General features: G+C 40.9%; 2 protein-coding genes across 5 annotated transcripts; one reads left to right on the top strand and one right to left on the bottom strand.

Moving 5' to 3' along the window:
• Nucleotides 1-59,729: 59,729 nt before the first annotated feature.
• Nucleotides 59,730-64,067, top strand: id2a (inhibitor of DNA binding 2a). Its single transcript, XM_080192124.1, has 3 exons — nucleotides 59,730-62,692; nucleotides 62,877-62,940; nucleotides 63,510-64,067. The coding sequence occupies exons 1-2, from the start codon at nucleotides 62,330-62,332 to the stop codon at nucleotides 62,931-62,933; spliced, it is 420 nt and encodes a 139-aa protein (XP_080048250.1). The 5' UTR covers nucleotides 59,730-62,329; the 3' UTR covers nucleotides 62,934-62,940; nucleotides 63,510-64,067.
• Nucleotides 64,068-87,110: 23,043 nt separating this feature from the next.
• Nucleotides 87,111-222,561, bottom strand: LOC145344864 (kinase D-interacting substrate of 220 kDa-like). 4 transcript variants are annotated; one of them, XM_080192120.1, is made up of 31 exons: nucleotides 222,388-222,561; nucleotides 187,318-187,445; nucleotides 185,654-185,752; nucleotides 185,448-185,546; nucleotides 178,617-178,715; nucleotides 173,459-173,560; nucleotides 170,996-171,094; nucleotides 165,467-165,664; nucleotides 164,366-164,464; nucleotides 159,102-159,200; nucleotides 153,630-153,728; nucleotides 151,681-151,858; nucleotides 144,893-145,057; nucleotides 142,492-142,671; nucleotides 139,909-140,074; nucleotides 138,072-138,223; nucleotides 136,666-136,964; nucleotides 133,023-133,163; nucleotides 130,436-130,679; nucleotides 130,231-130,319; nucleotides 128,838-128,982; nucleotides 120,615-120,777; nucleotides 116,774-116,952; nucleotides 112,214-112,437; nucleotides 111,793-111,909; nucleotides 110,498-110,554; nucleotides 99,327-99,341; nucleotides 97,192-97,329; nucleotides 94,622-94,720; nucleotides 91,874-92,107; nucleotides 87,111-89,155 (listed from the first exon to the last, which is right to left on the bottom strand). In XM_080192120.1, the coding sequence occupies exons 2-31, from the start codon at nucleotides 187,423-187,425 to the stop codon at nucleotides 87,770-87,772; spliced, it is 5,472 nt and encodes a 1,823-aa protein (XP_080048246.1). In that variant the 5' UTR covers nucleotides 187,426-187,445; nucleotides 222,388-222,561; the 3' UTR covers nucleotides 87,111-87,769. The 4 variants fall into 4 exon arrangements, with proteins under 4 accessions (XP_080048246.1, XP_080048247.1, XP_080048248.1 ...); XM_080192121.1 differs by lacking the exon at nucleotides 99,327-99,341; XM_080192122.1 differs by lacking the exons at nucleotides 99,327-99,341; nucleotides 110,498-110,554 and having other exon boundaries at nucleotides 222,388-222,560.
• Between the last annotated feature and the right edge of the window lie 21,327 nt (nucleotides 222,562-243,888).

Genomic DNA, 243,888 nt, shown 5'->3' with positions numbered 1-243,888 from the left:
ATAAGGTTTGTGCCTGGGCAAGACTGCTTTAGCATAGCCTACAAGGACAGCTAGGTTATCCTGCTCAGTGTAAATGTAGCACGGATTCAGCCACCCAGATCTACATCTGCATTTCCAGCCCTATTTCACCAGCTGGGCCCACACAACACTCACAGTGACCAAAAAAAATCTACCCATATTCTGGCAGAAATGTCGTTGTGTTTAATTGGGCCTTTACTCCTCACAAAACAGCCACGATACTCTTTTGAAGGTTGGCATTATAATTAATGTTTCTGGTTTACATTTTGAACAGTATTTACTAATTATTACATTGCATACTGTTTCTTAATGCTAATTACCCCAGTAGTTCCGTAGATGTAATTACAAATTTCAGAAGCATTTACAAATCAATAACATGTTAAGAAGAAATGAATTGCTAATACTTAAAGTAAGACCTTCAGCTGGATGCAGTGTCAGAGGCCCAAAGCGTGCCTGGTTTAATGCATTTTCAGGCCCAGCAGTGAAGCCTATGGTGAATTCATTTGATAACAATTGGAGATTATTAACTGAGCTGATCCACCTGGATAGAACAAGAGGGCCAGGACAGCACAAGGATTCCTGAATGTTGACCCCTCACATGTTGTGGTATTTTAACTCCATAACATGCATGTAATATCACCAACAGGTCTGCTGCCTGGACATCAGCCTCACTGGCAGCCTTGGCTAAATTCCAGTCAGGTAGAAGGCAGTCCAGAAGAATTCCCCAGGAGCATGTAGGTCCATACTTTGGGGTGAGAGTTGCGGGGGGGGGGCTGCGGGGAGGTGGGATGGTGGAGATGTGGCACTGATCCCAGGGTTCAGGATGAAGAAGGAAGTCGCAGGGCATGTTTAGAAACTGTACGAAGACAGTTAGAAGCTTAGGAGAGAGAATCTGGATGGGTTTGGAGACCTCGATTTGAGGCCTCTGGCTTGGGATTCGAGGCCTAGGGGTTGGAAGTTGGAGGTCTGGAAGCTGGGCCAGTGAGGAGTGGGAGGGGGGAAGCTGCTGGAAGATCTGGGGAGTGACTGGAGGCTCAGGAAGGGTGGGGTAGGTTTGTCAGCTACAGGTATTGGGGGGGGGGGGGGGGGGGGAGGGGTGTGGAATTGAAGGCCAGAGCTGGTAAGTCAGGGGCCTCAATGTGGACATCAGAAAGTGATTGGAAACCCTGGGGAGAGTGTCCGACTGAGGGGTTTTGTGATGCAGCAACTTTGAATCCAGCAGGCAAGTGGAATGAAATTTACCTCCTGATTCAGCAGTCTTTCATTTCAGTTTAGCTGTTGGATTTTCCAATGCCTAGGAAATAATAATGAGGCACTCAGCCTCATTAGAATATTTAAAGTGCTTTGGTGCAGAATCGTAATTCACCTCCTTTACAACTACATATGGATGGCTTGAATGTAGATTAGTGTTGAGATATAGACCTTTAACACTTTAATTGACCCAACCCTGCCATTCATTGAGGTTAAAATTCCTCAGGGTTTTTGCTATCTTCTCAGTAGAGTTACCAACAGAGACAAAGGATTGGATTATTGCCACACAGGTGAGTAGCTCCAATTGAGAAATATTCTGACTGATCAAACCAACCAGATATGAGTCAACTGACCTACAAAGGAACTTCTATCAAACAAAATTTATCTAAGAATATAGTTAACATATAGGGAAAGAAAATTGGCAATCCTTTTATCAATTGCAAACAAAAACAAAGCAACCATGACAATTAACAAATATATAGGATCATTTATAGAATCCCTACAGTGCAGAAGGAGGCTATTTGGCCCATTGAGTCTGCACTGACCACAATCCCACCCAGACTCTATTCCTGTAACCCCTCATATTTACCCTGCTAATCCCCCTAACACTAGGGTTAATTTAGCGTGGCCAATCAACATGACCCGCACATCTTTGGATTGTGGGAGGAAACCGGACATGGGGAGAATGTGCAAACTCCACACAGACAGTGTTCCAAGGTTAGATTTGAACTCAGGTCCCTGCCCAAGTGAGGCAGCAGTGCTAACCACTGTGCCACCCTTAAAATGTTTAAACAGTTCCAATGAAACAAAATTTCCCATAGACAAAAAGCCCTTTTCCACATGTTTAACACAACAAAGACTAATTCTCACGTGATACGGGGACTGAGTCCTTTGGGTGAATGCTGTAGTTCTCTTGAGGCAAACACAGACAGGGTTGGAGCCAGTACAGCTTCCCACAACACCAGGGAAAGACTCTGGTCAAGCTACCAACAGTACATTTTCTACTCCAGGAAGGCAAGAAGCCTTGCTTTCAGCTACCCAACAGAACTTACAACAAAAAAACAGAGAGACAGAGGAACACTTCTTTCCAGCTTGATGTCCCTTCTAAACTAACACTGCTGCCAACCAAACAGAAAATGAAACCTTAAATTGACTAGAAAGGAAAAAGAGCTGTCTGAAACACATGACCTTTCCTCCTAACAATGCAGGGTCATAAAAGATCCCAGAATAAAAGTAAATAAACCCCATTTAAGTAGCAATAAAAAGGACTTCTATCAGCTGGCCCGGCAGCAATGAGAGCAAAACTGCTTACAACTAATTTTTAAAAAATCTTAAGGGTACACTGATGTCACACAAGGAAACTGGGAGATAAATTTCGTCTTCTCTTGCCCTGTTGTTTTCATGACAACTGCTTTCAAACTTTTCCACTGCACAATTTGGTTGCTGGGCTGATCACAATTCATGGGGCGTTTCATCTGTGTTGTTGATGTGCCATAATGTGTTTTTGAGTTTTTGCCAGTCTGTTGATGAATTGCTGAAATTTGATAATTTTGGTATCAAGATCTTTCGGTACACCCTAAGCAACCTCGCCCTGCTGCTGCAACATGAGACATTTTCATTCCATAAAGCAGAAACTTATCATTCCACAAAGTGGACACCAACTACTTGATTCCATGCACCAATGTACAAGGTCAGTATAACTTACAATTCTGAGCTGAAGAATTGAGGCTGACTCCAAAAAGGAGTATTGCATTTCTAAACAGGAAAGGGGTTGGGGTGGGGTTCACTTATACAGCAAGTATAGGCTTAAACATGACTTTTGGCACTGTAAAAATTGGGTCATCTTATACATCAGGTTGATTTATATGCCATAATCTAAGGTCTATAGAAAAATATATCTGAATCAAGACTTAGATGGTTTCTCATCATCCAAATAATGTGTTGCTATGATGATACAAACACACTAATCACCCATAAGAGAGACAACAGATATACATGGATTGAATGCTTGAAGACATCCCATTCTATGTACTGGGTGGACTTGAATCCAAAACTGAAGGTTTACAGCACCATGGTACTCACCACCTTCCTGTGTGACTGTGAAACATGGGCTGTGTATCAAAGGCATGCAAGACAGCTCAATCATTTCCACATGACTTGTCTTTGCAGAATATTATGCATCAGATAGCAAGACAAAGTACCAGACACTGAAGTTCTCTTTAGAGCAAGTCTACCATCAGTCCACACACTGCTGATGAGAGCACAGACCCGGTGGGCAGGTCATGTCATCCGTATGTCAGACGAGCACATATCCTAGCAGTTCCTTTTTGGGGAACTCTGTGCTGGAAGACGCTCGCATGGAGGGCAGAAGAAACGTTTCAAAGACACACTCAAAGCCTCCCTGAAGCTGCTTGACATTGACACGACCACCTGGGAAACACTGGCACAAAACCGCCCTACCTGGCGCTGCCTCATCCACAAGGGTTGTCAAGCTTACGAAGCAAAGTGCATTGCTGAAGCACAACTTCAGCACGGGCTGCGCAAATCCAGAGCCACCAGCACAACAACTACAGTGCCTACACAAGTCTGTCCAATATATCCCAGGACATTCCGTGCCCAAATAGACCTGATCAGTCATCATTGGACACACTGCATCCAGCCTCAAAATGGTGCTGAGGTCTTCATCGACGATGACGGACGAACAACGACATTTTTGTTCTACGTACTGGGTGGACTTGAATCTGGGAGTGTTTCCGATCTGAATTTTAGATCGTTCTGAGGTGCCTCCATACACACACTGCCTGCAAAAATATCAGCGAATCCAAATTGCACTGCTGACGCCTGTGGGAGGGGTTTAACACGCCCGAAACCCTGCAGCTCCAATCGGCGCCTCCAACTGCGCATGCACAGAAAAACAATGATAGAATGCTACTCCCCTGCCACAGCCCTCCCAGGCCGGATAATGCCTTCCCCCGGCCCCCACAGACATTGTCCCACCCCTACAATATTACTGCCCCAATTAGAACATAGAACATTACAGCGCAGTGCAGGCCCTTCGGCCCTCGATGTTGCGCTGACCAGTGGAACGAATCTAATGACCCCCTAAGCTAAACCATTCCAATATTATTCATATGCCTATCCACTGACCATTTGAATGCCCTTAAAGTTGCTGAGTCCACAACTGCTGCAGGCAGAGCATTCTACGTCCTTACTACCCTCTAAGTAAAGACTCAGTAAATTACTCCCCATGCCCTCCGCCACACAGACCAATCGTGGGCCCCTCCCACCTTCCCCCTCACCAATCTCAGGCAGAGTGGCAACAGACCCTCCTTCCCCTCACTGATTTCAGACAGAGTGGCAGCGGACCTCCCCTTCCCCCCCCCACCCCCCCCCCACCCCCACCACCGCCCCCCCCCCCCCCCCCCCACTGATCTCCAACAGAATGACAGTGGACCCCCTTTCCTGCAACTGACCTCAGGCAGAGTGGCAGCGAAACCCTCTTAAAATCCACGGATCTTAGGCAGAGTGGCAGCAGACCCCCCTTCCCCGCACCCCCCCCACCGATCTCAAGCAGAGTGACATCTTCCCCCCTTCCTCAGTGTCAAGCAGAGAGCTGTCAGACATGCCTAACGTCTTATCTCCTTAGTAACCCTCACTGATGGAGCGTCTGAATCAGACCTAGGTAGAGCATGTCTGCTTCATGCCGATTCTGATGGGTAAACGCAATGCTAAAGGGGGGAGCACTGGTAAAAGTGGGCGTGCAGCCCATTAAGTCAATTTAAATGCCGGTGCAGTCCTAACTGCAGCCATTTTGGGCCTTAGTAAAGAGAGAACTAGCAAGAAGGTGAGCGTGGATCATGCTACTCACCTCATGCCTGATTTTACCAAGTTTTTCGTACCTGAAAATGGGTGCAACACAATGGTAAAATCAGGCCCATCAGCAGCAGAGCTGTGTGTGTGTGCTCTGTTCAAAAGCAAAAGTGAAACTAAGAGTGGATTGCATGATACACTTCCCTTTTAATGATTGTCATGCTGCTATCCTTGAAAGACATGTTATAACAAACAATAGGAAGAACACATCTATAGGAAAATATTTGTCTATAAAGATTGGTTTAACATACAGCTGTCCAGTTATCTGTGATGGGTGGTTTGTTTACTGCTGTTTACACCAATTTCTGTCACTTACCAATTAAAACCAGAAATTAATTTTATCTTAGGAACAAAGCACACCCAAGTAGTGCACAGCTGTTCCCACACTAACTTCCTGTTTTCTACCTTAGTTGTCATTCAGGCATATACCCAACAGGGAATCAATCACTATTCAGAGCTCAGACATTTATGTGGTGTGATAGCCAGTGTTACTGTTGCTATTTGATGAGTTGGAGCAGTCCACTAAAGGGAAGGGTGTTGGGGTGAGGAAGAGGCTTAGTTACGACAAAAGTACAGTTGCTTATTAGAATGGAGCAGTGTAAAAACACAATGTCCAAGGTCATGGTGATGAAGTGGGTCCAAACTAGGATGTTCTGTTTAATACTTCAAGATATCCTCCCAATAGGCAAGATGTCCTTGAGAGGAGATTAAGTACCGCGTCATCCAATCAGAGGAACAGATAGTAAGTGAAAAAGGGGTCTGCGGATCTGGAGAAATCATCCAAGATAAAAGTTCACGGATGGGCTTTTCTGCCCCATTGTCAATTAATGCCTATTTTGGGGTCTCACCCCACCGCTGCAGGTTTTCAATGTGGGCAGTTGCACGCAGGAAGCAAACCCTGTTGGGGGCCTGTCAGTGGGAGGTACTTAATTTGACAGGCCTTGCCCAAGGGAGGGCTCTCGGTGGCTCTCCAGCCAGTGTGGGGTGGCCCCATTTCCTGCATCGAATACTGCTCCACATGTGCATCTTCCAGTTTCCCTGAGAGTTCTTCAACATGGATGGACAACACAAATGGTTTGAGACCTTAACTTTCGTAATCAACAGAATGGCAGTCGAATGTTGAGCTTAGTAAGATTTAATCAGAGTAGCCTTGGAAAGATGGTGGGACACAAACACACCACCCCACCTACCTGATTAAATGCTCCCCCACTTCGAACTTGCCCCAGAGGAGAGCATTAAATTTTGCCCATAGAGTAAAGATCAAGGGAAATGTGTGAGTATGACATTTCCTGGCTTTTGCATGCACAAATTCTACTGACCAGAGCTATCACACCAGGGAGAAAAATCTTCGTTAACAAGAGAATTTAATCTGCAGAATGTCCTCTGTCTTTTATGGTATTCTACATGAGCTAAACTATACACTTACAGCACTCTCATAACATTTTTTTAAATGAAGTAGCAGTAAGTAGTAGTAAAGCAAGTACTTCCATTTCTATCACACCTTTTAGGATCTCAGCATGTCCCAAACTGATTTCCCAACAATTGAGTGTCTTTGAAGTGTAGTCACTGTTGTAATGGAGCAAATGTGGGGCCAAACATATGCACAGCAAGCTCCCACAGATAACAACAGGGGAAGTGGAAAATATTACAAGGCCAAAAATCATCGCAGCATGACGGGAATGTCAGTTCAATATTTTCCATCCCATTATCATAAAATTAGAGAATCTCAACAGTGCAGAAAGAGGCCATTTGGCCCATTGACTCTGCAATGGGCCAAATGCTGGATCATCAGTCAGGTCAGAATAGTGTGCAATTAGAATGATACGCTTGTACTGGGGGCAGGTATGAGTGGGGAAAATCGCACTCAGACACATGACATGGGGAAAGTTGCAGGGGTGGGGTGGGGGTAGTATATGTTGAACAAAGATGGGATTGACTGAGGTCCACACAGGCTATAGGCGCATCCAATTAAGATTGTTCAGAGGCTAATAAACAGACAATGCAACACAAGCACAATGGGATCAAGGAATATAAGGTGGATTGAGAGGATTGTGACGGAGGGAAATCTGAGTGTGAAACTTCTCTGGGACGATAGGAGAGTTTTCCATACTCTACAGGGAGGGTTCAAGCTGGTCTGACAGTGAGAGTTCAGCAGCACCATCTTCCAAACCCCCACAGCAAAGGCACAGTACAAAACTAAACTGAGGGGAAGCTCTGCTGGTGAGAGCTCTGCGGGCAGATTGGAGGGCAGGTGCATGCATTGGGGGATGGTGAGCAGCTGATTCAAGGGGCACCCAGCCGAGCTGTGCATTCCCACAGGCCGATGAGGCAATGGTTTAACCTGCTGGAAGGGCAGTTTCCCATTGCAGTAACATTGTACTCCTAAAGTAGCCCTTGGCTCAATGTCATTGCCCTTGAAATGCTACACCACTTTGAAAATGAGCATTCCAAAACATCTATTTTCAGTTTGGAAAACTGAGATACTTTATTGGAATGAAGTTTAAATCACTTTGAAGAATTAGATTAGCTGTTTAGAAGCGAAACAGATGAATCTAATTTTTGAGCTTCTTTCTTTAATGATCGTCAGTTTCTTATATATGGATGGTTTCACATGTGTGTTTTCACACCGGTCTTTTCTTTGTCTGTCTGGGCATGAACATGCAAACCTATTAAATGTTGGACAGGAAAAGGCCTACAGTTCTGAATGCCTTATGCATCATAACACAGGCACTCTCTACCCACACAAACCCATACGATCTCAGGTGTTGCACGTTGAGTGAGTGAAAGGAGGGGACAGACTCAAGAACAGTCCTCCTACTTGTCTCAGCTTATCTCAGATAGCCATCTACATCAGGCAACTGTCCACCACAAATCTGTCATTCCCATGGGTGTCGATTACAAAGACACCATTTACAGCATATCACAGGACTGACTCAGTCAGAGGCCTCAAACAGCTGCACGCAAAACCATTTAAACTCCACTTGAAAAAAACTTTTACTCTACTTCTGTGACCATAAAAAAAAGTGGCCATTCAAAAAGCCTGTTCAAAAAAACCACCCCATTAACTGCTCATAAAACTGTCAATCAAATCAAAGCTCACAGCCCCCTAGATAGTTGTATCAACACCTTCTGAGCTGAATCAATTTGTGGGATTTAGAACATAGCCAAGCATTCAAAATGAGATTTTGGGTTGAATTTTCCCATTCTGCCCGCCAAAGGAATCAGAGCAGGTGAAGGGTGCACCATGGAAAGGTCCATTGACCTCGGATGGTATTTTCCAGTTTCAGGGTGAGTGCAGCCGAAAAATCCCAACCATAATTGCACAGCTGTATCAACAAAGTCTCCGTAGCAAAATAGATTAAACCTTTGATGTAACGTGATCATCTGTTTCATTGATTCAACGGCTGAACAGGTAGCTAAATTGTCCTTTAATGTAAAATTTAAATCTTGGGAAAAATTGACACTCTAATGTCTGAACCTCATTACTGCTTAATATAGAAGAGCACTTTATCCCATGGATAAAGTTCTCTAATGCATCGGAGTACTTTAACAATGCTGGTCAATGTAATAGTCACTTAACCTTTACAAACAAAGCCCTTTTATTAATCACTGTATTAAAAACATATCTAACTTATCATCTCCAATTGCATTATGACACTTGAGGTTGTCAACACATTTTAAACTCACCTGTCAAAAGGGTTCCAACTGTTACCAAAATGGGCCTGATTCCATTGAAATAGTAGATGATCTAAAATGCCCACACCCATATGGAGTAGGGAACAGTGGGGTTGCTGCCTGTGAGTTTGCTACCTGTGTCCTTATTAATTCTGCATGGTGTACGAGGAAACAGGAATCTCGGAATTGGGGCCAGGCCACTATGTTTAAATTCCATCTGCCTCCATTTTGATACAGATGGAGGCATGAAAATCTGGCCCAAAGAGTCAAAAGCTAAATTCCCTGAGAGTGAAAAAGTGTAGGGGGTTCTGCTATAAGAGTCTGTGTTCCCACGGCTTATTCCTAGCCCGGGGGACACCCTGAGCACTGAGGTGCTCCTATCCATGGTTCTGTACTTGGACTTATTAGCAGAACGCGAGGAGAAAGGCAGGCAAAGCTTCTGATGCAAGGTCAAAAATAGGGTTTATTTCAAACAAGATGAAGTCACCAGACTTACACTTCAATAATACAAACTGGGTGAGGGAGAAAGAAGGGAACATGCAAATACAATACACCATAAGTAAAAGAAAAAACCCAACACCAACCTTCCTCTTCCCTCTCCTTACTGACTAGACTGGGGCATCAGGATCTAAGCTCACCACTAGGAACTGGACAGATGCTTCCAAAATGCCGTTTTGGTTCCCCCTTGGCTTTGCTGGTTGGAAGTGCCACATTCTGGATGTCGTTGAAGCCTTTGGCTGCGTTTCAGGTCAGTTGGGGTGTGTTCCATCGGTATTTCTCTGGTGAGGTTTCTGTTGCTGATGTCAGCTCCTTGTTTCTCAGGCTTGATCTCGATGTACCTGGGTAGCTAAGCTTGAAGCTCCCTGGACTGCTAGAATGGGACTGCACCCATTTCTTCCAAAAAGCAAAAGAAAACCCAAATTCTTGTGTTCTTCCACCTATATTGTAGTTGCTAGGATGGCTTATCTGCATGCCAAATCTTGACTTGGTTTTGTCTTGCATTTTGTGATAACAGACTTCAGTATGAGCTGGTTAGGTGTCAGTTGTTTGACCCATTGCCCTGATGTTGTGGGAAAGCTATGTAGATGGTTTGATGGGACTGTCTGTTACTGGGACTTTGTTGGAATGGAGGCGTTAATGGGATTTGTGGACTACCTTCACACCATATCTGGAGTTGTCTCCATTGTGGGGGCTTCCGGAGAGGCCATTCTTGAACTCAGCCTCAGGCTATATTTTTAAATGTTAATGTCTCTTGGGGTGTGATTCACAGTCTGTTCCATGACCATTTTTAAAAAGCAGGGTTTTTTCCCATTTTGTGGCTGTTCCAAAGTGCAAACTCATAAACCAGAACTTTGGGGGATTATTGGACATTTTACACAGGTCTGACAAGAGGAAGATACAGCAGCTATGGAGCTATGAGACAAGCACAACAGAGAGATTTTCAGTATTGTCTGATTGCATTATTATTATAGAACATCTGTGAAAAGCAAAATGCTGCACATTATTTAAATTTACATCCCTACAGGACAGTCCGCTCATCATTAAAAGCTAAAGGCCTATGACGTTCCAATATCCACAAACATCTTCTTTAGCGCAACCACCATGCTTTGAACTGAAAACTCTGATCATAAAGCTAATTTCTGACAACAAAAATAATTTAAAGCTTGCAAATAAAGAATTTGCACGTTATTTAAAACTACAGTTTTCCCTGTGATTCTTTTGTTTTTCTCTGATTTCAAATTTAATATTTCACCCTGAGGACTAGAATGCTGAGATACGGATGGCAGCTCTGTAAAACCCACATGTTCTTGGGACTGGGGTCACTATTGGGCTATTGAGTCCTGTGGTGGACTGACATCTTCAGAGATTTCCCTCGCCCTTCCTTTCCAAAACATCTCCTGCTCTCTCACAAGACATGCAATTAAGATATTGGTTGTTACGAATCTGTGAGAAAACAGACCTTATTGAATTAGTGGTATTCTTTACTGACTGGGACACAGTATATTGTATAACGTGTAGACCCTCTACATTTCAGGTCTAGAAATCCAGTCGAAATTGAATTCTCCATCCCTTCACCCTCCATCCTGGGCTTAGATGCCACCGGTCAATGCTCGCACATCCAGGGTGATGACTTGGCTGCAGGTCTGACTCATTCCACTCTGTTGTTGGACATCGTTCAGAAGCTCTGGCTGTTATTACCACAAAGGAAGGAACTGCGAGTCTCCCATCAGCTATGCAATCTATGCCCTCTGCCTACCCACCCACCCCTGACCTGTTTGAAATTTTACAATAGCCCCATCTGCTATTGAGGCTCTTAAGTGGCTAATTAATTGCCATTCAAGACCTTCATCTCACAGCTGCCAGTATTTTATATAAAAAAGGTTTTTTATTAACCATAAGTAAGGCTTACATTAACACTGCAATGAAGTTACTGTGAAAATCCCTCAGTTACCACACTCCAGCGTCTGTTCGGTCAATGCACCTAGCCAGCATGTCTTTCAGACTGTGGGAGGAAGCTGGAGGACACGGAGGAAACCTACGAAGACATGGGGAGAATGCGCAATGACACAGACAGTCACCCAAGCTGTGAATCTAACCCAAGTCCCTGGCGCTGTGAGGCAGCAGTGCTAATCATTGTGCCACCGTGCCCCACGAGCAACAGAGAAGGGCATCCCATGCAGCAAGACTGGCAGCTTTAGCAGCAAGGCAAGGTTGTGACCTACTTTGGGAGTCCCATGGGACTATCTTTTATGTCCACCTGAGACAGTGAATGGGACCTTGGATTGACAGCTCAACCAAAAGTGCAGCACTCCTTCAGTACTGAAGTGAGTCCCCCCATCCCCCATCACCACCACCCAAACTGCTTCTTGGCTGCTTAGTGGCATTTTTTTTATTTTGAAAAGTTGAAGAAAAGGCACGTCCATCTTGGGTTGTCCTTTCCCTCTCACTGATCTTGAACGGTTAACATTTGCTTCTTCAATGCGGGAGCCTCCACACACACACACACACACACACACACACACACACACACACACACACACACACACACACATACACACACACAGCCCAATCACCCCCCCCAACTCCCCCGGAGTGAATCCTGCCTCATGACTTGTGAGATTAAATGAGATACACATCCTCAGCATCAACCAATTTTTCAGCAGCATTACCAAGTTCAAAGCTGCTGTACATACTCAGGATCTTATTTAGTCAAGATACATATTAATTGTAAATATCATTCAGGCTATCTGTTAACCAGGACATATGGTAATAAGGATACCCCTTCATCAGGGCATTAATTAATCAGAATACGTATTAATCAGGACATATAATAATTAGGAAATATGTTAGTCAGGACATTTATTAATGAGAATATAACTTAATTAGGATATATATCAGGATATTTTTATCAGGACAAATTTTAATCAGGGCATATGTTAATCAGGGAATATGTCAGTCAGGTTACGTGTTTTTCCAGATCTATGTTAGACGGGGTATCCTAATCAGGACATTTGTTAATCAGAACCGATGCTAATTAGAGCATTTATTCATTACTATAGATATTAGATGGATAGGCAGTAATTGCTACCTATTATTCTCATTTAAAATCTCTGCAAGTTCCCCGAATGGCACAGTGAGTATAGACATCTGGTCATGGTGTAGTACTGTGCCATATGGATAAGAAGATCCCTGGTTTGATCTCTAGTGAGTGCTGAGTTAGCTGATCACAACAGAGCAACAGATGGTCATTACAGTTGGTATCAGCACTCCCTCCCTCTCCCTCCCCACCCCTCACCCACCCCAGCTAGGAAAGGAAAAGTACTGTTAAGGTTCCTGCTCCCTATCCGGTAACTCGCACCAGAAGGTGGGCCTGCTGTGGTGGGATAAGATTGTACTCAGTAGGGATACTTTCCTCCAACAAACAGCCCATCAAAGTCCTTGGCTCACACATGTGCCGTAGGCAGCCTTTGCACGTGGCAAAGTAACCCATTATCAGTCGGTGCTCTCTGGGAAGAGGAGGAGAAGCTGAAGAAACAACAGCAAAGCAAGAAGCACCTCAGTGACGGCCACAAACAAATCTTAAAAACTGTGACCCTCTGAACAAATCACCTCACAAGAAAGGAAAAAGGCTTGGCCTTACTTTATAATAATCTTCTCAGCTAAATAAAGGAGTATTTACTATAGCATGTATGTCACATTCTTCACCAGAAGTATTCAAGCCACATCTTAATTAATAATAAAAGCTCTAACAGAATTTTTGTGTGCATATTTTGCGTCCTGCTTTCTTAGAAATTGCATTTCTCTCCTTTCTGAAAAAAAGACTTCTTCTTTTAATTTGTGAGAACAGATGTTCTAAAAATTACTTGAAGGAAGTGAGGAGATGTGGAGGGCGGGACAAGGTTAGCCGTTGTGTTTGCTTTGCTCATACGTCTCTCATCCCACACAACCTGACTAGTAAAATCCAATTTATTAGACCAATTATAGTCAATTTTAGCAAATAACAAGAATGGTAACTAACACCTGCAAAATCACTGTTTTTTTGCTGCGATATGTTGCCACACTGTTTTCTGCTTTTGATTATTTTTATATGCACTTAATTATAATCACAGAAGAAAAGAAAATGTAGGAGACCACTGCAATTAAACAGATAAGTTTTTTTGGATGAATACACTTTAAAATGCAGAGAGTTGAAATCAAATTTCTCTTCAAATTCTAGTTACAGCTCTCTGAATAATTTACTGGAAAACACTATTATGATCTCTGCTGGCTGTTTTCTTTTTGTCAAGTTTGCTAAAAAAAACTAATGATGACTGGAAGGTTTTCTCCCATATTAAACGAGGGATTGTTCGCTGAGAAGTCATGATTACTGAAGTTTTATCGCTCAGGAGAAAGCCTCACAGCTCACGAATCCTTCGGGGAAGGGTGAGGAAGATACAAAAGGCCACCATAATTGGTGAACCTCTGGAATCATTGATTCTGAATTGGACATTCTCTTGATGAAATAAATTGCCCCCTTTCCTGGCCAGCACATTATTTCTATCCAATTTTTAATGCTTGTTTTGAACTCAAAACAATGTTTGTATTGCCGAAATAGTTAACCTCCCAAGAAAAATGTTTCCAAAATTTCTTCATGCACTCCTTTATTTTTAGCAAACTTTTAATAATTGATGTTCACCAAATGACGATCCTATTAAAACAGTAAAAGAATAGAACACTATTGCAGTCCATCTGACTTACTTTTACAAACCATGCAAACCATTCCGTTATAAATTCTCCTCCAATTAATTAATTCCCTGAGGGTAAGTACTTGAAAAACTTCTCCCTGGTCTCTAAACTGATTCCAAACATTGTAAGACTTTATGGTATCCACGTACACTTACATTTCATTTATAACTTTATGCAAACTTTGGCTAACTATCGGCAAGTAACATTCATACCTCACAAGTGACAAGCAATGAATATTTATTAGAAGGGAGAGTCTAACAGCGTCCCTTTGTAATTCAGTTGTATTGCTGTCATTAGTATTGGTAACTCACCATCCCTGAGGGAGTCACTGCGAACTAGAACCTCAGCAGGCCCAGCTGGATAAATGCCATGGCTCTTAGACCAAATGAAAAGTTGGCAAATCTGTGGCAATTGGCGCACTTCCTAACTTCCCCAAGCCCCTCCCGCATCTACAAGGCACAAAAGAGCATCCTGTTTTTACCAGAACTGGCAACACAATGGGTCAAATAGCTTCTTCCTGGGTCACAGCAACCCTGTGATTTTGTTAGCTGAGCTACAAGTTCCAGTGTTCTGGAAGCATGACATAAGTCAAGAAGCCCAAAACCATCCAAAACAAAGCATCCACTAGCCTCTCCATCTCCCCTGTTTACCACCAGTGTACCACTGGTATAGTCAGTGGGGTGCAATATAACTACTAAAGGCTTCTTCATCAGCATTTTACAAAACATGAACTCTTTCACCTAGAAAGACAGTGGCAATAGATGCACAGAAACAACATTATCTCAAAGCAATTCTCCTAGTCACATACCTGGCTTGGACATGGAAGTCAGTTTGTTCACAGTTGCTGGGTCAAGATTCTGGAACTCCCTACCTAACACCACTGTGGATACACCTTCAGAACATGGCCTGCAGTAGTTCAAGAAAAAGGCAGCTTACCACTACCTCCTGAAGGAAAAGATAGGTGAGTAATAAATGCTGGCTTTAACAGTGACGCTCCCAACTCAAGAATAAATAAAAAGATACAATGTGCCATTTATTTGGTCCCAACATCAGAGGAATCATTGCTTCAATTGCTTATTTAATTTGTACATCTCAATCTTTATTAACTAACCCCATTCCTAACCAGATATTTATCCAACTGTTTTTAGCCAACCTGATAGTAAATCTTTTTGCTGAGAGTCTGTCCCACAATCCATTGTCCCAGAGGATGAAAAACCTTTTAATCTCAAGACTCTCACAGTTCAAGTTAGATAGGGTGCTTGCACCATCTTTATCCATGGCTGAACATCTCAAAGATCTGCGCACAAGAATGCTTCAGATTGAAATGTTTCATAACATTATGAGTACGTTGAATATGTTTATGATGTATATTTTGAATATGTTTATGATGTAATTATAAATAATGAGCGACCGGAGAAACTCCTCCCCAGGACTTTGTTCCCTTCTCAGTCATCTTGCTGTTACAATGGATCTTTATGGAATAGCAGTTACACTGAACTTCTGTACACCAGAAAGACATTGAGCCTTCAGTCAAAATCATTTTCTCCTACAACACTGTCGGATTCATTATTCATTTCACTGGAACATACTTACATTACAGGAGAATTATCAACTTCATTAACATTGTGATGATTTTCAACAGCTATTGCTTTCTTTTTTGCATAGAGCAAAACACATTGAAATGAATTAACTTCATTATGCTTCTCTATTATTGTGGTGAAACCTGGCCCCGAAGCACTTCCATTTTCGGGCCTCCTCTTTAACGTCTAGCTAGTAAAAAAAGGAACAGCTTAGGGAACGGGGCATTGGAGGTTCCTGGTTAGCCCCTTCAGATTGGAGAAACTTAAGGGACTTCCAATAACTTTCTAGAACCTCAGGTGTGTTTTACTCTCTGTTAGCAGGATGAAGCAGCCTCCTCAACAGGCTGTCACAGTGCAGTTTCCGACCACAACCAGAAGGCCCAGGACACGCCAGCAATCTGTACTCGTTCAGGCCCTTGAGGCCTGTGGTTGCACTCAATTTCCATCTCCCCTCCCTGCATCAATCTGGGCCCAGCGCACATCTGACAAGCAATATTTCTGCGTGACTCAAATCCAACCCATTCAAAGGTATTGGTCCCAAACGTTCACCTGGGTTTAGCCTGGTTTTAGGCTACATTCAAGCTCTACCAGTTTCAAATGTGGGTATTTCCGATTTGGGCGGTGGGAAGGGGGATATGGAGAAAAATTAGTCTCACAAGCCTTGCAAGAAATCAGATTATCAACTCAACTCGGGAGTTATCCTGTCACATTCACATCGGATGCAAGTCCAACATCAAAATTGGTCGTGCAACAGCAACTTAACATCAGCACAGTGTTGATTCTATAAAAGGCAAGTCAACACCAGTCTGACTTATTTAATCAGATCTGGACTTTAATAATTGACTTAAATTGCTCCTATCAATTTGGCATTCACCATTAAAACCATGTTTAATAGCAGGGGGACAGTTCAGAGTAGAAGTAATTGCTGTGGTATTTTACCACCAGTTTACATATCACAGTTGACAGTAAACCTGTGGTAATAATGTTGCATGCAGCAACATATTTATACTAAAACACTTGACAAAATATATGCAATCCCAGCAGTCTGTACAGACTCTCCATTCAGGTTGCGTGGACCATTTGGCTGGCTGTTCTGCGGGGCAGAAGGAATTACACAATTTTGTGAGATCCAGGGTTTTTTTTCAGGCATAATGTTGTTGTTCGATTACAAAAGAATTGCTGGGATCAGAGTCGCTTCCCACCATTGCTATGCAAACTGAGCTGTAAAATACTGTTGATTAGCATTTCAAGGAGCACCACATTAGTTCTGGCAAGGAGAGTTCCTCTCGGTGGGTAGGAGCGTTTTTGTCCTCCCTCCTGACATCTGTTGTAACTTTTCCAGCCCGGGGGAGGGGTGGGCAGGGGATAATGTGGAAGAAGCTTGCAGGAGGATCTTGGTACTAGTATCAATGCTTCAAACCACAAGAATGTAAATCTACAAAACGTTTATCGGTAAAACTTATTTGAGATCAACATATGGCAAAGTATATTAAAATATAAAGAAATAATTTATGGCGAGCTACAATGGTGGAAGCTTAATAATATATAATTATATGTATGACTATATTCTGAATGTATATATAATATATATTTATATATTTATGTGTGTATAAATGGCTTCCTACTCATCATTTGAACTACACCACACATTTTCTCAAGTAACAAAGCCGCAGCCAGTAGTCAGGCAACCCAGGCAGCAGCCTCAGGCATGCTTTTTCTATCCTGATTTGTAAATGTAACACTATTCAGACAGAACTCTGCAAAGAAAGTCATAATTTTGTGCACTGAAAATAGCCTATTCCCCCAAATGTGTTTACTGAGGGAACAAATGCAATTGTCGCTGCACTTAATGAAAGGCAAAGAACACGCATTGTTTAAAAAGTGCCAGGTTGTCAGTGTGAATAAATAATGATGTCCTTAACAGAGTCTTGGATGCTAAGCGTAAACAACAAGTGTTTGCATTTGCAAAAGTGGTGCGATTGAAGACTGAAGCTGTGTTTACTAGATCTAGCTTGCAGCATTTCTTCAGAGAGCTTCCACCACCTTCATCACTCCCTCTACCACCGACGCACAGTGGCAGCAGTGTGTACTATCCACAAGATACACCGCACTGCCAAGGCTTTTGCAATCGCACCTGCCAAACCCACGACCACTGCCGCCAGAAAAACAAGGAGGGTATAAGCAACACCACCTCCAGGTTCCCCTCAGAGTCACACACCATCCTGAGTAGGAAATATATAGTGGTTGCTTCATAGTGGCAGGGTCAAACTCCGGGAAGTAACTCCCTTCCTAACAGCACTGTGGGTGAACCTTGACCACATGGACTGCAGTGGTTCAAAAAGGTGGCTCACTACAACCTTCTCAGGGGCAATTGAGGACAGGCATTAATTGCTGCCCTTGCCAGCAATACCCACATCCCATGAATGAATAGAAGAAAAACAATCTTGACTGTGTTTGCCTTTTCCCTCCCTTCACTCCAACACAGATCCCCTATAACTGTCAGGTGGTGGGTGTGACAGTCCCACACTGGCATGGGGTAAGTAAATTAATGCACTGAAAACATCACGCAAACAACAGCTCAGGCAGCAGTCAGGTGCTGTCATGTTTAAAAGCCAGTTAAGAGGCCATTCATTGAGGGAAAACAAACATCAGGTGGGTATAGAAGGAAACATTGGGTGGGATTTTCCAGCCACGCTTGCCCCAAAACTGGAAAATCCCGCCCGAGGTCTACAGACCTTTACATGATTGGCATGGCAGACAGAATGGGAAAATCCCCCCGAATGTCTCCTGACAGAATGGGCAGAACTTTCTAGTCTCACCAGCAATGGACATCATCACAAGCGGGACAGGAAAATTTGTAGAATGGCCTGACTTTTGGCCACTCGACAAATGTTTTCATCCTGCCTGTAACAGTGCCCATTGCTGGTGGGTCCGTAAAATCCCAATAATGGTTTTTTTTGCAAAATGACTGATATACAGCATTGAAATAGCTAAGGTTAATACAGGAACAGGAGAAGGCCATTCCGCCCTTCAAATCTGTTCACAGTTAAATCACGATTGTTCTGCGTCTGAAACAACAAAGAAAAGCTTGGATTTATATAACACTTTTCGTGCATTGGATACTGAACCATTTCAAGGACAATGAAATACTTTAAAATTGCTATTGTAATATAGGAAATGGGACAGCCAGTTTGTACACAGCAAGTTCTCACAAACAACAAAGTGATGATGATGAGATAACCTGTTTTTATGATGTTGATTGAGGGATAAATATTAGCCAAGAGACCAGGTATGACTTCTCTAATTTTTACTCCTTCATGGAATATTGGCACTGTTCGCGAGGTCAGCATTTGTTGCCCATCCCTAACTGCCCTTGAATTGTGAGGCTTACTTGGCCATTTCAGGGGGCAATTGAGAGTCAACCACATTGCTGTGGATCTGGAGTCACTCTACAAATTTTCCTGTCCCGCTTGCGACAATGTCCACTAATGGTGAGACTAGAAAATTCTGTAGGCCAGACTGGGTAAGGACAGAAGAATTCCTTCCCCAAAGAGCATTAGAGAACCAGCTGGGATTTTACAACAATTGATTATTGTTGACATGATCATCATTACTGAGACTAGTTTTATTTTCCAGATTTATTAACTGAATTTAAATTCCACCATGGGATTTACCATGTGTCCTCAAAGCATTAACCTGGACTTCTGAGATTACTAGTCCAGTGGCCTTATCATTTTGTCACCATCTCTAATATATTATGTACCTGCATGTCACCGTAGTTAAGTTTATTTATTAGTGTCACATGTAGGCTTACATTAACACTGCAATGAAGTTACTGTGAAAAACCCCTAGTCACCATACTCGGCTCCTATTCAGGTACACTGAGTGAGAATTTAGCATGGCTAATGTACCTAGCCAGCACATCTTACGGACTGTGGGAGGAAGTTGAAGCACCCACAGGAAATACACGCTGACACAGGGAGAACATGCAGACTCTGCACTGACAGTGACTCATGCTGGGAATCGAATCCAGGGCCCTGGCGCTGTGAGGCAGCAGTGCTAACCATTGTGGGATCTTTTATATCCACCTGAAAGGAGGATAGGGAGCCCTGTTTTGACATCCCATCCAAAAGGCAGCTTCTTCAACATCACAGTACCCTCCTGTTATAACAGCTCAGATTTAATGCTCAAGTCCTTGACTGGGATTTGAACCCAAAACTTCCGATTCACAGGTGAGAATGTCAACTGAACCACCACTGAACTCCATCAACCTATTTTGGCTTCACAGCCTTTAATATCCCTCACAGACTAGCACCTTCAGTATTAAAATTTTCAACTTTACCCAAACAGCTTCTGAGGGAGAGAATTCCAGATTTCCTCTCTGTTCTGAGTGAAGCGTGTGTCCTGACATTCATCCTAACAGCCTAGCTCTAATTTTAAGGTTTTACCCCCATGTTTCTCTTTATCTATGCTATCAACTCACTTTAACATCATGAGGTCAAAAGAGACTGTAGGCTCTTTAGCTCGCTCTATGCTAAACAATTCCAACTAATGCAGAGCAATAATCACCAAGGGAAACAGGATCAAAAACAGAAAATGCTTCAAAAACTCAGTAGGAGATCCTGTTTCAGATTCCAGCATCTGCAGTATTTTGCTTTTATTAAAGAAAATAGGATGCTCAAGTGCACAGTGAAAGTAAAGTCAGAGGAACTTAGTTTAAACTGTAGAGTGCTTTCTGAAGACAAGGCACGAATCTGGAGCCCATACTCTCCATACACAGCAGTAGCACCATGAGCTTAAAACGTGGAGTGTTTGAAAAAAGCATGAATCTCGCCAATGAGATCACGACTTCCTGATTTTGAGCTCACCTTCCCGTACAACAGATCTACATAAACGTGAACCTGGCGACTTCACCTCTGAGGGGAATATCAAAGGTAAATTCTCAGGCAGCCATTACCTCTCAGGCAGTCCAAGATTCAAAGGGCACCAGGGAGAATGCCGGTTATACACAGAAGTCACTGTCAGGGTCACTGTCACCATCTGGGGGTGGGGTGTGGGCAGGGGAAGTGGTGGGGTGTGGGTGGGTCGCTTAGCCTTATCTTTGTGCATAACGGGTCACCCCTTGCTCTGGCTGCCAAGCAAGCATCACTTCACAGTTCCTCCATGCCGCGTTAGTGTTCAAACAGGAGCTGAGTGGGTACCCTTCCTTGTCGGGAGCTGCAAAGTGAGTGGGAGATGGCCATACCAGAGGTGGGGGGGGGGGCAGTACTGGGGGCAACTATGAGTGGTATACTGGGAAATGCTGCAGATGTCCTCTGTGCTATCCTGGGACAACACATGCAAGTTAGTAAATAGCATGAAATAAATAAATGAGGGACAATACTTTAAATTAGATTGGGTAAGTCAGACAATGGGCATAGACTCAAACAAATAAAAAGAATCACTGAGACTGATATCAGGAGAATCACCTTCATCCAAAGCATAATCGATACTTGGAATGAATGCCGAGGCTGAATGATGGAAATAAAATTTGTGGATTCTTTCAAGAAACAATTAGAAAATGCATTAGGAAGACTGTAAGTTGCTTTTGTACAGATGAATATAAAAGGGGTCTTCCTTATCTGTAATGATCTCGTCTGACTAGGTTGCTACATATCTGCTGTAAATGGGGAGTGAATGGTGGCATGTCATGGAGCAAAATATTTGACAGTAAATCTAGAATATAACATTTTCCAGTGGATATTCATACCCTTTACAGAGCTGGAGATGTGCCTCAGTCAAAGGCTGAAAACTCATCTTGGCATCTGGCCTTGATATAAGTGGGCTTATATAGTGGTCTTATATTAAGACCTGAAGATCTTCAAGAATCGTTGAGTGCTGCTGAAACTTGTAATGGTCACTAGACTGTTCCACATGGCAGTTTGCTCTCAATGAACAATGACCTTTCCAAAGGGAGTGGTACATGGGGAGAGGCTAGCTTAATGTCAGCACAGACAAGGCAGATACAGTGACAGCCCCAAGAGCTTTAAAACACTGAATATCAGAACAGAATACAACTGTGATCAAGAAGTGACAACTTGGCTGATCAGGACCTTTTTTTGGGTGGCTCATAGAGTAATAGAGGTTTACAGCACGGAAACAGGTCCTTCGATCCAACTTGTCCATGCTGCCCATTTTTTTAACGCCTAAGATAGTCCTAATTGCGCGCGTTTGGCCCATTATTATAATTTTACTTAATTTGGCTCCTTGAGATCCCATTATGAAATTGGTTGATTGCTTGAAGCTCTGGCATCAGGTGTTGTTTGAAAATGAAAGATGGATCCTGTTGCGATATTGATATTTATCTCACACATTAGACATAGGTAATTTGTGGGTGTTTATTATTAAATTGTTCTTTCAATGTACACATGACTATTAAAACACAGTGAAGTGGGAACATATCATTGACAGAAACACAACCGATCAGAGAGCTTTTCTCAACAATTCAGGCTTTACTGCCATAGTTTGTGGCTCTATTGGAATATTTTTTGTATACTAGCTGATCTCCCATGGCGTTTCCTAGAGTGAGTTGGTGGGTAGGCTGTTTAGTGGCAATAGTGGATGTTTATTCTTTGTAGATTGACTGAATAAGACAAAATTATGTTCTGGGATTCTCAGTACAGCTTCGGTGATCAAATTCCACAACTTCATCACTTTCTGAAAACCATAAATCCATGGGTTTTAATTTAATTTTATAGTTTTTGCATGCAGGTGCAGCAGGCAGTAAAAGAAGCAAATGGTATGTTGGCCTTCATAATGAGAGGATTTGAATACAGGAACAAGGATATCTTGATGCAATTATACAGGGCCTTGGGCCTGGAATATTGTGTGCAGTTTTAGTCTCTCTATATCTGAGGAAGGATGTTCTTGCTCTAGAGGGAGTGCAGAGAAGATTTACCAGACTGATTCCTGGGATGGCAGGACTGATGTATGAGGAGAGATTGAGTCAGTTAGGCATGTATTCACTGGAGTTCAGAAGAATAAGGGGGGATCTCATAGTAATCTATAAAATTCTAACAGGGCTAGACAGGGTAGATGCAAGGAGGATGTTCCTGTTGGTGGGGGTCACAGGCTGAGGATGCAGACTGGTTGCAGAACCACGGGTCACAGTCTGAGGATACAGGATAGGCCATTTAGGATAGAGATGAGGAGAAATTTCTTCACCCAGAGAATGGTCAGTCTGTGGAATTCGTTACCATATAAAGTAATAGAGGCCAAAACATTGTATGTTTCCAAGAAGTAGTTAAATGTAGCACTTGAGGCAAAGGGGATCAAAGTATATGGGGGGATGGCAGGGTCCGGCTATTGAGTTTGATGACCAGCTATGATTATAATAAATGGCTGAGCAGGCTCGAAGGGCCGAATGGCCTCCTGTTGCTACTATTTTCTATGTTTCTATGTTTATCAAGATATGTAATTTTTATCTTCATCATTACTAAGGCTGAAACAAGATGACAAATTCAATGCTGAGATGCATTTTCCAAAGTTCATGAGATCTGAGAGAGGTCCAGCAAGTTGCATCCAATTTGGAAAGTATTTTTATTGGATATTTTGACATTTAGGGAATCTCCTTTCTAAACACATGACATAGGAGATAAGATTAATGTGTGCTATGTAAGTCACGCACAAGATTCTTGGTGATATACAGATCAATATTTTAGGTAACATAATATCAGCTTTCATCTGGTCACTTTCCACCTTGCCTAAGTGATCAATACTCAAATTTGAGTCTTGACCATTGTGTCAGGAAAATAAGTCAAGCCTGTACTCTTCATGTTTTTGACAAGAGTTTGTGGAAACTTTTCAACTTCAACATCAGTCCAAAGATGTGTGGGTTATGTTAATTGGCCGTGCCAAATTAACCCTAATGTCAGGGGAGTAGCAGGATAAATGCATGGAGTTACGGAAATAGGGCCTGGGTGGAATTGTGGTTGGTACAGACCTGATGGGCCCAATAGCCTCCTTCTGTACTGTAGGAATTCTATGATTCTATGATTTACCTCAAGAGGAAAGTAAAAGTGCATGGTTGCTGCTATTTGTCTGGCTTTATGTTTATTCATAATTTGTTAAACTAATACGCAGTGGAAAATATTTCTCCAAAGAAAGTAGCAGCTGCCTACAGAGTAGGCAAATAACTAATTCTGAGTAGTTGCCTGGGTTGAAGAATCAGTATCTGAATCACTAAGCAACCTTGCTTTTCCAGAAGCATTGAGTTCACTTCCAAGTTTCATATCATCTACAAATTTTAAAATTGTGCTCTGACCCAAATCCAGGTCGTTAATATATATCAGGAAAAATAGGGAGCTAACACTGATCCCTAGAACGCCACTATGAACTTCCCTCCAGTTTGAAAAATGACCGTTCACCACCACTCTTAGTTTTTTTGTCAGTCAGTGAATTTTGTGTCCATGTCAGTAAGCTGTAACTTTGCTCACAAGTCCATTGTGGGGCATCTTATCAAAGGCCTTTTGGGTGTCCATTCACACACCACAACACCAGCATTCCCCACATAAAACCTTTCTGTTCCCTCACCAAAATACTCAAACAAGTTATTTTCATACAATTTGCCCTTACCAAACACATTTGTATAAGTTTGTACTTGTTTATGTTTTCATCTTTTTGTGTTTCAATGCCAAGCTGATAACTGTCACCTTTTGTCCACACTGTCCAAAGATATTGTCAGCCAGAATTCCATATCCACTGACAGGGAGCCTGACAGAATAGTTGGGGAAGTTAACTACTAATTAAATGCAAACATTTTGATTGCATCATTCTTTCAGGAGGGTAACTATGTTCACGATTCTTGTCACTAAAAGGTCTCCCTCTGCCCCAACCATATCCCCACCTGTCTGCTTTGAAGCATCTTTTGTTTTTCTTTTAATATAAGGGAAGAATGTTTGGAATGAGTGTTTCAGTGTACAGCCTTGCATCACAGGGGTATTCAGAATTCATGGATGATAAATGCTGTGGACCACATTGTCCAAATTCAGGATATGTTGTCCTATCTTCTTTATCCAGAGAGTGGTGAGAAATTGGAACTTAGCAGCTATCACATGGAGTACTTGAGACAAATAGCGTAGGTATGTTTAAGGGGAAGCTGGATAAGAACATGAATGAGAAAGGAACGAAAGAATATGTTGATAGAGTGAGAGCAGGCTTCTGTAGAGCACGAACACTGACATGGACTGGTTGGGCCTAAATGCCCTGTTTCTACCAAGCAAAGCTCTACAATGGGAGTGTCAATTCCAAAAATCTACTGCTCAACCAATATCACCTTATCCACTCACATTTTCTTTAGAAAAAGCATAAAAATGCAAGAAAAAGAATCTTACGTATAATTTACTTCATAAATAGATGTTCAACTCACCATCAGCTGAAAGAAGGGAATAATCAAGGGCAAATATCAAAAAGAACAAAGCCTCACAATTATGGAGGGTCATGGGGATTGATTTCATTGGTGGTAATGGCTTCAAAATAGACCTACTACCCACATAAACATTCCACCTGCTGCCATATCTCTGACTCTTTTTTCATATGCAAATTGGGATCTTTTAACATGCAGGAAAACAATAAATTTTAAAATTATCTTTGTGAGTTCAGGTAGAACACCTCTAGGATCCGCATAAATAATCTGAGACCCCGCTTCATTGGGCTCCATTCCCAACACAAACATTGTAATGCGGTTGACTCTCAAATGCGCCCTTTAAATGGAGGGCATTTAGGGATGGGCACTAAATGCTGGGCCCAGCCAGCGACGGTCACATCCTGCAAAATGAATTTTAAAAAAGAAATACAAACCTCCCCGCCCCAAAAACATTTACCTTTCTGCCTCCGGGCTATCTGACGCTGGATTGGCCTAACTCAATGCTTCTGAATCCTGGCAACAGTTTGGCTAGCTGGTTCTGTGTACATGGGTCAAGGGCCCATAAGTGGCTCCATCCCCTTCACTGTTGGAATGGGTGTCAGATCAAACCTGTCAGTAGGCTGCCTGTCAGTTAAAATTTATACCAGGCAGTGCAATCGTAACAGTTTGTGAGGGTGTACTTTATGATGGGTGTGGAAGGGATGCTAGCTTTCAGAAATGAATGCATCTTCACACCGCAATGTGTGCCCCATTTGTAGCCAGGATCTCTGATCCTGCAGAGACCAATTGCCCTGCCGGGCATCTCCCACAGTCATTTTGGACAGCTTGACTGTGGGTAAGATACTATTGAGAAGGGCAGCTCAAATCTGTCCTACTAGAATACATTAGCATCTCAGGACACCATCACAAGAATGCACTTTCATAGAAACTTCCACTGCTGAGAAAGAATGGAAATCTTTAACATCTTTTTTCCATACTACATGAACTGGGAGTTGAATTCTAAAGAAACAATGATTTGAATTTCAAATTTCTCTTCCATTTCCTGAATAAACACGTCTTATTAGTAGATCATGATGTGGCTTTGGACAGAGTTTCGCTGCAGATTGATTGTTTCTGACTGAACAAAACTCACCACCTTAAAAAACTGATTGAAATTGAAAAGAAAGTCAGGTGCAGTGTACACACTGCTGATTCACAATGATGTGTGGCACGCTGGCACAGTGGTTAGCACTGCTGCCTCACAGCACCAGGGACCCACGTTCATTTCCTGCCTCGGGTCACTGTCTGTGTGGAGTTTGCACCTTCTCTCTGTGTCTGCATGGGTTTCCTCCGGGTGCTCCAGTTTCTTCCCACAGTCCAAAGATGTGTGGGTTAGATTGATTGGCCATGCTAAATTGCCCCTTAATGTCAGGGTAAATATTTGGGGATACAGCCTGGTGGGTTTGCTGTCAGTGCAGACTTGATGGACTGAATGGCCTCCTTCTACACTGTAGGGATTCTATGACCATTTCATGATATGAAACATGACGAATTTCACTCCCCCTATTACCCTTTTCGTTGCATCAAAATTCTGAGTGAATTCCACATATTTGATTCACAAAATGCCAGTCGATGGTAAAGATTCTGGTGGTTCAGTGTAATTATCTTGCAAACACATTGATCAAAATTCCCATGGTTCATTTTTCCTAATAAACTTTACACATTTTCTTAAACCTGTTTCACGCCACTTAAAAAAAATGAGAAAGAAGAATTCTTAGCCCCTGACTGCAAAAGTTACTGTGTGTTATGCTTAGTAAGAAAAAAAAACATCTTTTAAATACTGGAAGGAATTGACAAAAAAAAAGCAGAGTTCATCAAAACATACAAAAGAAAAAGAGATTGAAGAGAGTGACAAAGGAGCAAAAGGGCAGAGAGAGAGAGAGCAAAAAGAAGAAAAAAGGGATATGAGACAGAAGGATGGAGTAAGTATGGTTCTGACAGATTTCATCCTATTGTCACCATCTGTACAACACAGCTCCATGGCCTCTTTCATGGGAACAAAGCTGTGAGCAGATTCCAGCAGTTACTCCATTCACCATTCATTCACAAACTCATCAGCTCCATATGGATGCAAACAACTGCTGGGCTGAATCAGGATTTCTTTCCCAGAATTGACATGGTAATGAAGTCATAGGCTCCGAAAGGACCTCCACGGGTACTTTCCCTCTGTAACAAATCCAACCTTTTCACCCCATTCACTTCCCAAAATTATCTCATAACTCTGCAACATCTGTGAGCGCCTAATTCGTCTTTGAGTGCCTGGTAATGGTTTATTAGCTTTCCATGCACTACATGCTAGTTAACACTGGGTGACAAGAAGCACTACAGGACCCATGTCGACACATGGAAATTGCTCATCCCGCCACACACTTTAATATATATGTGATATATATATTATATATATATGCGGTTTTAACCACACCTGCAGCCAAAACAACTGCTAGAATGGCATTGTAGCAGCGACAACAACAGGGATTTAACAGCTAGTCAGGCCTTCTCAGGGGAAAGATAAACAATGAACACTCCTCTTCCCTCAGGATATGCCACAATACCTCACATAGTATCAGCCTCTGGATTTAGCTATTCTTTCCAAAGCTTAAAAGGAAAGCCAATTGATTGCTCCTTTATGTCGCATCATAGTGCTGGTGAAACCACCTCCTGACCTGTGGGTCTCACACAGCTGGTTGAAACCTGAAAGTTAGCTAAACCATCAGTCACTACGCCAAGAGCTGGAGAAACATAGTAAAAGATTCATCCTTCCAGCCCATGTGAATCCTGGTCAGGTTATTTTTATGCGACTGCTCCGGGCCTTAGAGTCATAGGGGCGGAACTTTCCAGAATAAAAAATGGCAAAATGTCAGTTTCTGACTGAAAACCAGCATGTTTCTCAGCCAAGTTTTCTGGCCAAATATTCTGACACTCGGGGAGGGTGGGGGAGGAGTGTGGTTTATATCTTCATTCTGGCAGGGCAGGGCCTGATTGAACCAACAAGACCGGCTCCTCAAAGATGGAACTCCCTCCGTAAGCCACAGAATGACCACCCTCACCCTCACCTCCGCCACCCCCACGCTCCCCCCCACCCCCACCCCGCCTACTACAAAAACACTGGGGAACACTTTATATTTAGGCCAGAATTCTTTATTACCCATATTAGGAGGCACATACAACATATTCCTAGGACATTCCTCCACCAATTTATTGAAGGCGTTAAACCTACTTAATTTATAACAGATATCATAATGCACGGTATTGTATTCTGTCCCCATTATCAGCAAGCATTAATTCTGCCTTTCAGCGTTAGAACCACTGCAAGGAATCAAATTTGAGGACTTGTTAGCCGCAAAATGATTGATATTTGTAACCAACTGACGCAGTTACCACTTCAAAGCTTTTCTTTCCAAAACCAAGTGTTGGACCTTAGCAAATGACCTTGTGAATAAATGTGTTAATCTGTATGGTACGAAACCAGTGGTTAGCAACCTGAACTCCATGAATCCTGGGAATCCCCAAATGCTCATAAGGTAAAACCTGGATTTCCCTCAGTACAGTTGGCGTGATGTCAGATGAGCATTACAAGCACATAGGTTAGCAAAAGAAAAAGAGATTGAAGAGAGTGACAAAGGAGCAAAAGGGCAGAGAGAGAGAGAGAGAGCAAAAAGAAGAAAAAAGGGATATTAGACAGAAGGATGGAGTAGGTATGGCTCTGACTGATTTCATCCTATTTTCCTAAGTGAACATAGGCCCCTTTGAAAATGAATCTGGGAAGATAGCTATGGGGAACAAGGAAATGGCAGAGGAGATATTTTGCATCAGTCTTTATGGTGGAAGATACTTCAAACATCCCATTAATAGTAAAGAATGTGGAGGAGGAATTAATTACCATCACCATCACTACAGAAGTAGTATTAGACAAACCAATGAAGCATCCTAGAATCCTAAAAGAAGTAGCTACAGAGACAATGGAGGCATTGGTAGTAATTTTCAAAAAACCTTTGGATTTTGGACAAGTGGTTTGGAAAATTGCCAATGTGACACTCTTATTCAAAAAGGGAGGGAAGCAAAAAGCAGGTAAATATAGGCCTATTAGCCTAATATCAACTGTTGGAAAAATGTTGGAATCAGTTATTAAGGAAGTAATAGAGGAACATTTTGAAAATCATAATCTAGTCAAGCAGAGTCAGCATGGCTTTATGAAAGGGAAAGTTTTTTGAGGAAGAGTTTTTCGAGGAAGTCTCAACCAGAGTAGATAGAGGGGAACCAGTAGATGTGTTGTATTTGGATTTCCAGAAGATGTTTGACATGGTACCTCACAAAAGGGTAAGTCATAGAATAACAGCCCATAGTATTGGAGGTAGTATATTAGTATGGATAGAAAATTGGCTAATGGCAGGAAACAGCGAGTGGCAATAAGGGGTTCCCTTTTCAGCTTGGTGGCCTGTAACCAATGGGGTTCCACTCAGTACTGGGACTGCAACTGTTTATAATATATATTAGTGACTCAGAGGAACGAAGCAAATGTACTCGCTAAATTCGCCATATTGACAGTGCCAACCTGTGCCAAGGGGAAGTGCCAGGGCACTGACCAAGCATGACGCTCTCCCCCAGGGGCTATATTTACTTTTGAACTGAATCCCATTCTTGTAAAGCTGCTATAAACCTCACTGACGTAAATATCGAGTGAGGGGAGAATTATGCGGCGGGGGGCCCATTAATAATGTTAAAATGAGGAAAAATGTACTTAAGTGACAGGAACCTTATTGCATCATCAGTGAGGGGCGAGGAAAATCAGCAAGTTAGATCTCGCCGGTGACAATCTTACTTCCTGACTCTTGCAAGATTTTGTTCCTGCGTCACCATTTATGCTTGTAGCGAACCTGGACAAAAATTTGCCCTCTTTGTCACAAAGAGGCATTTTCTTGTCTTCTCAACTCTTCTAATCTCTTGCTCTCCCCAACCCTCGCTTTTTTCTGTTGAATTATGAGACTCACTTATCATCCAGTTTCCAGTTCTGACATCACTGTCTTTAGTCTTTCCACTTTAGAGATAATAATAGATTTCTGTTTATGGCCTGTTCTAGTTTCAAATTTCCAACAATCACTGACTGTTTATCTCTACAATTCATTTAATTGCCTGATTAAAAGATCTCCAATGTTTCTCACTGCTTCACTTCTCCACCCCAGCCTACCTCTCATCCCCTTGGGAAAACAATACTTTGGCTGGGATTTTCCAGTCTCGCCTATGGCGGGTATCATCGCAGGCAGAAAATTTGACGGGCCAGCCAAAGATCCAGTGACTTCTGGTGGGAATTTCTGATCCAGTGGTGGGCATGACTGGAAAATATCAGCCTTTATATTTGCTCAGTGCTTCCCAAGAGGTGACAATTCTATGGTTCCAATAGCTGAGAACTTATTTAGCAGAATTTTCTGCTCCCTCCAGAGTCAGGAATGGTGAGTGGCGGGGGGCACTAAATTTGGAGCGCTGTAAAAAGTCAGTTTTCCACCAGCAGGAAATTCATTTGGGATTTTGTTCTTATTATTCATTCAGGTGGTGTGGACATTGCTGACCAGGCCAGCATTTATTGTCCATCCCTACTATCCCTTGAGCTGTTTTCTTAAACTATGTAGTCCATGAGGTGTAGGTACATCCAAATGCTGGTAGGGAGGGAGTTCCAGGATATTGATCCAATGACAGTAAAGGAATGACTATATATCTCTAAGTCAGGGTGGTGAGTGACTTGGAGGGGAACTTGCACATGATGGTGTTCCCAGGTATCTGCTGCATTTGTTTTTCCAGATGGTAGTGGTCATGGGTTTGGAAGGTGCTGTCTAGGAGCTTTGCTGAGTTCCTGCAATCTTCCTGTAGATGATACACACAACTCCGACTGTATGGTAGTGCTGGGGGAAGTAATGTTTTTGGAAGGGTGCCAGTCAAGGTGGCTGCTCTTCCCTCGATGTTTCTTGAGAGTTTTGGGAGCTTCAAGTGGAGCATTTTCCAGCACACTCCTGACTTGTGCCATATAGCTGGTGGACAGGCTTTCGGGAGTCAAGAGGTGAGTTACTGATTTCAGAGTCTGATGAAGGTCTTATGAAGGGTCATCCTGACTTGAAATGTTAGCTCTATTCTCTCTCCACAGATGCTGCCAGACCTACTGAGATTTTCCATCACTTTCTGTTTTTGTTTCAGATTCTAGTATCCACAGTAATTTGCTTTTATCTGTTCAAAATCCAACCCATTTAGCACAGTGGTAGTGCTACACAACACAATGGAGAATATCCTCAATGTGAAGACAAGACTCTGTCTCCACTAGAACTGTGTGGTGGTCACTCCTACCGATGCTGTCGTGGACAAATGCATCTGCGGCACGGAGATTGGTGAGGATGAGGTCAAGTATGTCTTTCCCTCTTGTTGGTTCCCTTATCACCTAGTGCAGACCCAGTTAAAAGATCCTTCCATCCCTTCTGGAATTGTGCCTTATAGAGTAGTTTGGGGGGTTCTGTCAGATGTCCATACGGACTACCTTGGTCAATATTTTGAATATCTTACCTCAATACTCCCCTAACTCTGGGCATGGCCAGAATGTGTGTTTGTGAGGACCAATTGGTTCCTCACAGTCTCTCCAGCAATTACCTATATTTATGTAAGTCGTTATAAGTGGTGTTCTGAAGTACCAAGTAATGAGATTCCATCAATAATCTCTCCAGATATTTGAGCTGGTTCCAAAATGGGCCTCAGAACAAATTTCATTCCAGTCTTCTTTTGTTATCTCCTGTTGCAGTTGAACCTCCCATTTCCTTTTAATGTACAATGTCCAAAGATGTGCAGGTTAGGTTGATTGGCCATGCTAAGTTGCCACTTAGTGTCAGGGGACTAGGTAGGGTAAATGTATGGGGATAGGGCTTGGGTGCAGACTCATTGGGCCGAATGGCCTCCTTCTGCACTGTAGGATTCTATGATCTATGATCTATAAGGAATTGCTGGGCACCATGGACAGCAATGTCTTATATATATAATGTATTACTTTTCCTACAGTGACACCTCGTTGAATTTTACGAAGTATGGGACTAATGGAGATGGCCTTCTTACTTTGTTTAGATCTTCATGTTTTAAAATAAAATATCTTATCTATAGATGCCTATAAAAAATTCAGTATTTGGAATGCCAAATTCCCCTCTGATCAGGTCAAAGGATTTTAAAGTAATCTACTGAAATAGCTGGTGAAGGAAGGTAAGTCTATATTCAGACCATTACTTAAAGGCCTTATCATGCACGGAGTGTATAACACTTTTTATAGACCCAATAGTGATCAGAGCTGAGATTGAACTGGGTAAGTCGAATAATTTCTGAATTTATTCCCAAATACTGATTGTCAATCTTGTCCATTCCCTCACTCTGCAGTCACTTGTGCTATTACCCATAAATATCAACTAATGGAAGTTGACGTACAAGTTTCTCCACGTTCAGCCTTCATCCTTGCCATTAAAAAACAACTGGAGATCAGATGATCGAGCATATTGACTGTCAGTTTTTGAATATGAATAGGTATCATCTGGAACAGGTACAACAATCTGGGAAGGACATTCATCTTAATAAATTCAATCCGCCCTAACAGAGAGAGGGGTAGAGTCAGCCACTGATCCAGATCACTCCTGATAATAGTTGATGATGTTAGTGTAATTTGTTCCATATATTCTATCAACTGATGATGGGATAAGAATACTGAGACATTTAATGCCTCAACTGGGCCATTTAAAGGCACTTTGTCCCTTAATATGGTTGCGGATCTGTCCACTTATCACCATTGTTTCACTTTTATCAACATTAGCTTTGTAACTGAGTAATAGCCAAACTTTTTAATACTCTCTTTCCAAAAACAAATGGACGTTGTGGGATAAGAACATAAGAACGTAAGAAATAGGAGCAGGAGTAGGCCATCTGGCCCTTCGAGCCTGCCCCGCCATTCAATAAGATCATGGCTGATCTGTCGTGGCTCAGTTCCACATTCCCGCCCTCTCCCCATAACCCTTAATCCCCTCTCTTATTAAAAACCCATCAACCCGCGTCTTAAAAATATTTAGCGAGGCAGCCTCCACCACCTCAACGGGCAGAGAATTCCAGAGATTCACCACCCTTTGAGTGAAGAAGTTCCTCCTCAACTCCGTTCTAAACCGCCCCCCCTTTATCTTAAGGCTGCGCCCCCTAGTCCTACTGTCTTTTCTGAGCGGGAAGAGCCTCTCCACCTCTATCCTATCCATCCCATTCATCATCTTATACATCTCAATGAGATCTCCCCTCATTCTTCTAAACTCTAATGAGTGGCAAGGATATCAACAGATATAATGACAATTTGTGCTCTTCCAATCGAGCTATAACATCTTCTATATCCATATTTTCTCTCACCACTTGTGCTAAAGGTTCTATACATAATGAACAAAAGGAGGGACAGAGGACAACCCTGTCTTGTCCCCTTCTTTAGCCCAAAGGCTTCAGAAATATGACCATTCACTCTAACAGAGGATTTTGCATTTGAATAGAGGTTCTGGATCCATCTCACAAAGCTGGATCCACAAATCCCAGGCAGTCTAACCTGTGAAATAGGTACACCCATGATATTCGATCAAACACCTTTTCAGCATCTAATCATAAAATCGTGGCCTCAACTCCGCTAATTTGACCATGAGTCATGATATTCAGGAGCCAGCGGAGATTGTCTCCAGCATAACGCCCATTAGAAATCAGTTTAGTCTGGATGTATAATTTCAGTTATTATCCTATTTACTCCTTTGCCAGCATTGATGTTAGAATTTTCAGATCGCAGTTAAGTAGCAATATGGGCCAATATGACCCAAACTGTGTTGGGTTCCTACTCCATGAATGACAGTTATGACTGCATCCCTCCACAAAGGAACCTATGATCCAGTTTCTAGTGACTGACGATAGGCCTGCTGAAGTAAAGGCTTAAGTATGTCTTTAACTATCTTATAAAATGTGTACACATAACCATCTTGGCCAGGGTTTTTTATTATTTTTAAGCGCATCCATTGCTTCATCAATTTCCAAATCAGCGATAGATTTATCCAATTCACTGATGCATAATGAATGAGTTGCAAAGTGGAAGGTTGCACATGTTCACATGTCCCTCCACCTGGTGGGAATCCCACCAATTTTCCTGGTCACTCCTGGATTTAATCTCAGAATGGAAAATTCCATCCAATTGTGTTCGATAGAGTATTTGATCACCTCATGTACACTTACCCTTATAACCTTCAAATCTCATTCCTTACAAACACTACTCTCTGCCTCATAGCCAGAAAATAATAATCTTTATACACACAACTGCCAGATATCATTGATAATTCATTGTAAATAAGTCCAATAATTTCAAAACAGAGTAGGCTAATGCCTTACACCAGGAGCCATTATTCATTCAATTTAAAATGTTTATTGTCCTTCAAACAGAACAAAAGCCAATTCCTTTATCTGGTACAATATTCATGCATTGCATTGAACTGTGTCATTGGCAGGAACTGAACAATAAAATATAACTGTATTTCACTACGAGAAATTCTCTCTCTCCATTATGAAAGTTGTTTAAAAATACATGAGTAGCATAATGCTGTGTAGCACCTTGTATAAAGCAGGGTGTTTCAATCTTCCATCATATATTAGATAATAAAAACACTGTGAGATGTTGAAAATTGAAGAGACTCCAACTATATTTGCTTCTCGCAAGTGAAATGGAATGGAAAATTGTTTTTATGAAACATGCTTTTGACCTCTATCAGTGAAAATGGTCACACTTTTATAGTACATAAGCTGAGAATACAACGTAATAAATATACATTTTTTAAACTGTCTAACCAGAAGCAAGCCTCTCTCTGCAGAACAAATGCGTTAATTGCAGATCCATCACAAAGCAACTGACCTGAAGCTAAGTCATTTCAAATGTAGTTACTTAAAAGGAATTGGGATCTTTATGTTAATGTAATTCCTAAAGGATATGTAATAATTAGAAAAGGGAGCAGAAAAGATAAGAGGCTCAAGGACAGAGAGGCCATGACTAAGTCACTCCAGTCTAATAATGAAAGCCATGAGGATGATTTAACATTAGATATAGGAGACTATATGGACTACATTAATGATAAATCACAGAATGCTGCGGCTATAAGCTGACTCAACAATTTTTACTGCACCTTAATGAAATAATCTCATTATCTTTACTGAACTTGTTTTCCTTTCAAAAGATGGTGAGAGCAGAAAGGTGAAAGGTTTCAGACAATTAATGATGGTAATAGATGCCAAGTCGGTATGAACAAACTGCATTTTAAAATAAGAGCAGTAACAACAACTGGACACTGTAAAATTGATGAGAATAATATAGACCCCGTCAATGGAACCAGAATATATACATTCTTGATCTTATTGTTTCAAAAGATATATTCATGAAAATGGATGCTTCCTTCATAACAATGTAATTAAGAGAAACAAAAGTCAGAATAGTTGTTAGCTATTAAGTAAGTCAAAGTTTGGTTTTAATATATGGGTTGCCTAGAATTTGACTGATATTTGGGGAGTCCGTTGCACGACGGTCTCTGTTCATGAAACCGGAATACCAATACAAAGGAGTTGGCAACTCCCATTGTTCTTACAGTGATACCTCCCACAAATGATGTAATACCTGTTCCTTAGTGCATCAACTGATTTTTCCAAACCCAAATTATGATTATTAAAGAACTCAAATGGGGCTTCTCAGAGTCCCTAATATGGAAGAACCATTACATTAGATCGTTGTTCTACATTTCATGAGGCAATGCTTTGTTTAGGATGTCTCGCTAGTTACTCTCATACACAAACTCACCCACATACATGCACACACATATTTGTGATACCCCTTTTCACAACCTACATTAACAAATAAAAAGATGTTACTGATATACAAAGGGATTGTGAAATAATACATCTTCAGCGTGGTGACTTGCCATATCAGAGAGCATTTATAATTTTATTTCAGGGGGCTTAATTGTGCTGTAAAAGACGTAAAAGAGGCAATCTGAGGAAGTGGTGTAGTGCTTGGAAACTTAGGATATGGTCTAAACAGATATATACCAAAATAAAATGGATAATAGCATTGCACTGCACTTTTCACTTCCTATTTTTTGTTTAAGGCTGATGAAAACTTAAAATGCACCTGAGGAATGACCTGTGAAGTGCTCTGGTGAAAGTGTGTTGATTGCAAATTTGCTTTTTACACCAAATGATCCTTTGGTCCTTGGATATAAGTATATTGATGTGCCCTGGTGTAAGAGATTAATCCAGTTCTGAACACAAAATATGGTTAAAACATCAGTGTAGAGAGAAAGGATACCTCAAGGACTAGATTAACATTAGGCTACAATTTTACAATCTCAGACAAGACCCCAAGTTTTTGCGTCAATCCAGTTAGGGACCAATAATGTTTTGCTCAAAGAAGGCAAAGGGTGGAACTTTCCCATGATTTGTCAGAGTGTCAGGCTCTGACTGAAAACCAACATCTTTTCAGATGCACGACCAAGTTTTTAGACCAGATTTCAGCCACTCTGACAGCGTTTGTCTACAGGTTCAGCCGACAAGGTTGGCTCCACAAAGATCAGGGTGCCAGCTTTAATGGGTGCCATGATTAGAACAGACGTTAAATTCCCCAAGCCTCACTTCACACCAACCCCCCCATCCCCCACCCCCGCACACCCCCCACCACAAAGGTACCAGGGGCTCTCAGCCCACAACAACTAACACAGCAGTATCGCCTGCTTACCACCCCCCTGTGCAAAGTCCATTCCTGCCTCTCAATGCCAGGTTCCCTCCCCACAGTCAACTCCGCCTGTCACTGCCAGCAACCCCCCCCAAAGGCCTCGACGCACATCCCCCCCCATCACAAATAACAGGAATCGCCCCCGCCTCCTATTGGGATCCCCAGATGGGCCTGCCCTGGCGCACTGGAAGTGGAAGTGCCCATTGGCAGTCCCCAGGCATGCTCCTCTCCCTCTGCAAATGGTACTTACCTTGGCGCCCCTGGCAGCAGCCCCTCGACTGCTTCACATTCTTAAATAGCTGCTGTGATGTCACGTCGGCGAGGTATGAATATTTAGTGAGGGGGAAACAAGTGGCTAGGAAGCCTTTTAAGCATATTTAAATTGACTGAAGTTTATTGAAATAAATTTCCCACCCACCAGCAAGGGATGGGGAAAATTAGAAAACGAGATCTCTCTGGCAAGAATCTTGGTTTCCGACTCTCATGGTGTATTGCACCCACTACACTGTTTTCGCTGGTGGCAAATGCGGGTGCAAAATCGCCCTCAAAGCTTGAGATTTGTGACACTCGCCAATAGAATAAAGCCACACAATTCCATGGGTTTTGAACAAATAAAAATAAACTTCACCATACAATTAATGTTTCATTAATTCCCACTGCTTGAACCAGATTGCTGGTCCATCTCCTTCCTGGCCACTGTCTCAAGCTGAGGTAGACTGTTCACAACCTTGGTATCCTAATTAACTTGGAGCTGAGCTTCCGAAGCCATACTAACTCCATCACCAGGATCCCTTGTTTCCACCTCGGTGATATTGCTGTTTCTGCCCCGCTTCAGCTCATTTGCTAATGAAACACTGTGCCATGCATTTGTTACCTCCAGACTCAGTGAGCTCAATATTAACCCCATCCAATCATACTTTGGGTAGGGTTAAAGACTTGAAAATAGTGAATGTGCCCCCAGCTTGCTGCACTCGTGGCCGCTATGTGCCCTGCCATGGAGAGATGGGATATTCTATTAACATATTTAAATGCCCAATGCAATTGGGAACTCAATTTAAAATTCATTGCTGCCGCACGGGTTTCCTAGGCGTAGGAAAATTTAGGCAGTGAAAAGGAAGGACAGATTCAACAAGATCAATGAGTTTTCTAACACTGTTTATGGACCATGAAAAGCAGGAGAGCTGCCATTGGCCCACCTAGGAGGTCTTTCCAAGCCCTAATCACCAGCTTCCCCCAGCTTCTGATGGTTGATCCCTCTCATGTAATCAGATCAAATCAAATCAGAATCAAATTATCTCCTGATTACAACCTCTTTCCAGGATCCTCAATCATGGAATGGGGCAACACAATGGCACAGTGGTTAGCACAGCTCCCTCACAGCACCAAGGACCTGGGTTTGATTCCCAGCTTGGGTCACAGTGCAAGTCTACACGTTCTCCCTGTGTCTGTGTGGGTTTCCTCCTGGAGCTCCGGTTTCTTCCCACAGTCTGACAGTGCTGGTTATCTGCACTGGCCATGCTAAATTCTCCCAATAGTGTAACTGAACAGGCGCCAGAGTGTGACAACTAGGGGAAATTTCACAGTAACTTCATTGCAGTGTTAATGTGAGCCTACTTGTGACACTAACAAATAAACTTTACAACTTAAACTCAGCCCCTCCTAAACATGGAGTCTCTCAGCACTCCTGATGGTGGACTTTTTGGTACCCCAGCAATCACTGAGGCTGCTGGAGTACCAAGGTAAGTATCATTCGCAGAGGGAGAGGAGCATGCCTGGGGACTGCCAATAGGCACTTCCACTTCCAGTGCGCCAGTACAGGCCCATCTGCGGATCCCAGTTGGAGGCAAGGGTGATTCCTGTTATTTGTGATGGGGGGAAGTGCGTTGAGGCCTTTTGGGGGGGGGTGGGCTGGCAGTGACAAGCAGAGTGGACTGTGAGGAGAGAACCTAGCATTGAGAGGCAGGAGTGAACTTTGCACGGGGGGGGGCAGGATGGTAAGCAGGCAATACTGCTGTGTTAGTTGTTGTGGGCAGAGAGCCACCGGTAACTTTGTGGTTAGGGGAGGGCGGTGAAGCACGGCTTGGGGAATTTAACGTCTGTTCTAATCATGGCACCCATTAAAGCTGGCATCCTAATCTTTGTGGAGCCAACCTTGCCGGCTGAACCTGCAGACAGACGCCGTCAACCGCACTCCCTGATTTTTTTTATCACGCAAGTCTGCACGTTCTCCCTGTGTCAGCAGTGGCAGCAGTGTATACCATCCACAAGATGCATTGCAGCAATTCGCCAAGCCTCTTTCTACAGCACCTTCCAAATCCAGGACCTCTATCACCTAGAAGACAAGAGCAGCAAATGCATGGGGACGTCACCATTTGCAAGTTCCCCTCCAAGCCACACATCAATATGACTTGCAAACATATCACCTTTCCTTCACTGTCATTGGGTTAAAATCCAGGAACTTCCTATCGAACAACGCTGTTGGCATTCCTTCAATATAGGGACTGCAGCAGTTCAAAAAGGTGCTCACCATCACCTTCTCAAGGGCAACTACAGGCAGGCAGCAAGTGACTCCAACATCCCAAGAAATTATTTTTTAAAAACTCCCTCCACTCTCTCTCTCCATGCTCTGTCTCCACTCTCTCTCCCTCCATTCTCTCCTCTCTCCCTCCCTCTCTCTCTCCACTCTCTCTCTTTCCACTCTCTCTCTCTCCACTCTCTCTCTCTACCTTCTCTCTCCACTCTCTCTCCCTCCACTCTCTCCTCTCTCCCTCTCTCTCTCTCCACTCTCTCTCTCCACTCTCTCTCTCTCTCCACTCTCTCTCTCTCCACTCTCTCTCCCTCCACTCTCTCTCCCTCCACACTCTCTCTCTTTCTCCACTTTGTCTCTCCATTCTCTCTCCCTCTGCTCTCTGTCTCTCTCCACTCTCTCCTCTCTGCACTCTCTCTCCTCTCTCCCTCTCTCTCTCTCCACTCTCTCTCTCTCCACTCTCTCTCTCCACTCTCTCTCTCTCCACTCTCTCCTCTCTCCCTCTCTCTCTCTCCACTCTCTCCTCTCTGCACTCTCTCTCCTCTCTCCACTCTCTCTCTCTCCACTCTCTCTCTCTCCACACTCTCTCTCTCTCCACACTCTCTCTCTTTCTCCACTCTGTCTCTCCATTCTCTCTCCCTCTGCTCTCTGTCTCTCTCCACTCTCTCCCAACTCTTCTGCAGCAACTCCTCCCCTCCCAATTGTGGGTTCTCCTTCCTGATCATGTTCTGTCTACACCATTCTCAGTCTCCCCGTCCCTCCACAAATTACAGTGTCTCTCCACCCCCCCCCCCCCCACCCCCACCACCCCCACCATGATCACACCCTCTCTCTCTCCTCATTGTGGCTTCTCCCTTTCCCTCAATGGCAGCCTCTTCCACCACGTTCACTCGATTGACAGTCACTCTTCCCTTTCCAATCACAGAATCGCAGCCTCATCACCTGATTGTGAGCGACTCCCCACCCCCGTCTCCCACCCCCACCACCTTCCCTCACATACTATCTCCCTAAATATGGCGTCTCTCCTGCTGGCATTGCAGTCACGCTTTTTAACCCCATCCTTTTGGTCACCAGCTCTCTCCCATCTAACCACAGACCCCTGCCCTTCCAGTTGCAAATTGGAGCCTTTCTCCCCTGATCATGGCTTCCCTTCCCTGCTCACTGCCCTGCCCCCACTCCTAACTGGGGACTCTATGTTCCCGTAGAGTGACCTGAGATGTTTTCCTATGTTCGAGGTGCTATATAAATACTTGCTGTTGTTTCTGGCCGATGAACAGCTAAAGAAGGAACATACGCCAAGATTGTTAGCACGAGAGATTGGATCTCGAGTGCCAGTGGAACAAAAAGACATTCTTAACTGAGAGTATTTAACAGTAGAAATATTTACCAATGGAGCAACGCTGGGAAAATAATCTGAAACAAGGACAAAATTGTACAGCTGACTGTCTAGAAATAGTGGAAGAAAACTCATTGGGTGGATGAGAGAAAAGAAATTACATGTAAATATTTGCTGAGTGTTTGATCTTTCAGTGAACAACCAACACCAGAACACCTGGTACATGAATCCGGCTTAAAACTCTTTGTCATGCCCACTGTTGGCTCAGTACTCTACTGAGTATCAGCTTTGAGACTTTCTCTCTCCCTAACAACTGTACATTCTCCTAGAGCAGGTTAGAATTCTAAAGCAAAATGCTACAGATGTTGGGAATTGGAAATAAAACAGAAACACTCAGTAGGCCTGGCAGCATCTGTGGGGAGAGAAGATGAATTAGTAACCTGTAACCTACCTTTGATCTCAATAAACGCTGTCCAGCCTGCTCAGTATTTCCAGCAATATTTTTCTGTATTAAAGATTTGGAAAGCTCACAACCACTTGATTGATATCAAAGCATTATTTTCCAGAATAGCCGTTTTGGTAACACATCAGTAATTTCACTGAGCCGTTACTGCAGATATGAATCAGTAGACTGAGTGGACGGTTATACTGGAACTTCCCCAGGGAGGGACACTGTCTTTTTCTCACATTCTGACATATCCAGGGGAGGCTGGGAAAATTAGTTAAGGAAAGGATCTTTTCCCACATTGTTCAAACGTTCTGCTGGCAAATTAACAAGGCCAATATAAGAGATACTCACATACTGAATCACTTCTTAATAGATACAGTCGAGGAAGGCTAAATGGGAGGGGGTGGAAGAGATAGACAGCAAGATTTAAATCTAGCTGCTTTCATTAAACATGAATTAATTTGGTCTGCTGTCTTTATTTCTCCCTGTGTTTTACATTAGGAAACATATGTAACTCATTTCTCAAATCAATTTTTAAACTCATTTTTCCACCGCAACCTCTTCCATTTCATTCCTCTGGTATTTAAAACGTTTCCTTAACTCTCCACTTGCGGAACCTCTTCTCCAGGCTGCAAAGAGGTTTATTTAAATCACGACCGTAAATAAATCAAATGAGAAAGATAATTAGTGCAAATATATGACCCATCATCTGACTGTCCAGCTCAAATATGCCTCAAGCTTGAGGGTCAGTATATTGTTTCAGATGATCGCTGGGAGTTGGCAAAGTTTCAGCTAAAAAACCATCAGACAAGATTACTAACTACATTTTTTTAAGGATTATATTTATAAGGTGTAAACTCTAATATAGGTGATAGCTGACACTTACATCTAATTGCAAATATTTTACTTACAAATTCAAATGAACTGCTGATTCAATTACAGGAAGGGCATTTTACGAAACACAATTTCCTCATACCTTGAAACGAAGATGGGGAAATGACAGATATAGCTCTGTAATTTCATTAATGTGCATGTAGTGCAGCTTTTTGAAACAATTCATGTTTGTTTCTGGGAATTGCAGCTTCAAACATTCTCCAACTTTCAGCTAATGGCAAGGAGCTGGCATCATCAGTCTTTAAGCTGTCGTGTTTTAACCATTTCCAGTCATGTAAATGGAATTGAGTTTCTCCCTGTTTTACAAATTGTTACAGAGGTCATCGCAATCACACAAATCCACTCCAGCTCTGTGAGCTGCACAAGGAAGCACAGGCTGGATTCTAATGAAATCAAGCAGATCATAACTCCAACCCCCACCTATTTAACATGAAACATTGGAGTTAGGGTTTCAAGACAAATTTGCTTGACTTCGCCTTTAAAGTCTTTTTTGCATAAACTCCCCTTCCCAATCTTCATACTTGCCAGCCAGGAAACCCTCGGCCTGTGCTGTGTAGTTAAATTTGCCCCAGTCATACCCTTCCCCCTGACCACCTTATTGATCACCATGCCTTCACTTCTCTAAGTCTGACCCTCTCGAGTTCCACTCTTAAACCCCATCACCTTCCACGCCATCAACCACTTCTTCAAAACCATCCTAAAAACACACCAATTATCTCTCTGAATCTCTCTTTCTCTGGCTCAGCTTACTTTTCCCTTGTGGCTCTGTGAAGCATCTTGGGATGTTTCCCGATGTAAAAGGTGCTATGCAAATGTAAGTTGTTGTTGTTGTTGTTGTTGAAAATACACTGGGCACAGCTCTTCCAAATCGTAAATTATAGATTCATAGGGCCATAGATGTTTGCAGCATGGAAACAGGCCCTTCGGCCCAACTTGTTCAAGCACTTGTACAGCAGAAAATGAGGACAAATCCTGCAAGATTTTTCCCTCTCCTGTAGATAAATTACTGTGGGTATATTTGGTTATTAAATCAGATTGCCACAATGGTATGGAGGTAATGTCCTCCTAGGCCCCTCACAGCTCACAACAGTACCTCATCCTTACACCAATGTTCAAAGCGGCATGCTGCTCTCCTCGCCTCTTCATTCTGCCAATTAACTCCTCATATTCCCCCTGGTTCTTAATTCAAGCCAGAAATCTACTGTTGTCCCTCCCAATGTCACATTACCACTCTCCTTCCCTCCCTTCCCACTCAGTTCATGCCGGCTTTTATCTCCCTCCTCCTCTTTTCAATTGAGATCGACTCTCTTCTTCCATCGTGTCCTGTATTCCCTCTCTTATTCGCCAACACCTCCCCTCTCCCCCCCACTTCCTCGGTGCTACCTGCTACAGTTAAAACATTGATGCACCCTTTAGGCTGGAATTCCTAGTTGTGCAAAGCTACTGGAAGAACCCTGCCCACAGCATGCAGGGCCATTCATTTCTCTGGAGTCACAGGAAGCATCAGCCTGGGTCAATGTTTAAGCATCAAGGCTTCACTGAGGAACAAAGCTGGAACAGGGTTGTGCAAGATGATGGAGGTAGTGCTGAAGAAGGAGCTAAGGCAGTGGTGAACAACCTGCGGCCCCGGGGCCACATGCAGCCCATGTGGGTTCTGAGTGAGACATTTTGTTGACCTTTGCCCACATGCAGGCTCGCCACATTCCACTGATTACAATTTACATAGTTTTTTTTCCTACTGGTATGGCTGAAGTGTTACATATGTAAAACAAGTGAGGTGGATGCTCACTTCTCACAACGTTGACTGAGAGACAAGCACTCCTCGAAATCCCAAGTATAAATTTTTTTTTGCTTTAACCAATTGAAATTAGAATCATAGAATCCCTATAGTGCAGAAAGAGGCCATTCAGCCCATCAAGCTTGCTTCAACAACAATCCCACCCAGCCCTGTCCCCATAACCTCATATATTTATCCTGTTAATCCCCCTGAAACTAAGGGGCAATTTAGCATGGCCAATCAACCTAACCTGCACATCTTTGGAATGTGGGAGGAAACCAGAGCACCCGGAGGAAACCCACACAGACACAGGGAGAATGTGCAAACTCCACACAGACAGTGACCCAAGCCAGGAATCGAACCAGAGTCCCTGGCGCTGTGAGGCAGCAGTGCTAACCACTGTGCCACCACTGATAATAGTTCAATGAATATAAAGCATTTTCTATGAATTGCTATGAAACATTTGAAGTTTATTAAATGTATTTAATCTTATTCATGGTTGGTGCACAAGCCTGATTTCAACGTGCAGCCACTGAGATGAAGGACGGCCATTCATGCAGCCCACACACCAGTCTAGATTGCCCATCACTGAGCCAAGGGCAATGATAGTTTTTTTCTTAATTTGCTTGTGAACATTAATTTGAAAGCACGCGAAGCACTGATGGTGGACATGTATCGATCTCCGGCCCCATGGCACTGTGACACCTGAAGCAGCTGCAGGACCTATTGTGGTATGAATCTGAGCTTCCCGTAATACTAAGGGAGGAGTTCAGAGAACGAGGACTGGCCTGTCGAGACTGCACAGAATCATAGTAAAGAATATGAAATGACTTGTGTCCTAGAGGTACATGACATAAAACAAACAGTGTGGTTCTAAATAACTGATGAGGTGTCTAGTGTAAAGCCAGGACTGAACCTGCAGCTGCTAGGGTTTGTTTGTTTTAAAACCAGTTTAACAGCAGAATGAAATGTTCATTTGTACATTCCGGACTTTAAAAGGACAGGAACATTTTCGGTGTGACTGTTAAAATTTCACATTCTGTCAATCTGGCAAAGAATCTGTTCCCAAAACCTGAACCAAACATTTTCATTTCAGATCTAGACAGACCATTTGCTTACTTGCAGTTTTTTGTGTTCCCCTCCTGTATTTCCACCTGAAATTAAATAAAAACCCTCCTAAGTACTGGAAAGATGATTCCTTACCATTTTCTCACAAGGATGTGCATCCTGCTCCTACTTGTTTAGGAACGGTTGTTAGTTCCTGATAGCCAGTACCTGGGAGTGAATGGACGCTGATCCCAATTAGCAGAAATCAGGTGAGCTCAGAACAGGATCTTTTGTGATCTGCCAAATGGGATCTACTTAAATATACTGATTTAACTTTCTCCCATATATACTTATTTTTAACTAAATTCTCAAGGAAGACCTTCAGTTTATTTGACGAAACTTGAGTGGGTAGAACCATGGCCTTAGAGCAAAGAGGTTACAAATAGATTATATGGAGTTGCTTAAAATTATAAGAGGTCTTCACAAGAGTAAATAAGAAGAAAGGCTGCCCAGAGAAGAGTCAGTAACCAGGGGACACAATTAAGATAATTGGCAAGTGAAAAGAGGGTTCACGCTGCAATGAAGTTATTGTGAAAATCCCCGAGGGGCACACTCCAGCATCTGTTTGGGAACATTGAGGAAGAATTTAGCATGGCCAGCGCTCCAAGCCAGCATGTCTTTTGGACTGTAGGAGGAAACCTGAGCACCCAGAGGAAGCCCACAGAGACTTGGGGACACGTGCAGACCCCATAAAAATAGTGCCCAAGCCAGGAATCGAACCTGGGGCCCTGGCACTGTGAGGCAGCAGTGCTATCCATTATGCCACCATGACATGAGGAGAAATAGTTTTACATACAAGGCTAAATTTTCTGGTCCTGCCTGCCATGGAAATCATTGCAGGTGGGACAGAAGAGTTGACGGACCATTTAAAGGTCCATTGACCTCGAGTGGGTACTTCCTGTCTTGGGGTGGGCATGATCGGAAAATCCCACCCATTGTGTTTATTACGATGTGAATTAATTGCCGGAAAGGGTGTTGGATGAAGATTCAATTGTATCTTTCAAAAGGAATATGTATTTAAAAAAGAAAAATTGGCAGAGCTATGGGAAGAAAGCAAGGGACTAAAAGGATAACTCTTTCAAAGAACTAATTCTATGAATATACAATCACATGTATAATTGTGTGCAATTATAAATGTACTATATATAGTATACATTGAATATTTTAACTGCAGTACTTGCAGAGACGTGCACCCAAGCTTTTTGGCATGACTGGGACAAATTTGCACTGAGAATGTAGATCAAGTTGTTCAGACAGCTTATTTCATGTTGGTTCCCAGAACTGCCAAACACCAGGAGTAGGAAAACATAAGGCTCTTCATATTAATGGTTGTGCAACTATATTTCAACTGGATACGTGCTTCATGGTCAGTAGTGAGTTGCTGCGCTGGATGGAAGATGCAGATTTGGCTAAATAAATCTGGATGAACAAGTTGCAGATGGATTAGTTTTTATTCCAGTTCCAGGTGGTTTCATTCTAACTCTAACTGTTACTAATTCAATTCCAGGTGCATTATTCCAGTTCCAGATTGTATTAGATCCAAAATTACAGGGGGATGAGCTTTCAAGCCAGGGAGTTGTTATGGAGGGGGAGTGGGGAGAATTGGAATTCGTTCGGACAACATGGCTTTCCCGGAACACTTTGAAATTTTAATTCCAAAATGTGCGTGGTATTCCCCAACAGGTTCTTCAGCAGGATGCCAGTCTGATTGCCATGCTTAACTGCTCATCAAATGGGAAATGGTCCAGAAGAGTTGCAGTTAAGGAGCAGATAAGATTTCAGCTCCCTGGGGTACAGGTCACCAGAGGGCAATTGGTGCAGCCTGAGGAATTTTTCAGCGTACTGCAGACGATGAAGAATCCACTGACTGCATGTGCAAAATATTGGAGAATGCATTCACAACTTGGCAGCCCCCATGAAGCATCTGATACATTTCCAGATACTACGCGACAGTGCAGAAGGAGATCATTTGGCCCATTGACTTTGCACTAACTCTTTGACAGAGTATCTTACCTAGGTACTCTCCTCTGCCCTATCCCCATAACTCCACATATTTACATATTTACATGTAACCTATGCACCTTGGGAGACTAAGGGCTCAATTTTACCACTTGGAGTCTAAGGGCCGGATCCGGGTGTTTTACAGATCTGAGCTTGAAATCCTCTTTGCAGTGCACCCATACACTTTTTGCCAGCTCCGGTCTGATCCGCAATGTGGACGGGGCTTAGCGATAACAGAACAATCGGAGCTCTGAACTGCGCATGCGCAGTTCGAAAAAAATTTGAAAAAGCATGCCTGGGTCAGGAAAAAGCAGAAAGAACGGCTCTCTTATACTGGGGTGGGGGGGGGAGGTGGGGAGGTGGGGTAGGTGGAGGAAAGTGCTTCTCATTTCTTCCCTCTTCTCTCCATGTCTTTGCCCCCGACCTTGTCCATAGGTCTCTCCTCCTTCACTGATTGACCGTTTGCAGTCTGGTTCCTGCTTTAATTGGCACCAGCGAAATACAGTTGCGTAATTGTAATTGGCAACGTGACTAGTATGAGTATCAGACTAGGAATGGACACAGATGGTAGTGCTGGCTCTCAGGATGCCAAAACATGGCAATGCTCCAACTAGGCCCCTCCTATGCTGACAAATATAGCAGTAAAGATATAAGAACAAACTGTCCATGCCAAAAAAATAGGTGGGCTGCAATTCTTAGCAGACCAGGAGAATTGCAGAGGGGTTGGGGGGGGTGGGTTGGAGTGCGTGTGAATCACATGAGAGTTTGCGCCCTGCTAACGTCCCCAAACACCAGATTTCCAGCATGGTCTCCGCACCAGAAATCAGCAGGAAGGTGGGGCTAGCATTTAAATGATAATTTAAATATCATTTAAATGTTATTCATGAGTCCGGGACTGAATTCTCCAGGCCTGCCAGCCTCTGCCACCCACCAAAGTGTTTCACTCCAGCGAGGATTACACTAGCTCCCCACTTTTGGGAAGCTAGTGGCCTGACCCCGCTGGCATGAAGGGGGTAGGCAATTGCGGGCTGGTGCCCCCTAGGCATGGGCATCCTAACAATGCCAGCCTGTGCACCCTGGCACTGCCCAAGGGTCAAAGTGACACTGCCCAGGGGGCATCTTGACACTGCCCATTGGGTATGGGGCAGTGCCAAGCGGGAAGGGCCTGATGGTGGCAGGACCTAGGGGATGACCGGTGGTACTGGGGTGTCCTGCTGATTGGGACTCTGCATTGGGATCGCTCAACTGGGGGGGAGGCCAGCAATCGTGTCGGCTGTGGGTGGGTCAGTCGAATGGGGGGGGTGCTGGGTGTTATCACTGCTGGGCGAAGGTAACTTTTGCGGCTGGAGATTGGGGCGGTCCAGGATGGTGCGGGAGATCTTGTGGCATTTGAACGTAGACTGCTTCAGTGTCTAAGGAGTCGCAAATGGTACTGAACATTGTGCAGTCATTACCGAACATCCCCATTTCTGACCTTATGACAGAGGGAAGGTCATTGATGAGGCAGCTGAAGATGCAGAATATCCCCAGGTTGTTCCAGCTATGCAGAGTAATACTTCAACATGCCATTAGCGTGCTTACTCTGGTGGATGATGGCAGCCCATCATGCTTATATCCTGAAGTGTCTCGAACCGCAGATGCAAAGGATGGATAATTTTTGTTCCGCCAGTACCTAAAGCAGGACAAGACTTTCCGTGTCAGGATTTTGGCACAGTTGGCTATAAAATTAAGATAAGGAAGCGATTATTGACTTACATAATGTGATGCTCCTCAATACAAAAGTTATGGATCAAAAGAGTGAATTTTTTTCTGTTTAACTCGATGGTGGCATTAGCAAAAATGCCATGAGGGTGCAATCTATCATTTCTTGGACTTTCAGCCACTCTGTTAAATTGCAGTAACCTCTCAAGTTGCTGGCAATTGTCCATGAGGAAAAAAATTGCTTACTCCAACAAGAAAACGCAGCCATGATTTTCTTAATGCATCTGTGCACAACTGATGAGTTAATGTTAGTGATGCTTCCACAGGGGTTCCATTTTACATAAAAAAGGGCAATTGAGACCTTGGCAGCCACCAGCAGTGCGATGTTAATGTTGGAGTTGAGCTGCCAGTGAGATTACAGCATGTTGCACATAATAGTTTCTTTTGTAAAGCAGGTGCTGTTCCTCAGTCAAATGCTGGAATGTGGCCCTTCACCCCATATTAAAATGGTGATAAAAGCAGAAGGGTGCCATTGGCCTCCAGTGAAACTTGATCAACATGGCATCATCGCTCTGTTGCTTTTCCTCTTCTTCCAAAAAGCAGAAGTTATAATAGAGGGGTGAATTTTCCCACGGGAATCGGAGCGGCCGAGGGACAGACTATGGAAAGGCCTATTGACCTTGGGTGGGATTTTCCAGTTTCGGGGAGAGGGTGGCCAGGAAATCCCACCCACAGTTTTCAATTGAAAAATCATGTTTCAGCGGGCAAACTGGTGGAGATAGGGGAGGGAATGGGAAGACGTATACCAAATCTCCCAAACCAGATGATAAAGTACTTGGCTATAGAAGTTGGGGAGAATGGGAGGGAAGGGTGGGAATGAATGTAGGTGTTGGGCACTTTAAATGCCCTTCTCAAAAACACTTGGAAACCATAGACTGCAATTTCAGGCGGATGAGAAGAGAAAACCATACAAATGAGACAGAAATGACAAACCATGTTGCGTGTAAAGTCATGTTCACTCTATCTGCAACGAACCACCAAAAATGAGCCGTCATTTGCTACAATCTGCTGGAAATAACACTGCAAGGTGGTCTATTAGATTAGGTCTTAGTGCTTGCTCCCGACCACCACACCGCGAACAACACCCCTCCCCCCATGTCCCATTCAATTGAAATAGTCTAATTGACATTCATAGATGAACTGACACTGATCAGTATATTTAGGTTTGAGAGTTAGCAGGATAATTAATCTTTGGGAAGATGGATCAACAAGTTTCAATCAAGGCCAGAAAACAGACCTTCAAGACTCCAATATGATGGGCAGTGTATATATAGCCATTCTGCTCCGGAAGTGAGCCATTTCTCGTATTATTTAGGGTGTCCAGTAATCTTTAGGCATTAGGTCTATTCCATATGCAAATCTGAGGTCTAACATATTTCATGTCCACTTTGTGAAATTCATTCACTATTGTAGCATGCGTCCTGTGACCATTTCTCTTGCAGCAATCCTGCCTCCAGCCTTATTAGCCATTGGCAGTGTACTCAGCATCAAGATCACATCTATTTTCTCGGCCATATTGTCATTTGCCCTCTTTCACCCCACCTCAACCCCCAGCTCCAGGATAAACTTTCTCAGCATTTTCTCTCCTCAGACCAGTTAGCAATTATTCAATTTCTGAAGTTTATAAAATACAAAGCAAAAGCTATAATAGATAGGTAATTTCTCTGTGGTGATTTTTGTTTAATTCCCTGAGGTGCATATTGGTATGGGCTCTTCAGAAGAACATTAAATGAAGCTTAAAATAGATTTTTACCCCAAATTTGCAATTTATCCTTTTGATTTTCAGAATTATTTGAGAAGGTTTATTGGGCAGCAAGTCTTTTAAGCTGAAGAAAATAATTGGATCAGTGCAGCTGACTGAACTGTATTGATTCATTCTGAAAGGTTTACTTAAAACTATGCAATGCAACCCACAAAGTCACATGCCAGGCAACCATCAGCTAGCTCAGCACAGTATAGAACCTAGACTTAGGACCTCCTGGTCTCCATTTATTAAATGAACCATCAGAGGAGCTTAAGAGTTCTGTTTTATACCAAAACCGAAATCTGCTGTGAATCTACAATGGAGACATTCAGGGAATCAGTGTGAATGATGTGGGGACTTTTACTTTAATCACATTGGATCCCATCTGGTGACCTTGGTGCCAATTCAAACTCTGAAGTCAGAAGATTCACATCACTTTGTTGGATTGCAAGGATTGCCATCCATCTGGTTTCAAATGGACTGTCTGGGAATTTCACCACAAAAAGCTATTTTTAAAAACAGAGTTGCATTTCTTCCACAACATTGTGTATCTTATAATGCAGAGACTTTAATTATTAAGTTTTTCAATAAACTTTCATCATCATCAAAGCAATCCAGATCTCAATCAATGATTGCCCGTCCTCTCTCAATGCTCCTGCCTCACACGTCGGTCAGAATTCTCCAATCTCGCCTGCGGCTGAGAGTCTTAGGTCCCATTGCTGTGAACGGAGATTTGGCTGAGCACCAAATTCTTCATTCTCGCTGGCAGCAGCGGCTGTTATGATATCAAAGAATTCCGGCCATAATCTATTTCCGGTCCAAAGTTGCTCTTCGTAGAGGAACCAGCCCTACTAACTATCAGAGCACGTGTCTGGCAGGTCATTTATTACCTCTCAGCACTCAAATGAAAATGACAAACAGGGCCATTAAATAGTTGCTCTTCTCAGTCCCCTAAATTCTCAGTTTTCAGATTTCGAGTGCACCCAAAGCAATTTCATGCAGACATATATATATACATATCAATAGAAATAGGGAATAACAGCAGCATATTCTTCATCCCTGCACCTCTCACAATCTAGTATATCCCCCACCTTAAATCCCACAAATCTCCGTCCCTAAGTATTTTATTGTTGTCCTTGTAACAAAAATACAATATAATTTTGATAGTGTTATCTTTGATAGCTATTTATTTAAAGCACAGAGTGGAATTTTACTGGCATGTCCGCCCAAGGTTCGTGCAATCCTGCCCAAGGCCAACAGAGAATGCCACTCTCCGAGCCTCACCTGCCCCCGGAATTGGGGGCGGGCATGTCGGTAAAATTCTGACCACAGTCTACAATGGGAATACATCAGCCAACTGAAGCCCATTTTTTTTTATTCGTTCATGGTATATGGGTGTCATTGGCATTTATTGCCCATCCCTGATTGCCCCTGAACTTTGTAGCCTGCTTGGCCATTTTAGAGGGCATTTCAGAGTCAAACACATTGCTGTGGACCTGGAGTCACATGTAGGCCAGACCAGGTAAGGACGGTAGGCTTCCTTCCCTAAGGACATTAGTGAACCAGATGAGTTTTTACAACCATCGACAATAATTTTGTGGTCATCTTTAGACTTTTAATTCCAAATTTTTATTGAATTCAAATTTCACCATCTGCCATTGTAGGATTTGAATCCAGGTCCCCAGAGGATTATCCTGGATCTCTGCATGACTAATCCAGTGACAACACCACTACACCACTGCGGGCCCCATGAAGCCCATCACATAGAATGTTCTGCACATAAACAGGCCATTCAGCCTAACTGGTCTATGTCGCCGCTCATGCTCCCCACAAGTTTCCTCTCAATCATCTTCATTTAACTGTCACAGGCATAGCCTTCCATTCCTTTCTCCCTTAGGTGATACCAGCCTTCCTTTCAATGTATCTATGCTGCTTAACTTAACTTCTCCTTGTGATTACAAGCTGCACATTCTTACTTCACTCAGTGTAAAGTTTCTTTTGAGTTCCCAATTGCGTTTATTAATGACTGACTTATATTTATGATGACTAGTTTTGGGTTCTACAAACGTGGGAACATCTTCTCCACCTCTACCCTATTAACCCTTTTCATAACCTTCTGTCTACCAGGTCACCCCTTAATCTTTATCATTTCTGGAATCCATACTGACACATTGCTATCTGATCTGTGATGGTACCTCCACCTATCCACTCCCCTTTCCTCTCTCCCCCTAGCCCCACTAACAAGCCTGAGTAGAAATATAACAATTTTCAACCATATGCATATGTTCAATTTTTATCTGGCTTTAGTTCCTTTTTTTGAATTTTAGAGATTGTGGTTGATCTTTCACATCTTTGTTAACTTCCTTTGGAGAACACTGCTAGGTATTGAAAGTATTTTGCAGACAGATTAGCTGTTGAACATAAACACTCCTTTCATGGCCATAACTCTGATATACTCTTGGTCCCTTGGCATTTCTGGTAAGTTATTTGTATCTTCCTCCATGAAGACAGAACTAAAGTAGTTGTTTAATTGTGCTGCCTTTTCCTTGTTCTCTATTATGAATTCTCTCAGTCTGGACTGTAAGGGAACCACATTGTTCTTCACTAATATTTTTCATTTTATATACTTACAGAAGTTTTCACCAAGTGAATAGAGGACCCACCCTTATACAGCAGGAGAATTTCAAAGATTCCCACCATCCATTATGATGAGGGGTAGGGCAAGAGACCCAGTGAAAGTGAATATCCCACTAGATATCAACCCAGAGATCAGTGCCGATTTGTGCACACCACAGAGGGGCTTTCTGGAATGGGACTGAAAATCCTGCACCTTCTGAATCAAGTGATGGAAGTCCTGCTGCAGCCAAATTTCAGAACAAGGTATTCAAAATCCAGGAAGTTCTAGGATCTTTTTTGCTGGATATTAAAGAGACCATTGCATTTGGAACAGTTGAAGATTCACATGGGCTGCTGAGAATCTCCTAAGACAGTTTAAAGATTCCAGAGAAACAGCCAAGAAAAAAACCAACAAGAATAATTAATACTCCTGAAAACAAAACAAAAAAATGATGTATATTTAGAAATCAATTATACAAGATGTTATTAAGAAAAACTTCATATCAAGTGCTTTTGTTTTGTTTTATTCCAGGGAGTAGGTTATGTGTGGCAGGGAGATTCAGGGAAATGGGGTTTGGGTTTGGGATCTAAGTTGCTTTGATGAAGTTTTTTTTTATTCTTTCAGCCTATGCGAGTAAACTTGCAAGTAACATAAAAAGTGGACAGTAAAAACTTCTATAAGTGTATAAAATGAAAAATATTAGTGAAGAACAATGTGGGTCCCTTACAGTCCAGACTGAGAGAATTCATAATCGAGAACAAGGAAATGGCAGCACAATTAAACAACTACTTTAGTTCTGTCTTCATGGAGGAAGATACAAATAACTTACCAGAAATGCCAAGGAACCAAGAGTATAATGAGAAGGAGGAAATTAAGAAAATTAGGACTAGTAAAGATAAAGTGCTAGAAAAATAGATGGAACCAAAAGTCAACAAATCCCCAAGGCCTGATAATTGACAATCCCAGAGTACTCAAAGAGGTGGCCATAGAAATAATAGATGCATTTGGTTGTCACCTTCCAAAATTCTGCAGATTCTGGAACAGCCCCAACAGATTGAAAAGTGGCAAATGTAACCTCGATATTTAAAAGAGGAAGAAAACAGGGATTTACAGACCAGTATGTTTAATATCAGTAGCAGGGAAAGTGCTGGAGTCTATTATAAAAGATGTAATAACAGGACATTTACAAAATATCAGTAGAATTAGAAAAGTCAACATTGATTTATGATCAGAGAAATAATGTTTGAGAAACCTCCTGGAGTTTTTTGAATTGGCAGAATAGATGAGGGAGAACCAGTGGATGTGGTGTCTTCAGATTTTGATCAAGTCCCACCCCAAGAGGTTAGTCAAAGAGCCATAGAAGTTTACAGCATGGAAACAGGCCCTTTGGCCCAACTTGTCCATGCCGCCCTCTTTTTTAAACCCTTAAGCTAGTCCCAATTGCCTATGTTTGGCCTATCCCTCTATACCCATTTTACCCATGTAATTCTAAACACTTTTTAGAAGACAAAATTGTACCCATCTCTGCTACTACCTCTGGCAGCTTGTTCCAGACAATCATCATCCTCTGTATGAAAAAATTGTCCCTCTGGACCCTTTTGTATATCTCCTCACTCACCGTAAACTATGCCCTCTAGTTTTAGACTCCCCTACCTTTTGGAAAAGATATTGATTATCTAGCTGATCTAGGGCCTCATTATTTTATAGAGCTCTATAAGACCACCCCTAAGACTCCTGTGCTCCAGAGAAAAAAGTCCCAGTCCAACCAGCATCTCCTTACAACTCAAACCATCAAGTCCCGGTAGCATCCTAATACATCTTTTCTACAGTCTTTCTAGTTTAATAATATCTTATCTATAATAGAGTAAACAGAACTGTACACAGTATTCCAAGTGGGCCTTACCAATGTCTTGTATATCTTCTACAAGATGTCCCAACTCCTGCATTCAATATTTTGACCAATGAAACCAAGCATGCTGAATGCCTTCTTCACCATTCTGTCCACCTATGACTTCTCTTTCAAGAAGCTATGAACCTGCATCCCTAGATCTCTTTGTTCTATAACTCTCCCCATTGCTCTATCATTGAGTAAGTCCTGCCCTGGTTCAATCCACCAAAATGCATCACCTCGCATTTATCTAAATTAAACTTCATCTGCCATTCGTCAGCCCACTGGCCCAATTGATCAAGGTCCTGTTGCAATCCTAGGTAACCTTCTTCACTAGTCCACTATGCCACCAATCTTGATGTCATCTGCAGATTTACTAACCATGTCTCCTAAATTCTCATCCAAATCATTAATATAAATGACAAATAACAGTGGACCCAACACCGATCCCTGAAGCACACAGCTGGTCACAGGCCTCCAGTTTTAAAAACAACCCTCTACAACCACCCTCTGTCTTCTGTCATCAAGCTAATTTTGCACCCATTTGACTACCTCACCCTGGATCCCGTGAGATTTAACTTTATGCAACAATCTACCACATGGTACCTTGTCAAAGGCCTTGCTAAAGTCCATGTAGACAACATGAACTGCACTGTCCTCATCTACATTCTTGGTTACACCTTCAAAAAACTCAATCAAATTTGTGAGATATGATTTTCCACTCACAAAGCCATGCTGACTGTCCCTAATCAGTCTTTGGGTCTCTAAATGCCTGTAGATCCTGTCTCTCAAAATATCTTCCAACAACTTACCCACTACAGATGTGAGGCTCACCAGCCTGTCGTTCCCAGGCTTTTCCCAGTAGCCCTTCTTAAACAAAGGCACAACATTTGCCATCCTCCAATCTTCAGGCACCTCACCTGTGACTATCGATGATTTAAATATCTCTGCTAGGGGACCTGCAATTTCCTCCCTAGCTTCTCACAATATCCTGGGATACACTTCAGCAGGTCCTGGGGATTTATCTACCTTGATGTTAGCACAGTTGTCTCACAGCACTAGGGACCCAGATTCAATTCCAGCTTTGGGTGACTGTCCGTGTGGAGTTTGCACGTTCTCCCCTGTCTGTGTGGGTTTCCTCTGGGTGCTCCGATTTCCTTGCATAGTCCAAAGATGTGCGGGTTAGGTTGATTGGCCATGCTGAATTAACCATAGTGTCTGGGGGATTAACAGTGTAAATATGAGGGGCTATGGGAATAAAGCCTGGTGGGATTGTGGTCAGTGCAGAGATGGGCTGAATGGCCTCCTTCTGCTTTGTAGGGATTCTATGGTATGCTTTAAGACTTCGAGCACCTCCTTCTCTGTTATATGTACACTCTTCAAGATATCACTGTTTATTACTATGTTACTATGCTAATGTGTAAAATTAAAACCCCAATGGTTGGGGGTAATATTTTGGCATGGATTGAAAATTGGTTAGCAGACGGGAAACAGAAGGTAGGAAATAAATGGATGGAAGACAATGACTAGTGGACTCCGCAGCAATCAGTACTTGAGTCCCAGCTATTCACAATATACAGCAATGATTTGGATAAGGGAACAAAAAGTAATATTTCCAAGTTTGCTGATAACATGAAACTTGGTGGGAAGGTGAGTGGTGAGGAGGAAGAGGCTTCAACGTGATTTAAACAAGTTGAATGGACAAACACATGACAGATCAGTATAACATGGACAAGCATGAAATTATATAGTTTGGATGGAGAAAGTAAATGGAAGAGTATTGCTTAAATTGTGACAAATGGGAAAAGTTGACATAACCTCTCTACTGCAAAAGACACTGTTCACATGTATCAACTATGATAGTGACCAGGTGAGAGGGTGCAGTCAGCGCCCATCCAGTTAATAATAGAGGGATAAGTGTTGCAGGTGCGTGCACAACTGCTTCCATGACTGTCCCTGTTGCTGCAGTTTGTACAGAGTGCTCCTGGACTGGCTGCTGTTTCCACACTGCCTGTCCTGCACTTGTACAGAGCACTCCTGGATTGCCTGCCCTGCACTTGTACAGAGCACTCCTGGACTGCCTGCCTGCCCTGTTGCATAGAGCACTCCTGAACTGCCTCCACACTGCTTGCCTTGTTGCATCCTGGACTGCCTGCCCTCTTGTCCAGACCACTCCTGCTCTGTTGTACAGAGGACTCCTGGACTGCCTGCCCTGAAGTACAGAGCACTCCTACTCTTTTGCACTGCTTGCCCTGTTGTACTCCGGGACTGCCTGCATGCTGTCTCCACACTATCTACCCTGTTGTACAGAGCACTCCTGGACTGCCTGCCTGTCTTGTTATATAGAGCACTCCTGGACTCACTGTCTTGCCCTGTTATACACAGCACTCCTGGACTCCCTGTCCTATTGTACAGGGCACTCTTGGACTACCTGCCTGTCCTATTGTACAGAGCGCTCCTGGATCCCTGTCCTGTTATACACAGCACTCCTGGACTCCCTGTCCTATTGTACAGGGCACTCTTGGACTACCTGCCTGTCCTATTGTACAGAGCGCTCCTGGATCCCTGTCCTGTTATACACAGCACTCCTGGACTCCCTGCCCTGTTGTACACTGCACTCCTGGATATGTGTCCTATTAGCATTCCTGGACTCCCTGTCCTGTTATGCACAGCACTCCTGGATCCCTGTCCTGTTGTACAGAGCACTCCATTGCCTGCTCTGCTGCACTCCTGCCCTGCCTGTGCTGAGGCCCCGCCCCCCGGGGCTGAGACTTGCTACTTTAGTCGCGCGACAGTGCTGGACCCGGGCAGACGGGCACGCGACAGGCGCGTGGCGGCGGTGCTGGGGCTTCTGGCGCTGATAAACTCAGTAAAGTTGCTGCAAAATGTGACAAGAGCAGCGGGAAGACCAGCTGTAGAACTGATGGGTAATGTGCACAGAGGCAGGGCTGCTGCTAGTGGCGATATTGGCTGTCTTATTTATTATTGTTATTTGAAATTTGATTATCTTGCATATGATCATAAAAAATAGAAATGGAAAGTATTCTGGATATCAAGCATTCTTTTTTATATTTGAGTTTACTACTCCCCATCATCCTGAAGAATTGTTGAGTCATCTTCTGAGTAACTTGTTGCTCCAGCTGCCTTTAGTCACACTGGAAATGATTTTCCCGCAGATGGTCGGCATATAGTGGGGCGCTTGTGATGTGATGTTAGTTCCCTCACATAGGGCGCTTTATGTGAGAAACTTTCTTTTTTGAAAAAAAAGCACTTTTGAGGAGGTTGCCTGCAGCATTCTTCACGGCTCTTTCTGATGCCTGATTGTGTGTGCAGCTGGACAAAGCCAGGACAACAGTAAAAGAAAGGCGGGCCAGACTTCCTGACGCCAGCCCAGAGCTCCCACCAATTCTGTGGCCGACCAAGATTGTTTTCAGAACCTTATCTCGCCAACTAAGTTCCCCCCCCCCCCACCGCCTTCCAACTCTTCTTGTGACCGGAATGAAGCACAGGGAAAGCTTTTGTGCAACTAAAGCCCGTTACAGATCGGTGCATTTTAGAGGGTTTGGCAGTTGTTTGCTGATGGCTTTTAATTTAAGAAGTTGTTTTTATGGGTGTGGGGTGGTGGTGAGAGGATGTAGCTGCAACGTTGAAAAGTGAATCAAGAAACAATGAGACACTTCACTTAAATTTTGATTGCTATTTCTAAATTGTAAGAATTGCTACTTATTTATTTGTATTCTAAATAATGAAAAAACTTCTTTTGTTAATCTACAAAACTGTCCATTTTGGCAGTTTTCACAGTAAGTGTTAATATAAGCCTACTTGTGACACTAATAAATAAACTTTAAACTTGTCCTTTGCAGCCCTGCAGCTGCGAGCCCATGTGATATTCTGCAAAGAAAACCCTTGCTGAACATGATCATAAGTTTATTTATTTTAAGTTTGTTTATTAGTGTCACAAGTAGGCTTCTATTAACTGTAATGAAGTTACTGTGAATATCCCCCTCCCCCTCGCCGAGGGTAACTTTTAGAAATGCAAATAGTGCAGGTGTGCAGAGCCTCCCCACCCACCCCCAAACGGGGCATCCCGGGGGCAGAGGGTGGCGAATTCAGTGAGAATTTCACAGCTCTTCCTGGGTTGCTGCTGCAGTCACCGCTCCGCTTGCAGCCGCTTGCCCTTGTTGCAGCCCGCCTTTTGATTGACAGCGGCCGTCGCCATGGCAGCCGCCTTAGCGGCGCCGCGCTGGCTGGCTGGGGGTTGTGAATGGGTGACGTCGCGGGGCTGGCGCCAGGCAGTCGGCGCGGGTTGGAGGGAGCCCGCTTACTCGCTGCCAATTCATCAGCTGTCAGCGATCAGGCAGTGGCAGGGGCCAGTGGACACAGCTGGGACGAGAACACACACAAAAAAGGACACAATGCAAGAAAGCCCAGATGTGGACAAGACCTTGAGAATCTGGAAGTCTTCGCTTTTTTTCACATTTGCATCGCATTTGCTACATATATATACACACACACAAAACCCCCTCCTGCAGATACAAAGGGGGTGGGTGTTGGAGAAATCTCTGCTTGTTAAATTAAGAAATGAAATGGATCTGACCGCTGTCTGCTTTTCTTTCCCCCCCTATTCGCCCTGCGGGCTCTTCGGAATCTGGGAACTGTCGCTTTTTTAAAATGTAATTCTGTCAGATTTTCTTCAGACGTTGCAGATTCAGAGGTAACTGGACCAGGTTTCTTTTTCACATTTAAAAATAATGGTCATTGGGTCAATGCTACGTGAAGGATCAATATTGCATTTTATTCGGTACCACTACATGCAAAAGGGGGAAATACAAATTCCGTTACTGGCAAAAACAATCACAAATGTATAAAATAAACTTACCCCGGCGAATAAAAGTGGTTTTGTTTCAGGATATTGTGTTGTGTTAGTATATCGCGATATGTGCCAAACGCAAGAACAAATACTTTTATATACAGGCAGCAAACAAGATTACTAGTCATTAAATTTTGGATAGGGACATGATAATCTCAGACCAATTGCTTTATTATACTGCATCACAAATTTTAACATGTACTGTGCTGCAGACGGTACAAGCAATGAAACTGCATCACTTATCATCATACAATGCAGCAGATGTGTTGAGACCGCGAAACATGCAGTGATTAGTAGATTGCAGTGTTTTATATTACTACAGCGCCAAGCCATTGCAATGAATGGGGACAATGAACCGACCGTGCGTTAACAGTTAAAGCAAGTCTTATTGCACCAGTTATAATTAGATTTAAACGTATAATGTAGTTTACATCGTCCTTTATATGTACATAGCAAAGCTGACACCATTCATTTGGGATGGGGAATTGCTTTAGATCAAAAGAGAATTTCTAATGCAGGCACGACCCAAACCGAAAAAAACATGGGTAATCTTTACCACATTTCTCAAAGCTATAATCCAAGTCCAGTAATAGTGTATCAAAAATGGCATTCTGTAACAGTATTTACAACAAAAAATAAATTCCTGGAATGGATGTTTACAAAGATAAACTCACTGAGGATCATAAGGCAAAAAGATAGACATGTCATAGAGATAAGTTTTGGCCTCACGGCGATTACTAATCACAGCATCGCTTTACATGAGAAGCTAATTCCAGACGGCAGATGTAGAAAGCCCTTGATAATTCTGGAGTGGTTAGTAAAATTGCTTAACATCAATAAAACAGTATCGGATTCATTTGGTTAATGGTATGATTACTGTGAAGCAATTTAAAGTTCAAATTATTACGTCCATAACCTCTTAATTTATTGTTAGTCCTGGACAATGCAGATAAGTAACATTATTTAGCAGGTCTAAAGACTTCAAATATTGACAGATTTTTAGATAGTCAGTTAATAGCCTGATTTTAATTGTCCGCCCTTGATGATCAATAAGCTGCTACATAAAAGTCAGTATGATACATTGGCAATGTTCTCAATATCAATATTGCAATTTTTAAAAAATCCGAAGCATGATTTTGAGGTGACCCTGCTCGACATGAACCATTGAATGTCTCTAACCATGCACTGCTGTCTGGAAATGGGAAATGGTTGCATTTAGCAGGGAAGCAGCAATCACTGTACCTAGGGCAAAGGGACGCACAGGTCCGTGCTAATTATTTGGGCGGCTTGTTCCACTGCATGATATTCTTAAGGACACAAGTTTTTGGCCTGTTGGAAGCAGTGTGCTTGTGCCACCATGCCAAGCACCAATGGCAAGCCCCCAAACAAAACAAAAATACATCCCCACATCTGTATCTATATTGATGTTTGTTTTCCCATACCTAACTGGGAAAATTGTACTTGCATAAATCACTAATAATAACATTAAAATATTCAGCGTTGTCACACAAAAAACAGCTGTTAACTCGATCCTCGATTACTTCACTGAGAATCCAGGAAGCACCTGAGAAACTTGCATACCGACACCTGAAAAAGCTGAAATTTATAACTCATTGTATTGATGGTGTGTAAATTCCAGATCTCGCTCGTTTGTATGCAATGTATGGGATTTTCAAACAAAATATACCCTTTCTCTTTTGCTGTTGTTGTTTGGTGAACTTACCTATTAGGTGACATAAACAAGAAGGAAATACGAGATACCAAACAGCAATCTTGTGAAACAACACATTATACATAGACCTTTCAAAAATCACATTAGGTGAATAATACATATCATCGAGGCCGATTTATGATATATCAAATCTCTCATCAGGACAACAAGAAGTAATCCCCCTCCTATCCCTACCTACAGCCCCCTCCTCCACGACCACCGCTTTATTGACCCATGGAATATATCGTAAGGTTTGTGTCCTTTCCCGGATAGGAGGTCGCGGAGAAATCAAAATGCCCTTTTTACAAAATCTAGCAATCCAACGTAGTAAATTAATCCCAATGGCTGTTTAAGATCCTGCTGTAAAATGTGATAATATTGTACTCTTTAAGGTCGCACGGGGCAGTCCCTTTAAATGTCGCCAGGCTGGGATATATATATTTTTTGAAAAGATATTGCTCCCAGGTTCCTTCCTTGTTGCAAACATGAGAGCCGCCTCCTGTGCAGCGCAATTGGCACAGGAGCGGTGAAAGGGAGGAGCTGCCGAGGGAGATGGAGCAATGGAAATGCTGCTCGCTGTAAGTGACAGCCCTCATGCAGCCAATAAACGGCGGTGGAGGTGGGACACAGGGAAGCTCGGAGTTCTGGTATAAATAAGCCAACTGGAACCGGACAGAGACACAGAAAACAACGGCTGGACACTAGCAGGTAGTAAGCTGGAGTACTAGAGCCCTGTCTCATCCCGTGAGAGCATCTCCGAGGGAAACAAAACAAAAAAAACCCATCCCAAGAAATCCCGAGATGAAAGCTGTCAGCCCGATCCGATCCGCCAGGAAACAAAGCGGCGGCGGCGACGTTGTGCGGGGCCTGTCAGAGCAGAGCCTTGGCATTTCCAGAAGCAAAACGCCGGCCGAGGAGCCCAGTCTCGGCCTCCTCTACAACATGAACGACTGCTACTCGAAATTGAAAGAGCTTGTCCCCAGCATCCCGCAAAACAAGAAAGTCAGCAAAATAGAAATCCTACAGCATGTCATCGATTACATTCTGGACCTGCAGATCGCCCTGGACACGCACCCTTCCATCGTCCTACACCAGGGCCAGAATTCTCCCTCCAGAACGCCTCTGTCAACACTCAACACAGATGTTGCAATTCTATCCTTACAGGTATTCTCAAAACGTACCATCATGTTAGATCAGTTGACATGCTTACAAAATTGCGGTCAAACTGCATTTATATAAAAAAAGACCCACAGTGGGCATTAGTTATTTCTTTCTGCGTGTTTAAATATGTTGATTTTTTTTGGCTTTAAGGTAGATTACAGTTTGCTTTCATTTTTTTTTTAATTAGGCATCTGAATTCCCCAAACAATTGTTGACAGATGACAGTAAGGCGTTTTGTCGTTGATGAACTGGCAAGTACAAATACTCTTTATATTGCATGGTTTTGGTTTTGTTTTCTTGCACCCGCTCCAGCCTTGATTTTGGTAAACCCGATCATGGAGAAACTGTCTAATTGATTATTTTTTGGGAAGGGAGGTGTGAGTGAGGCTAATCACACTAGATAAAAACTGTGGTAAAGAAAGCTTAACTGTTTTGCTGAAATTTCTACATGTATTGTGAGAATGGATTTCCTTAGGGGAACTTTGCCATTCTGTAAAAAAAACTCTAAACTTTTTTAAAAATCTTAACGTTCTAGTGTTAAACCGGGGTGGCAGTGAAACTTCTTCCGAATGGAAGATTTAGTAAGTTCATTTTTAGGAAAAAAATCCTTAAAGAACCAATTTGTCCTGTGGTGTGGGAGAGAAATTGAGTTGGATACACGTGAGTGGGTTTTAAGAGGCGCTTTTGTACAGTGTGGGGAGCGCAGGGTTGGAGGATCTTGCAGAATGCTGTTTGTTTGGCTTCCTCTGTGGCGCCAGTCTGTCCGAAGGCCCGAGCTGTGTTACTAACACGCCCCTCTTTCTATTCAAATGCTTTGCAGGTGTTGGAACATCACGAGGCCTGATACAGCCCCTGGAGCGATCGCAGCCAAGTGACCCAGCAACAATCATTGACTGACTGACTTTCTGTATGATCCTCCAGCTATAGCTCCTTTTCACCCACCCGGACTGACCGGTTATTTATAAACGGACTGAGTGCCCTTTCTTCATTTGGAAGGCTTGCAGTTGTTGTATTTCTAGTTTTATTATATCCCAGATGAGGGAGGCGCAAAATGAAAAAAAAACCCACACAAGGAAAATCACGTTGGAAGAAGACTTTACCTTCTGAAGGTGGAGCGTGGCCGAAGACAGAAATCTTGTTGTTGATTTTTTTTTAAAGAAACAAAAGTCAGAAATGTTATTTTCTGGCGAACGCAGCAGTGGCGCGGAGTTTGTGTGATAGACAACCTTGTGAACTCTAATGGAGAGTATTGTGTATAGTAGCAGAGATGTACATTTCTGCAACGTTGTAATGCTGTACTTAATTATGCTGAAACTTTTTATAAAAGTTAATATTGTAAATCGTACTTTTTATACAAAATAAATTGTCGCTTACTGAATGTTTCGTTGCCCCTGGGATGGTGGTGAGTGAGAATTTAAACTAGGAGAGAAGCCCACATTATAACAGAAACTGCTGAGTGGTTTGTGTGTTTTATATATATATATATATGGAAACACAGCAGAGTATGCCCCTGGAAATAGTGGAAACATTTACTGTGCAAGGCAGCTGCTTTCTATATATGTGACAACGTCTTAACTCAGAACATGCTACGAACCACATCAGTTTGATTGGGAAAAAGCGATTTTCAGCAAACACTTATTGCGACTCGCTCCCTGTAGTGACAAATAATGGACCTGCATTTTAATAGCTTGCTTAGAGTTTATAACCAGTTGTGGTAAACATTAAGCTGATTTTCTGTCTCGAGATTTATTGTCGTTAATTGCAAACCTATTTCTCAATTTCCTTTTAAACTTGCAAGACCGTAGCAGTTTAGTTAATATGTGCAGGACAAAAGTTTTGCGCCCACACTTTACCTCGGTCCCATTAATCGCGCTTAAGTACAGACTTGAATCTTCATGCTCCAAACTAGTATCAAAAACGGTTTCAAAATAAGGGCATTTATTTACACGATCCAAAACCATCATAGTTGGGAGAGTCATGTGATACGGCTTTCAGAAGTATTTTATCACTCGTTACTACCGACAGTCTTAGTAACAACGCAACGTTAATGTTTAGTGACTTTTGTTGTATCATTTAATGAGATATTGCACCCTCCGAATTGGAACTAAAGGTGGGCCGTGTGTTGGAAATAACCGGTGCCAATCTTAACCCATGTATCTCTTGTGAGTGCCTGTGCATACTCACACACACAACTCTTGGTAAAGGTGTTGCGTAGCTCAAGTCAGTTGTCAACTTGTGCGCCTGCCCTCTTCCTCCCGCCCACCCCAGTGCTGGGAACTCTTATTATGAAAGAGGGAATTTTCTTGCGAAACCCTGTACCTCTCACCTGTGCAGTAAGACATTAACCTGAGTTTTAACAGGTGTTTTGGAGGCGCCAGCTAGTCTGGAGCTGTCGCCCTTCCCTGCCCTTGACACAGTGCCACACACACAGCCCGGGGGATCCTTCAGCAACATGCTTCCGAGAAACCCAGAGCCGTTTTACACTGCACATTGCCGCAACGGGGTAGAAATGAGACTCATTATCATTCTTACATTATATCGGCGGGGGGAGTCTCATCCACGACATCTAACAATATTACACGCAGAAAAAAAGCCGGCAATTCTGATCTCCCTCTTATCCTGCTCCCACCCTGTACAAACTCAACCTTCTCCGCTCGGTCGATTGTGTACGGCGAGCACTTGCCTTGCACTTTAATCCAATGCTAAACAGAAAAGTTAACACACCACCAAGAAGCTTTTAATACATCAAATTCGCGGGAGCGCCCAGCCCGGGTTCCGATTTCAAACACTTGGCCGCGGGGAGCAGTTCACAGAAACAGCGGACAAGGAGCTCCGTTTAATATCACAAAATAACAACCAGCGGCCGGTGTGTGTTAAATTGGATTCCACCCCCCTTTTAAATATGCATTAGTGTGTGTGTGTATGTGTGTGGATGATTAGGGGGAGGCGGTGATAAGAGTTAGTAAAATAATAATATTTTATGATAAATGTTATCATGCCCTGGGGGGGGGGGGGTCACGTATAACGTGACCTGACACAATGTGCAGGAACGAGAATGTCTTCCCCCCCCAACCACCCTCCCCTTTATATTACAGCGTATCCCCTCCCCCTTCCCCGTGCCTCCGCATTAACAGACGGGCATGGAAATATATTGAAGTACTCTATAACTAACCTGTCCACGCCGCTCCTCACATCGCTACTCTCCTCCTTTGCAACTGAGCTGCAACCCCAAGGAAGTCACTCCGGGGGGGGGGGGGGGGGTAAATTATCAGCTGGATTCATTTCCTTGCTCCAACAAACCCGTGCGTGCCCTTACGTTTGAAGTTCTTTAAGAGATTGATGCTCCTTTAATGCATTTTTTTTGGGGGGGGGGGGGGTGAAGAGCCTTTTTTTTCTAACCTGGGAGCCCCCCCCCCCCCTCTCCCCCGCACAATGCGCAATTCGGGTGCTGCTTGTACCCCGTGATCGGTTTGTGGGAGCATCCTGACATCTGCCGGCCAAAGAAGACATGTGCATTTACCCCCAACAGAGCAGCTGAGAAAAACCTCCTCAGGGCAGAGAGGAATCATAGAATCCTTACAATGCAGAAGGGGGCCCACCGACCACACTTTCACCCAGACCCTATTCCCGTAACCCCACATATTTACCCTACTAATCCCCCTGACACTAAGGGGCAATTTTCCCATGGCCAATCAACCTAACCCGCACATCTTTGGACTGTGGGAGGAATGATGTGGGTATGCCGGCATTGGACTGGCGCAAACACAGTAAAAAGTCTGACAACACCAGGTTTTAGTCCAACCGATTTATTGGTTAATATAATATAAATAGGTTGGACTAAAACCTGGTGTTGTCAGACTTTTTACTGTGGGAGGAAACCAGAGCACCCGGAGGAAACCCACGCAGACACGGGGAGAACGTGCAAGTCAAGGCCAGGAAGACCCTAATGGTGAGGTGAAGTGAGGAAGGGAGGGTGAATGTGAACAGACCAGAACTTGAGGTGGGGGGGGGTCGGTGTGGTGGATTGGGAGAAGGGAGTGATGCAAGGCTGGGTAAAAATTGCAGAAATGGAATGTCCTACGGTCTTGTGAAGAGATTTGTAGGTGAAGATTTCAACATGTGGAGGCTGACTCAGTGACTGTGAATGATGTCACCAAGGGATGGGCAGTGTGCATGAGCTTGCAAAGCAGATCAAGGTGGGGGTTGAGGTCACCAAGCATGAGTAAATTGGCTTGCTGAAGGACAAGGGAGGACATCCTAGTAAGAAAAGTGCTGGAGAAAGATGATAAACGAGAAGGACTTTAGATAAGTGACAGAGGATGGAGAGTTGTTTGAGGAAAAGGTGCCGAAGAGTTGGCAAGAGTCTGAGGTGGGAGCCATGCCATTGCTATTGCAGTCTGTATGGGGTGCATGCTAAAATATGCAGCATCCTAGGGAGGCTTCACCGAGGGAAGAGTAATCACCGACCACAATCCATGTTTCGTCAGCACCAACCTGTTAATTGAGTCATCCACAGAGTTACAAATTTTACTTCATGATTTTTAATATTTGGAAATACTAGTACATCCTGTTTGCTTGTGTCAAATTTGGAATTTGGGCTGTCACTACACAAATTTAATACATTTTCTTTCCCCTCCTTAAACCATATTCCATTTTCATATGATTATCACCTTTAAAATGTGATTCACCCTTTGCAGTTTGGCGTGAATGAAACTGTAGGGTGCTGCTGCCCACTGCTGGTCAGGAGTTGAATGTCAGGCACAACAATTCCAAAGCAGTTCTTTTTCATCTTTATTCAAATCATTCATTTAAAACTGAAATAGGTGGAATTTATTCATAGAATCCTTACCGTGCAGAAGGACACCATTCGGCTCATTGAGACTGCACTGACAACAGTCTCCCTAGACCCTATATCCCTGCAACCCCACGCATTTACCCTTCTAATCCCCTGACACTTAGGGACAATTTAGTATGGTCTGTCCACCTAACCTGCACATCTTTCAATTGTGGGAGGAAACCAGAGCACCCGGAGGAAACCCACTCAGACACGGGGAGAATGTGCAAACTCCACACAGACAGTGATCCAAGCTAGAAATAGAACCCACGTCCTTGGCACTGAGGCAGCAGTGCTATAACCACTGTTAAAGGATAAGTTTTAAGTGTGGTGGGTTACTAGACCTTACAGAGTAGGAAGAGTTAGGCCAGTTGAGTGAACACAGTGAAAAATGCTGAATTAAAGCCAACACTTTAAAGCGAAGGGTTAGTTGTAAGTATTTTAAGAGGATGAGCAGTGTTCTGATGCCCAGAAAGGTGAGATGAGAGTGCCTCCCCTTGACATCAAGAATTGCGTGTGGCACCAAGGAGCCCTAACAAAACTGGAGTCAGTGGGGGAACCCTCTGCTGTTTGGATTCTTACCCAGTGCTGAGGAAGATGGTTGTAGTTGTTGGAGTCCATTAACTCAGTCCCATGACATCACTGCAGGAATTCCTCAAGTTAGTATCCTAGGCTCAAACACCTTCAGCTGCTTCATCAAATGACCTTCTCTTCATCATAAGTTCAGAAGTGGGGCTGGTTGCTGATGATTACACAATGTTCAGCACAATCTGCGACTCCTCAGATACTGAAGCAATTCATGCCCACGCGCAACAAGACATGGACAATATCCAGGCTTGGATGACAAGCGGCAAGTAATATTCACCCTACGCAAGTGCAGGCAATGTCCATTTCGAACAAGGGAGAATCTAACCATCACCCCATGACGTTCAATGGCATTACTGTCACTGAATTTCCCACAATCAACGTTCTGGGGTTTACTATTGACTGGAAACTGAACTGGAATAGCCATTTAAACATCATTGCCACAAGAGCAGCTCAGAGGCTAGGAATCCTGTGGCATATTACTCGTCTCCTGACCCCCCCCCCAAAGCCTGTCCACTATCTACATGGTACAAGTCTAGAGTGCGATGGAATACTCTCCACTTGCCTGGATGAGTGCACTCCAGCAACACTCAAGGAACTCAATGCCATCCAGAACAAAGTACCCCACTTGATGGGCACTCCTACAAATGTTCACTTCATCCACCACTGACACACAATGGCAGCAATGTGTACCATCTATAAGATGCACTGCAGGAACTCACCAAGCCTTCTTAGGCAGCACCTTTCAAACCCAGAACCACTACCATCTAAAAGGACAAGGGCAGCAGACACATGGGAACACCACCATCTGGAGATTCCCTTCCAAGTCATTCACCGCCCTGACTCAGAACTATATTGCTGTTCCTTCAGTGTGACTGATTCAAAATCCTGGAGCTCCCTCCCTAACAGCACTGTGGGTGTACCTCCACCAGATGGATTACAGTGTTCAAGAAAATGGCTCACCATAGTCATCTCAAGGGCAATTAGGATGGATATTAAATGCTGGCCTAGCCACTAATGCCCACATCACGAGAGTAAGTAAAAGAAAAGTTACTGAAGAGAAGACAGAACCTTGCATCCCTAGTGAGGACGTTGAACTTTTGTGGTACTGTCATAGTCCTGTGAATGACAAGCTGGCATGGACATCAGAAGTCTTTGCCAACTTAATTCAATTTCATTGTTAAGAGTTCAGAAATTCAAGACAGAAAAATTCTATGTACTTTTTCTTTGTCTAGGCACCTTGCTGTATGGCCTTGTTTGGCTACTTACTTGAGAGAGTCATTTTCATCGAACCAGTCATGCTGCTTGCGGGTAGAGTGCCCAAGCATTTTCAGCACAGATGTCTGGATAGCACCTCTGAAGTGTTCCCAGTCGTCCTCAGCGCTGCCTGCGAGGTGTAGGTCACACCCTTGGGTAGACTAGCAAGTTTCCGAACAAGGTGACTCCTGACGGCGAATCCAACCTCAGCATCACGACGCTCATTGCTGCCGCGACCGCTCCAGAAAAAAGTGTGTCCACCTCCAGTTTCAGTCAACTGATCTGCCAACATTGACACTAATGTCAATATTGTATCTCGTAAGCTCTGTGGCAGCTAAGGCTGTTCTTCTTTCTGGTCTGTCTGCTGTAGGTTGTCCAAGTGCCAATGGCGAGTGGTGTCACCTTGTGTTGAGGTGATACAGGCTCTACTTGTTGAAAAGCACCGTCTTCATCGGGCCTGTCAGAACGACCCATCAGCTGCCAAGGAAAATGCTTTTAACCAGTGCTCGCAGGGCAGTCCAGAATAAACTCGTAAAATGCAGGATGCCTGGCTGAGCACCAAGGCAGATGAAATACAGGGATACGCTGACAGAAATGACTTGAAATGGTTCTATGAAGCCCTCAACACCCTCTACGGACCTCAATCTCTCAGGAGCTCCCCCCTCCTGAGTACAGATTACAGAGAGGGCTCAGATCCTGCAGAGATGGGCTGAACACTTTGAAGCCATCCTCAACCGACTGTCATTATTAACGATGAGGCAATAGACAGGATTCCTCAGGTTGATATCAACAGCACCATGGATGACTCACCGGTAGCAGCCGAAGTCACGAAAGCTGTCAGCCAGCTATTCAGTGGCAAAGCCCCAAGGGCAGATGCCATACCTGCAAAGATCTGCAAAGCTGCTGGTCCTGTACCTATCGAGAAGTTCACCGAGTTGTCCCAGTCCTTTTGGAAGCAAGGATCCATTCCTCAGGAACTGAAAGATGCTTCCATCGTACACCTCTACAAGAGGAAAGGCAATCGGCAAGTATGCGACGACCATCAAGGCATCTCGCTGTTCTCCATCACAGGAAAAACCCTTGCAAGAGTCCTGCCAAATTGTCTGATCACTCAGCTGGAGCTGGGCCTGCTTCCAGAGTCACAGTGTGGCTTCTGCAAAAGTCGCGGGACTATTGACATGATTTTTGCTGCGTGCCAACTTCAGGAGAAGTGTCAGAAGCAGAATCGCGAGCTCTGCACAACCTCTGTTGATCTTGCAAAAGCCTTTGACACTGTAAGCCGACAAGGCCTGTGGAGGATCATGTCAAAGTTTGGCTGCCACTCCAATGCATTCAGATGGTACACTAGTTCCATGATGGCCAGAGTACTGGATGGTGGAGAATCCTCTGAGGCATTCCCAGTTACTAATGGCGTCAAACAGGGCTGTGTGCTCACACCCACACTGTTCAGTATGATGTTTACTGCCATGCTGAATGATGCCTTCCAGGACAGTGTTGCTGGAATCAGCCTCAAGTACAGAGTAGAGGGGAAGCTCTTCAACCTGAGGAGACTTCAAACTATTACCAAAGTGAAGGTAACTGTTCTTTGCTGATGACTGCACCTTGTATACTAGCGTAGAGCCAGAGATGGAAGTCAGTATGGACAAATTTTCCACGGCTTGTGACAACTTTGGACTCACCATCAACATTAAAAAGACCGAAGTCATGCACCAGCCTGCTTCTCATGTACCGTACACAGACCCCATTATCACAATCAAAGGGCAGAAACTACAGGCAGTGGACCAGTTCACTCTCTCCCACGCAGCACCCTCTCCCACGCAGTGACTATTGATACAGAAGTTAACTGCAGAATAGCAAAGGCAAGCTCTGCTTTCGGTAGACTGCACTCCACTGTATGGAAACGTCAAGGAATCAGCCCAGCAACAAAACTGAAGGTCCACAGCACCGTGGTACTCACTACCCTCCTGTATGCCTGTGAAACGTGGACTGTGTATCGAAGGCATGGAAGACAGCTCAATCATTTCCACATGACTTGTCTTCACACAATATTACGCATCAGATGGCAAGACAAAGTACCAGACACTGAAGTTCTGTCTAGAGCAAGTCTACCATCAGTCCACACACTGCTGATGAGAGCGCAGACCCGGTGGGCAGTTCACGTCATCCGTATGTCAGACGAGCGCGTACCCAAGCAGCTCCTTTTTGGGGAACTCTCTGCTGGAAGACGCTCGCATGGAGGGCAGAAGAAACATTACAAAGACTCACTGAAGGCCTCCCTGAATTTGCTTGACATAGACACGACCCACCTGGGAAACTTTGGCACAAAACCGCCCTAACTGGCGCTGCCTCATCCACAAAGGTTGCCAAGCTTACGAAGCAAGGTGCATTGCTGAAGCACAACTTAAGTGCGAGCTGCGCAAGTCCACAGCCACCAGCACAACAATTACAGTGACGAGTCTGTCCAATATGTGCCAGGACATTCCGTGCCTGAATCGGCCTGATCAGTCATCTTCAGACACACCACATCCAGCGTCAAAATGACTAATGGTGTCGAGGTCCTCATCGACAACGATGGACAAACAACAACAACAACTTAAGTTATGCAGAAGGAGGCCATTCAGCCCTTTTTAGTGGTACTGGCTCTTTGAAAGAAGTATCCAGCAAATCCCACTGCCCTTGACTTTCCCCATAATCCTGCAAATTTTTTGAATCTATTCTACTACCTTTTCAAACAGTAGATTCCAGATAATAACCAAATCCTGTTGTATACATTATTGATAATTATCCTAAAACAATAGATGAAAAGTTAACTGACAGTCAAATGAGTGAGTTTCTTCCTTCCCTAACTGTGCATCAATCTGCTGCTGAAGTGTGCAGGCAGAATTGTATTTAAAGTATGCACTCACTCTGATTTCCCTGCCCCTTACAATTTACACAGTATTTATGCCAATCAGTACCCCGGTTGTTATGCAAATGAACCTAACCAGGAAAGGCTTGTATATCTCTCATGGCCACCTGTGGTAGAAATATTTCCCACTGGCTTAACAGCATTATAATTCACTATGCAAAATTTCTCCCTCAGTGTATCCAGCCTGACAGCTGCACACTACTTATTACATGACCAAGTACCTGTGGAATTCTGAAATCATGTCCCACCGCCATAAGATACATTGCATGGTGATCCAAATATGTTGCATTCCCAGGAGAAATCCGACCCTTTTCATTTCAGCTGCTATCTGACCAGCTTCTTGTGCATTTCTGACATTTAATTTTATTGTTCCAGCACCTGCGTTTTTAAAAATTATGCAGTAGTCATGGCTGCACTGAATCCACACCTTTGAAAGTGGATAAATAGCCAGCGACAGACAGGTTTAAAGACTGTACAACATCGGGGTAAACAGTGACGTTCTGATACTATATCGACCGTGTGATGATCTATGAGCCACTGCAGCAGTAGAAATATCATTGGCCAAACTGGAATTCTAGAGGTCTTGGGTTTGGATAGATACACCGGAATTTCAGACAGAGGGGTGTGTGACAAATTGTGCCTTTAGCTCCAATGGTGTCTCTTTATCATAGAATCCTTAGTGCCCAATTTGATTTTGATTTGATTTATTATTGTCACGTGTATTAGTGTACAGTGAAAAGTATTGTTTCTTGCGTGCTATACAAAGCATACTGTTCACAGAGAAGGAAATGAAAGAGTGCAGTATGTAGTGTTACAGTTATAGCCAGGGTGTAGAGAAAGATCAACTTAATGCAAGGTAGGTCTATTCAAAAATCTGATGGCAACGAGGAAGAAGCTGTTCTTGAGTTGGTAGGTACGTGACTTCAGACTTTTGTTTCTTTTTCCTGATGGAAGAAGGTGGAAGTGAGTATGTCCAGAGTGCATGGGGTCCTTAATTATGCTGGCTGCCTTGCTGAGGCAGTGGAAAGTGTAGACAGAGTCAATGGATGGGAGGCTGCAGATAGATTGGATTGCATTCACGACCTTTTGTGGTTCCTTGCGGTCTTGGGCAGTGCAGGAGCCATACCAAGCTGTGATATAACCAGAAAGAATGCTTTCTATGGTGCATCTGTAAAAGCTGGTGCGAGTTGTAGCTGACATGCTAAATTTCCTTAGTCTTCTGAGAAAGTAGAGGCGTTGGTGGGCTTTCTTAACTATAGTGTTGGCATGGGGGGACCAGGACAGGTTGTCAACAATACCAACCAGGCTCTATCCCTGCAACACCACCTATTTACTCTGATAATCTCCCGACACTCAGAATCAATAATGATGTCTGTATGGCAGTTTCCATAAGCAGACTGACTACCCTCTGAACAAAAGATATCTCATCTGCATTACTGTCATACAGGATAGCATGTCCTGTTTTGAGGGTCAGTTTAGCTCAACTAGACAACTGGCTTATGATGCAGAGTGACAGCAACAGCATGGGTTCAATTCCTGTCATGGCTGAGGTTATCCATGAAGGCTTGGCTTTCTCAACCTTGCCCCTTGCCTGAGGTGTAGTGACCCTCAGATTGAATCATCACCAGTCAGTTCTTCCTCTAAAGGGAGAGAAACCTATGGTCATCTGGGACTATGGAGACTTTATGGCCTCTTCCCATCATCTTCCTGCTGTCACTTTTGAAAGCAGAAAATAACATGCCATCAGAACAATGTGTGCTGGTGAAAACTTGTTTTGTTGTTGTTTAAATTGTACAAGGAGACAGAAACATAGCAAAGTACCACATTTAAAATACAATTAGAATCATTCTGTAAGAAGTTAATATTTCGTTTTATAGTGAGAGTTATCAGAAATCCAGTAAAAGCTGCATTTTTGAATGGAACAAATAGTCCTGCAGTGGGGCCTAAATTCAGCATCACCAAGATTTTTGAATGCCTTTGTTAGAACCCAAGTTTAACTGCTCAAGCAGTAGTTTATGTTATGGAATGTTTTCATTTTACGATTATTTACATGTAATAAAATAAAACTAAGTTTAAAGATCCTGCAAGGTTGTGTTAATATTTAGATATCATTGTTTCCTACCTATATTTTTCAAGGCTATAGTTTCATTCCTACAACGGATTTTTTAAATATCTCAGTATTCAGATAGAGGACAGTTTGCCAATGTCAACGCGTTAGCATTTTGAAATAACCTGTTCCACCCAGTAATGCCCTGCTGAATTTATTTCTTCCCATCTTGACCATAGTTTTTCTCCCATTTATAGTCACCTCTGCCTTCATCCATGATTCTTCTAATGCCTCCCATCACTTCAACTGTTTGCAATTTCCTAACTATTTCCTCTTCATCGCATACGTCCAATCTCTCGATACCTTCATCCCACTCCATGCCCCAGTGTCATGTGTGACAAATTGTGCCTTTAGCTCCAATGGTGTCTCCTTATCATAGAATCCCTACAGTGCAGCATTTGATTTTGATTTGATTTATTATTGTCACATGTATTAGTATACAGTGAAAAGTATTGTTCTTACGTGCTATATAAAGCATACTGTTCATAGAGAAGGAAATGAAAGAGTGCAGAATGTACTGTTACAGTTATAGCCAGGGTGTAGAGAAAGATCAACTTAATGCAAGGTAGGTCTATTCAAAAATCTGATGGCAACGAGGAAGAAGCTGTTCTTGAGTTGGTAGGTACATGACCTCAGACTTTTGTTTCTTTTTCCTGATGGAAGAAGGTGGAAGTGAGTATGTCCAGAGTGCATGGGGTCCTTAATTATGCTGGCTGCCTTGCTGAGGTAGCAGGAAGTGTAGACAGAGTCAATGGATGGGAGGCTGCAGATAGATTGGATTGCATTCACAACCTTTTGTAGTTCCTCGCAGTCTTGGGCAGTGCAAGAGCCATACCAAGCTGTGATATAACCAGAAAGAATGCTTTCTATGGTGCATCTGTAAAAGCTGGTGTGAGTCATAGCTGACATGCCAAATTTCCTTAGTCTTCTGAGAAAGTAGAGGCGTTGGTGGGCTTTCTTAACTATAGTGTCGGCATGGGGGGACCAGGACAGGTTGTCAACAATACCAACCAGGCTCTATCCCTGCAACACCACCCATTTACTCTGATAATCTCCCGACACTCAGAATCAATAATGATGTCTGTATGGCAGTTTCCATAAGCAGACTGACTACCCTCTGAACAAAAGATATCTCATCCGCATTACTGTCATACAGGGCTGCAGACAGGAATGGCTACACCCACAGATAGATTTCCTTCTGTTTCCAGACTTTGGCCCTAATTGTTTTTAATTTTGTTGCATGCCTCCATCTTAAGGTGCCCTCACCACCATGCCGCGCCCCCCCGCTCCCTGCCCCCGTCCCCACCCTTATCGCCTGAACAGCACTCTTGCTGGGACTGCCAGTATTCTGATTGGGCTTGTAAGCCTCAAGAGACTACCGAAAATCCTCAATTGGCTGCCTTTGAGATGAGGTTGTCTGTCCACTCAGGTAGATGTAGAAGACTCCATGGCACTATTACAAAGAGCGGCAGAGTCTTCCCTAATGACCTGGCTACTATTTATCTTTCACTAAAACAGATTATCCAGTCATTATGACATTTGTATTTGTAGGATCTTGCTGTTCATACATTGGTTGCTGCATTTTATACGTTACAACTGCTACACTTCAAAAAGACATTATCGCCTATAAGGTACTTGTGACTTCCTGTGGTTGTGAAAGGTGCTATATAAATACAAGTCTTTCTTCATTTGCTTCATATTTACATTATTACTGTGCCTTTTATTTTGCAGCCTCAAATATAAGAGCAGAATATTTACGTTGGAGTGGTTTAATGGACTAGACACTAACCTTTCTCATCTGGCCACCTGGATTTCAATCTAGCACAGATAGGTGGCATAAACAATCTCAGTAAACTTCCTAAGGAGCTTCAAAATTAACAATCTCCTTCCAAATAGACTCAGGATATCTGGTGCGGGAAATAGAAATGTCAGGTAGGGTTTAATTATTTTATCACCGTGCTCTTACCTGATCTGGGGATGCTCAATACTCTCAGTGAATGCCTAAAATGGGAAGGTCCCTTCCATGTGATTATTGATGTTAATAAAAACTTGTTCACAAAAAGCTGGAGAAAAATAAACTAAATCAGACCAGGACACTCATTCTTAAAAATATAATGAGAGAATAGCTGCAATCCTGAAATGAGGAACTCAAAATTGGAAAGACTATGTAATATTAATTGTCCATAAATAACTATTCAGAATTGTGTTTTCAAAGATCAGATTCCCAGCATATTCTGGAATATAATCAGGAAAAGTTCTTAATTAATAAAATGTTAGATGCCTTCAGTGATGGGCAACCACTGGGCCAACTATATAACATTAACATTTCACCCATTTCTCTCCTCAATTCTTTATCTTGGTCAGATGATGTTTGACAAGAATGCATTCTGAACCAAATTTCAGCTTTAACTTAATAATCTATACATGTCCTGCATAAATAATATGAATATTAAAATCAATAGTTTCTGATGCTACATAATAACTTCATAGCTCCGTTTCTCAACTAATTCCACCTCATGAACAAAGACTGGTGTCTTGATTAATTAAAAGGGGAAATACTCTGAGTACAGTACAAAATTTGTTTTGTGCTGTGGCAAAATTCTAACCTGTTGATGATGTTAAATCTTTAGAAACAGTTAAGGTGTATTAATGTTTTGTAGCTCACATGAACATTTTGTCCTGCACAAAACTATGATTGACAAACAATTTTAACTAATATCAGTTTATAACAAATATGCCATAATGGTTTTCTCTCTCAATGCCTGTAGCTACTCGTACCAGGAAATCTGATGTCAGGGTATGCCACGCTCGTCTGTCCTGCATCATCCTCATACATCCATTGTAGCTCAACAGCAACTACTCTGTAAAGTCTGTCATCCAACCACACATAGATTGACCCCTCTTTCTGAGGAATACAGGGATAGAATGAAGCATCTTACGAATTTTTGTCCTCACTACAAGCTTGAGTTTTCCTATCATACTTCATCTTCACAAAAATATTTCTGGCTATCCCCATCCTCCTTCTGACTTCAGCATCACATCAGTCATCTTCAGTTATGATTTGCCTTAAATAGAACAACTTATCTACTTGTTCCAGTGTGACACCATCCAATTCAATATTCATTCTTGTTTCTTCTAATGTATTATTTCTGACTACCATTGTTTTGTCTATTTGGTGTTCATAGTCAAACCATCTTCAAAACTTCTAGATTGTACTTGATCTAAAATATTTCTTAAGACCTCTTCTGATTCTGCAAGTAGCGCTTGTTGTCAGCATCCCACAGGTTTGTGATATTCTTGCCTCCAAATCTTACCCCAGAAGTATATCTGACTCTGACTATTATGTAAAAATTAAATAGTTCAGGTGACAGTACATAGCCTTGATGTACTCATCTTTTCACCTGAAACATATCTCATTGTTCATCTTCTAGGCTTAATGCTCACCATTGGGACCCAATATAAGGTCTGGATAAATCTCAGTTCATAATCTATGAAGCACACATATATATATAAATATATATTCTTGTTTCCTTCTGGATAATTATTGAAGATTGCTCTTAGATTAAATATTCCTTCTTTTGTCCCCATTCCAGGTCTAAACCGTGATTGCTTTCCCCCAGTTTCTGCTTCACTGTATTATTTCTTTCTATTATGATTTTCAGGATGACTTTAAATGAGATTACTCATTATGCTTCTAGGCGTAAACTGATCACACTCTGTTGTTTTAGGTATCTATGGTACCTTAACAAACAAAGAAGTCTCTGAGTCACTTGGAATGCAGCCAGTTCATCATTCAAATAATTTTTCGGAATTTTATGACAATGAGTGCAATTTGTATAATTATAATTATTAGAGTATATTTCTATGATTTTTATTTTGATTGCAAGCATACGGAGTGTCTCAGATTTCGGGTTCACTAAATAAAACACCACCTCATCTGCTTTGCTTTTCTATTCACTAAAACACAGAAGGCAAAAAAATCAATGACAATTAAGAATGCTTAAGTTTTTTCTCGAAATCATTTGCACAACCATTTTGATTTCCCACTGGCCTCAACACACGCCCTCAAAAGTAAATTTATAACATTGTTAACAAAATTATGTTAATGTGAAAATAACATCATCCTCCTTTCCAAAACACAGTGCGTTCTACACTGGTGTCTCGAGAGCTTTAACGAAAGTAAGGCACAGAAGTTTATCATAATCATTAAAGAACATCTGTGAAAGACTTATGTAAAAGGTGATAGAGGATGAATAAGGAAAATAGTCAACAATGGTACAGTGAGAAAATCTGAATGGCATATTGAGTTTCCCAGTGTCTGCGTGGGTTTCCTCTGGGTGTTCCAGTTTCCTCCCACTGTCCAAAGATATGTGGGTTAAGTGAGTTGGCCCCTTAGTTTCAGGAGGACTAGCTAGGATAAGAACATAAGAACATAAGAAATAGGAGTAGGAGTAGGCCATCTAGCCCTTCGAGCCTGCCCCGCCATTCAATAAGATCATGGCTGATCTGTCGTGGCTCAGTTCCACATTCCCGCCCTCTCCCCATAACCCTTAATCCCCTCGCTTATCAAAAACCCATCAGCCCGCATCTTAAAAATATTTAGCGAGGCAGCCTCCACCATTTCAACGGGCAGAGAATTCCAGAGATTCACCACCCTTTGAGTGAAGAAGTTCCTCCTCAACTCCGTTCTAAACCACCCCCCCTTTATCTTGAGGCTGTGCCCCCTAGTCCTACTGTCCTTTCTGAGCGGGAAGAGTCTCTCCACCTCTATCCTATCCATCCCATTCATCATCTTATACGTCTCAATGAGATCTCCCCTCATTCTTCTAAACTCTAATGAGTACAAGCCTAGTTTATTCAGCCTCTCCTCATAGCTCAACCCCCTCAACTCCGGTATCAGCCTAGTAAACCTCCTCTGCACTCCCTCCAAGGTCAAAATATCCTTGCGTAAGTGCGGCGACCAAAACTGCACACAGTACTCCAGCTGTGGCCTCACCAATGCCCTATACAGCTGCAGCAAGACCTCCCTACTTTTATATTCAATCCCCCTCGCTATGAAGGCCAGCATCCCATTTGCCTTCCTGACCACCTGCTGCACCTGCGGGCTGGGTTTTTGCGACTCATGCACAGGGACCCCGAGGTCCCTCTGCACCGTCGCCTGCTGCAGTTTTTCGCCACGTAAGTAATAGTCCTTCCTACCATTATTCCTACCAAAGTGGACCACCTCGCACTTGCAAATGGATGGGGTTATGGGGATAGGGCCTGGGTGGGCTTGTGGTCGATGGGTCGAATGGTCTCCTTCTGCACTGTAGGATTCTATGTCTATTTGTGTATTTTTTTATTGCCTGTGATTTGTATGCGAGAGGTATGTATTTTCTGAACCCTCAATTGCCCCAATTATATAATTGCAGCAGAAATCTTATTTGTGAATTTTAAGATATGGAAGGTTATTTATTATCTGTCTACCTTTGCTTTCAACCTGTGGAAGAGCACTGTGCCAGAGACTGACATTATCTCCCTCCAGCTGTTGTAGTCGCTGAGGTGCCCTTTCTTTAGCAGCTTGATGATTGATTACTCCTCATCTCCAGTCATCCCATCCAGGACGTTCTCCGCAGTGCAGATTTTATTGAACAGGGCTGCGAATTCTGCTGTATTGCTGTTCCTGCCATGTTTCAATAGCTCTGCTGGTATCTTGTCAATTCCAGGTGCCTTATTGTTCATATCCCTGATGGTTCTTTGGATCTCTAATCTGGTAATCTCTTCCAGGTTGATATCCAGTTGTTGAGGTGTGGTTTTGTCATCCAACTCAAACACACAGCTGGTTGAGGTTCTCCCCACAGTTCTCCACTTGCCTCTTGCTCTTCCTCCATCAGTAACACACTGGAGTTATTTTCGTTGATTGATACAGTAGCATTGCTCCTTGCAGTCATTCAGTTTGCTACTTCTTGTGCCCCACCCCTCTTCCTTTAAGTCTATTATCTTTTCAGCATCTCTTCTTCAGTACTTACCATTTTCTGATCTTTGCTCAATGTTCTTTTCCTGGTTCCTAGTGCTCTTCACTTGCTCTTTCATTAATCACCTTACACATTGCCAGAGCTCGGTCATTCTTTGCTGGTTCCTCTCCTCCACCCGACGGTGACTTCTACACTCTCCTCAATCCTGCTTTTGAAGATTCCCCACTGTTACCTGACCTCAGGACTACTTTGAATGTGTGGAGAGGGCCAACAGGAAACTGTTTGACAGTTTCTGCCCTTCAGTTTCTCCATTGCAAACCACCATTGTGGCTTGTGGTTGCTGCCTTCAATATCCTTCATGATGAACAGGCATGTTTCCCGGGTGGCAGTTCATGCTGGCAGCAGATCTTTATACTCAGCAACATCATAGAGCACAGCATGGAATGTCACTTGTTATCGGCTTCATGATTTCAAGAAGGCTTTTGATAGCATCCATTGGCCATCACTCTGGAACATCACATCACATTATATTAGCATCTTCAAAGTTTTATACTGCGACTCCAGCTGCTACACCAGAAGCAGCACAGGCACTATGGACTCCTTCAACATCATCACAGGAATATGGCAAGGCTACATAGTCTCCCCACTCCTTTTCTCTTGGTCACTGATTTCACCACGAGGAATGTGACGATGGATACAGATTTTGGCATCTGCTAACAACACCACAAGTTGACAGACCTGGATTTCGCACAAGACACCACCTTGAAGAATTGCACATGCTGCAAGACACAGCCACCGATATTGAAGTAGCAGCACCACGTTTGGGCCATTCATTAGCTGCTAAAAAACTAGGACAATGACAAATAGATGCCATCACTATTGGACACCAGAACAGCGAGGATATCAACTACCTCGGGTGAAAGTGGTTAGAGCTGGGCCAGAACACTAGGAGTGAGGTGAAAGTGGCCAGAGTCATGGGAAAGGGTGGTGAGTGGAGGCTCTGCCCACTCCAGAATCTCCATATCTTCACATATTCACAATTGCTGGTGTTCACTGTTCCTCCTATCACAGCCTCTTTTTCTCTCATGTTTGCTATTGACAAGTTCTGAGCCTATCAAATGTAGGAGAGAAATTGACCAGCATTGGAGGAGCACTCAGTGCCCTGCAGAACTCTTCAAACTCACTGACCGGTCCGACCAACATTTGCACCAATTGCTCAGCGGGTCATCTAAAGGGGTTTTGTAAGTTGCAAGTTGGACAAGTCTGGTCTGACACAGAGTTTTAATATTTCTTTTCTTCACGGTTAAATGGAAAGGTGAGCTGCTGGAGTGCTATAGTTCTTTTGTTGACAGTCCATCCCTAAACAATAAGATATACAAAGTCTCCAGGTGGAACCTTTGCTAGAAAACAGAGAATGATTTTGAGACTGCTCCTTTAATGCTGCATGCCTGCCAGAAGTTTGTTTATTAGTGTCACAAGTAGGCTTACATTAACACTGCAATGAAGTTACTGTGAAAATCCCACAGGCGCCACACTCACGGCACCTGTTCGGGTACACTGAAGGAGAACTTAGTAAGACCAATGCACCTAACCAGCATGTCTTTTGGATTGTGGGAGGAAATCAGAGCACCCGGAGGAAACCCAAACAGACACAGAATGTGCAGATCCACATAATGACCCAAGCCAGGAACTGAACCTGGGTTCCTGGCACTGAGAGGCAGCAGTGTTAACCACAGAGGAAAGGCATCTTATATAGCATATTTTGGTTGCTGTAGTTATTACAAAACCTACCTTTTTCTTTAGTTTGATGTATCAGTTGTTTGATCGATGTTGATTTTAGTTTGTTTGCTACAAAAAAGTTCAATGAAATAAAATCTCGTCAGTTGACATCTGTATGTTGTCCAACATTTGAATGTATCTCGTTTCTTAGTAATTAGAACTGGATGCAGTGTTCAACCTGATCATTAACCCCTATGAATTTTATTCACTATTCTGGCTATATAATTTATCGTCTTATTGGCTTTTCTGATTGATACTCCAGTGTTAATGCATAATACTTATGCCCAAGGTCCTGAAGCTTAATCCATCGCTACCATCTTGGCCCGTTGCCTCCACTCTCTAATAACTTAAATTTAATTTTGTCTCGAAACAAATAGTTGACCTCTGCTTGTACCCATGGACATAAAATTTCCAAACCAGTTCCCAGAAAGTTACTTACTCCTTTTGAAAACAGCTCAATGATAATAGAATTAACTGCTTTTGTTGGGAATGTGTTTTTCACCATTTACTGTTCTTTGTCTGTTCATGGGAAGGGAGAGTCTGACTAATCTGTAGTTTTACCAAAGGTTTTGTTTCAATATTAAATAGTTTGTTTACACCCCTCTTTGGTTTTCTTCAAACTAATGAATACAGGTTCAGTTCCACAAAGCTGCTTTTGTAATGAACAGCTGTAAATCCAGGAATCCTGCTCAGAAATTTTGTTTTTGTACAGGAGAGGGAACCATTCTGGAATATTAACCTGTGACAAATGTCCCTGTATTGCTCAGAGGCACAGCAAAATTTAATGATCGCCAGTTCTAGTGATCCTGTGGATCAGCTACAACAGCAAATTGAATTTATCTAGCAGTTTAATGCAGAAAAATGCTTAGCATAAGCATCGCATAATAACTGCTTTTATATAGCTACATTTGCCAGTGATGGTTTGAAAAAAGGTAGAACATACAAAAGGACTAAAGGATGTGTAATTTCTCATCAACCTTCAGCCCAATCAGTAAAACATTTTCCTAAGCAGATATTTTCCTTATATAGTCATTCTAATATCCTTATGGGTGCAGGTGACTCCCACCCTAGGTTGAACTAAATCAGCCATCCTAACACCTTGGCTACTGAAGCCAACCAGAATCTAGGTACAAGCAACTCATCTCCCAAAGCCCCAGATCCTATGCATAGCTGCAAGACTTACACTAGGGATGTGCTGGAGCTTTCCCTGCATAGATACAGTTGTTGGAAGAATCTGGAAGCTTCACACCATCATCCACTGAGCAGTTTGCTCGATTGGTGCCGATTTGCTTGGGACACTCCATTATTACTGGTGCAGCATATCCTATCTACATGATACGCACATCAACAACTCAAGATTACCCTGCCAGTACTTCCCAGTTCTGCAATCTTTAATAGTAAGATTAGCAATATCATAGGATCATCACTTCCTCAATATCCCTGGAGACTTTTCAGAGGTCCACAAACTAATCCCTCAAGGGTGAGAGAAGAGCACTAAAGGGAGAAAAGAGGCAAGCGCACCCAGTTCCATACAATTAGCTGACAAGAAGCTCTTGAATGCTTGCCCTTTTTCATGGTGAAGGATGCCTCATCTGCCACAGTTTCTAGTGATGAGTTTCACATTTACTTTTGGGGGGGGGGGGGGGGGGGGTAGATTTGGGAGGCCAATGTGCTGGTGTGATTTGAGGGTGCATTCAATTTGGACACATGCAGTGAACAAATGCTATTAAAATGCTGTATGACCTACACAGCATACTTCAGAATTTTGATTGTATTACTCTTTTCATTCGATTCTTGCAATTGTGGAAAAGCTGCTAGTTGACTTAAATTTGCTGCTGTGTTCCAATAAATTCCATGCATAATTGAATAAATTTTGAAAAAGTGGGCTGTGTTTGCACAGTTTTGTAAAATATTCCCAAAACTGTCACATTCAACCTCTGATCTTAGTAGAATTGGAGGGAAGTTATGTATGTTTAATGGAATTTTTAAAATGGTAACCTGGTTTCTGTCTCTTAAAAATCTAAACATCATAAGACTAGTGTTGGTATAGATTTCCCCAGTTACATTTGTGTGTGTACTAATTTCCCATTCGTGGCATATACAGCCAATAAAACCACGTTAAGAACAATTCAATTGGACTGCAATAGAATGCTTGTCAAGTCATACTTATCCTTTATTTCTGATCTGTCTCATCACTGGCAAATCAATGAAATAGCTCTCGAATTATGTTACATAATTATGTCAATTATGTTCTAAATAATTATGTTTCCTTAAAATATTAAAATTATACACATGCAGCAACTTTCATTGTATGATCATTATATTATATTGTAACTTTTTTGGGGAAGGAGTGATCCATAGTATTAATCTGTTTGAAACAAAGTCTTTCACCCAAAAGGCTTTTAAGACCACTGCACTAGAGGTTATAGTTAGATCTGTGTGGCTAACAAAGCTGATTTAGACTAGGCGCAGTAAAGATAGCTACTTCTTTGGCTCACTGGAGTTATTTATATGCCAAGATTCAGGTACATTTTGATTAGCTCCCTGCATTATTCAGAGACTTAATTCCTCAATAGAATTGTCTTCCTCTGCAGGGAAGAACACCCCAAGGTTTCACCCAAGATGGGTTGTCATTGCAGAACAAGAACTCCACTGTTTAGGTAAACATCTCCTTTTACATCTCTCCTCCCTCTTAACAGAAAGGATTGTTTGCTATTTTAGTTCATGAAGGTATTACGTTTCTTCATGAAGCATGTTTAAATGGCTACAATATATTCTAGTTTTTGTCTATCTGGCTAGTGCAAAATAATTTCATTAAATGTTTGGTTGCATTTACTGCCATGGCAATTGCAGAAGGCTTTCAAGAGACATGCAATCTCAGTGTCTGTGACATCATTGCCATCTACAGATAGCTTCCTGCATAAAAGAATAGGACTACCAGTCATACCTGGTTAAAGAAGTACCTGGGGCCTGGAGTAAAGCAATGAGTGTGTTGGCAAGTGAGGTGAACAAATGGATTTTGTACATTCAATGGGCGCACAATAACATTAGCAACACTTCGCAGGTATCTATGAGCAGAGTGAGTGCTGCCTTCCTGTTCCAGGTACAACAGTATCAAAATCCTTTAACATTATTGCAGGAACGCACCCTGTAGCTTCACAAAAACAGTGGCAGAGTGACTGCCATCTCCAGACTTGTCCCATTTCCTTACCCGTTCAGGGTATGACTGCCTTCACATAGAAGGTAGCTGAAATCTCTGCTGTGCTGCATTGGGATGCCCTTTTGAACTCCTCCATGGCTCATGGGTGCCAATTAAGTGTAGCTCAGTACCCAAAACACCCACATAGTGGCGCAGTGGTTAGCACTGTGGCCTCACACTACCAAAGACCAGGGTTCAATTCCAGCCTTGGGTGACTGTGTGGAGTTTGCACGTTCACCCCATGTCTGCGTGAGTTTCCTCCAGGTGCTCCAATTTCCTTCCACATGCCAAAGATGTTCAGGTGAAGTGGCCATGTTAAATTGCCCTATAGTGTCAGGGAGATTAGCAGGGTAAATACATGGGATTATGGGGATAGGGGCTGGATGGTACTGTTGTCGGTACAGACTCAATGGATCTAATGGCCTCCTTCTGCACTATAGGGATTCTATGATGATTTTATTGAAACCATTCCAGCTTCTCCTTACTTCCCCGTCCACTGATCACTTTTTTGGAGACCAGGCCCAGATTTACGTTTCTACATTATTTTGTTCGCAACGCAGGCTGGACTAGATTTATGCAAGGTATCACTTCTCCAATTATATCTGTTCTGCATATTAAAGGCAGATCCCCTGCTTAAAAGCTAAAATATTATACTCTATGCATGCAACTTTTCAATTGGCCAACCTGATAATCAGTTTTATGCTTCTGCCAGAGTTGTACGTTCTGCTCCAGAAATATTTTGAAAGATCCATGACATGAAAAAAAATACTGAGCACTATTTGTTAAAGAAAGATGTTTACCAACCCAGCTAAACATTCTTTTTAAATGTCAAAGAAACTACAAATTGGAGGATTATTCTGGTCACAATCCTGTTCACTCACTGCCAACACACCTAATAGCTGCTTTGTTGACTTGTTTATAATTCTAGCTGGACATAGCTTTCTTATTTGACTTGCTCAATAAAGAGGCTCTTTTCCAGGAGTGTGTACCAGAAATTTTGAAGCATCTTGCATGTGATTTCCTAAAATTTTAATTAAATTGTTATAAACACATGCACAATAAGTACATCAACTTTTGAAATGTGTTCCAGGGGAAGTAAGAAAATTCTCCTTCTCGTATTCTTGGATGTTTAAGACAATTAGCCTCCAAACTATATCAGTTGATTTTAAAAAAGGAAATGTGATTAGAACGTATGAAAATAACTTCAAATCAGTAAACGTCATTAAAATTGTATTTAATTTATTTTCCTGGAGCTACTGGGCCTGGCCCCAGTTGTCAATGAAAGATGCAAAAAGAGTATTTTTCAAAGTCGGAGGAAAAAGATTAATATCAAATGGTTTAGGTTTTGGAGCTTCAAGCAAGTGGTCACGCATATCCCAACTCAGCAAGAATTTAGGAGCAAACGTTTAAGGACACAATTATCACATGGCTTCCCTAAAATCGTGCAAAATAAACCAAACTCCTATAGTGTCTAGGAGAGTTGACTTGTACTTATGTAGCACCTATTATTTAGACTAGAAAAGCACTCCACAACCAATGGTTTACGGGTAAGATGCAGCACACTGAAACATATTCATCAGTCAAACAGTATCAACCAGAAAAATTGACTGAGAGAACTCCCTGGTGAGGAAGTACAGTTCTGCTGGATTATAGAACTGAGAAATTTATGCTTTCATAGAACTATATAGAACTATGCATTTTCAGCTGAAAATTCACTGCACTTGTTTCAAGGTGCATCACAAAAATAAAGTGATAGATGATCAATTGTATACAAATAACCACCACTATGAAACAAATATATTTACCACAACTATTTATTTCAACAGATAGTTACACAAAATACACCAGTTTTTTTCACAATTACTGACAACAAATACAAACCAAAATATATTAAGATATTTTGACATTAAACAATGTGATATAAACAGCCCATTTGAAAAAAGTCAAAGAATACCATATTTATTTAACCACATTGAGAACAGATTGACTGTCAAAAGCACAGGTCACAGGTACACCTCAACATTGCCATACACAGCTAAAATCAGAGGACTCACATAAGTAACAATAACACAAGAAAAAAAATCAGTACTCAGAACAATAAAGCTAACATTCATATTTAACGATATTTAAACAAAAACACAATGCAATAAATATTAACCACATTTACAGTTAGAACTTTCATCAAATATTACCAAAATTACATTCACAAGATATCACGTTAGCTCAGAATCACAACAGTATATGATACAGAAACATTAAACAATATCACCATTATATATTACGAATACATATAATACCAAATCGATAGAATTAACCAATACTTCCGGTACGTGCTAATGAAAATAAAGCAAGAAAGGTGTGATGTCAGAGAGATAGCCAAATGCAGAATTTAATAATGTAACATATCTTGGAGTCACAATTTACCAAACAAATCTTCAACAGACATCTTAGTTTCCTTTACAGGATGCTCTCTCGTTCTTCCCCATATGAATCACTTGGACCAACTGCATGGAGCTCAGATGAAGTACTACTTTTTGTGTGCTTGATAAAATTTGATGGAGCTTTAGATGCAAGGCCCCGTTTAATACCTAAACCGCGTAAGTTGTCATTCTTGAATGAAGCTGCATATGTGTCATTCTGGACTGGTGATTTGCCCATAGCTGAGCTTGCTGTAGGATGGGCAACTCGAGGTACATTCTTTACCAAGTGCTCAGGGTCACCGGCCGTTTCTCTGAATTCTTTCCTCTCATTTTCATCTGCATTCTGTAGCCTGTTAGAAGGATTGCTGTTGTTATTCAGTGTCTCTGTACTTGCTGTTCTGTTGATGTTGGTTACATTAAACATTTTGTGAGAGACAGGCCAATTTTCCTCCGGACTACTGGCTAACAGACTGCATTCAGAGGTGGAACCGGTAGGGCTCTTTTTATCTTCAGAGCATATAGACATACGAGCAACACTTGGGTCTTGAAGGCCACTTAAGCTGTTAGGTATACCTCGTTTATTTCTGGACTGATCATCCTCTAACTCTATCAAATTAGTCTTCTCCAATTGGCTGTCTTCTGTTTCATCACGGAGAGAATGGTTTGGCGAACTCTCACTGGATCGGACACCAGAATCTGACGAATCCTTTTTATCAAGCATGGCATCGGAAAGATATTCCTTTGATTTGATCAGGGATCGCACAGCTTCATTTCCATGTTCAGTGGAATTGATTTGTTTTTCCTTTTTTCCTTCTGACTTCGCACCTTTAAGGAGTGGGTTACAATCAGCTTCTTCTTGACCTGATTCATCTTCTTCACTGGGTAGTTTCCGATAATGTAAGCCTTTCAGTGTTAGATCTGCTCCTTGGAAGATATTTCCCCTATCTGAAGATTTCTTCTTAGAGAGAAGCTTAGTTGTCGAAGGATCTGGTTTTTCATCTTCTTCAGTGATGGGATCCAATAGTGATGCATCAGATGTAGAAACAGTGGATGATGCATAATCACCAAGATCACTCATAGATGACTTTCCTCCACGTGCAACAGTCTCTCTCTTCCCTGCAAATGATTTTTTATCATCATATTGCTTCTGCTCAGCATCTTTTTCCAATGTGGTTTGAAAGGGAGGTCCTGGTATGCTCTTCCCCATAAAGAGTTGGCCAGGATTGTAGGGTGCAGACAGATTAGATTTGTCAGTGCTCGCAGTTGTGGAAATGGATGGATCATCTAACTGAGACATGTGTGCAATATATTCTTTATAGGCATCTCTGTATTCAGCCTGCTGTTTGTCTGTGAGTCTGGAAAGGTCATTGGAAGATTCCAGAGAGTTGATACTTGAAGCACTTGGTGTTCTTTGATGCTGTAACTAAAAGAAAAAAGATTTATCTAAAACTTACACACATCTAAGCATTTGGAATTTGATGAAGTAAAGCTTAAGTCCATTTCTAATTTATACATGACTCAACCTCTCAAAAACTTTAGCAGCTATGATTCTTTGGATAGAGCTAGTTCCTCAATCATTGTTAAAAGAGCTATAACTGAATATCCTCATGATTCTGGGGTAAATGCACTCTTCTAGTGTGTTGAGTCACAAAAACAAAGTCGTCCCAGGTTTAATCTCAGCCCTGTGTTGAATTATCTAATCTCAGCCAAGGCAGTCATGGGGGTATCTAAACTAAACACTGTTAGGCTGGTGCAGGGGGTTGTTTCTAGGTGCTCTCACTCTTATCATTACACTGCAGATTTGTTGGAAAGTAGCATATGTAATTAACCATAAATTAAAGTTTAAGCTTACAATGCCCCCATTCCGAATAGCTTGCCAAGTGATCAGGCTATTTAAAAATTAATTCAAGGTATATGGGTTTTATTGGTTAGGCCAACATTTACTGCCAATCTCTAATTGCCTTTGATGGCAGTGAACTGCCTTCTTGAGCCACTACAATGTTCTTAGGGAGGATATTCCAGGATTTTGACCTAGTGACAGTGAAGGAATGGTAATATATTTCCAAGTCAGGATGGTGAGTGGTTTGGAGGGAAACTTCCAGGTGGTGGCATTCCCATGTGTCTGCTGCTCTTGTCATTCTTGACGGTAGTGGGTTTGGAAGGTGCTGTCCAAGCAGCCCTTGAGTTCTGGCAGTGCAACTTGTAAAATGGTACACATTGCTGCTGCTGCTGTGTATCGGTGGTGGATGGAGGGAACTTATGTGGACGAGGTGCCAAACAAGCAGGCTGCTTTATCATGGATTGTATCAAGCTTTTTCAATTTTATTGGAGCCATCCTTATCCAGGCAAGACAAGAGTACTTGGAGAATACCTTGTGAAATCTTTTGTAATATTAAGCTATCTTTACTCACATTATCTTCCCAGCAATGATTTTAGAAACAAAGGGACAGGGATAGGCTGTTCATTTACTCAATTTTCCTCCATATATCTTGATACCCTTCATGGAATCCCGACAGTGCAGGAGAGACCATTTGGCCCATCGAGTCTGCATTGAACCAATGACAGAGTATCTCATCTGGGCCCTCACCCCCACTCTATCCCTGTAAACTGACATATTTTACCATGGCTAATCCATCTAACCTACACATCTTGGGACACTAAGGAGCAATTTAGCATGGCCAATCCACCTAACCCGCACATGTTTAGGCTGTGAGAGGAAACTGGGGCACCTGGAGCAAACTCACACAGACACAGGGAGAACAGACCATAAGACATAAGAGAATTAGGCCGCTTGGCCCATCACTTTGCTCCACTATTCAGTCACGGTTGATTTTTTACTCTTCCCCATTCTCCTGTCTTTTCCCCATAACCCCTGATCTCCTGATCAATCAAGAATCTGTCTCTGTCTTAAAGACATTCAATCACCTGGTCTCCACAGCCTTCTGTAGCAAAGAGTTCCACTGATTCATCGCTCTCTGGCTGAAGAAATTCCTCCTCATCTCTGTTTTAAAGAATCGTCCCTTTATGCCGAGGTTGTGCTCTCTGGTTCTAGTTTTCCCCTACTAGTGGAAACAATCTCTCCACGTTCACTCTGTCCAAGCCTCACAGTATCCTGTAGGTTTCAATAAGATTCCCCCTTATCCTTCTAAACTCCGAGTACATACCCAGAGTCCTCAACCATTCCTCAAATGACAAACACTTCTTCCAGGAATCATTCTTGTGAGCCTCTTCTGGACCCTTTCCAAGGCCAGTACATCCTTCCTTAGATATGGGGTCCAAAACTGCTCACAATACTATAAATGGAGTTTGATCACAGCTTTACATAGCCTCAGAAGTACATCCCTGCTCTTGTATTCTAGTACAGTTCAGTACTCTATATTGTATTCTAGTACAGTACAAACTCCACACAGTCACCTGAGGCCAGAACTGAACCTGGGTTCCTGGAGCTGTGAGATAGCAGCACTAACCACTGTGCCGCCTCTCATTAACAAAATCTAAATCTTGAAAGTTTTAATTGCCCTATCATCCAAAGCTTTTTCCACAACAGCACATAAGGAAAAAGTGTTTCTAATTTCATTTCTGAATGGCTGAGCTCTAAATTTTAAATTGTGCCCACTTCTTCTGGATTCCCCCAAAAGAGGAAATAGCTGCTCTGTGTATACTCTATCAAATCCTTTTGTCATTTTCAATACTCACTTGCATCACGTTCCCAAGCTTATGCAAACTGTCCTTATAATTTAACCCTTCAAGTTCTAGTATCAACCTAGTGAATGCATTGTACCCAAGGACAATTATATATTTTTTGTGATCTGGTGAAACTGAATGCAGCACTCCAGGTAGGACTGACAAAGTCTCTGTATAGCTGAAACATCCCTCCTTACCCTTTGTATTCCATCCCTTTTGAGACATCATTCTCGAGCATGTTTGATTAGTAATGTCCATCTAGACATTCAAATCCCTTTGTTGACCAAGTTTTTAGTTTCTCACCACTAAGGAAATATTCCAGTATATCCTTATTGGATCCAATATGGACTACTTACGCATATTGAACATCATTTTCCAGAATTTTGTCCATTTCTTTTATCAGTATGTTTTCCCTTAAGTGATGACATTTCAGAAATTCAACTGATGCAATACTAACCTGCCAATTTGAAACGCTATGTCTTACTGGTTCTTCAATATCAACAGCTCTCAGTTCCTCAAAGCTGAAAGTTAGGCTGAAGGCTTCCTGTGGGGAACTTCCAGGAAGTTCAGGGTTTCCTGCATAATCACTATTTGGTACATGAAGACCTGAATTTTGTGCTGGAACATTTTCACCAACAATTCTCATTTCATCTTGAAGTGTCTGTGTATCCAAATGGCGCAACTCAAAGATCTAGGAAATGATCAAACAAGTAAACTGCAATTATTCATTTTCTCAAAAGGATATAAAAGGTTCAATTATTGCAGGAATACAGTAAAAATTAAGTTTAATGAAACAATTTAGTTTTATTACCTATCAAACAAGGTAATAAATGCATACACAAAACAGGACAGTCAGAAAGGTGTTTGGATTTTGTCACTCTTTTTCCTGCTTATTCAAAATAAGTCTTTTAAATTAAAAGTACAGGAGGAACAGCAATCTTTTTGTATTTCTTCAAAGACTTGCAAATAACACAGTGAACAGGAGAACAATCCCTTTAAAGTGCTTCTTATTTCAGGTCTTGTTTTTGTTTCCAAGATGTTATACAAAATATCTACTCATGCCACAAAGCCAATACTTATACTGGATTATTTGCAGCTTACAAAAGCAATCAATGAATGTAAAAGCATACTCAAAATTATTTTCTTTTTATTTATAAAAGAGCCAGTTAAGTCTGGCTTGCACATAAATACTAGTACAATACCAGAGGGTAATGGCTACCAATAGTGTTTTCCTCCAAAGAGAGGTCAAAGTCCTCAGGAGAGGGTGACTATGGTTAGTGATGCTAAATTCAAGTAGAATACTTAGCATCAACACAACATCATGACAGGGCAAGGGATGTCCACAGCAAAGTAGGATTCTCAGGCAGTGGAGTAACAAGACAGATGGGTCTTTTGAGCAGAGGAGACTTGGGAAGTGGAAAGTGAAGAAAAGTATGTGGACAGGACAAGAAATGAAAGAAAAAAGAGCACAATTAGCTAGCGAGATTGGTTGCCAAGCAGCAGAGAAGCTAGAAGAAATATTAGAGCCTAAAAAGTGTCCATGTTCAGCTCATGGTGTCAGCTATGGCGACTAAAAAAAGTTTTAAAGTGAAAACCAGAAAACCAGCGTGACAAAATGACCTGACATCCAGGTGTATGCAAGACTATGACAACATATATTTATACGGTGTCGTTAGCACAATAAAACATCTTAAAGCACTTCATAGGAGATCCGTCAAGCCACATGGGCAGCACGGTGGTTAGCACTGCTGCCTCATAGCGCCAGGAAACTGGGTTTGATTCCTGACTTGGGTCACTGTCTGTGTGGAGCTTGCATATCCTCCCCATGTATCTGTGGATTTCCACCAGGTGCTCAAGTTTCCTCCCACAGTACAAAGACATGCAGGTTAGGTGGACTCACCATGCTAAATTGCCCCTTAGTGTTAGGGGGACTAGTTAGGATAAATGCACGGGGTTATGTGGATAGGGCCTGGATGGAATTGTGATCAGTGCAGACTCAATGTGCTGAATGGTCTTGTCTGCACCGTAGGATTCTATAATAAGAAGATATTAGGTCTGATGAACTAAACCTTGGCCAAAGAAATAGGTTTTAGAGTCTTAGATAGAGGGATAGAGATAGAAAGGCAAAAAGGTTGAGGGAGGAGACTGCAAAGCTTTGATCCTCAGCACCCCAACGCACAGGCGCCAAATGTGAGAAGAACTTGAATTCATATAACATTTTCATGACCATCAGGCTTTTCGAAGTATATTTGAAGTGTAGTTACTGTTGTGGTGTAGGAATCACGGCAGGCAATTTTGTGTATTGTAAGCACCCACAAAAGGCAATGTGATAATGACCAGATAAATTTGTTTTTGTGATGCTGATTGTGGGGTAAATATTAGCTAGGACAACAGGGATAACCTCCCTACTCATCTTCAAAATCGAGCCATATGAGATTTTTAAGTTCATGTGGGTCTCAGTTTTAATGTCACATCCAAAAAAAAGACACCTCTGAAAGCAGAGTATTCCCTCACCACTGCATTAGTGTGTCAGCTTTGACTTGTGCCGAGGTCCTAGAATGGGACTCAAATCTAAAAATCTTGTGACTCAGACGTAAGTGTGTTCCCAACTAAACCATGGCTGACACTTATGGTCAGAATGATGGAACATTTAAAAACTAAGGGCATGAAGCAGGCTAGAATTGGAGAAACACATATTTTGTAGGGTTGTAACGCTGGAGGAGATTGCAGAGAAAAGGAGGGCGAAGCAATGGAAGAATTTGAAAGAATGAGGATTTTAAAATTGAGGCATTGATCAACCGGAAGCACAGAGGTGATGACGATTGGTGGGAGTTCCGGAAATGGGCAGCAGAGTTTTGGATGGAAGCAAAATACTGTGAATGCTGGAAATTTGAATTAAAGAAGAGAAAATCTTGGATAAACTTTGGCAGCACCTGTGGAGAGGGAACAAGAGTTATTTGGACTCCAAATGACTCTTCTACACAACAGTTCTTAATGTATGATAAATATTGAAAACATGGCAAGTATGATCTTAGAAGTACGTGGAAAGGGAAGACATTTATGTCTATATATACTTACAACTAATTTCCCATTTCTTGCAAGTTTCTAATTAATCCATTAATCCATTAAGCACTAATGAAAAAAGTTATTAACCTAAATTATAAGACTTGTGCTGATAAATGAAAAAAACAAAAGTTCATCCTACCATGTTTCTAAAAAGTTGCCAGTCACCAAAATTCATGTTTAATTCTTTCTTCAGTTCATCCAGATTGCATTGAATTAATACCCTTCCATTAATGTTCGCCTGAATTAAAAAAAGAAAATGCCATTTAAAACACGAGTATCAAAAATTACCTCTATTTAATTGGAATACTGTTTAGTTTTTATAGGAAAGATATAAAAGCAATGTTATCATACTGTAACACTACATTCTGCACCCTCCTGTTTCCTTCTCTGTGTATGGTATGCTTTGTCTGTAAAGTATGCAAGGAACAATACTCTTCACTGTATACTAATATGTGTGACAAAATAAATCAAATAAAGTAAACATAAACTCATTAAAAAATTACAAGGAATGAAGGGTTCCTTCTGAAGAGAGACTGGAGAAGTAGGACTTTGTCATTAGATCCATGATGATTAAGAGTGACTTTGAGTTTATGAAGGGTTATGAGGTTCATAGTAAAAGATTAAATTGTTCCCACCAATAACAACGTAAAAGTAATTTAAGATCATTCCAAACTAATAATTTACACAAAGGATGTCAGAATGCAAGATTTGTTTAAATAGCTCATGGCTCAGTTCATAAATTATTTTAATGGAATTAGTTACTTAATAAAAAGGAATATCAAAGGATATGAGAAATGGGGTTGAGTGCATTATTAAAATAAGTGGCTCACATGAGGGCAAAAAAGGTAAAAATCCAATTCTGGGTTAGAAGGATTTCAGGTGGATCTTGAGAAGATTATAGTTCATACATAGTGTGAATATTCTGTACAATTCACTCTCAATATAATCCAATCTCAGTTAACATTGCAACAGGCTTTACTCAAATTGTTGTTTATGTTATATATAACTGTGTCGCAAAGAGGAAGCTTAAAGGGGGAATGAATTTTATGGTATAAGCAACTATTCAAAGAACTGAAGGCAGAATGTACAAACACTACTGAAAAAGAGAATAAACTTTGAATTAAGTAGAAAGTTATGGAGTTACCTGCAGTAATAGCCAGGAAATTCAGAAAATAAAACAGTATAACAATAGCATTTTTAAATTCTGACAGTGGTATTCAGAATTTGCAAAAATAAGGTGGCAGAATTAAAAAAGGTGAAGGCATAGCAACAAAGGTAACTAAAAATGTTAGATATATTTATGTTATACATATAATTTATGTAAACATCATTCCATTAAGCTTCTGACCAATTCTTGTGTTTGCCATTTCATAAATCTATAACTTCTGGAAACATAAAAGTATGCTTAGAGGAATTCTATTTCAGTAAATAAAACATTTTTAAAAATGTTTTCAGTATAGTACAATAATGGCCAAGTATAGTTCCCTTCTTCAATAATTTGATCCATAGCACAGAGATTGAGAATTTGTTTGGTGATATCAGAATATTGGATTACCTGGCGCACTGAAAAATATCTACAAATAATTTCCTTGCCTTCCATTATTCTCCTCCTTTCTCCACTCTTGACAGTACTGATATAAGTATCAGCAACCTTACAGTATTCTCTCAGTCACTGTTCACAGGCTATTCATCCATTGCAGTACAGTCAAATTGAATAATCTGCTGTTATTTTTGTAGCTTCACATTCCTCCTTTAGAGGGCAATGTAAAGTATTGGATGGATTTGTAGATGAATAAACAGCCTAACATGATGAGGATAACGCAGGGAAGTGGCAATGGATGAACTGTTTGTGCAGAAAGCCAGCATGGATATGATGGATAAATGTCCTCCTTTGTTGTAACCATCCTACAATTTGAAGGCCTATGATTATAACCATCTTTATACTGGCTGCCAGGGTCATTTGTCTTATAAGGCAGGAGAAATTTATGCACTCGTTATGAAAACCATACTTTCCTCATTAAGAGTGAAGATGGGAATTTCAACTCCTGACAGACCTCAAGTTTTGCACATGTGCAGACCAAGAGCAGGTTGCACACGTGCAGTTCTGTTTTTTTATATTCTTATGTCCAGTGGGCCTGTGCAAGAGGAAAAATGGTGCAAAAACCCAGGTCAGATGACCAGGAACAGAGTGCCATGGAAGACTGGTGTCTGAGGCAAGGGACAGGGAGCGGTCCCAAAGGAAGAGGGGACAGGAGAGATTCCAAAGGGAACAGTCTCAGATATGGTTTACTTATTAATTCACCTATGCCTCTCATTAACCCTGAATGTTACAATATAAGATAGATATTGTACATAGCAAGATTTATTTTTGTTTGTTTAAAATCCATGGAATTGAGTGGCTTTATTCACTCGCCTTGAATCTCAAACTTTGTCCACTTTAACAAACATTATTGGTCCCAAACCAGAACTTACCAAAAACCTTGGAGTCTGGCAAGGTAACTGCCAAAAGTCATATGATGTGTCAGGGCTACCAAAACCCACTGGATGTCAATGCAAAAATCAGCTGTACTTTCCATTTGCCATGAGTGGCTGGAAATGGCTTTGGACCCTACACTTTCTGACTTGGAACTGGGTACGTTGCCATTAAGTCAAAAGGCTCATGCTTTAATGAAATTAAGTCAGCAGTAATTAGCATTGAATAGTTCTTACCTTTCTGATAGTAGAAATATACTGAAACAGCATGGTTTGATCAATTCCTTCCAACTGCCTAAGTTTTTCACAAATAGCATCCACATTCATTGAGCTCAGTGGAACAGTAGTACAAGCTGCTGCAATGGAATTGGCCACCTATTGGACAAGAAAATATTAAAATATGCAACTTACACATGGATAACAATATTGAAAATATCTGGAAGTAATAAAACTAGAATCCCTAATATTTCTACATATAATAGTCATTAGTACTTAACTTATATTGCTTTATATTGTAAAATAAATTTACATTTATCAAAAAAATCCAATTCAAACACTTATCAAAACGTGAAGACGACAGGATGGCACAGATTGAACATGGACGAGCAGGTTTTGAAGTTTCAAGCAGTTATGTTACAAAAGAACCAAACAGCTCATTAGGCAAGTCTGCTTTACAGCAAGAAAATATTGAATTATATTAACCATTTTAATTCAAATTTCTTAGCTAAACAGTTTTTAATTAAACTGTAAAATTGCAAAACTAATGCTTCAGCCAAAGCAGTTAAATAAGGACACAAAATTAAAATGCATGAACAACATTGAAAACAAAACCCGTTTCATTAGGTATTAGCCAGTGAATTAACTGTTTCAGGGATGGTGGATTGAGAGTATTAAAATCAAATTGGACTCTCTATAATGCAAAGGATTGGTATTGTATTCTTTTATTTCTGATATCCGAGTTCAAATCCAGTCTAGACTGATGAGCTGAAAGTTTCCTGTCTGTAAAAATCCAATGATTCTTACAGTTCAAATGAGTTTTAACGGTCTTTGGAGATTCTCAATGAGCACAGGTACGCAACAGTAAATTGCCCGGTTTAGTTTTAACAGGAAGCCTGATTCAAAAATCTCAAGGATGGCTGCAGTGGAAAATAAGGAAACTTCATACTGGTGCAGATGATGCCCTCCAGGGGATGGGCAAAGTGTAAGGAACTTTAATATCTAAAATATCTCTTCCATATTTGACCTGGGTGTTCTCAATGCTGACATTAGCAACCTGAAATGGAAAGGTATTCCATTTCACAGGGCTGATATTGCTCATCACAACAAACAAAAAAGTCAAAAGTATATATTGGGCAACATGAAAGCCACTACCAACAATATCATGCTCTAAAAGGATTAAATAATGACAACTGATGTTACTATTTTCCACTTGCATAACTAAAGACAAAATGTCTATTCAACAGAACTTGTAACAAAATGCTCACATAATTCATTATTATAGTTCAGCTTTTTGCTGCTACACTTACCTGCATCATCCATTTAGATGTCCAGCAATATATGAAAGAACACTACACAGCTCTAACAATCATTTGAGCCAGACAGTCAGAAAAGTCCATTTTGCAATATATACAGAAAATGCTGCATTTTATAGTTATCAAGCTCCAAGCTCACAAGCCAAATTAATCAGTACTGATTAAACTCCTTTTAACAGGTCATGCCCAAGCATATACAAGTTACAAAGCAGTAAACTATTTTTTCTAGAGAGTATGCACCCTCCAGTATCCTTCCATCCAACCTTTTCTCTCTTGCCATGCACTTCTGCAGCCAAAAAATGAGTGAATAGCTATCAGACCTCCATCAGTGCTGCTTAGGCTATTATAAGGAATGTGGTAACAGCATCCAATGAAATCTTCCAATTTTCCACAGTCTTGTACATTTAAAAAAAACACTCCTCCTTGTCTCAGCCCTTCCAACCACCAAAGAATGGTTCAAAATAGCAGACTGAGCCTACATTCACCACCTTGTGTGATTTTTTCAATGTTTTGAAAAACAATTAGATTATAGCATGATAATTACAGTTTAACAAGTATAAGTGTGCTTTGTTGAGATGTGTAGTACAATATGAAATACTTATTTACATATGTCCATAATATGAATGCTTCCCAAATAGTTTATAGTAAATATCTTACCCTCCAGAAACTAGTATGTTACTAGCAGGAAAGAAGCACTTTTAAATCACATAACAACGTGCAAAGAGTTTGTTAATCTGATCAGCAGTTAGTAAGGCAGCACAAACTGTTAAGAATCCAGCAGCAAAAATTGCTGTGGCATAAATTATTTCACTCCAGGAGCAGATTGAGTTATTTCTGTACCTGTTTTAATTTAAGCTGCATGGGAAAAGGAGAGAAATACAGATACTAAATTTGTCAAGAAAACACAACAGACAGAGATTCCGAGGAAGCAAATAAAAGGTAATTAGAAAGCTCCTCAGTTAACCATTTCCTTTTTAATCCATTCAAAAGTTGAAGTTCCCTCTAATTGTCATCTCATTCCATTATGATTGGTGGTACAGTACTTGACGTTCCACAAAAACACAAGTTCAGAAGGGCAGCTTTTAGGAAATCTGTTATATTAATATTTATGTTTTAGAGATTAGCTATAAACACTAAATTCCTATTTACATCACAAAACTAGTTAGCCAAGAGATATCCATGTTTCCAAAAATTTAAATTTATCCTCAAAACAGTTCAGAATTATTGAATAGCTGACTATACATTAAATACAAGTTTAGAACCTAATTCTCTTCAATAAACATAAAATACATTCAGAACTCTTCTAAACATAGCTACATAATTGTAGTTCTCATTTTTGTAAATTATTCTGAATAAAATCTTTAGAATGTTATAATTGAATGCAGCCAAACAATACTCAATGTATGTTATTTACTGGCTGCAAACTAAATCTAATTCTTACAACTTATATAACTTTTTTGATAAAAACACATTGGATTCCAAAGATGTCATTAACTAATAAATCACATTTCTGCAAAAGATTACAGCAGACTAATTTTTAAAAAAAATTTCAAGTGTCTTATAGGACACAAAAAAAGTTACTGTAGACTCTATAGGATTTTTAAGTAAAACTTTTAAAAGAAACTACACTTTTACAGACAACTCATTAAAAATAGTTTACTTAAGGAAATATGATTAATAGTTTAGTATAAAAATAATGCATTAAAACACTGATTTAATAATACAGTTCAAGGAAAAAGAGCCTTTGCAAAACTTTGCACTTCACCATGTTGCCAAGTACCCATGAAACTATAATGGTTTTAAACCAGTCAATATTCCACCAAGGTGTCAAAACAGGTATTTAGTTCATTTCTTATGAAAAGGAATATGGAATAAGCAGGAAAAGTGCAAAATTAATTTAAGCTAAATTAAATTAAAATGCTAATAAATTAATGCAGAAATTAAAAATTGATCAGAGTGATGATTTACAAAAGCATTCATAGCTTTGCAATACATTTCAAGATGTTTAAATATGTATATTAGTATCCACTGTGTAGATAATTTTACTGCAAATTTCCTCCTCACTCAGACTTCCCCAAACAATTCAGATCATGATACAGTTCCACAACTGTTAGTGGCCTTTTGATCCTTTTGTCACACGAACACTCTACTGCGAAAGTTTGGACAGTGATTGTTATTTGACCATAGTAGTTATCCTGATCTTACCTACACATTCACATGATTTCTAGCACAGAACCATTATAATCAATCCTGGCATGGTCATTACAATATCCTGCAACATTGTTTTCATTCACAGACACTAGAGAACTTGTACACGTAGCCACTTCTCAAAAATATAATTTGGCCTGTTGTTGTCCCCAAAATGGAGTACAATGCAACACAATGGACATTTTGGTTATATTGGCAAATTTCAATGAAATAAATTATGAATCTGTAAAGAACTCAAGTTGTGGCCATAAAAATACCATTAAATACCAAAACTTATTAACTTGAGGCAATATTTTGGAGATGCTGCTTGGTTGAAATGCCACATTTACATTGAGAAATCAATGCATTTTAGAAAACAAACGACTGCCTTTGCTTTTGTAATCTCTGCAGTTCAATTAAGTTTTCCACGTTCTGCCTACTGAAATACGATCTATAAAGAAATTCTGAACACACCATTGCCACATTCAACACATACTAAATCAACTGCGTGTGTAAAAGTTGGAAAAGATTGAAAGCCTAAAAGCAGGCACATAGCAGACAGAAGTCTTCTAATTTGAAAAATAAAACCAGCTTATGAAAAAAAACAGCACATCCGAGTAAAAGTTTGATTGTGGTTATCAAGTTTTAAAAAGTAAATTGCAAAATGCCAGTTAACAATCTGTTTTTGCATTACTTGGATTGAAGGTCCAATAAGTCCTCACGTAAATTCATTCACAAGTGAAGATATCTGCCCAATGTTTGTCTGAAAACAAGGTGGCAGTGGGACAAGGGAGAACAACATTGTCCATCAGCAATATGGCGATCACAGGATTAAGAACACATCAAGCTTCCATGCCTACATGTCTGCCCTTGGCCTGCTGCAACATGAAGCTCAACAAAACTGGAGGAATAGCATTTCATCTTCCTACTGGACACACTGCAGCTTTCCGGTCTCAACATTCAACAACTTTAGATGGTTAGCTCTACCCCACCTTGACCCCTTTGTTTTCATTTCATTCTTAGCTGTTCTCTACCTTTTATTTCTTTATTGTCTTTATTTTGCCTTCCCCCACACTTTTTCCTCCTATTTTATTCCTCTTTCCTTACCTTTCCTCTCTTTTGCTTCCCCTTTCCCCCCACCTTTTCTCAAATTTACTCTCTCCCACCCATCTCTCCCCCTCACCCCATATTGTCATCTGTCACAGCTTACCCTCTGATTTCAGCTTCTCTATGGTTTGGCCATTCACAATTTCTACTGGATGCCATTAGCAGCCTTTCCCCTCATTTCTGTGGCTATGACACATCTTTCATTCCCTCAACTTACAGTATAAATATCTCCCACTTTCTGTGCCTTTTAGCTTTGACAAAATCGTCTGGACTCGAAACATCAGCTCTTTTCTCTCTTAACAGATGCTGACAGACCTGCTGAGATTTTCTAGCATTTTCTCTTGGTTTCAGTCACTGGAGTTATCTTTGTAGGGGGAGTGGGTAGGGAAAAAGGTTCAGTTGAAAAATGTAGTCTCAATAATATCTATAAAATAAAATAAAAGGAAGTCAGTTGACCGATAGTCAGAACTTGCAAGTCAGGTACCATAGGTAATGAAAAAAACTAAAAGCTACAAATTAAATCAGGAGAGAAAAGAAAGAAAGATGTGAGAAAAGTTAGAGTGCATGGCTGAAATAAACACTCTCCAACCAGACTTTGTATAAGGAAGCAAACTGAATGAATTGTAATTGCAAATTCTACTTCGGTGAGTATGACACAATAGCCATTACAGATCACAGCCGTAAAATGGCCAGGACTGGAAGCTGAGTATAGCAAGTTATAAAAGTCTACAGGAGTCCACCAAGGTAAAATTACTTCAAAGATAAGACAAGATATAATAAGGTGCAAGCAGGCAGTGGAGACTATATGGGTGGAATTAGGAAGTGAAAAACAATGAAAAGTACAGTTGGAATTATGTACAAGGCCCAGTAGCAACTGAAAAGTATCAGAGTTAGTAATACAGAGATTAGACCAGTATATAACAACAGCAGAGTGGTTTTAATGGGAAATTTTAACTTCCATGTAGATTTGGATAAATAGATAAGCTCATGTCAAACACGTAGGGGATTTCTTGAAGCTGTTCAAGACAGTTCTCTGCAACAAAATGTCTTAAATTTAACAACAGGACAGGCTATATTAGATTTAATGATGAGTAATGAGTCAAATTTAGTTAATAGCCTTATGATGCCATAGTATATACCCAATAGCGATTGTAACACAATTCATTTTGATGTGGTGCTTGAAAGGGAAAAATATCTAGTACAGTGGTTAGCACTGCTATCTCACAGCACCAGGGACTCGGGTTCAATTCCAACCTCGTGTCACTGTCTTTGTGGAGTTTGCACATTCTCCTTATGTCTGCATGGGTATCCTCTAGGTGCTCTGGTTTCCTTTCTCACTCCAAAGGTGTGCAGGCTCTGCTAATGGCCCCTCAGCGTCAAGGGACGAGCAGAGTAAATACGTGAAGTTACGGGGATGGAGCCAGCCTGGGTGGGATTTTTGTTGGAGCAGGCTCAATGGGCCAAATGGCCTACTCTGCACTGTAGGTACTCTATGCTTCTATACTAAGATTCTAGATTTGGATAAGGCCAACTTTGACACGATGAGAAAAAGAACATACACATTGAATTGGACAAATCTATTAACGGGTAAAAGAACAATCGGACATTCAAAAAAAGTATTTGATTTGATACAGGATTAGAACTAAGGGTAAAAGCTCTTCTTACCAAAATAAAACATAAAGGATTAAAGGGGCAATAGGGGCTAAATGAAAAGGAGATATGAAAATGCAAAAATAAAGCAAAGATTAAGGAAAATGGCAGAGAATAAAAGCACAACACAGTTTCAAAACAGATAAGAGATACAAAAAGGAAATACGAAAGGAATATGACAGGAAACTTGTAACATATCAAAATCAACACTGGAATCTTTTAGAATTATTTTAGGAAACAGCGGTTAAAAGCAATGTGCGTCCCTTAAAAATTGACAATAGTGATACTATATGAAAATATAGAAATGGCAGACATGTTGAATAATTGCTTTGCAGCAATCTTTATATTTTTTCATTATTCATTCATGAGACATGGGCGTCATTGGCTAGGCCAGCATTCAGTGCCCATTCCTAATTGCTCGAGAAGGTATTTGTGAGCTATCTTTTTGACTGGAGTCTAGGGTGTAGGTACACCTACAATGCTGCTAAGGAGGGAGTTCCAGGTCTTTGGCTCCGATACTGAAGGAACAGCAGTATATTTCGAAGTCAAGATGGTGGGTTGGCTTAGAATATTTTAGAACAGCTGGTCCCTGATGTTCTCACCTTGCTTATATAATGGAGTAACATGTAATTTATCAATCTAAAGGAACTGAAGATCATGGTTAAAGCATTTGTAATGTTCTCATCTACTTCCTTTAAAACCTTGGGATAGAAACCACCTGGTCCTGGGGATTTATCACTTTTACTGCCATTGTTTTATTAATTATTACTAATTTGCTTACTTTAATTGCAGTCAGTTCCTGTCGCTGATTTAATATTAGTTTCTTTAGTATGTCCTGTATTCTGACCTTTTACTAATTTTTTAGCACAGCGAGCATGAGAATCGCGGGGGGAGGGGGGCAATGCACAGGATTCACACCCCGCCAACGTTTCCCAACGCCAGAAATATCTACTCTGCATTGGAAATTGGTGCGTAGGCAGGGCTAGCATTTAAATGATATTTTAAATATCATTTAAATACCATTTGTGGGCCCGGGACTGAATTCTCCAAGGCCACTAGCCCCTCCCATCCCGCCAGAGTGTTACACTCCAGCGGGGGTTAGACTAGCTCCCCAAAAGTGGGGAGCTAGCGGTCTGACCCCGCTGGAGTGAAGGGATGGGTGCAATCCGGTGGCCCCCCAGGAGGTCAGGCAGCAGGGGGAGTGGTGCCCCCTGGGCATAGGTAGTGCTAGCCTGTGCCCCCCGGTACTGTCCAAAGTGCAAAGTGCCAACGCGTGGGGGCAACTTGGCACTGCCTATGCCCATGTTCTAAAATCTTTTGATTGCTACAGTCTATAATTAATGGATCATCTGTGGTTGTTATTTATAAAGACTTCCTGAAAGCATTTGCAAAGGTCCCATAAGAGACTGTCAATTATAGTTGAAGCTCTTGGAATTGAAGGCAAATTAATTGACCTGGCTTGGAGACTGGCTGAGAATCAGGAGACAAGCATAACAGTTGGTAACTGACAGCCTTCCATCTCAGGAGATGATGGTTTGTGCCCTGACAGGTTAACTCTTCAAACACCTTGTGTGGCTCAGATGTCCCATTCTGGCACAGACTTTTCTGCTGCATTTGCTGTAGAAGACAACAATGGCTAAGGAAGTACAGAATTTGCCAGCTTTTTTTTGGGCTCCCATCTCAGTTTGTGTAGCTTTCCATTATTCCTTGCCTCTTATAATGCCTCTCATCCCTCCAAATAGTCAGTGTCCAGAGGTCACAGTCATTGGCAACTGCCACCCAGCTGTCTGCATCATTGACACAGAGGGATAATGGACAGATAGTTTAACTGACAGATGTGACTGGTGGTGTTCCATAGGGTTCTGTGTTAGGGCTTCCACATTTATTAGAGAAAATAGCATCCCAGATGCACAATTGTTGATTATGCAAATATGGGATGCACCACAAGCTGTTTAGATAGACACAGGGTAATGTCTGAGGCCAACCACTTTCAGCTGCTACATCAGTGACTTCCCCTCCATGTTGAAGCCAGAGGTGGGGAAGTTTGCTGATCACTGCAGTGTTCAGTATCACTGGCAATTCTTTAGATAATGGAACAATCCATATCAGCATGCAGCAAGACTTGGACTGATACATGGCAAGTAAATTTGCGCCACACAAATGACAGACAATGACCATCTCTGACAAGACAGAAACCAACCATCTTGTTAACCATCACTGAAATCCTCACCAGCATAATCTGGGAGTTACCACTGACCAGAAACTTAACTAGATCAACCATATAAATACTGTGTCTGCAAGGGCACATCAGAGGCAGGGAATACAGCCACGAGTAATTTACCTCCTGCATCTACAAGGCACAAGTTAGCGTTGCAATGGAACATTGTCATTTATCTGGATGAATGCAGCTCCAACAACATTCAATAAGCCTGACACCTTCCAGGACAAAGCAGCTCGCTTGACTGACACCCTAACCACTATCTTAAACATAGACTTCCTCCACCACTAGTGTACAGTAGCAGCAGTAAACCAGTTACAAAATAAACTACATAAACTCTCCAAGAACACAACAGCACCATCCAAACCTACTACCTCTATCACACAGAAGGATAGGAGACACCACCATCTGCAAGTTCTCTTCCAAGTCACTCACTATCCTGATTATATTGCTGCTTCACTGTCAAAATCCTGGCACCTCCTGCCTAACAGTACCTACACCACATGAATTACAGTGGTTCAAGGATGCAGTTCACCATTACTTGCACCAGGGTGATTAGGGATTGGCAATAAATTCTGGCCTTTACGTAATGTCACGACCCATGAATGAATGACAGAAAAAGGTAGCAACTTGAGTGGAAAGCTTTGACACTATAAAAACCAAAGAAATTAAAATTTTGGAAGGATTTCTCTTTCGTTAAAAAAAATCATACATTTAAAGTTTTATATTCTGGAATTTTACTTAATTTTAGACCTTTCTGCTATCAGACAAAAACAATGAAATTATTGCAGTACATTATTAGAGTATGAAACACCATAACAATTGGCTATTGATGCATAAACAACATATACATTATATATGCAAGTATATGAAAAAGAAGAATACAGGAAATAGGATTAGAGCAGCATTGACAAGCTAATATTTTTCAAGCAGGAATTACTATTTCATGCTCAGTACAGAGTTGGTGTTTAGGTGCCACAATAGCCTTTGTGTTCTGAAGTCAAGGAAGGAAATCCATTGCTTCCAAATCTGATAATATATTTAAGAATTCTTCTGGATGTATGCATGTGTGACCACAATTTGAGTACAGTATCAAGCTAAGCTATAAAGCCTCTGCACAGTCAAAACGGTCACCCACTATTAATGTTCTCATGCAAACAATGGCCACATCAGCAAGGTACAACAGAGCATTTGGTGTTCAAACAGCTATAATCATATATCAGCAAGTCAAGCTTTGCACTGTTAGTGTGTCATTCTATGGAACAGCTTCTTCATCTTAGACCTTAACATTTATTAATGTTCAATACTGCATGTAATTATTATACTCTATGCTTTTCTGTTCCATTTAATTTGTCAACAAACCCAATAAATCAATTTTGTACATCACTAAATGATCCATGTGGGCTGAGATTGTGGAACAGCTCTGGCAAAATTAAGATTGAATCCAGATATTTCTAAACAATGGAATAATGTATCAACATAAGTCTCAATAAGCTGAAACTCAAATATAATGAAATGTATTTCAAGACCGCCAGTTAATTAGTGAATTCAAATCAGTCTGAATTTAATGAAATAATTTATTTAAACCTTTACAAAAAGTGCAAGAAGATTGACTTAATATTTTACCCTACAAGATTGACAATATAATTAACAGATGTGAAGAAAAAGGCCCTACATGTTCAATAGTGTAAGGAGGGACCATATTATCATGTTGGCAACTTTAGAAACTGTAACAGGGAATTTTTCATTGCAAGGGAAATTTACATCTGATTGGCTTGAAATGGTTTTCCACTGACAAAAATGGAAGCTTGATGTTTTAATTGCACAGCAAGTATTCAGAAAACTGCATGTTACCATAACTTAAAGTAAAAGGCACAATTAAAGGAAAATATATCAATATGGGGTGACAGAATTCTTAAAGAAATTGAAGCTTCAAATGCACCTTGATTCATAAGCTGCCTTTGATGAGAAAACAGGGTCTAATAAGAAACAGACAAAAAGGAAAGGAAAGGAAACTGAAGTTGTTGGCACAAGTGTAAGTCAAATAACTGACTTGTTCAGTGCCTAACTTATTGAATGCTAAATTGCAGATGGAATAACAAAAAACAATAATGTTGCCTTTGCTGCCAATCTTTGCTGTCACCATACATTCATTTTTATTTTGTTTCCCTAATACCAAGAAAGATTGAGAGATAGTTTTGGTTAAATAGTGGGCAAAATCTTGGCAGATGGAATGTAAGAGGAAAATGTGAAATTATGCATTTTGGAAGGAAGAATAAAGGAGCTGAATATTATTGAAGTGGAGAAAGACCACAGAAAACTGTAGCAGAGGGATTTGGGAGATCCTTGTGCATAAATCACAAAAACCTAGCATGCAAATTGCAGCAGGTAACGGGGAAGGCAAAAGGAATGTTGGCCTTTATTTCAAGGAAATGAAGTAATAGGGAAGTCTTGCTAAAACTATACAAGGCACTGATTAGATTGCACCTGGAATATTGTAAACAGTTTTGTTTCCCTTATCTAAGAAATACTGACATTGGAGACAGTCCAGAGAAGGTTCACTAGGTTGATCCCAGATATGGAGGGATTTTTGGATAAGGAGAGAGTAAACCTGTACTCACTGGAGTTAAGAATGAGAGGTGACTTTATTGAGACATATAGGATTCTCAGGAATCTTGACAGGGTAGATGCTGAGAAATTCTCTCTCCTTGTGGGAGAATCTAGGACCAGAGAACATAATTTCAGAGTATGAGGTCGCCTGTTTAAGACACAGTTGAGGAAGAGTTTCTTCTCTCAGAGGGCAATGAATCTTTGGAATTCTCAATTGCAAAGTGCTACAGAAGTTGGGTTAAGTATGTTCAAGGTGGAGGTAGACAGATTTTTAAATCCGTAAGGGAATCAAGGGTTATGTGGATGCGGCAGGGAAGTGAGTTTAGGATTATAAAATCAGATCAGTCATGATCTCATTGAATGGTGGAGCAGGCTCAATGGGCCAAATGACCAACCTCTGTTCCTATGCCTTTTGATATTGATACTACTGAGGTTAATAAGAGTTTCAAAGAAAAAATGCCATGGCTACTAAGTTAATAGTGCAATTTCAGTACATTTCTGAAGAGCATGACTATCCATGCCTCAACTAATGTGGCATTCACCCATTCAACATGTAGCATTACTGTGATATTTAGAACGCAAAAGGAGTGGTGGACTCTAATGTTTCTTCACTGTCATCTAGCTGAATGAAACTGCTCTCATGATGTTCCAGTTTTAATGATCAAATCGTAGCCAGATAATCATTTGTAATTGCTTCCCTTCCTGCATTGATATCTCTGTTGTCTTTCAAGGATCTATCCTAGAACGACCCCCCCCTCCTTTTTCTCAACTACATGTAATGCAATCTGAAGGCACATTGTTAGTTTTCACACGTATACTGGTGACACCAAGCTCTACTGCACCACCACCTCTAATGATCCTTTTCTTGCTGCAAAATTATCAGATTTCTTACCCGACATTCAGCACTGGATGGTTCCCATTCAAACAATTTCTTGATTTTGAAACTCTCATCCTTGTTTTCAAATCTCTCCATGGCCTTGCCTCTTACCTCTTTATATTACTTTCTTCCCACTTCAAACCTACCTCTTTGAGCAAACTTTTTGTCATTTGAGTTAATATCTCATGGGTCAGTGGCATATTTTTCATTATAATGATCTTATGAAGAGTTCTGGTGGTTTCATTATGCTAAATGCTCTATACAAGTTACATATACAAATTGTTGTAATAATGTGCTACTTTTAAAAATTATTTTCTTCGATATGGGTTTCACTGGCATATGTTGCCCATTCTCAACTGCCCTTGAACTGAGTGGCTTGCTAGGCCATTACAGAGGTCAGTTACAAGTCAACCATATTACTGTGGATCTGGAGTCACGTGTAGGCCAGACCAACGGTGGCAGATTTCCTTCCCTAAAAAGATATTACTGAACAAGATGGATTTTTACAACAATCGATGATGGTTTCACAGTCACCATTACTGGTCAAAAATGCAAGTTTTACATGTCTTAATTACAAATTTTAATAATTAAATTGAAATTCCAGTTCCAGCTGCCATAGTGGGATTTGAACCTAGGTTCCTATTAATCTGGGCCTCTGGATTACTAATCTAGTGACATTACCACAACATCATAGTCTTATCAATATGATTACAAAGTAAATGCTTCTGGAACACTACCCACCTACAGTATTTCTTGATGTGCTTCTAATTATCCTCAATCCTATTGGCAAGAACATTTCAAATTTCCTACTGAAACCAATGAAGGATTCATATTTAAACTCAAAGTGTTCTTGTTCCACACCTGTGTCATCAGGACATTTCAAATTTTTAACAACAGCTTCAGATTCAACACATTTAACAGGCTGAGTGTCAACTAAGTTATGCGCCATAAACCTGAACAAATATTACAAATAAATGTCACTCAAATTATGATTGGCTACAGATGTGACCAATGATAATTTCTTAAACGTTGCTTCCCATAGATTACGAATTTACTTTTACAAATTACCTATTAAAGGAGTGTTATGACGCAAAGGTACTTTTTCCAGAAGCTGGTTTTAATAACGTCTAGTTCTGTGAACGAACCTAAAGTGATCTACAGACTTATTCATACTGCAAAAAGTGAAGTTTTGGAAATGACAACACATGGTCAACACTGCAACCACGTAAATCACACCAGAGACAGACAGTGAGGAATAAAATGAAAATGTTGCTTAAAACGGTTTTTCTAATTGGTTAGGTATCATCACAGTGGAAGAAGCAATGAGATGCTACAACTCCACACCACGTGACTACTCATTACCAGTGAGGTGTCTGTGGGGGAAGGAAGCCCCTCATCAGCAGCCTCCTCGATCACCTCCTAACAAGAACAAAATCAAAATTTTGGTGACAATACAAATATATCAGAAAGCAAATCATGTATACCTCTTTTGTTAACATAAACTTGTAGCGTGGTGAATGATTATCTATTTTGCAATTAACTAACAGCTTTTAATTAAAGTGATCATTCTGTAATTATTAAATCTTTTGAATGCACTTCTCACTGCTTACATCTCATCGTAAGTAGAGGGAAAGCTAAAAGGCCAAGTCAAAATACGAAATGGTGAGAGATGACAATGTGATGGTCATACAGCAATAATAAAAGCGAAATACTGTGGGTACTGCAAATCTAAAATACAAACAGAAAACACTGGAAAAATTCAGCAGGTCTGATAGCATTTTTGGAGAGAGAAACAAAGTTGATTCTTCAAGGCCAATATCACTTTTTTAGAGCTTCAAAAGAAGAATCATATTGGGCTTGAAATGTTAACTTGTTGAACCAAACTTGTTGAGTCTTTACAGCATTTTCTGTTTCTATTTGGTCAATTTGATTTAGTTGCTAACTTAGTAATTAGTATTTTTAATTTTTTTGTTCCTGATCTTTGAAAATGGAAGTTGGCCAAATTCTACGTACCCCATTTGACTTGCATATTTTATAGGAAATTATTTTACTGGTGTTTCAAACAGAATAATAGTTTCCCGTGATTAACAGCAATAAAGGTATGCACTCCAAAATAGTTAGTTTACAGTTTCTAACGTCAAAGGGACACATAAACCTAAGCAAAGTTCAGCAATTCATCATAGCTCATCCAAAAAGTGATTTTTACCTGATTTTTAACATTCAGGTATTCTGAACACGAAACATGGTTTAAGAAAAGAAAAATAGACAGCAATGGGCTAATACGAACAAACATGAAGGTTAACAATTTGAAATGAAATAAAAGAGGAACAACTTTTGCAAAACCTGAAAATACAAAATACTGTCAGGATTCAGGAAAAATAACATTTACTTGTAAACATTAAACTGAGGAGAGGAGCTCATAGGAAGCAAAGCAATACTACATTGCAAAGATATTATTTTGGTGAAAACTTAATAAGAATCTAAGCAATTCTTCTTAGAATTTGTACTTCAATATTTATTACTATACTAACATTTTACAGATATATGGTATGTCTAGCTGGCGAAACGTTTCACAAATATAGATTAAATGTTGTATAAAACACACACTCCATCTCAGTACTAAAATATTCATCTTTTACCCCTTTTGTAATACTTACTAGGTTACTGTTCTGTTCTCTTGACAAAGTGGTTTTAGCTGATGAATGCGAGATGGGATGTTGCAAACTGCCAAAGTATTGCCTTGGCAAGTAACAAATAGGAGGGGCAAAATATGGCTATGGAAAAGGAACAGGTGGAAAAACAACAATTTAGGAAAATCAAATGAATTCACAACAAAAAACACACAATGTATGGAATGACAATTCTTACTTTCAATGTAGAATACCTTTACTTCCCAAATCCCAATTCATGATGAATGAAACTCAAAATAGACATTGCAAAGCCAACCAAAGTAACACATGGTTATAAATTAAATATGGGGGATTGGCAAGATGGTAATGTTGCAGTGTCAACTCAATTTAAAAGAAAAGCCTATGGTCATTTTGGATCAAGTAAAATAATAGATTTAAATTTACTTACCCGGTTATAAAATGGGTGCTGTTGTCCAACCATGCCACTATAATAGCTGCTAGGATGTTGTGGCGACATTACATTACCATTGAATGAAGTTGAGGAGGAACAGACTGATGGTGCCTGGCTGAACACAGACACTGCCCGAAGTGGAGCTTCCTGCAAAGGTAGTGAAGGATAAGGAATCCCGGTGATGTTTACAGTGGACATCTGCTCCCTGGCTGCTCGGATATCTGTAGGCATGAAGAAAACTCCTGAGCAAAGACAGTTTGTATCTAATACAACTTATGCTCAGACACATTTTCAGCAAGAAAAGTGGACTTGTACACCTGGGTCAGTACTTTAGGCATCTATTTAAATGTTAATTTACTTCATGCCTTGCATACTACCTGGGATCAACTGATTTAACGTAATCTATGGCAAGATGAACTTCCAACTGATGATACGAAGAAAAAGACATGCATTTTTGTTGTGACTTTTATGATCACTGTACAACCGAAGTAGTACTTTGGTCACGTTATCTACATTACAACAATGACCTCTGGAGAGTTTCACCTTTGGCATCCTCCTATTTTTCACCCACATGTTATCCCCTCAGTAAGATGTCAAGTTCAATATGAAGGGCTTCAAAGACGGAACTCCAGAACTAATGGTGCAGGTGTGGGAAAATAAGCTACTAATGCATGAACATCTGGCTGTGACTAGATTGGTAATTGTATGATCAGGCTAGGGGAGTTATTTTGTTGTACAATGGAGGAAAGACACTGAAAGAGGATGGTGCGGTCAAGCTTCCCTATAATCACAACTAAACCATTTCACTGCTGCGGCAAGTTGAGAAAACTGATTACAGAAATATTGTAGCAAAGATGCCATGATTTGGGAGGCAATATTTTCGTGGATTTTAGTGATAAAAGCGAGGGTGGAGATGCGACAGTGATTTGCAAGGACAGCAGAGTCAACTGTAGACTTTTTGATTAGGTGTATGGTAAAGATTTGCATTTATATAGCACCTTTCAGCACCACTAAACTGTTCCAAAGCACTTTGCAGCCAATGAAATAACTCTGACATGCATTCACTGTTGTTAGAAATGTAGCAGCCAATTTGCACACAACAAGCTCCCACAGACAGCAACGTGATAATCACTGGGTAATCTGTTATATGGTGAAGCGTTGAGGTTAAATATAGATTGGGACACCAGCAATAATTCCCCTACCATTCTTCAAGTATGGATGCTTGTGCAACCTCCTGAGATGGCTGATGGGGGTTCTGACTGATATCTCATTCAAAAGATGGCCACTCCAACAGTGTAGCATTCCCTCAGTGCACTGAGGTGTTGGCTTTGACTTTTGTTGTGTGGTCCTGGAGTGGGACTTGAATTACCAATCTTCTGATTCAGAGCTGAGTGTGCTATCAACTTGACAGCGATAACCATGGTGGAAATAAGGCTTTTGGCAACCAGATGTGTCAGTGGCAGATAATTTTAGCGATAACGTCATGTTTGAACTCCTTGCATCTGTTGATGGAGGCATGGGTGGCTGGTGCACAGCAGTAGAATTTACTGGTGAAAAGAAGCCAGGGAATAGTTTTGTATCTTAGGATGATCTTGCAATAACGAGCTGTTTTGGTGCGAGTACTAATGGTTGTTGATGTTGTCCAGCCAGATCTGGCATTACTGTGAGCTAATTGGTACGTGCCATAAACATTTAACTCCGGGGTCCCAGGGAAACGGTCATAATGAAAGAGAGAGATAAGGGAATCAAAAGTGGAACGGAGGCAATAACTAAGCAGATCGGTAATGAAAGATTAAGCAGCTAGGAGTTTAATAGTGCCATTATAAGTGATTGAGGACCGATTGCTGCCCCCGCCAACCATTCTCGGGCCCAGCCCCAAACCCCCCCTCCCAGCTTGCCCTGATCTCCAGCTCACGTCCTCCCGACAGCTGACCCCTTCCAGCAGGCTGACCTCCCCACCCTGATCAGTGGCCTCCCTCCTTGCCCCACCGATCCCGACACCAGGGGGGGGCAGCAAGACCCTCAGCCCCCACTGATTGCCCCCCTAGGCCCCATTCCCCATATGCCCCACTCCCGTGGCACTGCCACATGCCTGATGGGCCGTGCCAAGGTGCCCCCTGCAGAGGAAAGACACTTCAGTCCCAGACTTGCCAAATGCATTTAAATCACATGCAAAACAGGATTAAAATTATTTCTGCGCCTCCCCACTGATTTCTGGCACGGAGCAGAAATGCAGTGTGGGGAGATTGTATCATAGCAGGAATGCATGTGTGAATCTGCCGTGAGATCCTCCCAGCCTGCTGTGCTAAAACAATTAACCCAGATGTGTGACTTGCTTTTAAATAATATGAGCGAATGACACCAAATTGGGATGCAATTTCAATATTCATCATCAGTTTACGTATGTGTACTAATGAGAGAATGGTTTTTGATCAATAAGTGCCTTACTTCTAACATAACACTAGTTAGAAAGCTTAATTAAATAAGAGCAAAATATTGGAAATGCCAGAAATGTGAAATAAAAACAGAGAATGGTGGAAAAACTCAGCAGGTTTGGCCTAACCTGTGGCGAGAAAAACAGAATTAATGTTTCAAGTTTACATGACTTCTTCAGAATTACACAGAGGCAGAAACATGATGCACTATTTACTCTTTGAGAGGAGTGGAGCAGGTGGAGCAAATTAGGTCAGGGATAGGTGGCAGCAAGGAGAGATTTGATAAAGATATGGGCATGAGACAAACAGAGTGTTAATGGAAGTCTTAAAGACTAAAGAAAGTGCTGATAGCAGCATAAAAATAACAGAATGTTTGAAAAGCAGAACAAAAGTTTTTACCTTCGAAAACTTTAATCATTAATCTTGCTACATAATGGTGTGAGTAGGAATTAACCAACAAAAGAACATAGCAACAGATGCAGGCCATTTAGTCCCCTGAACCCGTTCAATCATTCAATGAGGTTATGGCTGATCTAACCCCAAAATATGAATCTTTGCCCCACATTCCTTTGTGCAGTTAACAAAAATCTATTAATCTCAGATTTAAAACCAACAACTGATCTAGCATCAACAAACATCTTCAAATGAGAGTTCCAAACTTTTGTTACCTTTTGCATGTAGCAGCATTTCATGAATTCCCCTCACGAGAGATCTGCCTTTAGTTGTGAAGACTATGCTCCAGAGTCCAAGACTTCCCAACCAGCTGAAATAGTTTCTCTACCTCAATTCATTTTTTGCAGCTCTTACTATCTGTTTTGTCACACTGCTATTCTCTGCAATCCAATCTTGTTGTTCTTGGCGTCATTTCCATTCACTGTGCTTTTTTCGTATACTTTCAATTTTACACTGGAGAATTTTGGGTGTTTCAGGTTACAAATAAAAGCAAGAACCTCGTGCCAAACTCACTGCAAAACATTATTGCTTAATATAGAATCATAGAATCCCTCCACTGCAGAAGCAGGCCATTTGGCCCATTGAGTTAATACTGACCACAATCCCACCCAGGCCCTATCCCCATAATTCCATGAATTTACCCTAGCTAGTCCCTCGACACTCTTAAAATGAACTACTTCACAAAGATTGTACCTCAAGTCTTTTATGCAACCTTGTTAAAGAAACCAAGATGATTACCTTGGAGATAAAAATTTAAGAAAACATAATAAAATTAACATTTTTGAATGATTTTGGGGTGGGAGATTAGAAAGCAGGAGGGATTATTTAATTTTAAGTAATTATCACTTAAAAGATACATCATAAAAAGAAAAGCATCATTAAGGGAATGCTTGTATTTTCTTGGCCCTAAAATTAGTAAATATTATCACAGAATCCCTACAGTGCAAAGGAGATCATTAGGCCCATCGAGACCATCGAGTTTGCACCACCAACTCTCTGAAAGAGCATCTTATCCAGACTCATCCTGCACCTTATCCCTGTAACAGGTAATCCCTCTAACCTATACATCTTTGGACATTAAGGGGCAATTTACCATGGCTTGTGGACTGTGGGAGGAAACTGTTTTGAAGTTTATTTATTTATTAATCACAAGTAGGCAGTGCAATGATATTACTGTGAAAATCCTCTAGTCATCATGTTCCAGCACCTGTTTAGGTACACTGAGGGGGAACTTAGCATGGTCAATCCACCTAAGCTGCACATCTTTGCATTGTGGGAAGAAACCAGAGCACCCAGGGAGACACAAGGAGAACATACAGATTCCACACAGACAGTGACTCAAGCCAAGAATTGAACCCAGATCTGGAGTACCTGGAGGAAATCCACACAGACATGGGTCACCCAAGGCTGGAATTGAACCCGGATCCCTGGCGCTAAGACAGCAGTGCTAACCACTGTGCCACTGGTTTAACTCCACTGGTTTAAAATAGAAGGTTGTCAGTGACTGGTCAGATGTCTGGTTGTTTTCTACCCCACAAAGTATAATTAAGGCCATAGAAATGACAAACAAAAATTAAGTCACTGGAATTTGAAGGTGGATTTCGAAGATTCGGGATGACCACTCTGGCCTACCCAACCATCCTAAAAGCCATATGAAAAAAATGCTCACCTGCTATAATCTCACGCAATTTAGGATCCAAATTCACTGTGCATGGTAGAAATATTTTTACATCTCGTGCAGAAAGAATTGGCATTCTTGAAGATAGGAAAACTTCAAAACTACGAATATCGCTGTCAATTTCTAAAAGTGGCTCAACATCTTTGGTAGTTGGTATGTTTTTGGAAATTCTGCAGATAGTAATAGAAAATACTGTTAAATAAATTAAAATCAGATTTCTAGAACCATCAGACGGCATGTTGTGAAAGGAACATTTTCCAAGTAAGCTATTTGTACCATCTCAAAAATCTGCAAAGGGGCATATAAAAATACAAACACCAATACAGAAATGAAAATATATGACAAACTGATTTTTAAATTTTTATTACCAACATAATTATATGAAAATAACAGTCGTATTGTGATATACAGTTCTTGTCTAGAACAAATTCTAAACACATTAATTTCCTTTTTGAAAACCAGGAAACCACAATCAGGAAGTGAATGATGCAATTGTACTAATGGTTCTAAAATCTTCAAAACTGTGCTAATTAATTGAGTAATCAGTTTTCAGATAGTAGAACACATGAGTTTTTTTTAAGCAGACTCACTCTTAGAGATTTAAAATCTCAAATGGGGGTTGCACAGGCATGAAATATTGGGATGGTGAAAATACAATGGGGCTAGTAATGCAGAGTCACAGACTAATGCTGGTAGAATTTAAATTCACTCAATCAATAAACCTGGAATATAGAACTAGTCTTAATAATGGTAACCATGACAACTATGTGTTGTTAAAAAAAATTGATGCCCTTTAGGGAAATAAATCTGACCCATGTGATTTCAAACCTGTGGTTAACGGCCCTGTGTAATGGTCTAGCAAGTCACTCAATTCGAGAGCATATAAATGTGGATATCTGTATTTTAAAACTATTTTTCTTTTGTTTGTTCATGAGATACGGTGTGACTGGTTGGGCCAGCATTTGTTGTCCACCCAAGAGCATTAAGAGTCAACCGCATTATTGTGAATCTGAAATCACATGTAAGCCAGACTGGCTAAGGACAGCAGATTTTTTCCTTACAAGGACATTAGTGAATCAGTTGAGTCTTTACAACAATCAACAATGGTTTCACAGTCATCATTAGACTTTTAATTCCAGATTATTTTCGGCCATGGTGGGATTCGAACTCTGGTCCGCAGAACGTTACTCTGGGTCTCTGGATTACTAGTCCAGCGACAGTACCTCCAAGCCACGACCTCCCCTTAAAGATGTTAATATTTTATGTACTCAAGCAAGTATCAGCCAAGCTCTCCATATTGTATGGTGACAATGTTACAGTCCATTATTGAGAATGTAATAGCATTAGAATTTTTTAAGGAAGTAAGGAGTAGGAAAGAAAATGAGGAACCAGTAGATGTAACATACTTGAATTTCCAAAATGTGTTTGATAAGATCAAAGAATCCTACAGTGCAGAAAGAGGTCATTCGGCTCATCAAGTCTGCACCAACCACAATACCACCCAAGCCCTATCCCCATATTCCCACATATTTACCCACTAATCCCTCTAACCTATGCATCCTGGGACACTAAGAGCAATTTAGAACGGCCAATCAACCTAGCCTGCACATCTTTGGATTAAAAAGTACTTAATAAGAGCCAATAATGTTGGAGGTAGTATATTAGCACGGATAGTGGGCAGATTAATTAATAGAAGTCGGGATAAGAGGGGCGTTTTCAGGACGGCAACCTGTAACTAATTGAGAGCACTAGGGATCAGTGCTGGAGCCACAATTATCTGCAACATATATTAATGACTTGGACAAGGGAAGTGAATGCACTATTGCCAAATCTGTGGATGACACAAAAATATGTAGGAAGGCAAGTGGTGAGGACGACAGAATCTACTGAGGGATATAGACAGGTTAGGTGAGCAGGCAAAAATTTGGCAGATGGAATATAATGTAGGAAAATGTGAAGTTACACATTTTGGTAGGAAGAATAAAGGAACCGAATATTATTTAAATGGAGAAAACCTGCAGTACAGAGGGATTTGAAGTCCTCATGCTTAAATCACAAAAGGTAAGCATGGAAGGTCAGTAGGTAATTGGGAAGGCAAAAGGAATTTTGGTCTTTATTTCAAAGGGAATAGCGCATAAAAATAGGGAAGTCTTGCAAATACTATACAAGGCACGAGTTAGATCACACCTGGAATACTGTGAACAGTTTTGATCCCCCTGTCTAAGGAAAGATAAGAGTGGCATTGGAGACAGTCCAGAAAGATCCACTAGGTTGATTCTGGGAGATGGAGGGATTTTCTTATAAGCAGAGATAAAGTAGGTTGGGCATGTACTTGCAGGATTTTAGACGATTGAGAGTTGATCTAATTGAGATACATAGGGTTCTCTAGGGGCTTGACAGGGCAGATGCATAGAAATCATTTCCCCTGTGGGAGAGTCTGCGACCAGAGGACATAACCTTAAAGTAAGAAATCACCCATTTAAATCAGAGATGAGGAGGAATTCCTTCTCCCTGTCACATCTACAGAGAGCTGTAGAGGCTGGAATGATATAGGCTGCGAAAATGGATTTTTAATCAGTATGGAAATCAAGAGTTACGGGATAAGGCAGGAAAGTGGTGTTGTGGATTATCACATCGGATCAGTCACAATCTCACTGAATTAGGGAGTAGATTTTAGGGTACAAATGACTCCAATATCTTACGGACAGATGTGATGAAACCCCTCTTCCTCCACCCACACTGTAATCAGCTCCTCTCCCCGACCATCCCCACCCACTACTTTGCAACCTGAAATACCAAAAAACACTCAATAGCCCCTCTTTCCAACTTCCCTGCCCCCCACCCACTCTTGGAAACTCCCCTTCCAAACCACCCCTATCGCAGCCTGGATTTCTCCACCTTGACTACCTGATTAACGTATCTCAATAAAAATTACTTTTTTCCCCAAGAAAAATTCCACATTTGTTAAGAAAATCTGTACAATGGGCAAATTGCCATGCATTTTGTAGATTTAGAGAGAATAGAGAGAATAAAAGCATATAAGCAAATATCTTTAACATAATATCAGAATACATCATTTTCCAGGAGAATGGCATTATATGCTTATAATGGTGTCTGATGATAGACACCACTGTCACATCTACTGAAGGCAGCATAACCTCAATTCTAAATTCTGCTGATTATTTCCTCAGTTTCTAATCTTAAGTGTAATAAGTTTAATTGGAGGCTGGTGTAATGTGCCATGTTTTTTCCTGCTCACCAATAACTTGTAAAATTAGAGTCTAAATTAAAGTACCAGTGAGCGGATAGAACATGTGATGATTTCAATCTGCTTTTGATGAAACCAGAAAACAGTTGCAATCCAGAAGTAAATGTGAGAATACATTGGCATTAATTGTTTTCGCTTGAGTGAAGAAATAGTTCTCTAATGTAAGGGGGACATGGATTTTTAGAAACACGGAATGACATATGATCACAAAAAAACTGAGAAAAAAAATGACAATTGAAATGACATTGTTTCAACTTCCAGACTCTTCACAAACACTGCCATCACAACTGTGAAGGATGAAAATTTAACACTGTTTAATTCTTGCCCTCTCACTCTAATTAGAAAAAAAGAATGTAACAAAGGGAAAAACTGGGGGATTACTTTGTATACCTGTCTTGTTGAAGGCCAAAGAAAGCTTGGAGAAGAACTAAATAAAGCTTAAAACAATTATTTATAACAGCACCTAAAAACAAATGCAAATTAAGATGAGCATGCTTGAAATGGGGGAAATCAATTTAAGTTAATTATGAAGTACATGAACTACGAAGTACATTAGTTATTCACCTTTCGTAAATGTTTTTCAGGGTGAGATGATCTGGAACATTGTCAGTCTCTTCCAGGTATAGAATAAGCCAGGAAGTCCTGTATGGCCATTGTTCTGTGAGGTTTATCCAAGAGGCAAGTCGATCCCAGTTGAAACAAATCTGGTTAGCCCTTAGTAAACGCCCTGTAATGAAATTTAACTAACTGAGTCTTTGGAAGACTTTGTCCTTGTGATCAGATTTATTCCCAAGACTGAAACAAATTAAGGAATAACAAAAACAGAAAAAGCTGGAAAATCTCAGCAGGTCTGACAGCATTTGTGGTGAGAGAACAGAGCCAACGTTGAGCCTAGGTGACCTGAGAGCAAAGAGAATCAGCAGAGAAACACTGCTCTTCTCTGTGACAGAATTTGTCTCTTTCACCTTGTGCACCATCACAGCTTTCCTCATTTACATTCCCTGTGTCTCATTCCACCCCTTCACCCTCCCCCACTCTCATAGTATAGATCCCCGCTGATTCTCTTTGTTCTCAGCTCTGACGAAGGATCATCTAGACTCGAAAATGCTGGCTCTATTCTCTCTAAATCTAAACAATCTTGTAGCATAATTCTTGAAACTTGACAGCCACTATAACAACCATTAACACACAAATTGCAGAAATTCATATAAATCCATTCTGAATTTTAAATGGGAATCAAAAGTTAAAATTGTACAAACATTGTTCCATCTATATCTCACTAGTTAAATACTTAAACATATATCGAAGTAGCCCACGGCAAGTATATCTGCTTAAGGAATAATGATATAAAATCACAAGACTTCAATTCACAATTTACTTGGTGGCAGCCAATTGTGTTGCAGATCACCAATGAGCTATCAAAGCAAAAAATGAAGAAAACAATTTAATTTTGCATTTTGAGTGGGGTATATATATTTAATCAACTGCAAGTAACTACAAACTCCTGCCTGGCAATATAACAAACTCCTCATAAATGGCCTCTTAATCTATCAGCCAAGCACCAGAACCACAATCTTTTTTTATTTGCAGCACGGACATGTATCCACATCTGTAAAGATGTTTGAATATAAATCTAAGATAGGTTTAACAATCATTTTCCAATGTAAGAAGATCTAATTATGTAGGAAAAATCACCATTAACCTACATCTTTCCCAAACTTCTTATGTTTGCACGCACTGTCAATCGGTAAAATCTGAATTCCTGTAGTTGCATTGTTTGTCACAAGTTTATGTTCTTTTCGGTCCCTCATGGACTACTACCTTAGGCATTTCTCTGTTAGAGACAAGTAATTAGATACCTCCAGGGACACCACTCCACATGAAAACAGGACAAGAGAACGAAGCAGGCGTCCATGAATTACCAATAGCCAGTGTGGGAATTGAACCTACACCACTGGTGTTATTTTGCACTACACACCAGTCAACTAAACTAACTGATCTCCCACTCCGCACACAATTTTATCTTAACAATATTTCTATGGCAAGTTCCTATGTCCAGATTTATAATAAAATTTACCTATTTAACACAATTTGCAATTGCACGAATTGAAAATGGAGATGACTAATTTAGATCATTCCTCCATCTTTTTACAAGACAAAAAGATTGCCCCAGCCTATGCATTCTTTTCTGACATATACATCCAAACATTTCTAGCATCATTGTCAATCTTCTTTACAGCCTCTCCATTGTTTTTTAGAATATAGTGAATGGAATAAGACCTCACCACCTATTTCTTTAATAAAAGATAGTCTTACTCAAACTGTTCTAAAAAAATGGAAAGTGGACAAAAGACCTTCAAAATGGCTGAATCCATGTCTGATTAGGGCTCTTGAACAAAAGATACTGCCTGACTGCATCAGACATACTCGCAGATCGTTATCTCTGAGGAGCCAGTAAGGAACACTTGTGGGCTACAGAGGCCAAATTCAAAGGCTATCTGCATTTCATAATCCAGGTTGGCCAAAAGGAGTTTGCTTGTCTGTTGAGGCGAAGAATCCCATAACCTTCCTTTCAATTCTCAATGGCTGACACATTCAACAATCCCACAGAAGAGATCATATTCCTTGTCAAAGACAGTGCAGAGGACTGGGAGTATTGTGACATAGGTCTCTGGCTTGTGGAACGAGTAATATTGCCTTGCTAATTTGAAATATTCAGTCTGCTGTTTACCATCGAACTGGCAGTCTCACAGAAAAGGAACTCTGCCCATGTTAATTACCTGGCCCCATCTACACTGCTTCTGCTGGAAATATTATACCACAATCTACAAGAATGATTAATTTCTGCATGCCTATCTCACTTTGTGAAGTAAACACTACTGAAAAAGTAAATTATACAGTGTTAGTTTTCAGCACTCTGAGTTCCACGAAGGGATCTCTCATTCGACTTTAATTCTAAACTCTGAAAAATATGAGTGTAGGGTAACAAAATTTGCTGATGAAACGAAGATGAGTGGTAAAGCAAATTGCGTGGAGGGTGCGGAAAGTCTGCAGAGGGATCTGGATAGGCTAAGCGAATGGGCGAGGACCTGGCAGATGGAGTATAATGTTAGCAAGTGTGAGGTTATCCACTTTGGCAGAAATAATAGTAGGAGGGATTACTATTTAAAGGGTGAAAAGCTGCAGCATGCTACTGTGCAGAGGGACCTGGGGGTCCTTGTGCATGAGTCGCAAAAACCCAGTCTGCAGGTGCAGCAGGTGATCAAGAAGGCAAATGGAATGCTAGCCTTTATAGCGAGGGGGATAGAATATAAAAGTAGGGAGGTCTTGCTGCAACTGTATAGGATACTGGTGAGGCCGCAGCTGGAGTACAGTGTGCAGTTTTGGTCGCCACACTTGCGCAAGGATATATCGGCCTTGGAGGGAGTGCAGAGGAGGTTCACTAGACTGATACCGGAGATGAGGGGGTTGGACTATGAAGAGAGACTAAATAGATTGGGTCTGTACTCATTGGAGTTTAGAAGGGTGAGGGGGGATCTTATAGAGATGAATAAGATGATGAAAGGGATGGGTAGGGTAGAGGTAGAGAGATTCTTCCCAGTTAGAAAGGATAGCAGGACTAGAGGGCACAGCCTCAAGAAAAAGGTGGGGGGCAGTTTAGATCGGAGTTGAGGAGGAACTTCTTCAGGGTGGTGAATCTCTGGAATTCTCTGCCCGTTGAAGTGGTGGAGGCTACCTCGCTAAATATATTTAAGTCGCGGGTAGATAGGTTTTTGATAGACAAGGGAATTAAGGGTTATGGGGAGAAAGCGGGAAAGTAGAACTGATCCACTTCAGATCAGCCATGATCTTATTGAATGGCGGGGCAGGCTCGAAGGGCTAGATGGCCTACTCCTGCTCCTATTTCTTATGTTCTTAATATTTCTTCTTTCTGTGATGTCTGCACTTCAAAATTTTCTTTTATCTATTTCCTCTCTTTGTTGCCTGCTTGTGCAGGCAGTGCTGTAACCCTCCTTTCACATTTTGAGTGCATGCAAATAAGCTTAACTCTGGGTTCATCTGATCTTGAGTTTGCTGTGGGGAGTTATGAACAGAAAATTAGACTGCACCAAAACAGAGGGCTTAGAAAATAAACCACTGCTTATAAAGAGGGAAATAAATCAAAACATCAATCAGTTTACAGTTAGTAAGGTGGTGGTTTAGTGGTATTGTCATCTGTCAAATAATCCAAAGAACAGATAATGCTCTGTGGACCCAGGTTCAAAACCCACTATGGCAGATGGTGAAATCTGAATTCAATAAATATTTGACATTAGAAGCCCAGTAGTGACTTTAAAACCACTGTCATTTGTTGTCAGGTTCACTAATGTCCTTTAGGAATGGAAATCTGCCATCCTTAACCGGTCTAGCCTACAGGCAACTTCAGATCCACAGCATTATGGTTGACTCTCACTGCCCTTTGACATGGCCAAGCATGCCACTCAGTTCAACGGCAAATATGGATTTGCAATAAATGGTGGTGCAGCCAGTGACATCCACAACCTCTGAATGAGTAAAAAGAGAAATTGGTGCTGTTTAAGTTAATGACTCCCCCATAACCAATGGAGACCAGAGCCATGTGGTCTAAAAATTGGTACAGATTTGGAAAACATTCCTACTTTCCAATTCCATTCCTCTAAAAATAAAGCATTGTACATGGTTTGCTTTTTTTAAAAAAATGGCTTTGCGAATCTGTAGTGCAATGCTTACTGACTAGTTTATATGTACTCTTGATCCTCTACCACATTTGGTGTCTCATTCTCCAGATGAAAGTTACCTCCTTATTCTTTCTTTCATATTCATCTGTGTTGAACCTCATTTGCCAATCATTTGTCCATTCTGCAAGTTTATTAACATCCTTCCCTATATTGACCATCATATGCACCCCCACCCCTCTCCCGACAATTTGTCAACTGAAAATTTAGCAATTGCGGTTTTAATTATGAAGCCCCAATCATTAATGTAATTCTCCTCCAAATCAGCATTCTCTATCTAGATGGCCTTCGTACAATTCTCTTTGAATTTAGCCTGTGCAGCTGACAGAGGTGTTCATTGCGATCTGCGAGTTTCCCTGATGCAGTGAAGTCGCATCTTTTGTTCGGGGGCCTTAGTCAGACATGGATTCTGCCATTTTGAAGGTATTTTGTTCACTCTTTAAAAAAGTAGTTTGAGTATGACTACACATTTTACTAAGTGTTGGGGTCTTATTCCTCTCACTATATTCTAAAAAGCAATGGAGAGGCTGTAAAGAAGATTGACAATGATGCCAGAAATGCGTGAAAATGCACGTCAGGAAAGAATGAGAATGTCTATTACAGAGCACCTTCTCGAAGGCCTTTTGAAAATCCAGATGATTATACTGACTATGTTACTATTGTCTACTCTAGTAATCTCCCCAGAAAATTTAATACAGTTGGTCAAGCAAGATTTTCTGTCCTGCAATCCAAGCTGGCTTTTCATTACTGCATTTTTTTTTTCTAAATGTTCTTCTATTGCCTGAGTAGATATTACATTTATTTCTACTGCCAATGCTTAGCTGACCGATTTATTATTTTTCTATTCTCCAATTTAAATATAGGAAACAATCTTCATGCACTACACTTTTCACTAATAAATTATTGTGCAACAATGCCTTAAAGAGACTTAGCATTTAAATAGTGTTCTTCATGACTACTGGAAATCAGAGAGCACTTTATAATCAATTAAATATTTGTTTCTTTCTGACGTGTAATCACTGTTGTGATGTAGGAAATCTTCCCTAGATTATTTAAAAACAGATCAATGCAGACCATACAAACCTGGGATTTTATCCTCAGAATTAGCTTATTCAATACATCCTTTTTTTTGGATTCAGTTATCTCATTATTCGACTCATCACCCAAATCTACCTGTTTGCACTCCTTCATAAATACAAAGTGAAATGATCATATAATACTTCATTTATTGTGATACTATCCTTATCCTAGTCCTTTTTTTCCTGATGTGCTGAAAAATATTTTACAATTTTGATTCAGGTTCCTTGCAGCATGGTGGCACAGTGGTTAGCACTGCTGCCTCACAGCACCAGGGACCTGGGTTCGATTCCCAGCTTGGGTCATTGTCTGTTCGCCTGTGTCTGCGTGGGATTCCTCCGAGTGCTCCGGTTTCTTCCCACAGTCCGAAAGACACGCTGGTTAGGTGCAATGGCCGTGCTAAATTCTCCCTCAGTGTCCCCACACAGGAGCAGGAGTGAGGCAACCAGGGGATTTTCACAATAACTTCACTGCATTGTTAATGTAAGCCTACTTGTGACACTAACAAATAAACTTCAAAACTAAATATCTAGTTTGTTCTTTCCTTTCAGCAGAAAGTATCTTTCCTACACTCCATTGAACACAATCTTAAATGTTTCCTATTGTTATTCATCAATATTGTTATCTTCCCCAGTTCTATTCGCAGTCCCTCACAATCAGCTTTACTCCTATTTATTAACCTGGTATTCTTCATATTTATGTTCTTCTCTATTACTTGAACCAGGAAATAACATTACTGCATTGAAATCACTCCATGGTAGTGATCTTCACTTCATTGATTTGGAATCAGATTTTTTGCCAGAACCATCTCTTAGTGCAAATACTAACAGTCAATGCACTTTCAATTGGTGTCATGTGAGGTCCACAGCACAGAGTGTAACTATTACAAACTTATTAAGAAAAAGTAGAAATAACAGAAGTAATATAATGATTTGAAAAACACCACCACAATTATAAAGCAGTAATCCTATGAAGCAGTTTGGAGTTGTTCAAATTGTATCATCACTACACTTCGCAAGGCATCATCTGATACACAAGGAGCTGAGGAATAACGGCATCTAGACTGCAGGATTAAATGCAACGGTGTAATGACTGTAGTGGAAGTTGAACATTACAAAGAACAAAGAACAAAAACAGCCTGGGAAACAGGCCCTTCGGCCCAAAGAGCCCGTGCCGCCATCTTAACACCACCAGTCCCCCCCTCCACCCATGACCCTTATCTAATGTTTTATGACCATTCACATTGAGGGAAACTAATGTAGGGACAATTTATTACTGCCAATCAGCCTAATAGCACATCTTTGGGGTGTGGGAGAAAACCGGAGCACCTGGAGAAAACCCACGCGAAGACGGGGAGAATGCGCAAACTCCCACAGACACCGGCCCAAATCCATGTGTCTACACAGCAATCAGTGATAGTCACTAAGCTGTTGTCTTGCCCAGTATCTGGTCCAGTTTAAGCACACACTAACGACATAGAGCACTAGGCCAATCTCGAACAACCAAGAGCAGCCTAAGTACGACCCATCGCGTGTGTGCCCCTCGTTGAACACAAGGCGGACCGACTTAAAACCTGTGAATGAAAAAGAGAAAAAAAAAAAATTACTATTGTACCATATCCATTTACCTTACCAGGGACGCCCCAATGCTAATGACCCTTATTTAAAACAATCTCCTATATCCACCCATCTCCAACCCATTCATGTGCCTGTCTAAGTTACTCTCAAACAATTCTAGCATGTTTGCCTCCACCACCTTACTTGGCAGAGCATTCCATACCCCCATTACCCTCTGTGTGAAAAACCTCCCTCTAATATCTGTGTTATACCTCTCCCCCCTCACCTTAAGCCCATGGCCCCTTGTCCTGTGTGTTTCTATCATAGGAAATAGCTTACCTCTGTTTACTCTATCTATACCCTTCATTATCTTATATACCTCTATTAGATTCCCCCTCAGTCGCCATCTTTCAAGGGAAAAGAGCCCCAATTTATTCAATCTTTCCTCATATCCCAGTCCTTCCATACTAGGCAACATCCTGGTAAACCTCCTCTGCACTCTCTCCAGAGTCTCCACGTCCTTCCGGTAGTAAGGCGACCAGAACTGGACGCAGTACTCTAAATGCGGTCTAACCAACGTTCTGCACAACTGCAACATTAGACTCCAGCTCTTATATTCTATACCCCTTCCTATAAAGGCTAACATACCATAGGCTTTCTTCACCACAATCTCCACCTGCACAGCCACCTTCAAAGACTTGTGCACTTGCACCCCCAGGTCTCGCTGCGATTCTATACTCCTTATGGGCTTACCCTTTATCATATAACTCCCCCCCTACATCATTCCGGCCAAAATGCATCACCTCACATTTATCTGAATTAAACTCCATTTGCCATGTATCTGCCCAATATACCAGCCTATCAATATCCTGTTGTATTGCCAGACACTGCTCCTCACTGCCCGCCAATCCAGCCATCTTGGTGTCATCAGCAAATTTGCTGATCACACCACCTAATCCCTCTTCCAAATCTATAGTTTATCGGAAAATAAGAATCTAAAAAAAAGATTAACAAGCATCTGTGATCTCAAAAACACAATCAAAAAGCAGAATATCACGGATATTTGAAATCTGAAATAAACACAGAAAATGCTGGAAACACTCAACATGCTTATGGCAGCATCTTTAGAGGGAAACAGAGTTAATGATTTAGACTTGTGACCTTTCATCAAGATCAAGAAAAGTTAGAAATGCAGTAGGTTTTGACCAAGGTGTGGGTGGGATAAGGACAAAAAGGAAGGTCTGTGATAGAATGAAGGGTAGGAAAAGTTGAATGACGAAAGAGCTAGTCTTCCAAAGCCACAGAGAATCGTGATATTAACCATTTGTAGCACATTATGTTGTTAGTCTATTATTGAAAGTACATTTGCACATAAACCACTTAGAAGAATGACTACTCACCTGTTACCGAAACAATATTGAGCAATCGCCTCATAGTCTGAGGACTAATGTCACTGAACCAATCTTCAGTGACCAGAAGCTTGGTCAGATCAAAAGACATCTGCCTTGTAACTTGCCGCTGCATTTGTCGGCGACGATATGTATCCTGTTGATCCAGAAAATGATCAACATGTAAAAAATGGAAAGAAACTGGGGAAGGATTTACATAAATTTTTCACAACTTCAAAGGTAATCAAGTACTTCTGAGTTTAGTAGTGGAAAACTTGGCAGACAATTTATAAACAGTAATGAGATAAATGACATGGCAAATTATATGAAAAATTTTAGATGCCGGACAGGATGTTGGAGAACTCCCCTCCTCATCTCCTAGTGATGCCATGGAGTTATTTACATTTACATGCAAGAGCACACAGGAGCCTGGTTTAGCACTTCACTGAAGTGACTACTTACTTGCCTTTGGAGGAGAGCTGGATTCAAAAGACAGGGTGTCCTATGAGCCCAGGCTGACACCTGAGAACTATATAATGCAGGATTTAAGATGTTTAAACATTTAGGATTACAATTCCAAAGGACCCATTTTGTCAGAACTTAGTCAAAAAAATGATGACACATTCCTCAAATTCTGCTACATTTACTTTGTAATGAATAAACTGTCATTTTATTAATGAGACATATAAGCAAGATCAAAGCGCACCTTTAAAATGCACTTCCTTTGGCAATTGCCTAGGCTGTTAATCATTGCTGCTTGAAAGCTCTTTTCCTCACCTTATTGATCATTAATCAATCCCCTATTGTGCTGACTCGATCCTGAATTTTTGGAAAAGAAATTAAGGTATTTCCTTCTCTGGCGTCTCACTGTACCATCAGTATGCTCTGTTGAACCTACTGATAACCTTTTCCCTAACTTCAACCATCACTTTGAAGATAGCTGTAAGTGGAAGTGCAAGAGAGGCCCCATGCCTATAAGGAAATTCCATCTCTCCACAATTTCATGCAATCTTAATCAATATGTAATCCAACATATCACAACAATTTGCACTGGACTATCATTTTTAGTTGCTATACATTGTACTACTCTTGTGGGGTAATTGGTACTTAATACAAGGAATAGCATACTTTTATAGCATAATTTTATATTTATTTCAAGGCATTAAAAAAAACAGATCCCTGCAGGACTCTTACTCAGATTTCCAATAGTCTCATTATGCTCGGATTACCAATCCTAATTCCACTACTCATTTCTCTTCCAGAGGTGGTGTTTGAAAGGATATAACTCTCAGTCAATAGCAAGTTCCAGTATTCTTTTTGAAATTATATTGATAGGAGTTCAATCATAAAGCATCAGGTAAGCATCAGAAAGAAAAACAAATTTGAATTTAAGACAGTTCCTTACCCTTCTATTGAGTGCTGTCTTACTGCCGAGTTTAGTCAATTCTCCTAAACTGTGCTGTGAAAGTTTTCGATCATTTTCTTCATGCCAACCTGCAGCACAGCAACAATGACAATTAAAATTTATTTCTACTTCATCACAGCTAGAATTGTTAAGGATGGTTAGGAAACGCATATCATAAATTTTAAGTCACTGACAATGTTCTTACTTGTACAATCTGAGTTTCCAACATCTCCATTAGATGGCACTGCTGCAAAGACCTTCTTTGTACTACTAAGTCCACGACTGTTTAGATAAACAGGCAGATGGACTATATTCCGCATATAGTCATGTCCATTTATATTAGAGTCTCTTAAAACACTGTTCAAATTTTGATTGATAGCCTTTATGATGATATGTGGATCACTGGCAAAAATGGCAATAAAGGGACCTTTTGAAAACAGAACACGCACCTAGAAGAAAATTATATGGTAAAATTGACATTGAAGACAAAATTCAAGGACTCAATAAACTTCTCAAACACAGATGCATGCCCATCTCCTTATAATGTGAAATATTTCTATCACATCATCCCTAATGGCTGCTGTCAAGAAAAGCAACTCAAATTTTCTAGGCTCCTTTCATGTTTGTAATCCCAATATCAGCAATATTCTAGTTAATCCATTATGTGTTATCTAATGCTTTGACATCCTTTCAATGATGTGCTATATAAATTCCATACAGTATTTCAACTGTAGTCTTACTAAGGTTATATATGGATTCATCATTGCATCCCAACATTTAAACTGTTTACATTTACCATGAAATCCTGTGTTGCACTAGACTTTTATAGCCTTCTCCACATGGATTACTTTTTTTAATGTCTTGTGAACTTGAACCTCAAGATCTTTTTACCCTTTCAAATCAGTCTCTAAGTGTAATCATTATATTTTCAACCAAAATGTCCTTTTCACATTTAATGGCACTAAATTCCATTTGCTACTTTTCTGTCATTTCCACCATTTTTTCACTGTCTCCTTACAACATGCAATGAATAAAGTACAGCACAGAGGAAGATCGTTCAATCCATCTAGTGATCATTCGGCCCACTGAGTCTGTATTTGCTCTTTCGAAGACAATCCAGTCAGTCCCACCCTGCCTTTCCCCATATCCCGGCAATCTGCTATTGAATTTGTTTCCACCACCCTATCAGGCATTGCAATGCAAATCCTAACCTGCGTCTGTTCAAGTTTTCCCTCATGCTCATGTCGCTTCTGTTTTTTTGTCAATCACTTTGAATAAAGCTATGCCTTCACATTGTTTCCAAAGGCTGAAGGGCTGTCAGTTTCTCATCACTTGCTCTATTTAAGCCCTTTATGCTTTTATTAATTCCTTCTCTGTTCAATGGAGAACAACCCCAGCTTCTCGATTCTAACCCTCAACCTTGGAACCACTCAAAAACTGCTTCTATAAATTCTCCAAATCCTACATGTCCTTTCCAAAGCATGATACCTAAAATTGGACACAAAACTGTGGTCAAACTATTATTTTGTAGAGGTTCAGCACAATTCCCTGGTTTGGTACTTGATACCTCTATTTATGAAGTCCATTTGCTTTATTGACCTGTAAACCTGTTCTACTATTCAGGATCTGTGCACAATCACTCTAGTTCTCTCTTGTGCACCTCCTTTGAATCAGGCCATTTAGTTTGTATTGTCTCTCATTCTTCTCACCAAAAATGTATTGCACCACACTGTGTGTTGAATTTCACCAACACCTGCCCACCAAGTGTACCAGCCGATCTATATTCTTTTATTTTCACTATTCACTACACTTTCAAATTACAGTTCATCTGCAACTTTCAAAATTGCACCTTTTACCTTCAAGTCTAACACATTAATGTATACTAACATTTGGAAGAACAGAACTTAATGTTGCTGAAAAAAGACATTCTACAGAAGGTTTTCATTTTGCACTCATCAGGACAATTGCAAGAATAGGGGGACAGCAATTTTATTCTCTGGGGGCGATTCTCCCAGCCCATTGCACTGCTTTTGCCGAAATCGGCACGGACCTGTATAATTTATGTTATTTACATGTAATTAGTGGGCCCAGGACTGAAGTCTCTTGGCCTACAAGTCTCCATTGCCAGGAATGTTTCACTCTTGTGGGGTTTAACAATAGCTCCCCACTTGCGGGGACCTGGCAGTCAGACCCCACTGGCATGAGTAAATATGAAAGAAAGAATGGGGAGGTAACTTTCATACGGAGAATGAAACACCAAATGTGGTAGAGGATCAAGAGTACATATAAACCAGCCAATAAATGTTGCACTACAAGTTTCACAAAGCCATTTTTTAAAAAAGCAAACCATGTATAATGCTTTATTTTTAGAGGAATGCAATTGGTAGGTAGGGATGTTATATTCTAAATTTGCAAAAACTCTTGGCAAGGTAGTAGCCTAATGAAGATTGTGGAGCGTAAACAAAGCAGAAAAATGAAAGGGAGAAAAAAAAAAGGACAGAAACTTCCTGACTTCTGTAAATACACCTTTGCGGCTGCCAGAAGCTTCACCATTATTCTCACCTCCAGGCCAATGTAACTAGCTTGTAAGTTAAATTATGCAGTATTCAACTACAGACAACATCCAATACCATTACAAATAACGGAAATGAACAAAAGTAAAACGGAATACTAACTTGAGATTTAAAAAAACTCCTGATTAATATGGCACCATTAAATTTAATTTGTATCAAAGGCTGCCATACAGTCTCATTTGTGAAGGGTTAATGTATGGATAGCGAAAAAATACTTACAGTGTCTAGCATCTGCAGGACTTTATCTTGTTCACATGCATCCAAGCCATCAATAACAACCACAAGTCGGGTTTGATTCTGAGTAAAGCCATCAATAGATTTGGCCATCCGAGCCATGAGCTCCACTTCATTCTTTAGAACCTTATAAAAAGCAAACAGACTTTGTTTTTTTCAACCAACAACATTCTACCATTATAAATACACCGTTAGTATTAAAGAAGTCCTTTCTATATCTAGTTCCGAGTTGGGAAAAACTGAAACAAGTCAAGTTAAATAAAATCAATCCACTCAAAGTTCACCCATGCCTTGGTTGCCCAAAAAATGATGTAGCCAGAAAAATTTTTTTTTCCTACTACTGTCTTCTCTCCATACAACAAAATCAAACTGAATTAAAACTCCACAGTTTTCCCTGGCAACCTTCCAACAGCATTGCGAGCATTGTTCATGTGTGAACTTAGGCAGAAAGAGTCATCAAGCTATTTGCCAGGAGGCTTTTACAACTGACCTTGATTCAGTTTCCATTTAATATTCATTCAGGAACCCTTTCCTGCAGGGAATCATTGGATAGCAAGCTAACTTCAGTGCTTCAGAGCTATACATGCACCCCAGTCTCCTGCAATCCTTCCACCAAGTTCAAGAGACTCAACACAGACAAGGGTAAAACTAGAGACCTTCTAGCTTGTGTGCCATTGTTACCCTGGGCAGTGGGTTCAGCCAAGAGACCTTCAAGCAAGCTCACATATTTATTTCTGAAGCAAGATTTTGAAGTCTACAATAGCGAATGTGGTACCATTATTTAAGGATAATGAATGTGGTACTGTTATTTAAGGAGGGTAGCAGGGATAACCCCGGTAATTATAGGCCGGTGAGCTTGAAGTCCGTGGTAGGGAAGTTGTTGGAGAGGATTCTTAGAGATAGGATGTATGCACATTTATAACGGAACAATCTCATTAGTGACAGACAGCATGATTTTGTAAGAGGGAGGTCATGTCTTACAAATTTGGTGGAGTTTTTTGAGGAGGTGACAAAAACGGTTGACGAACGAAGGGCCATGGACGTCTATATGGATTTCAGTAAGGCGTTTGACAAAGTGCCTCATGGCAGGTTAGTGAAAAAGGTTAAGGCTCATGGGATACAAGGAGGTGGCTGGATGGATAGAGAACTAGCTTGGCCACAGGAGACAGAGGGTATCAGTCGAAGAGTCTTTTTCTGGCTGGAGGTCTATGAACAGTGGTATTCTGCAGGGCTCTGTACTGGGAGCTCTGCTATTTGTGATATATATAAATGATTTGGAAGAAGGTGTAACTGGTGTGATCAGCAAGTTTGCGGATAACACAAAGATGGCTGGACTTGCTGATAGCGATGAACATTGTCAGACAATACAGCATGATATAGACAGGCTGGAAAATTGGGCAGAGAAATGGCAGATGGAATTTAATCCAGATAAATGTGAAGTGATGCATTTTGGTAGAACTAATGTAGGAGGGAGTTACATAATAAACGGCAGGACCATCAAGAGTATAGAAACACAGAGGGACCTAGATGTGCAAGTCCACAAATCCTTCAAGGTGGCAGCACAGGTGGAGAAGGTGGTGAAGAAGGCATATGGCATGCTTGCCTTTATACAATGGGGTACAGAGTATAAAAATTGGACTATAATGTTGCAGCTGTATAGAACATTGGTTAGGCCACATTTGGAGTACTGCATCCAGTTCTGGTCGCCACACTATCAGAAGGATGTGGAGGCTTTGGAGAGAGTGCAGAGGAGGTTTACCAGGATGTTGCCTGGTATGGAGGGTCTTAGCTACGTGACAGATTGGGTAACCTGGGTTCGTTCTCCCTGGAAAGACAGAGAATGAAGGGAGACCTAATAGGGGTGTACAAAATTATGAAGGGTATAGATAGAGTGAACAGTGGGAAGCTTTTTCCCAGGTCGGAGGTGATGATCACGAGAGGTCACAGGCTCAAGGTGAGAGGGATGAGGTTTAACTTAGATATCTGAGGGACTTTTTTTTTTACACAGAGGGTGTTGGGGGCCCAGAATGCACTGCCAAGTAGGGTGGTGGAAGCAGACACACTGGGATTGTTTGAGACTTACCTGGATAGTCACATGAGCTGACTGGGAATGGAGGGATACAAACGAATGGTCTAATTGGACCATTGAGCGGCACAGGCTTGGAGGACCGAAGGGCCTGTTTCCTGTGCTGTACTGTTCTTTGTTCTAATTTCATGCTAGATTTGGAAAGAAAATCCTTATTTTATGCAATAAAATTAACTTTTCAACACTGATTACTGGCACAATGAGCCCAGTAGGCTGAATGGCCTCTTACTGTGCTGTATCATTCTATGGTATTTATAGCATTACTTGCTTATTCACTATCTGTGTCAACTTGGCTCAATGGATAGAATGCTAACCTCCAGATTACCAGGTTGTAGCTCACAAATTTGTGTACAAAATATAGATAATCATACCAATACAGGTGAAGGACAGTTATTTGCTAGAAGTCCTGCAACTTCAAGTCAAACATTCAACAAGACACTGTCGCTGTCCATTTTAATGGTTGCTCAAAATTCCAAAGCACAATTTGAAGTAGAGGAGGAAATAACTTCTCAACCAATATATATGTAAAAGCAGATCAACTTGTCACTCATCTCAAGACTGAGTTAGGGTCATTCCCGGAGCAAAACAGCTGCTGCATTTGTCTGCATAATATCTCAAAGTTATGAATAAAGTGCATGGGACATTTAGGAATGAAAATTAACATTTGACTGCAAGTACTTTTCTTCCATGTTATATAATTGAAATGTCCTAACAAATGCAAGTGCCCTTGCAAATTGCACACCCACATCATTAAAGAAAATTGAGCTACTTCAGGCAAAATACTGAACTCATAATTATAGGCATTATAAATCTGTTACTGGAATAAATACTAAAATATTTAGGGGCACCATTTCTAAGACATCAATTCTATGCCCATCTTAATTTTACTCAATCAAAACAGTCTGCAAAACAGTAATTTAAAAATATACTAATGGTATAACTTGCATATTATGATCAAAACAAAATATATAGTGAACGTAACTATTTTAACCTGCCGATTCCACGATTGTCAAGACAAGCCTCTAAAAGTATCAACTAGATATAGGATATGGGTACAGTTGTTTTATTATTGTTTTGTTGTATTAGTTATCCCAACAACAGGACTAATGATCCATGGCAGTTTAGAATCCTAATTCAGTTTTTAAAAATCTGGAAATGATAAAACTGAACTTGTAAAAGTGACCATGAAACCAAAAAGTTGAAATCATGTAAATCCAACTTATTCACCATGTCCTTGCCTAGTCTGTGTGTCTTAATTAATGCAGTCTACTTTTTGGCTGCCTGCTCCCTGATGTTGCCACGTCAACATTTATTTGTATCAAAAAAAAGGGGCAATTGGTAATGATCAAAAAAATTGCCAGTCTTTCCAACAACATTCAGGGATTAAAAATAATTCTGAAAACATTTGCTGTGTCGACAATTTATTTGCAGATAGGATGCCGTTAAATGAAACTGCTATAAAATGTATATTAGACATTCACAAACTACAATATCCTAAAATCTAAAATAAATTCTTTCACATTACACATAAGATATACTTACTTTCATAAAACCTTCAGGCTTTAGTTTGTGAAGTTTTGAAGCTGCTAATAAAACACGCTTTCTCTGAGAGCGAAGGACAGAATCTAACACCTGCCACCATGTGTGGCAGTTAAGAACTAGTGCTAGACCAATGATACAGGCAATAGATATCAGGATGGCATTTACAGTCAGGTGTTCTTTATCTGCCTTGAATATGGCCAGCAGCAAGACACCAGCAATGAAGCAAATCATGATAAAAATAAAGATAACAAACGAAGGGACACAGCAGGTTTTTTTCCATTTCTTCACTCCTTTTTTACCTTAAAAGAAAGTAAAGTCAAACATTATTTTAATATTAATTTAATAACCATAATTTGAGATATTATTCATTCTTTTCAAGGGCTATATATAGTATGCATATGATTATATACACAAAAAGACATTGTACCCAATCAATTTCATCATAATTTACCTCCAATATTTGAATTTCTTATTAGTAGTCTTTTTAAGCCGCCCTAACTATACAAATTGATTGGTCAATAATGAATGCACAAAAGAGGTCTGTAATTCATTAAAACACTTGAGATCAGATATATTTTAAAATACCACAGCTCTGAGTTCCTGCTTTGTTTCTGTTTCAAAGAATGATGGGTGATCTTATTGAAATATAAAGTTTGGAAAGGTTTTGACACGATAGATGCTGAGTGACTATTTCCTCTGGCTAGAGAGTCTTGAATTCTGGAGCATAGTCACAAGATAAGAGGTTTGCTATTTCAAGTTGCGATGGGATGAAATCTCTCTGGAATTCTCTACCCAGGGCCTATGGATGCTTGGTTATTCAACACATTTAGGGCCGAGACCTACACAATTTCATACTGAGGGAATCAATAGATATGAGGATTGGTCGACATAATGACACTTCAGTCAAGGTTCAGCTATGATTTTATTAAATAGCAGAGCAGGTTCAATGGGCCATGTGGCCCACACCTGCTCCTCTTTCTATGTCCTTATGGATCAATTTTCTGTGGTGGGCTGAAATAGGAGTTGCTTGTTTTAGCCACAGGTCCTGGACATCCTTTTTTGTTTTCACCAATGAGTGGTTAAAGTAGCTTCCAGTGTAAAATGTGCCTGTGTCTGCTGCCTATTATAGTGCATGCTGAGGCACCAGCCAATTTCTAGACCTAGAAGTTTATTCCTTGCAATGGAAAATGTTGATACTCTACTTGCAATGGAAAATGTTGATACTCTACTTAATCAAGTGATCTAAAACCTTTTTTTAAAAACTGTAAACCAAATCATGTTCTATCTTTTTAAAATGGTCCAAATATAAAATAACCCATACATGAATGTTGATTTAATATTATTTTGATATTTAATAAAAGTTTATATCACTCTGGAAACAAAGTATTTTTCATAACAGGTCATACCTTGTGTATCATCAGTCTTGAAGACTCTAAAAAGTCTTGTTGCCAGGAAACCAAACTCCCTTTCACAAGCATCAGAAAGAGTTGCAATCATCTCAGCCATTGATGTTTCTCCACCAACACTGGACAGCCTGTTGTAGTCTGTGAAAAGAAATCTTCCACACAGAAAAATAAAAGTTTTACAAAATAAAATTGGAATAAATCCATTAAAGCATCAAGGGCAATGCTGACTTGTAAGAGTTTGATTAAACAATAATGTGCATTTGAATTATTTCAAAAAAAATGCTTAATTTTGAATCAAATGAAAAGACTGCACAAAAAGTTGCCCAAAGAAAAGTGGAAATATTATTATGAAGGTGATTCTGGAAAATAAAAGCATGCCTGCAGCAAAAATAAAGTCTCTGTAAGCCTTTGTTCACACAGCAAGATAGACAAATCCAACAAAATGAAACAATTGAAATGTTTGAAAATGAATAACAATGAGACATGGGCGATTGAAGGTAATTTCCAGGTTTAATATGATGATTTCTATATAATGGAAGGCAGCCAGACCAGGACTATGATATTTTTTCTTCAATAATTTATCCTTCATATTGCTTTTAAGCGCATGGCATAGAAAAGCCAAATGATAGGAGTAATTTTAACTATTATCTAATTTAAGATCTTCCTCAAAAAAGTCAAAATAGGCATCTTCTTAGCAACATAAATAGAATGAACTAAAGATGCCCATACAATTGAAATACATAAAAATGAGTGAATTCTTGATGTGATGATTCCAAGTTTTCTTCAATCTATTCTCCAAAGGAGATTTTTTTCCTCACAAGGAAGCACAAAGCATTACATCAAATTTGATTATTGGAAATTTGGTAACATACTGAATAGGAAGGCTTTCCTCAAAGCATTAAATTAATTTTACAAATGTGACATCATTCATCAACATAAATAATTTTCCTACCCTGACAAGTTAATTGTTTGAACTCCATAACAGCAGATAAATGTACCCAGTGAATCTGATTATATAGCAGCTCAAGAATTACACTTTCCTGGGGAATCTGCAAATAAACTGAATTTCTTCAGTGATTTCTTTAGAGTCTAAAGTTTCTACTATAGGAAGAGAATTGTAAATTTAACCATTGTTTCAGAACCACATGACCAACTCAACTAGCTTCCGTGTTCACGTGCAGCAAGTTGATGGCTAACTATCAACTGAAGAAGTGCCAAGGATCCCAACATCTGCATTCTTGACCTGGAAAGATTTTCAGGCAGATAGCACAGCTATTTGAACTGCGGAGGCCCAGTTATGACCATTTACAAAATGTAACATAACAGGTCTCTTAATATTCCTCTTCATTGAATATGGGAATCAAGTGCTCCTTGGTACAGTGTAGAGAAAAGTAACATATGCCCCTACAGTAAGAGAGTGCAGTGAGAAATCAAACAAAAAACTTCTTTAACTGGCACTGTAGAAAGAGATTGATGTAGAAACAGCTACATGATCATTTTGAGCTGATGAATCTTTAAGACAATGTTAAGATTTGAATTGAAACTATTTTAGTTTGAAAATGCATCAACATAAACATATGGGTCACGCTGGCAAAACATTCAAGAAATGACAGGAAATTTGAACAATTTGCAGATCTAAAAAACAAAGTTGACCTGCTGAGCATTTCCAATTTTATTTTAAATTACCTAAGCTGTTTGAATTTCCTTCAAATGGGACAATGGAACATGGAACGTAATAAGCAAAGGAAGCATGCAAGTTTTTAAAAATTATGAAAAAAAATCAGGAGTTAGAAAGGATAGAAAGCATTACCAAATGACTTTTAAAATTGACCTTTACCTGACGGGCAAGGCTCTGGAAGTCTGTTCTGGTAGTTCAGGTGGATTTACAAACATCAGTTTAAGCAATAGCTCCAGATAACTAATTTGCCGAGCAAGCTTAGTACTTAATACCCAGGCCCAATTCCAACTTTCTCCCTCTTGTCGACCACCGAAGTAAACAATTGCTTTGAAAATGAAAAGTAAAAATTTACTGTATTTCAACATGACAAACCATGCTACAGTTATGGTAACTAGCACTGAAGAGTGATCTTTGCTCTTGTATGGAGCATCATCTAAACAATGGATGGAGTAGTTGGACTATTAATAAGATAAATAGGACTATTAATAGGATAAATTACATATAGGAATAAATAAGCTTTTAACACATTTAGGAGCAATTATGACAAAATGTAATCAAATAACCCAATAATAATTCTCCAGCAGCACACAAGAGCAAATAGCATCTGGAATGCAAGTCTATTTGCTCCCAAGGCATTTCCAAAAAATACATTAATTGTACTGACTCATACAAGATTGCCACTTAAGAGTATAGTGCATAGAAAAGTTTAAATGAGGACCCTAAACATAAGCCATCTTTCTTTCTTCAATATTTGCTTCCTCCAAATAGTTGAAGACTAAACACTCGGGACATGAAAGAAGTAGTTCACCATGAGGAAACTGAAGAGAAACCAGCTGCAAGAACAGACCTGAGGAATGAAATTTCTTTCTGTAATGTTCAGTTTGCTATTTTAGAAAATATATCTATAGTTACTTAACTTTCTTTTTTAAGAGGTATTTTTCAAAAAAATATTGTTCAAAGTGAGTCATGAAACAGGTGGATTCACCATTTATTGACAACTGACCATAAATACAAAGTATTTGTCCTTGTACAAGATTGTGAATAAATGTCAGGATATTGCATTCAGTTTTCATTTCCTGACATGGTGAGTAATACTGAGGCTTTGGAAAGGGCAGGGGGGGGGGGGGGGGGGGCGGTGGAGCTCAATAACTAAGACCCAGCTTAAAGTGTCTTTGTTTTAAAGATTTAGGAACTGGAACTCCACTATCTAGGAATGTGTTGACTTAGCAGTGATCTGATCAAAATTATAAGATGAAGGAATAGATTATGTTTGAGTTGACAATTCGTTCCAGTTAAATAGATTAGCTAGGCCCTGATGTCACAATTATAATCTATATATAAGGCCAGATCTAATTTAGGCGTCAATAGATGGTCCTTTCCCAGACATTATTGGAGTCTGAAACAGGCACCAACTTGTACACTGTATGTCAATTAAATTAATTTGTTCAAGCAAGAACTTGATCATGTTCTCTCAGGATAAAGATTACATTTCCTAAAAGATAACCTTACCTAACAAAAAAAATCAGTTCTGAAATTTTCAACTTTACAGCTTTTTCAGGGAGAGCTGATTTTTGATTCCTACTAGCCTTTGTGCATTGCTAATATCAAATCTAGCACGATAAGATTATGCATTTCAAACTCAACCACCATCCTCTGGATGAAAAAGGTTTTCCTCATGTCTCCTTTAATCCTTATACCAATCACCTTAGATCTATGCTTTCTGGTAATTGACCCTTCAGGTAGGAGATACATGTCTTTCCTGTCTAGGCTCCTTATAATTTTCTACAACTCAGTTAGGTCACCACTTAGCCTCTTCTGTTCTAAGGAAAACAACCCTCACCTATCCAATCTCTTCTCACAGCTGCAATTTTCAAGCCCTGGCAACACTTTTGTAAATCTTCTCTATAGTCTCTCCTGAGCAATTATTTCCTCCCTGTAATGTGGTTATCTTAATTGTACATAATATTCCAGATGTGGTCTAACTGGTGTTTTATACATTTCCAGCATTAGATCTCCACTTTTGTATTCGATACCTTTTGTCCTAACTCTGATATTATTAACCAAGTCGTACATTTGCTGGCTTAAATGCACTAAATTCAAATTAAGTATTTCAACCTCACCACAGCCCAGAATACTTGCATCATCGGCACCAATGAAAAAGGTCAACTTATTCATAACTCCTTTGGGCACAAGGTCAACTCCACCACATTCTCTTTTGGTAGCTATGAGACCAAAGGAAGCAGCAGCTGAACAAGGCTTCAGCAATGGTGGAGCTTGTGATCAATGGGAGAAGAAAACACAAGGTACGGTAAAGCTGAAAAAGGCAACAAAGTACATATTTCCATATGTTTTATGGGTGGCATAGTGGTTAGCACTGCTGTCTCACAGTGCCAGGAACCTGGGTTTGATTCCCAGCTTGGGTCACTGTGTAGATCCTGCGCGGGTTTTCTCCGGGTGCTCCAGTTTCCTCCCACAGTCCGAAAGATGTGCTGTTTAGGTGCATTAGCTTTGCTAAATTCTTCTTCAGTGTACCCGAACAGGTGCCAGAGTGTAATGACTAGGGGATTTTCTCAGTAACATCATTGCAATGTTAACCTAAGACTACATATGACACAAATAAATAAACTTTAAGTTTAATATTTTCATTTCCAACTGCTTTATTCAGCAAGACTGTAATACTGATACTTGATCACCAGAAATACTAATAGGCAGATGTGTTTTTACATATTATGTTATACATACCAAAGAAGATGTAAATAATTGCCAGTAAACTTAGTCCAACTGCTATGCCAAGCTTCAAATCAACAGCAAAGCCAAGAAGTACTTCAGTTCCTCCACATATCAAGAGTGTAATGAAGACTACCAGCCAGGAGAACTGGAAGAGGGGTTCTATCTGCTGACCAGCAAATGTCTTCATTTCATCTGAGAATAAAAGAGTGAAATATTAGTTAGTACTACAGAAGATTTGTAAAATTATTCTCTGTATCAGAATTTGAATTTAGGCATCTTCTCTATCCACAAAGACAATTTGCCCCATTCCATGTGTTTATGGTTGAAAACAAACTAGCTTAAAATAATCAGAATCCAAGAAAGGCTCTGAAACTCTGATCAGTCATCCAATAGTCTTAAAGCAAACAGTAAACATTCAATATTCTCAGTATTGTAATTTTCTAGCTGCATACCTGCATGAAAGACAAGTAACATTTTAAAGCATACAGCATGGAGTTAATCATTGCCTAGTTTAAGTCATGGCACTATATATTTTCAATACAGTTAGTTAAGGGTGTTTCTAATAACTGATATTATCAAAATAGCCCAGCAGGGAGAAAGATACCGGGGGTGATTCTCCCATCCCACTGTCCTGCTTTTGTAGTGCAGCGGGCCAGGAGACAAGAACGGAGAGTGCTTCACAGACTTCCCGCTTGGTGCCTCAGTCTCCACGAGCCTCTGGAATCTGGATTTCCGTTGCCATCAGCTCCACACCAGAAACGGGTGCAGAACTTAATAATTCATATAAATTCTAATTTCCATACAATTTAAATCCCATTACAGGCCCAGGACTGAAATCTCCAGACCTGCTAGCGTTCCTGCCCAGAACTATTTCACTCCAGTGGGGTCTAGTATAGTCCTCACTTGCAGGGAGCTGGGAGCTCAACCTCACTGGAGTGAATGGGGGGCGGCTGAGCCCCCCCAACAGGGTCAGCACCAGGGGTGCCCTGGGGCACTGCCACCTTGGAAGTGGCAGTCAGGCACAGGCAAAGTGGCAAAGCCCAGGGAGCATCTTGGCACTGCCCACAGGCCATCGAGGCAGGCTGGGGGCAGGGTTGAGGCTTATCTGGGTGTATTTCGGAGTCGCACGGACCGGTAATGTGGGAGGCTGGCAGTGCAGGACCAGTGCACATGCGCAAATCCCAGTGCTGACAGATCGCCGCATGCACAGTGGCCTGCTCAGCATTATGCTGCTGGCCTCTTCAGCGGGAATAGATCCCATCCACTGATTTTCAGCATGATTCACGTTGAGGCATTCTGCAGCGCACAGCGTGTGGGAGATTCATTTTGAAATTCCTGCTTTAAAAAATGCAGGATTTACTCCAGTTTTTATGCAAATTTGACACTTAGAATTTTTTGGGGGGAGAATTGCCACAAAAGCAGGGCAATATTTACTTTTGAGTCAAACAAATTTCAAGTGGATTTATTCTCATTCACTTCTGCAAGAATGAGTTTATTAGTAGCTTCATCCCCAGATGTTTCTTCCACTTAAATAGCTCAAATTACAAAAGAAAAACTGGATGAAGTGAATATTCTGTGGTGATAGAATTACATCTGGCAATTAATGGTCCAAATCAGAACTTTTACTATGAAGTCTCAGCAAAATAATCTGTTGAATATAATTCAATAAAAACTTGCAAAATTGTGCCATTTCCAGTAGATCATATCAGGAACGGTGGTCTAAAGCACAGAGGATTTGTACCATGTCTTTACCTGAAATAAAGCATTTTGTTATTTACTCACTGGAAGAAAATCGAAGTTCCTGTGTAGTTGTAGATATCTTCTGCGGCACGGTGCCACAGTGGTTAGCACAGCTGCCTCATAGCACCAGAGACCTGGGTTCAATTCCCAGCTTGGGTCACTGTCTGTGTGAGTTTCCTTTGGGTACTCCTATTTCTTCCCACAGAAAATATATGCGAGTTAGGTGGATTGGCCATGCTAAATTGCCCCTTAGTGTCAGGTAAAATGCTAGGGTGAATGCAAAGGGCTATGGGGATAGGGTCTGGGTGGGATTGTGGTCAAAACAGATTCAATGGGTCGAATGACTTCCTTCTATACTGTAGGGATTTTATGGACCTTGCACAGCTTATCTTAAGGAAATCTCTTCCAGAAATTAGCTTTCCACAGTATTTGTGGCTGATTATGCTAGTGATAATAAATATTTTTCAGACAAGCATTTGTTGTAATTGTGTGTAACATTCACACAGAAAAAATAACAACGAAGAGAAGACTTTCTAACTAACATGTAGATGCTAGAACACGAATATTACAAAGCGATTGTTTCAATTTGTATGTTGGAAGTTGAATAAATGAGATTCTATGCATCACTAAACAATAAAGGGTCAATTTGGTAAATAGAATTACCATGTTTTACCTTCAAGCTTTTTCAGAAGAAATGATTTTCCACTCCCCCACTGTGCGTAAAGTCCAACACAAATAGGAGGCTGCATAGTTGGCTCACTCAGGATATCTGCCAGTGCACTGCTGTACAAGTCATAGCCAAGCATATCTCCATCCGTCTCCGAAGGCGAGAGATGTCCTGTGATTTTTGTTTTTTTAAAAAAGGTTACTTTTTAATATTAGTACATGTAATATCAAATGAAGTAACAAAAAATACATCAAACATGCAGCAAGCTGGCAGCCTCTGTGGAAAGAAAAACGATTAATATTTTAACTGACTTGAAATACTGTTTCCCTGTCCACAGATGCGATCAGACCTGTTACTACAGATTCCCTACAGTGCAGGAGGCCATTTGGCCCATCAAGTCTGCACCACCTCTTCAATGGAATATCTCACCCAGGCCTATCCCTTCACCCCATCTCAGTAACCCCACATATTTACCCCGCTAATCCCCTAAACTACATATCTTGGAACACAGACAATTTAACATGACAGTCCACCTAACCGGCACATCTTTGGACCGTGGGAAGGAAAACACAGGAAGAACATACAAATTCCACACAATCAGCTGGAATCGAATCCCAGTCCCTGGCGCCATGAGGCAGCAATCTAACCACTCTGCCACCATGCTGCCCTAAGTATTGCTCACATTTTCTGTTTTTTCTCTCCCTGATTTCCAGCATCAGCAGTATCTTAAAATGGAACTGTTTGACCATAATGATTTGAAAAACAAATTCACACCAAGTGGCAAAGACAAGTATACTAGAGGGCAGTCAGTTTGTTCACTTGACTACAAGAAACAGCGAAGAGTGGAAGGAGCTTGTTATGAAAACAGGGGAAGAGGCAGAAAATAGGATAATTTTTCCTCTTTTTTGATGTCAGTACAAGCTTATCTTATGTCCTTATCTTTGAACCGCTGCAGTCCTCACACTACTTAGATTGCTGCTGTTGTATCTTTCAGTAAGAGAGGTCACGAGGCTGTAACTACTTTGCCGGAGTTTCTTGGAGTCATATTCGGTCAAATGCTGCCATGATGCAGAAGAGGGATAGTCCCTTCACCAAGTGTGTTAAAATATATCCTATAACCACAGCGCAGGAATGAATTCTCAATTCAGTGGCAGTGCTGATCAAGTGGTTGCTCTATCCTGGATGGTGCCATTCTTAAGCTTTGTTGTAGCAATGCTCTGCCACAAAGTACCCAAACACACCTAATCTGACCCTTTAGATAAAAACTTTAAAGGGTTAAGCAATGATTTCCCAGCTTCTGATCTACTCCTGTATTTAGGGCTGATACCATTGTTAAATTAAGTTTTGAATCTATGGTGACTGCCAGGACATTAATAGTTGGGAATCAAGTAATGGTAGTCCTGTTGAAAGTCAGTGGGTGCGGTTGTGAACAGAACAGAACACTTTTTGGTAAAAAACTCCATTCCTGATCTTATGATGGAGAAAAAGTCATTTATTACGCAACTGAACTTGGCTGAGCCAATAAATCTGCCTTGTGGAACTCTCGGAGCAACGCCCTGGTTCTATGACATTTAGTCTCATGGAACCATGAAAATCTCCCTGGAGACAAGATCAACCTCAATCACTGAAACTGTTGTGATTTAACCCTCACTGATCTATTTTCCAAATGCTCCTTGGTGCCATACTCGGCCAAATGACGTTATGATGCAGAGGGTAAATACTTGTTTCTCCTCAGGTACTTAAAGACTACATGTTCACATTTGGATCAAGACAATTGTCAAGTCAAGAATCAAGTAGTGCTAAGACCTAAACTGAGTAATAACAAGCATGCCATTGCTGAGTAGATGCTGCTAGCTAGCACTACTGATGACCTCTTCCATCACTTGCTGACAGTTGGTAGGGCAATAATTGCCATGCTTCAACTTGTCCTGTTTTGGGATGAATGGGCAATTGTAGATAGGTATATGTGTCATAGCTGCACCGCAATAGCTTAGCTCAGGACCAGTTTGACCTCACGTACAAATCTTCAGCTCCACAGTCAGGTTGCTTTCGTAATTTAAAAGTTGAACTTTTTTTTTTAAAATGGATGTACGTGGCCATGAGTTTATTAAAAATATCAAGTATTACTGCACTGAGACATGCAAGTAGATTTTCAACTTTCCAACATATGTTTTGCTGATTAGCCACCCACCCACTTTTTATTTCTGTTGAAATAATTGGACAGTTTTCATAACAGGTAACCAAACTGCAGTGCCCGGCAGTAAGTTCAAAATCTATCCAACGAGGTCATAAATTGTTAATCTGGGCAGACTTCAGAAAGGGAACCAGTGAGAGTTGAGACTTCAGGAAAAACCTCCCCTCCCCTGCTAGTTCTTTTCTACACTCAGATTGAGTAGGGAATATAGTGGGTAAAAAAAATACTGGGTCACACACAAAGTACAGGATTCTATGAACAAAACCCATCTCCTGAGTTGCTGAATAATATTTATATTCAAGACCAAGGCGGTACGATGACACAGTGGTTAGCACTGCTGCCTCACAGCCCCAAACAAAAAAGGTTTGGTTTCCAAACACACAAAGAAAACACAGGGAAAGATCAGATGTGAGACGGAACTTTTATCCTCAAAACAGGAACAATTGGCTTTAATTTCTTTATACTGGATCACTCTTGCAATGATGTGGATGTGCCGGCGTTGGACTGGGGTAAACACAGTAAAAAGTCCAACCGATTTATTTGATAAATCGGTTGGACTAAAACCTGGTGTTTGTCAGACTTTTTACTGTGCTCACTCTTGCAATACAGCTATTCTATTCACCTCTTGAATAACCTCACTGCATTGGTTATGAACTTTTGGAGAATCATACTCCAACTACCTCATTTATTTGTTATGGCAAATAGAATAACCTTATTCAAAAGCATTTTTTAGCTCTCTCCACTTTCGGGTTCCTTATTTTAACCTCCTTATTTATGCACTGTTGTAATAGTTTGGGTAAAAATAAAATGTGGTTTTAACGTTTGTATCCGACCATCCTCTTTCGTGTATATATTTGTGGATTCTATATATGTTGGAACTACTTTTCCACACAGCCAGCATTCAAGAATTCTGGCAAATTACTTTTCAGTAACATCATGTCAAGTCCCAGGTGTGGTCATGTTAGCAGCTTACATGGTATCATAACATCTCGGATTGAAATATGTCAGCCGGGACACTTGTTTTCGGTCAGCCACGACAGATAACACACTCCCGAGTCAGAAAGTTGTCAGTTTAAATCTTATTTCAAAGTCTTCAGCACAAAATCCTAGGTTGACACTCCATATGCAATAATGAAAGGGGGTGGGGGCGGCACTGCAGTGTGGGAAGTGCTGCCGTTTGGATGAGACATTAAAGCAAGGCTCTTAGGGTGGCATGATGACACAGTGGTTAGCACTGCTGCCTCATAGCACCAGGGACCCGGGCTCAATTCCCAGCTTGGGTCAGTGCGGAGTTTGCATGTTCTCCCCGTGTCTGCATGGGTTTCCTCTGGGGGCTCTGGTTTCTTCCCACAGTCTGAAAGACATGCTGGTTGGGTGCATTGGCCATGCTAAATTCTGCCTCAGTGTACCCGAGCAGGCCAGAGTGTGGCAACTGGGGGGGGGGGTCTTCACAATAACTTCAGTGCAGTGTTAATGTAAACCTACATGTGACACTAATAAACACACTTTTGGGCTGTCATAAAAAATCCCCATGCACTATTTTGAAGAACAGCAGGAAAGCTAATGCCTGTGCCCTCTGCCTTAATAAGCATCACTAAAACAGATTGTCTGGTTGTTATCACATTGCTATTTGTAGAAGTTTGTTGAGTACAAATTGGCTGCTGCGTTTCCTACAATCAAAGTGACTACACTTCAAAATGGTTATTCCTTGGACATCCTGAGATTCTGAAAGGTGTTTTTTTAAGTGCAAGTCTTTGTTTTTATTGGATAGGTCAAAATTCTCTCTTCTTCCTCATTGTATTTGGAAGTAAAGCTGTCAGCCTCTCATCGTCCTTTCAGAATTACAGCTTCCGCCTTCTCGCCCACCCTTTCTCATCTAACTGGAAATAAGTGGTTTGGCACGCCTTTAAGACATTTTACAAAACTTCAATTTACATTAAGAATGAACCAATCAACTGGGATATTTAATGAACTCTCTTTATTATACATTCAGGACTACACACTTCATTGCTTGTCCTTTCTTGATGTTTACAGAAATCACATGGCTCTGTTGTTTAGCTATCTCCTGTTCTGACCTGGTTATTGTTCTTGTTGCACTCTATTTATTTGCTGAAAATTATAAAATTAAAGAGTTTTTAATATACAAACCAAAAAAATTAAATACACCAAGGTTACAAGAAAAACAAAAGGTGCGTGATGTGGATGAATTGTTATCTGCAAATCAAGCATGAATATTTCTCATCAAAGAAATGTAAAAATATTTGTTGCCAAACTTTCTGATATTTTGGTACTATATTCCAAAAATGGAGTTGAAACTAAAATAAGGATCAGCCATTTTTAACTGTAAACCTTGCATCAATCAACAATGGATTGATAAAATTCAATTCTGCACAAAAACAAAAATAACAAAGCTGTGTCAGGAGCATTTGGAAACTCTAACAGTTGTAATGCTGTGGAGTTTTATGAACTGCATGAAAGCTCTGGCTTATACCAACTGACAACCAAACACATTCAACCAAACTTTCTTTACTCGATAACTGCTAGTTCATTTTGAGATACCCCAGTTTCTACACTTTACTCTGCTTCCTAATCTAAGAGAAATAGTTACACTTTGAATTGATTATGACATAGCAATCTTACCAGGATTTTCTGTTAATGTTATAAAATGAAAATCAAAGCAGTTGATAGCCATTAGTTAAATCTGGGTGATATTTCAGACCTGTAGCTACTCCCATTGGCAAGAAACTGCACCCACAATGTGGAATGGAGAACCATCAGATTATACCCATACTGGGGATCCATTGTAGCATCTAGTTGCACTGAAGAGGCCACTCACCTTTTTAAGCCACACCGATCTATTGTCAACTTCTGGCATCCTAGTTCAGTATATATTTGTAGCAGTAGAAGGCAGCTTAACACCTCTGGTTTTCCTACCAATTAATGTCCTGTTTTTCAATAACATTTTTTATACCGTATAAGGCTCATGAAATTTTGCCAATGGAATGTTTTTTTAATGTGATTACAAGAATTAAGTTGCCAAGTGAGCTTGCATAATCTATACAAGACGTTCAAAATATCTATGATAGCAGTTAAAAACCAACTTTAATTCAGAGATAATGAACATTTAGTCAACTGCAAATGTACATTTCTGTCCATGACAGTGGTAATATAAAGGGACTGAATAACATCAAACAGAAAGGTTAAACTTAAGCAGTTTAGAATTATCAGAATCTTCTTAATACTGAAATTATTTTTGAATAAAGTATTTATTCCAGTTTGTATCTACAGCTGTTGCCAGCATAGCTAACAATTTATATGCTCTTGATATACTGATCAAGGTGACAAAATGTCTGTCATAATTCTTCAGGCTGAAGTGTAGGAACAAGGGCATCTCAAAAGTGTCCTGCAATGGACTACCAGTAAACAGCACTTGGGACATGATTTCCCTCCCCACCAAGTTGATCTCGTCACGAAACATACAAAATGGACCAAAAAGTACTATTCCTGGCCAGAAGTTCCAGGTTCAAATCATCTGAAAAGGTCCATCATTCCCATGTCAAATTCCTACTCCTTGGCAAGGAACTGCACCCACAATGCGGAGTGGACAACCATCAGATTATGCCCATACTGGAGATCCATTGTAGCATCTAGTTGCATTGAAGATGCCACTCATCTTTTTAAGCCACACTGAACTATTATCAATTTCTGGCATCCTAGTTCAGTATATATTTGTAGCATTAGAAGACAGCTTAACACCTCAGGTTTTCCAATCAATTTTACTATTTGCTCCCCAATGAGGGAGAGCCTCAGGAAGCAAATAAATAATATAAAGAGGTGAAGGCAAAGAAACATGGTCTCTGTCTCTTTTCTCTTCTTGTGTGTGTGTGTGGAGATGCCAGCATTGGATTGGGATAAACACAGTGAGAAGTCCACAACACCAGGTTAAAGTCCAACAGGTTCATTTGGTAGTAAACGTCACTAGCTTTCGGAACGCTGTTCCTTCGTTAGGTGACTGGAGAGTTCTGATCACAAAACAATCACGCTTTCTAATCAGTATTCTGTAAACTGTGTGTGCCTGTATATGCCCTGTTTGTGATCAGAACTCTCCACTCACCTGACGAAGGAACAACGTTCCAAAAGCTAGTGGCGTTTACTACCAAATAAACCTGTTGGACTTTAACCTGGTTTTGAGAGACTTCTTACTGTGTCTTTTCCTGTGTGCCAAAGTTGTATTTTCCTGACTCTATTATAACATTTTATCTTTTAAAATTGATTAGCAGTGACCCGAAAGTAAGGTCAGACAGTTCCCAGCTCAACAAAGATGATAAGTGGAAATGAGAAGTCACAAACCAATAATCAGGAGTAGGAACTATGATAATTGTTTCCCACCTGAGGCTGGGAAGTCAAGGTCTAGTGTCGCGCCATAGTTGAGATTAGCTTACTTTGCACTAGCTTTCCTCATCTGCATGGCTCAGCAGCACACGATACTAGCTTGTGCCGTTAGAAAAGCACAATGCACTGTTATTCAAGTAGACAACTTTGAACCTTTTCACAAACCTAAATATTTAGGCATTGCACACAAATTAAATAAAGCTCTTACTTGCTCCAAATATCTGAGTCAAAATGCTTTTCTGATGGCTGCAGTCTATGTTGTATGGAGTTTCGCTTGCTTTGTTTGGACGGTATAGTAGACGGCCATCTTTAGGATTCCTCAACAACAATTCTGCTAATTTTCTGCTTCGTCCACGAATTGCTATGTGAAGTGGAGTGTCTCCCTTCTGAAACCATAAACAATGAAAAGATTACAAAAAAATACTTCCCAGTCCAATCATGTCTGGCCTGGCTCATTAGGCCATGGCTAGTTTCATGGCTGAATTGCCATGAAACCTGCAACAACCCTATAACTTAATGCTTTGGCCACAAGTCCTCCTGGACTCCATTGGTGCATCCGAGGTCAGTAAATTTATCCAAAAATTGATGTCCATGATACTATCAGCAGTTAGATGTGGCTAGCCTAATACTAGCCTAGATCAGGACCAGATGTTGGTGGGCTTGGATGAAGTGATCTGCTGTCATAAGGTAACTTACATTTCCATGGTCCCCAACTCTCAAGTAATGCATGCAGCTTCATTTGAGCTTACTCTGTGCTGGGAGCACTAAATGAACTGCCAGGAATTCCTCCTGCAGTCCCTGGTCAGTCTCATCTCTCTCTGTGACACGAGTAAAACAAGAACCGCCTGCCTCCACTCCTTCAGGATATCCCCATGTGGCACAACCAGATCTTGTTGCAAAATTTACTTTTGCTATTCCTTCCCAAATAATACTCTAGTATGCCCAAAATAGAAGTAAATTTAGGGTTCTGATTCCCATCCAAGACCCACATTTTGTATCTGTTGAAATAAAAGAGTACATACCATGGAGTGTCAATTCTGATTGAGTGCAAGGTTTATATCCAATTTAACTCCAATATTTTTTTTAGAAGGAAAAATTGTCACATTAAAGCTCCAAGTGATTCGATCCTATTCACATTGGTTTATCTCACACAAAGTCACTGTTTTCCCAAAGCAAATATTCTTATGATCGCATTCTAGCTAAAAAAAAAACCTCTGATCTTTAGCTAACAATAGAAATACATTGCATTCACAGAGTGAAGCAATATTAAATGCGGGACAGCATCAATACAGGTTAATGATGCAATAAAACATACAAGTACTATTTGGTACAAACATTCAGACATTTCTGTAACTGCTGAAAAGTTGTTACTGATGCAAACAAAAAAGCTAGTGTTAAAGCTAAATCCAAAAGCAACTCGTGGTAACAAAAAGACTGATCCTCATATCTGTCATCTGGAATTTGTAAAAGTAACTCAGCTCCAAACTAAATGGAACACCTTAATATTATTCCTCTCCCCTCTACATACCATAAAGTACATTAAATAAAACTCCAACTAATCTCCTAGTTTTTTCCTAGCATTGTTTAAAATATCAATTATTCTTCTCTTTTTACACACATTGGCATCACCTAAGAGTCAAGGGATTAGTAAACACACCATGCAAAGCAGAGAACCATGCATTAGTCAGCTGCTTAGGAGTATGGTTCTGCTTGCTTTCTCCAAATTTGCTTTTTTGTCAGCTCAAGAAAATCTTAACGAGAGATCTGCAAAGAATCAAAACCTGAAAATGATATACAGTAGGTACCTCCAGTCCCAAAATGGTTAATCAGCACATTCCTCCTTCCAGTGGAATCTCAACTGCACCTCAATTTTTAAACAACCCTTCATTAGTGCAAATAATCAAAGTTTCATTGCATATGAATTTACAATTCTTTTGAGCTTACTGGATCTAACTTTCACTCAGTAAATTGTCCTGTATTCCAAATGACAGCAAAATGAGAGTTAAAGTTCCATATAATATTTCTCTTTTATACCAGTTTTCATTGTGATTTTCATTGTGTCATATTCGCTTGGTTTCAATGGGTGACTTTCAAGATCATGCTGTGAGATGTTGCAGAACTGTTCCTCACCAAATTTCATGCAAAGGTTGCTGTTACCTTGTCTGCTGCAGACACTTTGGCTCCTTTGTCCAGTAAAAGTTCAACTATCTCAATATTTCGCATTTTAGTTGCTTTAATGAGAGGCGTCTCACCATCCTGAAAATGCATAAAGATATTGCATTTTAAAATCATTGACTAAGGTATTCTACATTCAAGTTAACACTGTTTTCCCCCAGATGGCAACACTGTAATTTGATGTGAATACCTCTGAGTTGCAGAAATTCTCAAATGACTGGTACAGATAATGTCATAATAACCAACACCCCCAAAAAATTACCAGGGATAAAAAGTAGGAAGAAATATAACTAATCCACTCATTTAATGTTGTTTAATCACAATTAATGAACATTTCATTTGCAAATAATATCTTCATAAACTCAATATTATGTCAACAAGTAATATCATACGAAGTTGAGAATTCTTTAAGGATGATGTAGCATTTTAAGTATTATAATATGGACAACACCAAGGCAATTCTTTGAAAATTCTTCGAACGTTTCAAACAAAATGTCCACAGAGGTGTTCCAGTTGGATAGTGTCAGAGGAGGTTCAACGACCTTGTCAGAATAGGAGAGTGACTTCCTACATTCAAGTACCAAACACTACTCCCTCCACTCACCACCACCACCGCCCCCGCCCCCCCCAACACACACACACACACACACACACACACACACACACACACACACACACTTGAACTTCCCCAACATTCATCAGGAAAATACATCTTGCAGTGCCAAACATTCCTCTCTCTCAAGGCACTCAACTCAACAATCAGTGACACTCACCTTCATCATTGATTTGGTAGATAATGGAATTTTTAATTCCAGGAACACAGTTAAGTCTTGCATTGGTTGATTAAATTTCTGTTAAATATTTTGGTCAAAATACTGTTTGTTTTTTCTAAATTAATTGAGTGCTTAAATCAAATATTACAATAAATTGCCCAGTCTCTTGAATTCATTGGAAGTTGGGAATATAATTTACTGAAATGCCCTGATTATATATCTTCATTGTTTACTGGATAATCAGATGCATATTCTGCAGAGGAAATACATGATAAATGGAAGTAGACTCGATACAAGAATTTGCAATTGGCTACGAACTGCACAGAGCTAAAAATGTGCATCCTGGACGTGATTGTTAGTCTGTGTCAAGCCATCTTGTTTGTTTTAATGTAGGTACCTGATACGGGCACTGTAACTGCACATGTGCAGGATATGCTCCCTTGGCATTTCAACACAAACAAATTCAGCCATTTGTTCAGATTTGACTTTGCCTGGTCAACCTATGATTTTTTTTAATGAATTGCATTATTATGAATTCCTTATTTTTCACCCAATCTATTTACCCAATCAACTTTAGCCAGCTCGCCCCTCATATATACATATGTAAATTATATATATATGGATTAATTAAGGACTCCATACACCCTGGATATTCTCTCTTCCACCTTCTTCCATCGGGAAAAAGATACAGAAGTCTGAGGTCACATACCAACCAACTCAAGAACAGTTTCTTCCCTGCTGCCATCAGGCTTTTGAATGGACCGACCTGCATTAAGTTGATCTTTCTCTACACCCTAGCTATGTCTGTAACATTACATTTTGCACTCTGTTTCCTTCTCTATCTATGATATGCTTTGTCTGCAGAGCGCACAAGAAACAATGCTTTTCACTGTATAATATGTGCGACAATAATAAATCAAATCATGTAAGCTTTAGCATTCTTGCTTGCTTTTGGAATATGTCAGTTTTAAATTTAATATGGAATTCAATCTTATTGTATCTACTATTTTCCAGTGGATCTTTCACTATGAGATTACTAATTACCCCAGCTTCATTACACAGCACTAGATCCAAAAAAGCTTGATCACTAGTTGGGTCCACAACATGTTGTTGCAGGAAACTCTCAAAGACATTCTGAAAACTCATCTTCCAGACCACCTTAGCCAATTTAATTGGTCCTGTCAGGAATTCATTGAAGGACAATGCCTAAAAGTCTCCAAACTGCCACCAATGTTGTGACACCTTCCCCTGCAGTGCTGCAATGCCTCTTATGACTCCCCTCCACCCCAAGTAACAAATGGTCAAGGGCAGTATCCATTAACATCCATCTCGCTGCCAATGCCATAATTCTACCTGCCAAAACTGGAAGTATCCCTTTGCAAACCGGTCTGATTGGAAACCAAAAACAGAATGTGGCGGTTTATGACAGAAAATCAGCCTGTTAACTTTTCCCTTGAAGTAGATCAGTGGTTATTTGATAAGAAAGGCACAGCCATTGGTAAACCTCAAGAGCCCATAAAGTTGTACCTGTCTCTTTGACTTGAAAAGGCGAGAGTCACAGCTCCAAGTTCAGCTTACAGAGGAGACCAAATCGCTGTTCCTTACCCAGTCACTTTCTTCCACTGAGCCCAACAACCATAACACCAACCCCAACCCCTCTGCCATCCCTCCTCCCCCTCCATTCTGTGTAACTTGGAATACCTGGCCGCAATTTTCCCATCGCGACTTGGAACTTTTCTGGCCAGTCACGGTGGGAGATGCACATCGCAGGCCTTGTCTAGGATTTGCGCATGTGCCAGGAACGCGTGCGCATCTCCCAGAGCCATCGAACAGTCGCTGGTCAGACAACGCTGGAAACCGGAAGGAAGACAGGTGAATAATTTGAATCTTTTACAAAATGCATGTTAAATATGCATGTGATTATCGAGAACTTTCAGGCCATCAGCGGAAAGGGGTGGGGCACTGGAACAGCAGCACTATGGGGGTCCCAGGCTGCCCAGCGATAGACTCCCCGGCTGGCCAGCTCTGACAGATTGCGGCCACTGCACATGTGCAGAGTTTCAGAACAGTCAGACTCCGGTATGAATAGGCCCCACCCTCCTGGGTTTTTAAATGATATTCATGACTGAGACCTCTGCACTGCACAGAGTGTGGAGATTCGGGTGAGAAGCTGAACTGACATCTATCTAGAACAGTTTCTCACCAATTCAACACTTTTGGGAGAATCACAGCCCCTATTTCCAAAGTTAATCTATCTTATAACCATATTTCTGTAATGGCAAATAGATCTAAACAACTATCTCAATATTGTCACTATTTATCTTATTGTAGATATGGTGTACCTTCAAACTTTTAATTCTTTTTACTACAATTCCCTGCATGGATTTTACCACTATTACTGTTAAATCCTCTGTCCCTTCCTATCCCACTCAGCTTGTCTTCTTCCACATTACTACATTATTAGTAGTACACTACTGCCTCAAATTTTTTCTCTGGATTTCAAATTCTCCTTTCACCCAAATCCTCTCATACCCCCTCTTCCCCTTCTAAGATTGTATCCAATTTCAAGGTAGGGAACACAACCTTCAGAGTTTCTGATCAAAGTCTCAAAGAAGAATATATATTCCCCTGAGTACACTGTTCCCTACTGTCACCACATCTTTTTTCACTAACTCCAGCCACAACTTGAATAGCTTTCTGCAACATGGTCAGTTGGCTCATTCACCCGGCAGTCCTTGTTTCATTCACACAGCTAGCAAGCACTCATACATGGTGGTCAAAGTTTGAAGGACCCCATTATTACATGCTGGATTTCCATATCTGCCTCACAGTCACAGCCTCCAGGCCCTGACCCTTGATCAACTAATCCCACCTAACATATGGGGTGTGACTACCTCCCTGAACAAACTATCCAGGTAACTCCCTCCTTCCCTGATACCTCACAAAGTCTGTTACTCAGACTCCAGTTCAGGAACCCTGCACCTGAATTTACTCAAGCTGCAGATACTTTTCATAGATATGGCCATTGAGGACTACAATGCATTCCACAAACTGCGGTCACAACACACTACCATCCCTGCTATGTCTATCTAACGTTATTTAATTAATCAGTTATTAATTTAATTAGCTCAAGTAATTTAGAGATGATAATATGCACAGCAGATTGCAAAATGGCACAGATATCACCAGCAACTGCCTGCAAGGAGCCAGAAATAATGAAAATTCAGGACTGTGGTGACCTGAAGACCACTGGCAATATTTGTCCACTGGCCCGCTTGAAGGTGGTCCAATACCAGGAAGTTGCGGATGTCAGAAGTGACCTGTCTGAGCCTAGGGGCATGTTACTCATCATATCTGGAAAGCTATCTGTAAATCCTGCATTTGTGGTATCACCTCATTGAAGCTGGAGCTTTGTATTCATCCCATCTGTCCTGTGTAGCATCAGTGGAGGACAAGGTAGCCACTGCAGCTGTTAATGCTTCTTATTCCTGATCAGAGGTCTAAGATAAAGCTCTGTAAACTGCAGCAAGAAAGTTAAATAATTTCAAGGAAGCCAAAATAAGATCATAAGAAATGGAGTAGGAAAGTTGGCCATTAAGCCCCTAAAGCCTGCTCTGCCATTTAATAATTTAATGGCTGATCTGTTTATTGCCCTAACTCCACTTTATCTGTCCTCATAACCTTTGACTGCCTTGCCAATCAAATGTTCTGACCTCCAAAACGTTGGAAATCACCTTCAAAGGAGTGGAAGCACTCTCTCACACAAGACGTGCATACAAAAGCCTTTCATTAGGGAAGAATTTTACATATTTCAGCATATAATGACTTTCCAGTTGTCAATTTTCACAGCCCCCTCAACATCCACTGTTCTCCCAAGGGGTTGATACTGGTGAGTTTTAGACATAATGAGGAATCAGAATGCAAAGATAAATCTTCATTCAATTGTCTTTTTCAGACCTGCCAACCCCAAGGGAGTTTCCCAAGTATTTCCAAATACACTCTATTAAATGCAGAATAGATTTGGATCATGCCATTTGAAATAGACTGTGGCATTTTTCCGACACCTCAGAACATTTCTGATGTCTAAGCTCCCACTTCACTGAAATCAAGCTCATTCCCACCTCTAGCTTCATTCACATAATCAACCTGAAGGAGTGATATACCTAACATACCTATAATATTTTACTTTCTGGGTATGAGGAGGTTGAGCAGTAGTTATTAACAATTATCACATTATTAAAATCATAACTACACAGTTAATTATGTGGTTTAACTTACTAAGGAAGGTTTAAGGGGCAATAAATAAGCAAATACAACAACTCTGAAAACCACAAGCAGGTCAAGGTTACTTTCTCAAAGCTAACAATGGAAAAGTTTAAATCAGCAAGCAACTTATGGAAATTTTTTAGGTCATCTGGTATCTTCCTCACTTCAAGTTTTATGCTGATTTTTCACATTAGTAACACATATGTAATTTATGACAAGCATAAGGATCCTTCAAAATTCAAACTGAGAAATAAAAGGAAACTTAAAGCTCATTCAATCTGGTAAAGTTGCGAATTGGACCTTCTCTCCCGCAGGAGACATGAGGAGAAAAAGAACAAAAAGTGACAGGATACCAAAAACAAACACCTTAGTTAATTTTGTACAAAATAGATTCCAGTTAAATATCCAGACATACCTTAATGCAAATTTCTGTATCAGGATTGCACTGAAGAATATCCCTTACTATGGTCGCATTTCCTTTCTCCACAGCCCAATACAGAGCAGTTTTATTATCCTACAAACAATTTTAGAAGAAATTAAATCATTAAATATCTAATTTCACTTAAAATTTTACTTTGTCAAAGATGAGAAAACTTCCTTTTTATTGGATCTAAACAATGCAACATTCAATTTAAACATCTGCCTTGGCTCAGCTGTATTAGTTTTATGTCTTAGTAATGAGGCTGTGGGATCAAGCCTCATTCCAGAAACTGGAGCACATATTCAAGACTGACACTGCAGTACAGTGTTAAGGAACTGCTTAGCAGAAAGACCTTAATTTGAATACACGGCCTTGGTGAGGGCACACCTAGAATATTGTATGTAGTTTTGATCTCCTTTTCTGAGGAAGGATGTGCTTGCTCGAGGGAGTCAAGATTTACCGTCTGATTCCGGGGATGGTGGGATGAAGAGAGATTGACTAGGTGAGGATTGTTTTTGCTCGAGTTCAGATAAATGAGGGGGATCTCATAGAGACTCAAAATTCCAACAGAACTAGACAGGATAGATGCAGGGAGGATGTTCCTGATGATAGGGGAGTCCAGAACCAGGAGTCGCACTCTAAGGATTTGGGGTAGACCATTTAGGATAGAGACATTTCTTTACCCAAAGAATGGCGAGTCTGTGGAATTCATTACCACAGGAAGTAGTTGATGCCAAAATAATTGAATGTATTCAAGAGGCAGTTAGATTTAGCACTTGGGGTGTATGGGATCAAAAGTTATGAGGAGAAAGCAAGATTAGGGTATGGAGTTGGACAATCAGCCATGATCGTGATGAATGGCGGACAGGCCTCATCTCCCTCCTATCTTCTATGTTTCCATGAATGAGACGTTAAATTAATAGCCCACATGCCTTCTGGGGCGGACAGAAAAGATTATATAGCACTTTTTTTGAAACAATAGCAGTGAAGTTCTCCTGAATAAAGAAATCACTTATCCTTCAATCTACAAATACACCAAAAGAACATAAGAAATAGGAAATAGGAGCAGGAGTAGGCCATCCAGCCCTTCGAGCCTGCCCCGCCATTCAATAAGATCATGGCTGATCTGTCGTGGCTCAGTTCCACATTCCCGCCCTCTCCCCATAACCCTTAATCCCCTCTCCTATCAAAAACCCATCAACCCGTGTCTTAAAAATATTTAGCGAGGCAGCCTCCACCACTTCAACGGGCAGAGAATTCCAGAGATTCACCACCCTTTGAGTGAAGAAGTTCCTCCTCAACTCTGTTCTAAACCGCCCCCCTTTTATCTTGAGGCTGTGCCCCCTAGTCCTATTGTCTTTTTTGAGCGGGAAGAGTCTTTCCACCTCTATCCTATCCATCCCATTCATCATCTTATACGTCTCAATGAGATCTCCTCTCATTCTTCTAAACTCTAACGAGTACAAGCCCAGTTTATTCAGCCTCTCCTCATAGCTCAACCCCCTCAACTCCGGTATCAGCCTAGTAAACCTCCTCTGCACTCCCTCCAAGGCCAAAATATCTTTGCGCAGGTGCGGCGCCCAAAAATGCACACAGTACTCCAGTTGCGGCCTCACCAATGCCCTATACAGCTGCAGCAAGACCTCCCTACTTTTATATTCAATCCCCTTCGCTATGAAGGCCAGCATCCCATTCGCCTTCCTGACCACCTGCTGCACCTGCAAACTGGGTTTTTGCGACTCATGCACAAGGACCCCGAGGTCCCTCTGCACCGTCGCCTGCTGCAGTTTTTCGCCTCGTAAGTAATAGTCCTTCCTACCATTTTTCCTACCAAAGTGGACCACCTCACACTTGCCAACATTAAATTCCATTTGCCATTTCCTGGCCCATTCGCCCAGCCTATCTAGATCCTTCTGCAGACTCTCCACACCCTCCGCACAATTTACCGTTCCCCCAATCTTGGTGTCATCAGCAAATTTCGACACTCTACACTCGGTTCCCTCCTCCAGATCATCTATATAAATGGTAAAAAGCTGAGGCCCCAGCACCGACCCCTGGGGCACTCCACTAGTCACCATCCGCCAATCCGAATAGCACCCGTTGACCCCCACTCTCTGCCTCCTATTTGACAACCAATCCTCTATCCACGCTAACACCTTACCCCCAACTCCATGTCCCTCGACCTTCTGCAATAACCTCTTGTGAGGCACTTTGTCAAACGCTTTCTGAAAATCTAGAAAGACCACATCCACCGGCTCTCCTCTATCCACTGCCCTAGACACATCCTCATAGAACTCCAGTAAATTTGTCAGACACGACTTCCCTTTAATGAAACCGTGCTGCGTCTGCTCTATTAAGCAATTCCCTTCAAGATGCCTCGCAATTTCCTCCTTGATGACAGATTCTAACATTTTACCTACCACAGATGTTAAACTAACCGGCCTATAATTCCCCGCCTTTTGCCTGGCACCCTTCTTAAACAACGGCGTAACATTAGCTGTTTTCCAATCATCCGGCACTTCCCTGGAATCCAGCGACGTTTGGAAAATAACCACCAAGGCATCCACTATCACCTCCGCCATTTCTTTCAGAACCCTCGGATGCATTCCATCCGGTCCTGGGGACTTGTCCACAATCAGCCCCTCCAGTCTGTCGAGCACCGCCTTTCTAGTAACAGTAATGTCATTAAGACCCTCCAGTCCTACCACCTTTCTATCGCTAACACCCGGCAAATTATTCACGTCCTCCTCCGTGAAGACAGAAACAAAAAAATTATTCAATACCTTAGCCATATCCCCATCCCCTACCACTAGGTCCCCTTTCTCATCCTCTAAAGGACCAACATTCACCCTAGCCAGCCTCTTCCTTTTTATATATTTATAAAAACTCTTGCTATCCTTTTTTATATTAAGCGCTAGCCCAGCTTCATAGTTTCTCCTACCCTTCCTTATCAACTTCTTTGTCAATCTTTGTTGACATTTAAACCTCTCCCAATCCTCTTCTCGCCCACTACTCTTAGCTACTCTAAATTCCTCCGCTTTTAGTTTAACACTTTCCTTTACCTCCTTTGTTATCCACGGCTTATTACCTCTCCTCCTACTATCCTTTTTGACCATCGGAATAAATTTCCGTTGAGCACCAAGAAAGATCTCCTTAAAGATCCTCCACTGCTCCTCAACAGACCCTCCCTCCAACGCGCTCTCCCAGTCCACATTCGCCAATTCTTCTCTCATCCTACCGTATTTCCCTCTATTCAAACAAAGGACGCGTGTCCGGGAACCCACTTTCTCCTCCTCCATCTGCACCAGAAACTCCACCATACAATGATCACTCTCCCCAAGAGGATCCTTCACCACAAGGTCCCTAATTCTACCCGCCTCATTACATAGCACCAGATCCAAGATAGCTCGCTCCCTCGTCGGCTCCAACACACACTGTTCGAGGAAACTATCCCGGCAGCATTCCAAGAACTCTTCCTCGAGCCCCCCACGTCCAACATGGGTCGACCAATCAATATGCAGATTGAAATCCCCCATAACTACGGCCGTCTCATTCTTGCACGCCGTACTTATTTGCGCGTTAACAGCCCTTCCCATCTCCAGATCATTATTCGGGGGCCTATAGACGACACCCACCAGCGTCTTCCTCCCTTTGCTGTTCCTAATCTCCACCCACAACGATTCCACCCCCTGCTCCTTGGCTCCAATATCATCCCTTGCTACCACCGTGATGCTATCCTTAATCAGCATAGCTACACCCCCCCCTTTTCCCTCCTGTCTATCCTTCCTAAACACTTGATAGCCCTGTACATTCAGCTCCCAGTCCCTGTCACCCTGCAGCCACGTCTCTGTAATGGCCACCAGATCGTATCCATTTGTGTCGATCTGCGCCATCAGCTCATCCACTTTATTCCGAATGCTTCGTGCATTCAGATAAAGTGCTTTCATCCCAGCCTTCACCTGGACCCTATTTGTCGCAACGCCACCAACTATACTCACGCCCCCTACTCCCTCTATTATTGGGACATCCTCGGCCTCTTCCCTTACATGTACACTCTCCTTAACTTTAGACCTCGTAAGGTCACCTACCCTCACACCCTCCCCCCCCATAATTAGTTTAAAGCCCTGTCTACAGTCCTCTTTACTCGATTCGCCAACACTCTGGTCCCAGCACGGTTCAGACCAACCCCATCCCACCTGAACAGGTCCCACCTACCCCAATACTGGTGCCAATGCCCCATAAATTCAAACCCATTCCTCCCACACCAATCCCTGAGCCACCCATTCACTTCCTTAATCCTGTCAACCCTATGCCCATCTGCACACGGTTCAGGCAGTAGCCCAGAGATAACCACCTTGTCGGTTCTACTTTTTAATTCCATTCCAAGCTTTTCATACTCCCTCCCCAGATCCTCAGTCTGCATTTTGCTTACGTCGCCGGCACCCACATGTACCACAACGACCGGATTCTCACCCTCCCACTCCAGGTTCCTCTGCAGCCCAGCTGCGACATCCCGTACCCGAGCACCAGGCAGACAACACACCCTTCTGTGCACTTTGTCATTGTGACAAAGGACAGTGTCAATACCCTTCACCCCACTATCCCCAATCACTACTACGTTCCTTTTCCTTTTCTCTTTGCCTATGTCCTGCTGCAGCACTGTACCGTGTGCAGCTTGCTCACCAACCTCACCTGCCTCGTTCTCGTCCAACTTGGAAGCAAGAACCTCAAACCTGTTATGCAGATTAAGAGGCTGAGGCCTCTTAATTAAAAAAGGAGATTATCTGGTCATTTCTCTCATTGTGCTTTGTGGTACCTCATTATAAGCAGGCTGGCTATCTCAATTCCCTACATTACAATGGCTACAACACTTCAAAAGTACTTTGGGGCATCTGAGTTTGTGAAAGGTTATATAAATGCAGTTCCTTTCTTCCCTTTCAAATTAATCTTTTACACCAAATGATCTTGCCAAATGTACTACTACTCACTTTATTTGTAAGCAAGCACACTGCAACAATTTAAACTTATATATAAATGATGACTGCATTCATCATATTATAATGGGGCAGACATTGAAAAATTAAATAATAAAAGCATTTAAGTTGGTGTTTCATCCCAATTACTGAGATATCAGGATGTTTGAGGAAATGTTCAATTATCTCAATCTGCATTTATAATTCCAATTTTGTGGTTAACTTTATTTTAAAAGTGCTGACTATAGAAATTATCTCCGTTCCTTAATTTATGTTTAGACTTACCGTTCCCTTGATATCTATGTCTGCATATTTTTGCAGTAAAGCCCTCACAATCTCCACATGACCTCCTTTAACAGCGCCAATTAGGACAGTGTCACCACTCTGAAAGGAAAATGCACATACAGTACAATGAAAACACCTTTAACAAGCATAATTCCACAACAACAGAATTAAAATGAAGAAAGGCAAGACTGAATACATCAATATTCTAATATGGACACACAAATTGAATTCAACATTAACAAAGTTTAAACTTACTTTGGTGAATTACTACATACTCTATCCAAGCCTCTCATTTAATAGACGCCTATCTTGGATAAATAGATTCCTACCAATTTCAAAATTAGCACTTAATTTCGACCATTCTATTTGAAGAGGTGTTTCTCTAACAAACAGACAGGGAAAAAAATAAATTGAAAAGCTAGTCAACCAAAAAGGTTGAAGATGTCCTTGTAGCAGGCTGCAAAAAAGTATAAGCAGATGCCAAGCCAGTCTACCAGGGAAGTGTGGTACAGGGAGAAAAAGAAGAACAAGAAAATTACATTGATTGGTTAGTACTGCTGCCTCACAGCATCAGGGACTTGGGTTTGATTCCCAGCTTGGGTCACTGTCTATATGGAGTCTGCATGTTCTCCCTATGAGTGTGTGGATTTTCCCTGAATGTTCCAGTTTCCTCCCATAGTCTGAAAGAAGTGCTGGTTAGGAGCATTGGCAATGCTAAATTCTCCCTCAGTATAGCTGAACAGATGCAGGAGTGTGACAACTAGGGGATTTTCACACTAACTTTATTGCAGTGTAGTGTAGCCTAGTTGTGACACTAAGAAATAAACTTTAAAAAACATTCCTTAGCAGTGAACTTTATGAACAATTATATGAAGAACTTTGGGTTCTAAATTATCACACAAACCATGAGGGAATTTAAATGACGAGAAGCCTACATAGAATAAAAACGTTAATTACAAACTTCTGGAATATAAACCAGCAAGATGCATTCTTTTTCCATGGTTTAGTACAGCAAGATTTTAATGAAACTTTGAATTGACACTGTTAACCTCAATAAGAATTGACTAAAGCATAATATTAGTAGAAACAAGAAATACAAACCCTATCAGGTATGTTGACGTAAGTGCCAGCGTCCAACAGATCCTGAACAATCTCAATGTGTCCTTCCTTGGCAGCAATCATCAAAGCTGTATTCCCATCTTTATCTGTGAGATTGACGTTTGGATTGCAATTCAGCAGCTCTTTCACTCCTTCAGTGTAGCCACCTTTAACTGCCACTATTAAAGCTGTCATAGAGTTCTACAAGATGATATGAGAAAACAGTGTTTTTAAGAAGTTAATACAAGTAATACTTTTCCAAAATAGATGGCACATTGTAACTTCTTCCTTTTAAGGAGTTAGTTAGCATATCCACATAACAGTCTGAAGTCAGTAGGACTGCAGGTTTTTGCATGCATGTATTGGGGAGGATAGCAGAATACACGAGGTAAGGCAATACATAATTCATATCAGCCTGAGCAAATCACACAGTAGTTGTTTGGAGGTCAAGTTCACAGAATGTTTTCCAGACAGTTTCCTAGAACAATACGTTGTGGAACCAGCATAGAAGAGGTCATTTCTGACCTTGCCTTGTAATGCAACTGGGTTAATTAAAAGATTCCTTACTATGACACTACTAAGGAAGAATGATGATCTCACACTGAGTCTGAAAGAAACATACACAAGCCTGAAATTTAAGTATTAAGATTAAATATAGGGATAGTTGGCTAAGATAAGATTAGGACAATAGATTAAAAGGTATAATGACAGGTAAGAGTGGTGAATATCTGAATATATCATAATAGGATTGGCTAAACTGAGGTTAAAAGAAAACTTAGATTAAAAGAAGTGATTTATAGCATTACCATGAAGGAAATTGAGCTTGAGGATTGGGAGAACTTTCAAAAGCAGCATGACTGATTAATTTATAACAAGGGAGAAAACTGAATGAGAAAAAAGTAACAAGAAATGTAAAAAATAAAGAGGAGATATTCTACAAGTATTTAGAGTAGCAAAAACACTTAGGAAATTAAGACAGGAGAAAATAATAATGGGGAATTAAGGAAATGACAGGATCCATTCTGTGTCCTTCACAACAGAAAATCAAAAACATGCTGGAAATAGTAGGAATCAAGGGTTTACCAAGAGTGAGGTACCTTGAAAGCAATTAACGAGTAAAGCAAAAGGACTGCAGAAGTGAATGGAACAAAACGCCAAATAAATCCCACAAACGTGACGGCTTAACCCCACAATTCTAAAAGAGAAATAGGAGATGCACTGTTTAAGAGCTTACAATATTCAGTTTCAGTGGATTGGAAGTTCGTAAATATAGTATTGTTATTCAAGAAAGACAGGAGAGGGGAAACAAGGGACAACAGGTCAGTTAGCCTGAAATGATTCATTGGAGAAATGGTGGAATCCATGATGAGAAAGTAATATTGGAACATTTTGCCTCATCCTATTAAGGTATTCTGCGTTACTACAGTGTGATGAAATGAAACTAATGGATTTTTTGAAGGTATAATTAGTCGGGTAGATAACAGGGGAGGTAGCAAATAATATGTTGGGACTTTCCAAAGATCTCATACAAAAGTTTTTTTGGATAAGGTATGGGTCCATGGGATAGGAATAAAAGATTAACACAGATAGTGTTGATATCTATTACTGAACGTATAAAGCCAGGAAATCAAATTTGTACCATGGGTAAACCTGCACTATGGTTTCAACAACTTTACCTTCCCCCATAACCCTTACACCATTTTTGCAACTTCTATTCTTCCTGAATGTTCTCAGCATCACTCAAGTCGATAGCATTCTCATCTCAGTTAGAAGCTTCCAACTGAGTTTTTTGAAGGGGTAATCAAGAAGGTAGACAAGGGCAGTGCATTTGATGTTACCTACATGGATTTTAGCAAGGCACTTGACCGGGTGCCATGTAATAGGTTGTTGCATAAGGTTAAATCTCACAGGATCCAGGGTGAGGTAGCCAATTGGATATAAAATTGGCTTGACAATAGAAGACAGAGGACAGTTGTAGAGGGTTGTTTTTCAAACTGGAAGCCCATTATCAGTGGTGAGCCTCAGAGATTGGTGCTAGGTTCACTGTTGCTTGTTATTTATATTAATGATTTGGATGAGAATTTAGGAGGCATGGTTAGTGAGTTTGCAGATGACATCAAGATTGGTGGCATAGGGTACAGTGAAGAAGGTTATCTAGGATTGCAGCGGGATTTTGATCACTTGGGCCAGTGGGCCAATGAATGGCAGATGGAGTTTAATTTAGATAAATGCGAGATAATGCATTTTGGTAGATCAAATCGGGGCAGGACGCACTCAGTTAATGGTGTTGGGATGGAGTTATAGAACAAAGGGATCTAGGGGTACAGGTTGATAGCTCCTTGAAAGTGGTGTCACAGATGGATAGGGAGTGAAGGCGGCATTTGGCATGCTTGGTTTCATTGGTCAGAACATTGAATACAGAAGTTGGGATGCCTTATTGAAGTTGTATAAGACGTTGGTAAGGCCACTCTTGGAATACCGTGCACAGTTCTAGTCACGCTATTATAGAAAGGATATTATTAAACTAGAAAGAGTGCAGAAAAGATTTACTAGGATGCTACCAGGATTTGATGGTTTGAGTTATAAGGATAGTCTGGGACTTTTTTCTGAGGAATATAGGAGGCTTAGGGGTGTCTTTATGGACGTCTATAATGAGGGGCATAGATCAGCTGGATAGTCAATATCTTTTCCCAAAGATATGGGAGTTTAAAACTAGAGGGCATACATTTAAGATGAGTGGGGAGAGACACAGAAGGGTCCAGAAGGGCAATTTTTCCACTCAGAGGGCGGTGAGTGCCTGGAACGAGCTGCCAGAGACAGTAGTAGAGGCGGGTACAATTTTGTCTTTTAAGAAGCATTTAGATGTTTTTAAGGGTAAAATGGGTCTAGAGGGATATGGGCCAAATGTGGGCAATTGGGATTAGCTTAGTGGTCAACATTGGGTGGCATGCACAAGTTGGGCCAAAGGGCCTGTTTCTATTCTGTAAACCTCTACATTATGGGATTTGGAAACATCTTCTAGGTCAAACAGTTCAGTGCAATTCTGAGGCAGTTCTACAGGTGTCAGCTCTCAATTGAGATGTTAAAACAAGACCCCATTTGCCTATTCAGACATAGATAGGATCTCAGAGCATTATTTGAACAGCAAGTTCTCTCTGAATGATAAATAATCTCCCTTCAAGACAGACCAAGAACACATTAACAAGGTCTTTATGTTTCCATAGCTATGCTGATGACATCCACTTTTACCTGATCCATTACGTCCCTCAACCATCTATGTCTCTAAACTGTCAAGACTGTCTTGATATTCTAAACTGGGTATGCAGAAATTTCCTCCAATTAAACATTTGGAATGACTATGGATAAGGGTTCTTATGACAATTAATAATAGTTTAGTGATCACTATTACGGAGACTAGTTTTGGTCCCAGCACAAACTATAGCCCTGACTCCATCCTTCTCCCTAGAAATTATGTTAAACTGAACCAGATTGTTTGCAAAAAAAAAACAGAAAATGCTGGAAAATCTGAACAGGTCTGACAGCATCTGTGAGAGAGAGAATTGAGCCAATGTTTCGAATCTGGATGACCCGTTGTCAGACCATTCGAATTCCATCACATCACAATTAATGTCATTTCTTTGGCAACTTCCTTACAGCATTGGATCTATTTTACAATCACATCTTTTCGCATTCACTGTTTCCAGTCTTTAACAAAAGATGTATAACATGCTTCCACTTAAAGCTCATGATTTTAGTATATGAAACATGAGTTGATGAGTTTAAAAAAATGCGCTCATCTTCAATCTTCTAACTTTCCCACCTCTCTCCCAAACTGGTTGAAACTATCTTCACCAAATGTGAATGAAGGTTGTATATTGAAAATGTCAGAATCAGGCATCATTGAAAGCATATGTAAATTTTTCAGACAAAGAGTTAAAAGAACATATTTCAATTAAATAGTGATTTATTCCCTGTACATTAGATACAAATTCTTCACTCAAGAGAGAGTAGTCTAGGCAAATAATTTCAAAGCTGAAATCTTATTGAATCCACTTGAGATGATTATTTAAATTCTACTCTGTCAAGATAAAGCCACATTTAGAGAGATGAAAAGTTAACCAAGGCCATTGCCACAGCTAGCTTTGTTTGATTTTTCTTATTAATCAGGTGACATAAAAGGGTCCAAATAGAGATAATAGTAAATAGAAGAAATTCCCAAAGCAAATTCCAGTAGTTACTGGACACTTGGAAAAATATATGGAATATGATGCCAGAGCAGCAGTAGGCAAATCATAGGCTTATAAATTGTTGCATGTTGCAACAAACCTAATTCAGTAGGAATGGTTATTTTCAAATTTGAACAAGGGACTGAGTACTAGGAGGGACTAAGAAAGACTTCAACAGGCACAGACTGGATTTATGAAGCTTTATTATGTAGACTGTTTCGATCAGTGCTTGAGATAGTGTACAGCAACTACATCAAACCCTCCCAGAAGAAGATTGCGCGAATAACTATATTTACTGTTAAATATTATTTACACGTCTGTACACTACACACTAAAGAATAAAGGTCATACACCCAGATGATTTCTCAGCCAAAGAAAAGTCACTTTTTACTACATAAATACAACTTTGCGTAACCATTTGAACACCAGTGAAACAGAATTGAGACAGGCAGCCTCACCAAAATAAATCAAGGAGAAAAGGGAAAGGGTGTAGGGGTCAGGTGATAAAGGAAAACAAAACTGAGTGGGAGGGAAGTGCATGAGCCCAAACATCTGAAAATCAAGATTAAGACTTGGATAGATATTCATAACCACAGGTACCAAAACATTATAAATCTAAAGTGGCTCAAGCTATCCAGACTCTTTTAAAGAACTATTTTTAATGATACCATAAGAGAGGAAATAGACAAGTTGAAGAATTAAATAGACTGTTCTTTGTTACATTCAGTAATATTCATTGCAGAATTTAATGAAATACTCGCTATTTCACTTGATCTGCCATACTGAATATTGCAGTGTTTGCATTTTATCACTTCAAATCTACATCAGAGAAACAAATTGCAAGGCCTCATAACATCAAGTCCTGAATATCAAATCATTACAGCTATGCTACATTAAGTAATTCTTAATTTGGGGCAAAAAGAAGCATTTAGCACTCATTTTCAACTCAATACTTTGAGGCAATTCCAAAAAAAACTTGTGCATTGAAAGATTCTTTTTGCCCATACAAAATTCAAGTACAATCCATTGTCTCTCCCTGAGATGGCATTGGAAACCATGGACTTCCATGTTAATCTTGCTCAAGAGCTGTGGATTAGCTTCATTGCTGGTACATTCAATCTTTGAGTCTCTTTAGAAAGGTCATTCTCTATTACAATCAACTTTTACCATTGGCCGTTCCCATCAACACAGTTCATTACATTATCATAAAATGTTAAACGTACAAAAATTTTTAATTCTCTGTAATAATTCAAGGTTCGTTTAAGCATATATTAGTCAGGGGAATAAAATAGTTGCAGATACGTACAGCTCCTTCTTGATCAACATCAGCACCCATTTCCAACAAATGCTTCACACACTGAAGGTGACCTTTTCTGGCAGCCCATATCAATGGAGTTGTTCCATACTGGAAAAAACAATGTCAAAATAAACGTTATGCAAACATAATTTATCTTCTCATGACCTGTTACTTCTATAGGTTCTGTAATTCATAGACAAAACAGAAACATGTTTTTTGAAGACATGCTCAACATTTGATAAGTTATATTTGTGACAATCCTCAGTTCCGATTGCACTGCCTCCCTGAAGTTATAATTTGAATCCCTTCATACACAAATCAATATAAATAACAGATAAACAGAAGATTCAAAGTAATTAAATATAAACAACTGTGTATTATTTTCAGAAATTCAGTCAATAACTCTAAGGAAAAAAAATCTCATTCCCAGTTCCACATCCCGTTCTGGCAGAGGTTCTATTAAGATCAATACTTCGCAAGAATTATGTGGGTAAGACTTTGGCAATAAGTAATTGATAAATCTAATAATATTCTGAACTTAAATGAAAGTGAAAAATAACTTTCAATATTAAATTACTTATTCACTATTTTTGCAGTCAACTTAAAAATTTTGCTTCTAGTTTAAAATCATTAAAACAATTCACCTTCCAATTAAATAAGCAATTATCTGAGATTCAGAATGACAAGAGTTAATATACAGAAGCTGCATAACACAAAGAGAGAAAGCAATCAGCAGAAAGCAGTTGGGAAGTTGGATTTCTGAGTAGTCAGAAAGCACATTTAGGATTGCTGCTACTGCTTTTTTTTTTACTTCGGAATGATTAAATGCCCAGAGTTGGCCAGATCATGTGAAACTATAGGCTGATCTGGTAGATCCACACTATTAAGACTGATGGGTGCTGAGTGTTAAGAGGTGTCCAGAAAAAAGTATGCCATTGTGTAGAACACTGCACAGGTTGAACCCTGTTTACAAGGAAGTTGATAAATTCTTGAAGGAAAGGTATGGGAATTCATCCCTTAGAAGAGCTGAGGGGCTGAAACGAGATGAGATGGGGTGCCATATAACCCAGAGATAATTTTATGAAATTTAATAGAGCTCTTTGAGGACGTAAAATGCAGAGTAGATAAAGGAGAAACAGTAGATGTACTATATTTGGATCTTCAAAAGTTCTCCAATAAGGTGCCACGTAAAAAATTACTGCATATATGAGCTCATGGTATTGGGGGTAGCCAATCAGCCTGGATAAGATGATTGGCTAACCAGAAACAGAGCCTGGATAAATGGGCTGTTTTCAGCTTGGAAATCTGAAACACCTCAGGAATCATTGCTGGGCCTCAACTATTTATAATCCAAATTAATGAATTGAATGAAAAGACCATGTAAGGGAAATCCTATCCTTCCCTATACATGGGAAATCCTATCCTCCCCTTTGCAAGTTCCCTTCCAACCCTTAAATCGATATCGTGAGCCATGGCACTGGGTAGGCAACACAATTTTCTGGATTAATCCTTAACTGCAGTGAACAGTATTTTATACATCTGACTACGCAGTCTCCTATCACTATCATATTCCTCTTCGTTCCTCCCATACTTCACTATGGTGCCATGGTCAGTCCAGTCAACCATCCGGAAGTCCTTCTCCTCATCAAACAGCAAGCACCACAAAGCCGTTGGACAAAGCCAACGGCTGAAGTTCCACTTACCTGCCCAACTTGCAGTCACATTTTCCTGTCCCTGACTGACATCCAACTTTGAAATTCTGCCTAACTTAAGCAGGTTGACTGCTACCTGAAACAAAGCTTTCTGATAACTCTCCCCTTCCTGATGCTCTGCAACTCAGATATTAGCACAGTAACTCAGAGCCGAAGTTGCCCAAGCTGCAGATATAGATGTTTGGGACATCCTCACCATTCTGTCCAGTTTTATTTATTTAGTTAGTCAATGAGTTAATAATTTATACAGATAAAATAATAGAAAGTTGCACTCACCCAGCTTGGAGATAAAGGAGGAAACTCACCAACCATTGGAGGCTGGGCACACCTCTTTTCCCAAGCATTGGATTCCCACCTGAACCAAACTTTCAACTCCTCACTCAAACTATGTCTCACTCTGGCATAGTTTGATGTCACCATGCCCCTCTCAGGGCCATCATGCTGCTGCCCAGGAAATTCACCCATATAAAACTGAAAATTTCCGTACCATCTTAGTTAACCTTTATCCTAGAATGTGACACACTGTACTGGTTATCAACAGAAATACAAACTATAAACCTCAACATCTTACCAAGAATTACACTGATTAGAAGACTACTTCCTTTTCCATTTGGGCGCAAATGTCTCCTTGAAGCAGGTATCTTAAAAAACCTAACATAAATCTGTTAATCTGAATTTATCAAAGAATACATTTTGTTACATTTCAATGCAAAAGTTAGTGGTAGGATATCTTATTATGTGTAATCTATTACATACTTACTTTATCAGAACAATTGACTTTGGCTCCATGTCGCAGCAGAAGTTCAACAATTTCATGATGACCTCGTCCAGCTGCCCAAATAATGGGGTAAACACTATATTGCTGATGAAAATGTGAAACTTCATTAAATCAATTATCGCAGCATATTAAAGGTATTACAAGAAGTAGTAAACATGCAAAAGACGAATATCATAAAGTATTTAAAATATACTGTTAAATACAGCCAGCTTTTATTGTTGTCAATGCTCACTGTTACTACTTGTGAAATTGACAGCAATATCTAGTGTCTATTCATGCCTAGATACAAAATTGTTTAGAAAAATATCGCAAGAGAGCGCACAAGAGCGAGAGCGCGAGAGAAAAAGAGGGGAAAGTTATTACACATTAGTACTCATTGGATTAAGGAATTGATGTATCTATATTTTGCTATATAATGGCACAGATCGTCACTTCACTAGTAATGCAGAGACCAGAGCAAGGCCAGGGGCCCAGATTCAAATCCTGCCATGGGAAATGTGATCCACAGCAATGTGGAGGGAAGTTAGAAACAAGCAATAAATGTTGGCCCAGCCAACAGTCTTATAAAATTATTTTTTTTTTAAATTATATTTGCATTGGTTGATGGAATGGAAATAAGATTAGGAATAAATCTGATAATTTCAGATTGACAAGATATAACAAATGCTGTGCTGCAAGAATCAGAACTTCAGCCTCAGCTATTTACAATCTATATTGTTGACATAGCTGAGGGACTAAGCGTAACATATTCAATTCTGTTAACAATAAAAGTTAGATGGGAAAAGTGCGAGATAAGACACAGATTAAACCTCAGAAGGATATAAACATATTGAGTGAGCAGGTAAGAACATAGCAGATGGAATACAATGTGGTGACGTGTGAAGTTATCCACTTTGGTTAGAAACATAAAGGCAAATACATTTTGACTGGAGAAAGGATGGAAAATGCTTGCATCCAAGAAGTGCCTGGGAGTCCTGTACTTGAATCAGACACAGTTACTATGTAGATACTTCAAACAATTAAGATGACAAATGCTGTGTTAGCTTTTGTTGCAAAGTGCTTGGGGTACCAAGGGTAAAGGAAACTTGTTACAGTTATACAGGTCATTGATAAGCCACATTTAGAATACAGTGTGGCTCAGGCGTCCATTTCTAAACACAGATATACTTGCCCAAGAGGGAGGTGCACTGGACTAGCTCCTGAGATGAGATGATTATTCTGATGTGGATGTGCTGGCGTTGGACTGGGGTAAACACAGTAAAAAGTCTGACAGCACCAGGTTTTAGTCCAAATAAATATCAAATAAATCGGTTGGACTAAAACCTGGTGTTGTCAGACTTTTTACTATGATTATTCTGAGCAGCGATCAAGTAGACTAGGCCTGTATCCACTGCATTTTAGAAGAATGAGAGGTGACCTCATCGAAACAGACAAAATGCTTAAGGGGCTGGACAGGTTAACGTTAAGATTTTTCTTGACCGGGGAATCTTGAACACAAGGTCAATCACAACTTCTGAATAAAGCGTCTGCCATTTTAGGAACAAGGATGAGAAAGAATTTCTTCAGTCAGAGCGTTGTGAAACTTTGGAATTCACTGCCCCAGAACCATGAACGTTCAACCATTCACAGCAAAGATAATGCATTTTGGGGTATTAACGGAATTAAGGGAGGATATTGTGAGAAGGTGGAGTAGAGGTACAAGATCAGGCATGAGTTTTTTGAATGGTAGAGCTGGCTCGATGGATCATATATCATACCTAATTCAACTCCTATTTCTTATGTTCATTGCTGACGCAAAATTTGGGTACAAATAAGTTTATTTAAATACAACACAATAAATGATTAGGATAGCATGTTAGACAGGATAGCAGATGTAAAAATCAAAATAAACCTGATTCTATAATGATAAGCTTCACGAAGCATAGTGCCTCTCAAAATTCATATGTCTTGGATATCTTCTGGCATTCACCATTCAGTTGTGCCCTCCAAACATATTGTTTTTATGGGAGTTGAGTCACGTTTCTTTACATCTATTCACTTGTATGATACCATAGCTTAGGGAAATCATAATGGCATGATCTTGTGATTTGGGTGAAGTACATGTTTGTGGTATTCATATTTAATTTCTTCAAAGTAGGCTGAACAAACACGGTAAAATTAAACTAGGAACATATAAAAAAAAAACTTTACCATATTTCTATCAAGTGAATATAGAGAAATTAGTTATAATCAGATGTTTATTTATTTGTTCACAGGAGGCCAGCATTTATTTGCAATTCCTAATTTCCTTGAAAAGATGGCGCTGTGATGCTTTCTTGAATCCCAGAAGTCCATGTAGTGTAGTATACCTGGCAGGATGTGAGTTCCAAGATTTTGATCCAGCAACAGTGAAGGAACAGTAACATGGTGAGTGACTCTCCCTTCCCGACCTGCAATTTTTCTGGCAGGTCAGGGTGGAAGATGTGCATCGCCAGCCTTGTTCCGGGATTTGCGCGTGCGCCAGGAACGCATGTACGTATCTGAGCTGGAGAACAGTTGGAGACCAGACCACGCTGGAAACCGGTGGGAATCCGTCATCAAGGAGGAAATAGTGAGGCACCTTGAGGGGAATTGCTTGATAGAGCGGATGCAGCACGGTTTCGTTAAGGGGAAGTCGTGTCTGACGAATTTACTGGAGTTCTATGAGGATGTGTCTAGGGCGGTGGATAGAGGAGAGCCGGTGGAGGTGGTCTTTCTTGATTTTCAGAAGGCGTTTGACAAGGTGCCTCACAAGAGGTTACTGCAGAAGGTAAGGGGGCATGGAGTTGGGGGTAGGGTGTTAGCGTGGATAGAGGGTTGGTTGTCAAATAGGAGGCAGAGAGTGGGGGTCAATGGGTGCTATTCGGATTGGCAGTTGGTGACCAGTGGAGTGCCCCGGGGTCGGTGCTGGGGCCTCAGCTATTTACCATTTATATAGATGATCTGGGGGAGGGAACTGAGTGTATGGTGTCGAAATTTGCTGATGACACCAAGATTGGTGGAATGGCAAATTGCGCGGAGGGTGTGGAGAGTCTGCAGAAGGATCTAGATAGGCTGGGCGAATGGGCCAGGAAATGGCAAATGGAATTTAATGTTGGCAAGTGCGAGGTGGTCCACTTTGGTAGGAATAATGGTAGGAAGGATTATTACTTACGTGGCGAAAAACTGCAGCAGGTGACAGTGCAGAGGGACCTCGGGGTCCTTGTGCATGAGTCGCAAAAACCCAGCTTGCAGGTACAGCAGATGGTCAGGAAGGCTAATGGGATGCTGGCCTTCATAGCGAGGGGGATTGAATATAAAAGTAGGGAGGTCTTGCTGCGGCTGTATAGGGCATTGGTGAGGCCGCAGCTGGAGTACTGTGTGCAGTTTTGGGCGCCGTACTTACGCAAGGATATTTTGGCCTTGGAGGGAGTGCAGAGAGGTTTACTAGGCTGATGCCGGAGTTGAGGAGGTTGAGCTATGAGGAGAGGCTGAATAAACTAGGCTTGTACTCGCTAAGAGTTTAGAAGAATGAGGGGAGATCTCATTAAGACATATAAGATGATGAATGGGATGGATAGGATAGAGGTGGAGAGACTCTTCCCGCTCAGAAAGGACAGTAGGACTAGGGGGCACAGCCTCAAGATAAAGGGGGGGTGCGGTTTAGAACGGAGTTGAGGAAGAACTTCTTCACTCAAAGGGTGGTGAATCTCTGGAATTCTCTGCCCGTTGAAGTGGTGGAGGCTACCTCGCTAAACATTTTTAAGACGCGGGTTGATGGGTTTTTGATAAGAGAGGGGATTAAGGGTTATGGGGAGAGGGCGGGAATGTGGAACTGAGCCACGACAGATCAGCCATGATCTTATTGAATGGTGGGGCAGGCTCGAAGGGCTAGATGGCCTACTCCTGCTCCTATTTCTTGTGTTCTTGTGGAAGACAGGCAAGTCATTTGAATCTTTTTTTAAAAAATTCTAAATGTATTTTAAATGTCATTATTGGGAACTTACTGGTCCCAACTGAAGTTCCCACTCCGCCAGGAATACTTCTGCAGATTGCCACTGCTTGGGAGGGGGGCACAGGGCTGGCCTGGGAATTGTTGTGGGGTCTACGATCGGGCCATGGGTGGTGAGAGGGATGGGGGGGGGGTGTGCTGCTGGAGGAGCAGCACTATGGGGTCCAGGCTAGCCAGCAATAGAGAGAGGGAAGTCTAACAGATGAGGGCTACTGCGCATGCGCAGAGTTCCAGAACTGTCAGACTCCAGTGTGAATAGGTCCCGCCACACACACACACCCCCCCCCCTCCGATTTAATAAGTTTCACTTATTAAAGGGATCTCTGCAGTGCACATGGTGGGGAGATTCAAGGTGAGAAGTTGAACTGGCAAAGCAGTCGTAATCTAGAACAGGTTTCCCACTAATTCAGTGCTTTTGGGAGAATTGCCCCCATAGTTCCAAGTTAGGATGTTTTGTGGTTTGGAGGGGAACTGTAGTGGGTGTTCCCAGACTGGTGCATGTGCTGCCTTAAACCTAAAACAGTTGAGGAAAAGCATGGTCTGAAAGAAGACACTAAACCAAGATTTTTTGAGTGTGGAGTTTGGAATCACTTGCATGACAACCAAATGGAGGAAATTTGAGAAACCTGCACAGGACTGACTGAGTGGCATCTGCCACTGGGTTTCAGACTGTGATGTTGTCAGTCTGTTGGGTTGCAGGGACTGTTTTATTAAGAATATTATAGCACAAGATAGATTGTATAACCTGTGATATCCTTGAAATCTGTTTACATTCGTGAAAATAGTGGGACTGAAGGAGTATTCTATTATACTCCTGTATAATAAAGGCTTTTTTTGGTGTTACAAACAAACTGACAGTCCTGAGCCTGTTTACCAAAAAAAAGTAAAGTCCTATGGTCTTCTGATCCAGGGTTCCAATTGGGATCGCAACACAAATTTCAGACTGATCTTTTTTAGGTGGCATTAGAATGTGTATTTAATTTAGCTGAGCATAAAGTAACAGGTGGAGATCAAAATCAAATTGGCTGAAAAGCATATATATATCAAACGAAAAAGCTATTATTGAATGCAATAAATCTATAAATATTGAATAAATTCTGTCCCAACGTAATTCAGAAATAAATTGCTCACCTGTCCAGTAATATTTGGATTTGCACCTTTCTCAAGAAGTAATCGTGAAATTTCTGTATGACCTTTGTACGCTGCCCACATAAGGGCAGTCCAGCCACCCTGCAACATCCAAAATAAAAAAGTTATCGGCTTTTTTAAAAAGAATCCCCCTCCCCCCACCCCCTCATAAAAACGATAACAAAAACAACATGTTGCAGGCAAGTCTCTGGTATCAAATAATTCTTAATCGTTTCAGCAAAGGTTCGGAAAAATATCCACATCATTGAGCAAAGAATGAATTCAACATTAAATTTCCCATGCATCTATTACTTCACCTACAAACTAACCACAGATTCTGTTAAAATCATCAAAAGCATTTGCCCAATTCAACTTTTACTCTACACAGACTTCATCTGAAAAACAGGCTGCAGCATTCTCCTTAAAAAGCAGTTCTGTTTTACGCTCGCCTTTTTTTTTACATTAAATTATTCTATTTTTAGAAGGAACTCAAGATACTTCGCTTGTTTAATTACAAACATATTCTACACTTGTAGGATATAACTTGCCAGTACAAACTGAAAACATAATTAGGTTTTGTATTTAAGCCAATGGAAAACATTTCACAGCTACATTATAAAATGTCCAAGTAAGTAACGTCCTTTCAGGGCATGACATTTTTCACTTCTTCCCTTCCTTACTTTCCTTAACACTTCCCTTGACTTAGAAGGCAGACACACAAATGACTGGTTCAAAAGCATCCATTAAAACAGATAATCATAAGTCTGTGTAGAACATCAGCCAGAAGCAGACTGTTCTCTTTCCGAGAAGGAATTCAGTCTCAACATACTATTATTACTTCACATTAGCTTAACTGAATTTGGAATTCTAATTCTAGGAACCACAAAAAGAGTTTATACCCCAATCACACTTTGCTGCAGTTTACTTGCTGACCAATATGTTACCCCCATTAGTTTAAAGATTAGGCGAAAAAATTGCACTATAAAAGTTATATTAAAAACAATTCCTACAAAAGCACCAATTTCAATTTTCTTCATTGTGCATTACATGCAAATAGCAAGGATCATTTTTTATTACTGCCATACCTATATACTTCCAATTACATGTAAAGAAATAAAATCCCTTTGTTAATCTTCAGAGCCCATGAGGTTATTAAAAAGAAATGCTTGTCCCAATTGATAGTTAAAAACAATCGACTGGCAATTCACAACTTTTTTTCTTTCACGGGACATGGGCATTGCTGGCTGGGCCAGCATTTTATTATCCCGGCCAGCAGTTTTATTGCTCATCCCCAATTGTCTTTGAGAAATTGGGGTGAGTTGTCTTCTTGAAGTGCTGCAGTCCATTTGGTGTAGGCACATCTGCAGTGTTGTCAGGAAAGGAGTTCCATGATTTTTAATCTGTATCAGTGAAGGAACTGGCAAAATTGGACTGGATGGTGTATGATATGAAGGGAAACTTGCAGGTGATGGTGTTCCCATGTGCTTGTTGCCCTTCCCTTCCAGATGGTAGAGGTCATGAGTTTGAAAGTGCTATCAAGAGTCTTTGTTAGTTGCTGAATGCACTTACTCCTACCACTGAGCACTGATGATGATGGGAATAATTGCTAAAGATGGTGGATGAGGTGCTAATCAAACAAGCTGCTCTGTCCTGGACAGTTTTGAGCTTTTTAAAATGTCGTTGGGCCTGCACTATTCCAAGCAAGTGGAGTGTTCCAATACATTCCTGCGATATGCTTTGTGAATGGTGAATAGGCTTTAGGAAATCAGGAGGCAAGCTACTTTAACACAGCATTTCCAGCCTCTGACTTGTCTTTGTAGCCACTGTATTTATATGGCTGGACTAGTTCAGTTTCTGGTCAATGGTAACCCCCAAGATTTTGATAGTGGGGGATTCAGCAATGGTAATGCTATTGAATGTCAAGGGGTGATATCTAGATTCTCTCTTGTTGGAAATAGTGATTGCCTGGAATTTGTGTGCCACAAATATTACTTGCCACTTATCAAGCCTGAATGCTGTCAAGATCTTGTTGCTTATGGGCATGAACTGCTTCAATATCCAAAGATCACAAATAGTGCTGAACATTGCTGATGATTGCACACTTCTGACCTTACGATGGGAAGAAAGGTCATACGAACATATGAAAATAATTGGTGGCCTGCCCTTATTCCTGATGAAGCAGCTGAAGTTGACTGGGTCCAGGACACTACCCTGAGGAACTACTGCAGTGATGTCCTGAGGCTGAGATGATTGACCTCCAACACTACAATCATCTTCCTTTGTACAAGTATGACTCCAACCTGAGGAGAGTTTTCTCACTCCCAATTCCCACTGAGTCCAGTTTTGCTTGGACTCCTGGATACCACTTTCGGTTAAATGTTGTCTTGATGTCAACAGCAGTCATGCTCACCTCATCTCGAGTTCAGCCCTTTTGGCCCTGTTTGGACTAAGGCTGTAATTACATCAGGAGCTGACTTCCCTTTCAGAACCCAACTGGATTGTCAGTGAGTAGGTTATTGCTGAATAGGTGTCATTATCAACAACGCATTTCCATCACTTTGCTGATGATCAAGAGATAATGGGCCAGTAACTGATCAGGCCGAATTTCTCCACATGAATAGAGGGTGCTGGACTGATTAGCTGGGGTGTTGCTATGGAGAAAGCAACAGGGAAATCAAGGCTCTCCAAGCTCCTGTATAATTAAAAAACTGTAAAGCTTGAACACATTCCTTTTATTTACAGAGAACCGGTCCCTGTGTATGAAGATATGTCTAGCAAGCATAAATGAACCACTTTATTAACTCAGTTAATTGTCTTAAATTGATTGTGTAGCTACAATCACATTCAGGATTGTTAAGCAAGTGTTGCCCAATCATGGAATCACATCAAACTGTAGTTTTGTTTTGGGTTTTGCAAAGCAGACTGGTTGTGGATGGTCTGAATCCTGCATATTATGAACAAACAAAGGAACGTTCAATTGCCAGGACGTATGACCTACATACAGCCTGGCAACACCACACTGAAATTCATTAATGACATTGCTCAATTCTGCAGTAAGCAGAACATCTTTTTGGACTGATGGCAGCATCCTATTAGTGGAAAATACCACTTGCATATTCGCTGCATAAAAGCAGCATGAAATGGCGTGTTTAACCCATTGATCAAATTAAGATACTTTGCCTTTCCGGGTAATTTGAAGGTAGATCAGGTAACTTTAAGTATGTAAATAGAGGCCATTGGCCTATTTGAGAGTTTGTGCAATACACAGCGAACAATGATCTGATCACAATAGCAACTGTCCTACAGCTTTGCTGCAAAGTGTTCCATTTCTGCGTCAAGCTTACATGTTAAGCAAATGACTGGGTCCCTTGTTACAAGATAGCTGACAAGACCAATCTTATAGTGCAGCAGTAATTCCCAAACTTTAATATGTCATGGCACATCTCTAATTTAAAAAAAAATTGAGGCATACCTATTTTCTTTGAACTGCCCTATGGTAAAATACTCCTTGGGGACAATTTTCAGCTAGTGTTCACCAGAGAATGGTGACACGGGCAGAAAATCCAGAGGGAATCAGATAACACAGGTTCCCATGTCTTACTGTGTCTGAAATTCAAAAATGCCAACATCTGACTTCCACCAAATAATGCTGAGCACCAACAGCTTCAGTTCTAGCTATTGGAAAACCTGGGCCATTGACTTGAATTGCATTGAATTCTCACTACATACAGGTAAGGTTCCAGTGGGGAGGCAGTGGTGTACTGTTATTGTCACTGGTCTAGTAATCTAAAGACCTACAGTAATGCTCTGGGGACCTGGGTTTGAATCCCGCCACTATAGATAGTGCATTTTGAATACCTTAATATTTTTTATATCATCTCGTTTTCCTAATTTCATTTTTATTTTGTTTTATTACTTTCTATACTCCTCTAGGCTTTTTACAATGCTAAGATTCTTGTGACTGGTATAAGCTTTCTTTTTCTGCTTCATCTTACCTTGTATGCTTCTGGATAACGAAGAGATTCTAGATTTGGCAGTACCACCCTTTTTCTTTGTGGTGATGTCTATACTATGCCCAAAGAACCTCACTTTTGAATGCCTTCCACTGATTTCCCTTCTAGTAGCTGTATCCAGTCCAATTTTGCCAATTCACTGTTCTCCCCATCTCCTCGTCTTCATCCATTTGTCCATCTTCAGTTCCTAAGACTAATCTAGAATTAAGCCCCCTCACATTGGGTTTGTAACTTGCTAGCTAAAAAGGTTCTCTTGAATGCAGTTGAAAAATTTTGTGCACTCTGTGCTCTTCACAGTATTCTGAGGGTCAGGCAGTTGAAGTCTCCAACTATTATTGCCCTATTGGTTTTGCGCTCAAAACTCTGTGTACATATATTCTTTTCCATTATTTGGGGGTCTACAGCACATTTCTTGCAGTGTCCCTTTTTTATTTCTGACCTCAACCCATTTGGTGCTTCATTTAGTAAATCACTCCTCACTGTTGTAATTGATTCTTTAATCAATAATGCTATACCACCAATTTTTCAGCACCCTTTCTAACTTGCCTGAAAACTCCTATACAGGGAGCCCTCTTTAAGCCAAGTTTCCATTATTGTCAAGATAACGTGTTGCCATGAGTCCACTTGTGCACTCAACTCACTGACTTTATATTTACACCTTTAATACTGCCACATTCCTGTGCTGTACATTTTTTAACCTGTGCCTCTTCTGTCTTTCAGAGTCACTTACTAATTTTCCATTCCTTGCTCTGAATTTCCCCTCAGGTTCCCATCCCTCTGCCAATCTAGTTTAAACATCCCGCTCCAATAGCACTAGCAAATCTCCCTGGGAAGATATTCGGCTCGGTCCTTTTCAGGTGTATACAAAACCTATCTTCTCCAGAACCAGCCCCAATGCATCAGATGTTTCGTCCCCTCCTGCTTTCCAGCCATGGTTTCAATCATTCAATTCTCCTATTTCTATGCTCACTAGCACATGAAACAACGTGGAATCCTGAGATTAGGAGGTCCTGCATTTCAATCTACTTCTTAGCACTCTAAAATCTACTTTTACAAACTCACCTTTCCTACTCAAGTAATTGCTGCCAATGTGCCTCCCCAGAAAAATGTCCTACACCTGCTTCATGACATCATTGACCCTGACAGCAGGGAGGCAACATACCATCCTGCAGTCACATCCACGTCCACAAAAATAGCTGTTTGCTCCCCTAACTAACAAATCCCCTGTTAGACCTACTCTTCCATGACCTTTCCTTCCCTCCAGTACAGTACAGTCACCTATAATGCCACAAACTTGGCTCTGACTGCATTCCTCCAAGGAACCAATCACTGCCACCAGCATCCAAAACAGGAAACTGACTGACGAGCAGAACCCAAGGAAATGTACACACTACCTGCATAGTTCTAGTCGACTGCCCAGCAGTCACACATTCCCTTTCTGCCCCTTCTGCATGAGACGATTCCATCTCAAAAGCGAATTTAAATGAGGGGAAGAGTTTATGCAAAGAAATCTGTACACACAACTGAAGATTCAAAGATTGCAAACTTATCACCTATACATTGGGAATACCTATGAGCTCATTCCACCAAAAAAGTATTTCTCATAGAAATGTTAGTGAGCACTAGGTTTAGACATGAATGCTATGGCTAAACCATCAATTTGTACATACATGATATCATTCAAACTGAACTCAAGTAGTTAAAATCAATAAGCACAGATTCAGAAAATGATGGAGTGTCTACGTTGCCATGGTGTAGCAATGTGGCACAAGTGACAGTGGTATATTCCTTGAGTGGTATATTCAAAGTAAGCTCAGAATGTTGATTGATTACATAGGCAAGACATTGCTATCAATACATAGGACATGTGTAGTCTTCAAGCTCAGGGCAGAGGCAGAGTGTAAACCTATCCTGCAGGACAAGAGCTATCCTGATCAGATCACTGCTCAAACTCAAACTCAAATGAGCCAAGGCCATCCCGTTTATACCTGAATAGTGCTCGGTCGACTTCAAAATACCCTGTAAAGGCAAAATATCTCAAAAATTTGAACAACAGGTTAAGCAGGCCATTTCACACTGTTACTATGCAGTGATTACTTGAGTGGTATTTTCCACCAACAGAATGCAGTCATCAACCTAAAAAGACATTCTGTCTACAATAATGTTATACGTAAATTTCAGTGCTGGTCCAATGTCAGGTATATCGGCTATATGACTCCATTATTGGCTGACTGTATCAAATAGCATGTCCTTTGTTTGTCCGTAACAAGCAGAGTACAGACCATACTCAACCAACCCACACTTGCAAAACACAAAATAAAACATCTGCTGTTAGTTCTGCAATTGGGCAGCACTTGCTGAACAATCCCGAATGCGCTCATTACTACATTAACAACCAATTTAAGGTAATTAGTCTTGCTTGTAACGTGGTTCACTTAAGCTTGCTAGAAGCAACATACATTTAGTGCACAGTGAACCATTCTTTGCAAATAAAAGGAATATGTTCAAGCCTTATGCCTTTTCAGGGACCGGTAGTTCCCTGTTGCTTTTGCCTTGGCCAATCAATAGTCTTTTCTTCTGTTGATCAAATTATCGTAATTGTTTGAAATTTGGCACTGTGTTTGCGCTGATGACTGAAAGATGAAAACATCTGGCAATACATCTTTCTTTATTCAGCAACAGTAGTTACAAGTTCAGTCTTTATTAACCCTAACAACCAAAAATAATTATTCCTTTTGATTCTAACAACTCAGAATAGCTCCTCACAGGCAACTCCACAGATTATTTTTCGCAAAGGAATATATTTTTGCTCTAAACTTACCATATCTCTGTGCTCCAGGTTGGCATTGAAGTTAATGAGCTCGCTTACAATTTCTAGATAGCCTTCCTTTGCAGCCGAAATAAGAGCTGTCCAGTTATCCTGCAAATAAATAATATCAAATAAGAGCAGTTTTTAAAATATGTTTAAACAAAACATGAACAATGTTATAGTTACTTAGCTACTGGAATTACAGTAAAAGTACTCACAGCATCTTCCAGATTGCAGTTAGCTCCCCTCTTGAGCAATTCTTGCACTATTTCCAAATTCCCTTGCTCTGCTGCCAGCATTAACGGAGTCTGCCCACTCTGCAATGTAAAATTCTTAATCAGTATCATAAAGATGCAATGTTCAACAATGAAATTCAAAAGTTTGATGCATATTGAAGATGTTTAAGTGTTTTTTCATTGCAACATAAATACACACCTTATATCCTTCTGCCATTTCACACTATTTTTAGAGCATACAGCAAAGCAAACAAATAGACTGATCAACTAACACACCTCTTCAACAAGTTCAGATATTAAGGTGAAGATCAGCTGTCTCAGCTTAAACATATTTCTCAGCATGCTTGAACGTGTTCTTTATTAAGAATGATTAATGTAGTATTTGAAAATGCAAAATGTTTTGTTAAGTGTGAAGATGTAATACCACACTTAAAAATTGAGGTATTCACAACACAAACCTAACTTTTGAGGGAAAAAAAATAAGGACATTATACCAAAATTCCACTCAATAGCAAGATTGTAAAGTTCCTTGTATTTGTTTACCTTAACAGTGGTCAGTCAACAATGTGGGTGTGGCAAACCTCAGGCTCCAGTCTGACAACAGCCTATAATTGTGGTTACACCCACATGACTGGATAAACAAATACATCAAGTTTTACATGACTAAGGAAACTGGAGGAAGACACTAGTCCCAATACTAAGCACTTAACTAACATTAAAGGAGATAGTAGAGTTTTGAAACATTGTATTTGGGCTGTCTGTTTATATTTACTCCAGAAGAAGCTAAAGCAGCACACAAGAAGTCTAGTTAACATTGCTGATGCTTCAAAAAGAGAGCATTTTTTTTTAAAAAATCACAGATTGCTCCCACACAGCTTTCACACATTTTCTACCAACCAATACAGAACAGCAGTCAATTTTGTTCATTTCTTGGCTAGACAGTGGTTGGTAGGCTTGAGAGAATTTAGCAGTTCTAAACTATGAATAAAACCATTAACAAAATAATAATTCAATATCACGCAATAATTTTATTTTAATTGCAATTAAATTGTGAGTTTACTATCCTTTACATGTTAATTAGAAAAGACACATTCAAAGTATTTCCCTCTACCTCTACCCTATCCATCCCCTTCAGATGGGGGGATCTTATAGAGACGTATAAGATAATGAAGGGGATGGATAGGGTAGAGGTAGAGAGATTCTTCCCGCTTAGAAAGGATAGCAGGACTAGAGGGCACAGCCTCAAGATGGGCGGGGGGGGGGGGGCGGATGCAGTTTAGATCAGAGTTGGGGAGGAACTTCTTCACTCAAAGGGTGGTGAATCTCTGGAATTCTCTGCCCGTTGAAGTGGTGGAGGCTACCTCGCTAAATATATTTAAGTCACAGGTAGATAGGTTTTTGATGGACAGGGGAATTAAGGGTTATGGGGAGAAAGCGGGAAAGTGGAACTGATCCACTTCAGATCAGCCATGATCTTACTGAATGGCAGGGCAGGCTCAAAGGTCTAGATGGCCTACTCCTGCTCCTATTTCATATGTTCTTAAAATATTTAGTTAACAGAAATCTGCATTTTTAAATGTCTCCAGCACATTTCAATGCCATGGAATAAAAAACGGTGTGAAATTTTCATGCAAATAACTTCCCACCTCATTCCTTTCATCCACTTCCTTGTATTTCTCCAGCAATGCCTTAAAAGCAGTGATATTTTCCTCTTCAACATAGGTCAACAGGCTATGGGACGTGACAGCGGCCATTATTCAACCTTCAATTATATCTGTAATGTTAAAACAAAAATTTACAAACACTGTCAAAATAACGGACAGAAGTGGACCAATATTTAAGTGATCGAGAAGCAGAACCCAGCTCATTTCAAGCATCAAGTACTCTTATATCAGACATTCTCTCTAATTTCCCAATAATGCATTTCACACAAGTTCAAAAAATTATTTACTGCCACATAATTCTTTTTCTGAAATTGCCCATTTAGTCTTAGACTATGATTGATTTGAACAAAGGTCTCAGAGGTAACTGGATAACCTTTTTTTCAATCAAACAGGAAGTTCTGGGAAAGAAAGGCACAGATTTGGGAGGTGACATGTTTATGGACATAGGCAAAAAAAGTTTGAAGGTAGGTAGTTTGCTAGAACAATGGGGTAAAGCCTGTTTTTTTTTGGAAAAGAGTGGTGATGGCTGCAGATTTAGTATTTAGATTGAGAACAGTCAACAATATCAGTTAATATGGTGACCAGAAACAGGAAGTGATTGATCAGCAATTGGGAATATGGTTGAGGAAGTAGGCAGTGGATTAAATGGTCAACATCAGCATTGAGCGCACAGGAGATAAGAGAGAAACTACAGAGATGCAATTTCGTTTTAGCATGGCAAAAACTTGAGAGGACGCTTCTTGGGTTAGAAGAGAGGAAAGCAGCAGAGGCAACTGATTGGGTGGTTTCAGTTTTAGTGACAAAGAAGCTCATAAGTACTCTGCATTTACTACTGAAGGAGAAGTTGAAGGATACGAGACAAGGAATTGGCTAAGCTTTATTAAACAATGCTGCTACTAATATTCATTTGCTTTCTTTCACTGATTATTAAATATGACTGTCAGTTCAAGTCCAAATTATGGGCTTATTCTACCACCTTCTGGTAGCAAGGAGAATCAGACAGAAACATGCAAAAAGCCAGTGCCAGCAAAAATCTGAAAAGAGGTGTTTTCTGATTTGCTATTAATTCACCTTGACATCTGGGCAAAGGAATACAGATGCCATCATCTCACGTGAGAACACCATCCATCAGGGCACGGTACATACTTTTGCGACTCAGCCAATGTTGTCTACCTGATATGCTGCAGGAAAGGATGTCCCAAGGCACGGTACATTGGGGAAACCATGCAGACGCTATGACAATGGATGAATGACCACCGCTTGACAATCACTAGGCAAGAGTGTTCTCTTCCTGTCAGGGAACAGTCATGGGCATTCAACCTCTGATCTTCGGGCAAGCGTTCTCCAAGGCGGCCTTCACAACACATGACAGCAGAGTCGCTGAGTGGAAACTGACAGCCAAGTTCTGCACACGAGGACGGCCTCAATCGGGATCTTAGAAAGTCGTTTGTAACCCCCAAACGACTTGCCTAGGCTTGCAAAATCTCACTAGCTGTCTGAGCTGGAGACAATACACAGCTCTTTAACCTGTGCTTAACCCTCTCTCCATTCACGCTGTCTGTACCCTTAAGACTGGATTACCTGTAAAGACTCATATTCCAACCACTGTAAATTGAGTTTGTGTCTATGTATGCCCTGTTTGTGAACACAGCTCCTCACTCACCCTGAAAGCCTGTGCAACCAAATAAACCTGTTGGACTTTAACCTGGTGTTGTGAGACTTTTTACAAAGGAATAGACTCAGACACATATGCATCTGGATGAGTGCAGCTCCAACACCACTCAAGAAGCTTGACACCATCCAAGAAAAAGCAATCCCTTAACTAATCCTCTCCCACCAATGCAGTGGCAGCGTGCAACATCTTAAAGAAGCACTGCAGCAACTCACCAAGTCATAGAACATAGAACATTACAGTGCAGTACAGGCCCTTCGGCCCTCGATGTTGCACTGACCAGTGGAACCAATCTAATGACCCTCTAACCTAAACTATTCCAATGTTATCCATATGCCTATCCACTGACCATTTGAACGCCCTAAAAGTTGGCGAGTCCACAACTGCTGCAGGCAGGGCATTCTACGCTCTTACTACCCTCTGAGTAAAGAGCCTACCTCTGACATCTGTCCTATAACTACCACCCCTTAATTTAAAGCCATGTCCCCTCATGCTGGCCATCACCATCCGAGGAAAAAGGCTCTCACTGTCCACCCTATCCAATCCTCTGATCATCCTGTATGCCTCAATTAGGTCACCTCATAACCTTCTTCTCTCTAATGAAAACAACCTCAAGTCCCTCAGCCTTTCCTTATAAGACCTTCCCACCATACCAGGCAACATCCTGGTAAACCTCCTCTGCACCCTTTCCAATGCCTCCACATCTTTCTTACAATGCGGCGATCAGAACTGTACGCAATACTCCAAGTGCGGCAGCACCAGAGTTTTGTACAGTTGTAACATGACCTCACGGCTCCAAAATTCAATCCCTCTACCAAGCTAACACACCGTACACCTTCTTAACAACCTTATCAACCTGGGTGCCAACTTTCAGGGAGCTATGCACATGTACACTGAGATCTCTCTGCTCGTCAACACTACTAAGAGTCCGTCCATTAGCCCTATATTCGGTACTCCTGTTATTCTTACCAAAGTGAATCACCTCACACTTTTCTGTATTAAACTCCATTTGCCACCTCTTGGCCCAGCTCTGCAGCTTATCTAGGTCCCTCTGCAAACTGTAACATCCATCCTCACTGTCTACAACTCCTCCGACTTTGGTGTCGTCAGCAAATTTACTAATCCATCCTTCTACACCCTCATCTAGGTCATTTATAAAAATGACAAACAGCAGTGGCCCCAAAACAGATCCTGGAGGTACACCACTTGTAGCTGAACTCCAGGTTGAATATTTCCCATCAACCACCACCCTCTGTCTTCTATCAGCTAGCCAATTCCTGATTCAAACTGCTAAATCACCCTCAATCCAATGCATCTGCATTTTCTGCAGTAGTCTACCATGGGGAACCTTATCAAATGCTTTGCTAAAATCCATATACAACACGTCAACTGCCTTACCCTTATCCACCTCTTTGGTCACCTTTTCAAAAAGCTCGATAAAGTTTGTGAGGCACGACCTACCCTTCACAAAACCATGCTGACTATCCCTAATCAATTTATTTCTCTCTAGATGATTATAAATCCTGTCCTTTATAATTCTTTCCAAAACTTTGCCCACAACAGAAGTAAGGCTCACCGGTCTATAATTCCCAGGATGGTCTCTACTCCCCTTCTTGAACAAGGGGACAACATTTGCTATCCTCCAGTCTTCCAGCACTATACCTGTAGCCTATGACGACATGAAGATCAAAGCCAAAGGCTCTGCAATCTCCTCCCTAGCCTCCCAGGGAATCCTAGGGTAAATCCCAACCGGCCCAGGGGACTTATCTATTTTTATACTCTCAAGAATTGCTAACACCTACTCCTTATGTACCTCAATCCCGTCTAGTCTACAACCTGGTATCGCAGTATTCTCCTTGACTACACTGACTTTTTCCGGCACGAATACTAACGGAATACTCTCTCAGTGCCTCTCCTATCTCTTCAGGCTCCACGCACAACTTCCCACTGCTGTCTCTGACTGGCCCTAATCTTGCCCTAACCAATCTTTTATTCTTGACATTCCTGTAGAAAGCTTTAGGGTTCTCCTTGATCCTATCTGCCAAAGTCTTCTCATGTCCTCTTCTAGATCTTCTTAACTCTTTCTTTAGTTCCTTCTTGGCTAATTTATAATTCTCCAGTGCCCTAACTGAGCTTTCACGTGTCATCTTTATGTAAGCCTCCTTCTTCCTCTTCACCAGAGATTCAACTTCCTTAGTACACCACGGTTCCCTCGCTCGACCACTTCCTCCCTGCCTGACAGGTACATATTTATCAAGGACTCGCAGTAGCTGCTCCTTGAATAAGCTCCACATTTCAGATGTTCCCAGCCCCTGCAATTTCCTACTCCACCTTTGATCGTACTTTATAAACCCAAGACCTCTACCACTTAGAAAGGCAGATACATGGAAGCACCAATAGCTTACATGGGCTGGAGAGGGGATGGGAGAGGCGCAGAAATCAAAACCTTGAAACTCCTTCTCTAATAGCAAAATCGGGTATGCCTACACCACATGGACTACAGCAACTTAAGGTGGCTGCTCACCATTATCTTCTCAAGGACAATTAGGGACATCTTTTGTTGGAAGGGCAATTAGGGATGGGCAAAAAAAATACTCGCCTAGCCAGCAACACTAACATCCCATGAAATGATAGAAAAAAGCTACCAACTATTCACCAAAACAAATCAATCGTCAATCACAACTCTTACTTGAAATTTCTCAAGATTAAATAGTGCATACTACATAATTCTCTGGAGCAGTATTCATTGACTGAGAGAGCTCTGTATAAGAGACAATTACTCGATGGCATTTTTTCAAACAATTATCTGGTGCAATTAATTTTCAAACTCAATTTTTGTATGCAACCAAATAAACTATTTATGTAAGACAAAATGCATTTTATTTTCACATTGTTTCCAACAACTGTTGTAGCAGCTTATCTAACATAAGGGCATGAAGTCAACAAAAAGTTAGATGACAAATAGATAAATTAGAAATTTTCACTAACAAACAGGGAAAGTTTTACCACAAGTTATCAAGGCAAGGACTAGAATATAACATTAAAAAAAAGTGAACTGATCAAGTATCGGTTGAAAAAAAACACTAAAATGATAGGGGCAAAGTGTAAAGAAATAGGATTAGAGTAGCTAGCTCCGAAGAGTCATGACTTCCTTTACTGCTATGCAGTATTTTATTGGAAACAATATCGCCACCTGCAGGTTTATTCAACTCCACAAATGCCAGTCCTGAACAAAGCCATTACCATTCCAGTGATGAAGGCTTATTTCGTGACAGAATATGGTAAACATGCAGATACATTTGAAAAGGAAGAGAATCTGAGATACTGGTTTCACTTTGTAATTTATACAGTGACAAAGAAGGCAGAAAAAATAGATGAATATGAAGCAAATAGCTCAACCTCACCGGATGGTTGTTGCAACAATAAGCCACAAGAAAACTGTTAATTTGCATGAAATAACCTCTTTCAAAAGAGAATTGTTAAATTTCTTGTTAAAACCACATTTTTCATCCTGAATGACTCAGAACCATACCAAATGGCACACTTAAACAGACCAAAGCAAAAAGTCGTCACTGGATTCAAAGACTCAAATTACAAGCATTGTCTTTGCAATTTCAAATATCGAACTGCAGTACCATAGATGTGTAGTTGCGATAAAGATTTTGTAAAAAAAATAGTAATTTTAAATGGATGTACGAAACCTTAAAAATGACTGCTAAAATTCACTTGACCTCCAATATTGTCAAGCTCCCAGAAGGCTCCAAGTGGATTGCAAGTTGACATATCCAGAAACATGAATAAATTTGAAATTCAATGAATTCCCACAGTAAACTGAAACTCAGTGACAATGCCTTTCCTGGAGATATGGCTAGGTCTTCCCTACATCAAAGCTGCTTGAATACGAGCTATTCACGTTAATGCGAAGATATTTAAAAGGTCAACTATCTCAGCTAAAAGTCAATGGATGGGGGCTATGACTCCAGACCTGGACTACCCCAGTACCTAATATGGAAAAATATTTGAGTCATTGCGTTTTGAACTGTATGAAGTTAGGCCAAGAATCGTCATTTTGTGCAGAGAACCAAGGTAGCCTCTGGAAGCCCATTCCAGTTCACAACCAAACATGAGAAGCGTGTGGATTGGGATTTCTCTCTGCCACTGGTCGTCACAGAGGGAGTTGCCCATCACTCTTTTGCTGCAAAAGGAATGCAGGCAATCTTCAAAGAGAGCAGAACCAGTGAAAAGGGACCTTCACTCAATTCCCAAAGTTAATGACTTGCTGAATCCATTTAAAAAGGCAAACACTAATGAATCAACTACAGAAGTCACTGTTGCTGTTGAACACAACCTTTCATTCCAGACAAACAACACTTCAACTGCAAGCTATGAGCTTGCAAAAGTATTTTAAAGAGCTGAACTGAGTTTCATCTTTCTAAACATTCTTTTATCTTTACCTACTTTTAATCCTTGAATCTATATTCTATTTAATTACCTTGTTTAACAAAAAAGCTTGACCGCTAGGTTATTTTAAAATCAAACCACAAATTAAAAAAGCAGCTTTATTTATTATTGATAATCCCTTGCCAGTGAGGATGATTGACTTTCATGAATCCAAAAATGACTGAACAGGTCAATTCAGGATTGCAGACATAATGAAATGCAGGATATTTGTTGTCACGTAGAATGCCTGGTGGTGTATTACCAATTCAGGTCATGGCGTGTTCTTTTTGTCACTCTCGATTTTCCCCCTCATTTTGTTGTTATCAGGTCTCAAAATGTTGGGATACTTCCCACAAACTTTGCCACCAACGGGTGCAATCCAACACAGTGATATCCCAGGAGTTGACTTCAGTGTTGAATTTCTTTATGTTGGCTTTCAGCATATTCTTGGAGCACTTCATCTGTCCTCCTCTGGTGCATCTGTCCTGACTGAGCTGGGTGAAGATGACTTGCTTTGGAAGCCTGGGTAACCGACATCAGAACTATCTGACCAACCCAATGAACACGACAATGGTGATCGCAGCCTCAAGGATACTAAAGATGATAGGTCGTGTTTTGTGGGGATGTAGTTATGGAAAAGAAACTAAGCACTGACAAGGAAATCAGCCAGAGCAGCTGATATTCTGGACGGCTCCCAGGTCTCTGAAATTAATCAAATGTCATCAATATGCAGACAGTGAATAACACTATATTCAGGAGTATTTGATAGCCACTATTAGAAATCATAGACATCAGCAAGAAATTTAAGCAGGATTAGTGGCATGGCAACAAAATATCTTAGCTTCAGGAAGGGTGCACAGATACAGGACTCAGTTGAACAAAAGAGAGGGAATATTTTTTCAAATTTGATGATAACAGAAGCTAATCATCAAGAGACAGCCCCTATGATGCAATATCAAAAAGGATATCTTACATTGCATGACTTTAGAAGAAATAGACAATAAAATTAAAATAAAGGAACGGATAGGCTGAAGTGAAACAAAAAAGTGAATGTTAACTACAAGCTTGCAAAGGGTAGCATCTGAAGTAAGTAAAATTGAGGTGGAAATTATGAAGGGTCTTTGTCACCCAAAATCCATAAATGAGAAAATAATAACACTTTTTTTTTGACCAGACACATTAAAGAAAGTATGATCCAACAAACCAAGTACAGGTACTTACAAGAAATGTTTTAGGGCAAGTGGAATCAAAAAGAACAGATCAGAACCTTTTTTTCACTCTTGCGATGTCAATATATGTAACCCACTCCTAACTGCCCTTGAAGTGAGCCACGTTCTTGAATTGCTGCTGTCCAGCAGGTACACCCACAATGCTGTTAGGAAGAGCGTTCAGGATTTTGACCTAGGAACAGTGATATAGTTCCAAGACATGGTGGTGCATGGTTTGGAAGGGAACTTGCAAGTGGCACTGTTCCCATGTATCTGTTGTGCTTGTCCTTCTCCTACAGCTGAGGTGTTTGGTCTTCACAGGTTTGGAAGGTGCTGTCTTGCCCTAAATGGTGGTAAGCTTCTTGAGTTAAGTTGGAGTTGCAACCATCCACGTGGAGAGTGCTCCATCACATTTCTGATTTGTGCACTGTAGATGGTGGACAGGATTTGGAAGTCAGGCAGCAAGTTACTCATCACAGAATATTCAGCCTCTGACACGTTCTTTTGGCCACTGCATTTATATAATTGGTCCAGTTCAGTTCCTAGTCAATGGTAACCCTCAGGGTGTTGATGGTGGGGCATTTAGTGATAGTAAAGTCATTGAATGTCAAGGAAAATGGTTATTAGATTTCCTCTTGTTGAGAGATGGCCATTGCTTGGCACTTGTCTTTTTTTTGCCATTTATCAGGGCATGCTTGAATATTATTCCGATCTTGCTACTTATGAATACAAACTAGTTTGGTATCAGAGAAGTCACAAATGGTACTGAACATAAGTGAACAGCTACACTTCTTACATTATGATGAAGGAAAGGTCATGAAAGATCAGCCATGATCTTATTGAATGGCGGGGCAGGCTCGAAGGGCTAGATGGCCTACTCCTGCTTCTATTTCTTATATGTTCTTATTAATGAAGCAACTAAAGATGATCAAGTCTCGTAACTCCTGCAGATGAGTTGTTTTATCCTCAACAACCACAGCCATCCTTCTCTGTGCTAGGTATGACTTTAACCAGTGGACAACTTTTCCACCAGTACATTTTCAGCCGAGTGGACCTGGTAGAACCCATAATGAGCATCGGTGAGCAGGTTACTGCTGTGCAAGCGCTGCTTGACAGTACTGATGATGGCATCTTCTATCACTTTGCTGATGATCAAGAGTTGATTACTGAACTCTGACCTTCAATTACGTAGGTCAGAGTTCAAGAGTTCAAGAGTTCCTTCCCACTGTCTTTTAGCAATCCCTTATCAAAAAAAATGTAATTATTCATTCATTCTGCTGTCTGGGAAGCTGGTACTTTCTAAAGCACACGTTAATAAGAGAGTTCTCAGTAGCTGTATTATTTTCAAGGAACATGTTCTTCTCACTCAGCTATATCCCATCATGCTTAAAGCAGTGTATAATTGCCCAAGATGTACGTTTTAATACAGAATATAATGTTTTTTCAAAAATGTGTTTAAATTCTCTAATAGTGGTTATATGAGTTTCTGTGCAAACAGTACTTTTGTAACTTCAGATATTTTATGAGTTTTCGATACTATATTCACTCTAAATTAACATATTCCGATCTATTAGTTCTTTTAGTCCCAGGTTATCCTAAACTCCCCTTACAACTAATTACCAATAAAAAATTTGAGGGAGGTGTAGGAACGTAGAAAAGTCATTAACATGCTCTAGCCAATGCAAAAGAGCAATCAACAGAGCAAAGTGAATCATAGAATGAAACCCCAGAGGATCAAGAATAGAAGTCCAAATGTGATCAAACCACTCAGCATCAAGAATAAACCTCAAATAATGCAACCAGTCCCTATGGGCAATAAACAAAGAAAATATTTAAGTATTTTGAAGTGTCAGGGAGAGAAGTCAGAGTTTCAGTTATGAGAAGAAATGAATTTTTCAGCCTAAAAAACAAGCATTGAGAGGTGACCTTACACAGAGGTATCAAAAATGGTAACTGAAATGAAGAAAAAATCCAGAATATACAAGTTAAACAATGGAAGCAAGGAAAACACACACAGATTCAAAATAGTAAATGGCAACTGAAGGCTTGGTAAAAGTAGGTTCTTCACATCGTGTGATCAACACTTTCAATGCTCTAAAAGTAGAGGAGACAAATTCCCCGGAATCATTTTAGTAAACAACTAGATGACATGGGAAGGGAGAAGTGGTGAAAAGCTCAGGCTGTTCTGGATAGACCAAGTGGCCTTTCTTATTCACATTTTGTTATCATGTGACAAGATGCAAGCAAAATGTGGTACCTGGATTTAAGTGATAAAATGAACTATCCATTGAGGAAATTCTTAGTTTCACTACCCAATCCTCATGCATTATTTATAGTACTTTGAGCTGATGTTTCCAGGGCAACTTGGCATTAGGCACCTTAGATGAACTAACGACCCAATAGTTTGCTTCTTAACTAATGTGATTCTAAAGAACTGAGAAAGAAACAGAGGCATAATGAAGTATAGCAAATTACAGTACCTGAATTAGAGTCAAATGAAGCACAGAATAATAAACAAGTGACAAAATCATCCAGTAGAGCACATACCACAGCAATGCTGTGTTAATTAACATTCCTACATAACCTAGCTCTTCCTTGAGGCATTTCCCTGTCCGGTTGATTCTTTGTAACTACAAAGCTGAAGAGAGAAATTTTACTCTCCATCCACTGTACATTTACCACGGTCAATCCATCTAACCTACACATCTTTGTGGGAGGAAGCCAGAGCAAGCAGCGGAAACCCACACCAACATGGGGGAGAATGTACAGACTCCACACAGTCACCCAGGCCAGAATCGAACCTGATCCCTTAGCAGTGTAAGACAGCAGTGTTAACATTCAAAATGAAAAGGTAAATTGCCTCAACTCTCGATGTTAACAAATCTGGATCCTGGAACTTCTTTTGAAAAAAGTTCCAGGATCCAAATGTGTATCTTCATTAAAAAGTAATCAGTCTGCCTTGGTATTCCAGGCTTTGTTTCATTCAAAATGTGTCTATCAGTTTTTAAGATCATAAGACACAGAAACAGCTGTAGGCCATTCAGCCCATCAAATCTGCTCCACCATTCAATGAGATCTGCAACTCCACTTTCCCGCTTTATCCACAAAACCCTTGATTCGATTACTGATTAAAAATCTGTCCATCTCAGCTTTGAACATACTTAGCGACCCAGCTTCTATGGACTCTCCAATGAAAGGAGAAACAATCTCTCAGCATTCACCATGTCAATCCCCCTGAAAATCCTAAATGTCTCAATAAGGTCACAGCTCATTCTTCTAAATTCCAATAAGTACAGACCCCAAACTATTCAACCTCTCCTTGTAAGTAAATCCCTCCATTCCCAGGATCAACTTTTCTGGACTGCCTCCAATATCATTATACCTTTCCTTAGATAAACAGACCATAACTGTTCACTGTATTCCAGGTGTGGTCTAACTAGTGCCTTGAATAGTTTTAGTAAAGGCTTCCCCATTTTTATGCTCCATTCCCATTGAAGTAAAGGTCAACATTTCATTTGCCTTCCCTACTGCTTGCTGGATTTGCATGCTAGTTTTTTTGCAGTTAATAAGAGGACTCCCCTCAATTCCCTGCCCTGCAATTTTCTTCAGTATTTCTCCATTTGAATAGTATATATAATTTTGAAACACACTGTTTATCAACAACACCAAACACAACTACATGCAGGAATTAAAATGAACAGGTTAAATGAGTCCTTTTCTAAAGGGCCTGAGGCACTAACTGGCATTGTATCACACTGTTAAAAAGATACTTATAATGAATGCTAAGTTACAGCCCTAACATTCTGCAGTGAGGTTAATGGTCAATTCATGGCAATTCAATTGCAATCCAGTAAGTTCTTAAAAATAACAGGATATTTAGGGGCAGAGTGGTGTAAATCAATCAATCTGCAAGTTCTGAAGATTCATAACATAGAAACATAGAAAATAGGAGCATGTGGAGACCATTTGGCCCTTCAAACCTGCTCTGCCATTCATTGTCATGGCTGATCATCCAACTCAATAACCAGATCCCATCTTCCTCCCATATCTTTTGATCCCCTTCGCCTCAATATTATATCTCATTGCTTCTTGAAAACATACATTTTGGGCTCAACTATCTTCTGTGATAGCAAATTCCACAGGCTGAACATTCTCTGGGTGAAGAAATTTCTCCTCGCTGCTGCCCTAAACATTCTACCCTAGATCCTCACGGCCCCTGATTCTGGACACCCCCGCCATCAGGAACATCCTTCCTGCATCTAACTGTCAAGTCCTGTTAAAATTTTATATATTTCTATGAGATACCCTTCATTCTTCTGAACTCCAGTGAATACAATCCTAACTGACCCAATTGTTCCTTGTATGTCAATCCTGCCATCCCAGAAATTTGCACTCCTGCAACAGCAAGAGCATCCTTCCTCAGATAAGGAGACGAAAACTGCAAACAAACAATGTTCCAGGTATGACCTCACCAAGGCCCTGTATAATTGCATCAAGATATCCCTGCTTTTGTACTAAAATCCTCTTACTATGGGATTTTCATGGCAACTTAATTTGTGTTCAGATAAGCCTACTTGTGACAAATAAATAAACTTTCAACGGCCAACATGCCATTTGCCCTTTTTTACTGTCTGCTGCATTTTTACCTTCAGTGACTGGTGTACAAGGTCTCGTTACACATTCCCTGCTCCTAGTTGATGGCCATATAGTAACCTGCCTTCCCATTTTTGCTACCAAAATGGATGATTTCACATTTATCCAAATTATACTGCATCTGACATTCACTCGAGTTGTCCAATCATACTGAAAGATCTCTGCATCCTCCTCACAGCTCACCCACCCAGCTTTGTGCCATTCTCAAACTTGGAGATATTACATAGAAAGATAGAAAATAGTAGGCCATTTGGACCTTCAAACCTGTTCTGCTATTCATTTTGATCAGGGCTAACCAAATTCAATATTCTGATCCTGCCTTCCCCCCACATCCCTTGATTCCTTTAACCCCAAGACCTATATCTATAGAAACATTTAGTTCCCTCACCTAAATTATTAATATATATCATGAACAATTCAGATCCTAGCACTGATTCCTGTGGTATCCCACCAATTATTTCTACTCTTTGATTCGGGTCTGCCAACCAGTTTTCTATCAATACATTACTGCCAATCCTATGTGTTTTAATTCGTCAAAAACATTCTAAAAGTTCAAATAAAATCACTGGCACCCTCTCATCAACTCTACCAGACACATCCTCAAAGAACATCAGTAGATCTATGAAGTATGATTTCCTTTTCAAAAATCCCTGCTCTATCCAATCCTGCCACTTGTGTTTGGCTATAAAATCTTTGATAATGGATTCTAGAATTTCCCCACTCCCAATGTCTGGCTAACTTCCTTGTTTTGTCACTACCTCCCTTTTTAAATATGGGGTTATATTAGCTACCCTCCAATCTGTAAGAATTGTTCCAGAGTCTATAAAATCTTGGAAGACTACCAACGCACCCTCTATTTCTCAGGCCATTTCAGTACTCTGGGCTATAGATTATCATGTTTTGGGGATTTATCGGCCTTCAATCCCATCAGTTTTCCCAATACCATTTCTCTATTAATCTTCATCAGCTCCTGCCTCTCACTAAACTATGTTCCCCAGTATTTCTGGTATCTTATTTGTGTCCTCCTTCGTGAAGACAGGACCAATGTATGTATTCAGCTGGTCAGCAATTCATTTGTTCCTATTACGAATTCATAGAATAGTGTATAAGGAGGCATACGACCAATCAAGCCTGCAACCCTTCTAGTCACCCTGGCATTAAAGGACAATTTAACATGGCCAATCCACCTTGCGTGCACATCTTTGGACTGTGGGAAGAAAACAGAGCACCCAGAGGAGTAGGACTTAGGTCCCTGGTGCAGTGAGGCAGCAATGCTAATCACTGTCCCACCCTGCCGCCCTTGTCTTTGCTGCAAGTTTTACAATTGTCTTCACTAATTTTTTCTCCTCTTATAGAAACATTTAGTCAGTTTTTATGTTTGTTGTAAGCTTACTCTCATACTCTATTTTCCTCTTCCTAATGAGTCACTTAATCCTCCTTTGAGGAATTCTAAACTGCTCCCAATCCTCAGGTTTTGTGTTTCTTGGTCAATTTGCCTGCCTTTTCCTTAGATCTAATACAATCTCTAATTTTCTTTGTAAGCCATGGTTTGGTCACCTTTCCAGTTTTACTTTCACACCAGACAGGAACAAACAATTGCTGCAGTTCACCCATGCGCTCCTTGAATGATTGCCATATTGCACATCTCTTTCCTGTTTGATTTGCTAACCACAACATCCTATTTTTTGAGCATGATCTGGCCATTGCATTGTGATTTCCTTTTAAGCAATAATATGTGCAGACTGGACCCCCACTCTCATATTAACAGGCACCCACACACATTACATCAATATAGAAACATAAGAACTAGAAGCAGAAGGCGGCCACTCAACCTTTTGAGCCTGCTCTGCCATTCATTATGACCATGACTGATAATCAAATTCCATATCTCGATCTTACCTTCCCCCATATACCTTTAGCCCCAAGAGCTATATCTAATTTCTTCTTGAAATCACACAACGTTTTGGTCCCAACTACTTTCTGTGGTAGTGAATCCCACGGATTCATCATTGACTGGGTGAAGAAATTTCTCCTCACCTCAGTCTTAAAAGGTTTATCCTCAAACTAAGACCCTCCAATTCTGGACTCCGCCCGCCATCAGAAACATTCTTTCCTGCACTGTCTAATTTTGTTTAACTTTCATAAGTTTCTATGAGCTCCCCTCTCACTCTTAACTCCCATGGATACAATCCTAACCAACTTATTCTCTCTTCATATGACAATATAAAAACAATAAGAATTATTAGATGCATGTTAAATGTTCAAAGAATGCTGACTAATTATTTGAGAAACATGCTCAACTGTACAATACCTTTTAAATCTAAATAAATATTTTGCTGAGGGGTAAGATTGACAGAAATCCAGCAGAGCCCAAAAATGAAAAGTTCTATTTTGAATATTATAACCAAGTATATACTAATTTTTCTAGGTTTTACTTTCAGGTTATGCACCTAATTTATTTTTATGCTACTGTACAACACAAACCAGAATTCACTTATGTCTAGTTCCAAGAAAAAAATGTTTACATTTAAAAACAAAATCATGTTTGCAAATTAATAAGCACTCCTGACTAAATTAATCACAGTTCTCTTTTCAAATGATAACATATTCGACACCCTAAGTTGCCTTTTCAACAGAAACAATTTATGACAAGCCAACATAATAGCCCAAAGCAATGTGCACATTTAACGTGTATGATGGTAAATTGTTAACATGAAACAAAAAATGTGATTTCCTCTGGCTTAACTAATTCATGGTTATAAAACTGTTGCAGTTTTGTGTTAGCTCAACCAAATTAACAAAATTCTCATAGTAAGATTGCTTTAATAGTTTTACTCCTAACACGAGTGAAGCAATCATTTTTGTGCAGCCAAGATTGGTGGAATGGCAAAGTGTGCGGAGGGTGTGGAGAGTCTGCAGAAGGATCTAAATAGGCTGGGCGAATGGGCCAGGAACTGGCAAATGGAATTTAATGTTGGCAAATGTGAGGTTGTCCACTTTGGTAGGAATAATGGTAGGAAGGACTATTACTTACGAGGCGAAAAGCTGCAGCATGTGACGGTGCAGAGGGACCTCGGGGTCCTTGTGCATGAGTCACAAAAACCCAGCCTGCAGGTGCAGCAGGTGGTCAGGAAGGCAAATGGGATGCTGGCCTTCATAGCAAGGGGGATTGAATATAAAAGTAGGGAGGTCTTGCTGCAGCTGTATAGGGCACTGGTGAGGCTGCAGCTGGAGTACTGTGTGCAGTTTTGATCGTCGCACTTACGCAAGGACATTTTGGCCTTGGAGGGAGTGCAGAGGAGGTTTACTAGGCTGATTCCGGAGTTGAGGGGGTTGAACTATGAGGAGAGGCTGAATAAACTAGGCTTGTACTCGTTAGAGTTTAGAAGAATGAGGGGAGATCTCATTGAGACATATAAGATGATGAATGGGATGGATAGGATAGAGGTGGAGAGGCTCTTCCCGCTCAGAAAGGACAGTAGGACTAGAGGGCACAGCCTCAAGATAAAGGGGGGGGGGGGGTTTAGAACGGAGTTGAGGAGGAACTTCTTCACTCAAAGGGTGGTGAATCTCTGGAATTCTTTGCCTGTTGAAGTGGTGGAGGCTGCCTCGCTCAATATTTTTAAGACGCGGGTTGATAGGTTTTTGATAGGCAAGGGGATTAAGGATTATGGGGAGAGGGCAGGAATGTGGAACTGAGCCACGACAGATCAGCCATGATCTTATTGAATGGCGGGGCAGGCTTGAGGGGCTAGATAGCCTACTCCTGCTCCTATTTCTTATGTTCTTATTTATTGCACGTCACGGCAGCTGAGGACAACTCATTTCAACGTACTTTGAAAAGCGCAACCAGCAGGCTATGAATAGAACTCAGATCAAGAACTGCCCAGAGCTATTTAAAAATGAAATACACAATTACTAAATTACCAAATTATTTTGCTTAAAAACACACACAGAATTGCATAACAATTTACAGTACACTACATCCAAGACACTTTGAAATTCACAGTAAGAATTTAAGATTGGAAGTTAAAAATATATATTAATATTAATGAAACAAACAAGTAGCATCAATACTGTATCACAGCTGTGATGCAAAATTCAACTTGAGAATAAATAATACATGAGTAAAGATGAATGCTATATCCTGTCTAATTATTTCAACTCTTCTCTCTTGCTCATTTGGCTTCCTTTGTGACAGCAAGTCATAAGAAACAGAGTCAGGAATTTTTTTTCCCCCCTTTAAACCCACTCCACTGGCAAACTGTACTTACGTAAAATGGCAAGACAAAGTTCTATCCATGAAAATGTTTGCCATTGACTCTTTAATGTTAAAATTTAAAAACAATGTGTTTATGATCTATTGACAATCTGCTGTCATCTCTCTACTTCTGAAATCTTGACAAAACATTGCACAAATTATCCAGAAAGCAGGGAACTAATCAATTGGATGAAGTTGTCAAAAACAATGTCAAATAAATTTTTACAAAGATGCAAAGTTCAAATGACATCCCAAAATATCCATTATACAATCTTGAAGACCTTGTAGTTCATCTTAATAAGTGCTTTGATTTTATCAGAACAGGGTTCATGCTAAAATTGAAAAATGTTGCATTTTGGTCAGGAATTAAAGGAAAATTTATTACCTGCTTGACATCTGAAACATAAATATGCAAGGATGAAATGTCACATTATTCTAGCACAATATCTATTTGGACAAGTTATTTTCATTTTTAGAAACAAAATAACATGCATAAAAAAAGTGAGATTAAACAGTCATCTGCAATTTCTCAAAAACTTGGAATAAGAACATAAGAACATAAGAAATAGGAGCAGGAGTAGGCCATCTAGCCCTTCGAGCCTGCCCCGCCATTCAATAAGATCATGGCTGATCTGTCGTGGCTCAGTTCCACATTCCCGCCCTCTCCCCATAACCCTTAATCCCCTCGCTTATCAAAAACCCATCAACCCGCGTCTTAAAAATATTTAGCGAGGCAGCCTCCACCACTTCAACGGGCAGAGAATTCCAGAGATTCACCACCCTTTGAGTGAAGAAGTTCCTCCTCAACTTCCGTTCTAAACCGCTCCCCCTTTATCTTGAGGCTGTGCCCCTAGTCCTACTGTCCTTTCTGAGCGGGAAGAGCCTCTCCACCTCTATCTTATCCATCCCATTCATCATCTTATATGTCTCAATGAGATCTCCCCTCATTCTTCTAAACTCTAACGAGTACAAGCCTAGTTTATTCAGCCTCTCCTCATAGCTCAACCCCCTCAACTCCGGCATCAGCCTATACTACCTTTGCAATCTACGATAGCATTTCAGTACCTCAGTCATAACTGGTTTGAATTTCACACAGGTGATATTATGAAGAGAATATGTTACATTAGCCTTGTAATTCTACAATTCCTGGGAAACAGCTATCACCAGCATTTTCCAAACAGGCAGTGGTGATATATACGGAATACGTTTTTAATCTGCCATTTAGTAAATTCAAACTGTTTTGTATTCTGTATCAAATAATTCTGTATCAAATATTCTGTATAAAATAATTATATTTTATTTATGTGTACATAAGATATATTTTAAGTAACTTCATTGCCACTACTGGCAAGGAATTTAATGCTGAAGAAAATGTTTCATAATTTTCAACAAATCTATAAATCTAATTTTATATTGAAAAATAAAAAAAAATGAGCTATTCATGGCTAAGAAGCAAAAATATAGTAAAAAAAGGCTCATACTTTCGCCAAGAAGAGTAATAAACCAGAGGATTGGGAGAGTTTCACTTACCTGCAAAGCACTATCAGGAAATTGACAGAGAAACTAAAATGAGAGTAAATTAGCAAGAAGAAGAACATCTATAAGTATGTAAAAGAAAAGAGTGCCCTTTTAGGCTAAGATAGGGTAAATTATAATGGACATAAAGGAAATAATAGAAATGCTAAATATATACCTTGTATCTGCCTTCACAGTAAAGTCACAAAGTACATAATGGGGAACCAAGAGTCTAATAAGAGTGAGGAATTTAAAGTAATTATTCATAAAAGAAAAAGTCGACAAATCCCCAGGTTCTAAAAAAGATAATTTCAGGGAAAGTAAATGTACTGCTTGCGATCACCCAAAATGCCCAATTTACTGTGACAGCCCCAGTAAATCGGAAGGTATAAATACAATACCACTATAAAAAAAAGAGGGGGAAAACAAGGAACTTCCATTTGTCAATTAGCTTGACATTAGTTATCAATAAAATATCAGATTCATTATTAAGCAAAAGGTCACTTGGAAAGTCTTAATATTAGATAGAAGCATATTAAGGAATATATGGAAACCACAAGCTACTCTACCTATTTACAATCACAAAATTTGACCATCCCTCATGATTATTTTTCTCATGCTGCTTCATCTTATTATACACAATGCTATGTGGCCTTGTGTATATCTTGAAAGCTGGAAACAAAGCAAACAGGAGGAGATGGAAGATGCCACCAAAGTGTCAGGCAAGGACAGTATGAAAAGCAACATCCAGGATAATGAGGTTGGAGAATACATTGAACAAGATTTTTGGCCATTTTCCCTTCCTGTTCTCTTGCTCTCTCTATGTAACTCTCTCACACACACTTAACACACCTGCTGATGCATTAAACAAGCTGTCATTCAAAGATGTGAATCTTTAAGCACTAAAATCTGAGATATGGCTGCTCAAAAACTAGCCTGGGATTGGGGACATAAACAATAATAGGGAAGAAATTGGAGAAACGTACAGTGATTCAGCTTCCTTTAACTTATTTAAAGCTCTAGGACTGCAGTGAATGAGTGGCCATTTTATTTGGAAATCCAATGGATTTAAAATCAGGCAATCCACATTTAATGCATATGCAAATACACCTGTGCAAATGTGTTCCTTGCTGATTTCTGCTAGACTTGTACAGTGCTGCACAAATGCCTTTTAAAATCAATTTAACACAAATCAATTCTGTAAAGTGATGCCAAAAAGCAAACTAAAATCTTCAACTGATTAATTAATTTTGCATCAGCAATGCAATTACACAAGAAACAAATGATCATGAGTGTGCCAGTGGTGTAAGAAAATAACAAATAGGAGCTGAAGAATATCCTCCCATCAAGGCTGCTCTGTCATTTAATACAATCATAGCTACTCTTGGGCTTCAAGACCACTTTTCCGACTGTTTCCCATATCCTTGATTCAGAGACACCAAAAATCTGGTTGTCACAACCATAAACATCGGCAACCATCTACAGTATATAATTACAATGATTCACAACCATTAAGAGTAAAGAAACATCTCCTCATCCCGATCCTAAATTATTCACCCTTTATCCTGAAACTATGTTTGCTTATTCTTGATTCCCCAGCCGGGAAAACAACCTATCAAGAACTTTTGTAATGCTGAATGTTTCAATGAGACCACCTTTGAAAGTCTGCTAAACTCCTGAAAACATGATCCGACTTAGCCTTTCACCATAGGAAAACCCTCTAATCCCAGGTATCAATTTCATGAAACTACCAATGCAAGTATATATCTTTTTCAATATGGATACCAAAAATGACACACAATGTTCCAAGTGTGGTTTCGTCAAATTTTAGGAAGATCTCTTTAATCATGTACTCCAATCTCCCAAAGCGAGTTCCTTAAAACCACTGCTCTTTGTTTACAGCTACTATGTACATATTGGGCCCTCTGCATGAGGTTAGAACTTATTGTTCCCTCCAGATGTTATGCATTATCATTACCTCAGCATCATGTATTCTCCAACCTCGTTATCCTGGATGCTGCTTTGATGCTGTCCTTGCCTGACACTTTGATGGAGGCATCTTCTATCTCTTCCTGTTTGCTTTGTTCCCAGTTTTCAAGTTATACACAAGATCACATAGCATTGTGTATGATGATAGATGAAGCAGCGTGAGAAAAGTAATGTTAATGCTAACACATCTCCAGCCCCAAAGTTTTTATCCTTACTGCTCGTCTACATCTCCCCAAAAATCTCAGGCTCCAGAGGGCTAGTCTTGAGGATGCCTTGACCTCTTGTCTTGTTCTGATTTCCGAGGTCAAGGTCACTGAACACTTACTTTTCTGTTGCTAGGAGTATCTTCCTGGTTGGCTGTCAAGTTTTGTCTTATTTCTTACTCCTGATCCCCATCAGGATCTGAGTAGCAAACCTGAGTTTCTATTGGTTTGCTTTCCAAGGATGCTGTGGTTTCTCCTCCTTGTTTCTGGTCTGTCTCAATCGTTATGATCACAATTTTGGAGCTCTTTCAATTATTGTAATGTTTTTCTGTTGGTCATATACCATTGCCCTAGGCTTCAGCACTGTCGCAGTGAATGCAAAGTGTCAGCTCATATAGCTCTCAGACTTATCCAGAATTTATATTGCCCTTCATCTGGAAACTAGCCTGATAACCAAATAATGCATTGTGCTTCCATTTACAGAGATATCAACCATTAAGTTTCGAAATCAACAAAATTACCTCTCTAAACTGCTTCTGGGCATTTCTGGTCTTCGCCAAGCAGCTGCCAAGTTATCATGTCATATTACTGAGATGACCTGTACTTCAGTTACTCAGTGCAATGTTTCTGCATCTTTTGCACCAAAATGTCATGCAGCTGGCAATAGATGCAAGAACGCAATAGATATCAAATCCAAAGGACTCATGGAGAATTCATGGATTGACACATCTGCATTAATTTGCTGTTGCTTACCCTTCTCGCTACTTTAACACGTGCTTCTTATCTCAGTTCACTATAAAGCACAGATGTGAGATAGATAAATAATAGTAATTCAGAGAACCCTCCAGAAACACAGTTATCATAATTCAATGCTTAATTATTAACTCTGAAGGGTTCAAAACTTTTGGAAGAATCTATCTTCAAAAGAAAGTTGCTTTCTGTGAACCACAATTGCTGCCTTGGACTGCCTGAAAGGAGGTTTCCATAAAATGATGTGAGGAAACTTCCTCTGCTAATTTGTGTGGGATTTCAGCGCATGATACTAACACTCTGCAATCAACTACAGGATATGAAGGTCACCTCAATGGATACTCCTGACAAACCCACCATTTCAGGCGTTTATAGCATCACAAGCAACAGCTCTCAGGTTACATTCAGACTGGTGCTTTTGAGTGCTCTGGGGTCAAATACATCCTTATCCTTAGACAAGCTGGAAGACGGATTTAATTTATATCACATGTTCTAGTCGTATTTCCACATTCAATTACTCTGAGAAATTGTAAACCATGAGCACTTATAAGCTCGTGAATCAACAGTGGAATCTGCTACAAGTCATGATGCAGCCACTAGAAAATCATCTCGTACGGTCAGTTGAAAAGCATTTGAAACGGACACTTATACCACGGTAATTACTGTTTGATAGAAATACCTTCATACCAGTTAAGTTATAACGCTTTTTGATATGTTTGTATCAAAAGTGGGGACGTTGCTATCTTTGTTAGTATTTACTGTAGCTTCGAAGTGCCAGGGGAGATGTTGGAGAATCAGGATGCAGGGATTGTCCAGGTGAAGTATTTCACAAAGTCTGATTGCAAACCCCTCTTGTATTCCTGCCATCCAGTGATCCCACAATGGCTTCTCAAATGATGATGAAGGTATCCTACCAATGGTAGCCCCAACCTTCACAAAGTAACATTGTTCACTATGTGCTGTGCAATAGACATCTGGCTTCATTGTAGGATGTCAACAGATCTTTCCAGGTGACAAACTATTGCTTAAGGAAGCTCTAGTTGACCTATGGGAGAGACTGTACTGACACTAAACCCACAAAAAACATGCTCCTGAGAAGAAACACTAGCCAAGCTTGGTTTAAATGAAACCAGCCTTTAATTTGCAGTGTAGTGGTGCAATAGAGGATTGCCAAAATATAAAACTGTAATTAGAGCTTCCAGGAGAACAGCTCAGAATCACTCGACACAATTAATGTTAATGTACAAATTGTATATCAGAGTGGAATATTCTGTTTCATACAGGCAATGGGCTTGTGTAAAAGGTATCTGCAAAACAACTTGGGTTGTTTTATCTACAATAGACTTGGGGGAAGGCTACAATTGTGAATGACCCACAGCCCTTTTTTGATGCTTCCTGTTGACATCTGGGTGCAATGAAACTATCTGAAGTAAAAATCACAACAGCCATTGCCTTAATGCAAACACACTTTGCATCCTGAATTTCATGTCAAAATTTATCAAATCGTTATGAAATTATTTAACGTAAAGATGTAAACATTTGTGAACTATTATATGCTGAAGGCTCTCACATCATGTAACAGCATTGAGCATGCTCTCAAATTTTTCTTCCTGCTCCCTCAACCCTCTCAGGTAACCATGTTTGGTATGAATTTGATGTGCTAGTTTTATTTACATTTTTTCAGTTGCAAGTTTTTCTTCTCAGCTGGCTGTTTTCTGGCATCTTGGTGGATACTCAAGCTTTGGACCTATTCTCCTTCTCTACTTTATTTCTACCTCCCCATCATCAATCCACTAAACCCACCATCCCACCCAGTCGCCGACCCAGTCCAACTGCCCTGATCATGAAATTCCCCTACCCTCTCACCCCTCCACCGGATCCTGTCCAGCTCTTCCCGAGCCTGCTGGCCTTTTTGATGAGCTTTCTTCCCCTCAGGCACTCAAAAAAAAACAATTCCACGCTTCATTAGGGACTTCTGAAGTGAGTTTGCAGAGCTTCCTGAAGAGTTACCCCAAAGCATATAGAGTGATTTGAGGATGCAAGAGGGTTAAGGAAGGGAGCAGCCAAGCGTGAACATGGTGGCAGTAACAGTCAATGCCTCCAAGCAGCACAGCAAATCTGAGTTTCCTGCAGAGGCCAAGCACAGGTCAGTCTCTTTAGGTTACCATGTGTAGGTAGCCATGCAAACAAAAAATGTAAGTTGAATATGCCACGCACAATAAAAGGAGGATCAAAAACACAACATGTTGGAAAATCTCAGCAAGTCTGACAGCATCTGTGGCTAAAGAACAGAGCTAATGTTTCAAGTCTGGATGACTCTGTCAGAGCAAAAGAGAACTGGAAATAGGATAAGATGGGAGTGGGGGAGGAAGGTTAAACAGAGCCAGAATAGTTTGAATCCCATTCTCCAGAGCCTCCTTCCCCAGATGGCTGCTCCGTACCCTGCTCATCCACCCCCACCAACCCATCCAAAATTGTCAATTCTGTCCTTTATACAACATAGATCCACCCAGGCTAATTATAGCCATAATTTTCCTTCCCAGACTTCCTACATCCAGTTCAGCTGTCAAGACATTCTTTCAGAGATATCAAGCCAACAGATTACACTCGCAGCATGTCCAGATCCTAGAACTGATCCGACCTAGGTTTAGATATAATTTTCCTAAGTAAAACTGCATTCCTATTATAAAATCCTTGACTCACTGTTTATAACAAATTTTGTAGAAATGTTTTGATCTTTAGACGACATACATTTTCTACAACATCAGTACACAAATTTGGCTCCTTCATAGCCCTAAGGGGTATATAAAAATATTAACAAATGGCAAGCTTTTTAAAACAGTCTGAAACTTTTGAACGAGAAATTATTCAGATTCTTAGCTAATCACTGGATTGTTGTCCATTTTTTCTTCTCTCAGTGTAACTCTAATAATTACGTCAGAGTTTGAACAATAGCTGTGAGGTGACCAATGTTCTGATTAAGAACTGGCTAAGAACTCTGAAGTTCGCTCAAACTTCCCACAAAATAAACTTCAACCCTTATCCACTTCCAAAGAAAACACTTGCACTGCAACTTTTCTAAAATCCATTCCCTAAATTACTATGTCTCTCATGATTCACTTCCTTCTCAATCTGGACTTTCTACAATGACCTCATCATATCTAACTTCTCAAATTTAGTTCTCTGCTTTTTTGCTAAATCAGGCAATTATCATCTTTATCATTTAATAACAATCTGCAAGGGTTTAATTATTAATTTCCATATAACACCATTGAACAAATCAGTACAAATTGAAACATGAGATACACAAACACCATACTCAACTTCACCACAGATAAATGCTTCATTCTCAGACAAGTCACAACTATTAATAACCAACTAAAAATTCTAAATCTCAATTTTTCCCTACAAGGAACAATCTGATTTACTGTGCTGTTGATATTTTTCAGCTTCTTAACGCTGTTACAATAAGTAAAGCTTGCCAAAGTGCAAATGAGCTGCTGTCGTTCTGCTGAGGTTCACTGTCCAGGTCCTCAAGACAAAGCAGATTTACAATGGAGCGTTAAGATTTAGAAAGACTACAACTCAGCAGTGTTTCTTCCCCAAACATAATTGATCACTGAAAGTACTAAAGATTTTAATAATTGAACTGCAGCACACAACAATAAATATGAAGCAACTGAATACAGAAATAAAAAACAGAAAATGCTGGATAAACTCAAGTCTGGCAGCATGTGCTGAGAGAGAAATGCTGAGTCTGTATGGCTCCACAGATGCTGACAGACCTACTGGGTTGATCCAGCATTTTTTGTTTATAATTTCAGGTTTCCATTATCCGCAGTATTGTGCTTTTGCCTGAACACAGAGCCAGTTTAATGTCAAATCTTCAAATTGAGATCACTGGTCATCTTCTTGGAGTTACCATTTGCAGAACTTGAGATACAATATACCAACAAAACAAAGCGTGACAAGGCAGCCGATGTGGCAAGTCTCCAATCTCAGTTGCTCAATGTGCGGAGGCAATGGCAGAAAAGCATTAGCTCTTCATGTCTCACACTGAATACTTAAAATATCAATAATAGGTTTCCTGCATGTATTTTATCCCAGAGATTTGCTTAATGTGGGGTAAACAAAACAGCAAATAATTCACAGATTTGTCTTTAAAAAAAATGAATTAGATGACCTTTTAAAGCCAATGGAAATGGGTGACAGAGCAGGGTCTCCTGGAATCTCTTCAACGCTGATGCTTAGGTTTGAATATAGCCCAAACAAGAAGGATAAAATAGAAAACAAAGACGATGCTTTTCTGTGGTTGCAGTAATCATTAAACAGCATTTCTGTCACACCAAAGTCCAATGTTATAGTAGCGCCAGGATGAACAATTCTGATCTTTAAGACAACAGGACAGAATTCTCCATTTTTGAGGCTATTATTACGGTGGTGGGTGGCTCTGGCAGCACCTTTCCTGCTGGACAAAATGGCAGATCCCATGCCTGATTCTGCACTTGGAACCTCATTAATGCACACACAAGGTCTCCTCCAAATCTCCTAGTTGGTCGGCAGTTGATTTGTCCAAAGGTCCCAATTAAACACGAGTTCAGCACTCATAACACTCTGTCCAACCCACATGGCTTCATTAAATCTTGCATGTCAGCAACCAGAGAAAAAAGGCTAGCTCAAGAAGCCTGTTCCTCGATTCAACCATCAATCCCACTTGTATCTGGAGTCTTTGTTTACTGGAAGGGGATGCACAATGCGATATCACTTAGATTCACTCTTTTGAGAGCTTTTCACACAGGCTTATCGGGGTCTAATTTTCATCCCCTCGGCCTTCCCTTGCCTTCCGTTGTTTGTCTTTTTCATCCACCTTCCTGCTACTGTGGCCTCTTGAACATTCTCCTCCCTCTTGGTACAGCCCCATCTTTCACATTGCCTGCACCACTCCCAAACCCTGTCCCCTTGGCCAGGCCACTTCCCACCCCCAATCAAACTTTCAACATTTGTGGTTGCTGCATGTTGTCCCACAGTACAGTGCTGACAGAGAGACACTGGTGTGTGGCACCAGAGGGAAGGAGAAATCCCTATACTCCACAACCCCAGGTGCTGTACCAATCTGATTCAGTGACACAGGATGATGCCATGTGCCCAGTAACATGGCACTGTACATGAAGATGGCACTAGAGGGCAGAACTCATCTGTCCAGCAGCATGGTATACAGCACATCAGGAGCAGCACAGCAATATGACAAAGGTTCTGTTGCATTCATCTCAAAGTCTCATGCGAAATGAGGACCACCTTGTGCATGCCACTTTTTAGTTGTCTGGTTCTAGACTAATGTAATTTCATACAGACATGATGCAAGATTGGAAGGTCTGATGGCTACTGGCAGGCAGCTATTTTATCAAATTGATTTATTATATCACGTGGATTGGGATACAGTGAGAAGTATTGTTTCTTGCAAGCTATATAGGCAAAGCATACCATTCATGGAGTATATAGGGGAGAAGGAAAGGACAAGGTGCAGAATATAATGTTGCAGTTACTGGTAAGGTGAGGAGAAAGATCAGCTTAACGTGGGATAGGACATTCAAGAGTCTGATGGCAGGGAAGCTTATTATTGAGTCGGTTGATATGCGTTTCAGACTTTTGTATCTTTTCCTGCTGGAAGAGAGTATGGCTGGCGTCCTTATGATCCTTGATTATGCTGACTGCTTCCCAAGACAGCAGGAAATGTAGGTGGACTCAATAGATGGAAGCCTGATTTGCATGATTTACTGGGGCATGTTCACAACTTTTTGTAGTTCCTTGCAATCTTGGTCTGAGCAGGAGCCACACCAAGCTGTGATGCATCCGGAAAGGACTGAAAGGTACAAATTGGTGAGCGTCGCAGTGGACATGCTGAATTTCCTCAGCTTTCCGAGAAAGTAGAGGCGAAGGTGGGCTGTCTTAACTATAGTGTCGGCGTGGAGTGTCGAGGACAGATTGCTGTGATCTGAACACCTAGAAACTTGAAGCTCTTTACCATCTTCACTACATTTCCTGAACTGGATGACTGTCTCTTTCATTTTACTGACATTGAGGGAGAGATTATTGTCGACGCACCAGTTCACCAGATTTTCTCTCTTTTCTGTATTCCGTCTCGTCATTGTTTGAGATCCGACCCACAACAGTGGTGTCATCAGTAAACTTAAAATTGGAGTTGGAGCGGAATTTGGCCATGCAGTGATAAAAGTGTATAAAAGGTGTATATTACGAGGCTGAGGACACAGCATTATGGGGCATTGGTGTTGAGGATAATTGTGGAGGAGGTGCCATTACTTATCCTTATTGTTTGTGGTCTGTGGGTTAGGAAGTCTAGCATACAGTCACAGAGGGAGGCGCCAAGCCCTAGGCCACGGAATTTGGAACATGAGTTTTGTTGGGATAATGGTGTTGAAGGCTGAGCTGTCGCCAATAACTAGAAGTCTGACATAAGTGTCTGTGTCGTCCAGGTGTTCCTGGGTTGAGTGTTTTGCCAAGGAAATGGACCTGTTGGGGCAATAGGTGAATTGTAGTGTATCCAGTCAATTTGAAAGGCTGGAATTGATACGTGCCATGGCTAACCTTCGAAGCATTTCATGATGATGGATGTCAGAGTCACTGGGAGATAATCATTAAGGCATGGTGTCTGGCTTTTCTTTGGTACATGGATGATGGTTGTCTTCTTAAAGAAGGTCGGAGGACCTTAGATCGGAGGAAGGGGGTTAAAGATGTCTGCTAATACTCCGGCCAGCTGATCTGCACAACATCCAATGCTTGTTCAGGTATCCCATTCAGGCCAGCTGCTTTCCCGTGCCAACGCAGAACTCTAATGGCTCTGTGTATATTTATATGCTTTCAACCAGTTTGAGACTTCCAGATGTCAATTTCAGTCTTAGTTTGCTTAGCAATTGGAAGGATCCGTTTTCCTTCTCAGTTCCCATTTTGAATTAGTGTTGTTCTTCCAAAAGAATGCTTTGAAGTCACAGATTGCATCACACATCTGATTTGCTATGTAGGGCAAGCACATTTACAGCTGCACGTTAATATGACTAGATGCAGCTTTACAAACTTCAGATAGAGCATGTTCCTATACCAGAGGAAAACTGACTTTGTCCTGGATAGTATATATAAAACAGCATTCACTAATGCTTTATGTACCACAGCTCATGAGTAAAAGAAATAGTTACCTGTACAGCGCACACAAAAAAGCACGTATCAAGACTATCAAAGCTCCAAAAATCACATGTCGAATCATTAAAATACTTCAAATTAGGCATGGAACAATAATAGTGTAGTAATATTGGATCCCAATTGAACATTCTCTAAAGCACGTCTCTGGTCAAACCAGGATGAAAAACATGTGCAATATAAAACTACTTTAATTCATAAAGCACCTTTAACATAATAAAAAACTCAACACAAGAGCATAAATCAGACAGAAAATGACACCAAACCCAAGAGACTTGAGAACAGGTGTCCAAATGTTTAGTCAAGAGACAGATGATTTTAATGACTATCATAAATGGAGAGAGATTGAGAAGTTTCGGAAGGAAGTTCCAGGGCTTAGGTCCACGGTTACATTTCAATCTTTTGGGATATGGACATATGCTTTTAAATGGTTGACATTACTTTGGGTAGTTCTTCAGGCATTAAAACAGAAACACATTTGGTCTTTGTTAATATTTGAAAAGGAAGCCTTTTTGAAAAAAGTGTAAATGATTTAAAATCATTCAATGCTATATTATTAATAGTGCAATATTACTGAAACATGCTTTTTCAAAGTGGAAACTTATCTTGTACAGAAATTCTGTTTGATTTCCTTAAATTTGTTTAAAATTGCATCTATACACTACATTGTGCAGCATTTCCAGGTTATGAAACATGGATGACAACAAAAACAGAAGTAAATGTCTGCGACATCCAGTTGATTCAAATGTAATATGCAATGATTTCATTTAAAAAGCGTTGTAACAAAGATATATGGCAAACTACTCCAAAGGTTTCACAGTTGAAGTTGGAATATTAACTTTCCCGTTAAGTTTAGTCGGTTACTCAGCCATATAAAACAGCAAATTCCACGACTGTCCCAAATATGTATCTGTAGCAATATTAAGGGAGGAAGTCAGAATTCCTGTTCCTGAATGCAACCCCAACTGGAAATGGCAGAGTTGGTAAGAATTATGTTGTTGTATTTTGCCCTTCCTTCCATCATCTTCCCGTGTCTATTAAAGCGAATTAAGCAAAAGAAACTGCTGCATATGGATCCAAATCTCAGGCAAAAAAAAACCGTAATCCATAATTATAAAAATAACATTTCATATGTCATCCTAGGCCATTTTCCAATTCACTTATTAGCTGCACACATTTTTTTTAAAAGAGTTAAAAGCTTGACTTTTAATGATAAAGCTTCCACAAATGCCATAGAAGGCAGATGGATTGCTTTATTATAAAACACTTGCTTCGTGATTCATTTAAAGTCTTTCATCTGTAACATTCATTCTTCCATAACACCAGTTCCATTAAGTCATTCCCATCCCAAAATTAAAAAAGATTAAATATTTATTTCCCATTTATCCTTCCCCACCAATTTCGTTCCTCAATTGCACCAATCTTGCTTATCATATATCATCAGGCTACAAGACTAAGTGGGCATAATATTAAAACACATGCACTATCTAGTAAAGTTGGAAATCAGAAGAATTCAAGACAAAATTTCTTTCTCAATCGAGCTCTGTGATCGTAGCTGAAATCCACAAAATCAATGTCACTCACTATTTTTGAATATCTTAACAAGCTGAGTCTACATTCTATTCAATCTAAGTCACTGATTAGTCATAATTCACAGGGCAACATCAATTAAGGTACCTAATAATGATGCAGTGAAAACAATTAAATGACAAATGGCAATAAGATAAAATAAAAACTTGAAACCATAGAACTGATGACTCAAAATATTCAGTTACTATTAGTCCCTGTACTGCATAAAGCAACAAAACGCAACAATGCATAAAGGCAAGATTGACCCAGAAGGTCTTCAACCCAATGCAAAGCTGCCTTGTTTCATTCACGTGTTTAATATTGGGAACTTGGAAAAAGGCAACTGTTCCAAGCAGTTCAAATATTGGTTTGGTGGAATTACAATTACTCCTAGGTGGTCCATATGAAACATGCGAGTACAGGAAGTTCAATGCTAAAGCTTAAAAGGGTTCTAATGCAGTAAATTTAACTCTTCAACGAAGGCCTATGCACTAATCACATGCCACCAAAAACAGAAGATTTTAACAGTAACTGGCAACACCAAGTGAACAATTACAGTTAAACACAATCAACTTCCACGAGTGGTCTTTGCAAATTATAGAGTGTAATGTGAAGATGCAACCCAAGTGCTTAGCCATAACCAACGACTGTCTCTGAATTCTGGAGATCATGACATCACAAAAGGTTTCAGCCAAACATGAGATGACGGCAATAATATTCTTCGAGAATTTGAATTCAGTCTTAATCTGGAAATTAGAAAATAAAATCAGTACACGTGCCCATGAAGCTATTGGGACTATCAATAAAACTCAACTGCTTTGCTAACGTCCTCTAGGGAAGGAAGCCTGCTTTCCTTAGTCAGTCTAGCCTATACGTAACTCCAGTTCCGAATCAACATTGTTGATTTTTAACTATCTTTTACAATGACGTAACTATTAGCTCCAACAGCAAATGCCCATATTCCAACAATGAATTAAAAAAGTGACAAAATCAATGGTACTGGGCTACTTCATAATATGCTGGAAATCAGATGCAGTTCAGTCCATAAACCAGACAAAACTTGATTGACTCTAGCAATTACCATTCAATTGCTGGAGTTACTATCTACTAATAAAATCTAATTGAATACATGGAGGACTATTTCAATATAGATAAAAAGGACACTCAGAAGAGAAGACATTTTTCCAACACTCCACTCCTTTACGGGGTCCGACCTTAGCAATAGTCAATCAGAGCATTTTAGCTAAGTCAAATCCATTGAAATCCATATACCTGTCACAACAGATAGCAATATATTCTAATAACAGAAAAAAATAGAGGGAGCCCATCTTAGCAAGTTCCCAATGTTAGTAACAGAAGTAGAAACATTGAGGTGGAAGAATCAGGAGCAAAAATCTGTCAAAGGGAAAGACAATGGCAAATAAAACCAAACAATGGGAGAGAATGCAAATGAATAAAGCAAGTCAGGAAGAACAAAAATGTTGACCTCCTATAAAAGTTGAGCCCTAAATTTCAAAGAGCACTTCGAATCAACTCATTGCTGCACTCGTCATAACACAGCCGAGACCAGGATTTGAAGCAGGAGTTTTTTGTGTCGGTGCAAGGCCCAATGAGACATTGATGAACTTTGATAAAAGTTTAGCTTCTCATTGAACTATCAGAGGTAAGATAGAACAGACCGCAGAGTCAGTTTGCAGAATGTGTGAGAGCCATGAGCATATGGGCGCCGCACCTGCGCAAGGATATTTTGGCCTTACTGTGTGCAGTTTTGGGCGCCGCACCAGCGCAAGGATATTTTGGCCTTGGAGGGAGTGCAGAGGAGGTTTACTAGGCTGATACCGGAGTTGAGGGGGTTGAGCTATGAGGAGAGGCTGAATAAACTAGGCTTGTACTCGTTAGAGTTTAGAAGAATGAGGGGAGATCTCATTGAGACGTATAAGATGATGAATGGGATGGATAGGATAGAGGTGGAGAGATTCTTCCCGCTCAAAAAAGACAGTAGGACTAGAGGGCACAGCCTCAAGATAAAGGGGAGGCGGTTTAGAACGGAGTTGAGGAGGAACTTCTTCACTCAAAGGGTGGTGAATCTCTGGAATTCTCTGCCCGTTGAAGTGGTGGAGGCTGCCTCGCTAAATATTTTTAAGAAGCGGGTTGATGGGTTCTTGATAAGAGAGGGGATTAAGGGTTATGGGGAGAGGGCGGGAAAGTGGAACTGAGCCACGACAGATCAGCCATGATCTTATTGAATGGCGGGGCAGGCTCGAAGGGCTAGATGGCCTACTCCTGCTCCTATTTCTTGTGTTCTTATGTTCTTATATTAAAAGACATGGAACTTATAACAGCTCTGAGCTAAGTGCCATGGGTGAAGAAAAATAATTATTAAAATGTATCTTTTTAAGTTTTCTCCTTGCTCCAATCCACTTCCGTACAAGCCGCGAGTTTCTGAAAGAGAGTGAAAACACAGCATGGTTCTCTGCTGTCGAGAGCCACAAGCATCAGTAGTTGAAGTAATTCACTGTTGGAATATGGGCATTTGCTGTTGGAGCTAATATTTACGTCATTGTAAAAGATAGTTAAAAATCAACAATGTTGATTTGGAACTGGAGTTACGTATAGGCTAGACTGACTAAGGAAAGCAGACTTCCTTCTCTAGAGGGTGTTAGCAAAGCAGTTGAGTTTTATTGATAGTCCCAATAGCTTCATGGGCACATGTACTGATTTTATTTTCTCATTTCCAGATTAAGACTGAATTCAAATTCTCAAAAAATATTATCGTCATCATCTCATGTTTGGCTGAAACCTTTTGTGACGTCATGATCTCCAGAATTCAGAGGCAGTCATTGGCTATGGCTTAGCACTTGGGTTGCTTCTTCACATTACACTCTATAATTTGCAAAGACCTCTTGAAAACATTACCCTTGTAAAAGTCAACCCCAAAATGTCTCCAAAATTCAACTTTTACTATAGTATATATGAGGAGAGTTTATGATAGTACATTGTCAATACGCTATGGCTACCTTAAACATCCAAATCCTGTTGCTGTTTTGACATTTAGCAACAGGAACTGCTTAGGGTGTATGTCAAAACAAGTTAATAGCTTGACGTTTGACAAATGAATTATTCATCCACAAGATAGCATTAGTCATAAACAATTTACAGATCAATTTTCCAAATACTTTAGAATGTACAAACTGATTTGCATTTAAATTGGGTGAATACTGTTTTGAAACATCCCAAAGCATTGTTCAAATGATCAGGAAAGGACAAAAGCAAACAGATGAGTGAAATGTTTATTTTACTCTTTTATGGTTTGCAACTGGCAAGGCCAGCATTTGTTGCCCATTCCCAACTGTGTTCCCTTATACATGTAAAGTACTTTGGAGCTTTAATTGTATGAGTGCACAAAGTTTGAGGTGATTTTTGAAAATGTACCAGGCAGGGGAGTCTAGAAAGTAAATTCCATTGAAACTTGACGATTGAAGGAAACCTGACCAAGACCAGAAAGAAACCTCACCAAATGCCTGAGTTAGAAGGGAAGAGGGTGCAAACTGGTATACAGAATGGATCAGAGTGTAGCAAAACCATGTAGGCATTTGCAAGAATGAACAATAAACAAAAACCTTACTACCCACTAAGACAGCGCTAGAAAGTACCAACATGTACAATACCAAACTTCCCAAACACCACTTTTAGTTTCTCACTAGGAAGAGCAAAGCCCTAAGGATATAGAAAATGGGATATAAAGCACAGGAAATATTCAACAAATGTCAGAAGACTTGCTGAGTTTTTCCAGCATTTTCGGTTTTTCTTGTAATTCCCTATGCTCAACTGGAACATTCATTCTGATTCCATTTACTATAACTTGTACCCCTTTGGGGGTGTCAGCATTCTTCCATCCACCACAGCTAACAGACGTGCAGAAACTTCGGAAGGATGTCTTCGTTTGATGCATCTTTGCTAATGGCTGTGAAAGCCAATCCTTGAGAAACAGGTTCTGCCACAACAGTCACACATAAAGTCTGCAAGTGTAGCTAATGGATTGCAAGCTGCAGAAGCCACTGGTCATGGTGACGGCATACACCAGCCCAAGGAAGGTATCACCATTTCCTTCTTTTGGCAGTTCAGATATGATAATCAAAGTTCAAGGCCTTCATGTTATGCTTACAAGCCACCCATGAAAGCTTTTGACACCACACCAGTTGTCCGGCTCTCGCTACCTCAGAACACACTTGGTCCTTGGGTATGCCACTGTTTTCCATCCAATGGATGTGACTAATCCACTAAAGCCACATTGTTTTAATTAGTGCCAACACAATTGGCAGCCCTGCCTTTTGAGACGATTATTGCATCTGTGATTTTGACATGCCTGATGAGACTCAATGTACCACTGACAGTGAAGGGATAGATTACTAACTCCTTTTTCTGGTTACTGAAGTCATCCATGTTTCACAGTTATGCAGCAATGTTCTGAAAACACAAGCCTTATAAACTATCAGCTTGATGATGTTCCATATCCTTTTCATCAGTCAGCCAAAGGTGACAGCACACTTCCTATATGTGTACTGAGATCTGCATCAAGAGACAGATTGCCCACCACCCTGGACCCAGCAGGAATTTGCCAAACACTTACAGCGGGATGTTATTTAGCATTTACTGTTCTCGTATTAAATTCCCTTTCTCTTCTTATCCTGAGACCACCATTTCATAATCCATCAATTTTCGTGCATCTAAACTCTCCATAAACCAGGAATAAAAGATATAACTGCCTCCATTGTTCTTTGTGTACACATCTATGAAAAACTCACTTAATTACAAGGTTATTACAATCGACACCATTAACAAATAGAAAATATATCTCATGTTATCTTTCCAAACTCAGAAACAGTACTAGAATTTAGTTGAATCTGCCCATTGGGTAAAAACGTCCTTGATATACATTTAGCCCAGATATCCTCGATGATATAAAAATCGACAAGCTTCACGATCAGAGCCTGCAGTTAAAATCGATGCCGCAGCTCGCCTGAACACAAAGAGCTTTACTGCTAATGGTAAGTAGCGAGGGAACTGCATTTTTGTTTTGTTTGCTCTCAGGAAGGATTGGGTTAGGATTATACCAGAATTATTTTACAACATTCCTTCTAAAGGAACAAAAAAAAAGGATCCGCTGCGCCATAATCACTGGTTCCAAAAGAGGTAATTACACCAAAAGCATAACAAAACAGAGCGAATCGTATTCCAAACATGTCAAACAGTAATCTGGGGCAGGTACACTGGCTGGGCTGCACCTGCTGTGCCGGTGGGGTGGGGCGATGGATCAATCTGATTGATCAGGGGCTGGGCCGGGGGGGTAGTCCGGCTCCCGGCCACCGCGAGCCCTAGCTCGAGCCACCCTCGCGTCACAATGAGCCGCCCTTCCCCCAGCACACAAACCGTTAGCCGCACCAGCCCGACCCTTTCAAAATTAACGGCCACGGCGGAAAGGATGCGACGGCAACCCCCACCCCATCGACCGACCGATCAGCGGCTGCCCGACCCCCAAGAATTCGGCTATGCCCCCTTTTCAAAGCGATCCGGTTTACTCACCGTCGCCACCCCGCTTCTCGATGATCCCCGGTTCCACTGAAACCTGCCTGTCTCTCTCTCGCTCTCTATTCCGCTTACGCCTCCAGTCGCGTCGCCATTTTCACTCGGACCCAAACACTGGTCACGTGGCCCGACCGCCTCACGTCACTGTTACGGAGCAGGAGGCCGTTTGGCCCGTCGTGTTGGTACTGGCTCTCCCGGTGAGACACTTGCATAGTTCCTTCCATTGCCTCTCTCCCCGTAAACCCTGCACTGTCTTCCCTTTCAGATACCACTCCTACTTCCTCTTGAAAGCGTCAATCAAACCTGCCTACCACACAACAGTCTGAGGCAGAGCAATCCAGACCTTAACCACTCCCTGTGTGAAAATGTTTTTCCTCCCATCAGGATTGCTTGTTTTACTACTTACCTATCCTGCAAAGATTTATTCACGTACACTCCCAGGTGCCTCTGCGTCCCTTTGAGAGTTGTAGCCGTTGTTTTCTGCTGTTGGCATGGCAGCACTGCTGCCTCACAGCTCCAGGGACCTTGGTACAATTCCGGCCTTGAGTGACTGTGTGGAGTTGGTACGTTCTGCCATGTCTGTGTGGGTTTCCCCTGGGTGCTCCAGTTCCTCCCACAGTCCAAAGATATGCAGGTTTGCTGGACTGGCCATGTTAAACTTCCCCTTAGGTTGGAGGAAATCGCATAGGCTAGAGGGAGTAGTGGGATAAATATTTGGGATTACAGGGATAAGGTAGGATGCTGTGTCAGAGAGTTGATGATTATGTTCTTTCTGCCAAAATTAATTACTTCACATTTCTTTGCATGGAGCTTCATTTGCCACCTTTCCGCCCTTTCCACCAAGTTGTCTACGTCCTTTTAAAGGAAGCTATCTTCCTCCCACTTCACAATGCTTCTGTATTTTGTATCATCCGCAAGCTTTGAAATCATGTCCTATACACCAATGTCTTGAACATTAATATATGTCAGGAAAAGCAAGGATCCTGATGTTGACTCCAGGGAAGCTCCACTAATCTTTCTCCAGCCTAAAAAGCATCCATTAACCACTACTCTGTTTCTGCCACTCTACCAATTCTGTAGCCATGTTGCTACTGTCCCTTTTATTCCAAGAACTATAATTTTGCTCACAAGTTTGGTATGCTGCACTGCATCAAACACCTTCTAGAAGTCTATGTACACCATAGAATTACCCTCATCAACCCTCTTTGTTATTGCTTCAAAAAACTCCAGCAAGTTACTTAAACATGATGTTCACTTAAGAAGTCCATGCTAGTTTTCCATAATTAACATGTATTTGCCCATGTGACTGTTAACTTTGTCCTGAACTGTTGTTTCTAAAAGTTTCCAGACCAAAATTAAACTGATTGGTGGGATTTTAATATTTGCAATTCTCCAGTCCTCTGGTACCAGCCAAGTCTAATGAAGACTGGAAAATTCTGGCCAGTGTCTCTGCAATTTCCACTCACTTCTTGCAGTATCCTTGATGTGTCACGTCCAGTCCCAATGCCTTATCAACTTTAAGTACAAATAAAATTAAGAGTGAGGTATTGGATAGTTTAAATCCTTCTAGAGTCTGAATTACCTTCTCTTTTACAGTGGCCTGGGTGGCATTTTCTTCATTGATAAAGTATTCATTTAATATCTCAGCTGTGCTCTCTGCTTCCATGTGTAAATCTCCTTTTTGGTCCCTAATAGGCCCTACTTCTCTTTTTTATCATCACCCTTTTATTATTTATATACCTGTAGATGTTGGGATTCACAGCTAGTCTCTTTTCATACTCCTTTGTTTCCATTATTTGCTTCTTCACTTCCCCGTTGAACCTTCTACATTCAGCATGGTTCTCAATGGTAGTTTCTACCTGAAAGCTGTCATAAACACAATTTTTCTTTATCTTAATTTCTATCTCTTTTGTCACCCAGGGAGTTCTGGATTTGTTTACCTTTCCCTTTTGAGGGAGTATACCATGACTGTGCCCAAATTATCCCTTCTTTGAAGGTCGACCATTGGTCAAATATAATTTTTCCTGTTAATCTTTGACTCCAACTTATTCAGCCCAGATCTGTATTTATCCCATTGAAGCTGGGTATTCCCCCAGTTAATTTTTTTTCCTCTGGATTTTTTTTTTGTCCTATTCCATAGTCAGCCTAAACCTAATGATACATAATGATCACTATCTAAATCTTCCCTTACTGATACTTGAGCCATCTCATTCCCAAGAATCAAGTCTAGCAGTGCCTGGAAATATACTGTTAAAAAAAATTACCCCAAACACACTCTAGGAACGCTTCATCCTCTTTGCCATTTACACGAATACTATCCCAGTCTATAGTTGGATAATTGAAATCCCCTCTTATAAGTGCTTGATAATTTTTGCACCTCTGTAATTTCCTTGCAAATTTGTTCCTCTACACCCTTTCCACAAGTTAAAGGCTTATAGACTACACCAAGCATTGTAACTGCACATTTTCTGCTCTTTAGCTCGAACCAAATATATCCTTCACCTTTCTGGATTATCTTCTTTCTCCAGCATTGCAATGCCACTATCCTGCCTCCTTTTCTGCCTTCCCTATCTTTCCTGAACATATTGTATTCAGCAACATTAGACAGGTCCCTGTTACAGCCACAATATTACATGGTAATCTATGCCTGTAACTCACCAATCATCAAATCTTCCCCAAGAAGTGCAAAGCAACCGAGGTCTGGATCACAACCCAAGTCCAGAATTTGGGATTACGGTTGAAGTTGAAAATCAGGGATCATAGCTTGTGTCTGATACCCAAATCACAGTCAGATTTTGGAATCAGGGCTCTCAACCGAGGTCAGAATCATAACACAACTTTGGGATCCAGCTTCATAACCCAAGCCCAGGGTTGCAGCCAGAGTCCGGGATCCAGGATCACAGCCTGACTCCAGAACCAGGGATCATAACCGAAGTACGGGATTCGGCATAACAACCCGAGTCAGAGATCACAGCCCTGTCCTAAATCGAGGATTTTTTCTGTAGCTTAAGCACAAGTTACCTATTGTTCATTACAGTGAATGTCTTAAAAACTTTATCAAGTGATCCTGCCAGTCAGCCATTGGAAATTCAAATATCTTTCTAAATGTTCTCAGTCTGTACAGAATATAAGATCTCATGGAAATTTATCCTCCCATCAACTAATTATTTTTTACTCTGGATTATTTCTTGTCCATTTGCATAGCTAACCTAAACCTTTTAGAGGATAGTGATCATTGTATATGTTCCTCTACTGACACTTGATCCACTTGACCCAGCTCATTCCCCAGAACCAGATCCAGCAATGCCTCTTCTTTCAATAGAATAGAAACATAGCATGTAGAAAATTCTCCTGAACACACTTCAGAAACCCTTCCTCCTCTGTCTTTTACTCTATTACTATTCTAGTCTAAAAATAAGATAATTAAAATTGTGGTTTTGGCATCTTTTTGTAATTTACTTAAATTTATTCCCCTATAGCTTTTGCACTAGTTGATGGCCTATTACATCCAGTAGTGTAATAGGTGCAACTCATCCTCCAGAACAGGTCCAGTGCCCTGGGAGTCTACAGTCCTTCCTCTTGCATCATCTCTGTAGCCATGTATTCCTCTGTTCTATTGTCCTACTTCTATACTCACTGGTATGTAGCACCATAAGTAACCAAGAGATTACTACCTGTTGGTCTGGCATTACAGTGCATTTGGAGGTCTTGTGGTACAATGGGTAGCAATCTAAGCAAGTAGCTTCAGGTTCAAGTCCCACCCAAGGACTTAATGGCCAAAGAAGTTGTTCCTAACATGGCAACAAACATTCTGATTATCAATCTGTAGATCCTTCAATACCAATGGCAGACAGGAAGATTGGGAGAGATTTCTGGTCAACTATGTGATAGAAAGGAAGTTGGAGCCTCCACTATCGTTATCCAAAGTTCCAGACTGCAACATGAACATAAGAACATAAGAAATAGGAGCAGGAGTAGGCCATCTAGCCCTTCGAGCCTGCCCCGCCATTCAATAAGATCATGGCTGATCTGTCGTGGCTCAGTTCCACATTCCCGCCCTCTCCCCATAACCCTTAATCCCCTCGCTTATCAAAAACCCATCAACCCGCGTAAATGATTTAAACAGTTCTTCAAGGTAAGTTCTTACTACGAAAGTGCTTTAAACTTATTTAAACAGGTTTTTAACAGGTAATTTCTCATCTGTCTCTCTGCTCCAGCAAACAATGGAAGGCTTCACCGACGTAACAGTGCATGCTGCCACAGCACCTTGGACTGCCTGAGTGACCTGTAATGTGCCCCACCACTGGTGTGTGTGACTGCCCCACTCAATGTTAGGTTTAAACCAACTTGTACAGTGTGCACCAGTATTGCTGCACAGCCCCTAGAGGTGGTTACCCTGGACTACCTGCTTCTCTTCTGTAGTTTTGCTGCATCGGAGGAGGAGTGGTCAGTGATCTTAAGGCATTTTTCATGCTTAAAAACTCCAGTTAAATAAAAACCTACAAATGAGAAGCCCTGAAGTAAGACAGCCACTTGCAGAAGTTACCTAACGGCAGAGGTCAGCTGATTATGGCAAGCTAGGTAGTTCTACATGTCCTACTGTATTTCAAATCCCAAGCATGGTGATAATGATAAGGACAGAACATTATAATGAATACATTAATAAAAAACAGAAAATGCTGGATAAACTCAGCAGGCCTGACAGCATCTATGGAGAGGGAAACAAAGTTAATGTTTCAAGTCCATATGACTTGAGTTAACAAAAGTGAGAGATGTGATGGATATTCTGTTAGAAATGGACAGAGCAGGTGAAACAAAACAGATCAGTGATAATTGAGCTAGTGATATTTTAATGAACATCACTTCATTAAAAGATGAAGGAAAATGTTCAAATTGTGCATTTATTGATCGTACCACTCGAACAAGTGGAACAATGAGCTCTTTTACTCATTTTCTTTATGAATCGGGCAGGAGTCATCCAGTATTTTGTTGTGACTTAACAGGAAAAGTGACAATGCTGCTGTAATAATAGACTAAGAAGTCACAACATCAGGTTGAAGTCCAACAGGTTTATTTGGTAGCACAAGCCACAAGCTTTTGTAGCACTGCCCCTTCGTCGGGTGAGTGGGAGTCATATTCACAAACAGGGCATATAAAAACACAAACTCAATTTATAAAATAATGGTTGGGATGCGAGTCTTTACAGTCATCAAGCCTTAAAGGTACAATGTGAGTGGAGAGAGGGTTAAGCACAGGTTAAAGAAATGTGTTTTGTCTCGAGCCAGGATAGCTAGAGAGATTTTTGCAAGCCCAGGCAAGTCACAGATAGTGTGACATGAACCCAAGATACTGGTTGAGGCTGTCCTCGTGTGCGGAACTTGGCTACTAGTCTCTAGAAACATAGAACAGTATAGTCCCTTCGGCCCTCAATATTGAGCCAAGCTATGTCCAATCCCAAGATCAAGCTATCCCCTCCCTACAATTCTGGAAGTGCTCCATGTGCCTATCCAATAACAGCTTGAAAGTTCCTAAAGTGTCCAACTCCACTATCACAGCAGACAGTCTATTCCACACCCCAACCACTCTCTGAGTGAAGAATCTATCTCAGACATCCAAGTTCAGCGACTTTCCTTTCATAATGCAAAGGATGTCCCGAGGCATGGTACATTTGGGGGGACATGCAGATGCTATGACAACAGATGAATGAACACCACTCGACAATCACCAGGCAAGAATGTTAGGGAACGCTTCAGCAGTCACAGGCATTCGGCCTCTGACGTTCAGGTAAGCGTTCTCCAAGGTGGCCTTCACAACACACAATGCAGGGGTTGTGAAATCTCACTAACTGTCCTGGCTGGAGACAATACACATCTCTAATAGGTATGTCAAGAACAGAAGGTTGGTCAGGGCAAGATTAGGGCCAGTTACAGACAGCAGGGGGAAGTTGTGTGTGGAACCGGAGGAGATTGGAGAAGTATTGAACCAATATTTCTCTTCGGTGTTCACGCAGGGGGACATGAATATAGCTGAGGAGGACATTGGGTTGCAGGGGTGTAAAATAGACAGTATTACGGTTGATAAAGGGGATGTGCTGGAAATTCTTGAGGGGCTGAAAGTAGATAAGTCCCCTGGTCCGGATGGGATCTACCCTAGGATTCTCTGGGAGGCTAGAGAGGTGATTGCAGAGCCTCTGGCTCAGATCTTCAGGTCGTCATTGGTCTCTGGTGTAGTCCCGGAGGATTGGAGGATAGCGAATGTTGTCCCATTGTTTAAGAAGGGGAACAGAGACTTTGCCGGGAATTATAGACCGGTGAGTCTTACTTCTGTTGTGGGCAAGGTTTTAGAAAAAATTATTAGGGATAGGATTTATAGTTATTTGGAGTGTAATGAATTGATTAGAAATAGTCAGCATGGTTTTGTAGCGGGTAGGTCGTGCCTTACTAACCTTATTGAGTTTTTTGAGAAGGTGACCAAAGAGGTGGATGGGGGCAAGGCAGTTGACGTGGTATACATGGATTTTAGTAAGGCGTTCAATAAGGTTCACCATGGTAGGCTTCTGCAGAAAATGCAGATGTATGGGATTGTGGGTAATCTAGGAAGTTGGATCAGGAATTGGCTATCAGATAGGAGACAGAGGGTGGTGGTGGATGGTAAATATTCATCATGGAGTACAGTTACGAGTGGTGTGCCTCAGGGATCTGTTTTGGGGCCACTGTTGTTTGTAATTTTTATTAATGATCTGGATGAGGGTATAGTTGGGTGGATTAGTAAATTTGCTGATGACACCAAAATTGGAGGTGTGGTAGATTGTGAGGAAGGGTGTCATAGTCTGCAGGGAGACTTAGATAGGTTGCAGAGCTGGGCCGAGAGGTGGCGGATGGAATTTAATGCGGAGAAGTGTGAGGTAATTCACTTTGGTAGGAGCAACAGATGTGTCGAGTATAGGGCTAACGGGAGGACTTTGAATAGTGTGGATGAACAGAGGGATCTAGGTGTGTGTGTACATAGATCCCTGAAAGTTGGGAATCAAGTAGATAAGGTAGTTAAGAAGGCGTACGGTGTCTTGGCGTTTATTGGTAGGGGGATTGAATTTAGGAGTCGCAGTGTAATGTTGCAACTGTACACTACTCTAGTGCGGCCGCACTTGGAGTACTGTGTGCAGTTCTGGTCCCCGCATTACAAGAAGGATGTGGAGGCGTTGGAGAGGGTGCAGAGGAGGTTTACTAGGATGTTGCCTGGTATGGTGGGGAGGTCCTATGAGGAGAGACTGAGGGATTTAGGGTTGTTTTCGTTGGAAAGAAGGCGGCTAAGAGGGGATCTTATTGAAACATATAAGATGATTAGAGGTTTAGATAGGGTGGATAGTGATAGCCTTTTTCCTCGGATGGAGAAAGCTAGCACGAGGGGGCATGGCTTTAAATTAAGGGGGGGTAGCTACAGGACGGATGTCAGGGGTAGGTTCTTTACCCAGCGGGTGGTGAGGGATTGGAATGCCCTGCCTGCTGCAGTTGTAAATGCGTCTAGTTTGGGGGCGTTTAAGAGATCTCTGGATAGGTTTATGGACGAAAAGGGATTGGTATAGGCTAGTGGGTCATTGTTTTTGTAACTGGTCGGCGCAACATCGTGGGCCGAAGGGCCTGTTCTGCGCTGTAATGTTCTATGTTCTATGTTCTAACCTGTGCTTAACCCTCTCTCCACTCACATTGTCTGAACTTAAGACTTGATTACCTGTTAAGAATTGCATTCCAACCATTATCTTATAAATTGAGTTTGTGTCTTTACATGACCTGTTTGTGAACACGACTCCCACTCACCTGATAAAGGAGCAACGCTTCGAAAGCTTGTGCTACCAAATAAACTGTTGGACTTTAACCTGGTTTTGTGAGACTTCTTACTGTCCCTACCCCAGTCCATCACTGGCATCTCCACATCGTAATAATAGATACAGAGCTCCCTCTATTGGTAGTGTCAGACACTGCAGCTATCTATCAGAACTGGGTTATCTCTCGTGTTAGTGTTGATTCACCATCATTGTTATTTTAGTGTCGCAAATAGGCTTACATTATCACTGCAGTGAAGTTATTGTAAAAACCCCCAGTCGCCACACACCTGTTTAGGTACATTGAGGGAGAACTTAGCTTGGCCAAACCACTGCTATCTCTTCCAAGAATGGAGACTTTGAAGAGGTTCTGCTATTCCCTTCAGTGAAACTTCTATTTCTCTCTTTCATTGTGTTCAGACGTTTATTTTCACTTCTGACAAAAAAAATCATTGAACTGAAACATTGTTTCCTTCTTCAAAGATGCTTGTTAGACCTGCTGAGTATTTTTTTCATAGATTCATCTATTTACAGCACAGGAGGCAGCAAGTGAGCCCATCATGTCTACACAGATCCACAATGACCTGAATACGCTAATCTATGACAGTGCAAATGAATATCCAAATACTTCTTAAATGTTAGGGGGGTAGCAGTGGAAGAGCATGATTCTGAACGGAGGGCTGTGATAAGTGGCATTCTTCAGGGTTCAGTGCTGGGACCTTTGCTATTTGTAATATATAAATAAATGATTGGAGGAAAATGTAACTGGTTTGATCGATAAGTTTGCAGACGACACAAAGGTTGGTGGATTTGCGGATAGTGATAAGGACCAGAGGGTACAGCAGGATATAGATCAGTTGGAGACTTGGGCGGAGAGATGGCAGATGGACTTTAATCCGGACAAATGTGAGGTAGTGCATTTTGGAAGGTTTAATACAGATAGGTTGTTATTACGTTGCTCATCCATCATCATCATTGATGAGGACCTCAACACAATTAGTCATTTTGAGGCTGGTTGTGGTCTGTCCAAAGATGACTGTTCAGGCCAATTCAGGCACGGAATGTCCTGGCACATATGGGACAGACTCGTGTAGACATTGTAGTTGTTGTGCTGGTGGCTGTGGACTTGCGCAGCTCACACTTAAGTTGTCCTTCAGCAATACACCTTGCTTTGTAAGCTTGACAGCCCTTGTGGATGAGGCAGCGCCAGGTAGGGTGGTTTTGTGCCAGCGTTTCACAGGTGGTCATGTCTATGTCAAGCGACTTCAAGGAGGCCTTGAGTGATTATCTTTGAAACGTTTCTTCTGCCCTCCATGCGAGCGTCTTCCAGCAGAGTTCCCCAAAAAGGAGCTGCTTGGGTTCGCGCTTGTCTGACATATGGATGACATGACCTGCCCACCAGGTCTGCGCTCTCATCAGCAGTGTGTGGACTGATGGTAGACTTGCTCTAGAAAGAACTTCAGTGTCTGGTACTTTGTCTAAGTTAGCTTAACGTCCGTAGTTGGAAAAATGCTAGAATCCATCATTAAAGAAAAAATAGCAGGTCACTTACAAAAGAACGGATTCGTGAAGGGGAAGTCGTGTTTAACGAATTTACTGGATTTTTATGAAGATGTGACTAGTGTGGTAGACAGAAGGTTAGGGTGCATGGAGTTGGGGGTAAAGTGTTAGTGTGGATTGAGGATTGGCTATCTAACAGAAAGCAGAGAGTTGAAATCAATGGGTGCTTTTCTGGTTGGTAATTGGTGACTAGTGGCATGCCACAGGGATCGGTGCTGGGGCCTCAACTGTTTACCATATACATAGACGATCTGCAGGAGGGGGCTGAGTGTAGGGTAACAAAGTTTGCTGATGACACGAAGATGAGCGGAAAAGCGAATTACGTGGAGGACATGGAAAGTCTGCAGAGAGATCTGGATAGGCTGAGTGAGTGGGCGAATACCTGGCAGATGGAGTATAACATTAGCAAATGTGAGGTTATCCACTTTGGTAGAAATAATAGGAAGGAATATTATTTAAATGGTGAAAAGTTGCAGCATGCTACTGTGCAGAGAGTCCTGGGGGTCCTTGTGTACGAATTGCAAAAACTCAGTCTGCAGGTGCAGCAGGTGATCAAGAAGGTGAATAGAATGTTGGCCTTTATCGCAAACGGGATAGAATATAAAAGCAGGGAGCTCTTGCTGCAATTGTACAAGGCACTGGTGAGGCCACAGCTAGAGTACTGTGTGCAGTTTTGGTCCCCTTATTTGCAAAAGGATATACTGGCCTTGGAGGGAGTACAGAGAAGGTTCACCAGACTGATACTGGAGATGAGGGGGTTAGCCTATGAGGAGAGATTAAATAGACTGGCCCTGTACTCGTTGGAGTTTAGAAGGCTGAGGGGGGATCTTATAAAGACTTACAAGATAATGAAGGAGCTAGATAGGGTAGAGGTAGAGAGATTCTTTCCGCTTAGAAAGGAAACCAGAACTAGAATGCACAGCCTCAAAATAAGGGGGTGGGGGCAGTTGCTTCACTCAAAGGGTGGTGAATCTCTGGAATTTTCTGCCCATTGAAGTGGTGGAGGCTACCTCGTTGAATATGTTTAAGTCACGGGTAGATAGATATCTGATAGACAAGGGAATTAAGGGTTATGGGGAGCAGACGGGAAAGTGGAACTGATCCACTTCAGATCAGCCATGATCTTACTGAATGGCGGGGCAGGCTCGACGGGCTAGATGGCCTACTCCTGCTCCTATTGCTTATGTTCTTATGTCTTGCCATCTGTTGCGTAATAAGTCATGTGGAAATGATTGAGCTATCTTGCATGCCTTCGATACACAGTCCACATTTCACAGGCATACAGGACAGCAGTGAGTACTGCGGCGCTGTAGCCCTTCAGTTTTGTTGCTGGACTGATTCCTCGACATTCCCATACAGTGGAGCACAGTCTACCGAAAGCAGAACTTGCCTTTGGTTTTCTGCAGTTAACTTTTGTATCAATAGTCACTGCATGGGAGAGGGTGCTGCCAAGATAAGTGAACTGGTCCACTGCCTGTAGTTTCTGCCCTTTGATTGTGATTATGGGTTCTGTGTACGGTGCATGACTTAAGTTTTTTTTTTAGTGTTGGTGAGTCCAAAGTTGTCACAAGCCGTGGAAAATTTGTCCATACTGACTTGCATCTCTGTCACAAGCCGTGGAAAATTTGTCCATACTGACTTGCATCTCTGGCTCTGAGCCAGTATACAAGGTGCCGTCATCGCAAAGATGAAATATCTCAGAACAGTCTCCTTCACTTTGGTAATAGCTTGAAGTCTCCTCAAGTTGAAGAGCTTCCCATCCACTCTATACTTGAGGCTGATTCCAGCACTGTCCTGGAAGGCATCATTCAGCATGGCAGTAAACGTCATGCTGAACAGAGTGGGTGCAAGCACACAGCCCTGTTTGATGCCATTAGTGACTGGGAATGCCTTGGAGGATTCTCTGCCATCCAGTACTCTGGCCATCATTGGAACTGGCGTACAATCTGAATGAATTTGGGGGAGTAGCCGAACTTTGACATGATCCTCCACAGGCCTTGTCGGCTTACAGTGTTGAAGGCTTTTGCAAGGTCAACCAAGGTTGTGTAGAGCTCGCAATTCTGCTCCTGACACTTCTCCTGAAGTTGGCACGCAGCAAAAATCATGTCAATAGTCCCGCGACCTTTGCGGAAGCCACACTGTGACTCTGGAAGCAGGCCCAGCTCCAGCTGAGTGATCAGACGATTTAGCAGGACTCTTGCAAGGGTTTTTCCTGTGATGGAGAACAGCGAATTCCTCGATAGTTGTCGCATATTTGCCGATTGCCCTTCTTTTGTAGAGATATACGATGGCAGCATCTTTAAGTTCCTGAGGAATGGATCCTTGCTTCCAAAAGGACTGGAACAACTCTGTGAGCTTCTCGATAAGTACAGGACCAGCAGCTTTGTAGATATTTGCAGGTATGGTATCTGCCCCTGGGGCTTTGCCACTGAATAGCTGGCTGACAGCTTTCGTGACTTCGGCTGCTACCAGTGAGTCATCCATGGTGCTGTTGATATCAACCTGAGGAATCCTGTCTATTGCCTCATCGTTAATAGACGACGGTCGGTTGAGGATGGCTTCAAAGCGGTCAGCCCATCTCTGCAGGATCTGAGCTCTCTGAAATGAGAGTTGTACCATCTGTACTCAGGAGAGGGGAACTCCTGAAAGATTGAGGTCCGTAGAGAGTGTTGAGGGCTTCATAGAACCGTTTCAAGTCGCTTCTGTCAGTGTATCCCTGTATTTCATCTGTCTTGGTGCTCAGCCAGGCATCCTGCATTTTACGCAGTTTATTCTGGACTGCCCTGCGAGCACTGGTAAAAGCATTTTTCTTGGCAGCTGATGATTGGTTATTCTGACAGGCCCAATGAAGACGGTGCTTTTCAACAAGTAGAGCCTGTACCTCCTCATCATTCTCATCGAACCAGTCATTGCAGGGAGAGGGCCCGAGCATCTTCAGTACAGATGTCTGGATAGCCACCCTGAAGCATTCCCAGTCATCCTCAGCACTGCCTGCTAAAGCTATGCTGGGGTTCTTTAGCTTGGCCACATTGATTCTTTCCATAACCTTGCTTCCTTGTGGTTGCCTCTTGGGTCTGATGCAGAGCCTCATTTTGGAGACAATGAGCCTATGATCTGTCCAATAGTCAGCACCACACATGGCCTTGGTTACTCTGACATCCTGCCTGTCTTTTCTCCTGACAATGACATAGTCGATAAGATGCCAACGCTTAGACTGGGGGTGCATCTGAGAGGTCTTGTTATGGGTAGGCAGACGGAAGGTTCTGTTGGTGATGAGGAAGTCATGTGCTGCACAGGTCTTCATTAAGAGTAGGCCATTACTGTTACCCTTGCCTCCCAATGACTCCCTGCCAGACTGCAGAGTCACACCCTACTCTTGCATTGAAATCGGCAAGCAAGATCAGCTTGTCAGTACTTTCACTTCTGATAGTAGAGCATCTAGTTCTTCGTAGAACTTATCTTTCATCTTGTCCGAGTTGTTCATTGTGGGGGCATAGGCACCGATCAGGGTGGTTTGACTTTTGTAGCGTAAACTGTAATGTCATAAGCCGGTTGTTCACACCCTTGGATAGACCATCAAGTTTCCGAACAAGGTGACTCCTGATGGCGAATCCAACTCCAGCATCACAACGCTCATCTCTGCCACGACCACTCCAGAAAAAAGTGTATCCACCTCCAGTTTCAGTCAACTGACCTATGTTGGCAAGACGTGTTTCATTCAGGGCTGCAATATCAATATCATATCGTGCATGTTCTCTGGCAACTAAGGCTGTTCTTCTCTCTGGTCTGTCTGGTGTAGGGCTGTCCAAAAACGTGCAAACATTCCAAGTGCCAATGGTGAGCGGTGTCACCGTTCTGTTTGTTCGACTGCAAGATGGGATCCCCACCAGCTGCGGTAAACTGGCCAGGGTATAGTGAAGCAAGCAATGTTTAGGGCACCTTTTCTAGCCCCTTTCTCATTCAACGGAAGAAAACTGCTCAGTTGCCCGGGTAGACGCCAAGTTTCTCTGCTGCTTCGGTCAGTGGCAAACAACGATTAGACATGAGCCGCCTGTGTGCAGGTCCGTGACTACAGCTCCCAGCGTATCCAGACCTGCTGCTTCGTCGCTCGCCCATGGCCACAAGACTTCAAGGGTTGAATGGGGCACTGATGATGATGATGATGACGGTGTTGAGACCAGCGCTTGATTTAGATTAAAGTAAGGGAGAGTTGCACAGTGTCAGCCTCACTCTCTCTTCCCAATTCCCATTTCGATCCAGTGGCAAGGCAAGAGTCAAGATGGCTGGAGATGGGATTAGGCGCAGTGGATGACCAGGATGTCTTCTGTATCTTCTCCTGTTCTTCGCGTTCCACAACACTTGGAGACCGCCTTCTTGACGTCGGACCTTCCATTGGTCTCATCTGCTCAATCTACTGGAGTCTGTCTTCACATGCTGGGGTAAACGTCTCCCTATCTCAGAGTTGAGACCCATCGTCTACCCTCACCTGGTTTAGCCGGCTTGTCGAAGCCCAGGGTGTGGCCGCTATTGCATGCAAACAGATATGGGGAACCACAAGTGAGAGGTGGATGGGGACAAAGGATGGACAAACCACCCTGAAAGGACGCAACATATTCCCCCACCAGAGGTATTACCCCTCTCTGACACCCCATAACATGCAGGAAATATACAGTAAATGGCAGAACCCTTAAGAGTATTGATAGGCAAAGGGATCTTGGTGTACAGGTACACAGGTCACTGAAACTGGCAATGCAGGTAGAGAAAGTAGTCAAGAAAGGATACTTGCCTTCATTGGTTTAAAAATTGGCAAGTCATGTTGCAGCTTTATAGAACCTTAGTTAGGCCACATTTGGAATATAGTGTTCAATTCTGGTCGTCACACTACCAGAAGGATGTGGAAGATTTGGAGAGGGTACAGAAAAGATTTACCAAGATGTTGCCTGGTATGGAGGACATTAGCTATGAGAGGTTGGAGAAACTTGCTTTGTTCTCACTAGAACAGTGGAGGTTGAGGACTAACCTAATAGAAGTCTACACGATTCTGAGAGGCATGGTCAGAGTGGGTAGTCAGAAGCTTTTTTCCCCAGGGTGGAAGAATCAGTTACTAGGGGGCATAGGTTTAAGGTGTGAGGGGCAATGTTTAAAAGGAGAGATATGAGGCAGATTTATTTATTTAAACAGAGAGTAATGTGTGTCTGGAACTCATCGCCAGAGGAGGTAGTGGAAGCAGATACAGTAGTGATTTTTAAGGGGCGTCTTGACAAATACATGACTGGTGCAGAGGGACCTGGGGATCCTTGTGCACAAGTTGCAAAAACCCAGTCTGCAGGCGATCAAGAAGGCTAACGGAATGTTGGCCTTTATAGCAAGGGGGATAGAATATAAAAATAGGGAGGTCTTGCTGCAACTGTACAGGATACTGGTGAGACCGCAGCTGGAGTACTGCGTGCGGTTTTAGTCGGCGCACTTGAGGAAGAATATATTGGCCTTGGAGGGAGAGCAGAGGAGGTTCACTAGGCTGATACCACAGATGAGGGGGTTGGACTATGAAGAAAGACTAAATTGACTGGGTCTGTACTCGGAGTTTAGAAGGATGAGGGGGGATCTTATAGAGACGTATAAGATAATAAAGGGGATGGATAGGTAGAGGTAGAGAGATTCTTCCCGCTTAGAAAGGATAACAGGACTAGAGGGCACAGCCTCAAGATAAGGTGGCGGGGGGAGGGGGGGTCGTAGTTTAGATCAGAGTTGAGGAGGAACTTTTTCACTCAAAGGGTGGTGAATCTCTGGAATTCTCTGCCCATTGAAGTGGTGGAGGTTATCTCGCTAAATATATTTAAGGTTTCTGATAGACAGGGGAATTAAGGGTTATGGGGAGAAAGTGGAACTGATCCACTTCAGATCAGCCATGATCTTATTGAACAGTGGGGCAGGCTCGAAGGGCTAGATGGCCTACTCCTGCTCCTATTTCTTATGTTCTTAGGTTGGGAATAGAGGGATATGGTCCCCGAAAGGGTAGGAGGTTTTAGTTAAGTCGGGCAGCTTGGTCAGTGCAGGCTTGAAGGGCTGAAGGGCCTGTTCCAGTGCTATAATTTTCTTTGTTACAAGAGTTTCTGATTCAACCACCCCTTGAGGCAATGAGTTCCAGACTCCCACCAGCCTCTTGGTTAAAAAGATTTTCCTTAATTCCCCTCTTAGATTTAAAGAGGTAAAAGGCTATGACCTCTGATTATTGATCCCTATATTTTCGGAAAAAATGCCTTCCTACGCACCCTATCTATGCCAGTCAATCTTATACACTTCTATCAAGTCCCCTCTCAACTTTTGCAGCTACAAGGAAAACAGCCCCAGCTTATTCAATCTCACCTCCTAGCTGAGACCCTTCAGCCCAGGCAGCATTCTGGTGAACCTCCTCTACACCCTCTCCAGTGCAACCACATCCTTCCTATAATGTGACGGCCAGAACTAATGCCTAACCAGCATTGCATTTTATACAGTTCCAGCATGACCTCCCGGCTCTTATATTCTAATGGCAAGTATCTCATATGCCTTCATAACAACCGTATCTACCTGCCTTACCACTTTTAAGGATGTGGTTATGCATTCCTAAATCACAATCTTCACACTTTCCAGGATCCTTTCATTCATAGTGTAATCCTTTGCCTTGTTACCCCTCCCCAAGTGCAAGACCTCCCTCTGCAGATCATACCCCTGCAGATCATACCCCTGCATCAACAGAGATGAGAACTTCGAATTTTTAGGTGTCCAGATCACTAACAACCTGTCCTGGTCCCCTCATGCTGACACTATAGTTAAGAAAGCCCACCAATGCCTCTACTTTCTCAGAAAACTAAGGAAATTTGGTATCTCAGCTATGACTATCACCAACTTACATAAGAACATAAGAAATAGGAGCAGGAGTAGGCCATCTAGCCCTTCGAGCCTGCCCCGCCATTCAATAAGATCATGGCTGATCTGTTGTGGCTCAGTTCCACTTACCCGCCCTCTCCCCATAACCCTTAATCCCCTCTCTTATCAAGAACCCATCAACCCGCTTCTTAAAAATATTTAGCGAGGCAGCCTCCACCACTTCAACGGGCAGAGAATTCCAGAGATTCACCACCCTTTGAGTGAAGAAGTTCCTCCTCAACTCCGTTCTAAACCGCCTCCCCTTTATCTTGAGGCTGTGTCCCCTAGTCCTACTGTCTTTTTTGAGCGGGAAGAGTCTCTCCACCTCTATCCTATCCATCCCATTCATCATCTTATACGTCTCAATGAGATCTCCCCTCATTCTTCTAAACTCTAACGAGTACAAGCCTAGTTTATTCAGCCTCTCCTCATAGCTCAATCCCCTCAACTCCGGTATCAGCCTAGTAAACCTCCTCTGCACTCCCTCCAGGGCCAAAATATCCTTGCGCAGGTGCGGCGCCCAAAACTGCACACAGTACTCCAGCTGCGGCCTCACCAATGCCCTATACAGCTGCAGCAAGACCTCCCTACTTTTATATTCAATCCCCCTCGCTATGAAGGCCAGCATCCCATTCGCCTTCCTGACCACCTGCTGCACCTGCAAGCTGGGTTTTTGCGACTCATGCACAAGGACCCCGAGGTCCCTCTGCACCGTCGCCTGCTGCAGTTTTTCGCCACGTAAGTAATAGTCCTTCCTACCATTCTTCTTTCTGGTTGTATCACAGCTTGATATGGGCTCCTGCTCTGTCTGACACAGCAAGGAACTACAAAAGGTCCTGAATGTGGCCCAATCTATCATGCAAACCAGCCTCCCATCCACTTACTGTGTGTCTACACTTCCCACTGCCTCGGCAATGCAGGCAGGTGCATGTCCCATGCACCCCGGACATTCTCTTCCATCTTCTTCCTTTGGGAAAAAGATACGAAAGTCAGGTCAGTACCAACCAACTCAAGAACAGCTTCTTCCCTACCTACTGCTGTCAGATTTTTGAATGCACTTAGCTTGCATTAAGTTGATCCCTCTCTATTATCCCAGCTGCAACTGTAACACTACATTCTGCCCTTTCTCATTTCCTTCTCTACAAACAGTATGTTTTTGGCTGTATAGCACAGAAGAAACATTATTTTTCACTGTTAATACATGTGACAATAAATCAAAGTGTATTTGCTACTGCTCTGCCCACCTGACTAGTCCATTCACATCCTCCTGCAGTCTACTGCTATCCTATTTACCACCTTACCAATTTTCATATAATTTGTGAACTTCTTGATCATACCCCTACATTTAAGTCCAAATCATTAATGAACACCACAGATAGCAAAGGCTGCAGCACTAAGCCTGCGGAACCCCAGTGTAAACAGACTTCTGATGACAGAAACATCCTTCCACCATCACTTTTTGCTTCCTGCCTCTCAGTCAATTTTGGTTCTTATGTGCCACTGCCTCGAATCCCACACATCCTTATTTCTCGACAAGTCTGCCATGAAGGATCCCATCAAAAGCCTTGCTAAAGTCCAGATTGACCACATCATCCAGAACTCTGGTTACCTCCTCCAAAAATTAAAATATCAAATATGACCTTCCCTTAACAAATCCATTGGACTATCATGGATTAATCCACATCTATCCATCACGGATATATTCTGTCCCTCGGGGTTCTCTGGTCTTGGTTCCATCCTTTGTCTTTATAGGGACATGTTTGTCCTGTACTCTCGCTATTTCCTCCTTCGGACAGTTTTATCTGCAAGTAGCAGCTTGCAGTCCATTTGGGTCAAATATTTTACCTTTGTAAAATTAGCCTTTCCCCAGGTAAGAACTTTTATTCACAACCCATCTTTATAATTTTCCATAACTAACCCAAGTCTGAATTATAGTCATTCACTCCAAAATGCTTGCATACTAATATGCCTTACCTCCCCAGGCTCATTTCCAGAACTTGGGAGTTGGATGGGGCCCTTGTGGCTAAAGGGGTCAAGGGATATGGAGAGAAAATGGGAGTGGAATACTAAAAGTGCATGATGAGCCATGATCATATTGAATAGCTTATTCTTGCACTTATTTTCTATGTTGTTCTTCTATAACTTGCTACTGAACAACTGCATTTATATAAAGTGAATGAGATAACTGTTTCTACCAGCAGAAGAATAAGGACACAGATGCAAGGTAATTCACAAAGGAGTCTGCAATGAGATTGGAATTCTTTATACAAAGTTTTGATCTATAAATGCACTGCCTGTAAGAATGGAGAAATACTAGATAAGGAAAAATTTGCAAAGCATGGAACTTTAGATAAATCCTTCAAGAAACTGACATGCACATGGTGTGAATGAGCCCCTTATGTGCTGTGACATTCTGCACTGGCAAAAACTTGCTTTTGCAATTTGGTTTGAAAACTGCTTTTGCAATTTGGTTTGAAAACTGCTTTTGCAATTTGGTTTGAAAACTGCTTTTGCAATTTGGTTTGAAAACTGCTTTTGCAATTTGGTTTGAAAACTGCTTTATTTCAATATTGACCCAAGAGTGTGTCCAATAGCAATTGCCAAGCATACAGCACTTCCCTTGGTGCAAGATATTTGTTGACCAAGGTAGACTAATGAATCAATGGAAATAATTTTGGCTGTTAGTATTTTAACCACCTGCCCTCGTGTTTTTTTTTTAAAAAGTATGAATTTCTTTTACTTTAAAACCCAACATTTATAATTTTATTCCAAATCCATTATGTAGAAAAAGTCAAAAAATCTTGAAATATGACACCATCCCCAAAGGCCCTCAAAACAAAATGGTGGTGATGGGCTTTCTCCTTGAACTGCTGCAGCATTAGGTAATGAATTCCAGGGTATTGACCAAATTATGATGTGTGAAAGATGATGCATATCCAAGTGAGAATAGTACAAGGATGTGAAGGTGATTATGTTATCATGACATAGCAGCTTATGTTCTTTTCACTGCTAAGGGTCAGAAGAGAGATATGATATGAAGTAACTTGGATGTTGCAGCAATGTACACACTGTAGACAGTCAATGCTGGATGGAGTGGTAAAGCCCAACAAGAGCTGGAATACTACCAACTTTAGACCTCTGTTCAAAAAGAGGAGGGGGATAAACCAAATAACTACAGGCCAGTTAGGCCGATGTCAGTGGGAGGGAAATTTTGAAAAAAAAATCAAGGATAAAATTAACTGCCATAATCAATGATAGCATTAAAGATTTGTTAAAGGCAAATTATCCTAGATTAACTTGATTATTTCATGAAATAACTGACAGTTGTGTATTTGATGTGTATATGCAGTCTCAAAAGATGTTTTATAACATGCTGAATAATAAACTTAGTGCAATTGAAGCCCATAGATTAACACAGCAATTACAAAGATGTGGGATTGGCTAAGGGATAGAAAGCAGAGTATACGGGTGAACAATAAAAGCAAAATACAGTAGATACTGGAAATCTGAAACAACTGAAAATGTTGGAAAATTTCCACAGGTCTGGCAACATCTGTGGCGAGAGAGAGAGAGAGAGAGAGGGAGAGAGAGAGAGAGTTAATATGGGAGTATGTATGATTCTTCCCCAAAGCTAAATGGAGATATGATGGATTGTATACCATATATGGAGGTGAGCAGCACCTAGAAAAGGTGGCAGCTAGGCAAGACTGCAAAGATGTGTAGATCACAAGATAGAGAAAGCATTAATGGCAATGTGGAGGACTATAGAACGTGCTAGTAATGGCGTAAAAAGCAAGGTATCAGAATATGTTAATGGGAGAACACTTCACTGCAAAGCCATTAATTCCAGCCCTGTTAAGTACAATTCTTCAGTGCTCCCTCCTATCCTAGAACTTGTCCTAGTGCTCTCCTTCACAAATCTTATCAATATATAAACTGGTCTTTAGAAAAAGAGAGGGTTCAAAAAAAATACAGGAAGACTAGTAAATTTGGAGAATAGGTACGTAATTCAATATATCTCAATTCAATATAACTAAGCGCAAGATGATACATTTTGGTGAGGAGGCCACCTAGTCCTTGGAAAATAAGTTCCTAAATGGGATACACGGTGCTTTGGGAATAGATATGAAAATTTTCAAAAGTAGCTTCATGGGGTAATAAAGCATGGTGTCAGAGGGAGGAGTTATGATAAAGTTATGCAAGGACCTTAAGACTATTTGCACAGATCAGCTTGGGGAAACACTGTTGCATCTCTGGGAAATCTGGTCAGCCAGTGTTAAAAAGAGGCGAAATCAGATACACTAAACATGATTAAATTTAATGGCCTGCCTTCTGCCACAGGTTAATTATATCCTCCACCCCCAAATCACAGTTCTGCTTTGGTTAAAACTGCAAGTTGATGGGTTTGAGATGATTCAAATTTTAAAACATTTAATGTTCCAACCCAAAATCACCCTTTGAGGGTTAAGTATCCAACACCAAACATAATAAATGTATAAATATTGCTTACTATATTGATTTTTTTTAATGCTGCATGTAGTCTGGCAGCCTGGCCCCTCAGTTAGACTGTATGCTCAAATTTCTTTTGCTGTGGTAAATGCCAAATGAGAGGGCAGCAGGCACCTGGGACCTTGGTGAAAAATGGGATCAACATTCTCTCTCTTTAGGATCAAGAAAGGAACAGTTGAATGACAGAAGAAAATCAGGTTTAGAGTAAAATCTAATTGAATCCAATTTTAATGGATAGAATAGAAAAGTTTGAAAAAATTATTATACTTAAAAACCTTCACCAATTTATTACCTGTAAGAATGAGATTCTACAGTTTAAATAATTCTTTTTGATTGATTGGTTGACTATAATTACAGTCAAAGACAAAAAGGTATAAGGGAATTAAGGGTTATGGGGAGCAGGCAGGTAAGTGGAACTGATCCACTTCAGATCAGCCATGATCTTATTGAATGGCAGGGCAGGCTCAAAGGGCTAGATGGCCTACTCCTGCTCCTATTTCTTATGTTCTTACATTTTATAATTAGACAAATACAGCCCTAACTTTCTCCAACAAGTATAATTGATAACGAATGCAGCAATTTCTACATGGGTCTCGTCCTCTACAATTTCTTCCGGATTTCTCTATCTTTGAAACTTCATCAAAACAATTTTCCTACCAGCTATTAGTGATCCCTCACCTCTAGTTGGTGTCCAATTTCCT

The sequence above is a fragment of the Carcharhinus amblyrhynchos genome, chromosome 7 (assembly GCF_965287045.1).
Source record: "Carcharhinus amblyrhynchos chromosome 7, sCarAmb.v2.hapA, whole genome shotgun sequence".
NCBI lineage: Eukaryota > Metazoa > Chordata > Chondrichthyes > Carcharhiniformes > Carcharhinidae > Carcharhinus > Carcharhinus amblyrhynchos.
The sequence above is the reverse complement of the archived record's forward strand: the minus strand, read 5'-3'. Positions and strand labels throughout refer to the sequence as shown.

What these genes read in the sequence shown, in the direction of transcription:
- LOC145344864 (XM_080192120.1), bottom strand. Translation starts at nt 187,425, where the DNA reads ATGGCCGCTGTCACGTCCCATAGCCTGTTGACCTATGTTGAAGAGGAA. An exon ending in ATACAGAAATTTGCATTAAG is followed by an intron (nt 153,729 to 159,101) that starts GTATGTCTGGAT and finishes ATGCATTTTCAG; the next exon opens with GATGGTGAGACGCCTCTCAT. An exon ending in ATAGCGTTTCAAATTGGCAG is followed by an intron (nt 89,156 to 91,873) that starts GTTAGTATTGCA and finishes TTTTTCTTTTAG; the next exon opens with TTACAGCATCAAAGAACACC.
- id2a (XM_080192124.1), top strand. Translation starts at nt 62,330, where the DNA reads ATGAAAGCTGTCAGCCCGATCCGATCCGCCAGGAAACAAAGCGGCGGC. An exon ending in TTGCAATTCTATCCTTACAG is followed by an intron (nt 62,693 to 62,876) that starts GTATTCTCAAAA and finishes TTTTTTAATTAG; the next exon opens with GCATCTGAATTCCCCAAACA.